This window comes from Myotis yumanensis, unplaced genomic scaffold, assembly GCF_028538775.1.
Source record: "Myotis yumanensis isolate MYYU_CA2020_CCGP unplaced genomic scaffold, mMyoYum1.0.hap1 SCAF_7, whole genome shotgun sequence".
In the NCBI taxonomy this organism is placed as follows: domain Eukaryota; kingdom Metazoa; phylum Chordata; class Mammalia; order Chiroptera; family Vespertilionidae; genus Myotis; species Myotis yumanensis.
In genome coordinates this window covers 55,272,473-55,560,830 of record NW_027223758.1, presented here as the reverse complement: position 1 = coordinate 55,560,830, position 288,358 = coordinate 55,272,473, and the positions used below count along the sequence as shown (strand labels likewise).

Genomic DNA, 288,358 nt, shown 5'->3' with positions numbered 1-288,358 from the left:
TAACTCCTATCAGGTTCACATGTGTAAAATAAACTGAAATATTTTTACCCCAGAAGTACTCTATAATTTAGCTACCCGATATAACTGTTTTTCTTTTCAAATTGTAAGGATATTAATATGGTCAAAATGGAAAAATACAAATTTCAAATGAAAAGCCAATATCTAAGCTATAAATATTCTATGTCCATACACCTTATATTTTATTTAGTTAAGTGGTAGGATGGGGGGGAGGTGCAGAAAAGGCAGATGAAATAAGGAATATAAAGGATCGCCACAGTAAGGAACTATAAAAAAGAAAACCCCATATATCTTGGGTAGAGTAACTGGATAAATGAAACAATTAATATAAACCCCTCAACCAAAGATAAGAATACAAATTTAACTAAAGTCAAGAAAAACCTTTAAATAATTCAACATCTGCTGGTACATATATATAAAAAGCCTACATGAAATGAATTGGTGAACTCAGTTCAGATATCCTGGAGGTCTTATTAATGTGAAGGTAACATGTATAGAACAGAAATATATTCCATTTCAGGTAGATTCCATTTCAGATACAGGTAAACAGCAATTACATTAAATTACTATTTTCATAAAATATCTAAAATGGTTCAAAATTATTGAAAACTTTGCTATTTACAGAAACAAATAATTAATAATACCCATTATACCTCAAGTGTACATACATTAAAAAATATGTACTAAAACATTTACTTTGTGGGCTCTTTTTTAGTATATTACAAAATCTGAGGTCTTAACTTTCTTTTTTAATTTGATAAAGAAAACCTCTCATAATAGCAAATAAGAGAGAAGGCAAAGGAAACCATCTATTTGGTATAATATATATCACCATGAATCCCCAAGTAAAAATATTATGTCGAGCCATATAATATTAAACTGACTGATCAATAGCTAATAATTATTAAAATCAAAAAAAACTTTAAAAATACTCAACTTGAATAGCATTACTTGTTAGAAGAGATACATTAACTACCTTAAAAATACAACTTAAATTAAAAATCCCACAACATAAACCAGACAAATTAGCTGGTTTTTATGTTTGGCTTTGTTTTAAAATAAGCCAGTACATATACAAAGGCTCTGTATATAGTATCATTTCCAAAAAATGGAAAATTTTCAGACTTAAATTTGGCTGTTCATCTCTTTAAAATCTATTTTAGAAGGCATGAATTCCACTTACCACATATTTTACAGCACTTATAAACTGGTTGTGGAAGAGCAGATGCTGTGTTTCATCTTCAGGATTTGAAGCTGTGTAAAGCATGCCACAAACATTACAGGAAACTGCTCCAAATCTTTTTTGTCCTGCATCCTAGTTATAAAAACAAACAAAAGAGTTTTGTCCTTCCAAAAGAATAATTCTAGAACATTAGCCTCCATACTTGTCACATAAAGTGAGAAGTATTTAATCTACAATAAATAATACACAATGATGATTACAAAAATAAAGATGTATTCTTTGAACTCCGTGCAATTTTTTCAAGAACTGTTCCACTTAGTAATTTGATCACTCACTCCACAGCATTTAATAACAAATGAAAGGAACTGAGAAATATCTTTAACACTACAATCTTGTTCCTAAAGCCCAAAATAGCAAAATACTCTACAAATGAGAATATATACTTTTATCTGGAATATTTATACTGCTAAAGTTTAGAGAAAATAGTGCTTTATACTCTTTTTTTAAAATATATTTTATTGATTTTTTACAGAGAGGAAGGGAGAGGGATAGAGAGTCAGAAACATCGATGAGAGAGAGAGACATCGATCAGCTGCCTCCTGCACACCCCCTACTGGGGATGTGCCCGCAACCAAGGTAAATGCCCTTGACCGGAATCGAACCCGGGACCCTTGAGTCCGCAGGCCAACGCTCTATCCACTGAGCCAAACCGGTTAGGGCTTTATACTCTTTCTAATACCTTGTCTGTTCTCTTTAATGGTTTTATTCTAGTTTGTAGATATTAAAGAGTATTTTGATGTCACCTGAAACTCTTGAGAAAAGGTAAAATTAATTTTTTCCTATTATCTATTACATAAGTACCAAAGACTAACTACAATCAACTATGATCCAGTAAATCATGCTTGTACTGTATGTTTACCAAATGTTTTCTATTCTTGGTCTTATTCAACAAGAAAATTTCAGCAATAAGATCTAACTTTAAGAATAAAATGAAAATAATCCTTTTACTCTTTCTATTCTAAAACTATGCAATTTGAACTAATTACTGAAAAAAAATCTAAGATATAAGTATGTATAGCACGTGAAAACGAGGGTCAAATAGCAAAGAGAAATCAAATGGTAAATAAAAGATTGTGTATAAAACTAAAGGGAAGTTAATTCTAAAGGATTCGAACTATTGACAAAATTAGTTACCTGCAAATCTATTTCAGGCAGAAAAAACAATTTGTAACTGTGGTAAAGATATACATATACTGCCCTAGCTGGTTTGGCTCATTGGATAGAGTGTCAGCCTGTGGACTGAAGAGTCCCAGGTTCGATTTCGGTCAAGGGCACATGCCCGGGCTGTGGGCTCGATCCCCAGCAGGGAGCATGCAGGAGACAACCAATCAATGATTCTCTCTCATCATTGATGTTTCAGTCTCTCTTTCCCTCTCCCTCCTTCTCTGAAATCAATTTTAAAATGTATTTTAAAAAAAAGATATACAACATATCTACCATGTTAACCATTTTAAAGTGTACAATTCAGTAATGTTAAGTGCATTTACAATGTTGTGCAACCAATCTCCAGAATTCTTTTCGTTTTGCAAAACTGCAACTCTATACTCATTAAAGAGCAGCTCCCTAATCCCCCTTCCTACCCAGCTCTTGGAAACCACTTGATTCTCAAAGACTTCCCTCAGAATGACGATGAAAATGAGCCCTAACCGGTTTGGCTCAGTGGATAGAGTATCAGCCTGCAGACTCAAGGGTCCCAGGTTCGATTCCGGTCAAGGGCATGTGCCTTGGTTGCGGGCGCATCCCCTCCCCGGTGGGGAGTGTGCAGGAGGCAGCTGATCGATGTTTCTCTCTCATCGATGTTTCTAACTCTCTATCCCTCTCCTTTCCTCTCTGTAAAAAAATCAATAAAATATATTTTTTAAAAAAATGAGTGTCTGCAGCAAAGGCACTTTAGGGCCTTTGATCTGCACAGTTCAGCACAAACACCCTGTCTACTGGCCTCCCCAGTCAATGAGTGTAATCTGAGACTGTCTCTATGAATTTGACTGCTCTAGGTACCTCATAGAAGTGGAATCATAGAGTATTTGTCTTTCTGTGACTGGCTTATTTCACTTAGCTTAATATCCTTAAGGTTCAACCATAGTGTACCATGTGTCGGAATTTCCTTCCTTCTTTAGGCTGAATAATATTCCATTGTAAGTATATACTGCATTTTGTTTACCCATTCATCCACTAATAGACACTTTGGTTGCTTCCATCTTTTGGCTAATGTGAATAATGAACATCAGTATACAAATATCTCTTCAAACAGGCAGTTTTCATAGGAATGAGTAAGCATTCCTGCCCCAATTTCCTCATTGGTAATTGAGAAATAATAGTAGTAATGATCTCATGATTTTTTAATATAGCTTAACTTAATTAATATGAGTGGCTTACATGGAAAAATGCATTCACAAAGTCTTAACTGCTATCATTATAATTCGTAACATCATCTCCTGACCAGCCCTACCCAACTGAAATGTAATCCACAAATGTAATTTTTTTAAAAATATATTTTATTGATTTTTTTTTACAGAGAGGAAGGGAAAGGGATAGAAAGCTAGAAACATCGATGAGAGAGAAACATCGATCAGCTGCCTCCTGCACACCTCCCACTGGGGGTGTGCCCGCAACCAAGGCACATGCCCTTGACCAGAATCGAACCTGGGACCCCTCAGTCCGCAGGTCAATGCTCCCTCCACCGAGCCAAACCAGTTAGGGCCACAAATGTAATTTTAAATTTTCTAGTAGCCACATGAAAGAATGCAAAAGCATATAGCTGTTATTTCCACTGATACATTGCCTACGGCAGCAGTTCTCAGCCTGTGGGTCGCGACCCCTTTGGCGGTCGAACAACCCTTTCACAGGGGTTGCCTAAGACCATCCTGCGTATCAGATATTCACATTATGATTCATAACAGTAGCAACATTACAGTTATGAAGTAGCAACGAAAATAATTTTATGTTTGGGTCACAACATGAGGAACTGTATCTAAAGGGCCAGAAGGTTGAGAACCACTGGCCTAGGGCAAGGGAAACAAAGGAAAAAATTAACAAATAGAACTACATCAAACTAAAAAGCTTCTGCACAGCAAAAGAAACCATCAACAAAATGAAAAGGGAAACTACTCAATAGGAGAACACATTCGTCAATGATATATCTGATAAGGATTTAATTTCCAAAATATACAAAGAACTCATAACCATCAACACCAGGAAGACAATCCAATTAAAAGATGGGCAAAGGACCTGAATAGACACTTCTCCAAAGAGGATATACAGATTGCCAATAGACACATGAAGAAATGCTCAACATCACTAATCAGAGAGATGCAAATTAACACTACAATGAGTTATCACCTCATTCCTGCTGGCGAGGATGTGGAGAAAAGGGAACCCTAGTACACTGCTGGTAGGAAGGCAGACTGGTACAGCCAACTGTGGAAATCAGTATGGAGCTTCCTCAAAAAATTAAAAATGGATCTGCCATTTGACCCAGCAATCTCACTACTGGGAATATATCCTAAGAATCCCAAAACACCAATCAGAAAGAACATATGCACCCCTATGTTGATAGCAGTGTTATTTACAATAGCTAAGATCTAAAGACATCCCAAGTGCCCATCACCAGATGAGTGGATAAAAAAGCTATGGTACATTTACACAATAGAATACTATGCAGCTATAAAAAAGAAGGATCTCTTACCCTTTGAGACAGCATGGATGGACCTGGAGACTATTATGCTAAGGGAAATAGGCCAGTTAGAGAAAGCCAAATATCACATTATCTCACTTATAAGTAGAATCTAAAGAACAAAATAAACTGATGAACAAAATAGGTCCAGAGGTATGGATGCATGGAACAGAGTAACACACCTTTATTATGGTGGGGGTGTGGGGGCAGGGGACAAGAGGAGATTAACCAAGGAATATATATGCATATATGCATAACCCCTGGACACAAACAATAACATGGTGAAGGCCTGGGATAGAGTGGGAGTTGGGTGGAGGGGGGCAAAAAGGGAGAAAATGGGAGACATCTGTAATACTGTCAACAAAATAAAATTTAAAAGAAAAAGAATGCAAAAGCAAACAGGTGATGACCCTTCAGTCCACAGACCGACGCTCTATCCACTGAGCCAAGCCAGCCAGGGCCCAGGTGATTAATTTAACAAAACATATCCTGAATATTATAATTTCATCATGTATTAGATATTTAAAAAAACCTATTAGTGCTATATTTTGCATTCCTTTTTTTGATAAGCTTTTTTTTTTTTAATCCTCACCCAAGGATATTTGTCCATTGATTTTTAGAGAGAGTGGAAGAGAGAAGGAAAGACAGAGAAATATTGATGTGAGAGAAACACACTGACTGGTTGCCTCCTGCACAAGCCCTGACCAGGGCCCGGCCGGGGAGGAGCCTGCAATTGAGGTACGTGCCCTTGACCGGAATCGAACCCGGGACCCTTCGGTCTGCAGGCTGATGCTTTATCAACTGAGCCAAACCAGCTAGGGCTTAATTTTTTTTTTTTTGGTACCCATCTTTGAAATTAAGTATATTTACACTTATAGGCACATTTCCAATTCTCAAAGCCAGATGTGGACAGTACAGCCTTAGGTTCTACTTGTCTAATCCTGTTTCACTAGCATACTGACTTGACAACAAAAATATTATTAAATTACTAGCGGCCCAGTGCACAAATTCGTGCACATTGAAAGGAAAATAATTAGAAGAAATATTTTAACACACTGCGCACCAGTTTTATTGCTAGCTTTACCCAGTGGCCAGATAAGTTTCTACTGAACGAGTACAAAAAACGTTTTACAAAGTATCATACTTTAAAAAGATATTAGCTTGTAAGAACATGTAGTAAATAACTTCAAAATGAAATGGGCAATTTTAAGGCATGTCTTTAACATTTATGTAAAATACTGTGTAGTATGAAAACACAAGAATGCTCGGGTTCTGCCCACAATGTGTTAATATTGCTATTCGTCCTTTCTCTATAATAGAAGTGTCAACCAAATTCACAATTGACAATGACAGATCGAAACACACCCATGCAACTGGCGCCAGTGAAAGCTTTACATGTGTCATGCATGCACGAGTCAACTTAGCCTTTTATAGATATAGAATAAACTTGCTTAATTAGACCTGCTTTCTGATTTAGCTAAACTTTTTCTAGCCCAGTGAAGCGCCTCAACTTCTCTTTCAGGTAATTGTCAGCAACATAGCAGTAAATATCAACATGAAGCAGATTATTATTGTAGATCACGCAGGGAGAACAAAGGGTAAAATATTTAACTGCAGCAGTGTTTGACTATAGTCTGTGCAGTGAGAAAACCTGAAGTCATTTTCAAGGCCCAACATTTCTTACTTCTTTTCAGTCGGGTCATTTCTAAGCTTTCTAAATCTCCATTTTCCGGCTATTGAAAAGAAAATAGGATTCCACCGAGTTTCCTATCTACCTACTCTAGGACTTCTGTGAGGATCAAATGAGATGAGACACGTGAAAACACTTCACAGACATTGGTTAAAGTGTAAATGTTTCCACCTGGGTATAAAGCAAGTTGTGTTCCTGGGCTGAAGAAACTGCAAGGAGGCTAGTCGCTAGGGAGAGGAAGCTGGGTGTTGCTACATGACATCATTACCCAGTGCCCACAGCAACAGTTTCCGGCCTGGCCATGGGGTCTTGGCAGTGTCGCCTGTGATTTGGTGGGCTATCGCTCTGGGTGGTGGCAGGGCCTGTGTCCCACTTAGGGGAAGCCGAGTGTTGCTTTATCAGCCAGGTCCACACGGCCACTGCTCTGTAAATGGCAAGTGTGCGTCACGGCAGCTCCTATGTTGAGCGTCTGCCCTCTGGTGGTCAGTGCACATCATAGGGACCAGTTAGACAGTGGGAAGAACACTTAGCATATTAGCCTTTTATATATATATATACTAGAGGCCCGATGCACAAAGACACATGCAAGAATGGGCCTTCCTTCCCCTGGCTGCCAGCACCGCCTTCACTCCAGCCGGAGCCTTTTTCCGCCTTCCCACGCTGCCCAGAGGCCTGGAACGGCTGGGGCTGTGCAGAACGCCCTTGGCCACTCGGTGCCTGCATATGCAAATTAACCCGCCATCTTTGTTGGGTTAATTGCATACTCACTCCTGATTGGCTGGTGGGTGTCGCAAAGGTACGGTCCATTTGCATCTTTCTCTTTTATTAGTGTAGATAGAAAATATAGATATAAAACAACTTTGACTCACTAATCCTCCTCAAAAATTTCTAGACAACTCTTCCAAAGTTATTCTCCTATACAGGCAGTCCTTGGGTTACGTCGGACTCGACGTACATCGTTTCTTGGTTATGTTGCCATCTCCCATTTATTTATTAAAAAAAAAAAAAAGTTCCCTCATATCAACATAAGTACATATGTGCTTTATGTTTTTTATTATTTATTTACCACAATTAAAGGTCAGAAATTGTTATCTTTCTTTTAAATTTTTTTTACTGTTTCATTTCATTACGTACTGCTGTGTATGTGCTCCATGTGAGTGACGTAGGTGCTTACATAGGTGGGTTCCGACTTATGGTGAAAATCACGTTACGTCGCGCCGTAAGAACAGATCTCCAACATAACCCAAGGACCTACTGTATTAAACTTAGACTCAATCATCCAATCCCCAAAAATCCTACTGATTATGTTGACTGAAAATACATCAAATGTTACTATTATTGTGAGTCCCTTCATTTCGTTTATATAGTGCTCACTCGTTCAAATTATACCTTTAGTCAATCAAAATATCTCCCTCTTTTCCACCTTATAACCAAGTTGTAAAGTACCCATGTTCTGCCCTAGCTGGTTTGGCTCAGTGGATAGAGCGTTGGCCTGCGGACTGAAGGGTCCCAGGTTCAATTCCAGTCAAGGGTACATGCCAGGATTGCGGGCTCAATCCCCAGTAGGGGGTGTGCAGGAAGAAGCCCATCAATGATTCTCTCTCATCATTGATGTTTCTATCTCTCTCCCTCTCCCTTCCTCTCTGAAATCAATAAAAATATATTTAAAAGAAATAATTTTTTAAAAAATAAAATAAAGTACCGATGTTCTATTTCAAGTTAACTATTGGTTTATCTTCCTGTAAAATGTAGTTGTAAAATTATAATGTATAATGTGCTAAAATATAGGTATTTTGAAAATCATTTTATGTATTAAGCTCCATGTTTTAATATTTAAACTAACTACTAAAAGACAGATCAAGTGATATATTTCAGAAAGTAATAAATATAAAGTATCAGTATGTTATAAATCAAACTAGAAATATAGCCCGCTGGTGTGACTCAGAGGTTGAGCGTTAACCTATGAACCAGGAGGTCACAGTTCAATTCCCAGTCAGGGCACATGCCCGGGTTGCAGGCTCAATCCCCAGGGGCATGCAGGAGGCAGCCGTTCAGTGATTCTCTCTTTGATGTTTCTATTTCTCTCTCTCTTTCCCTTCCTCTCTGAAATCAATAAAATTTATAAAAACAAAAGCACACACTTCATTAAGAAGAAAAAAGAAATATATAAATTTGAATTTGTTTTTAATTCTCTCCAAAGGAAATGTTTAGAGAGAGGACGGGGAGGGAGAGACAGTAACACAGAGAAACATTGATGTGAGAGAGTAATATCCATCAGTTGCCCTTCATATGCACCCTGACCAGGGATTGAACCCACAACCTAGGTATGTGCTCTGACTGAGAATTGAAACCACAACCTTTTGGCGTACGTGACAATGCTCCAACCGAGTCGCTCGGCCAGGGCAAATTTAAATTTTATTCTTTATTATGATGGACTCACTATTTGAGGATGGGGAGGGGGGAATTTGTAATGATATCAGGAATATTTCCATAATGAAGACTTATGGTGACAAAAAAAGAGGCTCTTTAGAAAAAGAGAATGAATTTATTCTTTAACAATGTGCATAAATAAAATGTTTATGATAATACTTTACCAAAAAGGTCAAGTTATATACTTACTATGATCAACTGTTTTTCATCAGCTTTCTCTGCTTCTTTTAATTTCAAATCCTTTGGAATTGTTATCTCCAAATGGGAATTACATTTGGGCCAAGAATGATTTGGTGGTGTTTCCCTTTAAAAAAACAAAAACAAAAACAAATTAGTAAATGTTATAGATCTGTTATCACTTCAAATTATTGAAAGGAAAAAAATAACTTATTTTCTATGCAACACTGACAAATTTCAACTCCAAGGAGAAAAAAACTTAACATTTTAAAAATCAGGAATGGAAAACCAAGAACACTATTAAGTTTCAACAAATAAACAAAAACTGCAGCTCCTACTATAGTTTCAATAAGTTTTATAGTTTTAGCCATCTGAGTCACTACAGTTTGTCCTAAACACTGTTTTCAGTAATTTCTAAAGCAATGGTCACCAACCTTCTGGACCTCACGGACCACCAGTGGCCTGTGGACCACCGGTTGGTGACCGCTGCTCTAAAGTAAAATAAGTCAGGTTTAATTTAATTATATTAAAGACAAAACAAAAAGCTTCTGATCTACTTTAAAACTTTTGTATGTTGATAATATCCAGCATTTTGAGGGGTTTGAGGAAAGGAGCTTTTTCAAACACTTGCTCCACTTTGGAGGGAAATCTGGCAATGCAGGTTAAGTCCTCTGGCTATGAAATTTATCCTAGATATAAGTCACATAGTGGGCAAAGTTATATATGCTTCTCATAGGACTTTTTTTTAATAGAGATAAACTGGAAACAACCAAAATATCTATAAAGTGAAGTGTTAAATAAGGAACAAAATCTAATGTAGATTTTAAAAGAATGCAGTAAGATGGTAAAAGATGCCCCAAATACATTAAATAAAAAAACAAAAGGTATAAAATAGCATATATAAGCATAGAAAAAAAAGATATAATGAATAGAAATTTGTGAATATCACTGTCTTTCTATGTGAAAAACTAAGGGTTTACAAGCATAACTTATTAGGGAAAAATCTCCCACACTCAAAACTTACAGGTTAAAATCAAATTCTGTAAAAAACAGGACAGCAGACCCAAAATGGAGTCCCTTATCCTAAGCGCCAAGTCATCAAATAGAAGCTTAAATACAGTTTTGGCTCTCCTAGAAATACAATTTTAAACCAATCAATCAGTAATCACTTGATCAGCACTAGTTAGGTAATTCCTAATATACCCCAGCCATCCCCTACGGAAAGTAACTCTGCAATAACCAACACTCCTTTTTTCTGCCAATATAACTTCCTTGTTCCCACTTCCTCTGCCTATAAAGTCCTTTTGTACAGCTCCTCAAAGCTCCTTTCTATCTGCTAGATTAAATGCTGCTCAATTCTAATTGATTTTGCTCAAATAAACTTAAATTTTTTAATATGCTTCAGTTTATTTTTTAGCTATTGTCATATTTACACTTATATTAAACTAACATCTTACCTGTTATCACTGGTCTTAGATGTTTGATTATTGAGTATATTGTGCTGTTTGGGAGTTGAACCTGTAATTTAATCAAGATGGGTTATGTATTAAGCTTTATACTAACTATCCATCTAATAGTTAAAAAATCATTCACAGAAGAAAAAAAGCTCAATATATTACATGCTTTATTTTTATTAAAGACCATTTGATAAAATTAGAGCCCCCTTTCTAGAAATTACTCTTCAGAGAAAAGGCAGAAAGGCTGTGCAGAGCCGCAAAGAGACCTAATGGTAAATTAACAGTATGCCTCTAGTTTTACCAATTACTAGAACTGAACAATACAGGAAATTGCTTAATGTCTGCTTAATTATATAACCTCGAAATGGAAATAAATGAAAACATTTTTGTTTAAAGAAATTGTAGTCTCTGGCCCATCCAGTGTGGCTGGCTGGTTAAGTGTCAACTTATGAACCAAGAGGTCAGTTTGATTTGGTTCAATTCCCTGTTAGGGCACAAGCCTAGGTTGCTCAATCCCCAGTAGGGGGCATGCAGGAAGCAGCCAATTCATTAGGTACCATTTCTCCAGAGAGTAAGTCACAAACAAAACAAAAGATTTAAAATAAAACAATTTTTGGGAGGGAGTCAAAGAATCACACCTAAGTTCTTTAAACAAGTCAATCAACAAAAGCAATTATGAAAAAAAAAAAAAGCAATTATGGTGGTGATCACACTTTTGAAAAACATAAGTAAGCAATGGTTAAGAAGGGTTTAAAAGGCCTACCTGGTAGTACATATGGTTTCCTGTTATACTGACATTAAAAAAAATTTCTGAACATTGTGAAATCCAAGTAATATTTTCAAAGTGTTACCTGGAAATTTACTGTCCCCTGTATCAATTTTTGCTTGACTGAGCAGAGTTGAAGCAGTAGTGTTATTTTCTACTAGATTATTTTCCAGTTTAGATTCCAAATGCAGGCTGAAATTCTGAACACATAATTCAAAATGTTAATATGTGCTTTTATATCCATCTTTTAGTCTTATACTAAAACACTTTTAGTGAATCTTAGCATACTAAGAAAATTTAAGATAATTCTTTTTATTTGAAGTAATTCATCTAGACATGCCTTAAAAGTCTCTTCATGACCTCCCCACAAGCTATCCTGCCAGCATCAGCTCCCATTATTCGCCTTCATGCTACACTGAAAAACTTACTTCTCCCACAGTATATTCCATATTTGCCTGGCTCGATATTTTTTCTGAGTTTTACCTACCTAAACCTTGCCCAATACAGTAGCCACTGCCACATTTGACTATTAAGCACTTAAAATGCAGTTAATAAAAAAAAAAAAAAAATGTAATTAGTAGACTGACTCAAGATGTTATAAATGTAAATCACACACTGGATTTTTAACAGTTACTACAAAAAAGGCAAAACATCACAATTTTTACAACTGATTGCATGTCAAAATGATAGTATATTTATACTTGTGACCTGGTGCACAGATTCGTGCACATTGAAAGGAAATTAATTAGAAGGTGGCCAGCGGGGCAGGACTGGGCGAGATAGGCCAGACACACCCTGGAGCCAACCTCTCGCAGTCCCTCCCCAGCATCTGCGGAGTTGGGGCCCCTCCGGCAGGTGGGGTCCCTCAGCCTGGCCTGCGGGGATCGGGCCAAAACCAGCTCTCCAACATACCCCAAGGGGTCCTGGAGTGCGAGAGGGCACACTGCAAAGTATGCAGTAAACCAGATTTGGGGCCGACAGAGCCCCAGCAACAACATAACCCATGGCCGAAGGTGGAATCTCGCGCCACCCCCCCACCCCCCATGAGGAATCGGGCTCCCTCCTCTCTGGTTTCAGGGTGCATCACCCAAGAACCACTGCTGCCAAGTCATTGCAGCTCGGCAGTTCCCGCATTGAGCGTCTGCCCCCTGGTGGTCAGTGCGCATCGCAGCAAGCAATCAAACTCCCAGTCTCCCGGTCAAACTCCCGAGGGGACACTTTGCATATTAGCCTTTTATATATATAGACTGGAGGCCCAGTGCATGAAAATTCATGCACTGGAGGAGGGGATCCCTCAGCCCAGCCTTCCCCCTCTCACAGTCCGGGAGCGCTCAGGGGCAGGAGGTGACCCGGCGATCAGGGGAAGGCAACGCCCCATCACACCTCTGCTACTGCCACTGCCAGCAGCACAAGCCTCAGCCAGCCCTGGTTACCTGCACCTCGGACCGGCCCTGGGAAGCTGGGCAGCCACCATCCAAGGCTTGCCTGTGCCTCGGACTGGCCCTGGGCAGCTGGGGGGCTGAGGGGACTGGGGGACTCTGGAGGCAGGCGCGTGCACCTGCCGCCCCAGCAGAGCTGAGGGGACTGAGTGCCACCATCTTGTGGCTGTGGGCACAGCCACCTTTGAGGGTGGGGGCAGTCAATTAGCATATTCCCTCCTTATTGGCTGTGGGTGCTGCCATCTTTGCAACCACATGAGGGTCAATTAGCATATTCCCTCTTTATTAGATAGGATGACAGAATAAATAAAATATAATAATTTTACCAGTTTCTCTTCTTTTTTAAAGCTATCAGAAAAATTTAAAAGATATATGTGGTTATTATATTTCTACTGGATAGTGCTAATCTAGAACACCTTTCTTCCTGTATACACTCAACTCATTACTTAAATATTAACCTCTTCCACAAAGCCTTTTTCAAGCTTTCCCATTCCCTTCCCCCAAATTTGGAATAATTTTCCATCTACTTCATATCTACCTGTTCATGCCCTTATCACTTCCTATTTTGAATGTTTTTGATTCATCTCCTATAATTCTTAAGAGCAAAGATCATCATTATATTTATCTCTGTATCCCTAAGAGCCCCTAAGTCAGAACCTTGTCAAAGCAGATACTCAATACCTTCCAAAAGAAAAAACTCCATTCTCTATCAACATTGGCTATCTCAGAGAAATGGAAATAAAAAGGAAAACAGTTAACTTTCTGAGCATGTGTATATCTATCTGTACTGAGATTGTTACAATGAATGTGCAACATTTTTTAACATGTTTTTGAAAAAGATGAACTTTTTGTCATTGAAAAGTCAGAAAAATTAAAAACAAGACCAATATTACCAATTAATCTTCATTAAAAGGAAGTTAAAGTTAATGGTTTTAAAAAAATTATAAAATAACTGAGCTTTACAATCCATATAGCACAAATGATTTAAATTCAGCCCAAAGAATTCACTGAAGGGCCATTAGATGAGATGCTTAAACTTATCAAATCATCATTTCAGTACAGCTGAGACTAACACTGCATAAAAGAGCAAATTACGGGCGCCCATAGAAAAAGTTTTCAAATGATGTAAGATTTGTTTCACATTTTCATATACATGCAAACTGTTAGCATTTATGTAAACATTTAAAACACAAATAGTGCTGAGTATTCTTTATGGATATATATAAACATACACAGTAAAATCATAAAAAGAAAAATCTACACCAACTCTAAGAAGACAGGTGAAATGGAAAGAAGAGGAGGTATTTAACTCTATCTGTAATGCATTTTTCTTATTTTAAAAGACACAAATTCAACAAAATGTTAATTTTTGTCAAATTTAGGTGGTAGAAACTAATGTAATGTTAGTCTCTCTAATATTGAGAATGCTTGAAATATTCAAGAATTTTCAAATATAAATAAAATTTTTAAGCACATGTTTCATAGGACTGTTTCTCATATGTTTCTCAAGACAGAGGGACTATATAAATCCAAAGCACATTTTAGTAAAAGCAATAACACTGTGGTCTAAGTGAGTATCTCTATTCTAGTACAGTTTAGTCCAAAAAAATGAATTATATTTCTTATTCTTCAATATATTCTCTTTAAACTGTCTCCTTTCAAGTTTTGACAGGTATTTCTGCATCAAGGAGTAGAAAACACTCTCCAGCAACCCTGGAGTACAAGCTATGTTTGCTGACAAAACACCCTGAATAGAAAGCCAACCCATCTCTACAAGCAGCCACACTTACTACTAATACTACCAACTCACTATTTACTTCTAATTACTATCATTATTTGAATAATTACCTTCTAATTGATGCTCTCATTTCGATTTGTACAGAAAATAAAATCTAAGAGTATCATATAGTGTCTGTTCTCTTTAAGTTCACTTTGATTTTTACTCCATGAGAATAAACAATGATCTATATTTTCATGGCTTCTGGTATAAAGCCCAGACTCCTCACTCACACAACTTTGCTCCTAGACCAAAATGCCTATAAAGAAAGCTTTAAATCACTCCCAAAACTTTAGGATGACTTGACTTTTTTCTCCAGTCATAATTTTTTTCCTCAAATCATCTTTTAATGCTCAGAGTATGTTGCTATAGAAAGAATGCTGGGTCCTGGCCAGGTGGCTCAGCTGGCTGAGTGTCGGCCCATGCACCAAAAGGTTGCTGGGTCGTCCCATGCACCAAAAGGTTGCAGGTTCGATTCCTGGTCAGGGCACATACTTAGTTTGCAGGTTCCATCCCGTCTAGGCAAATATGGGAAGCAACCAATAGATGTTTCTCTCCCATATTAATATTTCTCTCTCTCTCTCTCTCTCTCTCTCTTCCTCTCTCTAAAATCAAGAAACCTATCCTCAGGTGAGGATTAAAAAAACAAAAAGAATGCTGGGCTTGAGATTCAGGACATCTGGATTGTAATCCTATTTTTGCCACCAAACATGTGACCTAAATCACATTCTGCTATTGCTCAGTTTTCTCGTTATAAATTTAAATAATTGAAACAAATTAGCAGAGTTTTAAAATCTGTAGTATAGAGCTCCATGGTTCTATATATATGAAATTTCTGCTCATTGATTTTACATATGGTATTTTACCTATGATTTAATTTGCAAAGAAATGGGCTTAGTTGCTTTTATAAAGTTTCAAAACTACCATCTTAGAGAATTCATTGAAAGTTTCTTTTTATTACATTGTTTTTCATTTACTTTTCCATTTTAAGAGTTCTTAGCCACGCCCTAGCTGGTGTGGCTCAATTGGTTAGAGTGTCGTCCTATTCAACAGAAGGTCGCAGGTTTGATTCCTGGTCAGGGCATATATCCAGGTTGTCAGTTTCATCCCCGGTCGGGCACATGCAGGAGGCAAGCAATAAATGTTTTATTCTCACATTGATCTCTCTCTCTCTCTCCCCTTCTCCCTTCCTCCCTCTCTAAAATCAATTTTTTTAAAAGCATGTCCTTAAGTGAGGATTAAAATAAAAATTCTTAGCCACTATAATTTAAGACTAAAGACTGAAATATTTACATCTTTCAAACATGTTATTTGCCAATTGTTCAAAATGGCAAACCAAAGGAAACCCTACTGACATAAATTTTTAATTTTTAAATTTTATTAAGTGGAGAAAATAGGCTGATTTGTGTCAGATGAAATTAATTTTAACAGCTTGGTCAGAATTTAGCCCAACTTTAAATTCTATAGTTTAGTCACTATGAAATATAGTTTCTGTGGTTACAATTAACAGGAAAAATGAAACATATCACTATGTTAAATGAAAAGGAAAAGCTAAAATTCAACTGGTTTATGCTTCAGATTAAAAAAAAAAAAAATGAGCCCTAGACAGTTTGGTTCAGTGGATAGAGTGTTGGCCTTAGGACTGACGGGTCCCAATTTTGATTCCAGACAAGGGCACATTCGGAGTTTGGGCTCGATCCCCAGTAGGGGGCATGTAGCAGGCAGCCAATCAATGATTCTCTCTCATCATTGATGTTTCTCTCTCTCTTTCTCCCTTCCTCTCTGAAATCAATAAAAATATATTTAAAAAATAAAGAGTGAAAATGAGGAAATAATGAAACATTCATGTAAATGTGAGACTCACCACAAGACTGGATTAATAAAACAAATGACTCTTCAGTCTTTTATGATTCCTAAGATAAAATATATTATAAACACTTATTTCTTATTAAAAAGTACTCAGGCAATTCTATTGTACATAATAAAAATAGATTACCTTATCTGGTGTTGATTCAAAAGAATCTTTCATCTGGTTATCCAATGGTGAGTCAGGAGGTGGTTTTATCTGATTATCCAAATGACAATTTTCAGGAGCTTTTTTTGTGGCTTTATTCATTTCAACTGTAATATCACTACTTTTAACTTCTTTAGAATTAATTTCTTCCTGCTGGCAAGCTATATTTTTATCATGTGGTTTTGTCCCTAAAAATGTACTTTGAGTCACTGGATGAGGCATTTCTAATGCTGGTAGTGAAAAACTAGTTCGTACTAAGCCCAATTTAGGGGAAACTTGAGAGTCCAACTTATTTTGCTGCACAGAGTTAAATTTTGAGAGTTTAATTTTAGTCCAGTTGGAGTTCTTTTTAGTTGAGCTGTTTATTCCATTTAGTACACATTTCACAGGCTTTGTTTTTCTACTGGGGAAGAAACGATTACACTGAACATCCTGATTTGTTTCCTTCTGATGAAGTATTTGTCTTTCACTATCAGCCTTTTCCAATTTTATTTCTGCAGGCTTCTCCTCCTTTACACTTTCCGTTTGTAAAGATTCCTTTTTTACCTCTACAGTATCAGACTCGATTTCACCAGCAATTTCTTCACAGAGCTGGAGAATGCTACCTCGTTTATTCTTTCCTGCTTGCTCATTATCTATACTTTGTTCAGGCACTGATGGCTGTGAACTTTTGGAGAGTTTTGCACTAGTATTTACTTGTGAATGAACTGACTTCTTCATCTCATTTTTTTTAGAGACCACTGTAGTAGCCATACTTGATCTTTTTATCTCAGAAGTTACAGGCACAGATTTTGTTTCCTCTTTTCTAATATTCTTCTGAAGACAGTTTTCAGATGCTTTTATGCACTGAGAACTACAAGCATAAGTTGACTGATGCTCTATTTTGCGTTTTTTTCCTTTTGGGGAATTCACTACTTCATTAATAACTGGATTTTCATCCTCTTTAGAGTCAGATTTTATTTCCAGTACTTTTCTTTTCACATGTTTTTGACTTGTTTTAACTTTATTAGATTTATTCTGAGTATTGCTAGAGTACTCTCTTCTTGCTGGTGGCAAACTCTGTTTAACTGCCTGAACTTGACCCTGGATTTCTCTACTCCGCAGAGACCTTGTTGAAACCTCCGTAAGCTGCTGTAGTCTTTGTGATCTCCGGTTAGGCTGTTCATTTGATTTAGGGGTTTCATGCACTGATTTTTTCTGAGATTTCTTTTTTGTAGATTCTTGTTGAGAATGTCCCTTCAGAGTCACCATATTTTTATTAACGGACTTACTAGCTTTTTCATCATTGGATGCTGCCTTTGCTGACCTTGTACTCATACATGTCCCTAATTCAGGCTGATTTATTTTACTTTCACTAGAAGATTTAACCATTGATTTTATAGCTTGCTTTGGACCTGATCTCTTTGCTAGATTCTTTTCAGAACCTTGAATTTGTGCTTCTAAATTCTTATCATCACATTTTTTAATAACATTGGAGGAATTTTCTTTTGATTTCTCCTGAATGGACATTGTTCCTGAATCAGGTCCTCCTTTATTGAGTGGCTTCTGAGAGAATTTTTGTATCCTGGTAGGTGCGAATGCTGAATGTCCAGTATTATTACTGAGGAGCAGATCTTAAAAAATGACTTTGAGGCCGGTACACATTTTCAACAAAAATACTAGTTTGCTTCAAGTAAGGTTTCTGTCATCCCTAGAACATGATAAAAGCTGGCATAAAGGCTAAAAGACATCTGCTTTACTTTGAGCAAGGCAATAGAAATTTGAAGACAATTTAATTCTAATTTGGTATTTTTAGAACTTTTTGTGAAAGATACTTAATTCAGGTTCAATCTGTTTTGTTAATTTTTCATTTAATATTGGATTTCAGGTCGGCCCTATTACTGGAGGAGTTATTTATCACTGACCTCTCTGTTTTGACAAAGTGTTTGAAAACTTTTTTCTTCTGGAGTCTAGCGATATTGCACTTTGATTCATTTGAAACATGTCTTCCCTTATTTGCTGAGTCTGTTGGTTTCAAGTTCTTATATAACCTCTTTCGTTTAATAAAATATTTTATTAACATAGATTTCCTTTTGTGCTGCCATTTCTGAAAAATTAAAAAATAATAAATTTTATACAATCCAAGAAATATGGCAATGCTAATACTATACAGAAATAATCTTTATGTACATAAAATCTAACTTCTCCTTTTGAATTATTTAGTCTGTATAATTAAGGCTAAGAGAATAAAGTATCCCAAGTACATTCTTATGAATAATCAATAATGTGCCTTACATAATATGCATAGATGATGAAAATTAATTTACTTGGGGTTACTTACACTTCTGTTCCCACAAGACAAAATTGATCTTTCAGCCACCATAACTCATGAAAATTTGACAAAATCATTCCTTATATATCAACACATTACATAGCACCTACAAGAAAAAGTATTTTTAAATGTTTAAAAGGTACAAAGAAAAAATGTAATCATTCATTCACCTCCCATCAAATATCACAATCCATAATTTTACCGTCCTAACATTAGTCTTCAGAGCTTACTTTATACACAGCATAATTTCAGTATTTCTAACATCAAGTAAACAATGTTACATGCATCTAACAGAATAGCATGTATCAATTCTATATTGCAGGACAAAAGTCTTAATACAAAAAAGAAATAGTTAAATGTGCATATGTGTTAAACTGGTAACATGGGCCCAGCCAGCATGGCTCAGTGGTTGAACGTCAACCTATGAACCAGGAAATCACAGTTCGGTTCCCTGTAGGGGCATATGCCTAGGTTGCAGGCTCGATCCCCAGTGTGGGGCCTGCAGCGGGATCAGTGGCTCTCTCATCATTGATGTTTCTGTCTCTCTGTCCCTTCCTTTCTAAAATCAATAAAAATGTATTTTTTTTTAAACTGGTAAAATAAAATACTATTGTGAGGAAAAGCAGTGCTGCATAAGTAACTCTATACATAGAAAAACAATGACAGTTAAAAAGGCATATTTAGTCCTGGCCAGTGTGGCTGAGTTGGTTGGAGCTTCATCCCTGGCACCAAAGGGTCTCAGGTTCAATTCCTGGTCAGGGCACATACCCAGATTGTGGATTCAATCCCCAGTGGGGAAACGTACAGGAGGTAACCAATCAATGTTTCTCTCTCACATTGATGTTTCTCTTTCACTCCCTCCCTCCCTTCCTCTCTCTCTAAAATCAATTCACAAATGCCCTGACCGGTTTGGCTCAGTGGATAGAGCGTCCGCCTGTGGACTGAGGGGTCCCAGGTTCAATTCCGGTCAAGGGCATGTACCTTGGTTGCGGGTACATCCCCTGTAGAAGGTGTGCAGGAGGCAGCTGATCGATGTTTCTCTCCCATCGATGTTTCTAAGTCTCTATCCCTCTCCCTTCCTCTCTGTAAGGAATCAATAAAATATATTAAAAAAATAAAAATAAAATAAAATCAATTCACAAAAATAAAATAGGTTACTTCTGAGATTTCTCCATATTTTAAGAAAAAGGCAAATTTAAACACACACTAACCTTTATTCTCATGTAAAACCTAGTAAAAATACACTAGAATAAAACAAGACAAACTCATAAATCCAAAGGAAAAGAGAAAATAAGCAGCAGAACTACAGAAACCACAGAATCCCTCAGGATTCAGGACCTGGCAATACCAGGCTCCATAGGAGATGGGGATAAAAATGGGACTAAAAAAAAGTTAAAATGCCCTAACCAGTTTGGCTCAGTGGATAGAGTGTTGGCCTGAGGACTGAAGGTTCCCAGGTTCGATTTTGGTCAAGGGCACATGTACCTTAGTTACGGGCACATCCCCAGTAGGGGGTGTGCAGGAGGCAGCTGATCTATGTTTCTCTCTCAACATTGTTTCTAACTCTCTATCCACCTCCCTTCCTCTCTGTAAAAAATCAATAAAATATATATTTTTTTTTAAAAAGTTAAAATATTGCAGGACTGCCTTTCCAGTTACAGGCACCCAGAAGACTGCCCTACATCATTCCCTGAAGACAGGAGGTATAAATCTCTTGTCAGAGTAAAACAAAAGGCTTTTCATCTGGGGGCTCAATAGTCACAGATAAAGCAATAAGTAACAAAGTGACAACAAAGAAAATAAGTAGTTCATATACTGATTGGTAAAATCCATTCCCTTCAACCTCTTTGCCTACTCAGAGACTCCTAGAGGACAGCAGCCAAGCCTATGCCTTCTACAAAAAAAAAAACAAAAACAAAAAACACTGAAAGATTATTTTCTAATGAATTTGACAAGTCTAGAGAAAAGACCTAAAAAAGTACCAATAAGGCCCACAGTCAGTAAGCATAGACACATACACATACACACACACACCAGTCAAGATGGTGGCATAGGTAAGCACAGTATTCAAATCCTCCCACAACCACATCAAGATTACAACAGAACAACCATCATTCAGAGCTGCCTGAAGTCTAGCTGAACAGAAGGCCTACAACTAAGGATATAAGGAAAAAGTCATGTTAACCCTGTCCAATAGTCTAGTACTTGGGGTTTTAGAAAACAGAGAAAAAGAATTAAAAACAATTAAGAATGGAAAAAATTTTCCTAAAACTAAAAGTTCAGAAGTAAATATATATAGTAGAGGCCCGATGCACGAAATTCATGCAAGAGTAGGCCTTCCTTCCCCCAGCTGCCAGCACTGGCTTCCCTCTAGTACCCGGACCCGGGCTTCCCTCACAGCCCCAGCTTCGTCCGAAAGACGTCTGGAGGGACATCGTCTAATTAGCATATTATGCTTTTATTCTTAAAGATATGCCCTTATTGACTTCCACATGAATAAATTAGATAATTAAGTAGAACTTTATATAGCACTCTTTTTTTAATATATATTTTTATTGATTTCAGAGAGGGAGAAGGAGAAACACCAATGATGAGAGAGAATCATTGATCGGCTGCCTCCTGCACACCCCACACAGGGGATTGAGCCAGCTACCCGGGCATGTGCCCTTTACCGGAATTGAACCCAAGGCCCTTCAGTCCACAGACACTCTATCCACTGAGCCAAACCGGCTAGGGCTATATACTAGTATAGCCACTCTTGATTCTCTACTCATGCCAATGAGTTGGCAATTGAAGTACTAAGGATATTTTCAAATATTTCTTTGTTGGTACCATCAACTTTTGGAGTATATAAACCAAAAAAGCAAGTATCGTGATATATAGGGTGACACAAGAAGTTGCCCACTAAATTCAGCAAATAGTTTTTAACAGTGTTACAGAGATGATACAATCAAACAAGGAGAAGTAATAAAAATTTAAAAGGCAGAAAATTATTATTTGCAGAAAAAATATTTAAAACAATAGAAAAACTATTAGGTATGTGAATTCAATATGGTGAATAAGTAAAAAGTAAACATCAAAATCAAAAGCTTTAAATAAATAATAATCAGCTGAGATATATAGAAAATAAAATATCACATACCAGTTTCAAAAATACATACATAAATCAAAAAAAGTAATGGGGTGTCCTTGACCAAAATTGAATCCAGGACCCTTCAAGTCCGCAGGCTGACGCTCTATTCCACTGAGCCCAACTGGGTTGCGGGCTCGATCCCCAATAGGGGGCAAGCAGGAGGCAGCCAATCAATGATTCTCTCATCATTAATGTTTCTCTCTCTCTCCCCCTCTCCCTTCCTCTCTGAAATAAATAAAAATATGTATTTTTTAAAAAGTAATAGGGTGTAGACTTGTGCTTGCTGATATTGAAATACATTTAACAATTTAGCTCCAACATATCAATAAGAGATTAATGGAAGAGACTCCAAAAACAGGCCCAAAATGCATAAGGAAATTTAGTACATATAAAGTTGGTATTAATTTCATATTAATGAAGAAACGATTATTCAACAATTGGTGTTAAGACAACCAGGTAACCATCTGGGTAATTTTGGTTTAAGAGTGAGGTAATGGCCCTGGATGGTGTGGCTCAGATGGTTGGGAGTGTCATCCAGTGCACCAGAGGTCCTGGGTTCAATCCCAGAAGGCAACTGATTGATGCATCTCTCTCATATCAATGCTTCTCTCTCTCTCTGTCTCTCTCCCTCCCTAAAATCAATTTTTTTTAAACTGTGAGGTGATGTCCAGGAAAAAATGGAATCATTAAAAATTAAACCAGCCCTGCCCTAACCGGTTTGGCTCAGTGGATAGAGCGTCGGCCTGCGGACTGAAGAGTCCCAGGTTCGATTCCGGTCAAGGGCATGTACCTTGGTTGAGGGCACATCCCCAGTAGGTCAGCTGATCGATGTTTCTCTCTCATCGATGTTTCTAACTCTATTCCCTCTCCCTTCTTCTCTGTAAAAAATCAATAAAATATATTTTTAAAAAATTAAACCATAAAAACAGTGCGTGAGATAATATTTATTTTCAGAGAGGGAAAGGCTTTCAAGTCTTGTCACAAAATTCAAAAGTCAAGTTAGAGAGTCAAAACTGGGGGAAAATATTGGCCAAAAACAGCAAAAATTAATACATACTATATTCACAGAAAAAAAAAAAAAAGACGAGAGATGGCTAATGTGATAACATAATAATATAAAGGTAAAAAAACTATGGGACCAAGTGTCAGGAGAAAAAAGCTTACTTTTCACTATATATCCACTTAATGTTTTGTTATGTAAACATATAACCTTGTCAAAAAATTAAAATGTAAGTAAAATTTCTCTCTGAAATACAAAGTATATTTGATACACTAATAATCATCTTGGAAAGCACCAAGTTATAAAAGTATAAATCACTTACCTTACTGAAATGGAAATCACATGTCACTTTTTTCTTTAAGTTGACTGATGATGCTTCTAATGAATGATGCTTCTAATAACTTCCCGTTTGTTTGGAAATTAATCTTTAAAAAAAAAAGTCTATAGCTAAAATAAAACGATCTATTAAAAAACATGAGAATACAAAAACAATATTTTCTATTAACTGATATATTAAAACAACTTAGACTAAGCAATACTAAGTAAACAATGGCCTAATGACAATTTTCATGATTATATGCAAAACATCACACAGCTGCAATATGGGCACCATCTCATTTTACACTGTTTAATAGACATGGGTTTTCTTCAAAAATAATCACCTTCCTGAAAGAAATTTATTTCCCTTCCCAACTGATGCTAAGCTTGGCCACATGCCTTACTTTGGCCCCATGGTGGGCAAAGTATATTTCCCTGCCTCCACGCCTTGGTCATCTGATCTGCTTTGGCCAATAGAATGTTAGCAGGAATTATGCAAACAAAGGTTTGAAATATCTTTGTGCAACTGAGCTTGCCTTCTTCTACCTCTGCCATCACTATGACAAGAGTTTCACCAGGCAGACACTTGCCCTTTCAACCTAGGCCCCAGAATAAACACAAAAGAATAGAACTGAGCCAAATCCCAAATAAGGTGACAAGCCCAACCTACAATGAGAAGCAAAGCCCACCCAAATTACTATCTTAATTTTCTTTATTACTTTAGCACTAAAAATCCTAATTTTTAAATTGATGAATTACATGACTGTACTTCTTTTCCTCTCAATTTCTAAATATTTAGAAATATTTTATTTAGAAACACTTGGCAGTTGGCACCTACCTTAGAAAAGAGGTAAATTAATACACAAATCTACAGTAATTGTCAATCACCTGGTTCAGGTATGCTAAGGACAATTTTACTTTAATTTGCCGAACATGCTAAATCATCACTAATCCAGCATTAGACAACTTAATAACCACCTTAGTAGTAAATAAAACCTTGCAATCAAAAACAAAAATGCATTCTCTAACCTGTTAACAAACTAAGGTGCCCCCCCCCACCCACAGCGAGCTTATTACTATAATCCTAATGAAATCATACTGGGGCCCAAAAAACCCACAATACTCAAACTTTACATAAAATGATCACTTCGGAAAACCCATAACATTTTCATTTTACAATAGAAAGATATTTAAAAGACACATGTTAGAAAGAATTTAAGAGTATATCCAATTTCCCATAGTGCTTTATAATAAAATGTACTCAAATTTTAATCATGCCCAGCTGGTGTGGCTCAGTGGTTGAGCACGGACCTATGAACCAAGAGGTTGTGGTTTGATTCCCAGTCAGGACACATGCCTGGGGTTGCAGGCTCCATCCCCAGTGCGGGGCATACAGGAGGGAGCTGATCAATGATTCTCTCTCATTTATGATTCTCTCTTTCTCACTTCCTCTCTGAAATGAATAAAAATATATATTTTTAAAAATTCACCTCTTTATACAATACACTTTTTTCCTGTAATAAATTACCAGGCTGAAAAGGGCCATCCAGGAAAGGAGTTAATGGCATTTATTTAGTAGGGTCCTTTTTCAATTCTTCTGGAAACATAGTTTATGTATTTAAACTAGAGGCCCAGTGTGTGAAATTCGTGCATGGGGGGGGTGTCCCTCAGCCCAGCCTGCACCTTCTCCAATCCGGGACCCCTCAGGGGATAACTGGAAGTTGGCCATCCCTCTCGCAATCCGGGACCACTGGCTCCTAACCGCTCACCTGCCTGCCTGCCTGCCTGCTGCCCCTAACTGCTCCTCTGCCTGCCTGCCTGATGCCCTAACAGCTCTCCCCTACCAGCCAGATCCCCCTAACTGCCTCCGCCTCAGCCCCACCACCTGGCTCTGTCCAGAAGGACATTGGGAAGATGTCTGGTCTAATTAGCATATTACCCTTTTATTAGTATAGAAGGTGCCTAGCAGAAAATCTTGTATGGGGCTGGTGTTAAAAAATTATTGTTCACTACATAATTATAATGCTGATCAATGAGGAATGACAGCATATTTTCCTCAGCCAGGAATGATTAAAGTGGACAGAAGCTCATAAGCCAGGGCAAGTTTTGTCCTAAAAAGGGTATTTCCAAAGCACACACCTGACCTAAGGAATAAATACAGTACTGCATTCTGCCTAAAAGGAGTGTTTGTTAGTTTTCTTATTTCCTCACATGCTTTAAAGTTGAATTTGCAGCTTCCAAATTAAGCATTTTTAAAGCACTTTTCATCCTATTCCTGTAACTAATTCCATGGTGAGAATTTTCAAGTTTCTCGAATTAAAAAAAGTTCCATTGGTGTTGCAACCCTTTGTAAAACAGAAACCGAGGACCAAATCAGAAGAAAGGGCGAATTACAGCAAAGAAGTTCACTGCAACCAGGATGTTTTAAACTGACCAGTGCTTCATCCCGTTTTTTTAAAAATTAACTTAGATGGGGAAAACAAGACCCACATTTTACCATTCCACTAAGTAGCATTCTTTTACTGGTTTCAGCAAAAGGCAGTTATTTACTGAAATATGACTTGATCACATGTAAATACTGTGTGCTGCAATGACTTCCTGCTGAAAGTGCCCCACTTCAGCTACCTGAGCGCCACAGAAAACAAGTACATACTTCTCAAATCTCAACGACTGACCTCCTTCCCCGCCCCCGCGGCGCCTCCCCCTCTCCCGGAACACACACTGAGCGCCGGGTTTCAGAACTCCGCGTTTAGGGGTGGGGGTGGGGGTGGGGGGTGACGAGGAGGCTGGGGGTCTGGAGTGGGAGAGTTCCCTAATCTTTGGACTTGCTATCCCATTCTGCCCGAGTAAAACAAACCCTCGCTGTCAAATCATTTTTGATTGATAAAAATCGAGCACCCAACTGCCTTCTTGTCGCATCTATCCCTATCAATCTCATCACGGGCCCCACTGCCCCTATACCCAGGGAGGTCTAACCTGTGCCCAGACCTCATCTCCGAACCGAACTACCCTCCGACCGTGGCCCGGGGCCCCCGCCCCCTCCCAGGCCAAAGACCGTGGGAACCAGCCCCCATCCCGCCCGGCGGCCGGCAGCGTGTGCTCGCGGTCCCGGCTGGGCCAGCGGCTGGCGGCGGGGCCGGGCAGCCGCCGCAGGAACCGCCGCGCGGGGAAGTCACCGGGGGGCGGAAACGAGGCCGGGCTACCTGCGGGCCGGCGCCGCCCGCAGCCGCAATGGCTGCACGCCACCTGGGGGCTCTGGACGCCGGCGGCCGCCGGGGGAGCCCCCGCCTAGCCCCGTCCTCGGTCGCGGTCCCTCATTCCCGCGGACCGCCCAGCAAGCAGCAGCAGCAGCAGGTGAAGCGGCGACGGGGCAGCCGAGGCGCGCAGGTTGTTTGCTTACCGCAGGCGACGGCGCGTCGTAGCCGCCCACTGCCTCTCAGGGGCTCCGGGAGCGGGACCAGCGGAGTAGGAAGAGGCGTGCGCGGCGGCGAGACCCCAGGGTGGGACAGGTGGGGGCGAGCGGTCCGGCTCTCCGGGCGGCTGGCAAGAGGGAAATGAGGGCGCAGGCGGCGCGACAGCTAGCGGCGGGGCGGTCGGGACGCTCGCGGACCTTCCTCACTCCCGGCCGAGGGTCCAACGCGAGCCGGCAGACCGCCGCACATCCGGGTATCAGGAGACACTCAGCTGCTTCTGCCGGGACCGCCGTCTCCTCCGCGGCGCAGAGACGCCAAACTTCCGGCGACGACGGCGACGCCTCAGCCGTCAGATGGGAGTTACCTGCGACTGTCCTGGGCGCGCTTGCGCAACGCTCCTCTTCGGCTCGAACGGGCTCCGCTGACGTACCCTGAAGACGAAGATGGCCGCCACGCTCGCTGCGTGTCACGCAGTTTTTCACTCCGGCCGGGACGGCGGGGCGTCGGGGGAAAGGCGAGCCGGCGTCCACCCCAGGCGCAGGCGCGGTGGGAGGCCTCGCGTGCGGGCACCGCGGGTGGGCGCCTCGCTGGGAAGCGGCTGCGCCCCCTGGCGGTGGCCGCTTGCACTTCTCGGGGTCGTCTCTTGGAATAAAGCCACCCACTCCCCCAGCGGTGGTAGTTTGTGCTGGAAACGCGTCGCCGCAGGGGCCTTTGTCGGTTGTAGGGACTGCTCTCGGCGACCTCTAATGCAAATGCCTTTAATCTTAATGGGCCCGTGTAAAGAAAAAGGGAGGTAATTGACCCTTCTCTTTCCTTCCCCTGCATTGCACTCCAGCGCCTCCAAAAAATGAAGGGCTTCACCTCCTCCTTGTACACTTTCCCCCTTGTGAACCGGAGCACAAGAATCCACAAGAAATTGTAGAATATTCCACTGGATTTAGTCATGGCGGGTATTCAAACAAAGCTTTGGCCTCTTCCAAGCCTCTAAAGATAGGATCCAGGCCCTAACTGGTTTGGCTCAGTGGATAGAGCGTTGGCCTGCGGACTGAAGGGTCCCAGGTTCCATTCCGGTCAAGGGCATGTACCTGGGTTGTGGGCACATCCCCAGTAGGAGGTGTGCAGGAGGCAGCTGATTGATGTTTCTCTCTCATCGATGTTTCTGACTATCTCTCTCCCTTCTTCTCTGTAAAAAATCAATAAAATATATATTTTTTTTAAAAGATAGAATCCAGGGTGTTCTATCACCAGGATTCGTGGTTCCCACACTGCTTTTAAACACTTTCCTATGCTACTCTTTCTGATTTGCAGAACTGTGAGGATGAATAAATCGGTATTCTTGCCTTTGAGAATCTGAAGAGAGGGTCATAGGTGACTTCTCCCCTTCCTGCCCTCCTTTTTTGAAACTCAGTACAACCAAAATGTGTTCTAAGTTTGTCAAGCCTAATGTTTTTCTAACAATACATCTTCCCACAAAACTTTATTGAGCTGCTTGTCAATTTAGTCTGGCGAGAGTCTATGGCTTAAAAACAAAAGCAAAAATTAGTCTTGCTGGGTGAGACCATTGCCCACATCATCAAACATGTTACTTGTCAAAAACCTGCCTGTTATTCCCACTACAATCTCCAGTCCCTGATAATTATACTTTAATGACATATGCCAAATGGCTTAAATTAGGAGAAAAAAACTCAGTAATAGACTGCCAATCTAGTCAAAACTGGTTATCTACCAGAGTATCTGGTCTATATTTGCCTTTACCTTTAGATTGTCAGACAACTGGTGGGATTTCTTTTCGTGTGTAAACTTTATCTTTAGTAACTCAAATTCTGGCTTACAGACACACAAACCATATTTAGAAGTTTACATTCCCACAAAATAGGTCTCTGCTTCTGAGTGATGTATTCCACATGTATTGGCCACAATCAAGAGCACAGAAATCCTTACAAATGTCAGACCATATGAAATCGTGTGCGTTTATTTTTTATACCACTGTAATGGTCTTTTTCACAATCCCTACACAAATGAAAGTCCCTACTTGTAACTCAAAATTGAAAATGTCATCTTCTGTATTTAAGTTGTTTTCCTTCCTGTCTCCAAACTGCAGAATGTACTTTTCTACACTTGCTTATCATTAGAACATCTACTTCTAAAAACTAATAATGGAATAGTTGCATTCCCCCACACATAACATTCTTATTTTCTTGTGGGCAATCTAAATGCCTGTAACATGTAACCTCTACTAACTCCCAGAAGACAGGGTAGTCTTATTTTTGGACTGACCCTCCTGCTAGCAGCAAATCAAGGCTTTTTCTTTGTTACATAACTCTTGTTGACTTTAATTTGGGACAGTCTTATAAGATGAGAGTAAAAATTCTAAAAAATTCAAGGTAGAAAATAAAAACAAGAGCCCTAGCCAGTTTGGCTTAGCGGATAGAGCTTCGGCCTGTAGACTGAAGGGTTCCAGGTTTGATTCCGGCCAAGGGCACATGCCTGGGTTGCGGGCTCAATCCCCAGTAGGGGGCATGCAGGAGGCAACCAATCAATGATTCTCTCTCATCATTGACGTTTCTATCTCTCTCTCCCTCTCCCTTCCTCTCTGAAATCAATTTTTAAAAATTTTTTTAATTCTCTTAAAAAAAAAGAACCATAGCTGGTTTGGCTCAGTGGATAGAGCGTCAGCCTGCGGACTGAAGTGTCCCGGGTTTGATTCCAATTAAGGGCTCATGCCTGGGTTGCGGGCCATATCCCCAGTGTGGGGAGTGCAGGAGGCAGCCAATCAATGATTCTCTCTCATCATTGATGTTTCTGTCTCTCCCTCTCCCTTCCTCTCTCTGAAATCAATAAATAAATTTTTAAAAAGAAAAGAAAAACAGGAAAAGTATAACAATTTTGTGTAAATCAACTAACAGTGACATTTCATTTTGCTGTCTTCTGGGACACCTGCCACTAACACATATAAGTATTAATGCTGACCTCACATACTTGAGAAGGAATAAGTAGGTATTAGCTAGATTAAAGAACTGAATATACAAAAGTCTGGAGAGGAGAGTGAGCTAATGAGTTTCTGAAACTCAAATATTCTAATTCTATTGAGGGGAACAGTATTAAGAGGTAGGCAAAGCTCAAATTAGGAAGAGCCTTGAGGATAATACCTGTGCTCAGTACTACAGATACTGTAATGAACAATATACACAAGATCTCTTTCCTCGTGCAGCATACATTCTTTTTTTTTTTTTTTTGCTTTTTATTGAATTTATTGGTGTTACATTTGTTAATAAAATTATATAGGTTTCAGGTGTACAATTCTATAATACATCATCTGTATATTGTAGAGTATGTTTACCACCCCAAGTCATATATCTATCACCATTTATCCCCTCCCGCCCCCCAGTACCCTCTCCTATCTCCCTCTACTCCCATTTTCCTCTGGTAATGACCATACTGCTATCTGTCTGAGGTTTTTTCCTGGGGTTTTGGGTTTGTTTGGTTTTTTTGCTTAATCTCTTCCCCTTTTTCTTTCTTTTTAAAAAAATTTTTTTTAATTGATTTCAGAGAGGATAGGAGAGGGAGAGAGAGTGATAGAAACATTAATGATGACAGAGAATCATTGATGGGCTGCCTCCTGCTCGGCCCCTACTGGGGTTCGATTCCACAACCCAGGCATTTTCCCTTGACTGGAATCAAACCTAGGACCCTTCAGTCTGTAGGCCAACGCTCTATCCACTGAGCTAAACCAGCTAGGGCAATCCCTTCCCATTTTTCACCCAGCACCCTTACCCCTTCCCCTCTGACAGCTATAAGTTTGTTTCTAAGATTATTTTGTTCATTATATTCCACATATAGGTGAAATCATGTGGCATTAGTCTTCCTCTGACTGACTTATTTCACTTAGCTTGGTACTCCCCACGTCCATCTGTGCTGTTGCAAAAGGTAAAATTTCCTTCTTTTTATGGCTGAGTAGTATTCCATTGTGTAATGTACCACAGCTTTTTGATCCACTCATCTACAGATGGGCACTTAGGCCGTGCAGCATGTATTCTAATGGGAGAGACATTCAGTTATTTCACAAATATTGAGGGCACATTGTGCGCAAGACACTATTCTAAATGATGGGAATGCAGAAGTGAATAGAACAGATACAAATCCTTGCCTTAGGCAGTTTATATTCTTGTGTCAGACAATAAATAAGTAAACAAATAATTAAATGCAAACAAGGAAATACATATGGGGATTAACAGAGCAGCACTGTCTAATCAAACTTTCTTTGAGGGTGGAAATGTTCTATATCTGCACTGTCCAGAAGGGTAACCATAGCCACATATGGCTAATGAACACATAAAATATCATCATTGTAGCTGAGGAACTGAATTTTTAATTCTTTATTTTCTTTTGAGAGAGGAAGGTAGAGGGAGAGAGAGACAGAAACATCAATGATGGGAGAGAATCATTGATCGGCTGCCTCCTGCATGACCCCTACTGGGGATGGAGCCTACAATCAGGGTATGTGCCTTGACCTGGAATTGAACCGTGACCTCCTGATTTATAAGTCAATGCTCAACCATTGACCCACACCAGCCAGACTGATTTTTTAATTTCATGTAATTTTAATTTGAACACCCACATTTAGTCACTATTTTTAATCCAGGGGCTCATTAATATCAGTTTTGTTTTCTTAAAACTTTTATTTTCAAAATATGTTGTTTTTTTAAATTATTATTGATTTTAGAGAAAGAGGGAAACATTGATTCTCTGCCTCCTGCATGCCCCCTACTGGGGATCAAGCCTGAAAGCCAGGCTTGTGTCCTGACATGTAATTGAACCAACAACCTCTCAGTGTATGGGATGGCACCCAGTCAACTGAGCCACATCGGCCAGGGCTTAAAACTTTCTTAAGATTGGTTCTTCTCTTAGGGAATTTCCAATAACTACCTCTCCATTCACATCCAAAAGGAAAAATTATTTCCCTTCAAAGGTTTGATTGATCAATTTACATCCCAAACTCACTGTGGACAAGGAATAGAATGTGATTATTGACATAAGGGTAGAGTCAGCTTCCTTAGGATCACATGAATCACCAGATGATTACTGGAAACCTGGAAACTGTTGTGAAGAGAAGGGATAAGTGTTGAGAAGACAGCACACAAATATTCATTATAGCCTTGCTAATCAATTACCATCATCAACTGAAGGCTTGTTGTTAGTGTTAAAAAAAAAATTCAAGTAAATTTGAAGATCTATTTGGCTTTGTTAAGCAACTCATGAATCAGGCAGCATCCCATTTAGCAAGTAGGAGGGCTACAAAATGGAAGCAGGTTGTGGCAAGGAAGCTATTAATGAAAGAAAAGAGGCCAGGACATCTTTGGGGGAAGAGAAGTGAAAGGGTTGTTAATATGTAGATTGTCTCTTCTATCCAGGGAGAATGAAGAGAGCCTGGATGACAGACTGCTAAGTGCTTGACAAGAAATTCCACACTGGCTAATTCAGATTATGTTTCTGGGAGAGATTGAAATTGCAATTAGATATAAATCTAGGTTTGGTATTATAGGCTGTTAACACAAATTACTACATTTGGAGCCTGTGGTTTTTTTCTTTAACATTAGAAATGCAGAATTTGAGACTCCACACTAACTGAATCAGAATTTTCATTCTCAAGTTTCATCGAGTCTTTATGCCCACTGAGGTTTTTTGTTTGTTTGTTTGAATCTTCGCCTGAGGATTGTTTTTGTTGATTTTAGAGAAAGGAAGGGAGAAGAGGGAGGGAGAGAAACATCCATCAGTTGCCTCCGGAACATGCCCTAACTGGGGATTAAACCCAAACCCTAGGTATGTGCCCTGACCGGGAATAGAACCTGCAACCTTTTGGCTCCAACCGAATGAGCCACCTAGCCAGAGTTGCCCATTAAAGTTTAATGAGCATTGCTTTACAACATTCCTGAGTTCCGAGGATAAAAGATGAAGTTCAGGCTTGAAGATACAAATTAAAGCCATGGTTTTGGAGGAGATCATCTAGGGCAGTGGTTCTCAACCTGTGGGTCGCGACCCCTTTGGCGGTCGAATGACCCTTTCACAGGGGTCGCCTAAGACCGTCCTGCATATCAGATATTTACATTACGATTCATAACAGTAGCAACATTACAGTTATGAAGTAGCAACGAAAATAATTTTATGGTTGGGTCACAACATGAGGAACTGTATTTAAAGGGCCAGAAGGTTGAGAACCACTGATCTAGGCTAAAGGAGAAAGTATCCATAAGGAGACTACATCTAGGGTAATCTCTGAAGCGCACCGACATGTAATGGCTCGGTAGAGGATGTGGCAGCTGAGACCTAAGCAGAGTAGCTAGTGGGATCGGAATGAAACCAGGTGTGCTTGGCATCCTGGAAGCCAAACAAGGACGGTGTTTCCAAAGGGGAGGATCTGTGTTGAATGCTCCTGATATGTTGAGTAAGATGAGGAAAAAGTTCGTCTTGGAGTTTCTTGATAACCTTTAGAAAAGCAATTTCAGGGTAGTTTGCAGTGAATTGGAGGTGATAAAAACAAGTAGAGACAGTTCATTCAAGAGATCTTTCTGTGAAAGAAATCTGGCAGTCGCTGGTGCTACCTCAGAGAACTTTGTTTTGTTTGTAAGATAAATTTGTGTGCTGATGGAAAACATCCAGCGGACAGGGAGAAACTGATGATTCAAGTTCAAAGGGGATAACTGAGTGAGTGAAATGTTTAAGAAAACGAGAGATGGGATTCATACTACAACAAAGAGGAATTTGCCTTTGAAAGGAGCAAGAATACGTCTACCCTTGTAACAGGAAGGAAAGCAGAAGGATGGATGCAGTTTCCTCAAAGAGGTAGGAAACATTGGCGGAGTGATTTGGGAGAGGGACTTGGACTGTAAAAGGTTGGAGAAGAGGAGGAGAAAGAACGTATAAAATATTTTTTTAACTCATTAGAGAAGCATAACACGATATCTGGGTAGGGAAGGGTACCCTTTAGAAGTTTGTGACCAGAACTTAAAGTGAAAATAACTAAATTGTGTGATATTCTTCAGGTACATTCAATAATGCTGACGTTCCTGGCTTTGTTGCAGAATTAGCGTAATCCTTTGGGCTTCTCTCAGAACTTCCTTTCGCTCTCGGGTATATTTGGTGCGGCATAACACGTCGTGGACTGCCCTGCCGTGCGGAAGTGCCCACTAATTGCATTTCATTTCCTCAAATCTCCCAAATAAACGCCTTCAGTGGTCGCAAGTGCCCTCAGCAGTTGCAAGTCACACCTCCAGCCACCAGGGCCCGCTGTGGCGCTCCTCGCGGCCGGAAGGAAGTGCGACCCAGCGCGGCCTCGGCGTTTCCGCTGTGCGTTCGCAGCGCTCCGCGCGCTCTTTACGTCGGCGGCCTGGGAGGAGGCGTTTCCGGCCATTCATACTCCGTTCCGGTGGTCGGAGTTGTCCGTTTTTGTGCACTCTCGGACAGAAATCTTGAAATCTTCGTCAGGATGAAGCTCGTGAGGTGAGGAGGTGACCAAACAGGGTGGGGGCCGTGAAGGAACGGTTTGGGCCGGAAGCGGGAACCTGGGCCGCCCCAATTGTCGGAGGCGCGAAAGCCGCGTGCGCGGCCTGTAACGGCCTCCGGCGTCCGCCGCTCCCGCCTTATCTTGGCCGCGCCGCCGCCGGCGCTGAGGCCTGGCCTTTCAGGCCGCGTTGCGCGGGTATCCCTCGCGTCTTCCAAGAGGTGGACGTGAAGACCGAGCCCTTTCTTCCCACCCAGTGTCTGAGGCCGTAATGGGGCAGCTGAGGCTTACAAGGCCTTGCTTTGGGTCACGTACCGAGTTTCTAGCGTAGACGACTTCTGGCGCTCACCTCGGCCGCGGGAATCGGCACACTCCCTGAGAACGTGGAAGGGACAAAAATTGCACGTCCTGCATAAATGGTTTAAATTCAAAAGAGTGCTTACAACCTGCGGGGTTTGCCTGGGAAATAAGCCAATTTTCGAAATGTTTTAAATCAGGATGGACTCTGGCTTATTATTATTATTATTATTTTTAGTTTAGTTTACTTTTTGATGCTCTCTAGATTTAAGATTATTCAATTTACCTTCCCTTTAAAGTAGAGTAGGCCTTTGAGCCCTGGCCAGTGAGGTTCGATTGGTTGGAGCGTCGTCTTGTTCACCAAAAGGTGGCGGGTTCGATCCCCGCTGGGGAGGCAACCGATGGATGTATCTTTCTCCAGAATCAGTAAAAACAAATACAGTAGGCCTTTGATTTAGGAGAAATTTCCCAACTTGGGCCAGAATCACTTTCGGTATTTGTGATTGACTACACGGAGAATCGCTATTTTTTCCGTTTTATTTCTTAAACTAGTTTGGTTTAACCTACTAATTTTGCACTATCTGCAAATGGATTTGCTGTTGGTGTTTTTTTTCCTTGAGGCTGAGAGGCTCAAGGTTTCTAATAACCAAGCCGGGAGTTATAAATATTTAGTTAGGATATTGCCTATTGAGTTAAGAATTGTTAGTATGGGGCACCTGTGAAATTGTGCACTGGTAATGGATTTGTTTGTTTGTTTGTTTATAGATGAGAGAGAGAGAAATAGTTGTTCCACTTATTTATAAACTCATGGTTGATTTTTGTATGTGCCCTGACGGGATGGAACCCGAATCTTTGGCATATGGGGACAACGCTCTAACCAACTGAACTCCCCGGCCAGGGCTTGAATTTCTTTTTCTTTTTTTTTTCTTTCTTTTTTTAAAGGTCGAGTCCCTCCTTTGTTGGACTTTTCTGTTTTGTGGGGAAGGCAGACTAGTAGATACTTTTTAGTGTGTTTGAAATGACCTTTCACACTCTTCAGGGTGGAGTTCGTAGAGAAAGCATTTAAGGTTAACTTTTAGTCCATTATTTGAACTATAACTTTGGATGAAAAGGCCTCAGAGCCCTAGTGGGTTTGGCTCAGTGGATAGAGCATCGGCCCACGTACTGAAGGGTCCCTGTTGGATTCAGGTCAAGGACACATAGCTCTCCCTGGTCGGGGAGACGATCATTGTGTGTCTGTCTCACATCGGTGTTTCTCTCTCTGAGTCTCTCCCCTTCCCTTCCACTCTAAAAAATCAATGGGAAAATATCCTTGGCTGGGGAGCAACAAAAACAAAAAAGAAAAGTCTCAGGATTTAAAGTACATTTTTGTTTGCAGATTTTTAATATTTCCTACAACTTTTGTAGCATACTATGTTAGTACAGTTTGGGTAATATTATATTTAAAATTTTTTTCTTGAAATAATGCTTATTGCACGTAATAATATTTAAAATAGTTTTTCTTGAAAAAAAGTTTTAAAAAGCTATTTTTAATTAGAAGAAAGTATTTTTGAATTTTCTCAATACCTGATAGTCTAAGTTTTATGTAATACTCTTTGAAATTAGTTTGTCTCATTTAAAGATTTCTGTGTTGTGACAATTTTCTTGTAAATTCCTCTTCTGTGTCTTAGAATATAGAAACAAAATTATCCCAGACCAAGTAATTTCCCCTTTTTTGATGGCTGTACCACTAAAAAAAAGTGGTACTTTAAGGCTGGCTTCCTTTTAATTATTGAAACATTCAGCCAACTGTTACTTAGTGCCTATTACAATCAGGGTTAGCTTAAATATCATAAGTTGTTCCCCTCAACAGCAGTTTAGTAGGGGAGAAAAAAGGTAATCCTACATGTATAAGAAATTTTGAATGTGAACTTTATATTAAATTCGTATTGTGGGATTATTGTTCATTTTTCTAGATGTGATTGTGTGGGATAATGTTCTCATTAGAAAATGCATGTTGAAGCCAAAACCGGTTTGGCTCATTGGATAGAGCGTCGGCCTGCGGACTGAAAGGTCCCAGGTTCGATTCCGGTCAAGGGCATGTACCTGGGTTGCGGGCACATCCCCAGTGGGAGATGTGCGGGAGGCAACTTATCGATGTTTCTCTCTCATCGATGTTTCTGGCTCTCTATCTCTCTCCCTTCCTCTCTGTAAAAAACCAATAAAATATATTTAAAAAAAAAAAAGAAAGAAAATGCATGTTGAAGTGCCTGTGATTTATTTTCAGAGGATTTGGTGAAAGTGTCAGTTTTGTGTATAGGAGGGAGACACACAAATGGCAACATTTCAATAATTTGTCAACCCTTCAACTTTTCTTCTGTATTTCATAATAAGTTGGGGGAGAACAAAAAACTAGATGAAGTGTACTAAATACAAAATTGGATGAAAATAAGAGATAATTTTGGGATGGAAAACATTTTCCTAAACAAACTACATACCTAGGAAGGATTCACAAATTTAGCAATATAAAATGGGGGGAAAATATTGTATGACTAAAGAAAACCACAAACAAACTTGAATGGCTGTGGCAAACTGGTAGAAAATAAAAGAAAAATTTAATCTAATTGAAAGTGTGTGAATAGTGTGAATAGATCATTCACAAAAGGAATATAAATTTCCCATATTTATGAAAAGATATTCAACCTCACAAGTAATAGAAGAAAGCAGATTGCTTTTTATCTCCTATCAGATTCACACACACACACACACACACACACACAAAATTTTAAAAGATTGGTGACAACCGAAGGACTTGTATGCATGCATATTAGCATAACCAATGGACACAGACATTGGGGTGGTGGGAATGGCTAGGGGAGGGGGTCAATTGGGGAAAAAGAAGACACATATAAAACTTTAGACAATAAAAGAAAATAAAAAAATAAGATTGGTGACAGTGTTTGTGAGGATTTGTATTAATGGATTTGTGATAGCAATATATATATAATATACATATTATATATATGTATACACATGTATATTAAAATGTCTCTAATATAAACTGCTAAATGAGAACTGGATTAGAGAAGTCATTAAAGTATGGCCCAATTATGTGAAAGCAAATTTTATGAATATGCTTATAAATGCATGTAAAATGGTCTGTAAGAATATCCTCAAAAACATGGAGTGGGGTAGAAAGGGAGACTTTTACTTGATCATATATATACAATAATCATGTAATTTTTTACTACCAATTATAATTTGTTATTTTTCATTCATTATTAAGATATACTTGACATACAGCACTATGTAAGTTAAAGGTGTACAGCATAATGACTTGATTTACATATATTTCAAAATGATTGCCACAGTAAGTTTAGTTAACATTCATCATCTGGTATAGATACAAAAAAAAGGTTTCTTCCTTGAGATGGGAACTTTTTTTTTTTTTTTTTTTAATCAGAGAGGAAGGGAGAGAGAGAGAGAAACATTAATGATGAGAGAATCATTGATTGGCTGCCTCCTGCACGCCCCCCACGGGATTGAGCCCGAAACCTAGGCATGTCCCCTTGACCGGTATTGAACCCGGGACCTTTCAGTCCATAGGTCAACGCTCTATCCACTGAGCCAAACCAGCTAGGGCATGATGGGAACTTTTAAGATCTACTCTCTAAGCCAGCAGTCACCAACTGGGGTGGTCCATGAGGTCTGAAAGGTTGGTGACCACTGCTCTAAGCAACTTTTTTTTAAAAAAAGTAATATTTGTGATTTTATTTGAACCAAACTACCAAGGGAAGCGAAATATGCATTGATATAATGCTTCAGAGAATGGCAGTTTTGCACCTTATTTTATACATTACTAGTGGCCCGGTGCACGAATTCGTGCGCATTGAATGGAAAGTAATTAGAAGAAATATTTTAATGTCGCTATACACCCTTTCTCTGTAATAAGAGTGTCAACCAAATTCACAGTCGACAATGACAGATCGAAACACACGCATGCAATTGGCACCAGTGAAAGCTTTATATGTATGGCCCCTGTGCGAGTCAACTTAGCCTTTTATATACATATAGAATAAACTTGCTTAATTAGATGTGCTTTCTGATTTAGCTAAACTTTTTCCAGCCCAGTGAAGCACCCCAACTTCTTTCAGGTAATTGTCAACAACACAGTAAATATCAACATGAAGCAGATTATTGTAGATCACGCAGGGAGAACAAAGGGTAAAATATTTAACTGCAGCAGTGTCTGACTATATTCTACCCAGTGAGAAAACCTGAAGTCATTTTCAAGGTCCACCATTTCTTCTTTTCAGTTGGGTCAAGTTTCTAAATTTCTAAATCTCCTTTTTCTGGCTAATGAAAAGAGAATAGGATTCCACCAAGTCTCCTTTCTACGTACTCTAAGATTTCTGTGAGGGTCAAATGAGATGAGGCACAGGAAAACGCTTCACAGACATTTGGTTAAAGTGTAAATGTTTCCACCTGGTTATAAAGCAAGTTGTGTTCCTGGGCTGAAGAAACTGCAAGGAGGCTAGTCTATAGTCACTAGGGAGAGAAAGCTGGGCGTTGCCACATGACATCATTACCCAGTGCCCATGGCCACTGTTTCCAGGCTGGGCTGTGGGCCCATTTTGCGCCATGGCAGCATCAGCTGCAATTTGGTGGAGTGGTGGCAGGGCCTGTGTCCCACTTGGGGGAAGCTGAGTGTTGCTTTGTTGACGCCAGGTCTGTGCTGCCATTTCTCTGTAAATGGCCAGTGCGTGTCACAGCAGTTCCTGCATTGAGTGTCTGCCCCCTGGTGGTCAGTGCACATCATAGCGACCGTCGGACTGGTGGAGAGACACTTAGCATATTAGCCTTTTATATATAGAAGAGATTCGTGCAATAGGCCTTCCCTTCCCCTGGCTGCCGGCACCGGTTTTCCTCTGGCACCCGGGACCTAGGCCTTCGCTCCAGCCCGGAGCCTTCCGTCTCGCTTTGCGCCTACTTATGCAAATTAACCGCCATCTTTGTGGGGTTAATGTGCATACTCTCCTGATTGGCTGGTGAGCATAGCGGATGGAATGTCAATTTACATGTTTGTCTATTAGGTAAGATAATTGAGAGAAGATGTAAGTGGGTTACATAAATTCATTGGTGATAGATTAGGGATGCAGGAGAAAAAAGCAGTGAAACCTCTGGGATTGGATAAAAAGTAAAATGAAACATCTTTTACATAAGTGGGCACATGATAATTAATAGTCAAAAATTAACATCAGCCCTAACTGGTTTGGCTCAGTGGATAGAGCGTTGTCCTGCAGATTGAAGGGTCCCAGGTTCAAGTCCGGTCAAGGTCATGTACCTTGGTTGCAGGCATATCCCCAGTGTGGGGGTGTGCAGGAGGCAGCTGATCGATATTTCTCTCTCATCGATGTTTCTAACTCTCTATCCCTCTCCCTTCCTCTCTGTAAAAAATCAATAAAATGTATTTTAAAAAAAAAGAATTAACATCAATAACAATGAGAGAATTTGTAGTCTCTGCTTTGGTGTATTGGTTGTGCCCTGAGGGGTCCAGAAAAAGGGAAATTACCCTGACATTCCAAATGTATCTTAGATGCAAAAGTCTAAGCAACTTTCAAATATGTCATACAGCAGTGTTAACTGTAGTCAGCAGGTTGCACATTATACCCCAAATATTTATGTATTTTCTAACTGGAAATGTGTACCTTTTGACCACTTTCATCCATATAATTTCTTGATTTCAATTTTGTGGTTTATAATGACTTTAGGATCTGTATGCACGGATGATGCTTTACAATGGTTTAGAAAATCGGAAGTGTCCAAATGACTGTGTGTTGTTATTCTCCTTCATAAATGCTAAGATTTTAGTTCAGGGAAACTGAAATTGTGATGGAGATTATTAATAGGAATTGATGCAGATAGCATCTAAGCAGATTTTTAACAATTAGAAATTTCACCCTTTTGAACTTAATAAACATTTTAAAGGTGAAAATTTATCATTTTATTCCTGCTGTCTTTATAGATTTTTGATGAAATTGAGTCACGAAACTGTAACCATCGAATTAAAGAATGGAACACAGGTCCATGGAACAATCACAGGTATGGAGGTTAGACTGCTTTATAAAGCCCTTCTATCTACAGGCCAGAATTTCTTTTTGGCTGCATAATGAACATTCTTGTAGTGGGTATCTCATTCTTTTTGTCTGAATTATTTCACTGGCCTTCTTACTTCAGCTTTACCTGAAGTACTTCTGCTAAGACCGAGCTGGGTTCCCCCAAGATGTCCTATATGTGACCCCTGTTATCCTATTTTTATGCCTTTCATGCTTTTATCTGTGTGTGTGTCCTTTTGCCTGCAATGTTGCATCTTCCAAAATATATTTTACTATTATTAGAATTTTGTGCTCCCTGTTAGATTGTAAAGACTTTGAAGATAGAAGATGGATTTCTGTGTCTTATTATCACTCTGGTGTCGGGTGAATTTCCCGCCAAAATATAAGCTGGCGCGGGCAATTATTTAGGTTTCCCGCGCAAAATCAGAGTTAGTTTAAAATGCCTATATCTTTTGAAGTATGGGTTCAATTGAAATGGGTATGAAACGGTTCGCATACGCAGGTAGGTATCTTTGAAACAAATATTTGGTAATACGCAGTTACAATCGGCCCAAATTTACACGTTTCCCGCACTCCACCGCAAATCTATATGAACCGAGTTAAGACGGCTCCCGCCGAGTACGCGCAATTCACGCGAGCCGACTTAACTCGTTTCCCGCAACCCAAGTGTTATCTTGGGTAAAAATATATGTGGGAGATTGAGAGGGGACAGTAAGGAACTATAATTTTACATTACTTTTTTGTTATTTGTTTAACTCTTTGCTGTAATGATGTTATATGTTTAGGTTTATATTGAAGGCCACTGTGATTTTTTCATTCATAGTAGGCCCTCTTCCAAAGCTGCAGAATTTCAAAAGAATTGATGAGCCAAAGAAAGAAAAGGCTATCTTGGCATGTGGTCCCACTCTCTTAAATGTTTAAGTTATAAATTTATAAATAATTTTTTAACACATAGATCAAGCATCTGAGTAAACCAAGAGAAATATACGTTATTAAACTTATATTATTTGTATGTATACTAGAACTTTGTAATGCCAGTTGCTATGAAGAAATCAGTAGTACAGTGTAAGATTTTGATATCTGAGGAAGTGTAATTGCTATTACGTTAAAATTCTATAAACAGTGATTAGTCTGCATTCTCTAAGGTCTTCTTTTTAGGAATTCAAAATCTAGTGATGGGACTGGCCGGCGTGGCTCAGTGGTTGAGCGCTGACCTGTGAACCAGGTGGTCATAGTTCAATTCCCAGTCAGGGCACATTGCCTGAGTTGTGGGCTCGATCCCCTGTATGGGGTGTGTAGAAGGTAGGTGATCAATGACTCCACAAAATACCGACTTCTGCGCATGGGCCACGAAGTTTCAATCGCACTGTACATGCGCACCCGCACATGGTATTTTGTGGAAGAGCCACACTCAAGGGGCCAAAGGGCTGCATGTGGCTCTCGAGCCACGGTTTGCCGACCATGGCCTTAGGCTATGAGGAGATTATAAGGAAACAGTGGAAATAGGCATGTGTATCAGTTAGGGTCTCTCCATGGCTTGCTGCATTCACTTCTGTAAGTATATCTAACATGGGAGGGAAAATCTCTCTAAAGGAAAGACTTCTGATTTGTACAGACAATATCTCCCCCATTTACCAGTTTACATAATTATGTCATAGATACTTGCACTGTAGCAGAACAGTACTCTTTTGTAATAAGGTATACACTGTACTTGATATATTAATTGGTTGCCTTTCTTATTGTGCTAATAATTGTCCTCTTTTTTCCCTCTAGGTGTAGATGTCAGCATGAATACTCATCTTAAAGCTGTGAAAATGACCCTGAAGAACCGAGAACCTGTACAGCTGGAAACACTGAGTATTCGCGGAAATAACATTCGATATTTTATTCTGCCAGACAGCTTACCTTTGGATACACTACTTGTGGATGTTGAACCGAAGGTGAAATCTAAGAAAAGAGAAGCTGGTAAGTTGGAAGGATTATAAATGTTTTTGTGAATGTATTTATACCCTAATTTACTAATAAAAAATATGACTGTTTGCAAACAACTGAGGGTTTTTTTTTTAATTGCCCATACTTGCCATGAGTGCATTTGTTATAGTATTTATTATTTTTACTGGTGTTGTTACTAAAACACGAATCCCATTTTTCTGTACCTTTGTGCGTGGCCTTACCTCCCACCCTGTACATACTTTGGAAGATTTGGACATTGGCTCTTTATTCCCAGTATTCTGAAATTTCTTAATGACTTGGCATAGGATCTTCACTTGTCCTCCCTATTTTCCCTTCATTTTGCTGTTCTGGGTATACTTGGTGGACCCTTTCAACGTGGATGTTTTGTCTTCTATTTCCTGAGAAATTTCCTTGGCCTTATCTTCCAATCTAGCATACACTTAATCTTCAAGACTCTTGTGTTCTCTGATAATTTTTCATAGAATTCTGTCCTTGTTATATGGATACACTACTTGAATAATACTGGGTAGGTTATTAACTAGTAGGACATTAATCATAGTTTTTGGTGTGGTTTTTTTTTTTTATGTTTTATTCTGTACTTAGCATTATTTTCTCTGGTTTCTCTTTTTATTTGGTCTTTATTAATTAAGTACTTTATTCTTTGGTCATCTGTTACTTAAAGTTTTGGGAAGGGAGGCTGGTCTGTATCATTGTAAGAGCAGGGAGGAGAAAGAGGCTGGGTGTTTTATAGACTGTCACTTAATATAATGATTTTGAGACTTTCCTTCCACCCACACTAAAATATACCTTGTATTGTGACCCACTCATAACTGAAATAAAAGTTTCAGGAACAATGACTTGGCCTTTAATACATACAAATGCCTTTAAGCTTTCTATCCTATTCTCTCTCTTTTAAAAAAAATACATATTTTTATTGATTTCAGAGAGGAAAAGAGAGGGGAGAGAGATAGAAACATCAATGATGAGAGAGAATCATCAATTAACTGCCACCTGCACGCCCCCTACTGGGAACTGAGTTCGCAACTTGGGCATGTGCCCTTGACCGAAATCGAACCTGGGGCGCTTCAGTCCGAGAGTCGACGCTCTATCCACTGAGCAAAACCAGCTAGGGTCCTGTTCTCTTTTAGTTAAGAAAATTTCAGGTTACAACTCAGCTTAAAAAATGCTGATTTAATACCCCGTCCCTTTGCCTTGCTCTGTGCCTCTTGCTGCTATCGACTTTGTGTTTTCAAATCTGAAGCCTTTCTGTATCTTTAGGTTCATTTTACCCTTTCTTACCTACCTGTTAGCTTTGTAATTAGCTTTGCAAGGTGGGGAAGAGGACTAGATAGTTTATTGCTCCACATAAAATTGTCAACTATTTTTTTGTTTGTTTTCAGGATAGTGGCCTCATTTTACCTTTGGTTCCCAACATTCCAGGTCTCTAGGGAGTTATTCTTCCCTTACTAAACATTTACCGTCCTTAGACTACTTTCTAACTTAAAAATTTGTGGGAAAATTCTTTCAACCACTGTGTGTTCTCTACCTTTTTTTTTTTTGGTCCTTATGGGTATTTGCCATTTTTATTCCTTTTCTATCATGAATAGTGTTTCAGAAGGATTTAAGGATGTGCAGTTAATCTGCCTTGTTTTAACAGATATTCTAGACTTACTATATTGCTTTGTAAGCTGAAAATAATAGATAGAATGTAACTGACAACTGCATGTTAGGATTTTTTAAAATATTTATAGCTGTCTAAAGATGAAATAAGTTCATTTGGATAGGAGTTTTCTGTTGCTGATATTCAAGTAGATTTAAGATGACCAGGTGACAAGGGATATTGCTATATGGATTAAAATACTAGGTTTTGCTTGGATTCTCTTCAGTAACAAAAAGTCTGGCATATGGTGTTCATGTTCTGTTCCATTGATAAGATATCTCTTCTATCTTGTATGAGGTTCAGATCATTTGCATTTCATTTTTGGGGGGATTTTGAGACATGATAACAAAGGAAAATATTTTAAAACTTGATGAATTTCTCAGTAATAATATTCAAACTAACAAATACTACAGTAAAGACTAGCGATGCTTGCTTGGTTCTGTGTGTATTTGGAGAGGTGACTTGAGGTTACATTTGAGAGAAGCCAAGAAAGTTTTCTTTACTGTAGATGCTATTTGTAGTGACCAGGTAACATCAGATCAGAAGAGAATTTACCTTGCCTTATTTTTTTCTTTCCTCAGTTGCAGGAAGAGGCCGAGGCCGAGGAAGAGGAAGAGGACGTGGCCGGGGCAGAGGAAGAGGGGGTCCTAGGCGATAATGTCTCTCATGATTACTGTTTCAAAGTGATATGCGATTTGGGATATTTTTTGTACAGGTTTTGTTTGTTTATGTCAGTTTTTAATAAACATAAATGTAGGCCAGTTGTCTATTGACTATCACATTTAGTTTTAATAGTTCATATATATTCATGACATAATACAGTGAGAGCTGAGCATTATTATATGGCAGTTCCAGAATTCCATTCATAGATCAGGCTTTTAATTTTTTTTAACTAAAATATTTCTTTTACAAATACATATAGCATTTACATACATCTTTTGCTTCACATGCACTGAATATGTATTTTGTTTTACTTTGATTCAATTCTATGAAACCTACCTACAGGTGAAATGGGTTTTGTTTGTTACTTCAGAAGCTGAAGTCCTATGGAATGGGCTGTAAAATTGATTCTCCTTTCCTGAGTTTTACTCCATGGAAACTTAGGTACTTAGTAAAAGGTGATAGTCATCTTCTAATTTAGGAGTCATTGGTTTTGTTGTGATAATGGTTTTTGTTTTTTGTTTTATTTTTTCAATAGTCTCTCAATAGAATATAATTTTCCATTCTCCTGACTTGAAACTTCAGTTAACATTTACTAGGTTATCGGTTGTAAGCAGTGTTGAAATGTGTTATTATGGAATATACCTGCCAGTGGCCCCTTTATCAAGAACTTTTACAAGAAGTCCTTTAAGAACAAAAGGAAAACTTATTTTATGACAACACTGGATTCCTTCCAGTAGTTAAGGATTTTAAAAAATTGTTTTAATTGGTTAAGCTTAGAAAAAAATACTTCTCAGTATATACAGTTCCTTGTAAAGCTTACTACCATTTGTTTATATGCTAAGGGAAGAAAATTAATTTTGAAGATGGGGGATTAAGTCTGTATTTTCACTTAATTAAGCTTGTGGAGTTTTGTGTTTTGTTTTTTCTTAATGAGGAAATTGTCTGCAGACATCTAAAAAGGTTTTAAGCCCTGTAAGAGGGTTATGTAAGCTGAGAGGTAGCAAGAGTATTTGTGTGTGGTATATGTATCTCAATCTTGTCTATCCACTGATCTGTTAGCATTCCAATTATTTGAACCTAAGCAGAAAGCAAGGAAGCCCAATGATGCAGCAAGGTGAAGAGGATATTCAAAGGGAGCAAAAAGAAAAGACCTGGCACAAGTGAACTAACATAAGTTGATTTTTGTCCTCAGACTTTATAGGCTAAAAGGGAAGCAAAATTAAAATAAACATTAATATGTAACTGGAAATTGTGGCAACTCTGTCTGATAAAGAGTACTTCCTATTATCTCATCTATTTTAAAAGCAGTGTATATTGGCTTCTCATTTTTAAGTCATGCCAGTGTAACTTCAAAGTTATTAACCTGTTTTGTTTTTGTGTTTTAATATCTAGATGTTTGCATTGTGAAACCAGTCTAGTAACATAGTTTAAGAGTAAACCACAGTGGTTACTAGATTGAGTTTAATCCACTTGAAGTCATTATTTCATTTTTATGTCTGAGGGAAAAGCTGTTTGAACTGCCGTTATTAGCTATAAAGGATGCCCTGCAGTATGAGTAGAAAACAGACCAAGTTTTAATATGCTTCTCTTGCCCTACTTCCCCCAAAAAGTATATAAGGATCTTAGTGCTGCTGCATTGTGCATATTTGATACCTTTTAAAGCTTAAGATTTAGTGAAATTTAGGTGTGTTTTTTTTTTTTAAGAATTGCATTTAGCCCTGACCGGTTTGGCTGAATGGATAGAGCATCAGCCTGCAGACTGAAGGGTCCCAGGTTCGATTCCTGTCAAGGGCATGTACCTTGGTTGCGGGCACATCTCCAGTGGGGAGTGTGCAGGAGGCAGCTGAATCGATGTTTCTCTCTCATCGATGTTTCTACCTCTCTATCCCTCTCTCCCTTCCTCTCTGTAAAAAAATCAATAAAATATATTAAAAAAAAAGAATTGCATTTAGGTAGAAAATTGTAAGTGGAATAATAGAATATCAAATTTCACAGTGTCTTAATCTATACATATAAAACCTTAATATGAAAATAGACCAAACAGCGGAACAGCTGAACAACTGGTCACTATGACATGTGCTGACCACTAGGGGCATGCACAGAACATGGCAGGCGTTGGCAGCAGGATGCAGAGCACGGAACGTGGTGAGCATTAGCCACTGTGGGATGGTAGAGCAGGTGAGTGGGGGCGCCAGACCAAGGCATTGTGCCAGTAGTCATTGGGGTGAGCCTCTGATGGTTACTGAAAATTATTTGCTCCCACGCACTGTAGTCCCACCCAGTGCTCGGAGCCACCACTCATACCCGCTGCCGGCACCAGACCCTATTCCTTGGCCTCATCAGTGGGTACCAGTGGCGGCTGCTGACCCCAATCGCCCCTAAGGGCTTCTCCACCTCCCCCTGCTCCTGAGGGGCGATGGGGGCAGCAACCCGTGCTCACACCTGCTGCTGGTGCCGGCCCAAATTGCTCTTCGCCATTAGTGGGCAGGAGTGGGGCTTCTGGTGGACAGGGCCGTGACAGGAGGGGCAGATGAATGCGGAGGATGGGCTGAGACCCGCCACTGCCCACTGCAGCCTTGCGGCCCACAGGTACACAAGGTACACAAATTCGTGCACTGGGCCCCTAGTCTATTATCATGGTTATGCAAGGATGGCTTGGTATTTTGAAATTATTAATATAGGCAGTAGTCAAAATTTACATGATTACATTAGTATGACATTTCATAAGATATAACACTCCTAAAAACCTAAACTGGAAGATGATTCCTTAACATGATGAAGAAAGTCCATCTTAAACCAATAGCAGACATTTTCTAGATACATTTTAACTTATAAAGTATACCTAATATTAGCCTTCATTACTTAATGTGAAAATTCTTGTGGACCAAAAAATTAAGGCACATACTTTTGAAAAGGAAGAGAAATTTGCTAACTATATTTGTGTAGAAACATGGTAGTGTTACATTTATCTGAACCAGCTTTTCCTGTCAGTAAATCGTTAAAGTGTTTGTGTATTTTATATTTTAGGTAAGGGTAGTATATATGTGAGATTCAATTTACAAAAGAATAATAGCAAAGGCTCTAGATGTCAAATGCAGATTTTTATTCATGGTAATTAAGTGCTATAAAGTTGCTGCAAATTCTGAGTTAACCCGTGTTCCTAGGGGAAATAAAGGGTTAGATTCGTATGAGCATACAGCAGTGGTTCTCAACCTTGGCTGCACATTAGAATCACCTGGGAATCTTTTTAAAATACTGATTTCTGGGCCTCATCCTCCGGAAATTCTGTTTCTTTGTTATGGGGTGAGGCCACAACATTAGTAACAAACAGAATTTCCGGAGGATGATTCCCAGGTGATTCTAATGTGCAGCCAAGGTTGAGAACCACTGGCCTACAGTAATACTTTCATCAACTGGATTAACATATAACCTTGTTTTATAAGTGTGTTTCTGTTTAAAGACACTAGTATATATTGTTTACATTGAATTCACAACCAATCCTACATAATAAAGGCCTAATATGCAAATTGACCAAACGGCAGAACAACCGGTCACTATGACGCACACTGACCACCACGGGGTAGACAACACAGGAACTGCCCACAGGCCCAGGCCAACCAAGGCGGGTGCTGCTGGGGTGCTCCCCCTCCCCAATTGTCCCACCAGTTGCCCAAAGATAAGCCCTGATTACTGGCCAGGCCCAGAGACCCTACCCATGAATGAGTTTCATGCATCGGGCCTCTAGTAGCACTATAACTCAAGCCTGAATGAAGCTTTTTTGCACATGTATCTTCTCCAAAAGGCACATGACAGCCTTGGGCATGCTTAAGCACTATGCTTATGGGCCATTTTAAACAAAATCACAAAAATATGATAAAGGTGGTACTGCCTGGCTGGTGTGGTTTGGTTGGAGTGTCTTCCCATGGACCAGAAGGTAAAAGGTTCGATTCCCAGTCAGGGCACATACCTAGGTCATGGGTCCAACCCACTGTTGGGACACATACAGGAGGCAACTGATGTATCTCATATCAATGTTTCTCTTCCTCTCAAAATCAATTTTTTAAAAATTAAGTGGCAAGAGAAACCAAGATGGCGGTATAGGTAAACACCAGAAATTGCTGCCTTGCACAACCACTTCAAAAATACAACTAAACGACAAAACGGACATCATCCAGAACCACAGTAAGGCTGGCCGAGTGGAAATTCTACAACTAGAAGGAAAGAGAAAAGCACACTGAGACTCAGATGAGGTGTGGAAGTAAAGTGCAGAGGTATGGAGACGCACGCCGAAAGGGCTGGCAACTGAGGACGCAGCGCAGGTGGAAAGGGCTGGAAACTAAGGACACGGTTGTCTTTTTCAATTGGGAGGGAGTCTCAAGCTCCTGACTGCTCTGAACTCCAGTTCCGGGCGAGTCTCTGGGGACCCAGACTCATACAGGAGAAACTGGACTGTCTGGCATCGGTCGGAACTCGAGGGCGGCTTTCTCTCAGAGGTACTTGCAGCGATTACCAGGACACTGAGGAGCCGGGCCTCTTAGGGTAGGGCTGAGGTGCAGCCATAGCTGCTTGCTTCTCCCTGTTGATCCTCAGAGACCCCACCCCACCCAAGCTGTGTGCAGCAGCTTTTGCATATGAAAGGCCTGGCCCTTTGCAATCTGAAAATTACCTAACAAACTGCAGCTGGGTCAGAGAAACCCAGAACTTCCAAAAGAAGGCCCAAGGCCCAAGTCCCCACAGCAGCTTGCATTGCTTCACAGCTGGGCTCCTGCTGGGTAGCCTCAGGCAGAGGCTAAATTAGCACCTCCTTAGAGATCCAAGAGCCAGTGTACCCAGTGGCCAGAGTGGGACCATCCAGATTACAACTCCTCAGGTCCATAAGGGACACACTCAGGGGGCAGACTCAGTGAGCACCAAAGCCCCACTGAAGCAAGTCTTGCCCCAGAAGGGTGTCTCCAGCACAGAAGTTCTCCCACTGCAGACACAGCTGATTCTCACAGCCAATTGGCCTGGAGGTCAATTCCTCCCAGTGATACCTACAACAATCAAGGCTTAACTACAAGACTGCACAAAGCCCACAAGGGGGTGCACCAAGAGTGTCTACCTCAGGTAATTGGGGAGGCTGAGCCACTGGGCCCTATAGGACACCTAGCACACAAAGCCACTCTATCAACACAGGGAAGCAGCCAAAATGCGGAGACAAAGAAACAGGTCACAAATGACAGAAATGGAGGGAAGCAAACTACTGGATATAGAGTTCAAAACCACACTTCTAAGGTTTTTCAAGAATTCTCTAGAAACCGCTGATAAACAGTGAGACCCTCAAGAAATCTAGTGAGACCCTCGAAGTTATGAAAAAGGACCAACTAGAAATTAAGCATACACTGACTGAAATAAAGAATATTATACAGAGTTCCAACAGCAGACTAGAAGATCGCAAGAATCAAGTCAAAGATTTGAAATAGGAAGGAGCAAAAAACACCCAACTGGAAAAACAAAAAGAAAAAAGAACCCAAAAATATGAAGATAGTGTAAGGAGCCTCTGGGACAACTTCAAACGTACCAACATCCATATTATGGGGTTCCAGAAGAAGAGAGAGAGCAAGACATTGAAAACCTATTTGTAGAAATAATGACAGAAAACTTCCCCTATCTGGTGAAAGAAATAGACTTACAAGTCTAGGAAGCGCAGAGATTTTTTACAGAGAGGAAGGGAGAGGGAGAGAGTTAGAAACATCCATCAGCTGCCTCTTGCACGCCCCCTACTGGGGATGCTCCCGCAACCCAGGTATATGCCCTTGACCGGAATCGAACCCAGGACCCTTCAGTCTGCAGGCTGATGCTCTATCTGCTGAACCACACTGGTTAGGGCTGGCCAAAGAGTTTAAAAGCAAGTCTTCTGGGAAAGCTTTCACTTTCAATGAGGCAGGTGTATCTAGCTCCACCCCTCCCCCTTTTCCTTCTCTGAACATAAATGTGATGTCTGAAGATGCAGCAGCCATCCTTCATCTAGTAGATAACTAGTTATCCTGCTAAGGATAGAGCCCGAGTCTTCAAAGACACTGGTAAACCCTTACACAAGCCCTGACCTAGAGACTACTTGTGATGTGAGATAATTAGCTACCATTATACTTAAGTCACTGCTAGACAGGTTTCTTGTAGCTGGAAGTATTTTTAATAGGTATGCATGGTGTGAGCCCAATATTCTGGAAACGAGCAAAACAATTTTAATATTTCTTACTAATGCAATTCATAAATTATATTAGAAAGCAATGATCATAAATTGCTTTCTAGGGATTACTTTTTGTAGATAAAAACTCACAAAGAGCCCTGGCTGGTTGGCTCAGTTGGTTGGAGCAGTGTCCCATACACTGAAAGGTTGTGGGTCAATTCCTGGTCAGGGCACATACCTAGGTTTTGGGTTCGATCCCCAGTCAGGGTGAGTATGGGAGGTAACTGATCAATGTTTCTCTCATACTTCACTGTTTTCTCTCTCTTCTCTCCATTCTCCTCTCTCTAAAATCAATAATCATGTCCTCAATTGAGGGTTAAAAAAAGCCAAAAAACAAACTCACAAAGAAACAATTTAAAATATAATTTATTTTAATATCATGATATATATATGCATATATACTATTTTAAAAATAAGCATGTACACTATAATCATTATAAAACATAAGTCAGCCTTAATTTAATATTATCAGAATAAAAGAGCATGTATAGAGTCAGTCTAATATTGTTGCATTTGCCTTTTAAAGTTAGAACCCATAAAATATTTAGCATATATTGTATTTTATCTTATTTCAGTTGTTATGTCATTATCATATAAATACCCTTAGGAATGTGCTGACTTATAACTTACATTCAAATAGCCAAAATCTCTTACCAATAATCTCTGGTAGATTAAAGTACTATTAAATCATGTAAAATGAGTAATCTAAAACATACTAGCCTAAATTAAAACCCTGAGGAATTAAAATATTTTTACACAATAGTTTTGGTTAAGTGCAATTGCATGTTTGTACTACTTTATTTAAGGTCATACTTGGTAAGGCATAGTAAAAATAACATCTACATAAATTACAATCTAAATCTGCATTTTATTTTTTGCTACATAGTTGTTTTATTTCCCCCCAAAATAGTTTTTGCATGTCATTATGGACCTCTTCACCATCAGCTGGCTTATTTGCTTTATATACAGTAGTTAAGATTTGTGCGCAGTAAGCTGAGCTGCTTTCTATGGTGGTTCAGACAAAACGCACCTGAAAAACTACATGTTAGAGAGTTCATGTCCGTGCTCAACCATGGCCTGCACAAACTGCTTGAAGACTCGATCCATATAAGTGGACTGCCTTGGCCAGATGCCCTCCAGAAAACCAATATGGCCTCCATAAGAAGTAAGGACCAAAGCAACATTCGGATTTTGCTTAGCAGTTTCTATTGGAATAGCTTGGGGAAAAGACAGGGTGGGTAAGAAAGGGAAGGAGAGAGAAAAAATATAATTATTAACAACTTTGGATAATAAGGAAATAAGGAAAAGTGTATGTCTTTATTATTTCCAATCATTAAAAACAAAACACCATTAAACACATTTGTAATGAGTATGGCTAATGGAATAAGTCTAATTTATATTAACCATCTATCTATATATGTTTTTATTGATTTTTGAGGGAGAGAGAGGAAGGAAGAGGGAGAGAGAGAAACATTGGTCAGTTGCCTCCCGCATGCATCCAGACCTGGGATCAAACCCACAAGCTGGGTATGTGCCCTGACCCAGAACTGAACAAGTTCTTTCTGTGCATGGGACAATGCTCAAACAACTGAGCCACACTAGCCAGGGTATATTCTTATAACAGTTCATCTTTACAATTATGTATTGGACCATCATTTTTGAAAGAACCAATTCAAGTGTTTAATCATAACACAAAAGAACAGGCCCAATCTTGTTATGAGAAATTAAAGATATTTCAAGGAATGATGAATAGTTACGTTATGCTGCAAGATTCCCACTTAGGTGTTATACCAGGAAAGAAAAACAACTAATCTTATGACCTTTGTGAGAGTTATAAATTCATTATGTATGACTTTGGTTAACTTTACATGAAGTTAGATCCCAAATGGTGGCTGTATCAAGGATTCAAAATTATACCTGTGATCAGTATAGTAAAAACATATATAGATAGCAAAAAAGAATGAAATAAAATACTACTCCAAGTGGTAACAGTGATTATTTTTGGGTGGTTAAAAACATTGGTGATTATTTTTTCTTTACATTCCTTCTCTGAATTTATATTTATAGTCAGGAAAAAGAATAACTTTACTTTGAAAATATAGTTGCTATATGTAAACAATTCAGCAGTAATGAGAGTCTTTTTATATGCTCTACAAAAATCTTCCTGAGTGAAAACTTTAAGGATATGAATTAAAGCTGTTCTTCCCACCTCCACCCCCATGCTTAGAGTTCAAACAATGAAAATGTTTTGATTTAAGATCTATAATGGATTCCAACCTGGCATGCAAAGTGCTTTGATTCAGATATGCTAAATCTTATCTCCCTATTTAAGATAACATGGTTGATGCAATCATTAGACTTTTATATCTTGGGCAGAGTTTAAAGGCAAAGGAGCTAAGTAAAGGTCAGCTCTCACCACCCCACGCCCTTCTAAGGAAGGAAAGGACGCTGACACACTATAACAGCGGTTCTCAACCTGTGGGTCACGACCCCTTTGGGGGTTGAACGACCCTTTCACAGGGGTCGCCTAAGACCATCAGAAAACACATATATAATTACATATTGTTTTGTGATTAATCACTATGCTTTAATTATGTTCAATTTGGAACAACGAAATTTGGGGTCACCACAACATGAGGAACTGTATTAAAGGGTCGCGGCATTAGGAAGGTTGAGAACCACTGCAGTATAAGGAGAACTGAGCTCCTCCCAAGACAGAGCTTCTGCTGTGTGCCTAAGTTGCCTGTTTAGATGATGCTCTAAATTTGACCCCTCATAATACTCCCTAAATCAAGGACCAGCAAGTCAAGTTCTTGTCTAAAAGGAGGCCTGAACTCAAATCCTCAGCCAGCAACACCTAAAAAATGAACTTCTATAATAGGATCAGGTGTGAGAGCTTAAGGGGAGGGACAGGGACAACGACTGAAACTATTTTTGCTTTTCACCTTTCATTAAGGCTTAGATTTAGAGTGCTTCATTTGCCTGCAATGGAATTATAAGAGCCCCAATTTTACACTCTGAATACCCTCAGGAATTTCTAACATTGAAAGTTACAGTCACATCAGAAGAACAAAAGGCTGTCCACATTGAGTCATGTGGAAGATGCTGGCTGCCTTCCCTCTCAGAATGCAGACAATTGCCCACTATTTCAAGTTGCAAGACTAATTTACAGGCTTGAGAAAGAATATAAAATAATGAGTTTAAACTTAAACCAATTGGGTCAGGTTAAATATTGGAAAATTTTTGTTGGTAGGAGAAGGGTCAGTGAAACATAAAAATAAATAAATACTAGACTTTCTTAATTCAATGTCTAGACTAAACAATCATTATGTAATTCAACTGATACTAAAGTTTACAGTTTCAATTTATGATTTGTGGTCAAAGGCCAAAAGTTTCAGTCATCTACTATTACCTGTGACTAATCATGAATCACACAATTAATTATTATCTCCTAGAGAGATGATAGGTGATTTATTTATTTATTTATTTTTACATACTTTGGTGGATTTTCTGAAAATTTGACAATACATATGTGTCATGTTTGTAGTCAGAATAATTTTTTTAAATGAAGTAGATGGGAGAAAAAATTTTCAAGTACTTAGGGGAAAAAATAGGGAGAAAACGTTTTCTAAAAAGCTTCACAACATTTCACTGAAAAAGTCTACTGATTCCTAAGATAGTATGATTACTTATTTGTTGTTGTTAGTCCTCACCAGAAAATATATTTTCCATTGATTTATTTTTATTTTTTTTGTTAATCCTCATCAAAGGCTATTTTTCCATTGATTTTTTTGTTTTTTTTTAAGAGAGAGTGGAAGGGAGGGGAAGAGACAGAGAGAAACATCCATGTGAGAGAGACACATTGATTGGTTGCCTCCCCTGTGCAACCAGACCAGGACCGGAGCTCGAGCTTGCAACCCAAGTATGTGCCCTTGACCGAAATTGAACCCTGGACCCTCTATCTGTTTCCAAATTCCATATTTCTTGAATTAAGAGAGGAAGTTAATTTGGCATAATTTTCTTTTGTACAGTATCCAGAGAAAAAACAAAGATTGTTCCCTTCTAATATAACTGTAGAGTCTGAATGTGCTACACTCATTAAGAGATTCAAGGACATCATGTTATAAAGTCTCAAGTTCTCGTCCAGGTTAAAAGGGGAGAAATATTCCAAAGCCTTCTGTATAGGAAGGAATCTCAGAAAGGAAAGGCAAGTGATGACTTTTGAAGCAAAGATACTATAATATACACTGTCCAAAGAATAGTATATTTGATAAGAAGGAAAGGTTATAAAAATGAGAACAATTAAAATACTGAGTCTTAATTTGTTCTCACAGTGGACTGTGACAACTTTAAAGTGATCTGATTTATTCATTATTTATTTATTTATTATAGATTTTTATTGATTTCAGAGAGGAAGGGAGAGGGAGATAAACATCAATGATGAGAGAGAATCACTGATTGGCTGCCTCCTGCATGCCCCTCACTGGGGGTCAAGCCCACAACCTGGGCATGGCCCTTGACCGGAATCGAACCCAGGACTCTTCAGTCCGCAGGCCGATCCTCTATCCACTGAGCCAAGCTGGCTAGAGCTGATCTGATATATTTAGATTAAATTATGAGTATCTTTTTTGTTTATCACAGTGGAAACTATAAGACTGGCATTTTATTTATTATTGTGTGCCTAACAATATTTTAAAACAGTTAACTCATGTCAAAATGTATATAACTATATTAATTTTACCATGACTGGGTGAAAAAACGTCATCCACAGAATTCAGACACAACACTGGAATCCCTACTGACTTCAGTCTACGATTTGGACTGGCATCAGTATAATAATCATCAATTGTTTGGTATCCAAACATGACTGAAGTAAACCGCTTATCAAATTCTCTAATGGATTTAGCCTGTAACACAAAAACAGATTGTAATTATTTTGGGGATCAAAAAATAAAATAAAAGTATTACATATAGTTTTTCTCCTACCTTCATGACATGATCCATGTCAATCTGTTTTACAAACATATGCCGGTGCCTGAAACAAAAGAATTTCAAAAGGAAAAAAGTAAGGTCATTCCTATCTCAAACATACCTAAATAATATATAACTAAGCCTAGCACAGGGCACCAAGTCGGTGCTCCATGGTAAATATTTACTTAATTAGAGTACACAGATATTTGTCCCAAAGACATTTTTTAAGTACTTTTTTTCTATTTTTAATATGTTTTTATTAATTTTAGAGAGAGGGGAAAGGGGAGAGATATATAGCAAGAAACATCGATCGGCTGCCTCCTGCGCACCCCCTACTGGGGTCCTAGCCCACAACCTGGGCAGGTGTTCTGACTGGGAATTGAACCAGTGACCTCTTGGTTCATGGATCCATGCTCAACTGGCCTGGTTAAAGTAGTTTTTTCTTAAATTAGAAAGAATGAACCAGTTCTATAAAATAAATGTAAGGGCTGTTTCATAACAACTTAGACCTACACACTGCTGCTATTAAACCAATTTGGCCAAAAAGGCCTTATTTCAGCCAGAAGCTTTTAATTGGATACATTATCTGAAGATATCATTTTTTAAATGGTTATGCTGAAAATTATTACATATTTTTATATACGTACTTATTTTTTAAATGTTGGTCATTTTTGTTGTATAACCATATTTTAATTTGAATTACCTTCTTCACTTTTCTTGTTGCTGTCCCTCATTCCAGTGACCAACAGTAATTGATGATTCTTTAGTATTCTTAGCAATATTTTATAATCAACACCCTTACTTTAACAAATAGGTTAAATTTAATCCAATGCTTAATGTCAACTTTTGGGTAACTATGGTTTTCAATAAGTCATGCACAAATTAACTGAGTTTTATTTAGAGTTTATATTTTAATTTAGCAATTCACCAAAAAATGCATGGTAACAATTATAAAAACAAAACAGAAACATATCTATGTTCTTTGCTACCACACTGTTTAACTGTTAGAATATACACAAAAAATAAGTGCAAAGATGGTATTTTGATAATGTTAAGAACTGGGGGGACTGTTGCAAGCATATACTTAAGGAACCTATTATTCAGCACTGAAAACACTTAATATATACATTACTTACTACCTAGGAGAGAATTAGGTACCAACATTAGTAACAAGTAGAAAATCCAGGGAAATAGTTCATATTGTTACTCAACACACTTGATACTAATGTTTTTAGTCTTTTAGAATAATTTAGAACAGTGACAGAACAATGATCTTCAAATGGGGGCCCATACCATAGGGGTTGTACAAGATAATCCATTGGAGTACAGAAAGAAAACATTAGAACTTATATCTATATTTTCAGTTTATACTTAAAATCTTTTTACTCTTGTATACATTTCTAATATAAAAACTATTTTGTGCAGTAGTGAATGTAACGTAAATATGCATATATTAACAGTGCTGTGCTTTAAAACTTTTTATTGTTGGGGTATGTAATCCAAAAATGTTGGAGATAGCAGATTATAAAGATGACTCACTTATTAACTGAAGACTGGAGGCAAGTTGTCAAATAATAATTAAAAAGTAGCCAGTTTAGTGGTTTCTCCAATGACTCCGAACAAGCAAAAGTATTCCAACCAACTGAAAAGGTTGCAGCTGCCTTCAAAGGAGTTTTTGTCCCAATTTTGCCCAGGTAATTTAAAAGCAGCATTCTAAAATGAGGAGAAATAGGAAACTCAGTGATGAATTTGTTATCTCTCAAGACATTCCATATCTAACTATGGACTTTATAAACTATGAAGAAACAGATAAGCCAGTGTTTAAATACTTTATCTTGGAAAAGCATGCAAGTACAGTATATTCATTCTTTCCTTACATTCACATACTTGTTTACCTTGCAGTTGACTGTATTGTGAGTGGGAAAAAGCATACAGTTATTGCTTATATGTGCATCCTTCTATGAAAAAAAAAATGAGAAAATTTCATTGTAAAAGTGTTTTTTTTCTTTATTTCATAATGACATTGGGGATTTATTAAAATTTTGCAAATCTCTATGCCCCAGCCTCCAGTTGAATGTTTAATTTACTATGTCAGGTGTTTCAGGCAAACTTTTTCTATAAAAAGCTACATAATAAATGTTTTGGGTTTGGGGGGGGCCTATAATCTCTGTTGCAACAACTTAACTCTGTGATTGTAGTTTGAAAGCAGCCGTAGACAATACCTAAATAAATGGACATGAACATGTCCCAATAAAGCATTTTATATGAACATTGAAATTTGAATTTCATATAATTTTCACATGTCATGAAATATTATTCTTGTTTTGATTTTTTTTCAACCACTGAAAAGTAAAATAACCATTCTTAGCTTTTGGACTATACAAACACAGACAGCTGGCCAGATCTGGCCTGCAGGCTGTGGTTTTTCAACCCTTGGTATAGAGCAGTGGTTCTCAACCTTGGCTGCACATTAGAATCACCTGGGAATCTTTTTAAAATCCTGATTTCTGGAGGCAGCCAAGGTTGAGAACCACTGAAATAGATGAACCTGGTGTTCAATGAATAGAGAAGAAAGCAAGAGATAAGGCTGACAACCCAAGATTCCACGCGGGAATGGAAGAAGGAGTGAAATAAGACAAGCTCAACATCTTATCTGTCCCCACATGTTAGTAGTGCTGAGTCATCACCCTATATGGTTTGGCTAAGTGGATAGAGCATTGGCTTGCAGAATAAAGGGTCCTGGGTTCAATTCCAGTCAAGGGCACATGCCTGGGTTGCAGGCTCGATCCCCAGTAGAGGGCATGCAGGAGGCGGCCAATCAATGATTCTCATCACTGATGTTTCTATCTCTCTCTCCCTTTCCCTTCCTCTTTGAAATCAATAAAAAAAACATTTTTAAAAAATGAGTGAGACCTTCCTGTCCTTGAGGAGCCCACAATCTAACTAGAAAAGAGGATCAGAGTGGTTATTTCCATCCAATATGACTAGAACCATGACAGAGATAAGCACAGGACAGCACTGGGCCCCAGAGGAGGGTACCTCACACAGACAGGAAAAGGTAATTAGAAAGACTCTCCTAGAGTACATGCCCTTGACCAGAATCGAACCTGGGACCCTTCACTCCGCAGGCTCTATCCACTAAGCCAAACCAGTCAGGGCTCGTCTCCTCTCTTCTTTTTCCCTAGTGGTTCTCAACCTTCCTAATGCCTCAACCCTTTAATAGAGTTCCTCATGTTGTGGTGACCCCCAATTTCATTGTTACAGATTGAACATAATTAGAGCATAGTGATTAATCACAAAAACAATATGTAATTATATGTGTGTTTTCCGATGGTCTTAGGTGACCCCTGTGAAAGGTTCGCGACCCACAGGCTGAGAACCGCTGCAAGAAGGAAAGGAGAAAGGCAGAGCGTTTTGAATCCGTACCAAAAGGAGGGAAAAAGAACTCTACTTGGACACAGAGCAGTCCAAGTAAGACCCCAGAGGCTTGAAATAGGGTACAAGTTGGGGAATTATGATGTGTTCCATCCATAAAGTGAAAGAAAGGATGGAAGATGAGGTTGGAGAAAGGGGTCCCAGGCTGTCCTCACATGGAAGTCATTACAAAGCCCCTCTTTCCCACACTCCCTCCTCACTCTCTTTCTCCCTTTCACCAGGTTCATCTATTTGCTTTAAAATAACCCCTCAATTGAAAATTGAAAACAATTCTTTTTGAGGTTGTTTTATCTTTCTTCAAAACAGCCCTGACTGGTTTGGCTCAGTGGATAGAGCGTTGGCCTGCGGACTGAAGGGTCCCAGGCTCGATTCCGGAGAAGGGGGAGAAGAGAAGGGAGAGCTTTCAAATGTGGCTGCACACTGGAATCACTTGGGGAGTTTTTAAAACTCTTACAGATCTTTGTGTCTCACTCCCAGAGATTCTGAAGAATTGGTCTGGGCGGCCATTCTGGTTGCCTGCACATCCTTGTACCAGAGAGCAAATCTCTAAAGGGCTCCCTAGTCTAGGGCTAGACTTTCTGAGTCGTGGCAGAACACTTGGCCCCTAAAGTAACTAGTTTTCTCCTTCCTGTTATTTATCTTTATCTCCTAGCACATATGTTCCTCCTTTCTTTTTATTCTATCAATTTTCCTGATTCTACCTTAGTTTCATTGTGGTAAAGGGACAAAAATGGAGTGTACTAATACCAGTGTCAGAAATCTTAGTTTAACAATGCCATCTAAGAAAAAGGGTGATACCCTAAACTCTGCTTCTCATTATAGTACTTTCTGTTCTTTATTTCTCCAATTGCCTAGGTTCTGAAACTGGAGAAATGGGTAAAAATTATTTTAATTTTTCTAACCCAAATGGCTTGCAGAGTGAATGTGATGAGGTTTCAGATCAGAAATGGAGATTTCATTTTGGAAAAGGACTCTGTAACGACTGTGTACAGTGCTGTGGTTCACCAAGCCCTTTCACGGATTAATGCTTACTCTCCTGCAAAGGGTTCATTCTCTGATCCTAGTTTTGGTGGCCGTATTCTTTGGCTGAAGGTCATAGATTTCTGGGAGGCTGGTGTAATGGGCAGATTGGAAGGGGTGGAAGGGAAGCCATCAGGAAGTAGGACCAGGAGTAGCTATGTTCAAGTAGGTGGCTAGGGTACGTTTTGGTTATTTATTACCCAGGAGCAAAATTATGTCAAGATGTTACCCCAAAAAGTGCTGCTTTACTCTCACAGAAAAAGGACTTCATTTTTTGAGAGAGAGAGAGAGAGAGAAAGAGAGAAACACCATAGATTCAGAGCTTAAAAGGCATATCAATCCAAATATTTGAACTTTATCTGGCTCCTGACTCAAACTGTAAAAATCAGCCAACCAACAAACTGACAATTGGAGAAATGTGACATTGACTAAATATTTGATAATATTTAAGAATTACTGTTAGTTTTGTTTACATATAACAGTACTGTTTGTTTTTTAAAAAGACTACTTTTAGAGATTCTTACTGAAATATTTATAAATGATGTAGAATTTATTGTAGAATAATCAGAGTTGAGAGGGATGGGGAGTGATACTGATAAACAAGATTATCCTTGAGTTGATAATTGTTGAAGCTGTGTGATTAATATATATGGGGGATCATTATATCTTCTTTTATATATATTTGTAAGTTTCTATACATTTCTTTTCTTTCTTTCTTTTTTATTCTCCTATACATTTCTTAAAGCTAGTTTACCAATTCATTGGGAGACTGGAATCTGACTGGGTCTAGGCAGCCTGGGTTCCTTAGTTAGACTCAGTTCTGGTTCAAAGCCCCTACTTGACTCCAGGCATCACAGGCTTGGGGATTACCCCAATTTGGGGGTTGGGGGGCAGGGAGCACGGGGCATAAGGATCTTGGTCAGATGCTTTTGTCTGTTACACTCCAAAAGAAAAAAAAACCAAAAACGTGTCACGCTGTAAAACACTTCCCCAAATGGTAAATTGACTTGCGAATGTGTCATAGTGCTAGGCAACTAGAAAGGGTGCTTCCTTCAAACAATTTACAAGACATTAATATTCAACCAGCTGCAAAGGCTAATGGTCAAGTTCTGCCTTCAGGCACTGAGGTTTCAATGTGACATGAATAGGCATTTCCCAGGAGCTTCTGAATAGAGAATCTGGGCCTGTTTATGTAAGGTCTGGCCTTAAAAAAAGTCAAGAATTTATAAGATTAAGGGAAAAAAGTTCAGCTGGCACCTTGTCCTTTTAGGTTCACATTTTGGGACAAGAGAAACAAAAGTGAAAAACTGCCCATTAAGCACAATTCAGAGATTCTGCTGGGTTTTCTGCTTTGATTCAGATTTCTTCCTTTAGTAGGTCAAGTCAGACCTTCCATGCTAATGTAAGAAATATACTCTTTTCCTCTTCATTTATGTTTATCAGAGTCTAAAAAAGGTGAGTAAAGCCTATTTTTCAGAGTCTATCATTTGTAAAAGCCGTTCACTTTCAAATACATATGCTCTTAAGATAATCTGTAAATTGAGATGATAGATAAGTCAATTATAAAATTAAGACATTTTATATCTCAAGTGTTTCTTGATTTTAAAGAATAGCTTTGGGCAATGGTTTAGGAAATCTAAAATGCCAGATAATTAAAATTTTGGATTTTATTAAGTTCAGTATCACTAGATCAAAAAATACAAACATTACTACTAGAAATGAACCTACCTATAATACACAGCCTAAAAGTTCCAAAGGAAAAAAGGCCCCAAAGTAATTGCAAGCAGTACAAATTATAATAATATTCATATGGTTTAAATGTCAGCTGGAACAAAATTTTACAGTTTCTAGGAGAGCATTCCAGAGTAGGTCATATGCCCAACAACCAAACCAAACCACACCCAAGGAAAGAGTCTTTGAAGGCCTCTCCAACTGGAGAGAGCAATAAGTGTCTATTTCTATGACTGGAGTGCTAAAAATCATGCTACAAGTTCAGCTTCCTGAGTGGTTCAGGAGAACACAGTTGCAGGGCCAGCCAGGAGTACATCAGGGAACCTGACGAGCCTTCATGTTCACAAAACCCCCAGGACCCCAAGGAAGTACTTGTATCCTTTTCACTGCAGAGACCAGTAGTCAAGGAAAATATTAACATTCACCTGAACGAATTCCTTCATTCACTCAATCATATGGTAAATATGATAAAATTAATAAAACATTTATTTTAAAATGTCTATGTAGCTAATGGTCCTCTTTGGAAGAGGCAGTTGGTAAGAGCACTTCTCTCAGACATTTTAGAAAGAAAAAACCTTACCCTCCCATTGAAACCCCTGCTGCCAGGAAAGGAGCAGAAGGGTACAGACTGTGTACGTGGTGAATAACTGTCTCCAAATCTTCAGTGTTAGCGCAACAGTAAGTCCTTGGCGTCTGTAAGCAGTGACAGGTAAAGTACGGCATTTAAAATTGTGAGGTTCATGATTTGTATAATGCAGTAATGTAAAAAAGAGCAAGAAGTCATAAATATGGGGAAATAACCTTTGTTTGCACATATTATGAATAATCAAAATTTATAATTTTCTTATTTAGCAATACACATATATGTTATTTAAAGTCAATGCTATTCAAGTTGGCACTAACAAAAAGACTTTGATCAGCGAGGAAGGCTTGATAGAAATGGGCAAGACCTTAAATTATATACCTTATATTAAACAGAAACACAGTTCCCTACTCAGATGTGTCTCTGACTAAACAAGAACAGTCAATTTATGAAGAAAAAGTGGAGGATTACACCCTTGTATAGGAAAAAAACACTTAATGCCTGACAAAGTAATTCTTTACTTAAAAACAAACAAAAAAGGCTTTCCAATAATGACATAAAAATTAAATTTGTAGCTCATTTCTAACTGGAAAACTGTTTTCTCTATCCCGAGTGCTGTCTACCAATGAAGGAGTGTGGTTTTCTGGCACTGCCTTCACTCTAGATAAAGCAATATCCAGTCTGATCTATTAATTAAACATTTGATTTTATAATAAAAGCCCCAGCTGCACTTCAATGAAACAGACATTTAAAATGGTAAAATATGTAAAGCTGATTATGCTTCCATACATAATGTATTTAAACAAATGGTTTTCATGTGAACTTCATCAATGAAGGCTCTGTTTCTAGTTGAAAAGCTTCACAGATGCATTGTTTGAGATGTGTGAGGAAAGGGCAATCCTGTCTGCAGAATATGCGCAAATGTGTGTATGAGTAAAGTTTATGTAAAATAAAATTTAATAACAAGGAGAGGAATCTGGTAACATTACTCTAATAAAATACTGAAACCAGTTATCTACACCACCCTGATTACAGTATTACAATAAACCATGATCACAATATGAAGGTATAGCATCCATTATTTAATCACTAATGAGTAGTCTAAGAAAATTACAATTTCAACAATCCTTTTAATTAAACCCAAGATTAAGAGACTACCTACTGCCTACTGTCATCTTTTTGAGATCTTCAAATACAGAATTTTCCAAAAGATAAATGTTAACCTGACAGCATTTATAATGGCAAAACCATGAGGGCGATCCTATTATCACATTTATTTTATAAATAGGAAACTGAATTTAGAGAGGTTAAATAAATCCTGTTACACCTGAACAGCTGACTAAGCTGAGATAATTTAAAAAATACTCTGTGATTAAACGCATTTGAGTGACACAAATTCACTGTAAAATCTAAATAGGACAATATCTACCACCATGCTCATTCACAGTGACTGCAGAATTTGTCACAAGTATTCAGGTGAAAAAAGTCATCCTTACTTGGCATTTTTATTACATGTGAGTCTTTTCACACTGCATAGTTAAAAATCAAAATTATTTTTAATTTTTACATAAGAACAATTTTATTTTCGATGATCATATCTTTTCTGCCTAAATTCACGATATAGGAAATCAGATTTACATAGACAAACAATGCATAAATGTCAACCAAAGTTCGCATATAGCTTCACACACACATACACACACACACACACACACACACACCTATATTCCTTAATCTGAGTACTAGATTTCTAAATAGAATCTGAGATATCAAGAACCCTAAAGACATTTATTTAAAAAAAACAAACAAACCCTCTCGTTTTCTAGTTGACAAACAGTGTAGATAGGTTGAAATATCAAGCTCATTTTAAAAAATTAATGATAGAAGGGGGTGTTAACGAACATGTTCTTGCTCTGAAGATTCTATTAGCACTATCTGGCAATCCAAAAACAAGATGGGTCAATCTGTAATCTATAGAGATTTCCAAGAGAGACTGCTGGGCCTTAGCAGTGAGATGGGAGGGAAGAAAAGAAAGGAGGAGTACAGAAAGATGTATGAAAAGGAAGAAGGAGGTGATGGAGTAAGTAGCTCAGATGAATAGAGCAAGCATGTCAAACTCACGGCCCACAATGAATATTTTTGTGGCCCAGCCAATATAACGAACGGTATGTAAGAAATGTTTTAATAAAAATTTCACAACTTAATTTTTACAATATCCTGTTATACATAATTATTAATAACAAACTACAATGTTCACTAATGACTGATTCCTATAGTCGTGTTGCATTCATTTCCCTTACACGGCTTACGTGCAGGCGCACCATCTCTCTCCACTAATACTAGCAGCGAATATTTTAGCAGCCGACTGCCATGTCATTAGTCTTGGACTGATTTGTTTGGTGTGTGCAACAGGAAATATTTCGCTTTCGGAAAACAAGAAAAATAGGTTTATTTGCATTACACTTATTAATTTGTGCAGTTATTCAGTGTCTGGTAAGTTAATGTTCAAGAAAAAATATTAATTTTTATTAAAATGTTCTATTATTTTAAGTTAACGATTACTCATTTATTTCAGCCCTGTGTATTCAGCATGTCTCTATCGAAATAAACCTATGTTTCTATGAAAATTGAAGCTTTTGTTTTTTCCCAGTCCACAAAAACTTAAACCTTGTTAGCCTTTGAGTTTGACATGCTTGACTTAGAGGATAAGGAAAGATGAAGAAATGCGGAGTGTGTGAAATACTGAGAGTCTGGGGTATGGTTAAGGAGAGAACACTACGTCAGCAGAAATAAAACACTGTATAGCTTTAAAATTTCTCAATTATTTATGAACAAGTCACCAAAATGTACTCTTGTTATGCAAGTTTTAAGTGAGGTACGTGTGCACAAGTATGTACACATGCACACACACATACACACGACCACACACAGAGTTAGGGTACAAGAAAAATGGTCTATGAAAAATTAGTAGGATCAGAAACTCTTAGTGGTTGAACTCTTTGTAAATTATCATTCCTAAAGTAAGTGGGAAATATGACAGTTCACAAAATAATCATTAACATTAGGGAGTCTGTGGGCAACTTTCTGGAAAACCAACCTGCAGAGAGCAAGAAAAGGTACCAACTACTCCAAGGACTCCAAGAGTCCTGCAGGAATATCTGAGGATCATCAGTCTACTGAGACAAGAACTACCTGTCTCCTACAGCTAACAGCCCCCGGGGGACCAAAGTGCAGGCTTCTCATTTCCTAGTGAACAAGGCTTTTGGCTTTCCCTCAACGCTGCAATGACTAATTGGAAATGAGGACAATATGGTGGTGGAAAATTTCTACTTTACTGCTTTGCAGAAGCCATAGTAATCCCTATAAATTCTAAGTATATCTCCAACATATTTCAGCAAACCGTTTACTTTTGCATTTCTTCCACTCCTAGGAGAAGTGCTTACTCTAAATTCTATTTCACCTTTTCTAGCTCTTTTGGGTTCATTTCAGTTAGAGTTCCTTCCTGTTTGATCTTTGCTGATTCATCTTTTGTTCTTTTTTTATGCCTAAGCTAAGGTCTTACTCTGAGTCTGAGCTACACTGAATCTTTTCTGGAACAAGGTAAGGTCTAAATAAACACAGGGTTCCTCTGGTCTGAAACAGTAATTGTTCATAATTCTAAGGCAGAAGGAAGAAGGGTTACCAAGGGACCTATCAAAGCTAGTTTTAAAAATCAATAATGTGATACATTAGGGTACAAGAAGTATATATTAAATTATAATTAATTAAGTCCCTTAAATTTCTTTTTTAAAGCAGTTTTTATAAAAGGATATAATTATAATTAAAATTTAGTGATTTTACATTATTATTCTTTTTTAAATTCGATCACATTAGCCTCTTTGATACAGATTTTTGCTGGGGGCACTAGTTAATCAGAACTCAACCTAGTGCACTGTATAAGAATCAAAGCTACTTTTATCCCTCACTTAGAACTCAGTGAATTCTTAAAAAAAGAAAAGTCTACCTATATAATATCACTTTGCAAGAACTCAAAGTGTCCATGGAGATTTTTCAAAAATCCAATTGCCCTGGCCGGTGTGACTCGGTTGGGCGTCGTCCCTTGCACCAGGAGGTTGCAGGTTCAATTTCTGATCAAGGGCATATTCAAGGGTTTCCGCTTGATCTCGGTTGGGGGCGTGCAGGAGGCAACCGACTGATGTTGGGCTCTCACATCGATGTTTCTGTCTCCCTCTCCCTTCCTCTCTCTCTCTCTAAAAATCAATCAACTATTCTTTAAAAAAATCCAATGAATGTTTATGGCGAAAAGTTACTGGGTTGCTGTATTCTTTCAAAGTAAATTTCTAATTAACATTAAATGCTGAGGGTAGGTTTTTAAAGCTTCCTCCTTCCTATTTATTTTGTTCTAAGATGGTATCGGATCTCTCCCCTTGACTCTACAAATGGTCCCAAGCAATCTCAGTCATCTGAGTTCCACTTCTGCTTGCACACTGACAATCTGTTTCTTTCTGTAGCCTGTGCATCTCTCCTGAGTGCCAGGCTAGTATATCCAACCCTTTACTAGAAATTTCCACCTAGATAATCTAAAGCACCATAAACATCTAAAACTAAATTTATTTTTATTATATCTAAACCTCCTAAATCCTCCTAAATGTCCTATTTCAGCAAATATCAGTGCCTTTTACCAGTTCACCAAGCTAGAAATGTTAACCTTGACTCCCACATAATCTATCACATGAATATCCCTCATTTTTGTTCTCTCCTCTTCCTACCTCCTACCTCTACTTTCAAACTCTGGGTAGGTCTATAGTAACTGATTTTTTTACTGGCCTCCCAGCCTCCAGACCCCTACCCCTCCATCTCTCTCTCTCTTTTTTTTCATTGGGAAAAACTCCATCTCTTTTTTACACACTGCCCTAAGTTCTCTTTCTAAGACATGACCATGATCAAATTATTTCATATGTCAATTATACCTCAATAAAGCAAAAACATTGTTTTATCTATCTATCTGTCTATCTATCCTCACCCAAGGATATTTTTTCCATTGATTTTTAGAGAGAGTGGAAGGGAGGAAGAGAGAGAGAGAGAGAGAGGCTTGGGGTTGGGGATTGAACCTGCAACCCAGGCACGTGCCCTTGACTAGGAATCAAACCTGCTACTCTTTGGTGTGAGGGCCAGTGCTCTAACCACTGAGAAACCTAAAAAACGTGTGTGTGTGTGTGTGTGTGTGTGTGTTTTTAATGTCTATGGTTCAATACTATGTTCCTGAGGATATTACACATGAGACTTCAAAATTTGATCCTAGCCCTAACTGGTTTGGCTCAGTGGATAGAGCGTCGGCCTGTGGACTCAAGGGTCCCAGGTTCTATTCTGGTCAAGGGCATGACCTTGGTTGCAAGCACATACCCAGTTGGGAGTGTGCAGGAGGCAGCTGATCGATGTTTCTCTCTCATCGATGTTTCTAACTCTCTATCCCTCTCCCTTCCTCTCTGTAAAAAAAAATCAATAAAATATATTTTTTTAAAAATTTGGTCCTAGAAGAATTCCCATCACTTCCTGAATAATGAGAAGGGAGTATAGCATAATGGTCAAGAACATAAGCACATAGTCAGACTACCTGGGTCTGAATCCTGGCTCTGAATTCCTTGGCTAGGGCAAGTTCTTAACATATTTATGTCTCATTTTCTTCCTCTGGAAAATGGGGATGATAGTGACTATAGTTACCTAAATCATTGAGTTGTTTCTATTGCTGATTATTAAGCATGAAAAAACATAACTGATATATTCTAAGGCCTCAATAAACATTAGACAAAATTATCATCATTATCCCTCCACAAGTATTTTTTCCCAAAATATTTTTTTATTGATTTCAAAGAGGAAGGGAAAGGGAAAGAGAGATAGAAACATCAATGATGAGAGAATCATTGGTTGGCTGCCTCCTGCACGCCCCCCACTGGGGACCAAGCCCGCAATCCAGGCATGTGCTCTGACCAGGAATTGAACTGTTGACCTCCTGGTTCATAGGTTGATGCTCAACCACTGAGCCACAGCACCTGGGCCCCTCCACAAGTATTTGCTAGTCCACGCTCTTCATTTCCAAAAAAAAAAAAAAAATATATATATATATATATATATATATACACACACACATATATATATTAAAGGTTAATTTTAGTGTTTTTTAAAATTAATTTATTATTTATTTATTTATTGTTAAAATCCTCACCCGAGGATATTTTTCCATTGATTTTTAGAGAGAGTGGAAGGGAGAGGGAAAGACAGAGAGAAATATCGATGTGAGAGAAACACATCAATTGGTTGCCTCCTGCAGCCCCAACCAGGACCCAAGCCAGAGAGGAGCCTACAACCAAAGTACGTGCCCTTGATCAGAATCGAACACAGGACTCGTTGGTCTGCAGGCTGACGCTCTATCCACTGAGCCAAACCAGCTAGGGCCCAAATATATTTTTATTGATTTCAGAGAGGAAGGGAGAGGGAGAGAGAGATAGAAACATCAATTATGAGAGAGAATCATTGATTGATTGCCTCTGCATTCCTCCTACTGGGGATCAAGCCCACAACCTAGGCATGTACCCTGACTGGGAATCGAACTGTGACCTCCTGGTTCATAGATTGACGCTCAACCACTGAGCCATGACGACTGGGTGTACGTAGACCATGCTCTTTAGTACCTTGCTTTTTGTGCTGAGAAGGCTGCCCTTTCCCCTCTCCTGGCTCAATACCATAGCCTTCAAGATCCAACTCAAATTCACCTCCACTAGTGTTCTCTCACCTCCCCCAGGCAGCTGGTTACTCCATCCCTTTATGCCCCGTAGCCTTAATAGATCTTCTCACAGTTGCACTTAGCACTGTATTGTGCATATTTTTATGTGTCTAACACTCTCTTGTAACTTAAGTTAAAGCTATTATGGCTTAGGGTTGTGTCTAATAATATGTACACTCCTCATCCTACAGTGCCTGATTTAATAGGCATTCAACACGGCTCTGCTGAATGAACAGATCTTTGTCCCTCACTTTATGGGACCTAATGGAGTTTACTTTGCAGCACACTACTTCCTTGAGAGCCTCAGACCATGTCTTCCCATCTTTGTATCCTTAAAGCATCTAGAAAGACACACAGCCCTGGCCGGTGTTGCTCAGTGGCTAGAGCGACAACCTGTGCACCAGAGGGTCTCAGGTTCAATTCCTAGTCAAGGGCACATGCCTAGGTTGCAGGTTCCATCCTGGGCCCTGGTTGGGGCAAGTGTGGGAGACAACCAATTGATGTGCCTCTCTCATATAGATGTTTCTCTCTCTCCTCTCTCTCTCTCTCTCTCTCTCTCTCACTCTCTCCCCTTCCCCCTCCCTTCCATTCTCCCTCTAGAAATCAATGGAAAAATTTCCTTACTCCTCACAAGGATTAAAAAAAAGGAAAGAAAGGCACACAGTGGATCAAAAGCTGCTCAAAAACAATCTGTGCCCTGGCTGGTGTGACTTGGTTGGAACATCATCCCATATGCCAGAAGGTCGAGGGTTGGATTCCAGTCAGGAGCACCTACCTAGGTTGTATGTTCAATCCCTGGAGGGGGAGTATAGGGGAAGCAACCTATGGATCTCTCTCTCTCTCACACACATCAGTCTCTGTCTCTCCGTCACTCTGTCTCTCTCTCCCCCTACCTCTTTCTCTAAAAATCAATGAACCTGTCCCCAGGTGAGGATTAAATAAACAGTACTGCACTTTTAAAAACAAACAAACAAACAAACAAACAAACAAACGAACAATTTGTTTAGTCCAGGGGGCCATAGTGACAAATTCAACCATTCCCCTTTAGAGTATCCACCATCTGTCTACAAGATTCCTAAAAGGCTGGATAAATAAAGAAATGTGAACCTTCACATCAAACTATTATGAGGCACTTTAGTAAGATCATAAACACTTTATAACTTTAGCTTTTAAAATCATATTGATCTTGCTTCCCTCCAAGGCCCAGGTCACTTTAAACAAAGTTAAAACAAAGAAAAAGGGCTCTTCTTCCCCCATGTTCTCATAAAGTACTGGCGTTAATGACATGATTGCAATTTTTTATCTTCACCATGACTAATTTACAGATGTAATAACATGCTCTATCAATGAGTCAAAAAAATGTTTCTTTCAATTCTGATAGAATTGTCTTTGACCTGTTGAAATGGTGAGGAACTAATAGCTGAAAAGCTTTCAGAAAATTTCAGTGAGTGTAATATTTCTCATTCCATCTCACAGGTTTAACATCAAATAGAGTGATGATTTTCTAGGAGATGAAAGAACTTCTATCATCATAACAAAAAAACTTTAGGGGGGGTTAGAGAAAAAAAGTTGATTTAAAATAATATTTTCTCTATGTATACTTTGATGGGCATATAGGCATATAACACAGTCCATCTGTTTCATGGAAAAGTAAAATTCTTAAGTGAAAAAAAGTATCACTGTGCTGGTTAACTTGTTTTATACTAGTTAAATTTTTGTTTTGTTTTGTTTTTTTAATCCTCACCCGAGGATATTTTTCCATTTATTTTTACATTGAGGGGGAGAGAGAGGGAAAGACAGAGAGAAATATCTATGTGAGAGAAACACATGGATTGGTTGCCTCCTGCAGGAGCCCCGACCAGGGCCCAGGCCGGGGAGGAGCCTGCAACCCAGGTACATGCATTTGACCGAAATCAAACCTGGGACCCTTTGGTCGACAGGCCGACGTTCTATCCACTGAGCCAAACTGGCTAGGGTTGTACTTGTTAATTTTTAAAGAAAACATGTTTTGTATTAAAAATGATGTAAATATCTATTGATGTTAAAATACAGTAAGTACAAAAAATTGTTATAAAATAAAATGTTAATTTTTATAAAAACAGAAATATATTATATATTTGCCATTTAAATATAAGATCTGAATGAACATAGACCAAGGGGATTCCCTTGATTGTATAATTATGGAACTTACAAATTTCATTTTCTTTTTGCTTATCTGTATTTTTCCACAATGAATTTGTATTGTTTATGAGTTATACTTTTCATTATAAAACTAGAAATGATTCTTTTAAAAGTTAAGCTGTTATTAGTTTAAATTTACTTACCAAGAGATTCTCCCCTGCCATTCCTCTGTTGTTAAAAACCACACATCTAAAAGCAGAAAACAATTTTGTTATTTTTACACATGATTCTTGCTCACAATACATTATCAAAATCATCTTACTAGCACTGTTTTAAAGCACAAAAAGGTTTTGAAAAATCTCTTCCAAAGACACGAGCATGCTTGATAATTTCATCTAAGTGTATGGAAAAAATTTCCAGTTCTCTAAATTCAATACATGGGTTCAAGTCAGAAAACTGTATATTGAAACGATGTTTCATTTTCCTACCAAAAGCAGAATTTTTACAACTTCTTCCTATTCATATACATACATTTCCAATAAATATTATTAAGACAATTCTAAATACAAGTCAAATGTAATTGTTTTTGGTTCAAATTTTAAAAAGGCCTCTCTACCTATTCTATTTGTAACATTAATAAATACTTATTCCTAGCCTCATAAATAGCTCTTGTTCTCTCAAGGCTCAGCAAACAGCGATACTGGAACTTTACCTGAGGCAAAAAAACATTACCACAGGTGCAGCTGAAAGGAACCTGGCACCTGAGCTGGTAGGATGGGCCCCCACTGGGTGTGCAGTTGATTTAGGGGAGGAAAGACTACCTGTGTTTTATATAAACCTCTTTGCCTCTTCTGGGTCAATAGTCACATTTAAAGGGTTTAGAGCAGTGTTGGCTCACGCTAAGTACACAACAACAGCTACTATTAACAGTCGTAGGTGTAGCGCCAGGTTAGCTTTAAACAGTCATTCTGCATTTAAAATATTTAACTCTCGCCAAAGCCAGTTTGGCTCGGTGGATAGGCCTGTGGACTGAAAGGTCCCAGGTTCAATTCCGGTCAAGGGCATGTACCTGGGTTGCGGGGGATGTGCAGGAGGCAGCTGATCGATGTTTCTCTCTCATCGATGTTTCTAACTCTCTATCCCTCTCCCTTCCTCTCTGTAAAAAATCAATAAAATATATTAAAAAAAATATTTAACTCTCATTAAATTTTCAGTCAATCATAACCCCAGATATGTATTTTGTGCCATACTGAAACAAATCCTGACTTGTGTCTGCACAGATTTCTTTGATTTAATCTATATTCGTGTCCATTAAAAATCATTTTGTTTTTTACTATTTACTTATCCAATCAATCAAGGATATTTAAGGTTCTAATTCCCTTCTTTCAGGGTACTGCTGATCATTGCATGGGTTCTAAGCAGCAATGACCTGACTGCCTTACAAAACATTCAACAACTCTCTCTCTTCTCAGGGGGGTTAGAGTTTAATGTGGTATTCGGGATATGTTTCTGCAAAGGAATTCTGTCTTGTTTCTGAAAGGTCATATAGGAAATTTTACTAGGCCCAAATAAAAAAGAAAATGTTTAAATATCTTAGAAATTTAATTAGAGAAAAAGCTAGAAATATTACATTTTATTGACTAGTCAAAGAAAAACCTTAAATATACTATAAAAACATGCAGAAAAGTTAGCATAATGTCAGTTAGTCCTTAATCTTTTCTTGCTAAATATATGGCAAGACAGTCTAGACATAATAAGTTAGTCACTTGTATTTACTTGCATAAGCACCTAAGTTACACTGGAATTGGGGCTAAAGTTCATTGTGACCTTGAGCCTTGAAGATCCTAGTCATTCAGAAAAGAACCACTGGATGAAAAATGACTTTTGGGGCAAGACATCTCCGTGTGACTGCCACTGAGAGGAGAGAACAGACCTTGTGAGGGGAAAGAAAAAGATGACCTGCAAACTCATGAATAAGCAGTCTATACACCTGGCATTTTCTTCCAAACTGCAGACTGGGATATTTTCACTTTTTTTCAGGCAACTCTTAAAAGTGGATCACAGCTCTGGTATCTCTTGCTAGAGGAGAAATGGTACTGACCTCTCCATAGGCCTTAGTTCCTGACAATGTTCATTCAGTAGCATGATCACTGTATATACTTCTAGTCTTGGAAATGGGGCAGAGAGATAAAGAATGAAAGAGCAAAGCAGCTACAGAGAAAGGCAGAATGGGGGCTGCCATTCTGTTCCTCTCTCCCACTCCAGCTTCTTCCTTCGTTTAACCCCGTTTCTGCCCTGTCAGTCATCAGGGAACACTTTACATATAAAGCTAAAAGAGGTAGCTGAGAAATGACAAGAAAAAAACCTGAGATGCTCTAAATTAAAAAGAAACACAAAGGGGTTCATCAGGTAACAATTGCAGGGTAAAAACCAACAAAAGACTACTTACACTCTTGAATGTCTGTGGGAATTATTTTTTTGGTTTTTTTCTTCTTTTCTTTTTTCTTCCGTATGTTGAAATTATGAAACTTCCAGGGGGCTATTTCTGAGACTATCTAAAAGGTAGAATAGCCAGGTGCAGTGGAACCCCAGGAGTCTCAGCTTCCTGCTTACACAGGAGCTTTCCCTACTGCTGGCTCTTCCAGAACTAGTCTCCCACCCCTTTGTCTATAGCTAATGTAAATTATTTTAGAACAGCGTACATCCTTCTCCCCCGCTACTTGATGTTCAAAAAAGCCATGAAGGACATGTTTGTCTTTTCTAGTTAGTGATGCTGCAGGTGGTTTAGACCCCATGCTCCAAAACCCATCTTCTTTTGCTAGCAGTGGCCCGATAAACTCTTTCTTTAAAACACACACACACACACACACACACACACACACACACACACTCAGTCTTTTTAAAGTTAAATTTTTTTTGTTTAACAGAAACAATTACTAATCCTAAGGCATTCAATAAGCCTCTGTTAACTTTGTAACAGCTCTCTCCAAATAATTTCTATAATTTCTCCCAAACAACTTTAAAGGGTATGTACATGAGAAAAATCGTTCTGCAAAACTTATTTTTCCTGCATATTTTAACTATTTAAATTTTCTTCTCAAAGCATGGCAAATATAAATAAAGAGAAGACATACCAAATAAAGGATAAACCTGGTATTGGGAATTTTCTGTGACAATGGAACACATCAACCAGGGAAGCAGGTGAGTCTCCTTTAATGAAGGTTAAATAAGAAGCAGAGACATACCTACAGCACAGGATTTCTCAACTTTAGCACTATGGACATTATGGACCAAGTAATTCTTTACAATGGGGGCTGTCTATAGCCCCCTTGTTTGAGAACCACTATTATAGTGAGATGGACCAGATAGCCTTGAATCTGCTCAAGCCCAGTGATCTACCAGAATAAAGTGATTTTATCAGATGACCTTAAATATTTTCCAGTTTAAGATTCCACAAGTCTTTGATTCTCAGGATATAAATAATATAATACAATATACAGTTCATGTATCATAGAAATGTACACTTCAAACCTATATGGTCTTATTAACCAATGTCACCCTAATAAATTTAATTAAAAAAATAAGTAAAAATCAGCAAAGGAAGGAAATGAACATTTAGAAAGCACTACACTGATTTCAGGTAATAATAATAGCAATAGATATATTTTTTTAAAATATATTTTATTGATTTTTTACAGAGAGGAAGGGAGAGAGATAGAGAGTTAGAAACATCGATGAGAGAGAAACATCGATCAGCTGCCTCCTGCACATCTCCTACTGGGGATGTGCCCGCAACCCAGGTACATGCCCTTTACCGGAATCGAACCCAGGACCCCTCAGTCCGCAGGCCGACGCTCTATCCACCGAGCCAAACCGGTTTCGGCAGCAATAGATATTTGTTAGTGCTTACTATGTGCCAGATCATGTTCTAAGCACTTTACATGAATATGAATATTGGAATGATACATTCATTCAAAAAATTATTAAACAGAAATTTAACTGAACTAATTTTTAAAAACTGATTTGAGAGACAGAACGAGAGGAAGGAAGAGAGACCCGCAACCTTGGCATATCGGGATGATGCTCTAACCAACTAAGCAACCTGTCCAGGGCTTTACTGAACTAATTTCAAGATGGAATTAGAGCTTATAGGAGAAAAATGAAATAAAAATATAAGGCCTCAAGAATAGAATCTAGTTAGGTTGAAAAGAAATGCACCATATTTTCCGTTGAATAACAACACAAGTGATAACACAAGGCTCTCTAAAAGAGCTTTGTCTCTGAAAATTTGTTAATTGAGGTATCATTTTATAGCGGACTATCTAACAATTAGATAGATAATGTTAAGTCCCTAGAGAATGGTACTATTTCTGTTTTCCAGAAATACCTTCTTTCAATGCTTTCTAATATGCATTATTTCATCTAACCAGTCTCATGAATAATCATTAACTGACTCATTCTCAAAATTTTAAAAACCAAATTATTTTAACAAGATAAACATACTTTTAGATAAAAACATTCTAATGTTCATTTAAAATGACTTTGTATCCAAGATACTGCTTTTAGATTAGGGAGTCATCAGAACTCGTCCTTCTGTTTCACCACCTCATCTTTCTTAGTTCAGCCTCCCCTTCCCTCCTCCTTCAGGAAGAGTCTACAGATGACCCACTAGTGCACTTCTAAAGCTGCAGGAAAAGCAGCTGAATGTCACCTAAAGCTTAGTATCCACTGGTGCTACTTCCCCTGAAAAAAAACTGCACAGGCCCAAACTCCAAACTGGAAAGTAAAAGAATGTTTTAAAGTTGCCTAGTGTGTAATCCACTCTTGCCCTTGTCTCTTAACTTCCAGCAGTTAAGTAATATTAAATATTGTGACCCATCAAGAATTATGTAATAAAAAGTTCATTGAAATCTAGGCCAGTCATTAAGTATTTTGGTACTGTAAAGGACACTATCAGAACCTATATTCCCAAAGAGCATACAGTCTAATTGAAGTGACAAAGAGTATGCAGTGGTAGGGAACAAATGTATTAGGAAGCACCAGGATTGCCCACAAATGACAGAAAACTCAAAATAACAGTGACTTAATCAAGATACAAATTTATTTCTCATGTAAAAATCCAAGAAGGTAGACCAGGGCTTGTATGGTGCCCAATAGTGTCAGGAAACTAAGTTTCCTATATTGCATTGCTTCATAAGCCATGGCTGCTTCAGCTCCCGCTATCATATCTGCATGCCAGCACCCAAGAAAGAGAAAAATGGAGAATAGAGACTGCACCAACATCCTTTAAGGATGCTTTCTAGCAACTCAACTGTGCACACTACTTTTACTGATATCACTATGGCCTGCTGTTTCTTAGCATCACGGGAGGCTTTAAAGTGAAGTCTTTATTTTGGGCAGCTATCTACCCAACTGAAATGGGAGGATTCTGTTACTGGGGAAGAAAGGGAGAATAAATATTAGGAGATAACTGGCAGCGCCTAGCACTGAGTGGTCAGTGTTACAAATGCCAGTATTATTGGAATATCAGAAAAACCAAATGAGACATTTTATGGAGGGAAGGAATAAATCACTAGTGTCAGATGCAACTAAGAGTGGAAGGGAGGGAGGAGGGGGAGACAGAGAGAGAAACATCCATGTGAGAGAGACATGTTGATTGGTTGCTCCCTGCACATGCCCCAGCCTTGTTCCCTGTACATGCCCTGACCTGGGCCCAGGGATCAAACCTACAACCCAGGTATGTGCCCTTGATGGGGAATTGAACCCATGACCCTTCAGTTTGCAGTCCAACGCTCTAATCACTGAACCACAGGGCATGATGGGTCACTCTTTTTAATATTACTTGGGGGTAGAGTAAAATGGTAAATGAAGGCTCTCAATAAAAGAGGTTAAAAAAAAAAAGATAATTTGGATGTTCTCAGAGTTACTGTTTTTCTCCCTGTTTTTAGTTGTAGTGCTAGAAATTAATTCAGAGATGTTTGGAAAAAATTTTAAGAAAACAGGATATTGCCCTGGACGGGTTGCTCAGTTGGTTGGAGTGTCGTCCTGTACACCAAAAGGTTGTGGGTTCGATTCCCAGTCAGGGTACATACCTAGGTTGGGGTTCCATCTCCAGTCAGGGTGTGTATATGAGGCAACTGATTGATGTTTCTCAAAGCAATGTTTCTCTCTCTCTCCCTTTCCTTTCTCTCTCTCAAATCAATAAACATATCCTCAGGTGAGGATTAAAAAGAAAACAGGATATTATCCAGGTAAACAAAATTATATCCATCAAGCTGTGTTACTGGATTTTTTACTATATATTTTTTATTGATTTCAGAGAGGAAGGGAGGAGAGATAAAAACATCAATGATGAGAGAATCATTGATTGTCTCCCTCCTGCACGCCCCCTACTGGGGATCGAGCCTGCAACCTGGGCATGTGCCTTGACCAGAATTGAATGGAGACCTCCTGGTTCATAGGTCGGTGCTCAACCACTAAGCTACATGTTCCTGAATTTCTTAAAAAAGAAATATTGAATGAGTGGATAAAATTTCTAACTACTTTATCAATCAAATGGGTGTAACGTATTAGAGGGAACAACTTTTCCTCTGGTTTCTATGAGAAGGCTTCTCTGTAAACACACTCCTAGTCTTTCTCACTTTACTTGCTCCCCAGGAGATGGAGGACTTCTCTAATTGATAAAATTTGGAAGAATGACTGGGGCTGTCTGGCTCAGCAAGTCCCTTCTCGTTTCAAAGGCACCTTTATCCAGGGAGTACACACGGCACTCTGCCAGTGAAGATGGAAAACACACAGACAGGCTAAGCATTTGCCCATCCGGTTCTATTTACCTTTGACTTACTTTTCATAAAGCCTTTGCTCACAATTATTTTAAACAAACTTTAGCTGAGTTTCCACCTCACCCATTTTAATTGTGAATCAGTAGACCTTAACAGAAGAGTTTTGTGTCTTCGTTAGTTTTCAGGTACAGGAAAACAACATTTGTTTAACAACAACAACAGTAAACCCTTATGTGTTATTTGTCCATATGCCAGGAGCTAGGTTCTCTCTAATGTCTAAATCATATCTCACCAGTAAAGCATCAACAGTTCCATGGTGACCTGACAGAAATCACGACTCTCCCTACACACTCAGTCTTTACACAAGATAGTAACTGGGGCCCAAAGGCAAGTGCACTCCCATGATATTGGGGTGTTCATACTCCCTATGAAACACGATAGTACAACAGACATTATAATAATATCCAAACAGTACTGCAAAGAAACTAGATGTTGTTTATATTTCCAAGAGGTAGGTTTGCTTGTACTTGCTCTTTAAATTATATATATATACTAGAGGCCCGATGCATGAAATTGATGCATGGGTAGGGTCCCTAGGCCTGGCCGATGATCAGAGCCCATCTGTGGGGTGACTGGCAGGGCAATTGGGCCCCGCCTCCCCACCCCCAACCCCCACTAGCACCCGCCTTGGCTGGCCTGGGGCCTGCAGACTGGGGGCAGCTCCTGCTTTGAGTGTCTGCCCCCTGGTGGTCAGTGCGCATCATGGCGACTGGTTGCTCCACCGGTTGTTCCCCCGTTCGGTCTATTTGCATATTAGGCTTTTATTATATAGGATATATATATATATATATATATATATATATATATATTTAAAAAATGTTCTACTTTGATCAGGAAACAGACCTGAGAAGGAAGACGTGAACATTTCTAAAGACCCACTTTGTTCAGGGCACTAAACCAAGTACTTTATACATTCTGATTCATTAAACTCTCTAGTGAGAAACTGTGATTGGCGAAGTTAAAAATTAATTGCCCAGGGTCACTAAGTAAGTGGCAGTTCCAACATTTGAATCCAGGCCTGGCTCCAAGGCCCATGTACATCCCCCCACATTACACAGCCTTCCACAAGCTATGTTACCTACTAAACCTCATGCTACAGTATCAATGACTTAGATCTGTTTTGCCACCTAAGGACTCAACCCAGTCTTGTGCCAAAGTTCCAGATGCATTTTTTACCTCAGTGGTCTTTGCAACTACCTGACTGTCTTTGATTGATTACAAAAATAGTTTGTAGCTCCTCAGGTCTGTCAAAAGGTAGAGTCTCTTTCCCTACTCTTTGACTCTGGGCTGACTTGCTTCAACTAGAAAGTAACTTTGTTTTACTGGAATGCAGTAGAAGCAACATTGTGAGGGTTCTCAGCCATGTGGCTTTCACGTTTGCACGCTTGGAACCCTTTGCCACCAGATGATCAACCTCAGGGTGAGCTTGATGTAGAGACTATGTGGAGCTGAGATGAGTCATCCTTGTAAAGGATCCCCAAGCGTGGAGTTAATTCTGGCTGCTGACCACAAAACACAAATGATTCCAGCCAAGACCAGAAGAACTACCCAGCTGAGCTCAGCCCAAATTGCTAACGCACAGAATTGTGAGACAAATGGTTGTTGTGTCTAGCCACTAAGTTTTGGATAGTTTGTTATACAGCAAAAGCTAACTAATACACTCTCTCCAACTTAGATTCAGAGATTCCTTGTCAATTAAAAATAACAATAGGCCCCAAGGCTATTGAAAAATTTATTGACCTTCCTTATCCATGCATTCTGCTACCCGATTCAGTGTTAGATTCCCCTGAACTCAAATAAACTGGGTCTTCAAGCAACTGACAGTGACCTGATCCAGCCTCCCCTCTCATAAACTTCTTGATGCAAGGACAGCTTCTCATTACTCTTTGTATCTCCACATGGTACCTAACACAAAGCCTTCCTTGTATCATATATTCTCAATAAAGTTTCTAAATCCATCAAAGAAATTTTAACCCTTAGGGAAGTTAGAACTTCCCAACAGCTTTGAAGCACAGTGTAATGAAATGGTAATAAAATCTACCTACGTATATAAAAGCCTAAGCGGCCGAATGACTGAACGATTGAACGACTGGTCGCTATGACGCGCACTGACCACCAGGGGACAGACACTCAACGCACAGGATCAGGCTCCCTCCAGTCTGAATCAGGCCTGCGGGGATCGGGCCAAAACCGGCTATCTGACATCCCCCGAGGGGTCCCGGATTGCGAGAGGGTGCAGGCCAGGCCGAGGGACCCCATCGGTGCATGAATCCATGCCCTGGGCCTCTAGTTTGGTAATAAAATTTGGCAACTTTTTGAAGAAAGCCATGCATACTGGCAACTCTAAGACTTGTAAGATTCATTCCCTGAGTTTCAACTGCATTGTTTTTAAAAGTACTTTCTAAATCTTGGGAGATAGATCAGGCCAAGTATAGAATCAGCAATTTAAATCGTACAAAAGGCTTTATGAACTGTACTTTTTGAGCATGACTAAGTTTTAGCAAAAAATTGGAATCAAGCCTCACATTGGTGCTTAAATATCGAATAATGATAAATTTCTGATATTGCTTAGTGCAAATTTCATTGAAACCATAATTCTGAAACACCATATCAAAGCTTCTGAGAGATTGTCACTTCGTGGACAAAATATGCTTTATCTATAAAAGATCAGAGTTAACTTGTCAAAATTGAAATAACCCTTCTGGCATTTTCCCCTTTATATAAAAATATTTTTTCTTTATTTTTATTGTTGACACTATTACAGAAGTATATACAAATATTTTTATTAATATAAACTCAACCTCAGTTTTTCACACAAACAAGTATTTCAAGTTTAACATAAGATACAACTCTAAATGCAACTCAGAGTGTTACATTACAATAGTTACTATCAGCTGAAAAAGACTGAGGCACAAAAAAGCACTACCTGACTGTTTTAAGATTTTAGAGTTGAACCTGAAATTTAATATTGCTAAGTCAATTGTATCTGCTAACCAAGTTGAATAATGGTTTTTCAAATATGGTGTAACATCATTAACTGAACACTAGCCAGTGGACATGCAAAGAGACACGGATCACCTTTGGAAAAATAAGGACACCTACAAGCTGATTATCTGAGGCAAGATAAGTGGATCGAGGGCTCAAATATGGAGTGTGACATGAAGTCCACGGTGTACTCTCTCAGGGATCTGCTATTCTGTATAGCACTCCCTTCAGTGGTTCTCAAACCTGGGTCTTATGTCAATTCCTAGGTGATTCTAATTTCATTCAACCAAAATCTGCTGAGTGCCTACTATGCTAAGTGCTACTTCCCATGAAATGATTCAGTTACGCATCTTCCTGAAAAAACAGGGGAAGGAAGAAACAGAGAAAATAATAATTTCGGGGGATGCTTAATCCATGCAAGAAATAATAAGCATTTCTGAAACAAACATGAAGGTAATCTGTGTTTCATTTAGAATTAATTAAGTGAAAAATTAGAAAAAAATTCTTTCACCAGTACCTGTATCCTAATTCTTCACTAAGATGGATCATATGAAGGATATACGATTCCTTGCTTGTTCCAGTGAGGCCAGGCAACAATAAGATAGTAGGTCTGGTGCTGGCATCCATATAACTCTTACTGTTGTCATTATCAAACCAGTCCAGTAAAATCTGTCCTCCATCTGCAGTTTTAATAAATTCACTAAAAGAAATAATTCAAAGACATATTCAGTGTTTCAGGTTGCATCTTAATATTAGTGTCTTACTTCTATAAATATAAGATAGTATTTGGTCATCTCAAAATATCTTTTCTTCAGCACTCCCTAACACACACTTATATCACTTTCTTTCATTACAAAAATGTTTTGAAATTAGTACCTTAAAGTATTTCCAGTAACACTAGTAAAAGGTAGTATATAAAAATGAACCTCAAAGTATTTCAAGTATTTATCTTTTTAATTTAATTTATTATTATTATTATTTTTAATTTATTATTATTATTATTTTAAATTTTTTTATTGATTTCAGAGAGGAAGGGAGAGGGAGAGATAGAAACATCAGTAAGAACCATAGATTGCCCCTAGCTGGTTTGGCTCAGTGGATAGAGCGCTGGCCTGAGGACTGAAGGATCCCGGGTTCAATTCTGGTCAAGGGCACATGCCCGAGTTTCGGGCTCAATCCCCAGTAGGAAGCATGCAGGAGGCAGCATATCAATGGTTCTCTCTCATCACTGATGTTTCTATCTCTCTCCCTCTCCCTTCCTCTCTGAAATCAATAAAAATATATTTTTTTAAAAATCATTGATTGGCTACTTCCGGAATGTGCCCAGACCCAGAATTGGAAAAATAAGGACACCTACAAGCTGATTTTGACCTCCTGCTTCATAGTTCCACGCTCAACTACTGAGCCACGGAGGCCGGGCGATCTTTTTTTTTTAAAGTATTTTTTTTATTGATTTCAGAGAAGGGAGAGGGGGTAGAAACATCAATGATGAGAGAAAATCATTGATTAGCTGCCTCCTGCCCCACCCCCCAGGTATATGCCCTGACCAGGAATGGAACCATGACCTCTGGGTTCACAGGTGGAGGCTCAACCACTGAGTCACGGGCTCACGTATTTATCTTAATTAGTTCCTCATTGCTCTAAAATACCCAGCCTTTAACCCCTATTTGATTGAGGTCAGCCAAATAATTCAACAGGGAATTATGAATAAATAAAATGCTGATATGATCTCTTCTCTGCCTGTTTGACGCAATAACGGAGTCTTTCCATAGAGTCTATTACAAAATTTGCTTCTTAAATTTAAAGTACTTCTCCCATAGTATCTCTGGACATATAGAATTTTCACAGACAAAGAGTGCAAGTTCCAGGCAACCAAAGGAACTCCAGAAGGACTAGATGACTCAGGGAAATTAATAATAGGCACCATTTAAATCTCCTGGTTACTGGTGTATTCTGGACCAAATCTTTAACACCTCAAGGGCATTATCATCAAGAACCCATTTGCTTATCAAGAAGAAGTCTTTTTACAGAGGTTTGGTCACACAAAAATCCAAATTAATTCATCCTCTCACCCCCACCCTTATCCCCAGCATCAGTGAACTTGTACATATCATCAAAGGATTTAGTCCTCAGGGGCAGATGCATGATGAATTTCTAAAAGAGGAACCCCCAAACCTTTCTCGCAGTCTAGAAATAAACCACTTACATCAGAGCACACACACCCCCCTCCCCCCCCCCCCCCCCCCCCCGCCCCAAATGGTGAAAGGCAATACCTGATACCTTCCTGCAGCTGGGTGTGGGGTGAGGGGCATGCTTTCCATTTTCATCGCTCCTTTTTCTACTAAACCAGAGGTTCTATTAACCAGCGGAATGCAAAAAACCGTGATGTTGAAGATAGGACTGAAGATGGAAGTTTACTTACTTCCGGTACCGCACTGGGGGCTTGGAAGTGATGAAGGGTCTCAGCAGGGTCTGCCCTCTGCTCTCCCAGCACCAGACCGTCGGGTAGTATGTTTCTGTCACCACGGGGCAGTGGTCCTGAAGGAAGCGGCTGAAACTCTCAGCCCCCGTCACTAACTGGGGCTTCTGTGGGGAAAGACAGTTCCGTGAAGGATCCACAGCAGAGAAAGTTTCTGCCAACCGTACACCGTAACCGGCCGGGCATCGCGCGAGCGCTGATCCCCGATTACTGGGAGCCTGCCGCCAACAATTCACAGTCACCACGGGCTTAAAGAGGGGTTTATCAGCCCCTCCAGGGCCTGGCGAGAGTTGAAATAAGTCACTAAAAAGTGCTCCCGCGTTCCCGAGCAGCTCTGCCGGGGGAGATAACAGCGACAAAGCAGCGCCGCGCGCGCCGAGGTCAGAAGGTCCGGGCTGCGGTCCGAGGACCGGGGCCGGACCACAGGCCGGCGGACAGGGGCTGGCCAGCTCTCCCGAGCGCGCCCCAAGGGCGTCCATCGGATGCCAGGGAAAGGGCAACACCGAGGAGCAGCATGCTCGCCCCCAGGGCGTCCCCAGCCAACTCGCTCCTGCCAGCGACTAGCCTCGGGCGACGCCCGATGCTGTGGCTCCCAGCGAAACCGCCCTTGGCCGTGCGCCTCGGCGCCCGCGCCTCCCCTCGGCTCACCTTGGCAATGCTGCTCAGGTAGTAGCAGGCATAAGCGACGCTGAAGCCCAGGATCAGGGATAAGCCCACCCCCGAACCGAAGAACCCAACCCGGACTTGGTGCTCCAGGTAAAGGGACAGCTCCCGAGACAGCATCCGCAGGTCCATGGCTCAGCGCTGCGTGGCCCGGGGAGCGCCACGCGCTGGTCCTGCGGCGGGAGGCCAGCCGGCGGGCGAGCGGGCGCGGCGCGCGGAGGACCCTGGAGCAGAGCGTCGCCTGCCGGGCGGAGTGCGGCTTCCGCCAAGTGGCTCGGCCGAGCGGCCCGGGGAGGTGCAGCCCAGCCCGCCAGATGCCGCCGGCTCCGCCCCAGCTTCCTCCGAACCGCCCCCACCGCCAGCCACTCAGCGACCTTCCAGAGGCGTGGTGCGAGCCCCGCCACCCGGAGGGCTAACGGGGTTCCGCCTCCAGGTCGCAGTCAGACCGGGTGAACCCCCAGAGTGGGAAGAGCGCGGGCGCCTACTTCGGAGAGGGAAATGGGCCGGGCAGGATACCTGCCCCAGTGACCTTGAATGATTCCGAAAGGCGGTAGGTCTGGATGACTCCTTCCTGTAAACCACCAGTTTAAGGTGCCCCCTAGAAGTGTGCGTTGGATTCAAAGATTTGGGGAGTTACTGCCAAAGATATGTTAGGAGAATGCACTCACTGTATAGTGAAAAAATTCTACACCCCCCCCCAAGGAAATTGTGTTGTCCCCCAAGACTATCAAAAGGGAAAAAATTTTCTATAAACATTCAGCAGTGAGGACATTCAGACTTGATTTTAAACCTTACTGTGAATTCTTTAGTATGCCTTAAATGAGAAGTAGTTCCCGAAAATAAATGAGGAGATCAAGAATACGAACTGGGATTTAAAAAAATCATAAAGCCTATTACTGGTTTATTAATGGTTGAACTTGAAGGAAATTCAAATTACCTAATATGCAGATAAGAAACCACTTATGAAGTAGGTTCTCCTCGGCTTATTTATGGCAACATGCTTAAAGCCAGGAGATACTTATAGACATCTAAAAGGTGTAGAAGATTTAACAATCTGTTTCTTGTGAGCTCCTCCCCACCCCCACCCTTCCCCACACCCCAGAGGTACCAAGAGTGGCAAGACAAACAGGCAAAAGGAAAAAAGTAAGGGCTGTATAGACTATGAAAAATTTCACAGGATTGTGAATTAATGATATAAATAGTGCTGGGTAAGTGGGGTGGACCAGAAGGGAGCAATTTATTTTGCCTTGATTTGGTCATTGCAACTTGATGGTTCCCACGACCCAGAATAATTCAGTTACCTTCACTGAGCCTGTATTTTTTCAATCCATAGAATAATAATTTATACTTTGTATGTACTAGCCTGACCCTGAATATAAGTGATTCTTTCACTCACTGGCTCTTGTACTCAAGCACACCCAGAAACACACATGCACATGGTGGTTGCCATACTTGACAATTTACATGTGACATTCTTTATAATGCCTGCCATAAATATATGTACATTTCAATTTGCTTAAATTTAAAAAGATAATATCAGCCTGGCCGGTGTGTCTCAGTGGTTGAGCATTGATCCATTAACCAAGAGGTCCTGGTTCGATTCCCGGTCAGGGCACATGCCCAGGTTGCAGGCTCCATCCCCAGTAGAGGACGTGCAGGAGGCAGCCAATCGATGTCTCTCTCTCATTGATGTTTCTATCTCTCTATCCCTCTCCCTTCCTCTCTCTCTAAAATAAATTTAAAATATTTAAGCTTTGCGCAGTGGCAGTATTGTAGCTAATGAGGTTACGTCACACAAATTGTTGACAAAAGCTGTGACACATTTACTCTTTCCCCTGAGTACAGATAGGACCTGTGATTTAATTCTAACCAATATAGAGTATTAAAAAGGTGATGGGTGTCACCACTCCTGGGATTACATTATATTATATGACTCTAGCTTAGCACACCAGAGCTAAAGGCTCTGCTGCCCACCTTGAGGAAGCAAACAGGCATATGAATCGCCCCTGGAAAGGGCCACAGAGGAGAACTAGTGGTAGCCTCTAGCTGACAACCAGCCAAAAATGGGGTCCTCAGACTCACAACTCAAGGAAATAAATTCTGCTGATACCTTGAATTAATTTAGAAACCAATTCTTCTCCAGTCAAGCCTCTAATAAAAACGCAGCCTGGCCAACATCTTGACTAGCCTAGTGTATCCAGAGTAGAGGACCCAGCTAAGCTGTGCCTGGACCCCTGACTCACAGAAACTGTTAGATAATAAACACTTGTTTTTTTGTTAATCTTTACGTGAGGATATTTTTCCATTGATTTTTTTAGAGAGAGTGGAAGGGAGGAGGACAGAGAGAAAATCAATGTGAAAGAGACACATTGATTGGTTGCCTCCTGCACTCACCCAGAAGAAGCCTGCAGCACGAATTCAAAAGAATCTATGCACCCCTATGTTTACTGCAGCATTATTTACAATAGCCAAGATCTGGAAACAACCCAAGTGCCCATCAGTACCTGACTGGATAAAAAGCTGTGACACATTTACACAATGGAGAGAGAGAGAGAGAGAGAGAGAGAGAGAGAGAGAGAGAGAGAAGAAGAAGAAGAAGAAGAAGAAGAAGAAGAAGAAGAAAGGAGGAGGAGGAGGGAGAAGAAGAAGAAAAGAAAGAGAAAGAGAAAGAGAAAGAGAAGAATCTTTGTGACAGCCTAGATCAGTGGTTCTCAACCTTCTGGCCCTTTAAATACAGTAGCTCATGTTGTGGCCCAAACATAAAATTATTATTATTATTTTTATTAAATCTTTATTGTTCAGATTATTACATTTGTTCCTCTTTTTTCCCCCCATAACTCCCCTCCTTCCAGCTCCCACCCCACCCTCCGCCCTCACTCCCCACCCACTGTCCTCATCCATAGGTGCACGATTTTTGTCTGGTCTCTTCAGACATCTCCCACACCCCTTTTCCCCCCAAGAATAGTCAGTCCATTCCCTTTCTATGCCCCTGATTCTATTATAATCACCAGTTCATTCTGTTAATCAGATTATTTATTCACTTGATTCTTAGATTCATTTGTTGATAGATGCATATTTGTTCATAATTTGTATCTTTACCTTTTTCTTCTTCTTCCTCTTCTTAAAGGATACCTTTCAGCATTTCATATAATACTGGTTGGTGGTGATGAACTCCTTTAGCTTTTCCTTATCTGTGAAGCTCTTTATCTAACCTTCAATTCTGAATGATAGCTTTGCTGGATAAAGTAATCTTGGTTGTAGGTTCTTGCTATTCATCACTTTGAACATTTCTTGCCACTCCCTTCTGGCCTGCAAAGTTTCTGTTGAGAAATCAGCTGACAGTTGTATGGGTATTCCCTTGTAGGTAACTGAGTTTCTTTCTCTTGCTGCTTTTAAGATTCTCTCTTTGTCTTTTGCTCTTGGCATTTTAATTATGATGTGTCTTGGCGTGGTCCTCTTTGGATTCCTTTTGTTTGGGGTTCTCTGCGCTTCCTGGACCTGTAAGTCTATTTCTTTCACCAGGTGGGGGAAGTTTTCTGTCATTATTTCTTCAAATAGATTTTCAATATCTTGCTCTCTCTCATCTTCTGGTACCCCTATAATTCTGATGTTGGTACGTTTGAAGCTGTCCCAGAGGCTCCTTACACTATCTTCGTATTTTTGGGTTCTTTTTTTATTTTGCTTTTCCGGTTGGGTGTTTTTTGCTTCTTCGCATTTCAAATCTTTGACTTGATTCTTGCGCTCCTCTGGTCTGCTGTTGGGAGTCTGTATGATATTCTTTATTTCAGTCAGTGTATGCTTACTTTCTAGATGATCCTTTATCACACCATCGAGGGTCTCATTAGATTTCCTGTACATTTCATCAAGTTTATCGACAGACTCTAGAAGCCTCTTGAGAGACCTCAAAAGTGTGGTTCTGAACTCAATATCCTCCCTTGATAGTTTTGTCCTGTTTCTTTGTCTCCGCATTTTTTACGCTTTCTTGGTACACCCCCTAGTGGTCTTTGTGCGCAGTCTTGTTGTAGTTAAGCCTTGATTGTTGTAGTTAATACTAGAGGGATTTGACCTCCAGGCCGACTGGCTGTGAGAATCAGCTGTGTTTGCAGTGGAAGAACTTGTGTCCTCTAGGGAGGTGCTAATCTAGCCTTTGCCTGAAGCTATCTGGCATATGCCTCTGTGCAGGGCTTGGGCGGGGGGGTCCCACGGGATCAACAGGGTGGAGGAGGGAGCAGTTATGACTGCTCTCAGTCCGTCCCCCGGGGCTCTGCCTCTCTGTCCCAGCAACTGCTGCAAACCTTGGAGGGACCGTAACCATACAGTCCTGCTTCTCCTGTTTGAGTCTGGGTCCCTAGAGACTCGCCCGGATCTGGAGCTCAGAGTCTGAGGCTCCCTCCGGATTGAAACAGACAACCACGCCCTCAGCTACCAGCCCGCGCTGCGCGCACTCCGCACCTTAGTATTTTACTTCAGCACTGCGCCTCCTCGGATTCTCGGTTCCTCCTAGTTGTAGAACTTCCACGCAGCCAGCCTTCCTGTGGTTCTGGATGATGTCCGTTCCGTCTTTTAGTTGTATTTTTGAAGTGGTTGTTCGAGGCAGCAAACTCCGGCGTTAACCTATGCCGCCATCTTGGTTTCCTCCCATAAAATTATTTTCGTTGCTACTTCATAACTGTAATGTTGCTACTGTTATGAATCATAACGTAAATATCTGATATGCAGGATGGTCTTAGGCGACCCCTGTGAAAGGGTCGTTTGACTGCCAAAGGGGTCTCGACCCACAGGTTGAGAACCACTGGCCTAGATGGATCTGGAGATGATTGTGCTAAGTGAAACAAGCCAGTCAGGGAAAGACAAATGCCATCTGATCTCACTTATATGTAGAATCTAATGAACAAAATAAACTGATGAACAAAATAGAAACAGAGGGATGGATACATGGAACCAACTGACAGCTGTCAGAATGGAGGGATGTTGGGGAACTGGATGAAAGAAGGTGAAGGGATTAAGCAAAACATATTTTGGGGACACCCTGTATATAATACATACTATAGACACAGACAACAGTTTCATGATAGCCAGAGGGAAGGGGTGTTGGGAAGCAGTTGGAGGTGGGCAAAGTGGGGGAAGTGGGGATTGAAAGAGATTTTGCTTGGGGTAGCATGCAGATCACGTTTTATAAGTTGTACACTTGAAACTTGTAACCCAATAAATTCATTTATAAAAAAACAACAAAAAAGAAGAACTAACACCTATATGTCTTAAACTATTTTTTAAAAATTCAAGAGGAAGGAAAACTCCCAAGCTTATTTTATGAGGTCAGCATTATACTAATTCCAAAACCAGACAGAGACACTACAAAGAAAGAAAATTATAAGTCAATATACTTGATGAACATAGATACTAAAATCTTCAATAAAATATTAGCAAACCGAATCCAGCAATTCATTAAAAAGATCATACACCATGATCAAGAGGGATTTACTTTGGGGGTGCAAGGTTGGTACAATATCTGTAAGTCAGTTAACACAATACACCACATAAACAAAAGAGGATAAAAATCATGATTAAACAAATAGATGCAGAAAAGCATCTGACAAAATCCAGCACTCATTTATGATAAAATTTCTAAGCAATGTGAGAGTAGAGGGAACATATCTTAGCAGAGTAAAGGCCATATGTGAAAAACCCACATCTAACATCATACTCAATGGAGAAAAAGTAAAAGCATTTTCCTCAAGATCAGGAACAAGACAGAGATGTCTGTAGCAATCAGACAACAGGAAGAAATAAAAGGCATCCAAATTGCAAAGGAAGAAATATGGTAAACTGTCATCTGGCCAGTGTGGCCCAGTGGTTGAGCATTGACCCAGGAACCTGGAGATCCGGGTTCGATCCCTGGTCAGGGCACATGACTGGGTTGCAGTCTTAATCCCTAAATGGGGGCATTTCTCTCTCATCGATGTTTCTTTTTTTTTTTTTTTTTAAATACAATTTCCATTTATTTCCCCCCCCCAGAGAACTTTTCTTCACTCTTTGAAGACTCAGCTCCTTACATGGGCTTTGGTGGAGGTCGTGGGGCAGCACCCGCAGGTCTAAATCGGGGTGGGGGTGTTCGGTCCTTCCGGGCTTCACGAGAACGATTCCTGACTACCTTGCTGTGAATGGCACAGCTCACACAGTAGTGCAGCTTCACATACAGCTTGGGAAGCACATAGGCGTTGAAGACACTCGCTTCGGAGATGTCCCGAACGGCTGCGGCCTCCACTATGTTTCGGATGACAAACTTCTTAATGGCCTTGTCCTTGGGCACGCACCGGGCGCAGTTGGTGCAACGAATAGGCTGCACATGGCCTCGGCCTTTTTTGGCACGACCGTTATTCCTTCTTTTCTTGGTCATCTTGGAAACGAGGACCCGAGAGAGCTCTCATCGATGTTTCTATCTTTCTACCCCTTTCCCTTCCTCTCTCCCTAAAAATTAATAAGAACATATTTAAGAAAAAGAAGTAAACTATCATTATTTGCAGATGACATGAACTAATAAATAAATTCACTAAAGTAGCAGGATACAAAATAAATATTCTGAACCCCCTGGCATTTTTATACACCGATAATGAACTGTTGAAAGACCCAAGTGCCCATCAATAGACAAAAAAAGGGGATATATATATATAACATACCCACCCATAACAAAAACACAAAATCTTATCATTTGCAACAGCCTGGGTGGACCCTAGAAGGTATTATGCTAAGTGTAATAAGTTAGTCAGACTGAGACAAATACCATATGATTTCACTTATACATAGAATCTAAAAAACAATATAAATGAACAAACAAAAAACAGAATCAGACTCATAAATACAGAGTTACAGACTGATGGTTGCCAGAAGGGAGGGGTTTTGAAGGACTGGGTGAAATAGGTGAAGGGATTGAGAAGTACAGATTGGTAGTTACAGAATCGTCATGGGATATAAAATACAGCATAGGAAATAATCCTATATAATAAAAGCCTAATATGCTAAGTGTCTGGTCATCCGGTCGGCCATTCAACCAATCAAAGTGTAATATGCTAATGATATGCTAAGACCAATCAACTGCTCACTATGATGTGCACTGACCACCAGAGGGCAGACCTCCAACCAGTCGGTAGGTCAGCTTGCTGCTGGGGTCTGCCAATTGGGACTGAGCAAAACAGGCCAGACACGCCCTGGAGCCCTCCCTCGGTTCCTCCTTGGCTGGCCAACCTCCTGCGTCCCTCCCTGTGGCCCCTCAGCCTGGCCTGTGCCCTTTTGCAATCTGGGACCCCTCGGGGGATGTCGGAGAGCCAGTTTCAACCCAATGGCAGAATGACCAGTCACTATGATGTGCACTGACCACCAGGGGGCAGACGGTCAATGCAGGAGCTGTCCCTTGGTGGTCAGTGCGCTCCCACAGGGGGAGCACCGCTCAGCCAGAAGCCAGGCTCATGGCTGGCGAGTGCTGGGGCAGCAGCAGGAGCCTCTTCCACCTCCGCAGCTCTAAGGATGTCCAACTGTCGGACATCCCCCGAGGGCTCCCAGGCTGTGAGAAGGCACAGGCCAGGCTGAGGGACCCCCTCCTTGCCCCATGCACGAATTTCGTGCACTGGGCCTCTAGTACTGTAATAACTATATATGGTGCCAGGTGGATACTGGAAATATCAGGAGGAACACTTTGTAAGGTATATGATTGTTTAACCACTATGCTGTACATATGAGTTTAATACAAAATAATGTTAAATGTAAACTGTAATTGAAAAATAAATAAAAACAACACAAACAAAGTTTATACAGTTGGCACTAAGAATTATAATTGGACTCGCTGCCAATTCCCATCTTTTTCTGCAATGGAATGCCTGAGAACACTCAAAAGGGTTCCCGGTAACACGAGGAGTTGCTGGAGTTTATATGTTGAGTGTCTGATCACATGCCAACAGGAAGGGGACAATTGCTCTGTAACATCGTCCTGGAGAAAAAACCAAAACAGATCTAAGATTTCACCAGAGTCTTGTTGCATCACTTAAGCTCTCACTATTGGTGAATCTAACTTGGGAAGACAAAGGAGAATTGCTGTTTGTTGGTTGGGATCTGTGGTGTTGGTACAAATTTGTGGGGATAATGCACGTATGGCTCAGCTCACAAAGATAGGCACCTATGAGCAGAGGGCCTTTAAGAGCCAACCTGGCGCAAACAGGACAAAACTTATGGCCCCTAATATGCTTTCACTTCTGGAAACTTTGGCCACAGAAATGTTTGTTGTGACTCATCTAACACCAACCCTTGGCACTTATCAAACCTAAGTATATTATGATATATTTTAAAAAAAAATGAACCAAGAGCCCTAGCTGGTTTGGCTCAGTGGATAGAGCACCAGCCTGAGGACTGAAGTATCCTGGGTTCAATTACAGTCAAGGGCACATGCCCGGGCTGCGGGCTGGATCTCCAGTAGGGGGTGTGCAGGAGGCAGCCGATCAATGATTCTTGCTCATCATTGATGTTTCTCTCTCTCTCCCTTCCTCTCTGAAATCAATTTTTAAAAAAGAGAAAAGAAAGAACCCTAACCGGTTTGGCTCAGTGGATAGAGCATCGGCCTGTGGACTGAAAGGTTCCAGGTTCGATTCCGGTCAAGGGCATGTTACCTTGGTTGCAGGCACATCCCTAGTAGGGGGTGTGCAGGAGGCAGCTGATGTTTCTCACTCATCAATGTTTCTAACTCTCTATCTCTCTCTCTTCCTCTCTGTAAAAAAATCAATAAAATATATTTAAAAAAGAAAGAAAGAAATCCACATAAAAACAGAACCAAGAATCATTATACATACAAATATTATTAATTCCTTTGTCTTATATGTGAGACAACCAGGACCAGAGAAGTTAGGTGATTTTACTGAAGTTCACAGAGCTAGTATTGCCTCAGTGTTAAGTTAGAACCAATGCCTCATTTCTTTCCACCACATTGTTTCTATTCAAAAAGCTGACACTATCTAAAATGTCAGATGATGCCGAAACTGGTTTGGCTCAGTGGATAGAGCGTCGGCCTGCGGACTGAAGGGTCCCAGGTTCGATTCCGGTCAAGGACATGTACTTTGGTTGCGTGCACATCCCCAGTAGGGGGTGTGCAGGAGGCGGTTGATTGATGTTTCTCTCTCATCGATGTTTCTAGCTCTCTATCTCTCTCCCTTCCTCTCTGTAAAAAATCAATTAAAAAAAAAAACACAATTAAAAATAAATAAATAAATAAAATGTCAGATGATTTCCTCTAAATCTGTTTCAGAATTAATTTCAGCTTAAACATGGCAAGGTATGTTCCAACTCAATCATTAGTACATATTTATTTTCCAAAACAACTTTTTCATGAGCATTTATTCCACTTTCATTGGCATTGCTTCCATTCTTGGACCAAGAGCTTTGAGTAGAGCTGACAACTCCCCCAACTGAAGAGTGACATGACATCCAGGCCTATCATGACCTCCGAGTTTGTTCAAGGATAAATACATTTTCCATTCAGAGTCACTGTGTTACAAGGAGACTATTGCTGGGACTGTTGGGAGAGTGTGGGGGAGCTCTTTTCTGCTGGAACTTCTAGCAGTAAAAGTGAATGAAGCTAGGAGCTTGAGGCCACTTTGGTGACTACAAAGGAATCAAAGAAAAGGAAAGGCAGAAATGAGAACTGGAGAAAAATTGAATCCTAAAGATGCTGTTTGAGCTAAGTCAGTATACATATTAACCTAGAACTTCTGTGTTTGTGTGTGTGTGTGTGTGTGTGTGTTTCAGTTATATGATCTAATAGATTTCTCCTTTTGGTTAAGCCAATTTGAGTTGAATTTTCTGGTCTTTGAAATAGAAAGTTTCCAACTAATATAACATTGTTTTTGATTGTTTAGAAAAAATATACAGTGGGGCCTTGACTTACGAGTGTCCGACTAAGGAGTTTTTTGAGATACCAGCTATCTCTTGGCCGATTTTTTGCATTGAGTTGATAGGGTAATTTGAGTTAACGAGCTCCTTAACCAGCTCCTTAACGAGCTCGGTCTCGGAACGAATTAAACTCGTAAGTCAAGGCCCCACTGTAATTTTAAAAAGAAAGAGGATGGAAGTCCCTAAAGAGTAAATTTGTTAACTAATATACTAATTATGTCAAGAATTTGAATTAGTTAGGATTGCATTCAGCTTCAAGCTACAAAAACAACTGAATAAGAAGGATATAAAAAACCAGTTAAACATGAAAGATATTTATAATCTCATATAAAAGAAGTCTAGAAGCAGAGTAGAAAAGGAAATACCAGGATAGCTTAACTCATCAGTGCAGTGATATCACTGAGGACCCAGAATCCCTTCTATGTAAATGTCAGGGCACAGATTCGAAAAAGTGGAATCTTTGAGAATTAGAATGAAGACATTTGGATGGATTAAGATAAATCTGAGAAACTTAAACCCCCATGTTCCCCTTATATTATTCTTTCTTTCTCTTTTTTACTAACTTCTTTTTTAAAAATAGTTTAAGACTCATAAAAAGTTGCAAAAAATACAGAGTTTTCACCCTAGCTGGGTTGGTTCAGTGGATAGAGCATCAGTCTTCAGACTGAAGGGTCCTGGGCTCAATTTTGGTCAAGGGCACATGCTCGGGTTGCAGGCTCGATCCCCAGTAGGGGGTGTGCAGGAAGCAGTCAATGATTCTCTCTCATCACTGATGTTTCTATTTCTCTCTCTCCTTTCCTTTCTGAAATCAATAAAAAAAATATATTTAAAAAAGTACAGAGTTCCCATGTACCCTTTGCCCAGTTTCCTCCAATGATAAGAACTTACATAACCATAGTTCCTTATAAAAATTAGGAAACTGCCCTAACCTGTTTGGCTCAGTGGATAGAGCGTCGGCCAGCGGACTGAAGGGTCCCAGGTTCGATTCCGTCAAGAGCATGTACCTTGGTTGCGGGCACATCCCCAGTAGGGGGTGTGCAGGAGGCAGCTGATCGATGTTTCTCTCTCATCCATGTTTCTAGCTCTCTATCCCTCTCCCTTCCTCTCTGTAAAATATCAATAAAATATATTTTAAAAACAAAACTAGGAAACTAACATTGGTACAATATTATCAACTCAGGTACAGACTATATTCAAATTTTGCCGGTTTTTACATGCATTCCTTTTATGGGCATGTACAGTTTTATGAAATTTTATCATATGTGTGAATTCTATAAATAAATACACCACAATCAGGATTCAGAATTGTTCCTTTACCACAAAGAAAGTCTTGCATTACCCCTTAATAGTCACACTCTTTCCCCAACTCTAACCCCTGGCAACCACTGATCTGTCCTCTATCACTATAATTTTGTCACTTCAAAATGTTACATACATAGAATTACCAGGTATGTAATCCTTTGAGATAATGCCCTTGAGATCTACCTAGTTGTTATGTGCATTGAATGTCTTCTTCTTTTTTTTAATTGTAGTATTTCATTCCTCTAATCTTTCTTTGCCAAACAAAACGTTCCTTTCCCCCATGTTGGAGGTGACTAGTCTTCCCTTGATTGAAGACCCTGTAGCAAATTCATCTGATGTAGTTCCTTGTTTGACCTGGGAGAAGCTAGATCAGTGGTTCTCAACCTTCCTAATGCTGCAACCCTTTAATACAGTACCTCATGTTGTGGTGACCCCCAACCATAAAATTATTTTCATTGCTACATCATAACTGTAATTTTGCTACTGTTATGAATCTAATATGCAGGATGTATTTTCATTGTTACAAATTGAACATAATTAAAGCATAGTGATTAATCACAAAAACAGTATGTAATTATATATGTGTTTTTTGATGGTCTTAGGCGACCCCTGTGAAAGGGTCGTTCGACCCCCAGGTTGAGAACTGCTGACCTCCACCCCTCCCTGCCCTGAAATTGCAACATTTTGCAAATTTGTATTGTCAGAGACCAGAGAATATGTGTAGGATTCTATGGATTCTACAAGTGCCAGAAAAAGAACACAAAGAACAGAACTTAACATTGGACTGGACTGAACTTATCAATATGGAGCACTTAACCATTTTCAGATATATGTAATGTGTAGTTCATGCAGCAGGTTGATTGAGTGAAAACAGGAGTTAATGGTGGCTTACTTTCAGTAGGTTAAGACACCAAAACTTCCCTGGTATAATTTCAAGGAAAGAAACCAAAAACTTTGGGAGCAGGAAAAGTTGTTCCCACTGTTTTCACTAAGACATTGAGAAATGCATTAATGAGGGATCACCAGAATCTTTAAAAAGCTCATTGAAGCTGCCATCTGCAGGTCAGGGATGATGGTGGGAGATTTCTCCATTGAAATAGGTTCTTTGATTTCAAGCTAGAGGAACATAGGACAGGTATCAGTGCTTACTCACCAAAGACTAGGTGAATGCAGTTACTAAAATGAGTACGAGGACCAGAATGGCAGTCAGAATGTTTTAGCTCCGATAGATCTTTGGTGGTGGCTATTAATCACAGTGAATTAAAGAGATGGGCACTTTAAGTCTTTTTTAAAAAAAATCTATACAATCAGAAAAACTCTTTGGGGAAACAGGGTGAAGGTGTCTTCATTTTAAGTGGAATAGTTGCATCCTGTTATGCAGATGCATGATGTTATTTCTTTGTTATGTGGAAGTTTCAGTATGGTAGAATGGTGAGAATGGTGCTGAGTACCCAACAGGGTAAACTATTCCTGTTATTTGTGTCAGACTAATGGGAGACCAACTGAAAAGAGAAGCCATTTTTTGTTTATATTTTCTGATGGAATTTCCGGCAGCTTCTGGGTTCCTACTTGGGCAGGGCAGTTACAGGGTTGCAGCAGCAGAGTGTGTATGCCCTGCATCTGACTTTGGCAGTGGTAGTGACAATGGTGGGGACTTTGGGCTCCGGGTTCTCTGCAGCTTCAGTGTGAGCCTGGGTTCCCAGCTTACTACAAAACAGCAGTGTTTCCAATATCAGCAGCCTCAGTGGCACAGTGGTCATGCGTCTTAGATAACATCATTTTCTCTTTTCTTCCTCTAGTCCTGGGGGATGGTATTTTCCAGTTATTAATCTCTTTTGGCATCTGCTGTCCTTACAACACTTTAGCAGACAATTTGTTGGATTAAATTCCTTCTGTTTGAATATTTACAGTGATCTATGTTTTTCTAAGTGGACACTAGATGATATACTTTTCTTCTTGAGCACTCAGCTAAGCTACACTTTTCTTCCATTTTAGTTAGATGTGGCTGAATTTCAGACTACATAATGTTACCAAGTGATATGTGCTAGATATAACTCTTATAAAGTTGCTCTCCAAATATACATTTCTGTAGACTGTAAAGCAGTCACAAATTCTTTCATAGTAGTAGAATAGTAGGTGAAGAGTAAAACTACTTCATGTCTGGGGCAAGGATTTATGGATTTCATCTTATGGTTGGAATAAAAATCTTACTAGTTTTGAATGACCCTAAATATTTCTGAACAGATAGGCAGATAAGCAAACATATGTGCCAAATGAATGGGTTTTAAACATGACAGACACATGTATGACACAGTAGTCAAATTGGTGTGTGTCTACTTTGGAGAATACCAATTTAAACATCTAGAAATGCAGAAGAGTGAAAGAAGAAAGTATGAAAACTTTTCTATATATTTTATTTATTTATGTGATTGATTGATTTCAGAGGGAAAGAGAGAGGGGGAGAGATAGAAACATCAATGATGAAAGAGAATCATTGATCTGGTGCCTCCTCATGCCCCCTACTGGGGATCGAGCCTGCAACCTGGGCCTGTGTCCTTGACCAGAATTGAACCCGGGACCCTTCAGTCCTCAGGCCGACGCTCTATCCACTGAGCCAAATCAAGTGGGGCTTTATATATTTTATATCTTATCCTCTTATAACTTCTACTTTGAGTATGTTTTATAACATGTGACATGGTAGTACATATATAATTTATACAAAAATAAGCATGTATATTGGAAGTACATGTTCAAAAATTTTGCACTGCAAAGATCTATGATCAAAAATATTTAGAGACCATTGGCAAACCATATTAATTTAAACACTTTGAAATAGCCTTAACAACATGATAGTGTTGATAATTTACGATATATTTAATAAGGGGGTGGATGGATAAGAGAGTGTTTAAACACATACTTGCCTCCTCCCACAACCAGGTCAAAATTGTAACCAAACTACAGAACAACCATCATTCAGAACCACCTGAAATGGAGCTGAATGGAAATCCTACAACTACAGAATTAAAGCCACATGGAGACTGGTAGGAGGGGTGGTGACAAGGAATGGGCTGGTCTCACAACCACATATGGTGGATGAAAACAGTGAGGGATATTTCGGCTATGGAGTCCCCTGAGTAATGAGGAGTCTCAGCCCGAAGCAGGTCCCCCAGCCCAGAGTTCTAGTGCCAGGAAGAGAAGTCCCCATAACTTCTGTCTATAAAAACCAGTGGGGATTGAAGTACAGGGTGAGATAAAACATAATTAAACATGTGAAAGCAATTATTAATATATTGTGTTTGATATAAAATGCAAGGTTGCACTATTAAGAATCTCACATTTTGATTGGCCTTTACTTGAGTCAATTTACTTTAAGTTACAAAGTTAATGACTAGTATAACTTGTGCAGTGGCTATACATTTTCTAAAATCTTTTCATCAACTTATTAATTCATGTGATCAATTTAACTGGTTAACAAGGAAAGAAGGAAATTAGAAAAGATCCCAGAGAGAGAAGAAAGAGTTGGTAGAGCAGGAATTCTGAAATGTCCTTAATTGATTAGTTGTAGTTGAGCAACATCAGCACTAGCACATTAAAAATTCCAGGATGGCCCTAACCGGTTTTGCTCAGTGGATAGAGCGTCGGCCTGCAGACTGCAGACTGAAAGGTCCCAGGTTTGATTCAGGTCAAGGGCATGTACCTTGGTTGCGGGCACATCCCCAGTGGGGGGTGTGCAGAAGGCAGCTGATCAATGTTTCTAACTCTCTATCCCTCTCCCTTCCTCTCTGTAAAAAATAAATAAAATATATTTTAAAAAATTCCAGGATGAAAGGGGGGGTGGGGTACAGAAAGAGATTAACCAAAGAACTTACATGCAAATATGTATAACCCATGGACATAGACAATAGTGCGGTGAAGGCCTGGGAAGAGGGCAGGAGCAGGAGGAGGGCAATAGGGGAAAGTTTCTGTAATACTTTCAACAATAAAGATAAATTTAAAAAAATAACAGTAACAAAAAAAAGAAAGAACATATAAAGAAAAAAAATTTCCAGAATGAAAATGTTTGATATTGCTAGAAATTTGGCTGGCCTATTTTGAGCAAATATTTTATTTGTTTAGTTTCTAAAATTAGCTCTACGTGGCCTTTGGAACTCCATATTGGTATTTTCCTGTTTTATTTACAAGAATAAATTGAGAACATAGATTTATTTCACTACATAATTCATTGGTTACATTTTATGTCTCCTTTCTTTTCACTTGATTATTCAATTCTGCTGGAATATTCCCTGCTCCCTTGACTTCCAGGAAAAGCAACAGTATGCTTACAATGCATCGTGTTGGGTTGTGAAACATGATTTTAAATCCTACACATCATTATGTCATTTACTTTATTTTATTATTTATTTATTTTTAATATTTTTATTGACTTCAGAGAGGAAGGGAGAGGGAGAGAGATAGAAACATCAATGATGAGAGAGAACCATTGATCTGCTGCCTCCTGCACGCCCTCTACTGGGGATCCAGCCCGGGCATATGCCCTTGACCGGATCAAACCCGGACCCTTCACTCCTCAGGCCCTGAGTCAAACTGACTAGGGCATTGGTTCTCAACCTGTGGGTCGACCCCTTTGGGGGTCGAAGGACCCTTTCACAGGGGTTGTCTAAGACCATTGGAAAACACATATATAATTACATATTGTTTTGTGATTAATCACTATGCTTTAATTATGTTCAATTTGTAACAATGAAATTGGGGGTCACCACAACATGAGGAACTGTATTAAAGGGTCGCTGCATTTGGAAGGTTGACAACCACTGGTGGGCAAACTGCGGCTCAAGACCCACATGCGGCTTTTTGGCCCCTTGAGTGTGGCTCTTCCATAAACTACCCCGAGCGGGCGCACGTACAGTGCGATTGAAACTTCGTGGCCCATGTGCAGAAGTTGGTTTTCGGCCTGGGCGAGTCTATTTTGAAGAAATATCTGTTGACTAATGAGTTTGCCGACTACTGGGCTAGGGCATCATAATGTCATTTAAATAACAGCAATCAGAAACCACTGTTACAGTCCTCTTACTTTCGTTTCAAAGTTGTATTTTGTGATTGGGGCTAAATTATGTGGTGGGTTGGTGTGTGGGTTGTCAACGGGCAAGGTGCTTGCTTGTGAACTTTCCTGGAAGCTTGCTGTTTGGAGTCTACGTACCACTCTGACTCCGCAGAAAGGCAAGACCCACCTCATTCAGGACCACTCTGCTACAATCATCCATTCTGGTTTGAAATGTTTTCAATTTACACATGCAAAAATGCAGGTTGCTCTTAATCTATGCCATAATCTGTACTATTACCCGCCCCGTTAAAAAACAAAACAAAAAAGACTAAAACAACACGGAATCCCAAATTCACACTTCGCACCCTGAACATCAGGACTGACCTCATCCTAGCTACCCAGCTACCCGGGTCGCGTCCCCACCCTCACTTCCTCCAGCCCCACCTCCCGGCCCGCCAGCCAGAGCTCCTCGCCCCGCCCCTTCCCTCACAGCCAATGGGGGGCGCCGCACCGCCCGTCGGAAACTGCTGGGACCCGCCTCTCCATCACCCGAGGCTGAAGCCGGGCGTCCACCCACCACTCCGCCTCTTCTCTCGCCTTTATTTTGTGCCTCCGCGCCGCGCGCATGCGCACTCGCCCTGGGCCCTGGCCGGCCGCGTCGGGGTCGCTCTCCCTCTCCTTTCTTTCCCGGGTCGCGCGGCTCCCCGCAGCCCTGCCCACCCTGCTGTCTGTGAGGGCCCCTCTCCCAGTCGCTGAGCGAAGCTGCTGCTCGGCCTTGGGTGCGCCAGGACCCGGATGTGGAGTCGCTGACGCCGGCGGGGACTCCGAGGCTGGGCGGAGCGCGGCGGCGTGCGTGGGGCTGAGCGCGGGGGCCGCTGGGCAGGGGCGCTCGCCGGGCGCCGGGTGGTACCACCGCTGCCCACGGGGAGGCGGCGGCCCCGTCCTCGGGCGCCCACCCGAAGCGAGGGGCCGGGGAGAGAAAGGGCTGGCAGTTAAGCTGGCCCCCCGCCGCCCTCGACGACGCCCCGGGCTAGCTGCACTCGGCTCCCCTCGCTCCCCGCGCTCCCGGCCGGGGGAGAGCGTGGTTTCCGGGCGGCCGTCGCTGTAGCCCGGCCGGGAGCCCCGAGGAAGCGGAGTCCCCGCCCACGGCGCCCTCCCCTCCTCTCCGCCCGCCCGCCCGCCGCCTCCGAGCCGCTGCGGTCGGGCGTCCAGTCTGAGCGTGGGCGCGGCGGCGGCGACGGCTGAGGAGTGGCGGTGGGCTCGGCGGGGATCGTGCCGCCGACCCCAAGAGTTCCCCCCACGGTCCCTGCGGCTCGCTGCCGCCCCCGCCGGCGCCGAGAGGCCGGCCCGGGCCCGACTCCTTCACGGGGCCCCCGGCGGCGGCAGCGGCTGCAGCGGAGCCCACCGCTGGGGCCCCGATGAGTAACTCCCGGAACAACCGGGTGATGGTGGAAGGGGTCGGGGCGCGGGTAGTGCGCGGCCCGGACTGGAAGTGGGGGAAGCAGGACGGCGGCGAGGGCCATGTGGGCACGGTCCGGAGCTTCGAGAGCCCCGAGGAGGTGGTGGTGGTGTGGGACAACGGCACCGCCGCCAACTACCGCTGCTCGGGGGCCTACGACCTGCGCATCCTGGACAGCGCGCCCACGGGTAAGCCCCCGCCGCCGCCGGGCCGCGCGCGGGGAAGGGGCGAGGCGGGGTGGGCGCCGGCGGCCGCCCGGGACCGGGCCTGGGTGGAACGCCTCCCGCAGCGCCCGGCTGGAGTGAGCGGAAAGGGAAGCGGCCGAGGGAATTTCAGGTTCAGTATTTAATAAACAGAAACTTGCAGAAGAGACCCCCGCTCCCCGCCCCATCACTAAGGGAAAAGGTGGGCAACACCATCACCAGGATGCTTTCAAGCCTGGAAGACACAAAGCCCGCGGAAGACAGCAGACAGTTCCCCTCCTCCCCCTTCTCTAGGGTCGGGGGGTCTCGAGAGGCTGGTCTAACAAGCCTTTGAAATTCATCGGAAATTAATCAGACGCCAAGTGATAACTGTCAGAAGGGAGGCTGGCCTTGCCAGATGGTGCTTAGTTCACCGGTTACAATTGCCAAGGGGCACTAAGTACCCCCCCCCCCCCCCCCCGCACTTGGAGTTCGGTGGCTGAATGCTGCTTGGGACCCTGTGGAATGATTTCTCATCTAAATTGTTCCATTTTATATCGTTATACCAACACAGGGAAAATAGTCTAAACATTTCTTTTTGTTAAATACTTTTTCCAAGTGGAAGATAAGCATAGAAAACACCCGATACGTGTTTTTGTTAACATCTCATTTTGTATGTAAGGTTCTGTCAGAGACTTATCCAATAGCACAGCAATGAGTCAGTGTCCTTGATTCACAAAATTTCAGGGATCTGTGTGTTATTGACTCTAGATTTTTTATGTAATATAAAATAAAGGTCTAATTTATTTTAATCAAATTAATTTTTCATATAGATTTATCCTTAATAGTAATAGTAGAAAATAGTTCAAATTTAAAATTTGATACTTTTTAGAATGCATAAGTAAGCTACTTCTGACAAAGCCTAACATCCTTAAGTGGGTACCTAGTTTTTGTTAGCAGCAATAAAAAGGGATATGAATACAAGCCAACTCGATTTTTGAGATTACTCATAAAATTGTGTTTTCTACCTTGCTTTTTCAAACATTGAAAAAGACGTATGTGCAGTACCAAAAGGAAAGATTCAACAGTACAAAAAGGGGCAGCCATTGTTAGCAGTTTCTTGTGTATTTTTACACAATACTCTGTTCATTGCAAGCGTATGTATTAATATACTCTAAATCTATTACCCTTTAAGCAAAAATAGTAATAAACTTTATTCTCTTCTGCACTTTTGTTTCTTAATAATATGGATTGGCGATTGTGCCATGTTGGCACCTTATTCTTTCATAGCTGCATACTATTCCAGTGACTGGATGCAGTATTTTATTTAACCAGTGCTTTTTTTTTTTTTTTTTTTAAGAATATATTTTTATTGATTTCAGAGAGGAAGGGAGAAGGAGAGAAAGATAGAAACATCAATGATGAGAGAGAATCATTGGTTGGCTGCCTCCTGCATGCCCCTACTGGATATAGAGCCTACCACCCGGGCAATGTGCCCTTGACCGGAATTGAACCCAGGACCCTTCAGTCCGCAGGCAGACGCTCTATCCACCGAGCCAAACCGGCCAGGGCTTTTTTGATGGGCATTGATATTGTTTCACGTCTTCTTATTTACAGAGATGGAGTGAATAAATCTGTGTATGTGTATCGTTGTGCATTTGTGCTGAGTATATCTGAAGTGGAATTGCATCAAAGGATACACATATTTAACATTTTGATAGATAGCAACTAGTTGTCCTCTGAAGACATTTTACCAATTTACACTCCTAGCAACACTTTATGAGGCCTATACCCGTTTTTGTACATTCTTAAAATGTTTTCATGCTACCTCAAACTAAAGTTTGACCATAACTCAATAATTTGGAGGCATCATGGGATAAGTTATTGTAGGTTTATAGGGAAATTTAAATGTCTTTCCAGAGTAAAGGTAAAATGTAACAAATCTTGTACTACAGCAACTTGTTAAATATATGTTAATGTGTAGTATGGAGTATATCTGTCCTATAAATAGTTTCATTATCATATAAAGCAGGTGTTTTTCAGATGTTAACTGTTATAAAATCTTAGTTTAATTTACAAGATTATTCCATGCATTATTTAGTTTGCTGTGTGTAGCAATTCATCGTGTTCAACTGATTCTTTAGCAAACAATTAAAAAAAATTTTTATTCAGCTTTTATTTTTATTTTTAGAGAGAGAGGAAGGGAGAGTGGTAGAGAGATAGAAACTTCGATGAGAGAGAAACATGGACTGGCTGCTTCCTGCATGCCCCCTACTGGGGATGGAGCCCCAAACCCGGGCATGTGCCCTGACTGGGAATGGAACTGGGGACCTCTTGGTTCATGGGTTGATGCTAAACTACTGAGCAACACAGGCCAGGCTTTTTTTTTTTTTTTTTTTTAAATCCACACCCAAGGATGTTTTCCACTGATTTTTAGAGAGAGTGGAAGGGAGAGGGAGAGACAGACAAATATCAATGTGAGAGAGATACCATGGATTGGTTGCCTCCCACATGCGGCCCGACTAGGTTCAGGGATCCAGCCTGCAGCTGAGGTGTCGGAATAGAACCTGGGACCCTGCAGTGCTCAGGCGGATGCTCTGTCCATTGAGACAAACTGGCTAGGGCAGGCCAGTCTCTTCAGCAAACATTTTAAAAGCACTCCTAGAAGGGCAGCTAGTCTTCTTATGAAACTCTGGAAGAAATCACAAACTCTTGACTCTGGTTTTGCCCCAGGAATATAACACCACTATCTGAGTTTTCCCTTTTTTCTTCTTCAAAATATTTAAAAATAGATGTTTATTAGCATTATATTACATTTTGAAGATTTAATACATATTTATTATATAGCATACTTGGTATTTATTTACATAATAGTTAAAGAATTAAATTTTTTGCCCTAACCAGTTTGGCTCAGCGGATAGAACGTTGGCCTGCGGACTAAAGGGTCCCAGGTTCGATTCCGGTCAAGGGAAGGTACCTTGGTTGTGGGCACATCCCCAGTGGGGAGTGTGCAGAAGGCAGCTGATCGATGTTTCTCTCTCATCGATGTTTCTAACTATCTCTCTCCCTTCCTCTCTGTAAAAAAAAAAAAATTAAATATTTCATTCTGAAATAATTTCAGCCTTACAAAAAATTACAAAACTAGTAAAAAGAGTTCCTTTTGGCTTTTCAGCCATAGTCCTAAAATATTAATGTCTTATAAAGTACAATGATTGAAACCAGAAAAATAACATTGCTACAACACTATTAACTAATCTACAGACCTTATTGAGATTTTGCCAGTTGTCCCACTAATGCTCTTCTTCTGCTCTAGGATCCAAATCAGATTCACACATTGCATTTAGTTGTCATTCAGTCTCTTCCAATCTGGTCCAGTTAGTCTTTCTTTGTCTTTCATGACTTTGACACTCACTGATAATTTTATAGAATATCCTTTACGTTGGGTTTGTCTAATATTTTCTCATGATTCAATTCAGATTATGTGTTTTAGATATAAGTACCATAGATGTGATGTTTTGCACTAAGAAGTGCATTATTTCAGGAGGTACAGGCTACCCATATGTCTCATCAATGAGTGTTTTAACCTATCATTTTTACCTACCATTGCAATGTCAACATGAAAAACACAAATATAACCTTGGTATAGTTATGAAAATACTTTGACCTCATGAAGCCCCTGAAAGGGTCTTGGGGACTACCTTAGGGGTTCAAGAATTACTGCCCTAGACAGAATCTCTCATTGAGAATCAAGAGGATTGTATAAGAATGTTCACAGCAATATTTTATGTAAAAGCAAAAAATTAGAACTCCTAGGTGGTTTGGCTCAGTGGATAAAGCATCGGCCTGCGGACTGAAGGGTCCTGGGTTTGATTCCGGTCAAGGGCACCTGCCTGGGTTGTGGGCTTGATCCCTAGTAGGGATTGTGCAGGAGGCAGCTGATCGGTGATTCTCATCATTGATGTTTCTATCTTTCCCTCCCTCTCCCTTCTCTGAAATAAAAATAAAAATAAAATAAAATTAAAAAGCCAAAAATTGGAAAAAACTTAAAGGTGCATCAACAGAAGAATGGTTAAACAAACTAAATTTATACAATGAAGTTCTGTACAGAAGAGAAAATTAATATTAAGCAAATAAAGCAAGAAAGTAAAGTTTTTTGAAAAAGAAAGCCTATGATGTGTTAAAGTGCAAAACAGTACTGTTTATTGTTGAAGCAGGGTTGCTTAGCTTGGCACTATTGCTGTTTTGGACTGATTAGATAATTCTTTGTTGTAGGGGGCTGTTCTGTGCATTGTAGACCATCTTCCCTGGCCTCTACCTATAGATACAGTCATGATAACCCCAAATATTTACAGATATTACCAAATACCCCATAGGGAGCAAAATTGCCCCTGAGCCTCATTGGTTTAGGAATATGTATGTGTGTGGTAAAAGTATGCAAGAAAAGTAATGTACTGAATTCCTGGGAGTGGATATCTTTATGTTGGAGGAAGTGGGGTCCAGTTCATGGTAGTACCCCAGGGGCTATAAATATTTTGGTAATGTTTTATGTCTTAAACTAGGTGGTGGGCGCATAGGTGTTTGTTAAATTTTTATGCCTTTTTTGTGTGCTCGACATATTTCATAGTTAATTTTAAAAAGTCTTACGATATTTACCCTAAGGACAATTGAGATTATCTTTGATTTTTCATGGTTTGTTCCTTACTTATACCCATACTATATGAACAAAAAATTTATTACAGTATATTTGGGAATTAAGAAATGGGTAACCTTTAAAATAAAATTCTGTGAAACTTTTCTGAGAGTTAAGGATTCTGGAGTGATTGGGTCATTGTGAATCTTTCTTGTATTCCCTTATTACATATTGGATAAATTGTGTCTGGGTTGTATGGGGGTCTGTAATATTTTGGCATGTACGTTTTTCTTTTTCTTAGATGACACATGTAATGTTTGAATTTATGGTCTAGGAGAGTCAAATCTTGAGAAGAGGAATTGAGTATATATTTGAATGATATAACTTCTATCTTATGTCCAGATATGTTTGGCTAATTTGTAGTGAGCAAGAAGATAGCACAAATATGTGTATAATTGTTGAATTAGTTTAGAGTTAATTGTGGGAAATTGATGTGCAGTTGACATTTTATTATTTAGGTACTGATTTTATAGGGTTTAGGAAGAGAATGTGTTTTTACTTAATACTTGCTTTGTGGTCACTTGACTACAGTATTATTTCCAGAGAAAGAGTAGAGAAAATGAATTTGGGTTTCCTATTAAGGTTCTTTCTACCCTCTTGGGTATGGATAACAAAAAGTTAGGGGTATAGATGATTAGGTTTATTAAAAAATAGTTGCTGGTATTGTTGGTCCAGGCTGTTTTGGGAGCAATTCTTTGTACTTTTCTTCCATTCCCAGCAAAGAGTGCTTCTAACAAACTTCTCAGATGTTAGTCCTCAACTGAAGATCTAAAAGTGCTCACCCTGGATAATAAATGAAATGAATTAATATCTCCAGCTTTTCCTTTCTGAGACCCCCTATTTTTTTTTTTTTTTATTGATTTCAGAGAGGAAGAGAGAGGAGAGAGAGATAGAAACATCATTGATGAGAGAATCATTGATTGGCTGCTTCCTGCATACCCCACACTGGGATTGAGCCTGCAACCCGGGCATGTGCCCTGACCAGGAATCAGTTGTGACCTCTAGGTTCATAGGTTGACGCTCAACCACGGAGCCACACCATCTGGGCCCAGGCCCCCTATTTCTGATGTTTCTAAAACTACAGAAGGAGAAGGGAGTATTATTAGGTAACAGAGACTTAGGAAAACACAGGGGAGGAGGATGCTACACCTGTTAAGGATGAAATATTGTGAGATGTTTCTTACTAATGGCATCTGTAAAGAAAACTTGATTTTCCTATAGATTCTGTCTTATTTTAAAGACTTATGTAAAATATCTTTCCTTATTTATCGCCATCTAATAAAACAATGTTTTCAAGGATGAAAGTCCATCTAGTTTTAATACTCCCGTAGATTGCAGCTTGGTTGAACCTGAGGAGCTCAAGAAATCAACTAGCAACCCTTCTATCAGTACTTCTCAAACTTTAGTAAGTCCATAGATTGCTTGGGGACTGTTAAAAATGCAGATTCTGATTCTTTATGAATGGGATTCAGCCAGAGTAGTTCTAACAAGCTCACAGGTGATATACAGATGTTGCTAGCTCATGGTTACACTTTGAATAACACCTTTTGGTGTATGGGACAATAGCTTCAACCAACTAAGCCACTCAGCCAGAGCGTAAATGTAATACTATCTTAATATGTATTTCTGCTTCAGTACTTTACTGCCTTATCCCTCTGGTTGGATTAGATGTTTATTTTTGGATGTGTTTCCAGGTAGCCACCTACTTGGGTCTCTCCCCTACCTTTTTAATTGTTAGGCAGTGTGATTCCAGTGCACTCTGTGCTTCTATCTATTGCCACAGGTATGCTGTGTTGTAATTTTTTACTAGATTATTAGTTTGAGGGGAAGGAAAGTGTGTTTGTGTGTTCTTTGTATCTCCATTTTGTAGCAAAGCCATGGCTCTGAATGAATTTTTTCTGAATAGAATGCTCTTTTCAAAGAAATTTTCACTAATTTGATCTGAGGTTAGATTGATATTATCTTAAAACAGATAAAAAAAAGATTAAAAAACTTATCTAGTACAAAGCTGGTAAACGGTAAATGTTAGGATGAATAGTCAGTTAGTTCATTGCTTTTTCCCTCTGTTATTCTCTCTTCCATTTATAGTGTAGTAGTTCAGAAATGATCACCATTTATACTACTTTTTTTGAGGAAAATTTGATTAGGGACTTTAAATAATTTATGCTAATCTAGTATGATTAGTTGATTAATGTAACACTATTGTTGGACATCAATAGTTTTTCTCTGTGTGTGTGTGTATACAATATGTAACAGGTAGTTTATACATAATTACATTAGCCTCCTGTTAAAAAACAACAACATTATTACTGTGAGAGAGATTTTGCTATCAAAGTAAGTAATTGAGCTGTATATAAAGCTGTCAGATTGTCTAGTTGGTCAGTCTTTACTACTATGGTATTGTATTTTTACTTTACTGGGGCTCTTAATCTTACATTTTTATTGTTCCAAATAGCAGCTCAAAGTCCCAATCATCCTACACTTTTTAAAAAAAAAATATTTTTTTATTGATTTCAGAGAGGAAGGGAGAGGGAGAGAGAGATAGAAACATCAACAATGAGAGAGAATCATTGATTGGCTGCCTCTTGCCGCCCCCTACGAGGATCAAGCCCACAACCTGGGCATGTGCTCTTGACCGGAATCGAACCTGGGACCCTTCTGTCCACTGAGCCAAACCATCTAGGGCAGCGGTTCTCAACCTGTGGGTGCGACCCCTTTGGCGGTCGAACGACCCTTTCACAGGGGTCGCCTAAGACCATCCTGCATATCAGATATTTACATTACGATTCATAACATGTAGCAACATTACAGTTATGAAGTAGCAACAAAAATAATTTTATGGTTGGGTCACAACATGAGGAACTGTATTTAAAGGGCCAGAAGGTTGAGAACCACTGATCTAGAGCATACTATATTTTTGAAGCCAAGCTGTGCTCTTGGCAAAAGCTATGACATTGTTATATCTACTAAATTATCACATCCTACCCAATATTCAAATTACTGAAATCTAACCATTTTTTGTTAAGCTGCTTCTTGTTTTACGAGAAAGTAGCCTATTCATACTTATGTTTGTATGTGTAATGAAGGGCAGCATAGGTAATTATATTATCTAGTGTGGCAGGAAATTTCCTTTATGTGGCTTTTTCCTTTATGAAATAGATGGATGAGATCAATTTAAATATAAATGTTTCTCTAGCTCTGCACTGTGAGGTTGGTCTGGGACTTTGGCACACAATATTTCTGTTAAACAGCTGAATCCCTGTTGGCTTTGCCAAGGGACTCTGCCAACCTTAGGGGACCTCAGAGGAGACTGGAAGGCTGCAGGGGAAGAAGGGATTTGCTCTTTTCTTGCTCTTCCTGTTAGTGTCATCTTATCCAGCAGGATTTCAGTATCAGTATTTGATTCCAGTTTGCTTATTTTCAGAAATAGCCTTTATGTGTCCACTCCTCAGTGACCCCTGCAGCAGCCAACTCCTCTTTAAAGCTCTGCATCCTGCCCCATGGGACCCTTCCTTTAAGCCCTTTATGTTTCTTTAAAAAAATATGTTTTTATTGATTTTAGAGAGGGAGAGAGAGATAGAAACATTAATAATGAGAGAGAATCATTGATCGGCTGCCTCCTGCAACCCCGGCATGTGCCCTGACTGGGAATCGAACCATGACCTCCTGGTTCATAGGTTGACACTCAACCATTGAGCCACACCAGCCGGGCTGGAACTTACTCTTAATTTTGACTCTTAAGTATGGTGTCTCAAGATAATCAACAGCATGTTGTTTTGTATCATTAAGATACACTACACAAATCTGCTTAACTAGGCCCCAGAAAGCTGCAGCAGGTCTTAATGTGCCAGAGGTGAACACAACAGTGTTAGGTCTTCATGCTCTCAAACTCCCACTCACCTGGAGTACACTGTGTGTTCCATGTGTGACATGTCATTTTTTTTTTTTTTTGTGGGGACCCACTGACTAATTAGTCAACTAATTTACAGTTAGTAAAACCTAATTTCATTGTTAGATATTTTTTAGAAAAAAATAACTATAAAAATAAAGTTTTAATGGAAGTTCACAACCCTTTATTCAGAATGCTTGGGATTGAGTTTATAAACTTTTGGATTTTAGAACCATAACATGGTATGTTTGCCATATATTATTTAACACAACTTTGAGGTCCACAGCAGCACCTTGCTAGCAAATACATTAATATTTCTACAGTGAAACATATGAATAATTATACTAAGGCGATAAAGACTAAATACTATGCATAACATATTGTTTGTTAGTAGTAAACTGTAAGTAAGTTTGCTGCTAACATACAAAACTTAAAGGAGTTTTGGATTTTGAAGTTATAGATAGGAGATTGTGGATTTATATTTTATCTTGCTTTCTTTTATTTTTTTTTTTTTTTTTAAATATATATTTTATTGATTTTTTTACAGAGAGGAAGGGAGAGAGATAGAGAGTTAGAAACATCAATGAGAGAGAGAAACATCGATCAGCTGCCTCCTGCACACCCCCTACTGGGGATGTGCCCGCAACCAAGGTACATGCCCTTGACCGGAATCGAACCTAGGACCCTTCAGTCCACAGGCCGACGCTCTATCCACTGAGCCAAACCGGTTTCGGCTTATCTTGCTTTCAAAGGACCATCTTCTGTGTCTCCTGAAAACCATTGCTGTAAGTCAGCGATTTTTCAACCTTTTTCATCTCACAGCACACATAAACTAGTTACTAAGATTCTGTGGCACACTAAAAAAATATATTTTTTGACGATCTGACAAATAAGTATAATTTTGGTTCATTTATACCAGATGGCTATTTTTTGTGTTGGATATTTTCATTTTTTAATTTGACATTCTGAGGGAAAAGAGGTCAGTGCCCCTGACTAAATAGTCAGATACTGCAATATTTTAAAAATTCTTGTAGCACTCCAGTTGAAAATCGATGATCTAAGCCCCCAAGCAAGAACTTATGCATTTTAACCCCTAGAGTGCCGGGGAGCGCGATCACGCTCCTCCTGTCTTTCACCAAAAGTGCCGGGAGCTCTATCGCACCCCTCCTGCAGTGTCACTATTAGGTGCTAGTAGTTCACTCTTTATTGATATATGGCACCTAAGTGCAGATTACTTAAGATGCCGAATGTTTGTAGTTCTAAAATTGACCACTGACATTTATCTGCCTAATTTTTTACAGGTACTACGATTTTTGAAGTTTACTCAGATTTTGTAGCCCTAAAAGCTTCGAAATGGCGTCCAGTTCTAAGTCTGCTTTTATTAGTGATGATGATATTGCTAAATATGTCAATTCTTGCTGTGAAGATGACGATTTTGTGGAAGATATTGGAGAAGGGTGTCCCTCTATTTTAACGTTATATGTTTTGTTCAAATTTTTTTTCTACTAGTATTTTATAATACAATCAGCAAACAATATATGTCTACGATGAAAACAAATGTAGTAAAGGTTTCCTTAAGTTTTTGAATATGTAACTTCATTTACTTGCGATTCATAATTTTTTTCCTAAACTGCTGTAAAATCAGCAAAAATGCCTTGGCAATTTTAGTATAGTTCCTAGGATATTGGTTGGCACTCAGAGGGTTAAGTACTGGTAGAAAAGTGGCTTTTTTAGAACATTCCTTCTCATTCTCTTAAAGCCATTTCTTTACTCACATACTTTCATATGTTCCCACACCATTTAGTTTGCCTCTTTTACCATTATGTCTGGATTACAGTGATTGAAACATCTCTCATGTGGAACTAGGAACACAATAATAATTTTTATCCTTGTTTGCCTCTAGATTATCTCTATGTAGAGTAAATCAGTTTTTGTAAAATAGTCTGAGACTTAAGTATCTTTAAAATGTTTCTGGGAGAAAAAATGGGTTCTGAGTTCCAAACAACTGACTTATAAATGAACTTGTAGAATACAACCAAGATAAGGTGGAGTTTAAATTAGTGGAGGAGATAATGAAGCACAGCAGATAGACATTCCTTTTTGGCTTTGGAATACTTTTTAAAGCACATTTACTTTAGTTAGAATTAGTTTGTATTTTCTAAGCACACTTGTGAGTATTTGGTTTTCTCCAGGGGTGAGTTATCCTCTTGGCGATATTTTTGTTTCTCAAAAAGCAAGAAAGAAGTGGGAACTTTTTAATATTTAAAAAATAATTGTTTGAATTTCAGGAGTTTTGCAGAGCTAGTGATAATAAACCATAAAAGCTTGGGGTGGTAATATTTTACATTATGGTGTCTTGCTCTCCCCTTTCCCATAGTCTCTTTTCATGGAATAGTGGATAATGCAGTCATTTAGCAGGGAAAACAAGGCATTTGTTAATTCTAGATTTTATCAAATGGGTCTATTACCTAGAGACATGGACTAACATTTATTGAGTTCCAGAAATGTGTCAGGTGCTATGCTAATTGTTTTACATACATTATCTCACTTAATCCTCCTAAAAATGTTATTTGATGCTTTTCATTTTACTGATGAGAAAACAGGCTATGAGAAATGAACTAGTTCAAGATTTTACAAGTAATAAGTTGATGGTGGAGAGGCAAATCCAGATTTCTCAGTCTTTTTTTCTTCTTGCCCAGTTTATAACATTAGTCTCTTGGAGCCTTAATTCTTCACCTAAAAATGAAGTTGGAATAGGTCAAGGTACGAACGCAGGTGTTTTGCTTCTAAAATGGAATAATGAGTTTTTACCAATTAACAGGAAAAAAATTAAATCAGATATAATTCTTAATTTTGTTTGACCTCATTTTCTATCCCTGTGTAACAAGTGGTAAAAAAAATAACAAATATATTAATAAAATTGTCAATTGTATACCTAATTTGACAACTTGTTTCTTTTGTTTGGACTGTGTGAGGGCATGCTTGTAATTCTGTTATGCAAGCTTCTAAGAGTAGCTACAAAATTAGATGAGAGAATAATTTCTGTCCATAGAAAAAATATGAGAGAGTTGTAGATTTTGGGTGAGAACTTCAAAGTCATTTTTAAAAATACTCATAATAAGAGTTGGTTGGAAAAAAAAGGAGTTGTTTGGAACTTGATGGTGTTTTATTCTACTACACTATTGAAATTTACCAAAAAATAGATAATCTTTTCAATGTTTAAAATGTCTCTCTACAAGATTTACTTGAACATTAGAATACGATTTAATAGCATATATTTTGAATCCAGTATGCTGAATGGGGAACATGACCCCTAGATATGTAATTCTTTTTTAGATACGATAAGAGCTAGGTAGAAAAAAATCCTTGGCAGAGTGAACAGCATAAGAGGCCAAGGTTTGTAATCAGATCCACCTGGGTTTGAATTAGAGCATGCCATTTACTAATGTGTGCTTCAGGCAGGTTACTTCTCTGAGTCTCAATTTCTTCATCTGTAAATGGGGATAATAATGCCTGCCGTTTAGTATTGTTGGGAAGTTTAAATAAAATATGTGAAGCACCAAGCTTGGTAGTAATAAATAGTGGCTAGTGTTATTAATAATAACAATTCTGTTTTCATTAACTTAGTTTTTCTCATGAGTAAGGAATGTGGAATATACCAACTGGTAGGTCACCAAGGCCTCATCCTTATTAGGAATTTAAGGGAAAATAAGATGCATACTCTAGTTGGTTAACCCTCTTTTAAATCTCTGTAAACATTTTGTCACATTAATTTGGGGTTCAAATTGAATGAATCCACAAATCATAAATAGGATTTCTTGGTTGGTTGAATGATAACAATATGCTACAATAAGTAATTACACCTAAGTAGTGGTTAATAACTTATAAATTATTTTTTAATCTTAGGTGAAGTCTTTTAATTAGGGCAAAAATTTAGAGGATTAACTAGGCACTATATTAGTCTAACTAGGGATGTTTTTTATTTTAAAAATTTATAAACCTATTACATAATATTTAAATATCCAAATAGATAAATAATTAATAAATACCTGTGAACCCATCTAGAAGCAAAGCATTACTAATACATTTGAAACACTGTTCTTCCCAATTTCATTCTCTTCCTTCTCCTAGGGCCGTGGTTGGCAAACTGCGGCTTGCGAGCCACATGCGGCTCTTTGGCCCCTTGAGTGTGGCTCTTCCTAAGCTTTAGGAGTACCCTAATTAAGTTAATAACAATGTACCTACCTATATAGTTTAAGTTTAAAAAATTTGGCTCTCAAAAGAAATTTCAATCGTTGTACTGCTGATACTTGCTCTGTTGACTAATGAGTTTGCCGACCACTGGACCTAGGGTAACTACTATCTAGAAATAATTTATTCCAATGGATTTGTTTACATTTATGCTGTCTTAATTAAATTAATTAATTGATTAATTTTTTGTTAATCCTTACCTGAGTATATTTTTCCATTGAATTTTAGAGAGAGTGGAAGGGAAGGAGAGGCACAGAGAGAGAAACATTGATGTGAGACACATCAATTGGTTGCCTCCTGCATGTGCACTGACCAGGTCCAGGGAATGAGCCTGTAACCGAGGTCTGTGCCCTTGACGAGTCAATCCCGGAAGCCTTTATTCCGAGGGTCGACGCTCTATCCACTGAGCCAAACAGGCCAGGGCTATGCTATGTTTTTATATATCTGTAAACAGTATGTACTGCTTTATTTGCAACATTTTGTATTGTATACTTAAAAAATTCAGCATTGCAGTTGAAGGATTCATTCATGTTGAACATTCAATTTTAGGTATGCCATTGTATACCTAATACAGGTTTCCACTCTTTTCGTGAATGGACAATTATATTGCTTACTTTTGCTATTATGCAAAGTGATAATTTAGATGTTCTTGTTCCATGTTGAAGTGATTCATATAGTGAACTGCTTGTAATGAGAACTTCCGTACCCTCTTTCAATCATATTTTCTGCCTAGAAATTCAACATTTTACTTGCATAGATCAGTGCTTTGTGAATTTGAGCCGTTTTCATTGGCGCTTTTAACTTGTCGTTATTGATCTTGACTAGCACGTTTTACTGTTATCATAAAATTTTCCAACAAAGAGACTTAAGCTATGTAAATTCTCTAAGTTATTGCATTTAGGCCAGATGCCATTAAAACAGAGCAGATGGTCATTTGAGTACTAGTAGAATGAGTCAAAAGCTATCATCAGGTGGTTCATTTAATGGTGGCAGATGTCTTCATAAAGCTTAGCAAAGGCAAAGAGCATTAACTCTTGATAGTAACATGGTATTCTACAGGAAGGAGAAAAAGCATAATAGGTTTAGTTAGGGATTTAAGTTTTATGAAATGAAATTTTTAAGAAATAATTCTTGCCAGGGCAAAAGAGGTTTAGACTGGGAGGAAATAGTTTTAGATGAGAATAAATTGGATAGATGTATTAACGGGAAACAAAAAAGCCACCAATGTGAGATATCAGTCAAATTTGGGCCTTGTTTATGTAATGCCCCTTCACCTGTTTTATGTTTTCTTTAAATATCAACTTAAAAAAAAAATTCAGTTAGTTGCATTCTCCTTAAAAACTTTTTAGTGCTCATATTGGTAGTGGAAGGAGGTGTTGCTTTGTTTACTTTTTTCAATTCTCATCACTTTTTCCAATTCCAGTCTGTTTCACAGCTGTTCAGTAGCTTTGTTGGTGTTTGAACTGTGGGAACTCAGAAAGGATTTGGATGTGCTTTTGTGTGCATTAATGGTTTTCCTGGAGTATTCTTTAAAACCATGAATTGTAGAAGGGCCTTTTTTTTTTTTTTAAACCAGCTATTATTGTGTATTTAAATGGTTTCTTTTAAAGAAAGCCTGCTTAAGATTATGCGCTCATGAATGTTATCATTGTGCTTTGTGAAAATTAAGGTAGAGATGAAGTATATAATATAAATAGCTAAAAACTGGACTTTTTCTCCTTTCGGTCAGCGAGAGGTTGGGATACATTTTCCCTATGCTTTTTATCAACTAACTCTTCGTTTGAAGTGCTGCACAGATAGTTTAGAAAAAAACTCTAAGTGCATAGGGATACTGATTGTTTGGTGCATTTTACTTTTTGTAACGACATAGAAGACCTATTTTACATCTTGTTCAGAAACTTAACCATTGTAGAGACATTTACTATTATGCTATTTGATATTATGTTTTTGGTCATAGTGCTTTCCTGTAGTAAGACAGATTAGACCAGGGGTGGGCAAACTTTTTGACTCGAGGGCCACAATGGGTTCTTAAACTGGACCGGAGGGCCAAAACAAAAGCATGGATGGAGTGTTTGTGTGAACTAATATAAATTCAAAGTAAACATTATTACATAAAAGGGTACGGTCTTTTTTTTTTTTTTTTAGTTTTATTCATTTCAAACGGGCCAGATCCGGCCCGCAGGCTGTAGTTTGCCCATGGCTGGATTAGACTCTAACTTCAGATATGTGGCAATGAGAAGTGTATCTAAATAATGTATATATTTTCTTTTCATACACGTGGAATTGCTCAATTTGTGTAAGGCTTAAAAGAAATAAAAATTTCTAAGTAACAGTTAATACCCTATTACTAAAGTAGCTATTTAAAAGTTGGTTTCTATAAATATTTGTTTAGAGTCTCTCATGTTTTTGTTTGTTTTAGCTTTTATTTTAATTATATGCTTATACTACATATTAAATACCCCTACTCACCCAGCTGCTTCCTAGAATTAATACACACTCAGTGTAGAAAACTTGGAAAACTACAAAGAGTAATCCCATTAGTACATTTTGGGGATTATCTTTCTAGTTTTTATGTGCACATGAATTATATGTATTATGTGATTTATTTATCAAAATGGTATACTGTATTTCTTTGCAAACTGCTTTATAAAGTAATAATACAGTTTGTGATGTCAGTAACATATCTTCTACAACATGGTTTAATAACTGAATTTCCTTTATGAATGACTATAGTTTACACGTAAGTAACCCCATTTAAAAAATATATTTTATTGATTTCAGAGAGGAAGGGAGAGGGAGAGAGACATAGAAACATCAATGATGAGAGAGAACCATTGACCGACTGCCTCCTGCATGCCCCACACTGGGGATTGAGCATGCAACCCAGGCATGTGCCCTGGCTGGGAATCTAACCATGACCTCCTGGTTCATAAGTTGATGCTCAACCACTGAACCATGCCAGTCAGGCAATAACTCCATATTTTTTACATCAGTTATGTTAAATTTTTGTTTCTATCTACTACAAACAATTTACTATATTTGGATATTATCTTTTGGTGTACTGGGTGACATCCAACCCACTGAACCACACTGGCCAGGGCTGTGTTTTCTTTTCAAAATTATGAAATTAATAATTCTATATAATAAAAGCCTAATATGCAAATTGACTGAACTGCAGAACGACTGGTGGAATGACCGGTCACTATGATGCACCCTGACCACCAGGGGGCAGATGCTCAGTGCAGGAGCTGCCCCCAGCCTGCAGGTGCCAGGCCAGCCAAGGCAAGTGCCAGCGGGGGCCCCCCAATTATCCTGCCGGTTGCCCCACAGAGAGAGGTGACCAGCAGCAGCAGCGGTGGAGGATGGGGCTGGCACTGCCCCCCAATTGCCCTGCCGGTCAACTCCAAGGTGAGTGTCAGCAGGGGCCCACTGATTGCCCTGCTGATCACCCCATAGATCGGGCTTGATCGCCAGCCAGGCCTAAGGACTCTACCCATGCATGAATTTTGTGCACCGGGCCTCTAGTATGCTTATAATAAAACTAAACAATTCAAAAGTATATAGAACAAAATATGAAAGTGCCCTCTCCTTCCCCATCTGTGCACCCTTAATCACTGTCAGCAATTTTGTAGTGGGCTTACAGATTTTTCTCTATTTATACACTTACGTATATGTGTGTTCACATGGGCATGCATGTGACTTCTAGGTTTTGTGCCATGCTTAGAAAAACTTTACTCAAAATTGTAAAATATGCTGTTCAACTTTTTTCTAGTACTTTATGGTTTTCTTTTTTCATATTTAATACTTTTTAAAAAATGTTTTTATTGATTTTAGAGAGAGAGGAAGGGAGAGGATGAGAGAGAGAGAGAGAGAGAGAGAGAGAGAGAAAGAGAAAGAAACATAAGTGTGAAAGAGAAACATTGATTGGTTGCCTCCCACCAGAGATTGAACCCGCAACTTGGTATGAGCCCTGGTTGGGAATCGAACCCATGACCTTTCAGTGCACAGGACGATTGATGTTCAACCAACTGGTACACACTGGCCAGAGCTCATATTTAATTCTCTAATTTATCTTTATTTTTGGTATGTTGTATTTAAGGAACTATAATTTAACAAAGATTATAACTTATTTTTGTTTCAGTTATAATGGTTACATAGCAAATTACTTCAAAACTTAGTTGTATGAAACAATTTATATGCTATGGCTTCCATGGACTAGGGATTTGGATGTGGCCTTAAGGGGAATGGCTTGTTTCTGCTCCACAATGTCTAGAACCTCAGCTGGAAGTGTCAAATATTGGAGGGGCTGGCAGAGTCAGGCTTCTTAGGTATAAGGCATCCCTATACCCCTTTGTGGCCACTCCCTCTGGTCTTTCCTCTATGGCAGCTTCATAATAGCCAGACTTACTATGACAGAGTTCCCAAGGCATGAGGTAAGGAGAAAGACAGACTGGACAGACAAATAGCACTTGCGTTGTCTTTTATGACCAAGCCTCCGAAGTCATATAGTGTCACTCCCACCACCTTTTATTGACCAAGGCAGTTGCAAATGTCTACCCAGGTCCAGTGTCTGTGGGGGGAAATAGACCTGTTTCTTGATGGTCATGTGTTATTGTCATGTCAGAAGAGAACTTGGAATGGATGTAGATTGGTGTGGCCCTCTTTGGATTTTAGAATTTAACTTAAAAATACCTTTGTGTGAGCTAGAATAATTTTTTAATTTTATAAACTTTTGCTATTTGTGTTGGGAGATAGTAATTATAGGAGTAATTACAGATTTTTTCAAAATTAATATAAGGAATTGATTACATACTGATTTAATGCAAAATATAGCAAATTCTTAGTAACCCAGGGATGATTAGGCAGGTTATGGATTGTTTGGTACTTTTTAAAATCTTTATGTGATTAAAAAAACCAAAATAAATAATTTTCATTGTATTCAATTTATATACCCAATAAAGAAGAATAGATGAAAGTTGCATTCAGCCTTTTGATTTATATTCTAAAAGACTGAAGCGGTTAATACTAGTGAATGCTGGTAGCTTTGAGTTGTGCAGCTATAAATCTGGGATTTTTAATTTTAATGTGCATTCTGTTTAGACTAGAATATGATTTCTTTTGGGCCTATTGCTGATGATTTTCATGACAGAATTTTCATTCTAGCCATAGGATAGAATCCATCATTATCACTGATGAGAAGTGGTGGATGATCTGCTGGTATGTAGGACTATCTTGCATGGCAGTTATGTCCACTGTTGCTATTCTGGAGTGAAAACAGTGAAAGGAATGGAGAAGACAGGTATAGCCCCAGGGAAGCCATAAGCCTTGGGGAAAAACCTGATCTGATGATATAGTAAGAGAATGGCTATGGAGAAGGTAGCTAATTTGCTAAAATGAGGATAATCCACACATGAATAATTGAATATTCTCTATATGCAGTCTCTGGGAAATTGAGAAATTAAGTTCTTGATTTCTGTGTAAGTATTGTTGAATTTTCCTAGGATATATGATGATTTTGATCACTAAATTATTTAAATGGATGATAGTACATTTAATCTATATTAAGATGAAATTAAGTACAGTGGGGCCTTGACTTACGAGTGTCCCGACTAAGGAGTTTTTTGAGATACCAGCTGTCTCTCGGCCGATTTTTTGCATTGAGTTGATAGAGTAATTTGAGTTATAGAGCTCCTTAACAAGCTCCTTAACGAGCTCGGTCTCGGAACGAATTAAACTTGTAAGTCAAGGCCCCACTGTACTGTATAATTCTTTATAAATTAATTTCAGTATAGTTCTTTATATTTTGCTTTAAAGCCTTTCATAATGTATTTACCTGAATTATATCACTTTAGCTTCACAATGTCCCTTTCTATGTTGTCATAGTCTGCTTGAGCTGCCATAACAAACTATCATTGACTGGGTGGTTTAAACAACAGGAATTTATTTTTCATAGTTGGAAGTTCAAGATCAAGGTATTGGCAAGATCAAGGTGTTCATTCGCTGGTGACAACTCTCTTCCTCGCTTGCAGATAGCTGCCTTCTTAGTGTGGCGTCCTGTGGCAGATAGAGAGAGACCCCTGTTCTCTCTTTCTCTTCTTATGAGGGCACTAATCCCATCGTAGGGGCTTACCCTCATTACCTCATTTACCTTCCAAAGGCCTCACCTCCAAACATCCATTGGGGGACAGGGCTTCAACATATGAATTTTTGGGGAACACATTCAGTCCATTGCATATGAAAGGAAGTGTTTTCTTAATTTATAGATGAGAATATTGATCCCAGAGTAGTTTAAACTAATATTGAACATTACCTAGCTAGTACATTATAGAACTAGTCTTAAGTCACATACCCTTGTTTTACCACTTAATACAACAGTTTAAATATACAGGTTAGAAATAATTTTATGTTGTTATTTCCCAGCATGACTAAAATTTATCTTTAAATCTCTGACTGTATTTCATATTCCTGTCAAACAAATAAAGCTTCTCCTGGTTCATTGAACATATTTTGTGTTTTTCTGAGATTTCTTCTTTTTTCCTTTGAAAGTCTACTCATCCATCATTTCTATGACACACTTCTGATTATTTTTTTTAATTTAGTTTTTTAGATGCATTTCTATCAGTGGAGCTTGCATTTCTTAAAATTAGCATGTGCTTATTTTGTTCTTCCCCTTTCTGTTTTATTTTTATTTTTTTATTTTTTTTTAAATATTTTTTATTTATTTTTTACAGAGAAGAAGGGAGAGGGATGGAGAGTTAGAAACATCGATGAGAGAGAAACATCGATCAGCTGCCTCCTGCACGTCCCCTACTGGGGATGTGCCCGCAACCAAGGTATGTGCCCTTGACCAGAATCGAACCTGGGACCCTTCAATCCGCAGGCTGATGCTCTATCCACTGAGCCAAACCGGTTAGGGCCCCTTTCTGTTTTAAAGGGAACTGTTTTTAAATATGACATTTCTATTTGTTTTCTCTTGAATGATTTCATTTGTACTTTTTTGTTTGTTACCTTCTACATCTCTTGTTTTGTAACCCATAACACCAAGTCCTAAATCTCTCTTGACTATTTCTTTCTACTTGCTGTATTATTACCCTGACTTAAACTATCATTATCTTGCCTAAACTACTGTATAAACTTCTTATGACTTGACTGCCTTTCTCTAACCAGTTTTAGTTTCTTCCTTTCTGTTCTTCATACTACAGCAAGAGTGATATTTGAAAACAATAGAGGGCTTGGCTACAGTGGCAGTAAGGAAATAATTACTGAGTGAATCAGTAGGTACTGATGTCCTCCATCTTCTCTGTTCCTACAATCAAGTGTTTGTATAGAAGGAGACTGCAGAAGGATTGCACACTAAACATTTGGTTTATGTCATGCTTTTTGAACTTCACTAGGTATCCCAATTTCCTTCTAGTGTTCATTCCTCCCTAACCCTCATTTTATTCTTTTTTTTATTTTTATTTTTTATTTTTATTTTTTAAAATATATTTTATTGATTTTTTACAGAGAGGAAGGGAGAGAGATAGAGAGCTAGAAACATCGATGAGAGAGAAACATCGATCAGCTGCCTCCTGCACATCTCCCACTGGGGATGTGCCCGCAACCCAGGTACATGCCCCTGACCGGAATCGAACCTGGGACCCCTCAGTCCGCAGGCCGACGCTCTATCCACCGAGCCAAACCGGTTTCGGCCTCATTTTATTCTTAATCACCTCCACTCAGACACAGATTTATCCTTATGTTTGACTCTTTACTTAGAATCTGGTTACCTTAATCATAGGAACTTTAAATCTATATATAGAAAATTAATTATATAGAGTTTTTTTTCTTACCAGGAAATAGCAATAGTACAATGTTTTTGTAGAGTTTAGTGCTTTTTTACTCTAGTTCTTGCATGTATAGCACATTCTTATTAGATTCCTAGAATATCTTTTACCTTTAAAGAACATAGTGCTTCCTCCAAAGGGAACTAAAATAACTTCTTTCTTTTATTTAATTATGGAAAATTTCTAAACTTACAAAAATATAAAAATGAACCTCCATGTTACCTGTTGCCCAACTTCAACTTGAGCAATCCCCTCTGCCCCCTCCCAATTATTTTAAAAGAAATAATATTTTTTATATATAAATATTTCAGTTGAAATAACTTTTTCAAGGGCCCCAAATAGCTGATAGAGAACCAGAATTGGAATCCAGGTGTGTGTCACTGTTATACAGACAGCACAGCTCTTGCTTATCTATATACTAGAGGCCTGATGCACAAAATTCGTGCGAGGGGCTCGGCCCTGCCGTCGAGCGGCTGCCTCTGCCTTGGCCCCTGCCCGCCGCCTCTGCCTTGGCCCCCACCGCTGTGGCTTCATCCAGAAGGTCATCCGGAAAGACGTCTGGTCTAATTAGCATATTATGCTTTTGTTATAGATATTTCCATCTGTGTCATTGACCCATTTACCATTAAACCCCTGGATGCTGCCACCATCATCTCCAATGCAAAAGCTACAGGCGGTCGGGTTATCACAGTGGAAGATCACTACCAGGAAGGTGGCATTGGAGAAGCAGTATGTGCCGCTGTGTCTGGGGAGCCTGACATCCTTGTTCATCAGCTGGCAGTGTCAGGAGTCCCTCGAAGTGGGAAACCTTGCGAATTGCTGGATATGTTTGGAATCAGTGCCAGACACATCATAGAAGCTGTGAAACACACTTTAATGAATTAAGATAGCTGTGTTCTTTAAAAGTCAGTCTGTTGAGTTTGGTCTTAAAACAGTTAATCTTTATATTGCATTAATGCTAGATGTTATCAAACTATTGTTTATATTATTGCACATTTTTAAAACATTTAACACCTTTCTTTATTCCCAATTAGAAATTCAAGTTAACTACCTTTCGGTTAAACTGTGACTGTATCCACAAATGCTACTCTCATTTTTGAATAATTGAAGTAGGTTATAACTTCATATGTAACAGAATAGCAAACAAAACAGCTACGCCTAATACAAAATTTTCTGAGAAGGTTATAAATAAATGTTGGGAATCAAAATAGAGTTAATAGTTTCTTAAATATTTCTAATTTCCTTGTAAGAAAATGTGAATTTAATTTTAGAGTTAAGTAGCCCAGGTTTTGAAGCAAATTTGAGCTTTCATGTAATGCAATTCTACCTGCAGCTTTCCAGACATTGTTTGACTGCAGTTAGTTGCCTTGGGATTTCCTCAGAAGCTTGACTTCATCTCTCCTCCGTAGTTTAGAGGCCATAGAGCAGCAGTGAAGGTTCTTATAATCATACTGCTTTCTTTTTTTTTTTTTTTAAATGTATTTCTTTATTGATTTCAGAGAGGAAGGGAGAAGGAGAGAGAGAGATAGAAACATCAATGATGAGAGAGAATCATTGATTGGCCGCCTCCTGCACACCCCCTACTGGGGATCGAGCCCGCAACCCAGGCATGTGCCCTTGGCCGGGATCAAACCTGGGACCCTTCAGTCCGCAGGTTGACGCTCCATCCACTGAGCCAAGCCGGCGAGGGCCATACTGCTTTCTTAAAGATATGAAAGCATAACTAGTTCTAGTCTGCATACTACACAGTTAGGTGAGGTTTCAAAAATGTTTCATTTTTTTCAGTGACCAAACCAGATTACTAACTAGCTTATATTCATTTACTAAGATTACTAAAGTTAATGTAATAAAGAATTTTAAAACTTCAACATTAAAAAAAGAGTCGCCTAAGCGACTGTTCAACCGGTAGCTATGGCATGCACTGACCACCAGGGGCAGACGCTCAATGCACAGGCATGGAAACATGGAACAGACTGAGGGAAGGGAGAAAGGGAAAGGGCGGGAAGAGATTAACCAAAGATCTTATATGCATAGTAGAGGCCTGGTGAATGGATTCGTGCACCAGTGGGGTCCCTCAGCCTGGCCTGTGGGGATCGGGCTGAAACTGGCAGTCCGACCTACATCCCCCGAGGGGTCCCGGATTGCGAGTAGGCGCAGGCCAGGCCAAGGGACCTCACCAGTGCACTGGGCCTCTAGTAAGAATAATAGAACGTTATCCCCAATTCTATTACTCTAAAATGTCAATTATTTTCATTACTTTTTAGTGGTACCTTTTATTCTATTGTCTGTCTCATCCATGCATGTGAACATTTTTAGTGAACATTTTCTATTACTCCTTATACCTTAAGGAAAAAAACACAACAAACTCAACTAGAGTATATTGTTATCCTTTAAACTGGGGAACTTGCTTGCTAATCATTTTCTGAAGTTTATTGTTTGTGGGGAAAAAGTCAATACCTAGATAAAAATTCTTAAGTAAGTTGATAGTTTGTTTCTATGATATCTTGAGGATAAAATTGTCTTTTCTTTTGGAGTAATTATTTACCTAGAGGATATGTTTAAATTTCTCAAAAGATTTCTGAGTGTTGAAGTCTGAAACATCTCCTTGGGGATAAAAGATTCTTCTTTCTTTCTCTGGACTGAATCTAAGTTTCAGTTTGTGAATGATATCAAGGGAAGTGCTACTGACAAATGTCTTTACTAATGGAAAAAAGAAGGAATAGAAGCTATTTAGCCTATAATTTGTGCTGATTAAAATATTTGTAATATGTTATCTTGAAACTATATATGGTACATTTGAAATATTGTTTCCTACTTTATTGAAATACTTGGTAAAATGATGTGTTCTTATTTTTCCTCTTAAGAAGTAATATTCAAGCCGAAACCGGTTTGGCTCGGTGGATAGAGCGTTGGCCTGCGGACTGAAAGGTCCCGGGTTCGATTCCGGTCAAAGGGCATGTACCTTGGTTGCGGGCATATCCCCAGTGGGAGATGTGCAGGAGGCAGCTGGTCGATGTTTCTCTCTCATCGATGTTTCTAACTCTCTATCTCTCTCCCTTCCTCTCTGTAAAAAATCAATAAAATATATTTAAAAAAAAAAGAAAAAAAAAAGAAGTAATATTCAAGTAAATAATACCTGTAATTAATGTAGGATGTATCCTTGTTTTAATAGGCATTAAGCATGATGGGACCATGTGTGATACCTGCCGCCAGCAACCAATCATTGGCATTCGATGGAAGTGTGCAGAGTGTACAAATTATGATTTGTGCACAGTTTGTTACCATGGAGATAAGCATCACTTAAGGCATCGCTTCTATAGAATTACCACACCTGGAAGTGAGCGGTATGGGAAATAGTTTTTTCTTCAGTTGCAATTTCTTGTTTGTATTAAAATTTTATACTACTCAGCCTTAAAAATAGGATTAGGAAAGCTTCTAAGAGCTAGGTTAGTCAGGAGGTAGCAGATAGCAGGCTAGAAGTGGACCAGGCTTGCCTCTGTGAAGACGAAGCTCTAAGTGTTTTTCCAAGATAATCTAGGATATTCTTTCTCTCAATTAGAGACCTGGCACTACTCAGTATTTGGAAATGCAAGGGTAGCCCAAGAGAGACTGATTATTTTCTTTATTTTTTTATTAACAAGCTGAAGTGTTTTTATTATTATTATTTTGTTGATTGATTTTTAGAGAACATTGATTTGTTGTTCCTATTATTTATGCATGCATTGGTTGATTCTTATATGTGCCCTAACGGGATTGAACCCCCAACCTTGGATGCTGCTCTAACCAACTGAGCTACCCGTCTAGGGCTGATTATTTTCTTCTTGCTATACCTTCTATTCTGTTAATTGCTACCTCTAGGGCTCATTGATTCAACCAAGAGGCATTTATTAAGACTTTGAGGCAGTTACTATGCTTGTGTAAATTTGAAGGTAAAGTACAGTATTCTTAAAGAGTTTTCATGTTAAGGGATTATTTGATCAACAGTGATTATCATGTGATGTTTTATACTCTATGTAGGGATATGTACTATCTTAGGAGTAAGAGAGAGGAGTGTTAATTGTGAATGGGCATAGAGTTTCAGATAATTTAGTCTTGTGTAGATATGGATAATGCATAGGAGCACGAATCTAGCCAGTCATAGGGAAGCAGCAGAAATAATAGAAAAATGGATTTTGGTGACCTGATTTTTCAGTTCAAATCATGGTCCTGCCATTTATTAACTAAGTAATTTGGAACAAGTTATTTATTTTTGTCTTTTGTTTACAATTTTTAAAAATTAGAGTATAATAAATATATTCTAAAAATGAATAGAATAATGAGATGAAAGCAGAAAAGCAAAAGGAAAAAACCCCCAAATCTTTTTGGTTTTATGAATGAGAAGGATGCAGAATACGGGTAGATGCTCGGAAAACCCAGCTGGTCCAGATAATTGAGTTTAGAATCTTTTTCAAGGTCCACAGTCTTCTGTAGGTATGCAGAACTTTGGAGGGAGTTTAATGCAGGTCAAATCTAGGCCACAGATGTATTTTACTTGACATATACCATGTTCCAAAATTTTGAACATTTGTTAACCTTTTGAAATTGGGTGATGTCACACAAAAATCTAAGTTTATGAATTCTTAAAACATGCACACATTCACACACACTCTCACACTTATGTGCATACCCCCCCAGAAAACTTAGCACTGAGCCTACGTTTGTTCATGGCAAGAGTTTGCTGAAGCACAGGAGCACCTGTACCCTGTAGACAAATCTGTGCTTGAGTTCACTAAAGTCCCTACCACTCCCTGTTGTCTTCCTAAATAAGCCTGAGGTCAAGTGCCACTTGCCATTTTTCATTTCTGTGGCGCTGTTTTTCTTAGGAACTCGTTTATATTATTTGCTTAACAGTTGTATTTGATTTGAGTTTGCTATCTCTAAAGCAGTGAAGAGTATAGTGATACTTTGAAGTGGTTAGACTGGCTTCATATGTGGATTTCATTACTATTTAAAAAAATCTTTTATATTTTCAAAATAGCCTTTTATATACTGTTGTTATAAATAATGTTACCTATTTTTAAACAAGTTTGAAATCATTTTATTTTCAGGGTTCTATTAGAATCTCGCAGAAAATCTAAGAAGATTACAGCCAGAGGGATCTTTGCAGGTGCCAGAGTGGTACGAGGAGTAGACTGGCAATGGGAAGATCAGGATGGAGGAAATGGACGTAGGGGGAAGGTAAAACTTTCTTCTTATTTCATCATGTTATTCTAGAATATAGTATGTCAGGAGATTTTTATTTATTACTATAATTAAATTTTGTGGCACATTTTTTTCTATGCCAGGAGCAAATTTTTGAATCTTTTTTTTTTTTTAATGTGCCTCAGGCATGAAACAGCTCTGGCCATCGACACAGGCATCAAGCTAGGATGAACTAAGGACTGTACATCTGCTTTGCCCCTGACTGATATAAGAATTTTTTAAATCTTAATTTCTCTTTTTTCTTGAAAGAAAAAAGGTTGTTCCTGCTCCAATGTAAATATTGGTATGTCTTGAGAAAGTTGTTGGGTAGACTTTACCTTTCTACTTTTAGGCTTCAATATTGCCACTTTTTGCCCAGAATGCCTTTCTAAACAATCTGTTTGGGTCAGTCCTCCCTGAGCTTTACCTAATACTCTTAACTTTCTTGCTATTACAATTTTACTTGTTTAGTATATTCTATTCTTTCAAAGACCTGAGTCTAGGGCAGTGATGGCGAACCTTTTGAGCTCGGCGTGTCAGCATTTTGAAAAACCCTAACTTAACTCTGGTGCCGTGTCACATATAGAAATTTTTTGATATTTGCAACCATAGTAAAACAAAGACTTATATTTTTGATATTTATTTTATATATTTAAATGCCATTTAACAAAGAAAAATCAACCAAAAAAATGAGTTCGAGTGTCACCTCTGACACGTGTGTCATAGGTTTGCCATCACTGGTCTAGGGAGTAATAAGCAGCTACTTTGTTACCTAGTCCAGTTAACTCTTTTTTTTTTTTTTATTAAATCTTTATTGTTCAGATTATTACATTTGTTCTTCTTTTTTCCCCCCATAACTCCCCTCCTTCCAGCTCCCACCCCACCCTCCGCCCTCACTCCCCACCCACTGTCCTCATCCATAGGTGCACCATTTTTGTCCAGTCTCTTCCCGCATCTCGCACACCCCTTTCCCCCCCAAGAATAGTCAGTCCATTCCCTTTCTATGTCCCTGATTCTATTATAATCACCAGTTCATTCTGTACATCAGGTTATTTATTCACTTGATTCTTAGATTCATTTGTTGATAGATGCATATTTGTCGTTCATAATTTGTATCTTTACCTTTTTCTTCTTCTTCCTCTTCTTAAAGGATACCTTTCAGCATTTCATATAATACTGGTTTGGTGGTGATGAACTCCTTTAGCTTTTCCTTATCTGTGAAGCTCTTTATCTGACCTTCAATTCTGAATGATAGCTTTGCTGGATAAAGTAATCTTGGTTGTAGGTTCTTGCTATTCATCACTTTGAATATTTCTTGCCACTCCCTTCTGGCCTGCAAAGTTTCTGTTGAGAAATCAGTTGACAGTCGTATGTGTATTCCCTTGTAGGTAACTGAGTTTCTTTCTCTTGCTGCTTTTAAGATTCTCTCTTTGTCTTTTGCTCTTGGCATTTTAATTATGATGTGTCTTGGCGTGGTCCTCTTTGGATTCCTTTTGTTTGGGGTTCTCTGCGCTTCCTGGACCTGTAAGTCTATTTCTTTCACCAGGTGGGGGAAGTTTTCTGTCATTATTTCTTCAAATAGGTTTTCAATATCTTGCTCTCTCTCATCTTCTGGTACCCCTATAATTCTGATGTTGGTACGTTTGAAGCTGTCCCAGAGGCTCCTTACACTATCTTCGTATTTTTGGGTTCTTTTTTTATTTTGCTTTTCCGGTTGGGTGTTTTTTGCTTCTTGGTATTTCAAATCTTTGACTTGATTCTTGCGCTCCTCTGGTCTGCTGTTGGGAGTCTGTATAATATTCTTTATTTCAGTCAGTGTATGCTTACTTTCTAGATGGTCCTTTATCACACCATCGAGGGTCTCATTAGTTTTCCTGTACATCTCATCAAGTTTATCGACAGACTCTAGAAGCCTCTTGAGAGACCTCAAAAGTGTGGTTCTGAACTCAATATCCTCCCTTGATAGTTTTGTCCTGTTTCTTTGTCTCCGCATTTTTTACGATTTCTTGGTACACCCCCTAGTGGTCTTTGTGCACAGTCTTGTTGTAGTTAAGCCTTGATTGTTGTAGTTAATACTAGAGGGATTTGACCTCCAGGCCGACTGGCTGTGAGAATCAGCTGTGTTTGCAGTGGAAGAACTTGTGTCCTCTAGGGAGGTGCTAATCTAGCCTTTGCCTGAGGCTATCTGGCAAATGCCTCTGTGCAGGGCTTGGGCGGGGCGGGTCCCACGGGATCAACAGGGTGGAGGAGGGAGCAGTTATTGCTGCTCTCAGTCCGTCCCCAGGGGCTCTGCCTCTCTGTCCCAGCAACAGCTGCAAACCTCGGAGGGACTGTAGCCAGACAGTCCTGCTTCTCCCGTTTGAGTCTGGGTCCCTAGAGACTCGCCCAGATCTGGAGCTCTGAGTCTGAGGCTCCCTCTGGATTGAAACAGACAACCACGCCCTCAGCCACCAGCCCACGCTGCGCGCACTCTGCACCTTAGTATTTTACTTCAGCACTGCGCCTCCTCTGATTCTCGGTTCCTCCTAGTTGTAGAACTTCCATTCAGCCAGCCTTCCTGTGGTTCTGGATGATGTCCATTCCATCTTTTAGTTGTATTTTTGAAGTGGTTGTTCAAGGCAGCAAACTCCCATGTTAACCTATGCCGCCATCTTGGTTTCTCCCCACTTAACTCTTGTTATTCTTCTCAGGTAGTGTATAGAGCTATTTAGGGTCAATTTTAGCAGTTTTTCTGAAGGGAATTGTGTAGAGCCTGTTTCACTGGGGTGGGATAGCCAGAGATATTAGGCTAAATGGGTTGTTGGATTTATTTATTTCGGATTTTGTTGTTTTTGCTAATCATTCATTGATTCAGTGAAAAAATTTGTGTTGAATTATGTATACTCTGTGTTATCCTAAATGCTAGATGCACTGAAATAAATAACATTTCACATTTGAGACTTTTTATCATTGAGGAATGATTATTTTTTTTACTTTAAATAATGTTTTTATTTTTCAGTTACAGTAGACATACATTATATTAGTTTCAAGTGTATACCCCAGTAATTAGACATTATATAACTTACTAAGTGATTACCACAATTAATCTAGTACCCGTCTAACACCATACATAGTTATTACAATATTATTGACTGTATTCCCTATATTGTACTTTACATCCCCATGACTATTCTGTAACTGCCAATTTGTACTTCTTAATCCCTTCACCTTTTCCATTCATTTCCCCAGACAACCATCAGAATGTTCTGTCTATGAGTCTTTCTGTTCTGCTTGTTCATTTATTTTTCTCTTTAGATTCTAAGTCTAAGTGAAATCATATGGCATTTGTCTTCCTCTGTCTGACTTATTTCACTTAGCACAACATCCTATAGATACAGCCATATTGTTGCAGATGGCAAGATTTCATTCTTTTTTATGACTGAGTCATATTCCATTGTATATATGCACTATTTCCTCTTTATCCATTCATCTTAGGCTGCTTCCATATCTTGGCTATTATAAATAATGCTGCAATGATATAGATGCATATGTCTTTTTGATTTAGTTTTTAAAAAAAAAAAAAATTCCCAGAAGTGGAATTGCTGGTTCCTTCTTTGTCTTGTGTTATATAGCCTTTGTTTTAAAGTCTATTTTGTTGGTATAAATATTGGTATTTTAGCCTTTTTTTGTTTTCATTTTCATAAAATACCTTTTTCTATACCTTTATTTTCAGTCTGTGTATATCTTTCAATCTGAAGGGAATCTCATGTAGACAGTATATGTAAGGGTCTTGTTTTGTTATCCATTCAGCCATTACATGTCTTTTGATTGGAGCATTTAATACATTTGCATTTAAAATAATTGGTGATAGATATATATTTATTGTCATTTTATTATCCTTGTTTTAGACCTTTCTTTTTCTTCTTAAAGATCCTTTAACAATTAGTGTATTACTGATGTGGTGGTGTCATCACTCCTTCAGCTTTTTTTGTTTGGGGAGCTCTTTATATGTCCTTTTATTCTAAATGATAGCTTTGCTGGGTAGAATAATCTTGGTTATAGGTCCTTGCTTTTTATCACTTTGAATATTTCTTGCTACTATCTTCTGGCCTGCAAAGTTTCTGTTGAGAAATCAGCTGACAATCTGATGGGAGCTCCCTTGTAGGTAACTAACTGCTTTTCTCTTGCAGTTTTTCAGATTCTGTCTTTTTCTTTGATTTTTGGCATTTTAATTATGATGTGCCTTGGTGTGGTCCTCTTTGGTTTCATCTTGTTTGGAACACTCTGTGCTTCTTGGATTTGTATGTCTATTTCCTTCACCAGATTAGGGAAGTTTTCTGTCATTATCACTGTTGATTCCCTGTAATGTATTCTTCATTACACTTAGGTCTTCATTTCTTTCTGTTTCTTTATGTTTTCTAGTTCCGTTTTTATGTTTCTTATCTTTGTTGAAGTTCTCACTAAGTTCATCTTCTCTTTCCCTAAGTTTATTGAACATCTTTATAACCAGTGTTTTGAACTTTGCAGCTGGTAGATTGCTTGTTTTCATTTTATTTATTTATTTTTCTGGGATTTTTTTCTGTTCTTTCATTTGGATATATTTTTTTTTGTGCCCCCATTTTGGCAGCCTTCCTCTATTTGTTTCTATGTATTAGGTAGAGCTGCTATGTTTCCTGGACTTTGTATGGTGGCATTAATTAATAGTGTCTTAGAGGGTCCAGTGGCACTGCTTCCCCGATCACCTGAGCCGCTCACTCCAGGAGAGCTCCCCAGCTCCCCAGAGTGGGCAGTGTACATCTTCTTCTTGTAGTTGAGCATTGATTGCTATTGGCACCTCAGTGGGAGGAATTTACCTCCAGATCAGTCAGCTGTGAGGACTGGCTACCACCACCATGGAGGATCAGCTGTGCAGGCTCTGACACCATGGAACAGGACTTACTTCAGCTGGGCTCTGATGCCTTCTGAGCCTGTTCCTTGAATGTGTTGCTCATGAAGGCAGTTGGGTGGTGCTTTGATGTGTTCTGAAGCTGTCCACCAAGTGTGCTGACTCTGGGGCCTCCAGGGAGGAGCTGGCCAAGTTTGGGGTCACCTGGCATGAGCTACAAAGCAATCTGAAGATGGCTACTATTTGTGCTGGGCTTGGAGGTGCCCGGGAGAGGCCAGCCTGTGAACCAAGGCTGGCTGCCACTATTTTCAGGCCTGGGCCACTAAGTGAGAGGTATGACACATATCAAGGCCAGATGCACTTATTTGAGAGATTTTAGAAAAGTCTGAAGCATGAGCCAAAAGAGGCCATTTGTATGGAAAAGCCACTGGATATGCATAGATGGGCTGCAGTTGGGTGGGGCAAGGTCTCAGAGAATAACCAGGGTGGGTTTAACAGTGTTAGCCACGTTGATGAAGACTCAGATATGGCATTGTCTGCCAGTTCTTTGGGAGGAGGGCTCAGAAAAGGGACAATGACCTCTGCCAGCACTTCTATCTGGAAAAAAGTTGTTCCTTCAGCTCTTGTCCAAATGCCAGGCAATTAGTTCCTCCTCATATGTTCCTGCTCCATTTGAGCTGCTCTCCCAGCACTGTAGCTCACAGCAAGTAAATCTGTTCTCCTGTGGGCCCCTTCAAGAGGAACACTTGGGACTTAAGCCGCTGTCTGTTTCACTCAGCCACAATCCCTGTTGGATTTACAGCCAGAGATTATGAAGACTTCTCTTCATGGTTTGGAACCCTGGGCTGTGTGGCCTGGTGTGGGGCTGCAGCCCAGATATTCCTTCTGATTTTTATCTGACACACGTGGGTGTGGGACCACCCCCTTCCACATCTCCACCCCTCCTAACAGTCTTTTTTTCCCTTCTACCAGTCTCTGTGTGGTTGTGGAAGGAATCAAGTAAAAAAAAGTCAGACAATAAAAACTACACTTGCCCTGACCGGATGGCTCAGTTGATTGGAGCATCATCCTGTACACCAAAGTGTTGTGGGTTCGATTCCTGATCAGGGCACATACCTAGGTTGTGGGTTTGATCCCCAGTCAGGGCACATGCGAGAGGCAACCCATCAATGTTTTTCTCTCACACCATAGTGATAGAATTTAACTTGAAAAAATCCATTTGGCACCAATGTATACAAAAGAGGCTTTTCAGTTCCTGTGATTTCTTCAGATGACATAGACTTTAAAATTTTTTTCTCTACAACAGCACCATAAAATACATAGCTTACAAAATGATTTATTTAGTACAGTGTAAAAATGAAAGGGTCATTATATGTTGTATTTGAAATAATCTGTTTTTCAGGTAATTCCTTAAACATGCTAGCATTCTAAGTAACTATGAAGGATGGCTGATTGTAAGCGTCAACATGGAGAAAAGTAATAAGTGAACATGTACTATTTCCCATTCTTAGCTGTAGACTGGTTTACTTGAGAATACCCACATTTAGTGCTCATTGTGTATCATTTTTGTGTAGTTGATTCTTGGCCTTTAAGCTGTAGTAACCCAGTAAATTTTTAAAATAATAAGTTTATGAATTAGACTCTGGTGCCATGTGGGGCCTTGAGATTGTGTCTGGATTACCATGGTAGATACACATGATGTTTTAGCTTAGATGGCCTGCTTTTTGAGGCAACTGAAGGAACTTCTAGGAAACAAAATCACTCAAGTCTCTTTGAACATTGCCATCGAGCCTCATGCTTATCATATTTTAGCTGACCAGAGAGCAGATTAATCTTGAATCATTCTGTATATTTGGTCAAAGATTTTGAATTTTGTATTAAATAGTGAGTTTAAAAGAAAACACTTCTTTTTTTTTTTTTTTTTTAATATATTTTATTGATTTTTTTACAGAGAGGAAGGGAGAGAGATAGAGAGTTAGAAACATTGATGAGAGAAACATCGACCAGCTGCCTCCTGCACAATCCCTACTGGGTATGTGCCCGCAACCAAGGTACATGCCCTTGACCGGAATCGAACCCGGGACCCCTCAGTCCGCAGGCCGACGCTCTATCCACTGAGCCAAACCGGTTTTGGCGAGAAAACACTTCTTAAAATGAACCTTTAAGAGTAAAGATTTAAAATTTTGTATTTTCTGAAAATCTATTATAATCACTAAGCCTTTCAATTTAAAATTTCTGTAGTGGTTTTAGAAATTACCTTATAATTCTGGAAAAATACCTCATTATAATTCAATTATGTGTTAGAAGTGACATATATTTGGCAATTAAGTATTATTCATATCTTGTTATACAGAATAATAACATAATTTTTAAGATTTAAATATAATTAAAAGAACCAACCTCTTCTATCTCCCTTTAAAAAATAATTTTCTCAAAAAATTCTCTTATAGGTAACAGAAATCCAAGACTGGAGTGCATCAAGCCCACATAGCGCAGCATATGTTCTCTGGGATAATGGTGCTAAGAACCTTTACAGAGTTGGCTTTGAGGGCATGGTAAGTCGTAAGAACCACAAAAGAAAATATTGAATGGATGAAAGAAGGGAAATAATTGTATTTTTGAATTTTTTCTTTTTTTTAAAAATTTTTATTTTGCATCCTTTTTTTCTTTTTTTTTTAAATTTTAATTTAATTTTATAGTTTAAAGTATTACAAATAGTAGTACATATGTCTCTTTTTTTTTTTTCCCCATTGACCTTCCCCTGGCCTCCCCACCCTCCTGCACATGCCCTCACCCCACCCCCACAGTGTCTTGTGTCCATTGGTTATGCTTATATGCATGCATACAAGTCCTTCGGTTGATCTCTTACCCCCCCCCCCCCCCCCAACACTCCCCCGTCTTGCCGCTGTACTTTGACAGTCTGTTCGATGCTTCTCTGCCTCTGTATCTATCTTTTTGTTCATCAGGTTATAATGTTCTTTATTATCCATAAATGAGTGAGTTCATGTGGTATTTTTCTTTCACTGCCTGGCTTATTTCACTTAACATAATGCTGTCCAGTTCCATCCATGCTGCTGCAAATGGTAAGAATTCCCTTTTTTATAGCAGCGTAGTATTCCACTGTGTAGATGTACCATAGTTTTCTAATCCATTCATCTGCTGATGGGCATTTAGGCTGTTTCCAAATCTTAGCTATTGTAAATTATGCTGCTATGAACATAGGGATGCATATATCCTTTTTGGTTGGTGTTTCTGTTTTCTTGGATATATTCCTAGAAGTGGTATTAACTGGGTCAAATGGCAGTTCCATTTTTAAATTTTTGAGAAAACACCATGCTATATTCCACAATGGCTGCACCAGTCTGCATTCCCACCAGCAGTGAAGGAGGGTTCCTTTTTCTCTGCATCCTCTATAGCACTTGTCATTTGTTGATTTGTTGATGATAGCCATTTTGATAGGTGTGAGGTGCTACCTCATTGTTGTTTTGATTTGCATCTCTCAGATGATTAGTAACTTTGAGCATGTTTTCATGTGTCTCTTGGCTTTTTGAATGTCCTCTTTTGAAAAGTGTCTATTTAGATTCTTTGTCCATTTTGTGATTGGATTGTTTATCTTTCTTTTGTTAAGTTGTATGAGTTCCCTGTAAATGTTGGAGATTAAACCCTTATCGGAGATAACATCGGCAAATATGTTCTCCCATGCAGTGGGCTTTCTTGTTTTGTTGATGGTTTCTTTTGCTGTGCAGAAGCCTTTTATTTTGATGTAGTCCCATTTGTTTATTTTCCCCTTAGTCTCTCTTGCCCTAGGATCTGTGTCTGTAAAGATATTGGTAAGACATATGTCTGTAATTTTGCAGCCTTGGAGTCTTGTAGGATTTTTATGGTTTCCCGTTTTACATTCAAGTCCTTTAGCCATTTTGAATTTGTTTTTGTGTATGGTATAAGTTGTGATCTAGTTTCATTTTTTTTTTTGCATGTATCTGACCAAATTTCCCAGTACCATTTATTAAAGAGGCTGTTTTGGCTCCATTGTATGCTCTTGCCTCCTTTGTCAAATATTAATTGAGTATAATGGCTTGGGTCAATTTCTGGATCCTCTATTCTGTTCCATTGGTCTATATGTCTGTTCTTGTGCCATTACCAGGCAGTTTTGAGAACTGTGGGTTGGTAATATAGTTTGGTGTCTGGTATTGTGATCTCTCCAACTTTGTTCTTCTTTCTTAGGACAGGTGTGGCTATTCGGGGTCTTGTTTTATTCCAGATGAATTTTTGGAGAGTTTGTTCTAGATCTTTGAAATATGCCATTGGTATTTTAATAGGTATTACATTGAATCTATAGATTGCTTTAGGTATTATGGACATTTTAATGATGTTGATGCTACCAATCCATGAACATGGTATGTTCTTCCATTTGTTTATGTCTTCTTCTATCTCTTTTTTTAATGTACTATAGTTTTCCGAATACAGGTCTTTTACATCCTTGTTTAAATTTATTCATAGGTATCTTAATTTTTTGGTGCAATGGTAAATGGGATTGTTTTTTTCATTTTTCTTTCTGTGGGTTCATTATTGGTGTATAAAAAGGCCATAGATTTCTGGGTGTTAATTTTGTATCCTGCTACATTGCCAAATTCATTTATTAGGTCTAGTAGTTTTTTGATAGAGTCTTTGGGGTTTTCTATGTATAGTAACATGTCATCTCCAAATAAGGACAGTTTTATGTCTTCTTTTCCAGTTTGGATGCCTTTTTAAAAAAATATATATTTTATTGATTTTTTTACAGAGAGGAAGGGTGAGGGATAGAGAGTTAGAAACATTGATGGGAGAGAAACATCGATTAGCTGCCTCCTGCACACCTCCCACTGTGGATGTGCCCGCAACCAAGGTACATGCCCTTGACCGGAATCGAACCTAGGACCCTTCAGTCCACAGGCCGACGCTCTATCTACTGAGCCAAACCGGTTAGGGCCAATTTGGATGCCTTTTATTTCTTCTTCTTGTCTGATCGCTATGGCTAGTACTTCTATTACTATGTTGAACAGGAGTGGTGAAAGTGGGCATCCTTGTCTTGTTCCTGTTCTTAGGGGAAATGGGTTTAGTTTTTGCCCATTGAGTATGATGTTGGCTTTAGGTTTGTCATAGAGGGCATTTATTATGTTGAGGTATGATCCCTCTATTCCCACTTTGCTGAGAGTTTTTTTTCAAGAAAGGGTGTTGGATTTTGTCAAATGCTTTTTCTGCATCAATTGATATGATTATGTGATTTTTGTCTCTCAGTTGGTTTATGTGATGTATCACATTTATTGATTTCCAGGTATTGTACCATCCTTGCATCCCTGGAATAAATCCCACTTGGTCATGGTGTATGATCTTTCTAATGTACTGCTGAATCCGATTTGCTAGGATTTTGTTGAGGATTTTAGCATCTATGTTCATCAAGGATGTTGGCCTGTAGTTCTCTTTTTTTGTGGTGTCTTTATCTGGTTTTGGGATTAGGTTAATGCTGGCTTCATTGAAAGAGCTTGGAAGTGTGCCTTCCTCTTGAATTTTTTGGAATAGTCTGAAGAGGATAGGTTTTAGTTCTTCTTTTAATGCTTGGTAGAACTCTGCTGCAAAGCAGTCCAGACCAGGGCTTTTGTTTGCTGGAAGATTTTTGATCGCTGTTTCAATTTCTTTGGTAGTTATCGGCCTATTCAGGTTTTTTGATTCTTCTTGTTTGAGTTTTGGGAGTTTGTATTTTTCTAAAAATATGTCCATTTCATCTAGGTTGTCCTTTTTGTTGGAATAGAGTTGTTCATAGTATTTTTTCATAATCATTTATATTTCTGTGGGATTGGTTGTTATTTCACCTCTTTCATTATTGATTTTGTTTATTTGAGTCCTCTCTCTTTGCTTCTTGGTGAGCTTGGCTAGAGGCTCATCAATCATGTTTATCCTTTCAAAGAACCAGCTCTTGGTTTTGTTGATCTTTTGTATTTTTTTTTGGTCTCTTTTTCATTTATCTCCTCTCTGATCTTTATTATTTCCTTCCTTCTGCTTATGCTGGGCTTTTCTTGTTGCTCTCTTTCTAACTCTTTGAGTTGTAGAGTTAGGTAATTTATTACCATTGTTTCTTGTTTTTTGCAGTAGGCTTGTAGAGCTATGAACTTCCCTCTCAAGACTGCTTTCACTGTGTCCCATAGATTTTGGATTGTTGTGTTTTCATTGCCATTTGTTGCCATGATGCTTTTTATTTCTTTGATCTCTCTGGTTATCCAGTCATTGTTTAATAGCATGCTATTTAGCCTCCAGGTGTTTGATTTTTTTAAATTGCTTTTATTGTAGTTGATTTCTAGTTTTATGCCATTGTGATCTGAGGAGATGCTTGATATGATTTCTATCTTCTTGAATTTGAAGAGACTTTGCCTGTGATCCAATATATGGTTTATCTTTGAAAATGACCCATGTGCACTTGAGAAGAATGTATATTCTGTGGCTTTGGGGTGAAATATTCTGAAGATGTCAATTAATTCTATCTGATCTAGTGAGTCATTTAGGATTGATGTTTCTTTGCTGATTTTTTTATTTAGAGGATTTGTCCAATGGTGATAGTGGGGTATTAAAGTCCCCTACTATGACTGTATTGCTGTCAGTCTCTCCCTTGATATCCTCCAGAAGTTTTTTTATGTACTTGGGTGTTCCTATATTGGGTGCGTATATGTTTACCAGAGTTATTTCTTCTTCTTGGATTGCTCCCTTTAGTATTATGAAGTGGCCTTCCTTAACTGTTGTTATGTCCTTCACTTTGAGATCTAATTTGTCAGATATAAGTATTGCTACCCCAGCTTTTTTTTTCATTTCCATTCGCCTGAAAATTTTTTTTCTATCCCTTCACCATCAGTCTGTGTGAGTCCTTTTTTCTGAGGTGGGTTTCCTGTAGACAGCAGATATATGGGTCATGTTTTCTTATCCACTTAGCTACCCTATGTCTTTTGATTTGGGCATTTAATCCATTTACCTTTAAAGTTATTATTGGCCCTAACCGGTTTGGCTCAGTGTATAGAGCGTTGGCCTGTGGACTCAAGTGTCCCAGGTTCGATTCCAGTCAAGGGCATGTACCTTGGTTGTGGGCACATCCCCAGTGGGGAGTGTGCAGGAGGCAGCTGATCAGGGTTTCTCTCTCATCGATGTTTCTGACTCTCTATCCCTCTCCCTTCCTCTCTGTAAAAAATCAATAAAATATATTTTAAAAAAAGATAAGAGACACAAAAGACATTTAAAAAAAATAAAGTTATTATTGATAGGTACTTGTTTGTCGCCATTTTTATTCTTTATGCCTGTGTTCCTTCTTTGCTTCCTATTTCTTCTTTTTACAGCAGACCCTTGAGCATTTCTTGCATTGCTGGTTTGGTGGTAATAACCCCTTAGTCCTTTGTTGTCTGTGAGGCTCCTGATTTCACCCTCAATTTTGATTGATAGCCTTGCTGGGTACAGTAGTCTTGGATTCTGGCCCTTCCTTTGCATTACTTTGTATTTCATTCCATTCCCTTCTGGCCTGATTTGTTTCTGTTGAGAAATCAGTTGCTAGTCTGATGGGGGATCCTTTGTAGGTAACTTTCTGTCTCTCTCTGGCTGCTTTTAATATTCTTACTTTGTTGTTGGTGTTTGCCAATTTAATTATAATGTGCCTTGGCATCGGTCTTTTGGGGTTCATTTTGTTTGCGACTCTGTGAGCTTCTTGGATTTGTGTGAGTTTTTTCTTCCCTATATTAGGGAAGTTTTCTGTCATTATTTCTTCAAACAGGTTTTCTATTCCTTGCTCAGTTTCCTCTCCTTTGGTACTCCTATTATGTGGATGTTGTTTCATTTCATGTTGTTCCAAAGTTCCCTTAGGCTCTCCTCCTGTTTTTTAACCGTTTGAGGCCCAGGGGGTATTGAAAAAAGCACTGTCGAAGAATCCAAAACAGCGCATTGTCCACAATGTTCGAAATGTGCTGGGTTTTCTCGACATAAAATCTCAGCAGCGCGATCGCGTTGCTTGGGACTCAAATGGTTAAGTTTTTTTTTTCTAGATGATGCTCTGCTTTGGTATTTTTTCCTACCTTGTCTTCTAGCGCACTGATGTAGTCCTCTGCTTCTTCTAGTCTACTGTTGATGCTTTCTATTATAGCAGTGATGTCATTTTTCATTTCTTCTTGGTTCTTCTTCATTTCCTCTTGGTTCTTACACATATTGTTGAATTTGTCTTCCATTCTTTTCAGTGACCTTATGACCATTTCTCTGAATTCTTTCTCTGACATATTGCTTGCCTCCACTTCATTTACTTCCTTTTCTGGTGATGCCTCCTTTTCTTTCATATGCGGGTTGTTTCTTTGTCTCCTCATGATCTCTCTTCTCTGGGTGTCTGGTTATGTAGCTCTCTCTCTCCTTTCCCTTGGTGAAATCTGACCTTTCCGTGAGAAGTTGCAGAGCTCCTCTGAGTCTGTGTATTCGTGCTGCTTGAGATCTGGTGTTCCTGGGTTTGTAGCTGGTCCCTGGGTGTTGTGGTTGCAGAGTCCTGGGATGTATAGGCCTCCGATAACAGCCACTCTCCCCTTCAAGATGGCCCGGACTCCGCGGCAGAGACAGTTGCTCCGGGAGAGATTTCAGCAGCAGTGGAAACTGCCCTGATCAGGGGAGCCCCGTCTGGCATTCCCCAACAGTCCCTTGGAGTATAGCTGCCCCTCACCCACAAATATACACTCCCTGTACATCCACACACTCTCCTTTCGTTCTCTCACTCACATACCATCCTGCAGTCTGTCTTCCCATCAGCAGCCATCTTCCTGAATTTTTTCTTTTGTCATCTCTTTTTGTCAGAATACAGACATCTGAATCATCATTAATATATAATAGGAGGGGAAATCTATAAAATTGAAAATTTAATAAACTTTACATTTTTACTATATTTGCTTGAACTATTTAATAGTCAGTGTAAGAATCTAAGACTTAGAATCATCTGTAAGGCTGCTCCTTGGCAGGGGCATGGAAAATAGTATTATAATGAGATTTTATGGTATATTTGCATTCTAGGCTTTGGTGGCTGATCCTATATAATAAAAGCCTAATATGCTAAGTGTCTGGTCGTCCGGTCGTTTGTTCAACCAAAGTGTAATATACTAATGATATGCTAAGGCCGCTCAACTGCGTGCTATGATGTGCACTGACCACCAGGGAGCAGATCATTGACCGGTCGACTAGTCATTATGACGTGCAGGGGGCAGGCTCTCTGACTGGTAGGTTAGCTTGCTGCTGGGGTCTGGACAATCGAAACTGAATGAGATGGGCTGGACACGCCCTGGAGCCCTCCTGTGGTCCCTCCCCGCCTGGCCAACACCCCACATCCCTCCCTGGCTCTGATCGTGCACCGGTGGGATTCCTTGGCATGGCCTGTGCCCTCTTGCATTCCAGGACCTCTTGGGGGATGTTGGAGTGCTGGTTTTGGCCCGATCCCGCAGGCCAGGCCAAGGGATCCCATTGGTGCATGAATTCGTGCATTGGGCCTCTAGTAAAAATATATATTACAATAGATGTTAAAATTAATTTTTTTGTTTTTGAGGTTTACACTAAGGTTTATTTTAATAATAAAGTATAATAGTAATGTAATAGTTGTGTAATCAATACATATATTCAAGCATTCTATTTCATGTTTCTAAAATAAAAAACAACTGCCCCTCTGCTTTTTTTTTTTATTACAATATCATTGACCATATTTCTGATGCTGTACTTTGCAGTCCCCATGGCTGTTTTGTAACTGCTAATCTGTACTTCTCAATCCCTTCACCTTTTTATGCTGAGAGTATGTTTTGAATGAACATTTTTTCTATTTTAGGTATTGAGCTATACTTGACGTTTTCAAGAGTGATTTTTTGTTTTCCTTCTTAGTCTGATCTGAAGTGTGTCCAGGATGCCAAAGGAGGTTCTTTCTACAGAGATCACTGCCCTGTGCTAGGTGAGTTAGCAGAATGGAGGAAATAACTAAATAATGGGTCAGAATTCATGGAATCATTAAAATATTTAAGTGGACTTTTAACAAATTAGTTATCATTAAAGCTATTTGAAGAGATATTTTTTTGGTCTTATTTTGGTTTTAAAGAATTTGTCCTTTTAAAAAAAATATATTTTTTTTATTTCAGAGAGGAAGGGAGAGGGAGAGATTGATAGAAACATTAATGATGAGAGAGAATCATTGATTGGCTGCCTCCTACACACCCCCTACTGGGGATTGAGCCCACAACCTGGGTATGTGCCCCTGACTGGAATCGAACGTGGGACCCTTCAGTCCTCTAAAGGGTCTATCCACTGAGCCAAATAAGCCAGGGCAAGAATTTGTTCTTTTTAAATGATTTATGTAGACACTGAGTTGTCATATCTTGAGAATTGATATGCCATTTATGTCATAATATATTTGAAACTTTTTCTTTTAACTGTAAACTTATTATTGAAAAACTTTATATTAGATATTACTTTTCTTCACTATTACGAATAGAATCTGACAATTTAAAGCTTATGGAATCCTTAGCTTATGGAATCTTTCCTTTCTAATGCAAGAACAACTCCCAAGATTAAGGTAACATAATAAATATAATTTCACTTATCATTAAAATAAAAAAGAATAAGAAAACCAAAACTACCTTCATTTTATTGATTCTTTATTGTTGTCATGATGAACATTTACCACATTTATCTGATTAAGCCTTTAATCTCTGAATGCTTTTCTTTCTCATGTAGACTCTGTTCCTCTTTCTAAATCATTGGATTTGCCTTTTTGATAAAAGGTGCTCTTTTCTTGCATGACACCTTATTATTTTTAAAGGAGAATATAGAAGAAATACATATATCTTTGCTGAGAGCATCCATTTCTCTTGCTACCAGAAACTTTCTTGCGATCTCAGGTTTTGGCACCAAAAAAAGTAACTCTTATGTCTTGCCTTCACACGAAAAGGATAGAACCAACATGCACATTTGGATCTCTCATTGTAGTGTTTCATGATTATGAATCTTTGAAGTCCTACAGCTTATTCTTCTTTAAAAATAATGCGGTTGCATGTTGTTGCTATAACTTTCTTTTTCCTTCGTCAACCCCCTCTGCAATTACAGGTGAGCAGAATGGCAACAGAAATCCTGGTGGGTTGCAGATTGGTGACCTGGTCAATATAGACCTTGACCTAGAAATTGTACAGTCTTTGCAGCATGGTCATGGAGGATGGACTGATGGCATGTTTGAGACTTTAACTACAACTGGAACTGTTTGTGGCATTGATGAAGATCATGACATTGTAGTACAGTATCCGAGTGGCAATAGGTTGGTGCTATTTCTTAATTTTCAGTAATGGGAAATAAAGCTAGAGAAAAGAGTCTTATAGAAAGCAAATAATCTGCTATAACCAAAGAGTCTTTAAAGGTAGCTCTCAGTAGGTAAAAATCCAGAATATGTTGGTAAGGTGGAAGGGAATAAATGTCAAGAAGTGTGTGTGTGTTTGTGTGTGTGTGTGTGTGTGTGTGTGTGTGTGTGTGTGTGTCTGTCTCTCCTTCAGGGAGCAGAATATATGGTGTCATCATTAGGTCCAAGTATAGCAAAAAGTTTTGTGTTCACAATGAGTCCATTTATCCTGAATGAGAAGGATAAAATTAATACTCTTCTGGCCCATATCTCCAGGGTTATATCTTGGTAACACAGCTTTCCCTGCCACAGACACATACACACATACTAATCCTTATCAGCAACATAGAGTTACATGCATTTTCTCACTTCTTTTCCTTTGCACATACCATTCTCTTCATGCAGAATACCCTTCCCTCCTTTATCCCCTCTATCTCTGGATTAACTGGTTTGCATCCTATAGATATTGAGCTTAGTTAGATACTTGGGAATCTCCTCTCTTCTTCTGCTCTCCTTGGTGTATGCATACATTATTCATCTGTTTAGGTCTCCTGTTATCTATTAAAATGATTATTTATTTGACCTCTAGGTTGCGAGTTTCTTGGAGACTGGGCCTGTACCTTTTATGTATTTGCTCTTTAGGCAAAATATGTCTAATTTACTTGTATGTTTATGACATTTTAAAGAAAAAGCAGTAGTTAAATTGAATAATTGTCCAACTTTATTGCTGACATGTACATAAAGAAACTCTGAGGTTATATTTTTCTGTTTTTTAAATTTTTTTATTTTTCAATTACAGTTTACATTCAATATCTTTTGAATTAGTTTCAAGTGTACAGCATAGTGGTTAGACAAGCATATACTTTACAAAGTGTTCCCCCAATACTTCCAGTACTCACCTGGAACCATACATAGTTATTACAATATTATTGACTATATTTCCTATGCTATATCTGTGACTATTTTGTAATTACCAATTTGCACTTCTTAATCCCTTTATCTTTTTCACCCAATTCCTCCTGAGGTTCTTTAGGGAATTAGAAAAATTAACATTAAGTTGCTTACCAAAGTATAGAATTCTAATTGTATTCAGATTTTATACATGATTAGAGGCCCGGTGCATGAAATTCATGCACTGGTCCGGTCTCTAGGTCTGGCTGGCTATCGAAGCGTGAGCATCTGGTGTGGAAGGGCAGGTCCCAGTTGACCTCTGGGCCCTGGGCAGCATCTGGGCCCCTGTTCACCCCCTTTCGCCTGAGTCATTGGGCGCCCTTTTGGCTCCCTCAGTGCCTGGGATCTGGGCGGCAGCCCTCATCCCTTCTGCCGCCGCTGGTCGCCGTCTGCAGGGCGATCAACAGGGCGATCGGGCCCAGCTTGCACCCGCCTTGGCCTGGTGCCACCCGCTCACTTGCTCCACCATCCCGCTGCGGTCCCACTCTTGTTGGGGCCCATTGGGGCCGGCAGTGCCTCCACTGCCGCCTGCTGCCAGCACCATGTCTCCCACACCCGCCATGTTCTGCGCCGCCCCCTGGTGGTCAGTGCACATCATTGCGAGTGCTTGAACGCCCAGTCAAACTCCTGGTTGAGGGGACAATTTGCATATTAGGCTTTTATTATATAGGATCATGTCAAGAGATGCAGAAAAAACATATGACAAAATCTAACACCCTTTTATGATAAAAACTCTAAATGTTAGGTTAACACACATTAGGATGATTACTTGCGGAATTCTTTCTTGGGCAATGGTGTTAACAGTAATAATGACATTTGAGTTTTAGAAAATAACTTCTTTTTCTTCTTTATTTATTCAACAAAAGTTTATTAAATACTAATTTATGAAATACTGTGTTGGGTCCTGTGATTTAGTGGTAGGATTATAAACACATTAAGATATGGTTCTCTTCTTTGAAGGGGTTTTACTTTTAGTTTGGATAGACAAAACCAGAAATAAGCATTAATGTGTTGTAAGTAATTATGAGAGTGAGAATTCAGGGTATTCTGAAGGTACAAAAGAAGAATGATCATTTCAGTTGGGCAAATCATAGAAAAACTTCAGAGAGAAAATTACATTGTGCATAAGATTGAAAGATCAACTCGATTTTCACCAAGGAAGGGGACCACTGTAGGCAGAGGGAACAACTTAAATAAATACTGCTGTGTTCAGGTACTATAATAGATCTGGTAAATTTTGGAATATTGAGTGAGATAAAGGGGACTGTGATTGATAAAGCCACAAAGAAAACTTTGTGTATCTGATTTTTATTCTTAACTGATCAGAGGCACTTCTTTCTCTTTATGGTTGTTTTACAAAGCAAAGTGTATATGGTTACAGAACTTTAGTAAATAAGTTTTTTTATGTTGTGACCACTCAACATCTATACTAATAAAAGGGTAATATGCAAATGGTCTGGACACCCTCACGTGTAAACAACTGACCAGCAGGCTCTATGTGCAGCAGGCTCAGGTAGGCAGGGACTTGCAGTGTCGGGGACTTGTGTCCCACTGTCACAATCTATCACCAGGAGGCCTGGGGCCTGGTGGCTGCCTCTGTGCGGCCTGGGGGTGGGGCCCAGTGGAGACCTCCATGCGCCTGTGCCAGGGGTCCGGAGGCCTCTGTGTGGCCCGGCCCGGGCACGGGGCCTGGCGAAGGCCTCCACGCGACGAGGCCTGGGGGTCCCTCGGCTCTGCGCGGCGTGGAGGTGGGACCCCTGGTTCTGGCCTACCTCTTTGGGGCAATCCATTGAGGAGCCCTGGATGGGTGGGCGGGGCCTACCTCTTTGGGGCGATGGATCGTGGGGCTCCCGCACTGTGACAGGGCACAGACCAGGCTGGGGGCCCTCCACCCCCCGAGTGCATGAATTTCATGCACCAGGCCACTAGTCTTTTAAATAATAACTAGAGGCCCGTTGTCTGAAATTCGTGCAAGGGGTTCGGCCCTCGCAGCCCCTTGCAGCCTCAGCTGGCCCTCGCAGCCCCGGCTTTGTCCGGACAGTCGTCTGGAAAGACATCCCAGAAGGCTGTACGGTCTAATTAGCATATTAGTTCTTTTTTATATAGGATGACCCTATTATAAAAGCTTATTTGACTAGGGAAACTTTTATTTATTTAAAAAAATATTTTTATTGATTTTCGAGAGGAATGGAGAGGGAGAGAGAGATAGAAACATCAATGATGAGAGAGAATTACCGATTGGCTGCCTCCTGAATGCCCCCTACTGGGGATGGAGCTCGCAACCCTGGCATGTTCCCTTGACCAGAATTGAACTCGGGACTCTTCAGTCCCCAGGCTGATGCTCTATCCACTGAGCCAAACCAGCTAGGGTGACTATGGAAACTTTTATCTTTGGAGTTGGACTAGGAGATATATATATATATTATGATACAATTATTTGGTAGAATGTTAAGTAGCCAATAAAATGGTAGTTATGAAAATGGTAGCAGCATAGAAAAATGCTTATGTATAGAAAAGAAGAAATCAGAACCCAAATTTGTTTTGCTAAAGTGATTACAATCATGTACAATACCCATCCATGACAAGTTAAAACTAAATACTATTTTTAGCCATGAGATTGGCAATGATATGGAGAAATGGTGTACTCTGTAGAGCAGATTGGCTCTATTTATTAGAATTGTAAACAAATTGTATACTTTAATTAGGTAATTCTTCCAAGAATTTCTAATGAAATACTGACCCCATGTGCACAAGGATGTTTATAAAGAGACTAGAGGCCCGGTGCACAAAAATTTGTGCACTCGGGGGGCAGGGGGAGGGGGGGCCCCCCAGCCCGGCCTGTGCCCTCTTGCAGTCTGGGACCCCTCGGGAGATAACGACCTGCTGGCTTAGGCCTGCTCCCGGGTGGCAGAGGGCAGGCCCAATCCCTAAGTGCAGCCCCTGGTCAGGCTCAGAGCAGGGCCAATTGGGGAGTTGGGGCGCTGCCCCATCATGCACAAAGCAGGGTGGATAGGGAGGTTGCGATGCCACCCTCAGTCATGCTCATGGTAGGGCCGATTGGGGGGTTGGGGCACCACCGCCTGTCACACTCAAGGCAGGGTCGATGGGGAGGTTGCGGCGCCACCCCCTGTCACACACAGAGCAGGGCCCATCAGGGGGTTGGGGCTCCGTACCCTGTCACACACAGAGCAGGGTCAATCAGGGGGTTAGGGAGCTCCCCCCTGTCATGCACAGAGCAGGGCCGATCAGGTGGTTGAGGAGCTCCCCCTGTCACTCACAGAGTAGGGCCGATAGGGGAGTTGAGGCACCGCCCTCTCTCACACACAGAGCAGGGCGGATCAGGGGCTTGGGGTGCTGCACCCTGTCACACTCAGGGCAGGGCCAATGGGGAGGTTATGGCTCTACCCTGTCACACACAGAGCAAGGCCCGTGGAGGGGGGTTGGGGTGCCACCCTCTATCACCCACAGAGCAGGGCTGATCAGGGGGTTGGGGCGCCGCCACTGTCACACTCGGGGCAGGGCCGATGGAGAGGTTATGGCTCTACCCTGTCACACACAGAGCAGGGCCCGTTGGAGGGGGGGGTTTGGGGCACCACACCCTGACACACACAGAGCAGGGCCGATCAGGGGGTTGGTGTGCTGCACCCTGTCAAACACAGAGCCGCAGGGCAATCAGGGGATTGTGGAGCTCCCCCCTATCAATCAGGCACAGAGCAGGGCCCGTGGGGGAGGGGAGGGTTGGGGCACCACACCCTGTCACACACAGAGCAGGGCCGATCAGGGGGTTGGTGCGCTGCCCCCTGTCACACACAGAGCCGCAGGGCGATCAGGGGGTTGGGGAGCTCCCCCCTATCAGGCACAGAGCAGGGCTGATCAGGGGGTTGGTGTGCCTTCCTCTGTCACAAACAGAGCAGGGTGGATAGGGAGGTTGTGGCCCCGCCCCCTGTCACACACAGAGCCGCAGGGTGATCAGGGGGTTCGGGCGTTGCCCCCTGTCATGCTGATCCCGGTGCCTGGAGGCATATTACCCTTTACTATATAGATTAGAGGCCTGGTGCACGGGTGGGGGCTGGCTGGTTTGCCCTGAAGGGTGTCCTGAATCAGGGTGGGGGTCCCACTGGGGTGCCTGGCCAGTCTGGGTGAGGGCTGAGGGCTGTTTTCCGGAAGCGAGTGACTGAAGCTTCCAACCGCTCCTTGTTTTCTTTCTTTTTTTTTTTATTCTGGGCCAGCTTTAGCTCTGAGGCCTCGCTACTGAAAACATCGATACAATGTTGCTAAAGCCCTGCTGAATGAAAGCCGGTTTCTGGTGTTTTTTTTAGCTTCTTATTTGCAACATAGTACAGAATTTCTTAGAGTTGTAGCTCAGAGGCCTGCTAGTGAGGCGGGGAACGTTAGAGTTCGCAGCAAGCAAGCCTCATGTTCGCTTCCAGCTGCCTGGCTGCCTGCCGCCATCTTGGCTGACAGTTAATTTGCATATACTCACTGATTAGCCAATGAAAGGGTAGCGGTCGTACGCCAATTACCATGTTTCTCTTTTATTAGTGTAGATGTTCTTTATAGTATTGTTCGTAATACTGTAGTGAAAATTTGGAAATACTTTATTTTAAAAAAAAATATTTTTATTGATTTCAGAGATGGAGAGAGTGATAGAAATATCAGTGATGAGAGAGAGTCATTGATTAGCTGCTCCTGCACACCCCATACTGGGGATCGAGCCCACAACGCAGGCATATGCCCTGACCGGGAATTGAGCTGGTGACCTCCTGGTTTATAGGTTGACACTCGACCACTGAGCCACACCGGCTGGGCGGAAATACTTTAAGTAATTAGTGTTTATCCATGTTATAGAATACTCTGTGGCCATTAAACTGAAATAAGTAGTTCCATGTCTGTGACATTGATAAATAAATCTTCCCAGGTACATTCTCTGAGAAAAAAGAAGCCACAGAATTATATTATAACTAGAGGCCCGGTGCACAAAAATTTGTGCACTCGGGGGGAGGGAGGTCCCCCAGCCCAGCCTGTGCCCTCTCGCAGTCTGGGACCCCTCGGGAGATAAAGACCTGCTGGCTTAGGCCTGCTCCCGGGTGGCAGAGGGCAGGCCCAATCCCTAGGTGCAGCTCAGAGCAGGGCCGATTGGGGAGTTGGGGCGCCGCCCCGTCATGCACAGAGCAGGGCGGATCGGGAGGTTGCGATGCCACCCTCAGTCACGCTCAGGGTAGGGCCGATTGGGGGGTTGGGGCACCGCCCCCTGTCACACTCAAGGCAGGGTCGATGGGGAGGTTGCAGCGCCACCCCCTGTCACGCACAGAGCAGGGCCAATCAGGGGGTTGGGGCGCTGCCCCCTGTCACTAACAGAGCAGGGTCCATCAGGGGAGTTGGGGCGCTGCCCCCTGTCACTCACAGAGCAGGGCCCATCAGGGGGTTGCGGAGCTCCCCGCTGTCACTCACAGAGTAGGGCCGATAGGGGAGTTGGGGCACCACCCCCTGTCACACACAGAGCAGGGCGGATCAGGGGGTTGGGGTGCTGCACCCTGTCACACTCAGGGCAGGGCCAATGGGGAGGTTATGGTTCTACCCTGTCACACACAGAGCAAGGCCCATGGAGGGGGATTGGGGCGCCACCCTCTATTACCCACAGAACAGGGCCGATCAGGGGGTTGGGGCGCCACCACTGTCACACTCAGGGCAGGGCCGATGGAGAGGTTATGGTTCTACCCTGTCACACACAGAGCAGGGCCCATGGGGGCGGGGGGTTGGGGCGCCTCACCCTGTCACACACAGAGCAGGGCCGATCAGGGGGTTGGTGCGCTGCACCCTGTCACACACAGAGCCGCAGGGCGATCGGGGGATTGGGGAGCTCCCCCCTATCAGGCACAGAGCAGGGCTGATCAGGGGGTTTGGGCGCTGCCCCCTGTCACGCTGATCCCGGTGCCGGGAGCCTCACTGCTCCGCTGATCCCGGTGCCGGGAGGCATATTACCCTTTTACTATATAGAATAGAGGCCTGGTGCACGGGTGGGGGCCGGCTGGTTTGCCCTGAAGGGTGTCCTGGATCAGGGTGGGGGTCCCCACTGGGGTGCCTGGCCAGGCTGGCTGAGGGGCTGAGGGCTGTTTTCCGGCTGGCAGTTGACTAAAAGCTCCCAACCGCTCCTTGTTTTCTTTTTTTTTTTTTTATTCTGGGCCAGCTTTAGCTCTGAGGCCTCACTGCTGAAAACATGGATACAATGTTGCGGTCCGGGGCTGACTGAAAGCTGGTTTTGCTTAGCTTCTTATTTGCACCATAGTAATAGTTGCTTAGAGTTGCAGTTGAGAGGCCGGAAAGTGAGGCGGGGAACGTTGGAGTCTGCAGTCCCTGGAGGAAGCAAGCCTCCCTGCTCACTTCAGTGCATGGCTGCCGGCCGCCATCTTGGCTCAGTTAATTTGCATAAGGATACGCTGATTAGCCAATGGGAAGGGTAGCGGTCGTACGCCAATTACCATGTTTCTCTTTTATTAGTGTAGATTCCATTTATGGAAAAGAAAACAACTCTTTTCCTACATTATAATTATTGCTTAGCATATTGATAGATATGCACGGATACACAATGTAGTATTAATAGTGGCTTCTAATGGAGTGGGGAATGGTGATCCAAATGTGTGTGTAATGGAACTGTCATTTGTCAACAAAAATTATCAGTATCAGTTGTGGAAAGAGAAGAAACTTTATTCAGGTTTACAAATCTAGGAAATGCAACCTCTGGTGAAAACTGAAAGTGTTATATTTCATAGAGAAAGTTCCTCCCTGGTGTCTGTGAATTTTTATACAAATGAGAAATTGAAATTGCAGAGTTCTGATTAATCCAAATGGTATGGTCCTCATTGGTCAAAATTGTTTATTCTGATTTGGTCATTATGGGGCATCTCTGATTGGTCAGATAGAGCAAATGATATAGCTGCACAGTTCTGATTGGATGCGGCAGGTCTCAGTCCATTGGTCAAAAGATGATACCAGGAACTCCCTTGTAAGGATTGACTCAGAAAATTCAGAAACAGGGTGCAGGAGGCTGGCAGCTCACTCTGTAGCTTTTCCCTCAAACCAGAATGCGTGAGTGGCCTGTGTGCACATGGCTGCTAGACTTGGGCCCAGTTAACCCTGAGGAGTCCTTCTTGGCAGATATGCTCCTTCTCAAGGTTCCCATACTTTACATGGTTCTGAAAAGTTTTAATTTTTAACAATGAATGTGTATTATTTTTATAACAATTTTTAATATGCAAAGGGTAATATATCTACATAGAAGTGTATCTATCATATTAGGGTGGTGAGATTATGATGATTCTTTTCCCAAATTTGTATTTTAAAATTATAAAATGAAATACAAATAATTCAGGATGTAATTATAAAGGATGTTTTTACTTTTTTTGATGTGTTATAAGGCTTTTCTCTCGGCAATGATTAACAAAAAATGTTATGTTAAAATTAAACTTAACTCATTTTGAGTTTTGGCTTTGATCCTTAGGTGGACCTTCAATCCTGCTGTTCTCACTAAAGCAAACATTGTCCGAAGTGGGGATGCTGCTCAAGGTGCAGAAGGAGGCACCTCACAGTTTCAAGTGGGTGATCTTGTACAAGTTTGTTATGATCTGGAAAGAATTAAGCTTCTGCAAAGAGGACATGGAGAATGGGCTGAAGCTATGCTCCCAGTAAGTATATATAAAATAGTTTTGGACTAGGAATTATACCATGCTTATGTAATTCTTAGAAGTACTTTAATTTTATAAACTAAATTAGCATAATCCTTTGAGAATTTTGTTCTTTATTGGCATCTAGGCATAATTATGCCTTTTATTTTTTAAGTTATTCTAGTTAAATTAGCCAGGGAAGGTCCAAAAAGGGCTACAGTTAATATTTTTTGATAGAGTCATTAGTGGAGAGTGTAATGTAGGGATAAAGTACTAATTGGGACTAAATACTATTATTTAAAATAAAAATATTAGTGAAGAAAGAGGGTACAGGGAAGAACACCTGAAAGACAAATTTTAATATTGTCTATACTAGTGCACCAATAAACTATATATATTTTAAGTGAAGGAATGTGGATATATATGGAAGGGTATTATTGTAAACGTAACCATTAGGACAATCAATATAGCTTAATATAAAGTTTTAACATTAACTTTATATTTAAAAGAGAAAAACAATGGGAGGATTAACCATAAAGTTTTTAAAAAGTATTCGTATATAAAAAAGGAATATGACACAGGACAGCGGTAGAAGAGAGACATCTTTGAATATGTCTTATTTTATAGATTTGACTTGAAACTACATATTTTATACAACTATAAAACAAATTCAAAAATGAAACTCCTAGAAGTGGAAAATAAAATGAAACAAACCTAAATGTATTTTCTGTTGGCGTCCTATCTAATAAAGAGGGTATATGCTAATTGACTGTCATGCTGTTGCAAAGATGGCAGCGTCCACAGCCAATAAGAAAGGAATATGCTAATTGACCTCCATGCCCTCAAAGATGGCAGTGCCCACAGCCAATAAGGAGGGACTATGCTAATTGACTGCCACACCCTCAAAGATGGTGGCACCCACAGCCACAAGATGGCAGTGCCCAGTCCCCTCAGCTCTGCCGGGGTGGCAGGCATGTGGCAAGGCTGGGCTCCGCGCACCTGCCTCCAGAGTCCGCAGTCTCCTCAATTCCCCAGCCGCCCAGGGCTGGCCCGAGTCGCAGGCAAGCCTCGGATGGTGGCTGCCCAGCCTCCTAGGGCCGCCTGAGGCTCAGGTAACCAGGGCCGGCCGAGGCTTGCGCTGCCGGCAGTGGCAGCAGCAGAGGTGTGATGTGAGCGTCGCCTTCCCCTGATTGCCAGGTCACCTCCCACTCCTGAGGGCTCCTGGACTTGTGAGACAGGGCAGGCCGGGCTGAGGGATTCCCCCCTCCAGTGCATGAATTTTCATGCACCGGGCCTCTAGTAACCATATAATAAGGAAATTCCAAATGATTTTTAAAAACAATAGTTTGTCTTTATATCCTTATAGAAGGAATATACCCTACAGAATTACAAGGAAAAAGAAATATTGTTGTCTTCTTTTGTTTGTTTGAGATTTTCCATAATGAACAGGTAAGGAGGAAAAAACAAAGAATGCAGCTACTCCCAGAGTTTGAGATCATGGTGGAAAATTCCAAGTGAAAATGTCTTACAAGAAGTTAAAATTGATGTGTGTTGGGGGGCAAGGAGAGAGTTAAACAGGGCTAGAGAAGTATATTTTCAAGTCTTTTGAAGTAAGATGATAGTTGTCAATGTGGATTAAGTTTTCAAGGAAGAAAAGTAAAAAATTAATGAATAAATTTTTGGAGAATGAACATATTTGGGGATCTGAAGAAGGAAAAGGAACCTGTGAGTGGAAGAAGGGGAGAAACAGACAGAAAGATTAGACTGTCATCTAGAAATCAATGGAATAGTTTCTTAAAGTTAGGGTCAGATGCTGCAGAGAAGTCAAAAGAGAAAACAAGTCAAGGCAATTTCTTCTCTGTGTTAGAAAGTAGTCAGATATTATTACTATACTTCACCAATTTTCTAGTATTGTTATTTGCTGCTAGAGACCTGGTGCATGAAATTTGTGCACTTGGGGGTGTTCCTCAGCCCGGCCTGCGCCCTCTCGCAGTCCTGGAGCCCTCGTGGGATATCCAGCTGATGGACATCCTTAGTGCTGCCATGGAGGCGGGAGAGGTTCCCGCCACTGCTGCTGTGCTTGCCAGCCATGAGCCTGGTTTCTGGCTGAGCTGTGCATCCCCTGTGGGAGCACACTGACCACCAGGGGCCAGCTCCTGCATTGAGCGTCTTCCTTTGGTGGTCAGTTCGTGTCATAGCGACGGTTAGTTCCGCCGTTCGGTTGATTTGCATATTAGCCTTTTATTATATAGGATTCTGTTATGTTTAAGAGAATGGATTTTGGAACTAAGTTTGAAATGGGGCTAATGCTAGCACTTAACTTTCAGGGTTATAGTATTAGGTAGGTCAATACACATAAAGCTCTTAGAACAGTGATTTCCAACTGGTGTGCTGCGAAAGGCACACCAGAGTGCTGCAAGAATTTTTGAAACATACACTACCTTACTATTTAGTCAGGGCACTGACTTCTTTTCCCTTAAACCAGTGGTTCTCAACCTGTGTGTCGCGACCCCTTTGGGGGTCGAACAACCCTTTCACAGGGGTCGCCTAAGACCATCGGAAAACACATACATAATTACATATTGTTTTTGTGATTAATCACCATGCTTTAATTATGTTCAATTTGTAACAATGAAATTGGGGGTCACCACAACATGAGGAACTGTATTAAAGGGTCCCGGCATTAGGAAGGTTGAGAACCACTGCCTTAGACTGTCAAATAAAGAAATGATGACAGCCAACACAGCAGTAGCTGTCCATGTGAATGCCCTGTCTTGAAAGTAGTCAGGTATTATTACTATACTTTACCAATTTTCTAGTATTATTATTTGCTATTATGTTATGTTTAAGAGAATGGATTTTGGAACTAAGTTTGAAATGGGGCTAATGCTAGCACTTAACTTTCAGGGTCATATATATATATAGGTCATATAGCAGAGTTGTTTTTTATTGTTCATGGCACATAAAGTTGCGTCTTATTGGTTAATGCTTGGTAACAGAAATCTTTATATACAAGTATAGACACCTGATTCTTAAAAACGTCACTTTGGAGCATAAAGCATAGGTAATTACTATTATTATATTTGTAAATCAATAAAAATTATACCTTTTTTTGGCAGATCAACAAAAAATATACAGTTTTGGCTCTGGCCAGTTTGACTCAGTGATTGGAGTGTTGGCCTGCAGACCAAAGGGTTGCAGATTCAATCCCCGCCCTGGTTGAGGCACGTTTGGGAGACAACTAATAGATGTGTCTCTTGCACATCATTGTTTCTCTCTCTCCCCTTTCCCTCTTCCCTTCCACTCTCTAAAAATCAATGGGAAAAATATCCTCAGGTGAGGATTAACCAAATAAATAAATAAACAAATAAATAAATAAAATACTGTTTTGGGTGTGCCACAGAATTTTAGTAATTAGTTTATGTGTGCCATGACATGAAAACGGTTGAAAATTGCTGTCTTAGAACATTAGAACAACATTTGCCACATGGTAACTGCTGTTGCTGATTGTTTTCTGTACCTTTTTTTTTTTTTTTAATTTTTTATTTATTTATTTTTAATATATTTTATTGATTTTTTACAGAGAGGAAGGGAGAGGGATAGAGAGTCAGAAACATCAATGAGAGAGAAACATAGACCAGCTGCCTCCTGCACACCTCCTACTGGGGATGTGCCCGCAACCAAGGTACATGCCCTTGACCGGAATCGAACCTGGGACCCTTAAGTCCGCAGGCTGACGCTCTATCCACTGAGCCAAACTGGTTTGGCTGTTTTCTGTACCTTATTGCCCTTTTTTCTCCCATATTTAATAGGCATGTTATTTCTACACACTTAAGTCATGATTCAAAAAAGGATTTAAACATAGATGTAAACTTTGAGCCCTTTTAAATTTAAATATGTATATATATATATATATATATATTTTTAGAATTCAGACTTTATATTTTTAGTCTTAGATTGATGATGGATTGTGTACCACTTGAGCTCTAAGTTCTCAAGATTTATCTTCTGGGTTAAAAAAGAAGGGTTAAATATCAAAAAGCAAAATTTTGTGGACTTTTATAAATAAGATAGATTCATGATTTATTTTTTATATTTTTGTGGAAATATAGTAGTTTTATTAAAATATTTTAAAAAGTTAATCTTTAAAGTTTGTAATTAATGAATAACCCATTTGAGTATGGTTATTCTTGAAAAGTTTTCCTTTAGGAACAAAATAAAATAAATTATTTAAACATGTAAAACCTGGTGTTTGATTTTTATGATATATACTATGGACTTAGAAACATGAAACTAATTTTTTTAAAAGACTTTAGGTAAAGTTGGCCGAGTACAACAGATTTATTCAGACAGCGATTTAAAGGTGGAAGTTTGTGGCACATCCTGGACGTATAATCCAGCAGCAGTTTCCAAGGTGGCATCTGCAGGATCAGCCATTAGCAATGCATCTGGTGGTATGTTTTGTTTCATGTTTCTTTAAAAGTAATATGATTTACATTAGAACCTTTGCTAATTTCCCAGTTCTCATATACCAGTAATGTTGTATGTGTTCTTGGTTTTTTCTCAGATCACATAACTTTGCTTGAATGTTAACTGCCTTTTAAACTTTTATAATTCCCGCCCCCCCCCCCCCCCCCCCCCTCCCGCAATGAACAATCTATATTCTGGCTGAGGTATGCACTGGAAAAATTCCATAAATATGTGCTCTATCTTAGATTTATTGAGTACTTTGCCACATCAAATCTAAGATATCTAAAATTCAACATTCTTTTCTTTAGGCAGAACTTTTGTTTTCTGCCAAAGAACCATCACTTTCTTAGGCTGTTTTATTTTCCTTCGTTGTCAACATTATTGCTAGCAGATGGCTTTCTTTCTGGATATTTTTACATCTCAGCCATATTTTTTTTCTTACTGTTCAATAAGAGTTACTATACATTCTACAATGAGTAGAAAACCATGTTGAGATGTGAATATGCTGGATGCTTGGGTAGACTTCAAGCTCAGTCTTTCATTCCTATGCTCCAGCTTTATGTACACAGACTCAGTTCATTCTACAACAAATTATAAGTTACTGAGATATATTGTTGTAATCCAGAAAAGAAGGTAGAACCATAGTAAATAAATATTAAGAAAGTAAAGGAAAACATAGAGTGACTTCCAATTTTATTTTGTACTGCTTTTACTTCCACTGCTTCTGTCTTTTCTTTCCTGCTGTAATTTGCTAGTGCGCTTACAGTTTAAATCAGGTGGTGTTTATTTTTACCTCGAGGTTAGATGGTATCACAACAGGCTGACTACATACAAATTAAAAGAGTGAAGGATGGTTAATATCCTTCTCTCAAGCAATGTAAACTTGGTGGTATTCTGCCCCATTGTGTGATTTCGTTGCTTTCCAATAAGACGATCCAAGAATTAAGGAGTAGAACTGAGTAGGTTTTCTACTGATTAATGCTGTTTAGAAAAAATATGTTAGGAAAGGGTCTGTAAATCCCTAGTTCTTTCTCGTTTTAGTCTAAACTAGTCAGTGGGCACCTTTGAAATATGTTAACACTTAGATGTCCATTTTCAACTGAAAATTGGTTTGCCTCTAAAATATTTCCCCTAATGTTATAGAGATTACATTTCTTTTGAGTCATAATCATTGATCTGTTGATTTATTTTAAGATCTGTAGCACTGAGCTCAGAGACTCGCTGTGCTGGTATGCTTAAGACCTCAAGGGAAGTTTGTATCATTATGGTAGTCCTATTGTGATGTGTTCATTTCTAATATCTTTGGTTTGACTTCCACATCTTGAATTATTATTATTATAATTCTCTACTTTTTCTGAAATTGTAACTTGAAAGACATTAGAATTGGAAAACACTTGGAATACTTATGGGCTCAAATTTAATGCAGATATATATATATTAGTAATTGTAACTTGCAGTGGTAATATCTGTAGCATAATAAAAAGTAACATAGAAATAAAAAAGAAAAAGTATATATTATGGGCATATGGTTAATGCTTGTCTGTTAGTAGTTAAAATTTGAGATTCTCCTGTATTAGCAGCTTTATTTGATGCTTTACAGAAAGACTCTCCCAACTCTTGAAGAAATTATTTGAAACCCAAGAATCTGGTGACCTCAATGAAGAATTAGTTAAGGCTGCTGCCAATGGAGATGTTGCTAAAGTGGAAGATTTGCTAAAAAGACCAGATGTGGATGTGAGCATTTAAAAAATTATTTTGAAGGATACACTAAAATAGAATAGTATAATGAACCTTATACTTCGGCAGTTATTTAGATTTTGCCACATTACTTCAATATTTATTAAGACTTTGCCACATGTGTTTTAGTCCTTGTTTTTCTGAGATATTTTAAAGAAGACACCAGCCATCATTTTTCAGTGTGCATTTCTAAAAGATATTGTAATTTTCTTATTTTAACCCTGTGACGTTTATTTTATGATTGACAAAATTTATATTTAGGCTTTTAAGTGATTAGTGTCCTTTTGGGAAATTGAGTGATTTTTTTCTCATGTAAATATCATCTTATGTGTTTTAAATATATTTTAGTAAATATTATAAGCAATTTTCTATCCTTTTTAAAATATTTAATCTAAACTTTTTACCCTTTCTTCCCTGTGAAACTTGACTATTTCATAATTTGTAAGGCAGATGACTTAGAGGTCATGCACTTTGTAAATCTTAATAGTTTATGTTGTAATCTTACTGTTCATATAAGCCATATTTTAAATGGGTTATTTTGGTTCTTACTTAGTCATCCTTTGGCTTTGCCATTGCTGCCATGCTGGCACCAATATAATATTTAGTGCAGACCAAGATTGTAAGTGGAGTGGCAGTCGCTGTGTTTATGAAGGCTTTTGTTGCCACATCTTTGTATGTAAATATGCTAGACAGTTTGAAGAAGATCAGATCTATAATTGTAAGGTATAAACTATTCCTATGAACTCACTAGCATTTTAGGCTTATTTGAGAGAGCAATTGCAACAGCACAACAAAGTGGTTTTTTGATTGGTTGTAAGATATATCACAAATAATTTGTTACTGATAGGAAAGGCCCAATGTTTTTGTGTTTGAAATATAGAGTCAGACTTCTTTCATAGTCAATCAAGCAGATTTACATTTTATACTTAATTTTAAAAATTTAATTACTGATTGGTATCTTAGTTATTTTTTAACAGTGTTATACATTCTAAAAATTTAAGGGAAAAATACTTCAAGATTTATGAAAAATGGCATCTCCTTCTCAACCTATTTTCTCATTCTTCCAGAGTCAACTATTTTTACCTCTTTAACTTCTTCCAAACTATCTTTTCATGTCAGAGGCCATTCCTCAGATGTCTGGTGTTCCTTGGTTGTCCATTTATCTATGAGAGTGATCAGTAAAAGGCGCGAGTGCGTGTGTGTGTGTGTGTGTGTGTGTGTGTGTGTGTGTGTGTGTCTCGACTCTGGTTTTCACCATCGAGTGATTTGGGCATTTCCTTGGATTATTCCTGGGTATTGGTCTTTACTGTTGGGCTGGTCTGACTCCCCAGAAAGATCTCTAGTTTTTCTGCTGGTTATAAACCTGGATACCAACCTTTTGAATGTTGAATAAGAGAAGAGAGCCTGGGATCTTAGGATTTGGCCTGTAAATATTTACATAAAATTTCTGTTTTTAGTACTTTGCCCCATCCTTAACAGTGGCCAGGGACACTTTACCCTTTCTGGAGAATAAACTTTCAGGTTTCTGTTAGTTTGAGGGTGGAACAGCTGTGCAGAGGTGGGGAATCCAGGGATCTAAATGATTTTTAAAAAGACTGTCAACCGATGCTTTTGTGTTTAACATTAACTACCATATTATCCCCATATTCAGAGGTCATCGACTTTGAGTCTTTTGGACGTCCTTGGCAAAAGGGTTGCTATCTAGGTATTTTTCATAGCAGGTTTAGGTCTGCTTTTAAGCTTCCTATATATGTGTGAGTGTGTGTGTGTGAGTGTGTGTGTGTGTGTGTGTGTGTGGTTTTTGTTTTGCTAGTTCTAATTATCTTTGTGGATTGAAGCTTAAAAGAAAATAAAACTTTACTTTTGTTTTAGTATGATGCCATAAATAATGAAATTAAATACAACCCATCATTTAATGAAAAAACATGTCCTAGTACACTGTTAATGGGAATGCAGACTGGTGTAGCCACTATTGAAAACAGTATGGAGTTTCCTCAAAAAATTAAAAATGGAACTGCTGTTTGACCCAGAGATCCCACTTCTAGGACTCTATCCTAAAAATCCCAAAACACCATTCAGAAAGAATATATTCACCTCATATTTCATAGCTGCGCAATTTACAATAATTAAGATCTGGAAACAGACCAAGTGCCCAACAGTAGATGAGTGGATAAAAAAGCTGAGGTACATTTACACAGTGGAATACTATACAGCTGTAAAAAAGGAACGTTTACCCTTGGAGACAGTATGGAGGGACCTGGAGAATGTTATGCTAAGTGAAATAAGCCAGTCAGAGAAAGACAAATATCACGTGATCTCACTTATCTGTGGAATCTAATGAACAAAATATATTGACGTACAAAAAAATAGGTCCAGACACATTGAAGCATGGAATAGACTAATCAGGGAGGAGAGGTGGGGTGAGAAGAGATTAACCAAAGAATTTATATGCATATATGCATAACCCATGGACACAGACAATAGAGTGGTGAAGGCCTGGGGTAGAGCGGGAACTGGGTTAAAGGGAATAATGGGGGGACAATAGGGGAGACATTTGTGATACTTTCAACAATAAAGATAAAAAAACACTCTTACAAGGATATACTTTCTTTATTAAAAGGTTTGTTGAGGTACAGTTGTTTTGTACCATGAATAAAAATATAAGGATATACTTTTTTAAAAAATTGATATTTAGAGAGAGAGGATGGGGAAGGGAGAGAGAGAAACATGGATCAGCTGTCTCCTGCACACCCTTTACGGGGCATTAAGCCTGAAACCCAGGCATGTTCCCTGATCTGGAAAGGAACCAGCAACCTGTCAGTGCATGAGACAGTGCCCAATCTACTGAGCCACACTGGCTAGAGCAAAATATACTTTTAAAGTCTTATAATACGGAAAATTTTTTCCAGTTCTTACTAATGGGACTTTTTTCTCTTTAGCTTTTCTGTGTTTTTTTTTTTTTCATAGCATCTTCCTCTTGATTTTTATTTTTATTTAAAAAAAATATTTTATTGATTTTTTACAGAGAGGAAGGGAGAGAGATAGATAGTTAGAAACATCGATGGGAGAGAAACATCGATCAGTTGCCTCCGGCACATCTCCCGCTGGGGATGTGCCCGCAACCCACGCACATGCCCCTGACCAGAACCGAACCCGGGACCCTTCAGTCCGCAGGCCGACACTCCATCCAGTGAGCCAAACCGGTTTCGGCCCTCTTGATTTTTAGATGTCAAGAATTCTTGAACATCTATAATTGAAGTCCCCTCCCCCCCAAGTTTTCTTTCCATTTTGAAATGTAAGGTTTTTAAAAATTATAGTTGACATACAATATTATATTAGTTTCAGGTGTGCAACATAGTGATTTTTTTTTACAACATAGTGATTTTTTTTTCTTTTTCTTTTTTTTAATTTTTTTTAATTAAATCTTTATTGTTCAGATTACATTTGTTCCTCTTTTTTTTCCCCCCCATAACTCCCCTCCTCCCAGTTCCCGCCCCACCCTCCACCCTCACTCCCCACCCACTGTCCTCATCCATAGGTGCACGATTTTTGTCCAGTCTCTTCCCGCATCTCCCATTTCCCTTCCCCCCCTCCCCAAGAATAGTCAGTCCATTCCCTTTCTATGTCCCTGATTCATTGTAATCACCAGTTCATTCTGTACATCAGATTATTTATTCACTTGATTCTTGGATTCACTTGTTGATAGATGCATGTTTGTTGTTCACAATTTGTATCTTTACCTTTTTCTTCTTCCTCTTCTTAAAGGATACCTTTCAGCATTTCATCTAATACTGGTTTAGTGGTGATGAACTCCTTTAGCTTTTCCTTATCTGTGAAGCTCTTTATCTGACCTTCAATTCTGAATGATAGCTTTGCTGGATAAAGTAATCTTGGTTGTAGGTTCTTAGTATTCATCACTTTGAATATTTCTTGCCACTCCCTTCTGGCCTGCAAAGTTTCTGTTGAGAAATCAGCTGACAGTCGTATGGGTATTCCCTTGTAGGTAATTGAGTCTCTTTCTCTTGCTGCTTTTAAGATTCTCTCTTTGTCTTTTGCTCTTGGCATTTTAATTATGATGTGTCTTGGTGTGGTCCTCTTTGGATTCCTTTTGTTTGGGGTTCTCTGTGCTTCTTGGACTTGTTAAGTCCATTTTTTTCACCAGTAGGGGAAGTTTTCTGCCATTATTTCTTCAAATAGGTTTTCAATATCTTGCTCACTCTCATCTTCTGGCACCCCTATAATTCTGATATTAGTGCGCTTGAAGCTGTCCCAGAGGCTCCTTACACTATCTTCGTATTTTCGGATTCTTTTTTCATTTTGCTTTTCTGGTTGGGTGTTTTTTGCTTCTTCGCCTTTCAAATCTTTGGCTTGATTCTTGCGCTCCTCTGGTCCACTATTGGGTATAATATTCTTTATTTCAGTCCGTGTATGCTTAATTTCTAGTTGTTTCTTTATCATAGCATCGAGGGTCTCATTAGTTTGTGAGGCTCTCCTCAAGTTTATTGCAAGCCCTCAAAATTTCGTTTTTTCTCTATATCCTCCATTTCTGTCATGTTTTTTTGTCTCCGCATTTTTTCTGCTTTCTTGGTGCACCCCCTTGTGGTCTTTGTGCGCAGTCTTGTTCTAGTTAAGCCTTGATTGTTGTAGTTAATACTAGAGGGATTTGACCACCAGGCCGACTGGCTGTGAGAATCACCTGTGTCTGCCCCGGAAAACTTCTGTCCTCTGGGGAGGTGCTAATCTAGCCTTTGCCTGAGGTGATCCGGCAAATGGCTCTGCTCAGGGCTTGGGCGTGGCTGGTCGCAAGGGATCAGCAGGGCGGGCGGAGGGAGCAGTTATGGCTGCTCTCAGTCCTGTTCCCAGAGGCTCTGCTTCTCAGAACCCCGCAACCGCTGCAAACCTCAGAGAGAAAGCTGCCCTCACGTTCCAACTGATGCCAGAGAATCCCGCTTCTCCCGTTTGAGTCTGAGTCCCTAGAGACTCGCCCGGATCTGGAGCTCAGAGTCTGAGACTCCCTCCTGATTGAAAACGACAACCGCGCCCTCAGCCACCAGCCCGCTTTGCGAGCGCACCTCCGCACCTTTAAATTTTCCACACTGCGCCTCCTCTGAGCCTCTGTATGCTGTTCTCTTTCCTTCTAGTTGAAGAGTCTCTCCTCAGCCAGCCTTCCTGTGGTTCTGGGTGTTGTTCGTTCCGTCTTTTAGTTGTATTTTTGAAGTGGTTGTTTGCGGCAGCAGTCTCCAGTGTTTACCTATGCCGCCATCTTGGTGGTCCTACAACAACGTAGTGATTTAAAAAAAAAATGTTTTGTGCAGCTGGTGTGGCTCAGTGATTGAGTGATTGACCAGGAAGTCATGGTTCAATTCCCGGTCAGGGCACATGCTGGGGTTGCCATCTATGTTGTTGCAGATGGTAATATTTCATTCCGTTTTTTATGGTTGAGTCACAATTTTATTGTATACTAGAGGACCAGTGCATGAAATTCATGCCCTGGTAGGGTCCCTAGCGGCTGCCAGCTGGCTACTCTCTCCCTTCCCCCGGCTGCCTGCTGCCGCCAGAGCCTCTCTCCCTTCTCCCGGTCGCCTGCCGCTGCCTGCCAGGGCCTCCCTCCATTCCTCTGGCTGCCTGCTGCCACCAGCCGGGGCCTCCTTCCCTTCCCTCGGCCGGTCCTGCCCCCTGGTCGAACTCCTGGACAACTCTCAGTCAAGAGGACAATTTGCACACTATGCTTTTATTATATAGGATATACGCCATTTCATTATCCATTCATCTGTTGATAGACACTTCCATATCTTGTCTGTTGTAAATAATGCTGCAGTGAACATAAAGAAGCATGATTTTTTTATTTAGTATTTTGGGTTTTTACAGATGTATACCTGGAATTGGAATTGTTGAGTCCTTTGTTGTCTCTTATTATAGCATTTGTTTTAGAGTCTATTTTGTCTGGTATAAGTATTGCTACTCCAGCTTTTTTTGTTGTTTTGTTTCCATTTTTATGAAATATCTTTTTCTATTCCTTTGTTTTAGTCTGTGTGGGTCTTTCGATCTGAAGTGAGTCTCTTGTAGACAGCATATGTATGGGTCTTGTTTTGTAATCCATTAAACCACGATATGTCTTTTGATTGGAGCATTTAATCCATTTGCATTTAAAGTAGTTGTTGATAAATATGTATTTGTTACTATTGTATTCATATTTTTAATCTTTTTTCTTCTTCTTCTTAAAGAAGACCCTTTAACATTTCTTGTACTGGTCTGGTGGTGATTAACTCCTTTAGCTTTTTCTTGTCTGGGAAGATCTTTATGTGTCCTTTGATTCTAAATAATAAGTTTTGGGTAGAGTAAATTATTTTAATAGAATCATACAATGTACCAAATTTGAACCTATATTATATGTATATATTGGCTCTTTCTTATTTGTAACATTCCATCCTTTTTTTTATTTAGGTAAATGGACAATGTGCTGGCCACACTGCTATGCAAGCTGCTAGTCAGAATGGACATGTTGATATTTTGAAGTTACTTTTGAAACAAAATGTGGATGTAGAAGCAGAGGTAATTAAACTAAGCTTGAAAATTATTTTCAGTAAAAATGTCCTAGAAATGGTACTTTTGTATTATTAGATGAACTGTTTTCATTCTTGAAATTTAATATTTACCTAAGATTTTTCTGATTGAAGAGAGAAATTTGACAAAAGACAACTTGAAGCATTTCTTGGTTTTCTGTGATTTCTCAGTATTCTTGGCAGTAGCCCCAACTGCTGTTGGAAGCCCAGTTGGGTTCACCCAAGAATTATACTGGGGAAGTTGAGGGAAGGGGAATATAAATCATGTGGGTCAAGATTTTTTCTGATTTGTGACACTCAGAGGCCTCTATTATGTTTTTTTTTTCCTCGTAAGTGAACCAGTATATTAGAATTTGTTTAGTCTTGTTTCTTGTCCTTAGTGGGGCACATATGGAAGGCAACTGATCAATGTGTCTCTCTTACATTGATGTTGTCCCTCACATCGATGTCCCCCTCCCTCTCATACCTCTCCCTTTTCTTCTCCCTCTCCCTCCCCCAGCATGTCCTCAGGTGAGGATTAAAAAAATAAAAGATGTCTGTTCTCAAGCCAATTAGGTGATAAATAAGCATTGAAGTCAAATAAGTTGATAAGTTAGAATTTTATAGGTGAGGGAACCAAGGCATTAGTTGAGTCTGGAATGGTCCATAGAAATAGGCTTTCAAAGAGGTTTGTTTTAAATGGAGAGGCCAGAAATTAATATTTGACAAAGGAGGCAAGAATATACAATTGGGTAAAGAAATGGTGTTGGGAAAATTGGACAGATACATGCAAAAAAATGAAACTAGATCACCTTCTTAGACCATATATAAGAGTAAACTCAGAATGGATTACAGTAAACCCTCAATTTTGTGGACCTCGATTTAACAGACTTCATATTTTTGTTTTAATCTTTATTGCTGAAAGTATTACATATCTCCCCCTTTCCTCCCCATTGACCCCTTCTAGCCCACCTCCTCCACCCCGCCCCAAGGACTTCAGATTTAACAGACAAAATTTTCAGTCCATATATCATATGTGAAAGTTAACACCCTGTTAATTTTAAAATACTTTTAGCCAAGATTTGCTTACAATGAAATTAACAAGTTATTTTTTGTTATTAATTCACTGTTATTTTTAACAAAATTTAGCAAACAGGCCATATGTTGGAAAAAACACTATAGTAATTTCGCTGACATAAATGAATATTACGTATCTACAACTATAGTCTACATATTTAAATCCAAGAGTCACTGTTCCTAAACAGTGTTTGGTGAATGATTAGCATGTGATCACATTGCATCATGAGCAGTAATTGGTTCTGTTGTTGAATGGCGTGACTTTTGCAGCAGTTTTAACGAGTGCTGTGCACTAAGCCACATTCCGGCCGTGTGCATTTGTTTTACTCTCGGTGACTGGTAAATGCACGCATTTATTAGACTTATTCAGTATAAATTTAAAATTACTGTAATACATGTAAAAAAACTTTGTGAAATTAAACTATTTATACATACTTAATTTTAATTACACAACTCTGTCTATATAATTTAAAACAGGTAAACTAATTTGTAAATTTTTTAATAAAACATATATTTTATTAATTTTTTACAGAGAGGAAGGGAGAGGGATAGAGAGTTAGAAACATTGATGAGAGAGAGAAACATCGATCAGCTGCCTCCTGCACACCCCCCACTGGGGATGTGCCTGCAACCAGTACATGCCCTTGACCAGAATCGAACCCAGGACCATTCAGTCCGCACTATCCATTGAGCCAAACCAGTCAGGGCAAATTTATAAATTTTTTGACATATGCATTTGGAAAACCTACTTTATTATATAATGGACTTTCTGTTTTAACGGACACCTCTTGCCCAAATTAGTCCATTATATCAAGGTTTTACTGTAAAGACTTAATTATAAGACTCAAACCGTAAAACTCGTAGAAGAAAATAGGAAACAAAATCTCTGGCATTTCTCTTAACAATATATTTTTTTGATGTATCTCGTTGGGCCAGGGAAAAAAGGAAAAATTAAACAAATGGGACTATATCAGACTAAAATTTTTTTTGTATAGCAAAGGAAACCAACAAAAATGAAAAGATAACCCACTGAGTGGGAGAACATATTCACCAATGGTACTTTTGATAACAGGTATTAAAATTTATAAAGAACTTACACAATAACATAAAAAAAAACCCTAAACACCAACTAAAAAATGGGCAGAGGACACTTCTTTAAAGAGAACATAGAAACGACCAATAGACATGAAAAGCTGCTCAAATTCACTAATCATCAGAGAAATGCAAATTAAGAACACAATGAGATAGCATCTCATACTTGTCTGAATGGCTCTTATCAACAAATCAACAAATAAGTGTTATCAAGGATGTGGAGAAAGGGGAACCTTCAAGCACTATTGGTGGGAATTCAGATTGGTGCACCCACTACAGAGAACAGTGTAAAAGGCCCTCAAGAAATTAAAAATGGAGCTGCCTTATGACCCAGCAATTCCACCTCTGGGTATATACCTGAAGAAACCCAAAACATTAATTTGAAAAGATATTTGCACCCCTATATTCATTAATTGCCTAATTATTTACAGTAGCCAAACTATGGAAGAACCCAAGTGACCATCAAGAGACAAGTGGGTAGCCCTGGCTGGCTTGGCTCAGTGGATAGAGCGTCAGCCTGCGGACTGAAGGGTCCCGGGTTTGATTCCGGCCAAGGGCACATGCCTGGGTTGCGGGCTCGGTCCCCAGTGGGGGACGTGCAGGAGGCAGCCGATCGGTAATTCTCTCTCACCATTGATGTTTCTATCTCTCTCTCCTTCTCCCTTCCTCTCTGAAATCAATAAAGAAATATATATTTTTTTTTAAAAAAAAGAGACAAGTGGGTAAAAAATGGCAGCACCTATATACAATGGAATATTACTTGGCCCTAAAAAAGAATGAAATTTTATTATTTGTGACAATATGGATAGACCTAGAGGGTATTATGCTAAGTGGAATTAGCTAGTCAGAGAAAGATAAATACTATATGATTTCTCTTACACGTGGAATCTAAAGAACAAAATAAACAAACACACAAAATGGAAACAGATTCATAGATACAGAGAACAGATTGATGGTTGCCAGAGGGAAGGGGGTTTGAAGGGACTGAGTGAAAAAGATGAAGGGATTGAGAAATACAGATTGGAAGTTAGAAAAATAGTCAGGGGTATAGCATAAAGTACAGCATAGGGAATACAGTCAATAATAATATAATCTATATCTACTTATATAAAAACCCTGGGTGTACCATCCCAGCCAGAAGCGCGACCTAGCGGAAGAAAGTCCTGCAGGGGTTGTCTTGGAAACGGCTGCACCCTCCCCCCTCCCCCCCCAGCTGTTTCCCAGAGCTGTTTCCTGTAAGGGCGGGGTTTGAGGCAGGAACCCCGCCCTCGGAGCGTGGAGGCATATCTTTATAAAGTGTGCTGTGCCAGCATGGCCCAGGGTGAACCTGAGTGGGGGCGGCTGAAAGGCTTAGAAAAGACAGACGAGAGAATGAAATCCGGGTCTCAGTGGGACGCTGCTTCTCTGAGAGACAGTGACCATGCCCACAGCCGTGTCTTTATTTTATAGCAGATGCCACGAGGCAAAGGAAGGGTGTGACCAAGATGTTTACAACATTCTCCTGGGTTTCAATCCTACTCAACTACTTGCATCTGAACTCTATCAAGCCTACATTGTTCAGGCACATGGGGCCAGGTGTTTGGACCATAGGTTCAAGCTTGCAACTATAGCTGTTGGCTATAATTGTGCTGGGAGGGCCTTGCCCTCCAAGTTGGGACTTGCACATGGCAATGAGAGGACTGTGCCCTCTCATCAGTCCAAGGCTTGAACCTGTCCAAAACACTGTAGTGGCTCCTCACAATAAAGTTTTAATACATTATATTAGAGGTTGTGGTGGTACTGTTTTACCCACAACGTCTACAGGAATTGCTGCAGATTTACTTCTCGGTGGAAGAACCTTTCATTCCCAATATAAATGACCAATTCCATTAAATGGAACTTCAATTTCTAACCTCAATATAAACAGTGAAGTTGCTAAAACTATTAAAAAGGCCCAACTTCTCATTATTGATGAATGCACCATGGCATCCAGTCATGCTATAAACGCCATAGACAGATTACTAAGAGAAATTATGAATTTGAATGTTGTATTTGGTGGGAAAGTTCTCCTTCTTGGAGAGGATTTTCGACAGTGTCTCAGTATTGTACCATATGCTATGGGATCGGCCATAGTACAAATGAGTTTAAAGTACTGTAATGTTTGGGGATGTTTCAATAAATTGTCTCTTAAAACAAATATGAGATCAGAGGATTCTGCTTATAGTGGATGGTCAGTAAAACTTGGAGATGGCAAACTTGATAAGCAGTTTTCATTTAGGAATGGGTATTATTGAAATTCCCTGAGAAATGATTTGTAATGGATCTATTATTGAAGCTACCTTTGGAAATAATATATCTATAGATTATATTAAAAATATATCTAGCCGAAACCGGTTTGGCTCAGTGGATAGAGCATCGGCCTGCGGACTGAAAGGTCCCAGGTTCGATTCCGGTCAAGGGCATGTACCTTGGTTGCACGCACATCCCCAGTGGGAGATGTGCAGGAGGCGGCTGATCGATGTTTCTCCCTCATCGATGTTTCTAACTCTCTATCTCTCTCCCTTCCTCTCTGTAAAAAATCAATAAAATATATTTAAAAAAAATATATATCTAAACATGAAATTCTTTGTCCAAAAAAATGAACATGTTCAAAAATTAAATGAAGAAATTTTGGAAATACTTGATGGAGATTTTCACACATATTTGAGTGATGATTTTGTTGATTCAACAGATGATGCTGAAAAGGAAAATTTTGCCATTGAACTTCTTAATAGTATTACTCCTTCGGGAATGCTATGTCATAAATTAAAATTGAAAGTGGTGCAATGATCATGCTATTGAGAAATCTTAATAGTAAATAGGGTCTTTGTAATGGTACCAGATTTATTATCAAAGATTACGACCTGACATTATCGAAGCTGAAGTGTTAACAGGATCTGCAGAGGGAGAGGTTGTTCTGATTCCAAGAATTGATTTGTCCCCATCTGATACTGGCCTCCCATTTAAATTAATTCAATGACAGTTTCCCGTGATGCCAGCATTTGCAATGATTATTAATAAATCACAAGGACAAACTCTAGACAGAGTAGGAATATTCCTACCTGAACGCGTTTGCGCACATGGTCAGTTATATGTTGCTTTCTCTCGAGTTTGAAGAGCATGTGACGTTACAGTTAAAGTTCTAAATACTTCATCACAAGGGAAATTAGTCAAGCACTCTGAAAGTGTTTTCACTCTTAAGGTGGTGTACAGGGAGATATTAGAATAAGTTTAATCACTTTATCAGTCATTGTTTACATCACTGTTGTTTTTATATCATGTTTTTGTTGTTTTTATATCATGTTTTTGTTTTTTTCATATCATGTTTTTGTTGTTTTTATATCATGCCTCTGTTGTTATATCCTTTTGTTACTGTTTATTAATAAATGTATATATTATTTTCATATACATTTTACTAATTTCCTTTCATCTCTCACACTTCTATTATAGAGAAAGGGCAAATAGCAATATTAAAATATCTCCGCTAATTAATTACCTTTTAGTGTGCATGAATTTCATGCACTGTGCTACTAGTCTATATATATAAAGAGCCAGGGTCTGTAACGTCCAAAATGACCGAATGGGTGACCGAACACTGGAAGTCAATCCTGCAGTCAGTGCTGGGTCGCCACGACCAATCAGAACCAAATCTGGGTGAACTATGAGGAGCCAGTGGGTGCCTAGGAGGCAGAGCTTTTGACGCTGACTGGCAGAAACCGACCAATCAGAACCTAATCTGGGTGAACTGTGAAGGCAGAACCTAAGGTGGGGGCTGAGGAGGGGTTTTAAGGGCAACAGCTGTTGGTTGTAAGGTGTAAGAAAGCGGTTCAATTTTTTAATGACCAGTTTGGCAGTATAGTGCATATGGCTGGCTATCAGTCCAGATATAGGGATTATGTATTTTTGTCTGCCAAGAGCATCTCCTCCTGCTGAAAAAGGCTACCCGCCCCCTTTAAGCAATCCTATCCTATATAATCTATCTACACTAATAAAAGGGTAATATGCTAATTAGACCGGGTCAACTGGCCATCTTCCGGATGTCCACCTTCCTTCCAGACAAAGCCATGGTGGTGGGGGCCGAGGCAGAGGCAGTTAGGGGTGATCAGGCCGGCAGAGGAGGGTAGTTGGGGGTGAGATCAGGCCGGCAGGGGAGTGCAGTTGGGGGCAACCAGGCTGGCAGGGGAGGACAATTGGGGGCGAGAGCAGGCTTGCAGGGGAGGGCATTTGGGGCGAGATCAGGCCTGCTGGGGAGGGCAGTTAGGGGCGATCAGGCTTGCAGGGGTGAGCAGTTAGGGGCAAGATAAGGCCAGCAGGGGAGGGCAGTTAGAGGCAATCAGGCAGGCAGGCAGGTGAGTGGTTAGGAGCCAGCGGTCCCAGATTGCAAGAGGGATGTCCAACTGCTGAATTTCGTGCACCGGGCCACTGGTAACTATATACGGTGCCTGGTGGTTACTGGAAGTATCAGGGGGAACACTTTGTAAAGTATATGTTTATCTAACCCCTATGCTGGACATCTGAAACTAATACAATAATATTGAATATAAACTGTAATTGAAAATAAAATGTTAAAAAAGGGATTTGTTCTTTATATAGTAGAGTTACATTAAAGAGTTTTAAACATAAATTTTGTGTTTTATGGAGAGAATTCTGTCTGCTGTGTGGAGTAGATCGGGGTTAGAATAAAGTGGAGGCAGAGTGAGCTATGGCAATAGGTCAGGTGAGTGAGAATGAAGGCCTGAATTAATTAGTGATATAATTGGAGAAGAGACAATAGACATGAACATAACTTGAGTAAAAACCATAGAATTTGGTGCTTGCCTATACTTTGAGGAAGTAGGTGAGCATGACCTACAGATACTGATTTTGTTAACCTATGGCCTGTGATTCTATCAGCTAAGATAGGGAAGACTGGAACAAGAGCAGATTTTGGAGGGGTGGGAGGGAATAAGAGGGTAGAAAGAACCAAGATCAGTTCCTTTTGGTTCGTTTGAGTTTTTTTTGGATCTGACCCGAGGATATGTTTTAATATTGATTTGAGAGAGAAAGAGAGAGGGAGAAACAGAAACATCAGTTGCCTCCCATAGGCTCCCTGACCGGGGATCCAACCTGCAGCCCAGGTATGTGCCCTGACTGGGAATTGAACCCACAACCTTTTGGTGCACAGGACACAACCAACTAATCCACCTGACCTGGCCAGGGAAAAATCAGTTTTAGATTTAATTCTAAGCCCCTTCACAAATCCTTTTAGGTTACCTTTGGAGGCCAGTTATAATGTTGTCCTTCAAGATCTCGTTTGGTGCCAGTAGGGACAGAATAGTGAACTAGCAGTATGTTTTAGGTATATTCAAATTCTGTAAGTTGAGGTATTTGTACAACTGAGGTTTTCTAAATAGAAGGAAAGTCTGGAAATATATTTAATTGTGTTCTAGTATGGGTATGTATTTTCCAAGTTCTCTAAATTTTTATTTGTATTTCACATATATTAGGGTTTTTAATTTTTTAGTTTTTTTTAACATAAATTGATGGGACCTGCATAAAAATGTTGCAATAGCAGTTTTCTAATAACCATCAATATATGGTACACTTCATAAATAGTTCCTGTTTTTTAGTCAGTGGATTGATTTTCTCCTTTGTAATGGAAGGAGTACCACCAGGTAGACTTAAAAAATATAACAGAAAAGAAATCCAGATTAGAGGTTAGTAAGATCTTAAATCTAAGATTCTAAAATATTGAAATATGTTATTAGAAAAGTTAGTGATACACATAAATAAAAACAATTTTTTGTAATAATCATTTTTCTTTTTTTCTGGGATGTTTAAATATAATGTTGCTCAGAGGCTCAGGTGTTAAATGTTTAGGGTGGTGCTTGCCAGTTTTTTTTATGCTCAAAGTAGATAGATAACAAAAACTCCTAACCTGTTTTAGCTGGAATATTAGTAAGGTAGAAGTACTCCTGAGTCATGGTTTGCTATCCTTTTGACAATGGTTGTTCAATCTCTGTGAACTTCTATATTAAGCAGTTTAATATCTGCTTAAGAAAAATTGCAAAACCCAAAAACTATTTCTAATTCAACTGTGTTGAATGAACTGTTCTTCTTTTTAAAAAAATATATTTTTATTGATTTCAGAGAAGAAGGGAGATGGAGAGAGAGATAGAAACATCAATGATGAAAGATAATCATTGATTGGCTGCCTCCTGCATGCCCCACACTGGGGATCGAGCCCACAACCCAGGCATGTGCCCTGACCGGGAATCGAACCCTGACCTCCTGGTTCATAGGTCGACGCTCAACCACTGAGCCACGCTGGCCGGGCTGTTCATTTGTTTTAAATGTATTTAATCGCAACAATACTTATCTGTGTTAACTTTGGAAAGTAGTTAAACTAATCACAAGTAATGTATTTTCAAACCACTTGCAAAAATTGTAGTCCACCAGGGGACTAGGACCATCAGCTGGGAACCACTGGATAAAGTCTTAAAGCTTGCTTACTTCTGGGTGTTAAAATTTGAGCTGGAATATGGACTAAAGATAGTACCCTTAATAATATCCTTTTCCATCTGCATCTATCAGTGTAATGAGACTTCTTTTTTGGTGTGTGTGTGTATGTGTGTGTGTTTGTAAGTGTGTAATCTTTATTTTAATGCCTGCAGGACAGGCATTTTTTTCCCCTTTAAAAAGTTGTTTTTACATTTGAAAAAAATGTAAACAATTCTCTGACTCATCTCCTCCAATTACAAAAGGCGAGGCATACCTACTGGATTTCTCTGAAAGAGTTTTAAAATTTTGGATGTATGAAATTATGCTGGTTTGTGTTTCATTTTTGTCGTTTAAAGTGGTATTTAATATTTTTTTTCTCTCAAATACACAGAAAAGTGTATGCTCACTAGCTAAAGATAACCAATGTTAATATGTTGATATATTTCTCCCCTTAAAACTAATTGAGATCACACTGTTTGGCATCCTTTCTTCTTTTTAAAATCACTCAACTGAAGTTAGTGTAATTTTTATGTCCTTTAAAAGTCTTTGTAAAATTTTTAAATGGAAAAAAGTTTATGTATTGTGTTATATATCAGTATTTTCCTAATATTGGCTTATCATCATGACTGATAAATTAGGGTAATGAAGAATTGAACTACTTCTGATGTAACTATTGGTCAAATATATGTCTGATATAATATACATGGATAAGCAAAAGTAGGTTTACAGCCGTAATACAGATAATACAGTATTAAATAATGGTACAAGAATATACTTTGTGTATTGCATACTCACAACCGTAAACCTACTTTTGCCCACCCCTGTATTGATCCAGGATTCGTCATTTATTTTTGGAGTTAGTCACTATTCAAGTGAATTTCTGCTTCTTTTGTTGGCTCTATTCAATGTTTTTTTTCTTTCTAATATCAATTTGGTTCTTAATGAATTATAGTTTCAAGTTTTATTTATTTTTCTAAACTATTCATTAATTCAGATTTTAATGCTGCTGTTTAGGACAAGGATGGAGATAGAGCCGTTCACCATGCAGCGTTTGGAGATGAAGGTGCTGTTATTGAAGTATTACATCGAGGCAGTGCAGACTTGAATGCTCGCAACAAACGCCGACAGACACCACTTCATATTGCTGTCAATAAAGGTCATCTTCAAGTTGTAAAGACTTTATTAGACTTTGGTTGTCATCCAAGTCTTCAGGTAAAACCTTTAACAAAATATATTCTGTAGGTATTGCTAGGATCCTATTAAAGGGAAGTACTAGCTTCAATGGTAAGCATTTCTGTGTTACAATTCTTTTTTATATGATCAGTCATAGTAAGTGATACCAAAGGTATAGAATGTAATAAAATTGGCAGCTCTTCCTTCTTAGAAAAGCCTTTTTAAGGAAGTGTCAAGTAGATCTGTCTTATATTGAGGGGTGGGGATAGGGGTTTCATGCAAAAGTATCTGTTTTTGAATTGAATTGATTTAATTTTATTGATCATGACAGTGGGCTTCAGCAACTTAAAGCAGTGTAATAGGCTGAATTTCCTAATAGTTACTTCATAGCTATCTAAATTATTTTAGTTCTAGCCTTATGTAATTTAAGAGTCTTGGTGTACCAGTGATGGCGAACCTATGACATGCGTGTCAGAGGTGACACGCGAACTCATTTTTTTGGTTGATTTTTCTTTGTTAAATGGCATTTAAATATATAAAATAAATATCAAAAATATAAATCTTTGTTTTACTATGGTTGCAAATATAAAAAAATTTTTATATGTGACATGGCACCAGAGTTAAGTTAGGGTTTTTCAAAATGCTGACACACTGAGCTCAAAAGGGTTGCCATCATTGGATTAGTCCAGTCTTAGAAGATTTTCTGTTTTGGGAACTACATAGGGTTTTAAAGTTTATTTATTTATTTATTTAAAAAAATGTATTTTATTGATTTTTTACAGAGAGGAAGGGAGAGAGAGATAGAGAGTTAGAAACATCGATGAGAGAGAAACATCGACCAGCTGCCTCCTGCACATCTCCTACTGGGGATGTGCCCGCAACCCAGGTACATGCCCTTGACTGGAATCGAACCTGGGACCTTTCAGTCCGCAGGCTGACGCTCTACCCACTGAGCCAAACCGGTTTCGGCTAAAGTTTATTTATTATAGTAGGATCTGTTTTTTTTTAAGCAAGGGTCACCTACGAAATGATTATTCCCTTTCAAAATTTCAGCAACTAGAATGAATTAATTTGGATTGGTCTTAGAGAAGCAATGTAGAACAGGAGTAATGGGACTGAGGGTTTGACGAGAATCGAAAGTATCAGAGAGTCTGTTCAGCTAAATGATTATTACAGACTAGTTTTTCCGAGATACAGAGTGGTAGGATTAGAAGATGGGGTAGGCGATGTAAGGTATTAATCTGTTGAAGGAGTGTGGAATTTATACTTGCTGACTTTTTTTTTTTGTCTGATATGGGAGGCAAAGTTATTAGGTGAGAGTGAGTGGGGAGTGGTCAGTATAGAAAGGGTAATTGAAATAGCTACTGTGGAGAGCAAGAGACAGGACAGATCAGGGCCTATGGAAGCATATTCCTGTCAGGTTAAGAGCCCATCTCAAGTTGGAGACCATGAATTTTTAGTGCCATAGGAGGATGAAAGGTGGATTGTTGGACAGAATTTGTGTTGGGAATTTCTTATGTGGGTGGATGAATATATGCCTAGGATTGGCACACTTTTTCTGTGAAAGGCCAGGTAAGTCCTGGCTATTGTGGCTCAGCTCAGTTGGTTGGGTGTTGTCCCATGCACCAAGAGGTTGCTGATTTGATTCGTAGTCAGGGCACATGCCCCAGTTGTGGGCTCGATCCCCAGTAGGTAGGCTTGCGGGAAGCAGCTGATTGATGTTACTCTCTCATATTGATGTTTCTCTCTCTCTCTCCCTCTCCCTTCCTTTCTCTCTAAAAATTAATAAAAAAATATATTTAAAAAAAAGGCCAGGTAATATTTTTGGCTTTCATATTTTCTTTTTTTTTTTTTTTTTTTTTTTTTTTTGGCTTTCATATTTTCTATAACAATTATTCAGTGCTGCCATTGTAGCACCAAAGTAGCCATTAGATAATACATAAATGCATGTGTGTGGCTATGTAAATAAAATTACAAAAATGGGGGCAGCCTAGATTTGGCAACTGTGGTAACTATATATGGCTTTACTGAAAATAGTATTTATGAAACTATGAAATGAATGAAGGCTAAATTACCCATTTACACAGATGACTGAAAATGAATAAAAATTTATTGCCACATTGGTTGATTACTGAAGGAAGTAATCAACTTGAAAAAAAAAACATAGACTGAGACTGCCAAATTTTCTTTTACATTTGTTTTCATTTTGAGTTAACTACTCTCTCTCCTGCCCTTTGAAAACAATTAGAGTAATGATTCTCAGCAGTGACTACACAATATATTCACCTGGGGAACTCGGGAAAACTACTAATGCCTGAGTCCCAACCCGAGATTCTAGGTTAGTGGATCTGAAGAACAGCCTGGATTACAGGATTTTTTTTTTTGATTACAGGATTTTAAGAGCTTCCCAGCAGATTCTAAATTACAGCCAGGGTTGAGAACCACTGACTTTTAATTAATTGCTATGGGCCCTGAGATTGGTGTAGGTTTGGGATGGAGTTTCAGGGTACAGCAGTTAATGGTAGGAAAATGGTATAGCAAGCCATTTTAAACGAATGAATTTTTTTACCTCATTTATTTTTGTTATTTACTTAATTATTTTGAGGGTATTTAATTTCTTGGATTTTTTAAAAAGCTACAGCATGTTTATTGTGTTTGCCATTTAGATTGAGTATAAGTTTATTCACTATAATGCTATTTCTTGCCTGCATTTATTAAATTTAACAAATAGTATGCTTCATTGTTGGTTGTTGGATATGGGTTCTGTTTTTGTTTCTTTGTTTAGTAGTTCATTATAAGTATTAATAATTACATGTGAGAATGATTGAAAAAGAACTAATGAAAATCTTTTTAAACTTAAAAAAAAGGATTCTGAAGGTGATACTCCTCTTCACGATGCAATAAGTAAGAAACGTGATGACATCTTGGCAGTCCTTCTGGAGGCTGGGGCGGATGTCACCATTACAAACAATAATGGATTTAATGCCCTGCACCATGCTGCACTAAGAGGAAATCCCAGGTAAAAATGTTACCTTTCACCAATTTATACGCAGTTTAAAAATATCTTTCTGTTGCTGGTTCTCTTTTTCTGATACTGATAAGAAAATAATTTTTGCTTATTTTAGTATTTTAAATCATTTTAAGATCTGTGGAAATTGTCTTCACTAAATAGATTAATTTTATAATGATTTTTGGGTTATTAAACTAATAAAGTATGAAATGTCTAAATATATATTCAATATGGATATAGAGGATCAGGAATACTCATATTGTAAAGTTTTAATTAGAATGCAGTGCATTTTGAGATTTATGTTTCTTTAAGACCATTCTCAGGGTGTCCTCTAAACCCCATGCTAGTCCATTTGCATAGTAATTGTCTTTTTAAACTTGTGGCTAAATAACTATTAAGTTTACCTAATTGCTTAGTAATAATATAATTCTTTATATAAATTTCTAATATAGATGTTCTGTAACCATAGTTATAATTATAGGTGATCTACTGAAAAAAAAATTGTTTGCTGGTTAAAGTTTGAGAAAGATTTTTAGAAAGTCACAGAATTCATAAAATGTGGACAAAGTCCCACAGAAAAACAAAGTGTTTAACTTTGCTTTCACGTAGAATATTTTTCAGAGCGAGAGAGAGGAAAGAAGGGGAGAGAGAAACATTCATTGGCTGCCTCCTGCACGCCCCCTACGGGGGATTTATCAAACCAGTGACCTTTTGGTGCATGGGACAATGCTCAGCCGACTGAACCACACTGGCCAGGGTAACCTAGAATTTTCATGAATGAATTTTTGGCAACGGCTTTACCTGAAAAGCATTTTATTTGTTTTATTTATTTTATCTTATTAAATCCTCACCTAAGGATATGTTTTACTGATTTTAGAGAAAGGGGAAGAGAGAGAGACAGAGAAAGAAAGATAAACATTGATATATGAAAGAAACATCTATCGCTGAAACCAGTTTGGCTCAGTGAATAGAGCGTCGGCCTGCAGACTGAAAGGTCCCAGGTTCGATTCCGGTCAGGGGCATGTGCCTGGGTTGCGGGCACATCCCCAGAAGGAGATGTGCAGGAGGCAGCTGATCGATGTTTCTCTCTTATCGATGTTTCTAACTCTCTGTCCCTCTCCCTTCCTCTCTGTAAAAAATCAATAAAATATATTTTAAAAAAAAAAAAAAAAAAAAGAAGAAGAAACATCTATCAGTTGCTTCCTATATGCACCCTCACCGGGGATCAAACCTGCAACCTAAGTATGTGCCCTGACTGGGAATCAAACTGGCAACCTTTTGGTCCCGGGATGATGTTCCAACTAATTGAGCCATACCAACCAGGACCCTGAGAAGCATTTTAGAAAATTCTGCATCAGATGTCTTCTGTTTATAGTTGAGTAAAGCCTATATATTATTTTTAATTTAATTTTTTAATTAAAGTTAAATCACAGATTACATTCAATATTATTTTTTATTAGTTTCAGGTGTACAGCATAGTGGTTAGACAATTATATACTTTACAGAGTGTTTCCCTCAATATTTTCAGCACCCAGCTGGCACCATACATAGTTATTAAAATATTATTGATTATGTTATCTATGCTGTGCTTTACATTCCCATGAGAGTTTTGTAACTACCAATTTGTACTTTTCAATCCCTTCACCTTTTTCAGCCAGTCCCCAAATCGCCCTCCCCTCTGGCAAACATCAGTTTGTTCTCTGTTTTGTTTGTTTGTATGCTTTAGATTACACATATAAAAGAAATCATACACTATTTGTCTTTTTCTGACAGACTTATTTCACTTAGCACAATACCCTCTAGGTCCATCCATGCTGTCTCAAATAAGCCTACATGTCTTTTTAAAAAAAACAACAACTATATTTTATTGATTTTTTTACAGAGAGGAAGGGAGAGGGATAGAGAGTTATAAACATCAATCAGCTGCCTCCTGCATACCCCTTACTGGGGATGTGCCCGCATCCAAGGTACATGCCCTTGACCAGAATCAAACCTGGGACCTTTTCAGTCTGCAGGCCGACGCTCTATCCACTGAGCCAAATCAGTTAGGGCTTTTTTTTTTTTTTTAATATAGCCTACATGTCTTGACTGAGGGAAATGTTCACTTTGAAGTTTATCTCAATAATTTAATATATCCTGAAATCTTTTCTTAAAATTGAGATATAATTGACATATAACATTATATTAGTTTCAGGTGGATAGCATAATGATTAGATAATGTGTATATATTATAAAATGATCACCACTATAAGTCTAGTTAACATCTATTAGCACACATAGCTACAAATTTTTTTTCTTGTGATGGGAACTTTTAAGATCTCCTGTCTTAGCAATTCTCTAATATATACAGCAGTATTATAACTATAGTCACTATGAATGAATTCTTAAGAGCTTGTTTGCAGGTTCTAGCAGGGGAGCGCAGCTACTTGTGTACCCTTGGTCGAAGATTGGTCCTCTCCTCTGGGGGGAAGGTCATCCTCTTCTACCGAGCACGCAGCTTTGGGAGGGATGCACATGGATCGGTGAGGGAGGAGGGGGACACCCGCCTAGCCAGCCAGATCAGCCGAATCAACCCTGGCGATCAATGGGGTGACAGATGTCGCAGCCAGATCGCCCTCACATCCTGAATTCTTATTGTTTAGTTCCATACTGCTTTTTTTTTATCCTCACTCAAGAATATTTTTTCCATTGATTTTCAGACAGAGTAGAAGGAGGAGAGGGGAGAGAGAGAAAGAGGAACATGGATGGAAGAGAGACACGGATGTAAGATCAGTTGCCTCCTACACATGCCCTGACCTGGTCCAGGGATCGAACCCGCCACTCTGCATCTGATGTTCCAACCCCTGACCCAATACTACATTTTTATATCATGTTTTCTTCTAATTTTTTGCTGTTTTTTATTTAGCTTTTTTAGGGTCACCTCTAGTGGGTGAGCACAGGCCTTTACTAAGCGGTTTACATTCATGATCTCATTTAATTTTTGGACAGCCTTTTGAGGCAGGTTTTAATGCCCTCATTTTGTAGAGGAAGAATATGAGTCTTACAAAGAGATGAATTTGCTTATTCAAAGTCAGTGACTAGGGGAGCAGCTGGAACTTGAGCAAGGTCCATCTGACTTTGGACTCATAACTCTTAACCACTTGATATTACTTTTCTGTATTATGGGCTATATGAGAGGTAAGACTGAAATATATGGACAGTGAATCATTTAACTAAGAATGCATTAATATGTCAGTGTCCTTGCTGCCTCTTTTGATTAGGGTTAACTTTGACTACCCGGTCACTAATTCTGAACTTCCAATTAATTCTAAAGTTTCCTTTATTCTACAGGTACCATATTTCCAATCCATTCCATTTCATTCTTTCTATTTCCGTTGTTGCTGACCTAATTAAATATTGACCACCTTTACCTAGACTCGTGGTCAGCAAACTGCAGCTCTCGAGCCACATTCGGCTCTTTGGTCCCTTGAGTGTGGCTCTTCCTAAGCCTTAGGAGTACCCTAATTAAGTTAATAACAATGTACCTACCTATATAGTTTAAGTTTAAAAAATTTGGCTCTCAAAAGAAATTTCAATCTTTGTACTGTTGATATTTGGCTCTGTTGACTAATGAGTTTGCCGACCACTGACCTAGACTATTACAGTATCTTTCTAATTTTTCTCCCTGATTTTACTTTTATTTGACAACTTTCATATAACTACCAAATTATCATTCTAAGAACATAGACCAAATGGCTCCCCTCTCTTGTTCTCAAGTCTTTAGTTGCTTTCTATTGTACATAGAATAAAATCTTTACACCTTGACTTGGCATTCAAACCCATTTACAGTGTGTCCTGAGTCTTTCTGACTTAATCTCTCACTAAATAAAAGCCATCTGCCTACCTTGCTCTTCAGCTACATTGTTCTACTTTCCTTTCTTAAGATAGTTTGTCTGCTTTCTTCTTTCATTTACTTAAGGATTTTTTTCTTTATCTTAACCATCTTTTTTTCTAGAACTCTTAGATCTCATCATTGAAACTATTTTGTTTGCCCTTTACTTCCTTGTTCTGTGTTCTTATTTTACTGCAACTATAATCTGCTTTGTGCTGTCCCTTAGTTTATGCATGTTTATGTTCCTTTCTACTTAAATTGTGGGCATTCATGTTCGTTTGTATGTTCCTTACGATGCCTTGGCTATAGTAGGAACTCAGTAAATGTTACTCTTAATTTGACAGTCAAGACAGTGTTAGATATTACTAGAGTATATGTGATCAATTACAAAATAAATTCCGTAGAGAAACTATTAGGAGTTTAAACAGAGTGATTACTACAGATTAGAATAGGCAAAAAGAGATTTTATTGAGGAAATTTAGGTTAAATACTAAATCATAAAGTTTAAGGTAAACGGAAAATTGAAGAGTTTAGGAAATGAGTAACTTTTAAATATTTTGATTTGTTTTACTTTATTAGAAGTAGCCATAGTATGTTTAATAATGGAAGCCTATATGTATGGAGGAGGAAATATACTACTTTCGTTTCTTCAATTCTTAAGAATTCCCCTAAACATTTGCAATAGTGACACCTGTATCCAGATAATTGGTGTCAGGTGACATTTTAAAAAAAGGAAAAAACACTTTTAGTTTACAATAAAGTAGTGCTTCAATTAAAGTTACATCACTTCTTTTTTAAAAAAATTTTTTCATTTATTGATATTTTTAGAGAGAGAGGTAGAGAGAAAGAGGTAAAGAGAGAGAAAGAAACATCGATTTGTTGTTCCACTTATTTATGCATTCATTGGTTGTTTCTTGTATGTGCCCTGAGCAGAGATCAAACCCGCAACCTTGATGTATCAGGATGACGCTCTAACCAGCTTAGCTACCCAGCAAGGCACTTCATGACTTCTTTATTCCTATTTCCTTAAGGCATTTTATGAAGGTGTGACTGTAGATTGCCAGATTAGGAGTGTAATGTTAATTGGACATGGAAGATGTCAGAAAAATGACATAACTTATATATCATTTATAATTGCAAATTTGTAACTTCATATCAAATTTCTTATTCTTAAAATTCACTTTTCTTTCCTTATACTGGCCATTGATGTCATAATATAGAAGGAACTGTTTTTGGTGTACTCAGAATTTTTTTAAGAAGTCTTTGGCCCTAACACTTATTTGAGAAAACCAGTTAGTACATTATTTCCAGAACCTGATGAGTTAGCATTTTTGAATAAAATATTAGATTAGCAAATGTGCTAACATTTTCCTCTTTCTTATAAGCATTTTATAATTTATATAACATAATGAATGTATTACCTTGAATTGTAACATTTTAATTTTGTTATTTGTGATTTTTGTTTTATACTGCAGTTATACTTCTTTATTTTTTTTATTTTTTTTTTAATCTTTATTGTTCAGATTATTACATTTGTTCCTCTTTTTTCCCCCCATAACTCCCCTCCTTCCAGCTCCCACCCCACCCTCCACCCTCACTCCCCACCCACTGAGTTCATCCATAGGTGCATGATTTTTGTCCAGTCTCTTCCCGAATCTCCCATTCCCCTTTCCCCCCCAAGAATAGTCAGTCCATTCCCTTTCTATGTCCCTGATTCATTATAGTCACCAGTTCATTCTGTACATCAGGTTATTTATTCACTTGATTCTTAGATTCATTTGTTGATAGATGCATATTTGTTGTTCATAATTTGTATCTTTACCTTTTTCTTCTTCCTCTTCTTAAAGGATACCTTTCAGCATTTCATATAATACTGGTTTGGCGGTGATGAACTCCTTTAGTTTTTCCTTATCTGTGAAGCTCTTTATCTGACCTTCAATTCTGAATGATAGCTTTGCTGGATAAAGTAATCTTGGTTGTAGGTTCTTGGTATTCAGCACTTTGAATATTTCTTGCCATTCCCTTCTGGCCTGCAAAGTTTCTGTTGAGAAATCAGCTGACAGTCGTATGGGTATTCCCTTGTAGGTAATTGAGCCTCTTTCTCTTGCTGCTTTTAAGATTTTCTCTTTGTCTTTTGCTCTTGGCATTTTAATGATGATGTGTCTTGGTGTGGTCCTCTTTGGATTCCTTTTGTTTGGGGTTCTCTGCGCTTCTTGGACCTGTAAGTCCATTTCTTTCACTAGGTGGGGGAAGTTTTCTGCCATTATTTCTTGAAATAGGTTTTCAATATCTTGCTGTCTCTCATCTTCTGGGACTCCAATGACTCTGATATTAGTCCGCTTAAAGCTGTCCCAGAGGCTCCTTACGCTGTCTTCACACTTTTGGATTCTTTTTTCATTATGCTTTTCCAATTGGGTGTTTTTTGTCGAATCTTTGGTTTGATTCTTGCACTCCTCTGGTCTGCTATTGGGTATAATATTCTTTATTTCAGTCCGTGTATGCTTACTTTCTAATTTCTTTATCGTAGCATCGAGGGTCTCATTAGTTTTCGTGAGGCTCTGCACAAATTTATGGCAAGCCCTCAAAATTGCGATTCTTAGCTCCATATCCTCCATTTCTGTCATGTTTTTTTGTCTCCGCATCTTTTATGCTTTCTTGGTGCACCCCCTTGTGGTCTCTGTGCGCAGTCTTGTTCTAGCGAAGCCTTAATTGTTGTAGTTAACACTAGAGGGATTTGACCATCAGGCCGACTGACTGGCGGTGGAAATCAGCTGTGGGAAAACTTCAGTCCTCAGGGGAGGTGCTAGTCCAGCCCTTGCCTGAGGCAGTCGGCAAATGGTTGTGCGCAGGGTTTGGGCGGGGCGGGCTCAACAGGGCGGGGGGGAGGGAGCAGCTATGGCCGCTCTCAGTCCGTCCCCAGGGGCTCTGCCTCTCTGTCCCAGCAATCGCTGCAAACCTCGGAGGGGCCGTAGCCAGACAGTCCTGCTTCTCCCGTTTGAGTCTGGGTCCCTAGAGACTCGCCCGGATCTGTAGCCCAGAGTCTGAGATTCGCTCCTAATTGAAAACGACAATCGCGCCCTCAGCCGCCAGCCCGCTTTGCGCGCGCACCCTCACCACCGCACCGCCGTACCTTTAAATTTTCCACACTGCGCCTCCGCTGAGCGTCAGAATGCTGTTGTTCTTGCTTCTAGTTGAAGAGACTCTCCTCAGCCAGCCTTCCCGTGGTTCTGGTTGATGTCCGCTCCGACTTTTAGTTGTATTTTTGAAGTGGTTGTCCACGGCGGCAGTCTCTGGTGTTTTACCTATGCCGCCATCTTCGATTCTCCTATACTTCTTTAGTATACTTGACTTACCTGTTAGACATAATGTCTGGTCAATTTTAAATACAATTGATGGGCTCTAGCTGGTTTGGCTCAGTGGATAGAGCGTCAGCTTGCAAACTGAAGGGTCCTGGGTTTGATTCCGGTCAAGGGCACATGTCTGGGTTGTGGGCTTGATCCCCAGCAGGAGGCGTGCAGGAGGCAACCAATTAATGATTCTCTCATCATTGATGTTTCTATCTCTCTTTCTCTCTCCCTTTCTCTCAAAAATCAATAAAGATAGACAAATAAATAAATAAATACAATTGATGGCATGTTAGTATAATTCTTAGCTGTTTTGTTAGAATGTATATATATTTCTGCAGTAAATTATTTACATCATTGTGAGTATAATTTGGTACCAGCACAATATTGTCTTATAATTCTTTCAATTTATTATGGTTAGCAATGTGGAAAAGTTTTCGAAATTTGTATGTACATGTATACACATGGAATTTAAGTAGCATTCTATTTCCTAGTTTTGCTTTTAGTTAATAATAATTTTTTCAGCAATAAGTCAGTTACAGTCAATAACATAGTAGAATTAGTAATTATTGGATGTGCTTTTCTAAAAGAAAATGACTTTTCCTGCTCATCAAAAATATGTCTAAATGTCTGATGTTTTTGAAGAATATACTATGAAATCTATATTTCATAGGTGCAGATCAATAGAGATTCCAGATTTCAGAGCTGATTTTGGTGTTTACTCATAATATGACAGTAACTGAAATAAAGACATTAAGAAAAAAGAGTTATAAAACATTTCTTTCAGAATTATGTAAGAGAATGTTTTTGCTGTGAGACACTGAGTACTTTGGTCATCCTTTGTAAAGCTTGGAGCTTTTTAGAATGTAGTTGAAGTATGTTTTAATATAGTAGTGTTTTTATTTTAAGAAATCTTAACTAAGGACAGTGCTGTTTATGTATTCTGATATTTGGCATTTTCCCAACAATTTAGCCATGTTGTCTTTTCTTTTTATATACAGGTAAAATTTAAAATTTAAAATTTCAGATTTAAACGAAGAGCAGAAAACATTTCTGTTGTTAAAGATGAAAACTAAATTTCTTTGGATTAGTGGCATTAATCAGCACATTACTTAGGTATTTTCTGTGAGGATGTTGCATTTTTAGATACCTTGGAGTTTTTAAAGGTCCTCACAGACATGAAAATAAATTAGCAATATTCCCGGCAGAGCTGTTAAAAAACAATTGCTAGATATTTTGGAGGCACTGATAATATTATAAACTTACTTTAGAGTTATTTATAAATTTTTCTCTAATATAAATTGAATATGAAAAGTAATAGTAAAATATGAGTGAGCCATATGATGTGGTATATTTTCAGTTTATCATAGCACTAAGGTAATTTCACAGGCACTTCTTATTTACTTATCTATTTATTCCCACAAAGACACTAAATCTTACTGAATATGTGAGCAACTCGTATTTTCCCTGTAGAATGTTATTATACCTTTATTTAACTTTTTAAATTATGAGACTGTATATAAGACTGTTGAATATAGAAAGATTTGATAATCTGGACCATATCTTTGTGTTTAATGATTTTCTTTTCTTGTTAAACTCTAGATATGCTGAGTGCTATATATAAAAAGTAGTCGAGAGACTATCGAATGGTACTATACTTATAGTATGTCCATTTTCTCTCATGTGTCCATGCATCTACTCTCAACACTACATGCCTTGTAATACATAAATTTATTTAATGTGACTGACAGGTGTAATTCATACAAGGAAGAAGGCCTATTAACTTGAATGAAGTGATAAGACTCATTTACATATGCCTTCCTTTGCCCACATTCTTTTAAGGCAGTGGTTCTCAACCTTCCTGATGCTGCGACCCTTTAATACAGTTCCTCATGTTGTGGTGACCCCCAAATTCATTGTTACAAATTGAACATAATTAAAGCATGGTGATTAATCACAAAAACAATATGTAATTATATATGTGTTTTCCGATGGTCTTAGTTGACCCCTGTGAAAGGGTTGTTCGACCCCCAAAGGGGTCGCGACCCACAGGTTGAGAACCACTGTTTTAAGGGATGATCTTTGCTTTGAAATAGAGGAGTGGTCAGGAGTTGAGGAGTTGAGGTCAGGAGTAGGTTTTTAAACTACTACTTGCCCTCCATAACCCTTTATTAATTGATGAAATGCTTGTCTTTATTAAAGAACATTACGTTAGCTATAGTTTTATTGCAGTCAGTAAGAAAATTAGAGGATGTTGGATCATTTGTCATTTTTCTTTTTCTTCATTTTCTTTCCATTGAGAGAGAGAGGCTTGTTGTGTGTGTGTGTATATATATATATATATATATTTTTTTTGAAGGATAAAGAAGACAGAAGGAATGAGGAGTTTCATAGAATATTATTATTAGTTTTACAGCTGAAGAAACAAGTTTGGAGAGATGAAATATCTATAGAGTAAAAGGTAGCAATGCTTAGCATTTTTTTCATTTTTGAGGATTAAGAACTTTTGATTCAGGGTTGGAAAAATGAGATACTTACTGTTTGTCTCTTCACAAGATATTCTTCAGTATCATCATCTTTTTTACCTTATCTATCAATATTCAGGTAAATAGCAGTAAAATTAAATGCTAATTCTATGGAAGATACTACCCAACATTTCTAGTGCGTTATTTTATGTAATGTTATATTTTTATTTAATTTAAAATATGTCCATGTGAACCACAATGTGGCATTCTTATTATGGTTTCAGGTGATCTTCCCAGATATTTTTTTCCTCTGAAGGAAGTTCTTTTTTTAAACTATTATTATGCAGCATAGCCTACATTTCATTACCATTTCTTTCCTGAAGGGTAAGAAATTCAATACCAAGAGACCATAAATAAGTAAAATTATTTTATTTGTAATCCTTAAATCACCCACACATTTTTCATAAAGATTTTTATAAACATTGTTAACCACTATGGCTCTTACAAGAATAGAGCGTAACAATTTTTTTTTAATTTAAAGCACAATCTGAATATTTAAATAAGTTGAAATTAGTTGACATGTCTGATACTCATAAGTGAAAACATTGGCTGTCTTGTAGTAATCAATGCATAGCTACAGCTGGTTGAAGGGGACCAAATCCATTGAAGAGGCGATTTGGTTCCATTTTACCAGCTCTAGCAAAGCATTGCAAAGCTGTTAGTTTGGGCTATAAAACAGTTAAAATGCTTTTTATTTGTAAAATTATGGTTATGGACCTTCCACAAAAGTTAGATTCTCATATCAGTTCTTTAGTCATTGAATGTAACTTTTTCTATTCTGAAGGCACTTTTCCTACTATTTCCTGCTCTAAAAGTGAGAAGTCTTTACCCTTCAACATGTTGTTAATGCATTAAGGAATTATCAGTGTGCATTTTTGTTTTTAACACCTTACTAATTTTTAAATGTAGACAATAACGTGTTTTGAAACCAATAACATTTAAAGGAACAAATAGATCTTTATGCATTTCAGAGTAATGTTTTATATTTCTCTCTACGTAGTAAGCCAAGTAAGTAACCTAACAGGTTAGGAAAGAGTACTGCTAATCACACCTTTCTGCCGCCCCTGCCTTTTTTTTTTTTTTAATTCTCACCGAAGAAAGGAAGGAAGGAAATACTGATTGGTTGCCTCCTGTTAAGTGCCCTGACTGGGGATCAGACCCGAAACCTAGGCATGTACCCTGATTGGGAATTGAACTTGGGACCTGCTGGTGTATGGGACATTGCTCCAACCAACTGAGCCACACCAGCCAAGGCACCCTGCTTTTTTTAGTATTATACCGGAGGACTAATATCAAGTTGCTGACCAAGGTTGGAAGAATATGAGTGACCTTAAGAAAGTACCTCTGCCCTTTGGTTTATAAATAGATTGCATGTGTATTACTTGGATTTGTGTTGAGAGGAACCATACATGCCAGCTTATTTTTCTTTGTTTTTTACTTATGTAGTATTACAAATCATAGATTAGTAATTTAACCTTTTTAAGAGTCTATTTCCTTGACTGAATTCTCTGTACAGATTGCCTAGTTACTCCTCATTATCAGTTTAATAATAATACATTGAATTGTGGTGGTTGGCTACAATCCATAAATTTGAGTATTAAAATCTACCATTAAAACTCAGTCCAGCAATTTTCGTTAATACTGTAACTTCAATGTTGCATTTAAATATCAGGAAGGGAAGTCTTCTGAAATATACTTGATTAAAATAAAAGTTTGAGAAATTATAGTTTGCCTGTAAAAGTAAGTGCTCTAGGTGAAATATAAAGAGAAGGAAATAATTACTGTTCTGAACTAAACTGGGAGAAGGCCAGTAATTCAGGCAATATTCAAATAATTGTCATATTAAGTATATTCTGCATCTGTTGGTTAGTAAGTGTCATGCTGTGTTGAAATTAATGTAACTACACTTTTCCCATATTTTATTCTAATAGAAGTGAAACAGGTGCTAAATTGCCTGGACTTAAGTGCTGAAGATAGCAGTAAAACTGGCTTCTATTTTTACTAGTTATATGGGAGCTGTTTAGCAGATCCAGTTGCTCAAGTGTGCTTTTGGATGGCAGTTCAGTTTCATATACTGGCCATATCGGGGCAAGGAGAGGCCATGGGAAAAAAATAGTACAGCATTTGATAATGTCAGCATCTGTTATCCCTGTCAGAGAGACAGTTGAAATGTTTGAGTTACACCAGTGTCAGCAGATGCCCAGAGTTTAATATGTACTCAGTTAAAAATGAACAGCTGACCTAAGTGATGAATGTGACATTTTAGAGTGATTGAAAATACTCTTAGATATGTTAAGTTAAACTTGTAACACCAGAATCAGTATATAATTTTACTTTTTAAAATGAATAACAGATGCTGTCATTTTATTTTCTAAGGGTTATACTCAATATTATAATCATAAGATTCTTAGATACTGGGATGATTTAAATTAATTAAAAGTTTTTATACCTATAGAATAATGAATATAACTCGTTATTATAAAACATGGGTATAGTAATACCCTTTGAATAGTTTTATATAGGAACCTCTACTTTTGAGGTGTATATTTTCAGATTTTGATATTTAGGGCATGCACAGTTAAATGGAATATGAAGCATTGCCATTCTTTTTGTGGATGATCAGAAAGAAGGCTTATGCTTAAGTGTTAAGCTTTGAGTTATTTTTTCTTTGAAATACAGAACTTTAAAATTATGAGCTTTTTATAATTTTCAGTAAACATGCAATAACTTATATGCCATCATATCTAATAGATTGATTCTCTCATTTTTTTCTAATCTGTTAAAGTGAAAATCAACTTTGACAACTACCTACCTAGTTGTCTTATTAAACAGAGAAAAGTATAGTCACCTTATAGCTATTCTACTAATTTGTGACACAGAAATTTAAAAATATTATTATGCCTTTTGTACATGACTAAATATGCCAGTTGAAATAATACTTCTAATAATAAATGATTAGAATATTAATATTTTTAATGTAAGTCTACCATAGTAGCTAAAATAGATACTGCTTATTAATTAAGAGCTTATTTATACTTCTTATTAATATATAAATATAATACAAAATAAATTTTGTATAAAATATGGAAGTATTTTGATATCTCTAACATATAGTATATAGTGGGTCTTTGATGTTTATAAAAATAGACTTGTAATTGCATAGTACCATTAAAAGAAGGCTGTTCTGCCCTACCTGGTTTGGCTCAGTGGATAAAGTGTTGGCCTGCGGACTAAAGGGTCCCAGGTTCGATCCCAGTCAAGGGCACATGCCTGGGTTATGGGCTCAATCCCCAGTGGGAGGTGTGCAGGAGGTGGCCAATCAATGATTCTCATAATTGATGTTTCTATCTCTCTCTCCCTCTCCTTTCTCTCTGAAATCTACAAAAATATATTTTAAAAAAATAAAAGAAGGTTGTTCTATTTGTATGAATTGGTTTCTTGACTATAGTGTTTTTATTTTGAGTGCCTCCTTTGAATAAAATAAATTCAAGGATAATACAGATAATAAATTAATTTCTTTTAAATATTTGGCAGTCTGTTACCAATGTGCTCTGTTGACTTACAGCTGTGACCCAGAATTTTGTCATTTTTCTTGCATAAATCTTACATTTTAATATATTCTCAGTACTGACTCAGCAAAAAGACATGATAAACTTGAGAAAGACAACTTTTTTCCTTTGAGAGTATGATTTTACTTAAAATAGTCTTTTAAAATTATGACTATGTTTATAGTTTTCAAAAAAGAAAACCTAAAGCAAAAACTTGCTTCAAAAAATTCTCTAATATCATTAAATTATAAATTTATAAAACTATGAAGAGTAGCTGTTAAAATGTAAATGAAATCATCTTTTGTTGTATCTTTTCTTAATAAATCAGTCAACCCTATTAATGTGATATACTTAAATTAAGATCAAATTGTGGAAACAGAAAACAGATCATATGTATATCTCGTTCTTTTGTGCTAGTAATACTTTTTTTTGGTGTTCAAATATTAATCATGTAAAAGAATATATTAATCATGTGAGTACTAGGTTTAAAAATATATTATGTTTTAAATGTAAAAGGTTTGAAAGGAGTTTCATGATAATTTTAAATCTATTTCAGTAGAGCTTTTTCTTTATAAAATATAAATCTTAGTGACATTTAGTTTTCATCTATAAGCAGTAGGTACATTTTATGATGTTGTTATTCCCAAAGGTCATCTCTGTGATTCTAGGTTAATATACCATATGAAGGTCATTTACATGGAAAGAAGCAAGGGCTTCTTTTAGCTGCAGTTTATTTTCCTCTTGGCGGTTTATTGCCTACCAAAAATACATACTTCTTTACATTCCATAGCATTGTATGTTCATATGGGTACATAAAGAAGTATGTACTCTGAGTAGGTATTACAAAGTTGTTAGCTGTAAAAACATGAATTGTTTTCCCATTTGTTAGTAAAACATTCAGCTTACCGAAGTAGAACAATGGTAGATCATTTGTAGAAACAATCAAAGACTAAACTTCATAAAAAATTTACCTGAAGCATTGCATTAATGCTATTTATGGTTCCTTGTTGGTGGACATAAACTTCTAAACATTGACCAGTTATCTGTTGTACTTTATCCTGGTTTGGTCCTTTTTGCAATAGCTTTATAGAATCAGTGGAGTTTTTACAGAGTGTGTTTCAGAAATTTATAAGATCAGCCTAGTATTTCTTCAGAGTCTTCAGAGTGAAATTCTTCTTATTTTGTAGTGTGCTTCTAGATCCTACAAGTAGATAGTAATTAATTTGGTACAGATTCTTTTTTATAGACTAGTTATCTTATTAAAAACTTAACCAATCAACCAATTAGTATTTCTTCTGATATTCACCCTAAAGTTGAAATGACAGTGAGAAAAACCAGATCTTTTTAGAGCAAACTGAAGTTTTCTATTTTTATTTATTTTATAAAAAAATTTTTAATTGAATTTCTTAGAGAAGGGGAGGAAGGCCGAGAGAGAGACAGAGACAGAAAAAGAGAGAAACATCAATTGCCTACCATAGGTGCCCTGATCAGGGATTCAACCCGCAACCTAGATATGTGCAGTGATCAGGAATCAAACCTGCCACCTTTTGGTGTATGGAATGATGCTCCATCCAACTGAGCCACACTGGCCAAGGCTAAACAGAATTTTTAAAGATGATGAATTTTTTGTTAGTTGTTTTTTTTTAAGGTTACAGATAAGAACTCATGATCAATTGAAAACCTCTTTGTCGTTCCTTTGTCTTCATTAGCTACTAATCTGAATTTTACATTTTGAATTAAATACAATTCAAACAGAAGTATATAAATACTTAATTTTGGTGAGTTTACCTCATTTCTTTCTTTTTTTTTTAATATAAAGGACAGCTGTCAGAACAGTTACCTTGTCCAAAGTCTTACTTAAAATTTTGAACTGAAAGGTATTTGCACTGGGTTTTAGCTTGATCATTCATCATTAAAAGATATAATAGTTGCCTTTAATTATTGTGGTAGTAAACAGTTAATTTAAAAGAAGACCTTAAGAAGTTTTCAGATTTGGGAAAGGAGGGGTAAAAAGGCAGGGAAAGAATTTCTGCAGCCTGTGATAAAAAGCTAGTGCAGCTCACAGAGAGCAAATTAGAATGTAGCAAGAGATAGGGCAGTACTACAGCAGTTTCAGCATTGCAGTATTAGAATTTCACCATACACATTCTGACATTTTTGTGGCCAACTTAGAGTATATATTAAAAAGTGTTTTGTATTCTGCCAAGTTTCTTTCTTGACTGAATCTTGAAATAGTTAATAGTTTTTAAAATTTAGCATACTTTGGAAGCAGGGTGTAATTTACTAGGGATGCAAAATCATGTAATCTGAAACAATAAAAGACTTAACCTTTAATAATATAAATGAAAGTAATGGATTTGTACATTTTTTAGATAAAGAGTTACCTGCCTGATATTTGAACAGCATTCCTTTTTACACTGCATAAGCTCTCTAGTGGAACTGTGAAATTAGGCTTTGCCCAGATAGAATTTAACTTAACAATAAAAACATATATTGAGTCAGTAATAGGTAAGCATGCAGAAAGTCATAAATAAGCATCCTTAAAAGTACAGGCTTTGTGGTGCTGTTACCTGTGAGCTTAGTGTCATGCAGCATTTGCAGCAGGAAGAAAGGTAATGACCTAGAGAGTCACATCAGCAGCAGCCATCTCATCTTGATTGTTCCTTCACTCAATCCGCTGATTCAGCACTTCTTTTCATAAGTCGGTGAAGTCAGAGGGAAGTATCAGTGAACACAGAATCTCACCTTTTAAGATAAATTTGAAAAACAATTGAACAAACAAAAATAAGTCAGCCATCTTTTCCTTCTTCCTTCCTTTACCCTTAAAAAGAAATAAACCACAGAAAAAATTAATCAATACTGGCAGTTTGATTTGGAATGTTATATTACCAATATTGCACAGATATGAGTAGCTTGTATCTGTTGTACAGAAAGTTAAGCAAGCAAGGAAGGTTGCTACAACGTCCAAGATACTGAACCTCTCTTATTTCTCAGATGAAATGCTTCGGAAGAGGGGGAAAAGTTGCAGAGCAAGTTAATTTTGTAATCTAAAACAGCCGGAAAGCCAAAAAACAAAACACACCTCACTCTCCCAACTAACCATAAACATTCATACTATTTTCCTTTGCCCACCAGAATACATTGGGTTCTTCTGACTTCTTAGGAAATAATTCTGCATCTTTCTTGCTATGAGATTTTTTTTTTTTGGTGTTTCGTTTCCAGGAGTAAATGGTAAATCTGTATTGAAGCTACCTTGTCATATCCAGAGGTCAAGTCTGCAAGCAAGGTCAGGATTTCCACATGGTCACTACAGATGTTAACTTAAATTCTTCCCTCAGTGGCTACAGGCTAAACTGTTACAGCTTTATAGGCAGCTAAGCATTTGAAACATGCACTCCCAGGCAAACAGGCTCTCTTGTGCCTCTCTCTTCCCTGACCATATTTAGTCAACCATAGCAAAAAATAGTCTCCCAGCTGTCGATTGTCGATCCAAAAGCTGAGAAAGCCTCTATCTTGCTTTCTGCCTATTGATTGTTCATCCTGCGGTCCAAACACTGCTTTGCCATTTGTCCTGCCTTTTTTTTTTTTTTTTTTTTCTTAAGCACTGCCAAATAAAGCGGTCTCTCATGTTTCCACTTACATTTCCCAGATATTCACTGAGCTTGCGCTGAGACTGGGAAAGCCTGATGCGGCTGTCACTATACTTAGAAGCACTGCAGAGAAAATAGGAAAGAGGAAAAATATTACCCTAGCTAGTAGCAAGACACTCTTTAGACAGATATGGAACAAATAGAATATCTGTGCTCTCAAATTATAGTTCATAACCTGAATTTTTGTTGGTTAAAAATATTATGCATAATGATATTTTGCATACTTAGAGGCCTGAAGGGATTTTGTAGTATTATCTTGAGAGCTAGTTTTTGCTATACATACTCTTTAAATTTAATGAATAATATTTGAATGGAAAATACATAGAAATGGTAAGTAGAATCTGTATATTGAAGGTGGAGAAAGATCATTAAGGAAGAAGGGAGTAGTGTGTAAATGAAATTTTGGAAGTGCTACTTAAAACTTTTAATTCTGTGTCAATTTTTATCTAATTTTTTTTGTAGTGCTTATGTGAAAAACAGGGTCAGGGATGCTTTTGAGTAATTGTGTACTTCTGTATTGAAACCATATATACATATATAACTATTAACATGCATTTTATTATTAATTAAATTCTATTTCATTGCCGAAACTGGTTTGGCTCAGTGGATAGAGCGTCGGCCTGCGGACTGAAAGGTCCCAGGTTCGATTCCGGTCAAGGGCATGTACCTGGGTTGTGGGTACATCCCCAGTAGGAGATGTGCAGGAGGCAGCTGATCGATGTTTCTCTCTCATCGATGTTTCTGGCTCTCTATCTCTCTCCCTTCCTCTCTGTAAAAAATCAATAAAATATATTTTTAAAAAAAAATTCTATTTCATTTTCAAATGTTAAGTGGTGTTTTTCTCCCTTCTGCATCACCATTTTTCTTTAATTTTGTGCAACAGCATTAGGCATGATCATTTCACATTTTATTACAGACTAAAATAGTCATTAACCTATATATAACTTTGGCACATAGCATATGTCTCAAAGGAAAAATACTTTTGCTCTAAATTTTAATACCATATTCACAATAAATTTTAACATTGAAATTTATTTTTTAATTAAGGAGAAAAAATATTAGAACATTAAATCCAACAAACCTATGGAGATAAAATTTAAGATCTTATAAACCTAAAAATGTCCAAGAGAAACCAACTATGCCTTGTTCTTAATTTAAGTATTGATTCATTTAAGAATCAAGAAAAACCATTATCAGTTTTCTAAGTTGATTCTCTTACAAGGGAAGTTTGTCCTTCACACTGTTTTTGTCTTTAACATTTAATACCATAACAGTCAAGCTTATGTAGATAGTTGGTAAATTTAAAGAGCCAGCTTTCATAGTTATTGAAGTAACTTTACACATACTGTGAGAAGGTGACACATGTCTCAGACTGTAAGATGGGTAATTTTCAGGTTTCTAAATTACTCTAGATTTGTTAACCATTTTGTAGCAGTGAAAGTCCCCCTCCCCCCCTTTTTTCAGCAAGCACATATAATGTATTAAGTGTCAGGAATTCTTCAAAACCCTTTTTTAATTTTCATAACAGCCCTATGAGATAGGCTTTGTGATTCTCACATTTTATAGATGAGGAAACTGAGGCATAGAAGTTAAGTAAACTACTCAAGTCACCAGCTGTTCGGTTTGCTACAGCTAGAATTTGAACCCAGATAGTTTGGCTACAGACTCCCAAAGCTCTTCACCACTATTCTTTGCCACTGCTCCATATTGTAATAATGAAATCAGTTAGTGAATTATACTCTTTGGGACTGGAACATACACCAAAAATACAATGTTGCTAATATTCTTCCCTCAGTATATTCAGAGAGATGATTGTTTACTTGACTGTTTGTTCCATTCAACAAAACTGTGACCTTCTTATTCTACATGTACAAAAGAGATATAAAGATAAGTAAAATGGGGTTCCTTGCTTATTGCAAGGAAGGAGAAATAAGCCCTAGCTGGTTTGGCTCAGTGGATAGAGTGTCAGCCTGTGGACCAAAGGGTCCCAGATTTGATTCTGGTCAAGGGCACACACCTTGGTTGCAAGCTCCTCCCGGGGAGGCAACCAATGTGTTTCTCTCATATTGATGTTTCTCTCTGTCTTTTCCTCTCTCTTCAACTTGCCCTAAAAATCAATAGAAAAATATCCATTTTGAGGATTAACAACAAAACAAAACAAAACAAAAAAGAAATAAGGACTCACTAGTCACCTAAGAGATCATTTTAGTGTCTTTAGTTTAAGAGTGATCAAGAACTTACCTCTTCTGCAGCCTATATTGTCATTGTATCTTTCTCATTTTGAACTAAATTTTACACTACCAAATTCCTAATTAATGAATTTAAGCTAAAATAATGAACCTTTAAATTATAGTATTGTCAAAAAGAATTTGTAGGAAAAACACACCAAAAACAGAATTTAAAAAACATTTAAGTAACGCCTATTCTCTGTAGTTCTTTCACCTGTCTAATCTAACAAAAACCATTCATATTAATTTAAATTGATTACTATGGATAGCATTTGGTATATACCCTCCTAGACTTGTCTGTGTCCATTCAGAGAAGGGTATGTGTTGGACTTCTCTGAATGAAAAAGAACCAAAAGAACTTCTTGGTATTGATCAGCTTTCTTAATAAGTTCCTTTATGGTTTCTGGACTAATATGCTTTAACTATTATTTGAGGGATTGTTTATTAGCAATAATAACTTAGCAAGCATTTATTGAACACCTAATATGTGCTGTAGTGCTATTCTAAAGTCTTTTTATATTAATACTAATATGTAAGGCCTTCACAGTTTAACTATGGTTTGTTTGGAAAAATGTTGCCTATCTCTGAAGATAGATTGCAAAGCATGGCAAGCCCTAAAAATGGACCCAGAGCCATTTGACTATCACATACCACTGCAGACAGCTGCTTGTCCCCTCTGCTTCTCAGAACTCATTTGTTCATCATTCAGCAAACGTTTGAGTATTACCATGTGCCAGGGATTATGCTAGGCTCCACTATTAGTTGTTCCGGAACTTAATGCTTCTTTGGCAGTATTCACAAATGCCTGCTTAACTGGTGGTAAGATGTTATCTTTAAACCATCCATGTCCTTAACTTCTTGGAAAACAACCAGATTGAGAAGTACAAAAGAGTGCTTGAGCATTAAGGAAAATATCTCAATATCTCATATACTATGCTCCGCAAGTGCAGGTCTATTGGCTTAATAAAATTAATTGACTTATTGAACCGGTACCACTCTCATCCCAGCAACTCTATGGGCCTCAGTGCTTGCAGCATAACACCAGTCTCCTCTTAAATAACTAAGGAGCTGAAGTGAACATCTTCAGCTCTATCTCAGCAGACACCTTATGCTCAGAAGAGAAGTCACTCCTCTTGGTTTTCTTCCTTGGAGCTATCGGCAGTGTAACATGGGAATGTACTTCTGAAACGACTAGTAGAATGGGAGGTAGTAGGAGACATGGTTTCATAAGAACCAACTTCTCAGGAAGATAGAGAATGTTTAATAATGTGACTTAATAAAAACTTGATGGAATTAATATGAACCACACTTTTTAATTTAAAACTTGTAACATTTATATATCTTACCTACCAGGGTAAAGTTGCAAATTAAAATTTTTTTAAAAAATATATATTTTATTGATTTTTTACAGAGAAGAAGGGAGAGGGAGTAGAGAGTTAGAAACATCAATGAGAGAGAAACATTGATCAGCTGCCTCCTGCACACCCCCTACTGGGGATGTGCCCGCAACCAAGGTACATGCTCTTGACTGGAATCAAACCTGGGACCCTTCAGTCCGCAGGCCAACGCTCTATCCACTGAGCCAAACTGGTTAGGGCACAAATTAAAATTTTTAAGATAGTAAGCCTAAATATAATCTTAGTGTTTTAACTTAAAAAATTTTTGGATCAAACTAACATACATACATATTTTAGTCAAATACTACCACAGAGCTTGTAATGAAGATGAACTGTCTTCTGCTTTTATTTCTCTTCATCTCTTTGTCCCCCCTACCAAATAACTTATCCTATAATTTCTTAATTTATATCACTATTTTCTTTAAATTAATGTATTTACATTATTTTTTAATACATTTTATTTTTAATAAAGCTTTTTTCACATGATTTAATACTTACATCTTTAAAATTGCCCAAGAATCGTAAAACTCCTATAAATCCTGTTTCTCACATAGCCAAATGCGTAGAGTAACAGACAATGTATGGCATTAGTTTCATGATTATTCAAATCTGAACATTCAAGTAGCATGATGTTATACTAATATTTTTTCTCATTAAGAATCTGAGTCAAAGTCTACAGAATATCTAGTATTTTGTTTGAATCCACTGAATGAGGAGGATTAGAATCCTTTAATTATTGAAAGCAAACTAAAGTAGGAAAACTTAGCTTTTATGAGGTTCATGAATGTGATTTAGGGGTTTGTAGACTCAAAATTATAGGTTAAGATTTTTATGTGAATTTCTCAGGGCAGGAGAGTCCAAAGCTTTCCATAGATTTCTAAAGAAGTCTGTCATGCCTGAACAATGATTGTAAGTTCAGTACAGCCACTGAAGGGTGTTTTTAAGCTGTGATTCTCATTATACTTCTGGATCATAAACCTGTTTAAAATCTGAGAAAAGCTATAAATTTTCAAATTTGGGCATAATTTTTGAGATTCTTGGATCCTCCAAAACCTGTTCTCAGACTTCTTGGACTTGCTATATGGGATTCATAAACCGCTGCCATTAGGAAATATGTTCTGGCTCATATTAGGCCTTAGTCTCATTATTTTAGAGACTTACAGTTTCATTTACACATATTCTGCACCTTCAGACTGTTTCTCTATATGTTTCTGACATTTCTCTATTTCAAATTTTTATCTCACATACTAGAGGCCTGGTGCACGAGTTTGTGCACTAGTGGGGTCCCTTGGCCTGGCCTGCTGGATTGGGCCAAAATCGGCTCTCTGACATCCCCTGAGGGGTCCTGGATTGCGTGAGGGCGCAGGCCAGGCAGAGGGACCCCACCAGTGCATGATTGGGGCCGGGGAGGGATGCGGGAGGTTGGCCAGCCGGAGAGGGACTGCAGGAGAGCTCCAGGGCATGCCCGGCCCATCTTGCTCAGTCCCAATCAGCCAGACCCCAGCAGCAAGCTAACCTACCAGTTGTAGCATCTGCCCTCTGGTGGTCAGTGCACATCATAGCGACTGGTCGACTGGCCGACTGCCCCCAGGTGGTCAGTGCACGTCATAGTGGTTGAGTGGCCTTAGGATATCATTAGCATATTATGCTTTGATTGGTTGAATGGCCGGCTGAATACTTAGCATATTAGGCTTTTATTATATAGGATATCACCTGGGTAATATATATCTTACTATTACTTCTTTACCTTTTATACCCTATTGGAACAATTTTAAAAGCTTTTCTTTCCTGTGTTTACTGCCTTTTTAGCTGTGGAGCAGTTATCTTAGGTTATAGTCTTAAAAAAGAAAAATTAATGGATAAATATGTTAAGGGAAATTTTTTTCCAAATAGCCAAGATCTGAAAACAGACCAAGTGCCCATTAGTAGATGTGTGGATAAAAAAGCTGTGGTACATTTATACACAATGGAATATTACTGGCCTTAAAAACAACACACCAACATAGAAATCTTACCTTTTGTGACAGCATGGATGAACTTGGAGATCATTATGTTAAGTGAAATAAGCTTGTCAGAGAAAGACATCATATAATCTCACTTATATGTAGAATCTGATGAACAAAATAAACTAACAGCCAAAGTGGAGACAGACTCATGGATACAGAGAACAGACTGACGGGGACTGGATGAAAGAAGATGAAGGGATTAAGCAAAAAAGCATACATTTGTAGCATATAGACACAGACAACAGTGTGGTAATAGTCAGAAGAAAAGTGGGCTTAGGGCTAGGTGGAGGTGGGCAAAGGAAGGGAAAATGGGGACAAAAAGAGACTTAACTGGTGCACGCTGCAGTGTTCAGATGATGTTTTATTGAGTTGTAAAACTGAAACCTGTATGGTTTTGTGAACCAGTCACCCTAATAAATTTAATTAAAAAATAGAATATGAAATTGCAAAAAAAAAGCAAAATAAATTAAAGAACAATTACTGGGTAAATATGTTAAGGGAGATTTTTTTCCTCCAAATTATATTATGAATTTTCCACATAAAACATTTCTGTTAAGAAAAGTTACTGATGTATATGGCAAGAAAAGTTGCTTCTAATTTTACTTTTCTTTGGGGAGGATGGGCTTTTCTCTAAGAAGCATCATTTCTTGATAATTAGCTTTCCAGCTCTTTTATGGTTTAACTAGATGCCCAGTGCATGAATTTTGTGCATGGGTTGGGTCCCTAGGCCCGGCCAGCAATCAGGGCTGATCGGGACCTTCTGGCTGCTGGCTGGAGCCCTCCTTCCCTGGCTGCCAGTTGCCAGCTGGGGCCTTCCTTTGTTCCGTGTCCTGGTGGTCAGCGCATGTCATAGCGAGTGATCGAACTCCTGCTTTTCCTGTCGAACTTCCAAGGGGACACTGCATATTAGCCTTTTATATATATAGATCTTTGGTGCTCTTTAGGATAACTGCCTTTTTTATTTTGGAAATACCTTGTTTCTGATTCTTAAATTTCAAATATTAGATTATAATGACCCATTTTATGTGTTTTGACATCAGATGGTTTTAGCACTACTAAATGACATAGATTGTTAACTCTCTCTGCAGAGTTCATGTTAATCTTCAAGCTACATAAAATTTGTTTCAATTATTATTACTATTTTTTTTGGCACTGGTACTTTTGTTACTTGGTTGTTTTTTATTAACTCTTCCACTAGTATATACTATTCAAATTGAAGTTAAGAGATTCCACAAATCAAAATTGTTATCCTTATTAGGGTATATTTTTTAACCCTTTGGTATTTTTAGTCTCTCATGGTTCTTCTCTATAGCACTCCCATTCTATTTTGATTCTGTTTTCTGGTTAGTAACAGTTTGTTTACTTCTTAAAATATTAGCATGCTGTACATTTGAGTTTTAGAAAAATTGAAATTTTTTTTGTCTGTGCATAATATTCTTTTAAAGAGGAATATTTTCATTTGACTTCAAAGGTTTTTTGAATATTCTTTCAAAAAAACTATTTAATTAAATATCAAATTATGTAAATATAAAAATAACATAATTTTGACTTTCAGTGCAATGCGTGTTTTACTATCTAAATTACCAAGACCATGGATTGTGGATGAGAAGAAAGATGATGGTTATACTGCCTTGCATCTGGCTGCCCTTAATAATCACGTGGAAGTGGCTGAATTGTTGGTACATCAGGTAGGAAAAGCAATTCAATAATTTTTAACAATTTATTTTTATTTATTTTTTATTTTTAAAATATATTTTATTGATTTTCTACAGAGAGGAAGAGAGAGGGACAAAGAGTTAGAAACATCGATGAGAGAGAAACATCGATCAGCTGCCTCCTGCACATCCCCCATCGGGGATGTGCCTGCAACCCAGGCACATGCCCTTGACCGGAATCGAACCCGGGACCCCTCAGTCCGCAGGCCGATGCTCCATCCACTGAGCCAAACCGGTTTCGGCGATTTTTTAACAATTTTAGACCATTGTCATTCATTTATTTATTAGTTCATCAGCTACCTATTAGTATGCTACAGTAAAATCCCATGATGATGCACATTCAGAAATAGTACACATTCAGTCTTCTAACACTGATTATTAAAGGGAGGGAAAGGTGTGCTTGTGTGTCCCTCAGTCCCCAGTGTTCCCTCTGCACAGTCTTCCTGGATTGGTCCAGTGAAATGAGCAAAACTACAAGGAATTTCCCAGAACTACTGCCACTGTTGTGGAAATGTCAGTCAGCCACAGGACCAAGAACCATCATATTGATATCTAAGCTGATGTGGCCAGTTGCCATCAGGTAACACCAGGCTATAGCCAGGATCTGGGGGTTCAATTCATGATTGCTGCTGGACCTGTGGAATGTGTGGCTGGATAGCTGATACACTCACCTTAGTCATTTCATTCATTTCCAAAATAAGACAACTTAACTTTTTATGACTGAATTTTTTTGGGACCTATTTATTTTAGTTTATAATGTTTTAGTATATTCAGCAAAATATTAAAAATGCTTCAATCAAGTATATGCCGTATAGAAGCACTGAAGTTATTAAAAAATTATCTGTGATCCCTGACTTCAAGGAGTCAAGTTAAGAAGATGCAACAGCAGAAAAATTTAGGAGAGAGCACATTATGTGCAATTAAATTCTAGATTATAAGGTAGATCCTCCATAGACTATACAAGTTTAGATAAACTACACAAGTTTAGATAAAGAAATAGTTCAAAAGTTAAACTATCTTTCCCCTGCCTTTTAAGCCTTTATTATTAAAATTAATTCTTTTAGAAGTATTGTTAATTATAATATGTTCTTTTTTATCCTAATCCAAATGGCAGACCAATAACACACCATCTTTGTTATTGTTGCTTGTAGTAAGACTTGAAATCCGTTAGAGTAAGTCCTCTAACTTTGTTCTTCTTTCTCAGAATTACTTTAATATTCTGGATCTTTTGAATGTCCATATGTATTTTAGAATCAGATTATTAGTTTCTCTTAAAAAGTCTTTCTGGGAGTTTGATTGCTCTCATACATATTAGTTTTATCTTTAAGTTTTGATGCTATCATAAATAGTATTTTTTAAAAAAAATATGTTTTTATTGATTTCAGAAAGAGGAAGTGAGAGGAATAGAAACATTAATGATAAGAGAGAATCATTGATCGGCTGCCTCCTATACACCCCCAATTGGGGATTGAGCCCGAAATCTAGGCATGTGCCCTGACCGGGAATTGAACTGTGACCTCCTGTTTCATGAGTCAGTGCTCAACCATTGAGTCACACTGGCCTGGCATAAATTATATTGTTTTAAAACTTCAATTTTGTATATTGTTAGTGTATAGAAATACAATTATTTTTTGTATATTGATCATATATCCTGTGACATTGCTTAAATTACCATTGGTCATTAGGGAAATAAATTATAATCACATTGAGATATTACTAATTATCAACTACAATGATTAAAATTAAAAAAGTCCAGAAAAGCCAAGTGTTGATTAGGAGTTGGCACAATTAGAATACATGAACATTGCTGGTGTTTTTTCAAAGCTGCCATTTTAAAAAACAGTTTGGCAGTTTCTTATATTAAACATATTTCACTATACAACTAGCAATTCCACTTCTGAGTATGTACCCAAGAGAGCTAAGGACACATTTCCACACAAATATTTGTAGCAGCTTTATTTATAATAGTTTCAAAGTGGAAGCAAGCCAAATGTTCATCAGCTGGTGCCGGATAAACAAATTATGGTACATCCATACAGTGCATACTTACTACTTTGAAAAATCTAAATGATGGAAAAGTTCAGGAAACTTGAAAAGGAAATTCCTCACAGTCATAGCATTACTGGAGTTTCAGCTCTGCTTGATGCTTCAAGCAAGGGCACAGTTGGGTATCAGAGTTGTAATCAGAGAGCATGAATGATTCTAATACAAACAGGATGATAAAGTCTAATCTTTTGAACCTGTAGCCCTTTTCTTAATTTCCTATTTTTTATTATGCCAGACATTGTGCGAGGCAGTTTTGCATGTTACTTTTTTTTCCCTGTTAATCCTCACCCAAAGATATTTTTCCATTGGTTTTTAGTCCCCAGTGTTGTCAAATTTTAACTATAAAAACTTTGTTGTTGTTTTTCAGGGTAATGCAAACCTGGATATTCAGAATGTGAACCAACAAACGGCCCTCCATCTTGCTGTTGAACGACAGCACACTCAGATTGTTAGGGTAAAGTGCTTACTAACATGAATCTTAGTTTGCAGTTGTAGTTTAACTAGACAGATTTCTAGAATGTTTTGGAAATTTAAGTAACACTGTTAGATTTCTCAGAAGGCAGAGTTATATGTAAAAATTATGATTTTAGACTATTTTATATCAGTTTAATTTATAGTAGGGAATATCTTAAAACTCTGATATTTAAAGTTTTTATAATTTTGTTGCCAGATTTGTGAATTCCCAGAATATTAAATCAAAGAATTTCAAAGTAGCTTATTAATTAGTTTTTAAAAAGTATATTCCCTCTTAATTTATATAATTGAGACTGAATTATAATTTAAAACTTTGGCTGGATGTTTGCTGCATTGATTCCAAAGAAAAGGTTTTTATTTTATTAACCTGGTGATTCTAGACAAAATATTTGAAAGATTATCTTTTAAAAATTTTTTTGGTAGAGCAGTGATTCTTAAAGTGTGGAGGCTGAACCAGTAGCATCAGCGTTGTTACCTGTGACCTTAGTAGAAAAGCACATTTTTGGGCCCCACCTCATACCAATCAAATCAGAACTTCCAGGGGTGGGAACTGGCAGCAATCTGATTTAATAAGCGTGGTAATTCTGATACATGTTCAAATTTGAGAAACATTGCCCTGGAACGAAATTGTATGTGATCTTTTTGAAACAAAGTAAAAACAAAAAAACAAATAAAAGCAATTTGCCAAGCCCTAGCCGGTTTTGTTCAGTGGGTAGAGCTTCAGCCTGTAGACCGAAGGGTCCCAGGATCGATTATGTGCCTTGGTTGCAGGTTCGAACCTGGCGCCCTAGTTGGGGTGTGTTTGGGAGGCAGCCAATTGATGTGTCTCTTTCACATCGATGTTTCTCTCTGTCTCTCCCTTTCACTTCCACACATTCTCTCAAAATCAATGGAAAAATATCCTTGGGCGAGAATTAACAAAAATAAACAAATAAAAACAAACAAATAAAAAAACCATTTGCCAAGATAGGTAAGACTATATGCTTGAGATTGGTTTCTATTGTATGCTGGTTTTCGAAAACTCTGATAGCATTTGTAGAAAGGATTATGAAAATTGTTAAAGCACCACAAGCAAAATCTTAAAGTTATATTTACTACTTAAAATATCTATTGAAATATATCAACTCTGCATTTTATGTTGTAGTTTAGCAAACACTTCACATTTATTGTTATTTAAAATTCCTCTTGCTAAAAATTCTTAATTTATCTATGATATTTAGACTTCCCTATGAGCATACATTTGGAGAAAACTGATCAAAGAGAATGGAATAAAAAATAACTTCTCCTTATTTGTTTAAATAATAGAATAATTTTGAACATTATTATTTGGTCCTATTAGAAGTACTTAAAATATCCCACTTCACATGTCTGAAATTAAAAGGAAAAAAAGTCCTAAAATTTCTCCAGTTATTTTGATCTTAGAGTAGATGAATTAAACAATATATTGGTTCTCATTTCTTTGTTTTCTTTAATTCGATACCCAGAATCATCACTATTTGTAAGGAGCCGCAGGGTTATAGAGTAGTAGCAAGCAAATATGTAAGAATTACTAGTGGCAGCTCCTCCAGGTGGGCTCTCTCACTATTGCTTTAGATACTTTGTAATTTCTTGTGGGTGGGGATACTTCAGCAAAATGAGATGTCTTTCTCTTTTAGCTTTTGGTCCGTGCTGGTGCCAAATTAGATATTCAGGATAAGGATGGGGATACTCCTTTGCATGAAGCTCTGAGGCATCACACCTTGTCTCAGCTACGTCAGCTCCAGGATATGCAAGATGTGGGCAAGGTCGATGCTGCCTGGGAGCCATCCAAAAACACAGTGAGTAGAGATAATCTTTAATTCAGTACCACTGAGTCATCTCCCTAATGACTACTAATATCAAACATCTTTTCTTTGGCTTTTTTGCCACCCACATCTGTTTGATGAATGTTTGTTCATACCATTTGTTCATTATTTTGTTGAGCTGTTTTCTTACTATTGAGTTTTTAGAGTTATTATATAATCTGAATGCAAGTTTTTTAAATCAGGTATGTGATATCCACATGGTTTCTCCCAGCTTGTAGATATCCAGTTATTCCAGCACTGTTTGTTGAAAAGACTGTCATTTTGTACTGAATCACCTGTTGTATCTTTATCCAAAATCAATTTTAACCATGTATGTGAAGTCTTTCTGACTCTGATATTCTGTTCTGTTGATGTATGATGTTTAGAACTATTGTCTTTAGCTATGTGATACAAGCCCACTATCTTGATTACTGTTGTTTTTGTTTTTTCAAATATATTTTTATTGATTTTAGAGAGGAAGGGAGAGGGAGAGAGATAGAAACACTCATGATGAGAGAGAACCATGGATCAGCTGCCATGCATGCCCCCTACTGGGGATCGAGCCCGCAACCCCAGGCATGTGCCGTGACTGGGAATCAAACCTGTGACCTCCTGGTTCATAGGTCAATACTCAACCACTGAGCCATGCCAGCCGGGCTGATTACTGTAGTTTTATAATAAATGTTGAAATAAGATAGTATAAAACCTCTAACTTTTTTCTTCCAAAGTTGTTTGACTATCCTAAGTCCTTCACCTTCCCATATGAATTTGAGATTCATTTTTAAGAATGTAAAGGGATTCTGTGACCAAAGTGTTTGAGAGTTGCTGCTCTGACTCCTGTGTGCATCATTTTTCTCATTTTAAAATGAGGGAAAGGGAATAACTATCTCTATAAGGTTATGAAGATTAAATTGATTTATGGAAAGTACTTAAAATAATTCTTGGTTCATTGTAGATACTTTGTAAATGTTAACAATTATTATGACTGTTTTCTGGTAAGATGTTTGAGTCAATAGTTAGATGATAACAGAACCTGATTTGTTTTGTTCTCCATTTCTTGGCTTAATTCCTAGGTACTGGTTCTTTTCTTACTTGTCTCTCCCCTTATTGTTTCAAGTTGATTCCTAGTAGCTCCAGAACCAAAAGAAAAGAAAGTACTGTTTCTTTAGCATCTCAATCAGAAGTCCTGTTCTTGAGTTTTATTGGCCTTAATTGACCTGACTTAGGTTATGTGTCATCCCTGAACTAATCACACAGACAGGTTGATATCTGACTGGTTTGATCCATCATGGCCCACCTCTGAATTGGAGAGTATGCCAATCCTCAAACTATGTGCCTGAGAAAAGTGGGGCTACAGGGGAAGGGGGAATGGATATTAGGGCTGCAATTTATCAATGTCCACCATATTTATATGATCTGTAAATTCTTACCAGACATGCATCTTTATATATAACACACACATACATGCACACACATATGCGTGTACATGTATGAATATGTATGTACATATTCTCTATACACATTATATATGTGGGGTATAAGTAGGTTTACAGTAGTTTTTAAGGGAAATAATATAATAATAAATAATAATGCAAGAATTAGCTGTGTGTCACATATTCACAACTGTAAACCTACTTTTTCCCACCCTATATTGGTGGTAGGAATTGATAAAGAGAAAATAATGACTCTTTTTTCATTTGATTTCAGTTAATAATGGGACTTGGTACCCAGGGGGCAGAGAAGAAGAGTGCAGCATCTATTGCCTGTTTCTTGGCTGCTAATGGCGCTGACCTTAGCATTCGAAATAAGAAGGGTCAATCACCACTTGATCTCTGTCCTGATCCAAGTCTCTGTAAAGCACTGGCAAAATGTCATAAAGAAAAAGTCAGGTTTGTATTATATATTATCATAAAACTTGATATTTTATGCATAAGGTATCATGTAGTTTCATAACAGACTACTTGAAAATGCCTTTGTCTTTGCTCTTCCTCTACCTTTTTTCCTTTTTCTTTTTAAATTAAATTTATTGGGTGACATTGGTTAAGAAAATTATGTAGGTTTCGGGGGTACAATTCTATAATACATCATGCTATTTCTCTATCTTTGTGTTGGCTCTTCCTTAAAAAATTTTCCTATAGAGATCATGTCTCTTATTTTATGTTGTATTCTCTACGTTCTTAAATACTAGAGGCCCAGTGCACAAAATTCATGCACTTGCGGGCGGGGGTGGGGGGAGGGATCCCTCAGCCCAGCTTGCACCCTCTCGCAGTCCGGGAGCCCTCGGGGGATGTTCGACTGACAGCTTAGACCCGCTTCCCAGGGGGAGCGGGCCTAAGCTGGCAGTTGGACATCCTTAGCGCTGCTGCAGAGGCGGGAGAGGCTCCCGCCACCATCGCTGTGCTCGCCAGCCATGTGCCCAGCTTCTGGCTGAGCGGTGCTCCCCCTGTGGGAGCGCACTGACTACCAGGGGGCAGCTTCAGGGTTGAGTGTCTGCACCCTGGTGGTCAGTGTGCATCATAGTGACCAGTCGTTCTGCCTTTCAGTTGATTTTCATATTAATTAGGCTTTTATTATATAGCAGTGGTTCTCAACCTTCTGGCCCTTTAAATATAGTTCCTCATGTTGTGACCCAACCATAAAATTATTTTCGTTGCTACTTCATAACTGTTATGAATTACTGTTATGAATCGTAATGTAAATATCTAATATGCAGGATGGTCTTAGGCAACCCCTGTGAAAGGGTCGTTCGACCACCAAAGGGTTCGCGACCCACAGGTTGAAAACCGCTGTTATATAGGATAATACTTTATGAATAATAAATTTAAGAAACTTTACTAAGCCAGTCTGATCTTCCAGTACTCCTGTATGTTAGAGAAACTTGTCTATAAGAAAAGTTCTCACTAGTGAAATTGCTTTGATTAATGTTATGTGTATTTAAAATTTTAATAGACTCTTGGAAAGAAAGGCAGTTTATTTGCTAACAGAATATATCTCACACAAACTCTAATATTCTAGCACCCTGCACAGTGCCTGATAGGCACTCAGTAAGTATCATTGAAGAATTGAAAAGTTAAACAAATGAATGAACCACTTCCTGATGGAGTTTTTTAAAAAAAGATCATTTCACACTTGCCTTCTTTTCTAAAAGTAAAATGTGTTGGTGATTTTAATTATTTATGATAACAACTAAATTTCTTATTGAAATTATAGTCATACAAAAGGTACATCTCATTAGTTTTTCATCCAAATGATGCTATACAACTATAATTGCCCTTTATACCTCTTTCTTGTTATTGAACATTTCAGAAGTTGTCCCTTGATCTTTGTGCTCTCTGTACTCTCTTGCCTCTCTTATAACTTGTGTAGTGATGAAAAGAATCTCTTTGGAATCCATGCATAAAGTAGTGTTTTAGGGAAATTAATATAATGAGTTATGTACATTTCTTTAAGTCTAACCTTAAGGGGCATAAAATTCTATTATAGGATGACAGAATGAATCTAAAACATATAGATACAAGGCACTATAATTACTGCAGTAATAAGTTTAAGACTGAGCTCTAAGATGAAACTGCTTTGTGCGTGTGTGTGTGTTTGTGTGTGTGTGCATGCGCTGGTGTGCGGATGCATTTCATGAGTTTCTGAAGACTGTAGTTGTTCATATACATGTGTTTCTATGTCTTGTGTCTTTATATGTATAGCTGCATTGTCTTCCTATAATAGAATTTTTGCTCCCTAAGGATACAATTAAAGAAATGTTAGAACAGCAGCTGCAGTGACTTATTTTCCAAGTGCCCTTGTCAGTTGTGGACTTTATAGATGCTTCATTTCTTCCTGTCTGTAGTTAGGATAACTAACATGGACTCTAGTTAGGATTTTCTTTTTATTCTTATACCTTTCTCGGCTGGTTCTACATAAGCAAAACAAGTTCTGAGTGAAACTGTGTTTATGCGAAATTTTTAACTTATGTTTTTTATTTCTGTGTTAGAAGATTTGGATTCACCGTTTTCCAATGTGTGAGAACTTGTTCAATTTGTATTTCAAATAGTACTACAAATAGGTGAAGATGCAGAGATGTATATAAAATAGAAAAATATAGTATACAATGTTTCATATACAGATGCTTAATTTTTTAACAACTAAAGCTATTTTTATATATACTAATGATGCTCTAGATGTTTTAAAAACCATTTTAACTATTGAATTTGTAATATAAATATTCTGATACGCTTGATTTGAAATATTTTCTTTTATTAGTGGTCAAGTGGGTTCTCGAAGTCCTTCTATGATTAGTAATGATTCTGAAACCTTAGAAGAGTGTATGGTGTGCTCAGATATGAAGAGAGATACTCTTTTTGGCCCATGTGGACATATTGCTACCTGTTCTTTATGTTCTCCACGAGTCAAGAAATGCCTCATCTGTAAAGAACAAGTTCAATCTAGGACAAAGGTAATATATTTTTAATATGATACTTTATAATTTTATGGAGATCTTTAAAACTACAATTAATGATAAATAAAGTTACAAGATGCCTTGTGTCTATTTAATTTTGTTCTTCTGTTCTAAATATAGGAATGTATAATTTATATATTTATTGAGACCACTTAGGAGATTCCTTCTTTATATGTAAATTATAGTCATTAAAAATAATCTACTATTTTGCTTTCAGAATACCTATAACCTAAAGATATATTTGATTCCATTTTGTTTTGTAGTTACTTATAAATTGCCCCCTTTCTGAGTACATGAACTGTTTTGTATTTATCTTTGTAAAGACTATAAATTTTTTTTTTGTAGAATGTCACATATTCTGGATTTGTTTGATTTATTGATCATGGCATTAATTTGTTTTTCTATAGCCTCTATATTTCCTGTAAACTGGAAGGTAGGTCTAATGGCTTGATTAGGATCTGCTTAAACATTTTTTGCAAGAAAATGTCACAGATTATGCTACTCGTTTTGTATCATTTCCTACAAGGAGGCAAATAAAGTTTGATCATCCTGCAATTAGTGATGGCCAAAGTCTGTATCCACTCTGAACTTTTCATCTTGTCAGACTCCTTTTTCTTTTTAAGAGATATTCTTTTCTGGGTTACTGGTTTCATTCTTTTCCCAGGTAAACTCAGTGCTTTATCATCACTGTGCTGGCTTACTCATTTTGGTTTACTGAAATAATGGATTTTCTTTTTTAGTTTTTCCGTGTGTGTGTGTGTGTGTGTGTGTGTGTGTGTGTGTGTAAAGTGAGATTTAAGTTTCTTACAAATGATTCCTCTCAAGGTGAGGAGCTTAAATCAAACATGTTGGTTTTCTTTGGTTTCATTTATGAAGTTTTTTCCATTCTGGTTTTTTATTCTTTTCATTTTTCTCTTGATGCTTTCTAATCTACTCATTATTAATTAGAAAGGACCTGGCACTAATTATCCTAATGAATTAGCAGGCAGTAACTTAAAAGGTGTTACCTTACCAGTGCTTCTCACATTTTCATATGGAACCTTCTAAGACTGGATTTTTTTGTTGTTGTTGATATGATCCAAATGACTGTATCTTTGGTAAAATTTTGGCATAGGAAAAAGTATGAGGAAGTCATTTTTGGATAGGAGATACTTGAGTGTGTGTAGCTGCTTTACCTATTGGTAAAGGTGAGGAAGATGAACTAATAACACTGATTGTATGCTGGGCACTGTATTGGCATTTTATATGCATTATTTGTCAACTTTGGTTAATAAATGTGGATTATTCTACTTGGCACTAATAACTTACCTTAGTTAGCTGCTTACAAAGTAACAGTTGGGGAAAGAATCTGAAAGAATAAACACCCAAGCCATTCTCTTGTTTTTAGATTGGTCTGTGTGTTCTGCTTTTGTGCTTGAGACTTTATGTTATATTAAGCCTATTCCAACAAACCTTTATTGACTTGTTTTGTAGTCAAGATATAGATGTATATGATAATTTCCTGCTAAAAATTTATAATCTCTTGGCAAACTGTGACTTAGGTTAAGAGCTGCTCTGCCATATAGGATGTTGGAGGTGCTTTAAGACATGTACTAGTATAGTGAGTTCAGAGCCCCAGCAGAGCCTCAGATATGGAATAGCCCTATTATCTTCTAGTCCAACTGTAGTATTTACAGTTGGAAAAACTGGTGCTCCAGGAAGTACACAAACAGTTGGATGATAATGCAGTTCTCTTGATTCTTAAGTTCTTTCCACTGTGTTAAGATACACAGACAAAATGAAAAACAGTGTCTACAAGGGAGGATTGATAGAACAGGGAGGTTGAGTGGAAGGAATATGCTGTCATTTTTTTAGACCAGTTCTGAATTCTAAGAATTAGTTATCTTTCAATTTGTTTTTAAACTATGAAATTTTCAAACTTATAGAGAAGTACAAAAACTAACATACCCACCAAATAGATTTGCCAGATTGGTTGCAGCCTTTGAAGATAAAGAAATAGTGACCCCAAGTGGTTAAAAGATATACACATCTTCAATGAAGATAAATTATAAAACTAGTAATTGGAGGAAGGGAGAATAAATAAGCTTAGTTTCTTTAGCAATTAAAGAAATACAAATTTTAAAATTATGAATTATTGCCCTAGCCGGTTTGGCTCTGGATCGAGTGTCGGCCTGCAGACCAAAGGCTCCCAGATTTCATTCCTGTCAAGGACATATACCTCAGTTGCAGGCTCCTCCCTGGCCGGGGCGTGTAGGAAGCAACCAATCGATGTGTTTCTCTCACATTGATATTTCTCTCTGTCTTTCCCTCTTTTCCACTGTCTCTAAAAATCAATGGAAAAAAATCCTTGAGTGAGGATTAACAAAAATTATGAATTTTTATTAACTATTCTTATCAAATTAGTGAAAATAAATTTTAAAAAACTAGGGGGTGCCGAAACCGGTTTGGCTCAGTGGATAGAGCGTCGGCCTGCGGACTGAGGGGTCCCAGGTTCGATTCCGGTTAAGGGCATGTGCCTGGGTTGCGGGCGTGTCCCCAGTGGGGGGTGTGCGGGAGGCAGCTGATCGATGTTTCTCTCTCATCGATGTTTCTGGCTCTCTATCTCTCTCCCTTCCTCTCTGTAAAAAATCAATAAAATATATTTTTAAAAAAAACCCACAAAAACTAGGGGAGTGGGAAATGGGCACTCTCTTTTTTTTTCAAATATATTTTATTTATTTCAGAGAGGAAGAGAGAGAGAGAGAGAGAGAATCATCAGTGATGAGAGAGAATCATTAATCAGCTGCTTCCTCCATACCCCCTACTGGGGATTGAGCCTGTAACCGGGCATGTGCCCTGACTGGGAATTGAACCATGACCTCCTGGTTCATAGGTCAACGCTCACCTATTGAGCCACACTGGCCAGGCTGGTTACTCTCTTAACTGCTGGAGGCTGCATAAATGCTTCACATTTTTGAGAGACCATCCTCACACTGAACATACACAAATCTTCATAATAAACATACTTTAACCCCTAGAGCAGTGATGGCGAACCTTTTGAGCTTGGCGTGTCAGCGTTTTGAAAAACCCTAACTTAACTCTGGTGCCGTGTCACATATAGAAATTTTTTGATATTTGAAACCATAGTAAAACAAAGACTTATATTTTGGTATTTATTTTATATATTTAAATGCCATTTAACAAAGAAAAATCAACCAAAAAAATGAGTTCGCGTGTCACCTCTGACACGCATGTCATAGGTTCGCCATCACTGCCCTAGAGTGCCGGGGAGCGCGATCGTGCTCCTCCTGTTTTTCGCCAAAAGTGCCAGGAGCACTATCGCGCTCCTCCTGCAGTGTCACTATTAGGTGCTAGTAGTTCACTCTTTATTGACAGATGGCAACTAAGTGCAGATTACTTATGATGCCGAATGTTTGTAGTTCTAAAATTGAATATGTAACTTCATTTACTTTCGATTCATAATTTTTTTCCTAAACTGCTGTAAAATCAGCAAAACTGCCTTGGCAATTTTAGCACAGTTCCTAAGATATTGGTTGGCACTCAAAGGGTTAATATACTAATTTCATTCCTGGGAATATAACCTGAGGAAAAATTCCAGAAGAGGAAAAAAGTTATGGTTATAAAGTGTTTTTTTTTTAAATAACGGGATTGGGTAAATTTGCTAGATTATTTTAAAGTCTTTATAAACAATTCAGATACGTAGAGAGTTGCATTAGGAACCATTTAAAAAAAACAGCACATCATTATATATAGAGAGAGGTGAAGAGAATTCTTTTTTTAAAAATTAATTCTTTATTTTCAGATTATTACAGTTGTTCCTCTTTTTTCCCCCATAGCTCCCCTCCACCCAGTTCCCACCCCACCCTCTGCCCTTACCGCCCCCCCCCCCCCCCCCCCCCACTGTCCTCATCCATAGGTGTACGGTTTTTGTCCAGTCTCTTCCCGCACCCCCCACACTCCTTTCCCCCCTGAGAATAGTCAGTCCACTCCCTTTCTATGCCCCTGATTCTATTATATTCACCAGTTTATTCTGTTCATCAGATTATTTATTCACTTGATTTTTAGATTCACTTGTTGATAGATGTGTATTTGTTGTTCATAATTTGTTGCTGGGGTCCAACCCCAGCAGGTCCAAGGGTTCCCCAAGGTGTGGACGGAGTAGGCGATGAAGGAATGACACGGAGACAGTGTTCAGTTGATCAGCATAGCAAGGTTCTCCCGCCAGCAGCCTAGCCAGGATCTCTAGCTAGGACCTCCAGCCAAGTTCTGTTCAGGTTCTCCAGCCAGGTTCAGTCGCCATGTTCTGTAGCAAGGTTCTCCGGCCAGGTTCTATCCAGGTTCTCCTGCCATGTTCTGTCTAGGTTCTCCAGCCAAGTTCTGTTGCCAGGTTCTGTCTCTAGGTTCTGTCTTTAGGTTCCGTGTCTAGGTTTTGTCTCTAGGTTCTGTCCCTAGGTTCTGTGTCTTGTTGTCTTGTTACATCTGTATTTATACCAGTTGATTTTAATTCTGTCAATTTCTATTCCAAAGGTTAGGGCGTTTCTTATCTCCATTCCAGGCAGTAAAGATTATGTAGCTTAAGAGTGATTGTTCTTAGTTAAAGTGGTTAACTACCCACCTGGCACTTAGTTAAGGGGTTTTATTCCCTCCCTAACTTCAGGGGAAAATTCCTACCTGGGGAAACAACCTTTCTCGGGGAGAGGTGACCTTGGTTAAAACACATAGCGCCAAGAAGGGGAGCAAACATATTAAGAACAGTATGCCATATATGCCAGGTCCCTTGAAACATATGCTGTGCAGATGTTTCTTCTCTGCAGCAACTGTGTCAAGCAGCAAGGATGGACCGGCTCCCGGCAATTTGTATCTTTACCTTTTTCTTCTTCTTCTTCTTGAAGGATACCTTTCAGCATTTCATATAATACTGGTTTGGTGGTGATGAACTCCTTTAGCTTTTCCTTATCTGTGAAGCTCTTTATCTGACCTTCAATTCTGAATGATAGCTTTGCTGGGTAAAGTAATCTTGGTTGTAGGTTCTTGCTATTCATCACTTTGAATATTTCTTGCCACTCCTTTCTGGCCTGCATAGTTTCTGTTGAGAAATCAGCTGACAGTCGTATGGGTACTCCCTTGTAGGTAACTGACTGTTTTTCTCTTGCTGCTTTCGAGATTCTCTCTTTGTCCTTTGCTCTTGGCATTTTAATGATGATGTGTCTTGGTGTGGTCCTCTTTGGATTCCTTTTGTTTGGGGTTCTCTGTGCTTCCTGGACTTGTAAGTCTATTTCTTTCACCAGGTAGGGGAAGTTTTCTGTCATTATTTCTTCAAATAGGTTTTCAATATCTTGCGCTCTCTCTTCTTTTGGCACCCCCATAATTCGGATGTTGGTATGCTTGAAGTTGTTCCAGAGGCTCCTTGCACTATCTTCATATTTTTGGGTTCTTTTTTCTTTTTGTTTTTCCAGTTGGGTGTTTTTTGCTTCTTCGTATTTCAAATCTTTGACTTGATTCTTGCGATCTTCTAGTCTGCTGTTGGAACTCTGTATAATATTCTTTATTTCAGTCAGTGTATGCTTAATTTCTAGTTGGTCCTTTTTCATAACCTTGAGGGTCTCACTAGATTTCTTGAGGGTCTCACTAAGTTTATCGGCAGTTTCTAGAGAATTCTTGAAAAACCTTAAAAGTGTGGTTTTGAACTCTATATCCAGTCATTTGCTTTCCTCCATTTCTGTCATTTGTGACCTGTTTCTTTGTCTCCGCATTTTTTTATGCTTCCCTGTGTTGATAGAGTGGCTTTGTGTGCTAGGTGTCCTATAGGGCCCAGTGGCTCAGCCTCCTCAATTACCTGAGGTGGACACTTTTGGTGCACCCCTTTGTGGGCTTTGTGCACAGTCTTGTTGTAGTTAAGCCTTGATTGCTGTAGGTATCACTGGGAGGAATTGACCTCCAGGCCATTTGGCTGTGAGAATCAGCTGTGTCTTCAGTGGGAGAACTTCTGTGCTGAAGACACCCTTCTGGGGCAAGACTTGCTTCAGTGGGGCCTTGGTGCTCACTGAGTCTTCCCCCTGAGTGTGTCCCTTATGGACCTGAGGAGTTGTAATCTGGATGGTCCCACTCTGACCACTGGGTACACTGGCTCTTGGATCTCTAAGGAGGTGCTAATGTAGTCTCTGCCTGAGGCTACCCAGCAGGAGCTACGAAAAGATCTGCAGATTTCCCTTCCTTGTTTGGGGTTTGGAGGTGCCCAGGTGAGGCCCAGCTGTGAAGCAATGCAAGCTGCTGTGGGGCCTTGGGCCTTCTCTTGGAAGTTCTGGGTTTCTCAGACTCAGCTGCAGTTTGTTAGGTGATTTTCAGGTTGCAAAGGGCCAGACCTTTCATGTGCAAAAGCCTCTGCGCACAGCTTGGGTGGGGTGGGGTCTCTCGGGATCAACAGGGGGGAGCAAGCAGCTATGGCTGCTCCTCAGTCCTACCCTAAGAGGCCCCGCTTCTCAGTGTCCCAGCAATCGCTGCAAGTACCTCTGAGAGAAAGCCGCCCTCAAGTTCCGACCGATGCCAGACAGTCCAGTTTCTCCTGTATGAGTCTGGGTCCCCAGAGACTTGCCCGGAACTGGAGTTCAGAATAGTCAGGAGCTTGAGACTCCCTCCCGATGGAAAAAGACAACCGTGTCCTCAGCTGCCAGCCCTTTCCACGTGTGCCTCTGTACCTCTGCACTTTACTTCCGCACCGCACCTCCTCTGAGTCTCAGTGTGCTTTTCTCTTTCCTTCTAGTTGTAGAATTTCCACTCAGCCAGCCTTTGTGTGGTTCTGGATGATGTCCGTTTTGTCTTTTACTTGTATTTTTGAAGTGGTTGTGGGAGGCAGCAGTTTCCTATTTTTACTTATGCTGCCATCTTGGTTTCTTGAGGTGAAGAGAATTCTCATGAATTCGGCCCAGATTCTATATTAGACATTGAACTAAACATGTTATACATAACATTTAACTTACTCTTTTTGTTCATTGTTACATTTTAATCTTTCATCAGTACTTAGCACAGTAGTTCTTAAAATATTATAGGAAAAAATGCTCCTTATATACCAAGGTTAGATTAGAGTTTCACCTCCCTGTCATCATTGCTCTTAACACTTTTGTCTATGTCTCCAATTGCTAACATTTGGAATTTTTATTTCCTCTTTCACCCAGATTGTTCCTGCTTTTCTGTTTAGTTTACTAGCCAGCCAAATAGATGGCTGACTGACATCTTTGAGACTTAGCCAAAGTCCAGCCCTAGCCAGTCTCCTTTCATGGGGGAGGAAAACCTCTTTTGGGAGTTATTAAAATTAGTATACTTACCTCAGGCTATGGGCCCCTTAGCCACCCATGTCCAGGTTTTCCTATTTTTGCTCCCCACCCCACGATTTTGGAGGTGTACTGCTAAGTGTTTTTAATCAGTTGTGGGCTATATGACTATACTGAAGGGAACCAACTATTCCTTTCACTGTAATCAGACCTTGAATTGGACTGAAGCCTGGATGTATAATCCTAGAGATGGAAAGAACACCCTAGTCCAGTGATGGCGAACCTACGACATGCAAACTCATTTTTTTGGTTGATTTTTCTTTGTTAAATGGCATTTAAATATATAAAGTAAATATCAAAAATATGTCTTTGTTTTACTATGGTTGCAAATATAAAAAAATTTCTATATGTGACATGGCACCAGAGTTAAGTTAGGGTTTTTCAAAATGCTGACACGCCGAGCTCAAAAGGTTCGCCATCACTGCCCTAGTCTTAGTACTATGAGCTGTAGAAGACTGAAATTTGCTTCTTTCAACTGTTTGGAATCAGTAGTTAAATCAGAAACTTAGCATATGTGCTAGACTTCTACACCATTCATTCCTCACTTTTTATTAGTTACCAAGTCTTCTTAAATGTTCTCAAAACTCTTTCTACTCTTCCCTATTGCTATATCATAGTTCAGTTATGTCCTCACAGTCCTAGGGTATACTTGAAATAGGGTCACCTGACTCCTCTCCCTATCTTCTAATTTACTCTTTACTACCCTGTGAAGGATTGTTCTTTAGCATTCAGATTTTTAAAAGGCAGCAGCTCAACAATGTTAGGCAATTTGTTAGTACTGGCTCTGGAATTTGAATCCAGGAATATAAATACAATGTCTTATTGCTTTCCCCTGTTACTACAACTGTATAAATTCTCTGCACATATAGGCTATAAGTTGGAAAGTGCAGGGAGAGTGAGCATGCATGCAGTGTTTGGTTGTTTAGATGAAGTTATAGGTGAGTTGTAATATTAAATTAAAAAGATGTGGATAAATTAAATGTGTGTCATAAGGGAGAAGAATAGGTGAGTAGGGGGTAAAAGAAGCCAAAGTTAAGAAATAGTTATACACTCAAAACTCAGATTAACTGATGAAGAGGAGGTAAAATTGAGAGAAATTATGGATAGATTGTGGGAGACTTTAGAAATCAGAGAGAAAGAATAGCGCAAAACTTTTGGCTCTAGCCAGTGTTGGAGAATTGACCGTCTTGGGTGTGTTAGGAAGCATTTCTCAGATGTGGGTAAACAGAAAAATCCCCTTGGGTTTTAGCAGTCTGGTTAAATTTTTATTAGTTATTGGAAATCTATTTTAATATTAGTCATTTGTTCTTTTATTTTTTCTCCCAAAAGTAGTTTTTTAAAAAAAAGAAAAGAAAATTGAAGTCTAGTCTGGTCTTCCTAACTTCAGAGGAAATTGAGTTTTTTATATCATTCTTTAGGACAGGTAGGAAGAATAAAGTGGAGATAGAACCTGCTAAGCAGGGAAAATAAGTAACCAAGAGAGTAGAGGACAGAGAAGTATGTATTAAATTTCTCATGCCCAGAGTGTTTCCTTACTGAGGAAATACATTTGTATACAAAAGAAACTTAGAGTTTTATCTGTAGATAGATGTTCACCCTTCTGCTGTGTAACCTCTTTTTTGTAGATTGAAGAATGTGTGGTATGCTCAGACAAGAAAGCAGCTGTTCTTTTTCAACCATGTGGACACATGTGTGCTTGTGAGAGTAAGTAGCCTATTGTAAATATGTCTCTCTACTCCGCGTTCAGCACGACTAGAGAGTGGTTCGGTTCCTGAGTAGGGGCGGCTGGGGATTGAGAAAATGAGAGAAAGAGACAGACACAGAGATGGGAAAAAAAAGCTGGGGCCAGGTGGGACAGCTGTCCTCTGACCGGGACAGGGACAGAGACAGTGACCCAGAGCTGATACAGCCTATTTATTTTATACAGCAAAAAACAGGAAGTTTTACTAAAAGTCAAGACAGAGGAGATTATTTGCATTCTTGGGTGGGCCCGAGTTGTATTCATTCCTGGTGCTTGGCTGGATTGAAATAACAAAACCCACCCCCTGGCACCTGGGCTGAAGGTCAAGCTGACAACACGTGTTTGGCAAAACATGTTTCTAGGACGTGGCTTTGGCTTCAGCTGACAATAATTAAAGAAATGTCCATGTGCCTTCCCAGGTGCTCTCTACAGCCTATACAAACTTCCTCAGCCTATAAAAATAGAAAATGAAACACATTTTTTGATAACTTAGGAACAACAAAGTTGGTGGGCCTCTAGTACCTTCTATTTCTTTCTTTCAACCAGAATGCCACCTTTTTTCCTCCTTGCTCCTGAGCCTTAAATAATACTAAATATGCTGGGTTCCACTACGTCAAATTTTGATTTTATTTGTTTTAGCACAAAATGATCGCTTCTCACACACAATAGAAACTTATTTCTAAAAATGAATCTTGAAACATTTTGTCTAGTCCAGTGGTTCTCAACCTTCCTAATGCCGCGACCCTTTAATACAGTTCCTCATGTTGTGGTGACCCCCAACCATAAAATTATTTTCGTTGCTACTTCATAACTGTAATTTTGCTACTGTTATGAATCGTAATGTAAATATTGGATATGCAGGATGTATTTTCATTGTTACAAATTGAACATAATTAAAGCATAGTGATTAATCACAAAAACAATATGTAATTATGTTGTTATGCCCAGATTTCAGGATCCCCAAGAGACCACACCAGGGAGCCAGCTGAGTCCGATGCAAAAGCAGAGAGTCTTTTATTCAAACCCGGGCTTGGCTCCCCTACCCTCCTTACTGACGCAGCAGCAAGTGGCAGAGAGAGGGCCAGCCCTGTGGGAGAGAGGTTTTATAGTAAGGGGAGGAGAGAGGACTGTGGGCCCTGCCGATTGGCCAGGTGCAAGTTGGTATCTCGTTACACAGGATGTGGTCGTATCTATGGCGCGCACTTCCCTTGATTGTCATTGGTTAGTTTAAAGAAGTCCTGGGTGTGGCTAGCAGAGGCTTGGGCTTCCGGGAAGAAGCCTTGCTGAGCACATGGCTGCCCAAAAATGGAGGTCCCAGGGTAAGATGGAGGGCATAGTCCTCGTCCTTTCAATATATGTGTTTTCCGATGGTCTTAGGCGACCCCTGTGAAAGGGTCGTTCGAACCCCAAAGGGGTCGCGACCCACAGGTTGACAACCCACAGGTTGAGAACCGCTGGTCTAGTCCTTTCTCACATATAAAATTAGCACATCTTTATTTGTCTTCACCTTAATATTGCTTTTCTTGCATAATTTACCCAATACCGAGCCACCCACAGCAATATTTGGGGTTATAATTTTTGGCCTTCTTAGTCATTCTTAATTTAACCTCTATGTCAAGAAAACTGTTTTAAGTTACAAGAGCTCAAGCTATTTAAGTTTTCATAGTGCAGAAGTTAGCAAATTTTTTTCTGCAAAAGGTTAAATGATAAATATTTTTGATTTGTGGGCTGTGTAGTTTCTGTTTTCAACTACCCAACTCTGCCATTTTAGTGCCAAAGCAGCCATAGGCTATGTTGATGAAAGGGTTGGACTATTTTCCATTAAAACTTTATTTACAAAAATAGTCTACTGGTTGGGTTTGGCCTGCAGGATGTGTTTTATCTCAGTGTTAAAATTATAAGAATGAGCAGAGAAAGGCAACCCTCTTCTTATTCATGTTCTCTTTTTGTAAGAAGTGTCCTGTTGTTATTTTCCAGACTGTGCTAACCTGATGAAAAAGTGTGTGCAGTGTCGGGCAGTGGTTGAGCGAAGAGTGCCTTTTATTATGTGTTGTGGAGGTAAAAGTTCAGAAGATACCACTGATGATATCTGTAAGTGGATTTCTTACGCATTATCCGTCTTGTTGGGACTTCCCTGAACATATCTTCTCATGTATAGAACACTGTGGTCTTGTAAAACATAGAGTATATGACTCAAATTTACAGAGGAACAGGTAGGGTTTTGCTCTTGTTACACTACTAGAAACCTGAACATTTTCTAGCTTGCGATATGATTGTAGAACTTTAAACATTAGTCTTTTAAGACACCTTCATCTGTAATATAAAGATTATTATTGTATGCTTGCTTAAAGAAAATTTGCTATTTTAAAGATGAAGTTTAGTGTATCTTGGGGGATCATCATATTACAAATTATTTTTTTTTAGTGTACTAAAGTATTAACCTCATTCCTATATCTAGCAGGTTTACCTAGAGTATTTGAGTATTTTTTGTAATAATAATAATTTGGACAGCGTAACTGTAGATAAACTGAAGAATATTCTAGTGAACAAGTGGAGAGATGAAAAGTAAATTATTTACTTTTAACCTTTTCAATAGTATGTCTATGTAAAAATGTTTTTCATCTTTGCACTACTGTAAGTTGGCTGGTGTCTTTGATTTCTTTGGTCTGTGTACAGATGAGGAAAACATTAGTGTACCAGGGCTTTTGTCTTTATCACCAGTAGAGCAGAATATAATCCCAGGAATAGATTAACTAGAGTAAAAGACCAAGAATCTAGAGAGCAGGAAAAGTGAAATAAAAAATGTCCCTCCATTTAGTAGGCCACTGATCATGGCCCTTCTTTCATGGAGTTCCTCATCTCAGATCACTAACAAGTAGAGTTGGGAATAAAGGAAAGGTGGCTTGCTGCCAGAATTGTCTAAAATAATTGCTTGTCTTCTTGGGTTTTGTCTTCTTGGGTTCATACAGGGCAGGAACAGGGAAAGTAAGTATAAAATGTACTTGTGAACTTGTCAAAGGAAGCAAGTAGAGCCTTGAAAAACCCAAAAGTCTGGGTTAGCTGTGTTAAATAAAATCTGAAATTAATGTATAAACCTATTTCTTTTTGAAAATTTTAAGTGAGGGAGTATAACATGAATATTACTACTGATCTGTTGTCCACATGTAAAAACAATATTTAAAGAGGATTCTAATAATAGTCTTGTTTTTTTGTTTTGTTTTTTAAATATATTTTATTGATTTTTTTTACAGAGAGGAAGGGATAGAGAGTTAGAAACATCGATGAGAGAGAAACATTGATCAGCTGCCTCCTGCACACCCCCTACTGGGGATGTGCCTACAACTAAGGTACATGCCCTTGACTGGAATCGAACCTGGGACCCTTCAGTCCGCAGGCTGACGCTCTATCCACTGAGCCAAACCGGTTAGGGCATAGTCTTGTGTTTTTTAATAAAACAGTAATAATTTTAGAAATAAAAAATCATTATTGTCTCAAAACAGTCATAACATTAGATTTTTTTTAATCTCTATTATAGCAAGTGGAAATATCCCAGTGTTACAAAAGGACAAAGATAATACAAATGTCAACGCAGATGTGCAGAAGTTGCAGCAGCAGTTGCAGGACATTAAGGAGCAGGTAATAAGGCTTTCTGCATGGTAAAAATGATTCTGAGAGTGGCATTTCATATTTTTCTATAAAACTACTAGTGTTTCCTATAATAGGAATGGCTCATATTAATGTATCACTTGTAGTATTTGAATATTTGCAGCAGGTAAAATCTGGTTGAAAGATTTCCAAAATAGGAAACACACAAATGACCATAAACATGAAAAAATGCTAAACCACATTAGTAATAAATAAAAATTAAAACCACTATGAGGTACCTTTTGCCACTTACCAGACTGTGGGAAAAACTTAGTGTTAAAAACTGTCAGTGTGTTTAGGCAGAATATGTAGCAGCCATAACTCACAATGCTGGCAGGAATGTCAGTTAGTAAAAACACGGGGAAATTTGTCATTTATCTAATAAAACTAAACAAAATATGTTTGGGGATGTAAACTTGGAAAGATAATCATTCAGATGGTGTTTAAAATCAAGGGTAGTGGTTTTCTTGCCTGGGATGTCTGGGAGGAGGCATGAAAGAAATTTCTAGAGGACTGATACTCCACTTCTTGATTTAACTATTAATTACATGCATTTTATGAGTTTGTGAACTTTCATTAAACTGTTCACTTATGCCTGGCCGGTGTGTCTCAGTGTTTGAGCATCGACCTATGAACCAGGAAGTCACGGTTCGATTCCCAGTCAAGACACATGCCCCAGGTTGTGGGATTGGTCCCTGGTGTGGGGCGTGTAGGAGGCAGCCAATTAATGATTCTCTCTCATCATTGATGTTTCTATCTCTCTCTCCCTCTCCTTTCCTTTCTGAAATCAATAAAAATATAATTAAAAAACAAAAAACTGTACATTTATGAGCTGTGTACATTTATGTATAGATGGTATACTTCCAAAATACACACACCATAATGAGAAACAAGGGAAAGATAAATGTAAAATTCAGAATAGTTATCAGTGAGGAGTAGATAGAAAGGATTGGAGAGGATGTGTGGAAGGGCTTCAAAATAAAAGGTAGTCTTTTATGTTTTAAACTGCATGGTGGTCATACTGTTCTTTATATGTTACTAGAGGCCTGCAAGAGGAGGCCTTCGCAGCCCTGGCTGCCTTGGCCCTCGCAGCCCCGGCTTTGTCCGGAAGGTAGTCTGGAAGGACAGTCGTTCTGCTCTTCGGCCTTTGGGTCGATTTGCATGTTATGCTTTTATTATTATAGATACATACAAACAGAAATGCTCTTATATCTACCCAATATTTAGTAAAAGCAACAATAAAATAAGAAAAGAATAGCTAAAACTTGTAGGGATAGGTAAGAAAGTCTTTCTCCTCCCCAACCTTGCTATTTGACCCAGCAATTACATCTGATTTAATTCAAAGGATTGAGCTATTATTTCTTTAGACAATTACATCATTGTTGCCATGCAGTTGTTAGAGTTAGCACTTGTCTTTTCTGTCTGAATTTGTAAGAATATAACATAGTTAATAGAGAGTAACCCAGGATAACTAATGACCCCTGTGATAACTAATTTAGAACTAACTGTATATGTTTATTAGGAATTAAAACACCCAGCTGAAAAGATGAAAACTCTATGATTGGGTCAATTTTTCTTCTGAAATCCAACACCTAGTAATACTTGTTATATAGTAGCACGTAAAGATAAATATGGATTTATAAGTTCTTAATGTAGGAATATTAAAGTAGGAACATATTTAGCTCATTCTAGTATAAAATAAAATGATTTAAAAATTTTGAAGCTCCTTAGAATCTCAGTTCTTTTTCCTTAGATACTTAAAACTGGTTTTTGAATACACCTTCTGGGGAAAAGCATTTTATCTCCTAACTAGTGGCCTAGTGCACGAAATTTGTGCACGGGGGAGGGGGTGTTCCTCAGCTCGGCCTGCACCCTCTCCAATCTGGGACCCCTCGAAGGATGTCCTACTGCTGGCTTACAGGGATCGGGCCTAAACTGGCAGTTGGATATCCCTCTCGCAATCCAGGACTGCTGGCTCCTAACCGCTCACCTGCCTGCCTGCCTGATTGCCCCTAACCACTCTGCCTGCCGGCCTGCTTGCCCCCAAATGCCCCCCCCCCCCCCCCGCCAGCCTGATCACCCCCAACTGCCTCCCCTGCTGGCCTGCTCGCCCCCACCTTCCCTCCCCACTGGCCTGCTTGCTCCCAACTGCCCCCCTGCTGGCCTGCTCACTCCAAACTGCCCCCCCTGCTGTCCTGATCACCTCCAACTGACCCCCACTGATGGCCTGCTTGCCCCCAACTGGCCCCCCTGCTGGTCTGCTTACCCCAAATGGCCCTGCCCCCCCACCAGCTTGATTACCCACAACTGCCCTCCCCTCTAACCGCCTCTACCTTGGCCCCATCACCATGGCTTTGTCCAGAAGAACGTCCGGAAGGTCTCCTGGAAGGTCTCCCAGTCTAATTAGCATATTACCCTTTTATTAGTATAGATAGAGGCCTGGTGCATGGGTGGGGGCCAGCTGGTTTGCCCTGAAGGGTGTCCCGGATCAGGGTGGGGGTTCCTTTGGGGCATGGGGCGGCCTGGGCGAGGGGCCTGTGGTGGTTTGCAGGCCGGCCACACCCTCATGGGGTGAGGGTCCCTGTTGGGGGGGGTGTGGCCAGCCTGGGTGAGGGGCTGAGGGCTGTTTTCAAGCTGGCCACACCCCCTTCAGGGTGGGGGTCCCCATTGGGGTGCCTGGCCAGCCTGGGTGAGTGGTTGATGGCTGTTTGCTGGCTGGCCACGGTCCCGGGCAACCCAGGCTCCCAGACCCTCCTTGATCTGAGGCCACAGCGGCTGGAAGCAGGTATCTGGGATTTATTTATCTTCTATAATTGAAACTTTGTAGCCTTGAGCGGAGCTCACAGCTGGCCAGGGCAGGCGGGAAGCTTGGCTTCCTTCGTCGCCGGGGGCAACCCAAGCCTCCTGTTCACTCCAGCTCCGTGGCCGCTGCCATCTTGGTTGGTTTTATTTGCATACTTGCTCCTGATTGGCCGGTGGGCATGGCTTGTGGGTGTAGCGGAGGTACGGTCAATTTGCATGTTTCTCTTATTAGATAAGATTGTGAATTAAAATTCTTTTTATAATAAATAATGATACCCTGTAAGGATCCTAAAAGAATAACTCAGCTCTACCTTTATCCAGAGTTTACCATTCAAAGAAGTTTCTTCCTTAAATTATCTTTATTACCATGTTTCATCATTAAAGTATTTAAACACTAAGACACAATTCATTTTCTGAGGAATGATGGGATTTTTTTTTTCAGGACCTCTTCAGGGTTACCAAGAGAAAGCATCTGAATAACTCTCTCCTCTTTTATTTTAAATCTTCACTAGCAGCCATATGGAGATTGGACATATGGAAAAAGGTTGACCGGCCACAAATTCTCCTGCTGGGCATTCAATTAAAAATAATTTTTTTTAAGTTAAAAAAAATTCTAAGCAACAAAAGATTATTTAAAACAAAAGACAATGATGTTACAGAGTTGTCACATGCTACACTTTCAAAATATAAAATGTCTCAGCATTTATTATTTTATTTATTATCTCCTATCCAGACAATGTGCCCAGTGTGTTTGGATCGTCTAAAGAATATGATTTTCCTCTGTGGCCATGGAACGTGCCAACTCTGTGGAGACCGAATGAGTGAATGTCCAATCTGTCGCAAGGCTATTGAACGAAGGATTCTTTTGTATTAACAAGAAACTCAGTGTGTTTTGTTAGCTAAGGTATTTGGTCATGAGATCTTAGTAAGCCTTTAAACTAGTTGGAGGTTCTAATGAATTAATTTTGAATATTATAGTTTCTTTACTAGAGTATAATTAAACTGTAAATGTACCAGAACAAAATAACTCTACAAAACAGTGTTTGAAGTCGTGTGTCTTTTTTTGTTTGTTTTTATGTTTTTATTTTAATTTTAATTTGAAACATCAAATCCATGTACTTCATAGATAATTCATTATTGGCTGAGGGGAAAATCTATGAAGGAGGAAAAATCCTTTAAAGATCTTCTGTTATAAATTTGTTAGACCTGAGAAGATACATTTTGTTATAATATCCTAGCCTTCAGTTTATCATAATTTGATACAGTGAGTTGACACAGGTACTCAGAAAAGTTATGCATCAAATGAAAGGGGCAAGTCAAACTATTCTGTCACATACGGGGAATATAAAAGAGTGAATTTTTTTTAAGGTAACAAAGTTATCCAAATGATTGTTTCTGAATCCTTAGAGCAGTGGTTCTTAACCTTCTGGCCCTTTAAATACAGTTCCTCATATGGTGACCCCCAACCATAAAATTATTGTCGTTGCTACTTCATAACTAATTTTGCTACTGTTAACGAATCGTAATGTAAATATCTGATATGCAGGATGGTCTTAGGCGACCCCTGTGAAAGGGTCGTTCGACCCCCAAAGGGGTTGCGACCCATAGGTTGAGAACCGCTGCCTTAGAGTAAATGGAAGCATAGAATGAGAGAATAATGGCTTTGCATTTAGCTTATTTTTCTAGATTTAAAGGGAAAAGGAAACTTGAATTCAGTTGCCAGTGTCAAAATGATGGGTAGACATGAAAAGGAAAAATTATAGTGGGGAACTGTAGGGAGGAAAATTATTCAGTCAGAGAGTATCTATTAACTGCTGTTAATGATTGCCTTTCTTATGTTAATTTATATACTGTTCTGTTCAGTTAGCCTTTTAAAAAATGCCTGTGAAAAGTATACCTCAGTTTTCCTTGTGGTTACTTATCCAGGCTTGATCTGTCCAGTGAAACAATAATACCCTGATTGGTCTCTGAAGTTCGATTCAGCCTTTCTAACATACTCAACAGCAATACCCTAGTGATCCGAGAAGGATAATGCATTGCCCAAAGGCAGCAGTTCTTCTTCTCCGTATCTGTTAATTCTGACAGTGATACTGATTCTAGGCCTTGCTTCCATTCTCTCTCAGATAGTGAGGCTTCCTATAAAGAAAACAGTCTCTCTTTTTACCTACAGACAAGGACATTATTTAAATTGCCAACAATACCCAAGACATAGTAAATAACCTAAAAATAAATACTTTACAAAGAGTAACTAGGACATTTACAGAAATATGTCCAATTACCCGTAAATTTTTAAAACTTAAACTTTGACTTTAGAGCATCTAATAATTTTCTCTTCTTTCAATGAGTAATCTTATCTAGGATGTGTATACACATAAATAAGAGTTTTGGGGTTCATTGCTGCTAGATTATTAAGATACCAGCTGTTTACAATAGTGTCTACTAAATACTGTGTATAAGCTTACTCCTAAGGATAGTTATCTTTTTGGTAGTTTTTTCTTCCTCTGAATCTGATTCTTACATCATTTTTTTCTGCTACAACAACTAACTTTGAAAGTATAAAGTCTCTAGCCCTCAGAGCATCATGATTCTGACTACTTAATGGCTTCTGCCATTGCAAGTGCTGGAGAAAACAATGGTGAGCTTTGCTGGCTGATGTTATAGTCTTGGTAACTCCATATCTGTGTTTAGCTGAGTAACATCATTCAGAATGGTAAAATTTTTATAAATTTACATTTGAAAATTTATTGACTCTACTCAGTTATCTAATAAAGGGCCACTGAGGCTGTTTTCAAGCCATATTTTGAAGTTATAAAATGATAAAACATCTGACTGATGATGTTCACCTAACGAGACAAACTATGCTCTTTTAGATTTGAAGACAGTGTAAGTCAGGATTTTCCTTTTCTTCCATCCCCTAGGCCGCCCATCTCTTTTCCAGTAGATCTGCTGGTAAGAGGGAACACCTGGCTGACTCACGCATAGTTTGGCCAACCAGAGGATTTTATGGTCTAGAGCTCTATTTAAATCCTTTTTATTTGTCTTCTGAGCTGCAGTGCTAAAACTTATATTCCTAAGAGGCAATTTCATCTTCCAGATTTATTTCCATCATATTAAAAATATAATAACATAAACTATTATAAAAGGTAGTCACTATAATTATAGTGCTATGCACTTGTGATTTTCTGTATTTGTACCACTTTGAAATTTACTTAACGAATAGAAAATGTTTCTCTAGTCACATTTTCAACCACCTGAAAAATTATTTTAAATTTATTTGGGGATCGTGAGAGAGAATAGGAACTTACGTGACTTTCCTCTAACTGTGAAACTGCTACCTCTTATTGTATATGTCGCTTAGCAGTACTTTCCCAGTTAGGTGCGTTTCCTTCTCATTACCATCTCTTCATCTTACACCTCAAAGAGGTTTTACTTTTCCTGGAATCATTTAAAACAAAACAAAACTAATATCCATTCATTAAAAAATATATTGGGCTTCAGGGGCTAGATACACAACATTGAAAAAAATGGTCAGCACCTTAGCACATACAGAATTTATCATGCAGTCATATATTTGAAGTAATCTGTAGACAAAGAGGGATCCAAAGGTATTGATAGCATTTTCTAATGTTTTATAAGAGTTATCAAGTAGTATTTGGATTCTCTCTACTCCCTCACTCCTACAACATTTTCTCTTACTCTTCTAAGATTGTCAGCTTTGTTACCCAAAACATACAACTTACCAGATGGTGGTGCTATTCCAATTGTTTTTCTTCACATAATTTAACATTGTTACTGCTTATACTATACTATAAACATACTTAATTTTGTTGGGAGCAAGATCGTTTTTCAAGAAAAGATCATTTTGTGTTAGCATAGGAATATATTAGACAAGTGTTTAGTTTAGCTGGCCAAATTATGCTTGGTTATTAATTTTAAACATTGCGAACTCTCTAGCAAACTGAACCAGAGCAAGTTGTCCATTCAAAATCCTTCCCGTACAAAAATAAACTAGTGAGCCATTTTAAATCTAAAAAAAAAATAAAAAAAAAAATAAAAAATAAATTTTAAACATTGCAAATTGGCCAGCTAGCTGCTGAGGCATAAAATTAATTGATAATGTTGAAATAATTCTTAAATTTATATATTTGATGGCTTTAGCCTGTAAGACTATTCTAGCATATTGAAATGCATGTTGCTTAAGATTTATCCAATTCAAATTTCAAAGCTTGCTTCATTTTTACATGATAGAAATATACTCTCTAGTCTGTGTTGCCCAATTGCCGTTTTTGTTTATTATCAATTTTGGACCCTTTTGGACTAGGAATTAGTTAAATTTATGAACTAAGAGACTTAGTGAGGGGGTAGGATAGGGAAAACAGTAGGGTGTTGCCAAAGTAAAAAAAAAAATGTCAAGTGTTTGAATTAGAGGGAAAAGGGGATCATGTAGATTTTATCAAAGCAGTAAGTGGAGAGAGTGCATTTAATTGGATAATAGAAAGGGCCTTTCAACCAGTTTCCAGTGTAGTTTAATTGACAATTGCTTTGGAAATTATAGGCTTTGATACAGCTTGCTTAAAAAAAAAAATCCAAAAGGAAAAGCACTTATCTTCTTGGAATGTCTAAAGTATTTTATAGTAATAATTTGTGTAAAAATTGAACTTTGGGCCCTGACTGCTTTGGCTAGAGCGTCGGCCAGCGGACTGAAAGGTCCCAGGTTCGATTCCAGTCAAGGGCATGTACCTTGGTTGTGGGCACATCCCCAGTGCGGGGTGTGCAGTAGGCAGCTGATCGATGTTGCTCTCTCATCGATGTTTCTAACTCTCTATCCCTCTCCCTTCCTCTCTGTAAAAAATCAATAAAATATATTTAAAAGAAAAAAGATCTCTTACACTCCTCTTTGAAAAAAAAAATTGAACTTTGGAATAGAAGTTTTTGCATTTCTTTTATGGTAAAACATAACATGAAATTTACCATCTTAACCATTTTCTAGAGTACAGTTCACTAGTGTTAAGTAAATTCAGATTGTTGTGAAACAATCACATCTTGAAAAAGTGACACGCTATACCCATTAAACCACAAACTCCTTCTTCTTCTCCCCCAAATAGAGTAGAATTTTGATTAAATATAAAAATAAATGCCTGAATTATCTTAATTGTTAGTGTTTGCAAGATCTAAAGTCATGGTAAACATCAAGTTTCTAAAATTTGGGGGATGACAGAACTTCTTCCCCCACCCCTACAATTATCATCAGTCATAATTGAGTAGGTTTTAAAAGTCTGTTAATTGGAAGGGTTTGTGAGTTCATTTTGAACCAGAGGAAAGAAACACATTTTAAACATTAGAATTAGTTAAGCTTTGAACTTGTACTAAATTGGGAAGGTAAAAGGTTTTCACAATTATGTGTGCCTTGTTGAAAAATGTAAGTTGTCTTTAAGTCTACATGTAACTTTCAAATATTTTTTTTCTCTCAAAAAAGCAATTTTATTTGCTTGACTATTATGATAGGAATGTTTACTGATATTACTTGGTAGTCATATATAGCCTTGGAACTTTAACATATATATAAAACTATAATAGTATTAGTAATTACAGTTGTACTTCTTTAAAACATTAAATTTGAGGAAAAACTATTCAGTGCTGTCTCATGTGTACATTGCTTTGCTACAGTGAGGGGGACTCCTTTAGATTGAGCCTCAGTTTACTGAAAAATGGTTAACAGTAGGTGAAATGAGTATTAAAATATGAACTAGATAGTGGAGGTGCTGAGTTAAAATTGTAAGTTGCTACATTAGCATTTTCTACCTCCTTTTCTATCAGAATATTATTTTTTCCAGCATTTATTCATATTTGTGACTAAGGAGGAGATGGAAACCCGAGGTTAAAATTGAAATTTTTGGTTGAGGATTTAAGCAACAGGTACAGGAAAGGTGACTTGCCACGTCAATTTGGTACCTAAATCCATAACTACAAGTTGAATTGACATGTCTAAAATGTGTAAGAAAGATAATACTGCCAGTAGCTTACTTTTCCTTATAGTCTATTTGATTTTGTTTCATAAACATGACTTCTTTCCTCCAAAAAGCAAAATTGATCTTGTAATTTTCTATAAAGTAAATAAATGTGCTATTTTGGCTGAAATCTATAATTTCAGGAAGCTATTGAAAGTTCTGACTCAGGGCTTTTTAACAGTTGAAGCAATTGGTAATTATATTTTGGAAAATTCATCTACACAATTCTTCAGTGCCTTGAAAGAATTATTAACTTGGCAACACTACTAAAACTTTATAGAAGGCATAGTGTGTGTGTATTATCCTACACATGTTTATAAGTTGTATTGCTTAAGCTTGTGTAATAGCGATACTGTATGTGTGCTAGGTTTGGGTAATTCTTTAAAGGAAGTCTTCTAGATTTGCACTTGATAGGTTTTTTATTTTATTTTTTTTTAACTGATTGTTTATGGCCAGGACACTGTTACTAAAAGAGCAATTCTATGTTAGGTCATTATGTAAAGCCATGTATAATAGCCTCTGGGAAGAGGAGCTAGGGCTCAGTTTTCCATTGTAATATGAAATGAGGATCTGTTTGGTAAACACAGATGGTCTTCCTCTCAAATGAAAAAGAGACCTTTTGTTCAAGTGATTCAGTTTGAAGAAATTTTGTGGGTGGGAGTGGAAATCAGGAATTGCTTGTCATTATGCTAGTCTTACTGCCAGTCTTGCTTAGATTGAATCCACAAAATTACTTTTTAAGTTCAGTATGCTTGTATCATCCTAAATACTGTATATTCAGTGATAGAAAGCAATTGAATTGACTCAGCAGAGTTTTGTTTTGTATTTTTTCCAGTGGTTTTTAGCTTTCACTTGATTAAATTTAAAGTCTTGTTTGTGAATATAGTTTTTGTATAGCAAATGATTCTTTGCTTATTAGCTTTTTTTTTTTTTTTAAAAGTGCTTAGCAAGAGCTAAGCTTTTAAAAATAAATGCAAACATTTACCATTAATAAAACCTATGATGTAATATCATTATGGAATGCTTTCCTCTGATCTTTTGAACCTATTCTTTATAGACATATACATGAATTTTGATAAGGCATTTGAAAACAAATCTCGGTATATCAACTCTTTTATTATAAGGAAATAAATTTCTATGTCTTTCAGAAACAAGGACACACATCTCCAACTCAGTAAGATACAGTGTCCACATCTAGAAGGCTCTCATTACAGTTGTTTACATATAAGGTACCTCTATCCAAAGGGCCAAAGAAGCTTTTCGTATTTTAACACCTCGAACTCTTTCAGGATTAAGATATATTGTGAAAGTAGTTTGAATAGGATCATTTAATAGAAATAAATCAGTTAGGAAGACTCAACTTTTTGTATAAAGAGTTTGTTCCTCTTCACAATTCAGATACAGATTTCATTTTCAAGAGTAGCCAAGTAAATTTTGTGACTAGATTAGTAATTGAATGGTTTGAGGGTTATTTTATTTCTCACGTTAATAGAAGCACTTACTTGTGAAGTTATTGAGAGGTTGTCTAGTTTGAGTTCAAAAGATTGAGCATGTGTCTCTCAGACGTTTAAGAGGAAAGCCGCCTGAAACAATCTTAAATTGTTTATTTGAAAAAACATGTATTTCAACTTCAAATTGTGAATTTATTTTTGGATAACCTCTAACTGTATTTTTGTTTTTCTGTTGCTGTATAATTAGATATTTTGTGGCAATATTTTATTAAATGAAACTGTCTAAGTTTTAAAAATAAAGCCATTGTAGAAAACCCGACTTATATATATTTTCTCATCATTGACAGTTATTCATCCTTCACAGAAGTTAAACTTGTTTGTTAGTCTCATAGTGTGGAATTTCCCAAATTTACTGACAATGAAAACTTGTAAATGGTGTATTACAGATCAGTGTGGGCATTTATGAGATAGAATAAGTGCATTGGTGAAAGTAGAACACCAGAAATGATCTCAGATACGTTTATTGCTGAAGAATGATCATTCGGCTAGTAGTTTTTCCCTTTATTTTATTTTTTACTGAACTTATTGGGGTGACATTGGTTCCTAAATTTATATAGGTTTCAGGTGTACAATTCTATAATACTAGTTTTTCCGTTTATAACAAAACTAGTTGATAAACTCATTTTTACTAGTATATTGGTAAGGACAAAAAAAAAAATACACCTGTAAGTATAAGACAAGACCAGGAAAGAGACCATCTATGGCTAAGACGGTGATATATCAATGGGACTGTTAGGCCATGCTGCCTGTGCACTAATGCTCTAATCCAGAGATTTTCAACCGGTGCCATATGCAATTCCTGACTAGTCAGGGGACTGACCTCTTATCCCTAAATGTCAAATAAAAAAGTGACAACAACCAACACAACAATAGCCATCCGGTGTGAATGAATCAAAATTATACCTAGTTTTTTCGTCAGATTGGCAACAAACATACTTTTTGGTGTGGAGCAGAATTTTATTAATTTGTGCCATGAGATGAAAAAGGTTAAAAATTGCTGCTCTAACCAAATGTCATGCTTTAGGTGTGCCTTTATACCAGACCAGGTCCTTTCATTCTCAGATGTGGCAGCTTTCTGAAAGGCCAATTTTCAAGTCAATATAAATAATCATTATTTCTCATATATTTAAGAATATTACCCTCCTTTCCTCTCTCTTCCCATTACATAAAATTTGGAAAAAGCTCCTGAAGGTGAAGTTTACTTTGATTTAATAGGAAAACAATCAAATCAGAGAGCCTTTGATTACTGACCATGTAATCAAACCACACTGAAGAAAGAATGATGTTCGGAAAGATTATATGCTCTTAATATGTATGTTTTAGTACAAGAGTATCCTATTCATTTTGTATTGCTGCTATAACATTGTTATGAACATAGTGGCTTAAAATAGTAGACACTGATGACCTTACAGCCCTGAAGGTCAGAGTCTGACGTGAATCTCCCTGGGCTAAAATCAAGGTATTGTCAGGGCTCTGTTCCTTTCTGGATGCTCTTGGGGAGAAGACATTTCCTTGCCTTTTCTAGTTTCTAGAGGCAGCCCATGTTCCTTGGCCTCCTTCCATCAATGCCAGCGTCGGGTGATTGAATCTCACATTGCATTACTGACATTGCCTCTTCCACTTTTCCACCCCGAAGGCATTAGGCCCACTGGGTAATCCAGGTATCTCTTTATTTCAATTTTAGTTGACAAGTAATCTTAATTCCTGCAATTTTTATTCTCTTGTGCCATAACATTCATAACACATAACATATTCATAACATAACATAATGTAATATATTCATAGATTCCAGGGATTAGGACATGGCCATCTTTTGGGGGGAGAGGGCATTATTCTGTCCACCACAGGGATAGATGGGAATTTGGGCCTGTATTACTAAATATTCTATAGGTAGAGAAAATATTCTCAGCAGTAGATTTAGAGAACTGATATGATTTCATTGAGAGGTTCATTAAACCCACCAAGATTAGCAGAAGTAGCATGTAGGCAGTTCCTGGTTGATGAATGTGGGATGGTCTCAAAGGAAATAATTTGCTTAAAATTTTGAATGTTCTAGAGCAGTGGTCAGCAAACTGCGGCTCAAGAGCCACATGCAGCTCTTTGGCCCCTTGAGTGTGGCTCTTCCACAAAATACTGACTTCTGTGCATGCCGGAAGCCGGTCCATCCTTGCTGCTTGACACAGTCGCTGCAGGGAAGAAACATCTGCACAGCATATGTTTCAAGGGATCTGGCATATATGGCATACTGTTCTTAATATGTTTGCTCCCTTTCTTGGCGCTATGTGTTTTAACCAAGGTCACCTCTCCGAGAAAGGTTGTTTCCCCAGGTAGGGATTTTTCCCTGAAGTTAGGGAGGGAATAAAACCTCTTAACTAAGTGCCACACGGGTAGTTAATCACTTTACGAACAATCACGCTTAAGCTACATAATCTTTACTCCCTGGGATGGAGATAAGAAACGCCCTAACCTTTGGAATAGAAATTGATAGGATTAAAATAAACTGGTATAAATACAGATGTAATAAGACAATAAAACACAGAACCTGGCTGGAGATCCTGGCTAGAGAACCTGGCTAGGCTGCTGATCAACTGAACGCTGTCTCCGTTTCATTCCTTCTTCGCCAACTCCGTCCACACCTTTGGGAACCCCTGGACCTGCTGGGGTTGGACCCCAACATGCGCATGGGCCACGAAGTTTCAATTGCACTGTACACGCGCGCCCACATGTGGTATTTCATGGAAGAGCCACACTCAAGGGGCCAGAGAGCCGCATGTGGCTCCCGAGCCGCAGTTTGCCGACCACTGTTCTAGAGGAAAGTATGAATGATATCCTGGTTTATAAATGCGCTGGTATGTTACATACTGTTTCTTATTCATCTTCATATTCTATATTGATGATCTTGCCATTACTGTGGCTCAGTTATCATCTATATGTTTGGAAGATTCCTGATTCTACATCCTAAGGTTCTTATTCCCAACTTCCTTCGGGCATATTTGAATAGATATGCAGGCATCTCAAACCTAGTATGTCTTAGTGTTACATAGACTATTCCTAGTATACTTATATGAATCCTATTACCCAGTTTCTTAAAGTAGAAACTTAAGTCATATTTGAATACTTTTTATCACATCTAATTATTTGCTAGATCCTGCTATTGCTTCTTTGGAAATATCTCTTTAGTCTTCATCTCCACTCCCATCAGCTCTACCTGGATAATTTCAGAAGCGTTCTACCTGGTCTCACTGTGACAACCCCTTCCCACTTCCATCTGGCCTCTGTATTAACTCAATGATTATTGTCCTTTAAAAAGAAGTCTGGCTTTACGGTTTCTGGTCTGCTATGTAAGGAGATCAGGTGACACCCCTCTCCTCACAACAAGAAAAAAGCTGAACACACTGAAAATCAACAAGTCTTATTTGATCAGAGAATTGAGGCCACAGGAGCCAGTGCTGCAGAAACTGGACACAGGCAGTTCCAGAAAACCCAGGAGCTAACTAACACCAAGCTGGAACCAGTGCCAGGGGAGGAAACCCTCAACTAATTGACCAAATGCTGGCGGCTCAGTGTGGACAAACTTGAGAGTGAAAAACTCCAGGCCCCCCCTACCCCCCGCCCCCGAATTTTACCACTAAGAGGCCTACCAGGTTCTTACGGTGAAGATCAGAGGCACATCCCCTATGCTTCTGGCCTGAGGAGAAAAAAGCAGCCATTCTGACACACCCAGAGCATTCTGTGCACCTGAACAAGGCCTGCCCTGAAGGAAAACTATTCTGCCAGAGCCTAACTGGCAAAATACCCAAGTCCAGCTCACTTTAGGCTTCTGTTTGGGGAAGGCCAATACTGAATCCAGCCCATCCCCCACCCCCCCACCCCCCAGCCTTCCTGTCTCATCTAAGGGGGAGAATACTGAGAAGCACTCGGGAAGGTGACAGCGCAGGGACAGGTTCACTGAAAGGCTGAAACTAATCATAGGACCATAGAAGGCTGTCTGCAATGCCCCTTCTCTACGTTTTACTGCCTCCCTGCTTGGGAGAGCCCATCCTCCCAGGAATGCTGAGAAACACATCGATTGGTTGCTTCCCACACTTGCCCTGACTGGGGCTGGGGATCGAGCCTGCAACCAAGGTACATGATCTTGACCAGAATCAGTCCGCTGGCTGACACTCCAACCACTGAGCCAAACTGGCTAGAGTGAGCAGGTCTTTCTTTCTTTCTCTCCCTTCCTTCCTTCCTTCCTTCCTTCCTTCCTTCCTTCCTTCCTTCCTTCCTTCCTTTCTCTCTCTCTCTCTCTCTCTCTCTCTCTCTCTCTCTCTCTCTTTCTTTCCGAGGATATTTTCCCATTGATCATTTAGAGAGAGAGGAAGAGAAGAGAAGGAAAGACGGAGAGAAATATCAATGTGAGAGAACCACATTGATTGGTTGCCTCCTACATGAGCCCCAACCAGGGCTGGGCCAGGCCCAGGGAGGAGCCTGCAACCAAGGTACGTGCCCTTGATGGGAATCAAACCTGGGATCCTTTGGTCTGCAGGCTTATGCTTTATCCACTGAGCCAAACTGCCTAGAAGTGGTTGGCAAACTGCGGCTCGCGAGCCACATGTGGCTCTTTGGCCCCTTGAGTGTGGCTCTTCCTAAGCCTTAGGAGTACCTTAATTAAGTTAATAACAATGTACCTACCTATATAATTTAAGTTTAAAAAATTTGGCTCTCAAAAGAAATTTCAATCGTCGTACTGTTGATATTTGGCTCTGTTGACTAATGAGTTTGCCGACCACTGGCCTAGGGCAAGCAGGCGTTTCTTATGGAAAGCTAAATGAAGGCACAGCAGAGCCCAGGACCGTTCTGCTGCTCCACTGGGGAGGGGAGGTGGTATTCTCTGCCCCCTTGCCCCTTCCTCACATGGAATTCTGCTTGCACAAGGGAAACCAAGCTTCCTTAACAAGAAGTGTGCATTATCAGAGACTGTCAAACCTGGTCTCAAATGAGGAAATTGTTCATTGAAGAGAAACTTCTTTCCCCCCGCCCCCTCTCTTTTTGAAAGATGTTCTATGCAGGAGTGTGAAGTAACTGTGTAATGAACATCAGGGCAATGAGAAAATATGACATTATGTTTAATGATAGCAACATAAACACTTATTGAGCACCTACTATGTGCCATGCACAGGCAATTTATAGACGTCATTCCAAGTTTCATTTTACCTATGAGTAGGGGGAGACTCAGAGAACTTAAACAAATTGCTTATAGTCTTTAGTTAATAGCTGTGCTAGGGTCCAAAATTGGTCTTTTTTCCATCTTCCCTTCCTTCTTTTTTTAAGACAGGTAAAGGCCATAATCTCAACATCACACATCTGCCTTTGATGAGAGCTCTGATGTGTGTCAGGAAGACAGTTGATGTGAGGAGTAACAGTATATAAGAATTTCAAGTTGAAGGGGCAGGTGGTAGTAACCTACCTCACCTTTCTGCTCCTTGGTCCCCCTTCTCCCCCCAAAAGGATTTCCTGTATGCAAGTAAGTTCCCCAAACTGGGATCTTCATTGAGTGCACCAACCTCTCTCTTCCACAAGGGGTCAGTAAAAACTTCTTAGTGAATTAAAGACCTGTTGCTACCATAACCACTCTGGGCTTAGCATTGGGACAAGGGAGGATCGTTCTATTATTGAACAGACCTCTGACCTTCACATGCTCTTTCTCCTCACACTGCTTTATTCAAGCTGAATTCATCAGCATCTGCATTCCATCCTCACATTACCATGTGGAATGAAACAAATGGAATGAGCACAAAGTCTAATTCATTCTTTACTTTTAACTTAAAATGATGTTTTAGTTACAGATTGCTGTACATAAAATATGGTTACAAATTAATTTTTAATTTTCTATATCTTGCAATTATTATATCCGAATAAGCATATTTTTATTAAGAAACTCCCTAAGTATCCAATTCCCTCGCTCTCCGCCCCCTTGACAGGAGGGAAGTTTCATTTTGACTAAGTGTTAATGAGAACCTAATCTTTGGCTCACATTTACATGTCTGATGATTGGAAGAATTTCCACAAGCCAGCATCTGACTTCATGGATTTCAAATCTTTTTCCTCCTTCACAACCATGTCCTTCAGGTGCCAGGCGCCCTTGGACACAAGCACATTGCAATTTCCCCTTTGGCCCTGCTTCTTTCCATCACGGCACCTGGCAGAGAGAGGACAGTGATCCTAGAAGCCATTTCTATACCAGGATGGCTTAGCAATACCTTAAGCAGACACAGAAGGAACTGTAAGCCACACTAGTGTGTCCAACTAAACCCCAAATAAACGTATCCTTCATGTATCCTCATGTGCCTCAACTCACAAATGCAGGGCCACCTGACAAAGGGAAGCAAAAGAAGAATGGGAGTGCAAACAGGAGGTGGTCTTAACCAATTAACTATAAAATATCTTGTTTTTGCCTATTTTACAAACAGTGAAAGTATGAACATAGTCCTGGGCCCTTCCCAAGCCTTGGAAGGGGCCTGTCTAGTGAAGGGGGAGGTGTGGGCTCAGCTGAAGCTTCTTTATCTTTAGGGTAAATCCTCCTGCATAGATCTCCAGAGAACTAACTCACCACAGCCTTACCGACAGCTCAAAGCACACAGCAAAGAAACAACCATAGTCCGCTGCCAAAAAGGACCTAGTCCCCGTCTAGTGACAGTACCTCTCCAACGATAGGCAGGCAAATCAGGATTTCTTTCTTTTTTGTTAATCCTCACCTGAGGACATTTACTCAATTGATTCCTAGAGAGAGTGGAAGGGAGGGAGGAGGAGGTGGAGAGAGAGAGAGAGAGAGAGAGAGAGAGAGAAACATTGATGTGAGAGAGACACATAGATTGGTTTCCTCCTGCACACACCCTCGCCCCCTTCCATCCCCCCCTCCCTGTGGGGGGCTGGGGGGCCTGGGATCAAACCTGCAACCCAGGTACATGTCTTTGACAGGGAATCAAACTCTGGACCCTTAGGTCTGAGGGCCAACACTCTAACCTCTGAGCAAAACCTGCCAAGGCCACAGGATTTCTTGATGTCCCCTAATACAGTCTCTACTTTGAAAAAACTGCTGTTATTTTTTATTTTTTGGCCACAGGTCATTGTATCAGTGAGAAAGACCAGGGGTCATCCATAGCACAGCAGAGTGAGTGTTCAACCGAGGCGTAAGAATATCCAGCCATCTTGGGTCCATTATCGACTTTTCCCAGGACTCAGTGGTGATAACCCACTTCTCCCGTGGCCTAAAACCTTCTCCACCCAACACACATCTCACACTCTGACCCTGGGCCACGGAGCCTTCCCAGCCAAAGCCTGCACCTCTTCTCTAGCTAAACTACAAGTTTTAACAAACAATTCCCACAACAAATATTTGTTAAGTACCCATTCTGGGCTAGCCTTCAGTGAAATCTTAGCAGATTGCTTACAAAGCATTTTATGTGAGTCCATCTCTGTTTAGTCAGATTATAAACAAATTGGTGACAGGGACCAGGATTTCTTGCTGGCCTATCACCGTCCTAGGCATGTCAGCACTGAATAAATACTTACTTGATGGATGCAGTTCTGTCTCCTCTCTGAGGACCCAAAGTCTTGGCAGCTTCCTCCTCAGTGGACTGGAGACTCACTGGGGTGGAGAAGGTAGAGTTTGATCTTGAAGAAATCCTCGTAGAGTGCCCCCAACCTTGCTAATGGGCTCTTGGATACGTTGCAGCTCATATTTGAAGCAACGTTGAAGCAAACCTGGTCAGAAACTTTGATTTTTAACAAGATGGTAGCCCACATCTAGTGACTGCTGTCCTCACCCCCACCTCAAATGTCTTACTTTGTGAGCTGGCGAGGTTTGGGGGCACTTGGAGCCAGAGCAAACTCAGGGTTCCCTCCTGCAAGCAGCCACGCCACGTGCTGGGCCCTCCGACCGTCACATGCCTCGCTCCTGTCCTGGGGGCAGCACAACAAGTGGGAAGAGCAGACTCCAGTCTCCCCCACCCCCACCACCTGGCTTCAGTGTGGCTCTCCTTTAGAGACCAATGGGGGCCTTTGGCCAAGTCCCCTTCCCTCCCCCTTGCCCCCGCCCCGTATCAGTAAGAAAGAGCCCCGTTTTCCCCCCTGAAACGGGGACAATGACAGGCTGGGGGGCTGGAGGGGTGACATGCGAGGATTCTGGGCACCTGTGGAGGTTCAGGTGATGAGTTTGTTCTTTGTCGCTGTAGTTTCTCTTTTCTGTCTCCCCAGGCCTGTCCCTGGAGATGTCCTCACCCTGACACCTCCTCCTCGCCTCCCGCCCCCAGGCTCCAGAGCTATTGAACTATCTTCTCTTACCCCAGGGAAGGGGCTTGCATGGGGTCCAGCAGCAGGTTGGCTGTGTTCAGGAAGGAGCTCAGTTTTCTAGGAAGGAGCCGGTGCAGCAGTGGTCCTGCCAGGAGACCTGGGGGTGCCGAGGCCTCCAGGAAGTCCTCATCCCCTCGGGCGCAGGGCTGGGCGTCTGACCGTGAGCAGCCTTCAGGAGTAGTGACATTACCTGATTTTTATGAAACTTGAAAGAATCTTTCGTTTTGCTAACTTAAGATCTGAGCTTATGAGGCTCTGCCATTTGCTGGGCTCTTCTCTCTGTCTTAAGTCAATGAGCATGCCTTTATCTGGGGCTAGTCAGGTAACCTCTCTGTGTCTCAGCTTCCTCGCCTGTAAAATGGGCATAATCATGATACCTGCCTGACAGAAGGCAACTCTACCCTCCTATTACCAGACCCAAAGCTTGGTGTCAGTAACCTAGCTGTTGATGAGGAAGAGGGGAAAAGGAATTCCCCGTTGGTTAAAACACTACAAACCCACACACCTGGGTGACGTCTTTTTAAAAGAAACATGGCATTGTGGTGTCAGCCTGCTGTCTGTTTCCCCAAACCAGCTTCTATGAACTAGGTTGGGTTCTGCGTAAGGACAAGACACCAGGTAAAGTGAATGGTCCCATCGAAAATACGCTGACTCATTTCACTCGCCCTTCTCCCTCCTAATTTCCTAATAACTTTATTGGTGGGGAAAAGGCCAAGGAGGGAAAACCCTGATGGCGGCCTGAGAATTCCTGATCTGAAGGGGCTTTGGAGGTCATTGGCGGCCCCTTTCTTCCGACACAAGAAGGAATTCAGCCTCAGGGAGGCACTTTCCTGACGGGATGGCGTTTCTGCCTTAACCAAACTCCTCGTCCAAAGTCAGAGATGATCCCCACACTTCATCAAGCAACCTTGAACTTCATAAGCTACTTGATGGGACAAGGGCCCACACTTGCTCTGTTTTCGCTGACTTCTTCCTGAAAAACTGGCCCCACGTGTTTTACTCGGATCCTTTAAAAATGTGTGGGACCCCATTATTCTTGAATGATACATGGGCATCTGTTCTGATGACAGCAAAATAATAGCAGATTTGGCTAAATGAAGTGCTGGGGTTTCACCGTGAAGTCTCGAGATACCTCTTCCAAAATCCTGCTGCCAGAACCTATCATCACAAATCAGGAGCCTTAACCTGGGGTGGGAAAAAGTCCTGAAAAATTTGTAAGCAGCAGGCAAGACAGCTTTGTTCAGAAGAGTGGAGAAAAAGTGTTTTTCTTCCTCATTTGTGAATTATATAGGAAAGCGAGAAAGGCAGAGAGAAGACGAAGTTTTAATATTAATTTCATTTTTATTAGCCCAAGAAATAAGGCTTTAATTCAAAATATGTGCTTGCCATTGTTTTCACTGAATGAATGAAAACAATTATAAACCTGAGTATGTATCTTAGGTCTTTCCAGAATTCTTTCTGATGATCAGAAACAGGAAAATGTCCTAATTTCCCATGAAATGCCAGTATCAGCAAAACATATTAGTACCATGCAGTGCCACTCTCTTATGCATTTCCTGGGCCTCTCACTGAAATATTACTGTAGTAAGACATACTTGCCTCTGGTGCCAAGTAGGGGCTGCCTGGATATTCCGTGATGATGATAAACAGCCTTCTAAGTGCGTGTACTGAGTTTAAGAAACATAACACCGCAGCACGTAAAATCACATGCCAGATCTCACACAGCTGCCAAATCACATCTGCCCCTATCTCTCTGGATGATTCTTCCCCAAAACACAGGCCTGGCGCTGTGCCCTGAACGCCAGCCAACTGGACATTAGCAGACCAGGGTAGAGAAGGAAATCCAGCTCTGCGCCCCTATAAATCTCAGCCAAAGCCAATCTGGATTGTCCTGCTGTTTGTGGGCAGCGGAGGAAGGTGCCGTGGGGCGTAAGTAGAATTTGCAGATAAACTGGTCTTATTTTAGACAATAAGAGGGGGAAAAAATCCCAATTCTCTGCTTTTGAACACACTGATGAAAGGGGTAACAAGTAACAATGATTATATTAGAAGTCTTTTGAATGCAACCAGTTTACTTTCTGGATGAGGTGCTGATGAGAGATAAAGTGGGCAAAACATGGGTGCTCACGTAGAGTTGGAAAAGCAGAGGCTCAGGCCCGGCCGGCATGGCTTGTGGTTGAGTCTTGACCTACAAACCAGAAGGTCACGGTTAGATTCCCTCAGGGCACGTGCCCAGGTTGCAGGCTCTATCCCCATTGTGGGGTGTGCAGGAGGCAGCCAATGAATGATTCTCTCTCATCATCAATGTTTCTATCTCTCTCTCCCTCTCCCTTCCTCTCTGAAATCAATAAATATATATATATATTCAAAAGCAGAGGCTCAGGAGTTCTCAGACTGGGAAATGAATCCCCGTATGATTGAGAGTTAGCTGTAGTACTGATTTCTTTTGTGATTACCCTGGAGTTAGCTTCTACTGTATAAAAGGCACAAGCCAGCTGTAGACATTAAATTCTTACCCAGGGTTCGCATTGATATTGAAGTTCCTCAGGTCAAATAATTCTTGAGTAAGAAACTGTGTATGTAAAAGTCAGATACTATATATACACTTGCAGGTAAATGGCCCAAACATAGCCCAGCAGACGCACAGCAAGTGGCTAATAGGAGTTACATTTGGGAGGACAGGTGGGGCTGGTGGAGAAAAGGAGTGGGAGGACGTGCTTTAAAAATATTTTTTGTTTAAATTTTAAAATGAGAATATATTCATGTAAGAAACATTAAATAAAATCATTATGAAAAGCAAGTGCAGTTGACCCTTGAACAATGCAGGGGTTAGGGATGTTGACTTCCCAGTGCAGTCGAAAATCTGCATATAACTTTGACTCCCCCAAACTAACTACTAATAGCCTACTGTTGACTGGAAGCCTACTGTTACTGATAACTTAAACAGTCTATTGCCCAGCCTGTGTGGCTCAGCTGTTGAGCATCAACCCAGGAACCAAGAGGTCACTGGTTTGATTTGGGATCAGGGCACTTGCCCAGGCTGTGAATCAAGGCCAGCTGCCGCTAGCGCCAGGCCTGGGGCCACTTAGCATGATATTTGGAACACACTGAGACTCGCTGCTGCTTGTTTGAGAAATTTTAGGCAAGTTTGAAGCCTGAGCCAAGATAGGCCATTCAGATGAAAAAGCCACTGGAAACAGCTTCAGTGGGCCCACAAGTTGGGTAAGGCAACTGATAGGTAATGTTTCTCTTTCATTGATGTTTTTATCTCTCTATCCCTCTCCCTTCCTCTCTCTTTAAAAAAAAAAATTTTTAAAAAATTAAAACAAACAAACAAAAAACCCCAGTTCATTAACACATATTTGGTAATGTTACATGCATTATATATACTGAATTATTACAATAAAGTAAGCTAGAGACAAAAATGTGAATAAAATCATAAGGAAGAGAAATACATTTACAATATTTATTTTTAAAAACCTACAAGTTCAAATCCATTTTGTTCAAGGGTCAACTGTATCTAGAGGGCAGGGATGTCTTCTGTGGCCCTATGTCCCTAACACATCAATATATTTGTGCTGACCTCACCTGAAATTGTATTTGTCTAGGTGGGATAATTTTATTTGCTAAGAAATAAATCATTTGCAGTATCATTTGTACTCTAACATTTATGCAATTCTTATATTATGATAACACTTTAAAATTACTTCCTATTTCAGTACTCTTGAAAGAAAGGTGTAGGCTTCCCTCTTTTTTATAGGTAGAGAATTGTGGCAAAAAAGATGAAAAATATCACTTCAAGGTCTTATAACAGCAACGAATAAAGGATAGAAATTGTTTACGATTTTGGTTTTTTCATGACATATTCCTTTTCCTAAAGTCTTTAGTGATCTGACTAATGAATGATTGTTGCAAAGCCAGACTGGACCTGGGTACGTCTTTAATTTCCTAACTGTTCCATAGTCCAAAGTGAAACCTCTTCACTAGCTGGGACTGGGCCAGATGAGTGGAGAAGTGGGGCTTCCCTTCTTCCAGGGCCTTCCTGAGAGGTTCCCTGTGATCTTTTCTGGGCTCCGTACTGGATGCTGACTCAGGGGCTAGCCAGGAGCACCACCTCCAGGGTGGGGTGTGGGCAGAGGCCAGTGTTTGTTGCCTCTCATGGATGACAGAGGGTGACAATATGCAGAACTGACTTCCACTATGCAGACTGCTAGAGATAACTTGTTGAATTTTGGAAGGGGCAAATTGATGTGTCTCATTTTTGACAATGTGGACATGACTGCTCTATCCTACCCAGCTTGGACCTGGAATTTGTATTTTAAGAGAGGCCTTATAAAGTTGGAGAAAATTGAGTTGATATGTTTGCCCTCTCAACTAAGCAGTCTATATTTTCTTTTGGTTATAAATTAGGATTTGAAATAATATAATAGTAATTACAAATGGCAGAGGAGGTTATGCCAGTCAAATGAAGAAGATACATTTTCTTCTTTTCCTTCTTCTTCTTTTCTTGTTTTGTTTTGTTGCCCCATTGGAGAAGGAGAGAGAATCTCAGTGGAGAGAGGCTTTGACAGGTACAGTACAACTTATCAGGCTTTCAAGTAACTAGCTGAGGTTAGGCTTAGTTCAGATATGTCAGAGCTGTCAGAGGCCGGCCCTGAAATCTGTAAGACATTACAGACTGAGAACCCAGCGAGGACGGCTGAAGGTCCCGATGGGAATTCCAACACACACAAGAGTCTGGAGTGTCTCCATGCCTGGGCCTGACCCTTGATAATACTTGGAGTTTGCTTTTTTTGTGTTGTTGCAGGATTACTGAGTTCTCTGGGTTTTTGTTCTTTTGGCTCCTGAAATTGGTCCACTGCACTTCTGGGACCATTCATCAACATGTAGGGAGAGGCAAGGGATCACCTCAGCAGGGTCCAGTCCGGGGAGCTCGAGTATTGGAGATTAGCAAGGAGAGCCCACACAATCCTCCACGTTAGCAAGGGAGGGGATGGATGCGTGAAAGCAGAGGTAAAGCTTTCAGACGCCTTGTGTTGTTAGTACCGGTGTCAGAGATGTCAGTTGAAGCCAACAAAATGAACTTTCTGAAATGAGGCGTCTTTCTCTATCCTGCTTACCTCAGCATGAGAGAGAGAATTAAATACCCAAAGATGCAGAAAAAAATAGTTTAATAGAAAGAAATGGGATTTAGAATTGGAACTTTGTGCCAAATGACCTCTGACCTTCAGTCATCCACTTAACCTCTGTGACCCTCAGTCTTCCTATAGATAAAATGGGGATGAGGATGATGATGGTTAATCCATAAGGTTGCTGGAGGATCCTGTAGAGACACTGTAGTCTGTGATGTGATATTCCAGGGTTAGTTATTAATTGGGGTTTCAGGGTGGTCTACAAATTAGCACAGACTTTGCACAATACATAAGGGATTGTACCAATGGGTTACCCTGAGTACTGTAACCAAAGTGAGATGACAGAAAAAAAAACACAGACAGCAACAGAAGACGGCAGAAGAAATCCAAATTCCTAATTGAAGGAGTGTCTCACAGGGGACATATGCTGGCCGCCCCCTCTTCACCTCTTGCGTTGAATAGGGTCTTTCACGTTGTAGAAGCCTGGAAAATAGTTGTCTAACAAATCAAGAAATGCCTACCTGTCGAATCCAGCCTTGTGTGGGGGTGAGGAGGGAGATTTGGGTTTCCCTGGAATAAGGCTGAATGAAGAATTTTTATCTTAAAAATCCTATGGTGTGACATGATGGGTTTATTTTCTGCCTGTTTAATCTTGGCTTTCTCAGAGTTGTTCCATTTCTAACACCACAGTTCAGTTCTCTCTTAGGGAGAGAGCGTCTGCATTGCATGAGGCCATGTTTTAATTTTATTTTTGTAACTAAAATCTAATAATCTCTCTCTGTGTGTGTCTCTGTCTCTCTCTGATTGTTGTTCTTTTATTCATGTTTACCCGAAAGTCAAATTGAAGACTCCAAAGTGCTGCCTTCAGGCTGATCCCTGAGAACTTGCTGCTGGTTTTTCAGGGAACACAGCAGAGGTTAGGAGATAGGAAGGGCAAAGTGAAAGGAATTTACACAGACCTACTCTTGTTTTATTTTCCATGAAGTTTCACTGTAGCTCGTGTTGTGAATATAGTCAGTTACACAAGACTCCATGAAGTGAGAATATAGGTCGGCCTGCTTGTTTATGCCTTGGAAGCCATACATTTTTCAGTTTAAGATAAAAATTTTCCCTTTTGGGGAATGAATGTTCTGTTTCAATAATACCTACAGGCTACAGAGGACATGTAAACTACGCATGAAATAAAAAATATTTGCACCCTGCCTGGGTGGCTCAATTCATTGGAGTGTCATCCTATACACCAAAAAGTTGCAGGTTCAATTCCCGGTCAGGGCACATACCCAGGCTGTGGGTTTGATCCTCAGTCAGGGTGCATATGGGAGGCAACTGATCGAGGTTTCTCTCCCATATTGATGTCTCTCTCTCTCTCTCTCTCCCTTCCTCTCTTTCTAAAATCAATAAAATAAATCCTCAGGTGAGGATAATATATATTTGCTTTACTTTTAAATGTGTTCAGTGATTGCTTTGGCAGCACATATACTAACATTAAATTTGCTCATTCTTCTATTTGTCCCTAATCCAAAAATGCAAACTCCGTCTCCTTTGCATCATGGAAACCCCAACTACTTTCTCTTGATCTGAATCCCAGCATCCTTCTCAGTCCTTATCAATGTTCTGTGTTATTTGCTTTACCTGTAGAAGGGCTCATTCAGTTGGTAAGTGGTAAGTCCCCGACTTAAAAAAATAAATCTCTTCATATAATTCTAATGTATAGTCAGAGTTACTAAGCACTGATAGTTTTTAATTCTCATGTGGTTGTTTTCATTTCCAATTGTGATTGTCTTCCCTCTTCCAGTCACTGTAAAATTCCCAAGAGGCAGAGGTTGACATTGTTTATGCTTGCTTGTGTCATTTCCAGTGTCCTACATCTGGTGGCCACTGAGTGAGCTGAATGAATGAGTGTTTTGTGGACTGAGCTACATCTCTAGGGAGAAAAATCACTATAAATGAAATGGTTAAGTCAGAAACAGGCCACTCCATTTGCTGGGGTGCAGCCCCAGCAGGTCCAGGGGTCCCCAAAGGTGTGGACGGAGTCGGCGAAGAAGGAATGACATGGAAACTGGGTTCAGTTCATCAGCATAGCGAGGTTCTCCCTCCAGGATCTGTAGCCAAGTTCTGGTGCCATGTTCTCTCGCTAGGTTCTCCATCCAGCTTCTCCAGGTTCTCCAGCCAGGTTCAGTCACCAGGTTCTAGTCAGGTTCTCTTGCCATGTTCTGTCTAGGTTCTCCAGCCAAGTTCTGTAGCCAGGTTCTGTCCAGGATCTTTTGCCATGTTCTCTCCCTAGGTTCTCTCTCTAGGTTCTGTGTCTAGGTTCTGTCTAGGATCTCCAGCCAAGTCCTGTCTCTTGGTTCTCTCTCTAGGTTCTCTCTTCTGCTGTCTTGTTACATCTGTATTTATACCAGTTGATTTTAATCCTATCAATTTCTATTCCAAAAGTTAGGGCGTTTCTTATCTCCATTCCAGGGAGTAAAGATTATGTAGCTCAAGCATGATTGTAGTTAAAGTGATTAACTACCTGCCTGGCACTTAGCTAAGGGGTTTTATCCCCTCCCTAACTTCAGGGGAAAATCCCTACCTGGGAAAACAACCTTTCTCGGAGAGGTGACCTTGGTTAAAACACATAGCGCCAAGAAGGTGAGCAAACATATTAAGAACAGTATGCCATATATGCCAGGTCCCTTGAAACAGCAAGGATGGACCGGCTCCCGGCATCCATTGATTACAGTAACACTTATAAAGCACTTCCTCTGTGCCAGACACTTACATGCACTTTACATTTAATTCTCACAATGATCCTCTGTGGTAGTTACTTTATTGTCCCCACCTGACAGATTAGGAAACTTGAGGCTCAAGGAACCGAGGTCTGTGCTCAAAGGGAAACCAGGGTTTTAATCCCAGTTAATGCGTCACTATACTACAAGTGCTTGGAAGGATCCAGCAGATACCACACTACCTGCCATATAGTAGGGGATCAATAAACATTAGCTAAAGGAAGGAATGAATAAAAATTATAATACTCCAGGCCTGGACAAACTGAATTTTCATAGAGAAGAGGAAAATCTGAAAAAATAATCTAGGCTGAGTTGTGTGAAGCATGGCTTCTCCCATCTGGCAACTGTCAAAATGTTCTCTGTATCTATGAATCTATTTCTGTTCTGCTTGTTCATTTACTTTGTTTTTTTAGATTCAATTGTTGATAGATGTGTATTTGTTGACATTTTATTATTCATGTTTTTTATCTTTTTATTTTTCTTCTTAAAGAAATCCTTTAACATTTCATGCAATACTGGTTTGGTGGTGATGAACTCCTTTAGTTTTTTATTGTCTGGAAAACTCTTTATATGCCCTTTGATTCTAAATGATAGCTTTGCCGGAGGGTAATCTTGGTTATAGATCCTTGCTTTTCATCATTTTGAATATATCTTGCTAATCCCTTCTGGCCTCCAAAGTTTCTGTTGAGAAATCAGCTGACAGTTTTATGGAAGTTCCCTTGTAGGTAATGAACTGCTTTTCTCTTGCTGCTTTTAAGGTTCTCTCTTTGTCTTTAACCTTTTGCATTTTAATTATGATGTGTCTTGATATAGGCCTTTTTGGGTTCATCTTATTTGGGACTCTCTGTGTTTCCTGGATTTATGTCTATTTTCTTCACCATCTTAGGGAAGTTGTCTGTTTTTTCCAAATAGATTTTCAATTTTTTGTTCTCTCTCTTCTCCTTCTGACACCACTATGATGCAAATGTTGGCATACTTGAAGTTATCCCAGAGGCTCCTTACACTATCCTTCTTTTTTGGATTCTTTATTATTATTATAATATTTTTTTTGCTATTCTGATTGGATATTTTCTGCTTCCTTATCTTCCAAATCTCTGATTTGATCCTTTGCTTCATCTTCTTCACTATTAATTCCATGTAATGTGTTCTGCATTTCAGTTAATCTACCCTTCATTTCTGACTAGTCCTTTTTCTATGTTTTCGAGTTGCATTTTTACATTTCCTATCTCTTTGTTAGGATTCTAAATGATAGCTTTGCTGGAGGGTAATCTTGAAGTTCTCAGGAAGTTCATCTACTCTTCCCCAAGTTCATTGAGCATATTTATAACCAGTGTTTGACCTCTGAATCTTGTAGATTGCTTGTCTCCATTTTGTTTAGTTCTTTTTCTGGAGTTTTGTTCTATTCTTTCATTTGAGACATGTTTCTTTGTCTCCTCATTTTTGCAACCTCCCTCTGTTTGCTTCTAAGTATTAGGTAGAGGTACTATGTCTTCTGGGCTTGGTAGAATAGCTTATATAGTAGGTGTCCTGTAGGAGCCAGTGGCATAGCCTCTCCTTTCATCTGAGATGTACACTCCAGGTGTGCCCCCCACACTTTGTGTACTGTGTACAGCCTCCTGTTGTAGTTGAGCCTTGATTGCTGTTGTCATATCAATGGCAGGGATTTACTCCCAGGCTAATTGGCTGTAAGGACTGGCTGCAACCACCGTGGAGGATCAGCTGTGTAGGTGCCCACCCATAGAGCAGGACTTACTTCAGCGCGGCTCTTGTGCCTGCTGAGCCAACCCCTTGAGCATGCCACTTGGGGAAATCATTGGGTGGTGCTTCCATGTGGTCTGAAGCTATCCACTAGGTGCACTGGCTGTAGGGCCTCCTCGGAGAAGGAGTAATTACAAACGGCAGAGGAGGTTATGCCAGTCAAATGAAGAAGATACATTTTGTTGCCCCATTGGTCTTGCCCAGGGCCACCTGGCATGAACTACAAAGTGATCTGCAGATGACTACTACTTGTTCAGAGCTTGGAAGTGCCCAGGAGAGACCAAGATATGAACCAAGGCCAGCTTCCACTAGTACCAGGCCTGGAGCCACTTAGCATGAGGTTTTGGGCACACTGAGACTTGCTGCTGCTTGTTTGAGAAATTTTAGGCAAGTTTGAAGCATTAGCCAAGACAGGCCATTCATATGAAAAAGCCACTGGAAACAGCTTCAGTGGGCCTACAAGTTGGGTAAGGCAGGATCTCAGGGAATCGTCAGGGCAAGGTGAACAGTGTGAACCAGGTTGATGGAGACTCAGATATGGCACCTGTGTGCTAGCTCTGTTGGAGCAGGGCTCATCAAAGGAACAGTGGTCTTTGCCAGCACTTCTGTCTGGGAGAAAGATGCCTCTTCAGCTCTTGCCCTAAGACCAAACAATTCAGTTCTCCCTGCATGCCCCTGGTGCCATTTGAGCTGTTGCCCCAGCGCTGAAGCTCAAAGTGAGTCAGTCCACATAAATCTGTGTGCTGGCCCTTTAAGAGGAATGCCTGGGACTCCAGCAGCCTTCCATCTCACTCAGCCAACAATCACTGCTAGTTTTTACAGCCAGAAGTTATAGGGACTTCTCTTACTGGCACTGGAACCTTGGGCTGGGGGCCTGGTGTGGGGTTGGGACCCTTCATTCCTCAGGGGTGAACCTACCCAGGAGAGATTTCCCTCCCATTTTTTATCCACCACACATAGGTATGGGATCAACTCATTCTGCATCTCTGCCCTTCCCACTAGTCTTGATGTGCCTTCTTCTTTATATCCTTAATTGTAGGGCTTCTGTTCAGCTAGATTTCAGGTGGTTATGAATGATGGGTGTCCTATAGTTCAGTTGTAATTTTGATGTGGTCACGGGAGGATGCGAGTACCACATTTACCTACTTCGCCATCTTGACCAGAAGCCCGCTTCTCTCTGTATTTAATGCATGACTATTATGATGGTTCAGAACCTGGATCTTTGCTCTGCAGAATGAATCCCAGCATCCAGTTTCCCAGGAATTCCTGTAGGTTTGGTGACTGCATGGGGTTCCAGCTATTCTGCCACATCACCCTCAAAAGCACATGCCTGCTCATCGCCTCTCATGTGCTAGTTTTAGGTTTGGAAAATACACACATTGAATGGATGTATGTAAGATTAGCACTGATAAAAACTAGAATCCTTGGCTCAGTATTTATTAGTTTTGTCACTTCATTTCCTTTTTCTCTCTCACTTTGCATAAAATCCCTTCTTTATAGAAAATCACAGGTAATATTAACTCACAAGCAATATAATGTTGCTGTGGGGGTGTAGACTTACGGTAAAGTGTTGGGAAACCACTTTGCAAATATAAAAGTCCATGTAAATGTTCAAGGGACGTTGCTGGCATGGAGCCTGTGCTGGGTATAGCTCCAAAGACAGGTCCTAAAGCCCAGTCTCCCTGGAGATGACCTTGCTTCCTATTTACCTCCTGGGTCAAAAGAGCTTGAGTTCTTTTGCAAACTCATCTGAAGAGACAAGTCCCTGAACATCACATAGGCCAGGTGTTTTCCATAGCTCAGTGGAATTTCCCAGCTGTAAAACTTCCTTTCACTACTGTTTTGGCAAAGATCTGGGTTACTGACCTTCAGGTCTGGCTTTGCCCTCATTGGAGGCATGTCCAATTTTGGGTGGAGTGGGGAGAGATGAGGGAAATTTTACTGTCATCCATGTGTTGGAGGTTATTGTGAAAACTGATATCTTAGTGATGAAGGAAATAACCTACGGGATACTTTGTCCTAACCTATAAGATAACCCTACTGTGGTAATTAAATGTTCTTTAAAAACTGGGGGAAAAAGAGATTAGGGGAATATGGAAAAATGCTTTTTAAAGAGAATCATTTAATTTTAGACCTGAAAGAGATCTAAAAGATCTTTCAGTCCAACCGTCTCTCCGTCTTACCGAAGAAAATGAGACCTAGAAAAGTTATAAGCTGTACCCAAGGACTGCCAGTGAGTTGGAGAAGGCTGGGACTAGAATCAGAGGCCACCCATCTCAGCTCAGGGCATTTTCCAGGGTCGCACGTGAAGCAGATCTTCAGCCTGCCTCCATGGACGAATGTCTTCCTTTGCTGGCTGTGGCTGCTGAACCAGCCCTCCGCTGCGTCCCAGAATGATAGCTTCTCCCACCAAAGGGCACTGGCTGCTGCAGCCTGTGGGGGTTGCTGTGGGCTCTGGACTGGGGAGGCTGAAAGGCAAGGGAATGGGATTTGAAGACGCAAGTAGTGATTGCAGGAGAGCATCAAAGGAAAGGGCTGTAGTATTAGACTTAAAGCTTACCGGAAAAATCCATGGCTCCCGCTTCTTTGTAGATGTCAGTACCCTTCACTCATTTATGATGCTGGTGGAAAGAAAACCAGAGCTGGCCATTCCCAAATCCTTTCAAACCGCCCGTCTGGAGTTCTCTGTGTTTGTAGATGTAAATGCTAAAGGTCACTGGGGCTGAAAGCACGTTCTTGCTCCAGCCTCTTCCTCACTCCCAGGTGCCAAACTTGCTTGTGAAAAAAGTCTCCTTGCAAGAAAACCAGCGGGAAGGGCCCACACCACCTACCCACCACCCTAGCCTCACCCCCAAATAAGCCAGCTACCTGCGCCTAGTAGCCAGCACTCTGGGTTTTGGGGAGGCCTCTCTTCCAGCCTGGTTGCTAAGGCCGGCGCTGACTCCAGGCTTGTTATCAGGAGGACAGTTTAAACAGGCCTTATCGCTGTGTGTTCAATCAAGGTTTATGAGGGCTGATAAAGATGTCACCTAGTGTGTTCATTAAAACTATTCCCTGGTGGGATTGAAAAGCAAAGGTATTTGTTTTATTTTTTTTAAACAAAATTTTGGGACTATGTACATGTTGTTCTTTTGTCAAATATGACACTTGTGGACAAGCTCATCTGTGTAGTTAAATCCATGTGTGCTGTCAAAAAGGGGGTGAGGGCGGTCCTCTTGGGCACATCCCCTGAGAACAATACATGAGGCCTCACCGACACAACACCATCTTTAATATCATAGGTTATCATAATGGCTTATTTAATAATTCAATGAAGAGCACTACCCTTGGTTTAAGTGCGACAATAAGCCATTGTGTGCTTTTAATTTTGTGCCTTTTAATATTATGGGATCATTATAACAAAAAAGGTATTTGCTTTAGTCTTTTGTTTTAGTAAGAGATTTCTAACTAAATGTGTTTGACATAGTCCCTCTTCTTATGAGTTTTTCTTTTTCTATTGAAAGAGAAAAAAAGCAAAACAGCCCAGGTTATTTTTATTCGCCCCTAATTGTGTATAAATAATCAGAGAGCCACAGGGGGCATAAAACAAGCATAAGAAATAGCCCCTGCTCAGAAGAGCTTTTGTACTCAGTGAGCTTTACAACTGGCACATAAGATATCTCATTGGCTCATTTACTATATTTTTTGTTTATCAATGCTAAGGCAGAATTGCAGAATAGAGAAAGGTTCCTCCCACACTTCTAGTCCAAAAGGCACCATAGCTTTTTAATTTTTATTTTAAATTGTGGTAACATAAAGTGTACCACCTTAACCATTTTTACGTGTACAGTTCAGTAGTGTTTAGTATATCACAATGTTGTGCAACCAATCTCCAGAATGTTTTCATTTTGCAAATCTGAAACTCTATACCCATTAAACAACAAGTCTCTACTGCCCCTGCCCCGCCCCTGGTACCCACCATGCTATCCTCAATTCTATGAGTTTGACTACTTTAGATGCCTCATATAAGTGGAATCATGCAGGTATTTGTCCCTCTGTGACTGGCTTATTTCACTTAGCAAATATCTTCAAGGTTCATCCATGCTGTAGCATGTGACAGGATTTCCGTTTTTTGTTTTGTTTTTTTTTAATGAGCAAATGTTATTTAGAAAATCACAAAAGTAGGAAAAATGAACCAGCTGGGCATGGGCTCAGGAACCAAGTTACAGAGGCAAAAGAAGGGCCTTTGGATTTAAGAAACAGAGGCAAGGAAGTCCACGCCTGGGGGAAGTGGGTGGGAAAGGTGTGGACGTGCTCCATAGAGAGAGCCTCCAGGATTTCCATTCTTAAGACTGAATAATACTCCAATGCATGTGTATACCATATTTTGTTTATCCAATCATCCATCGATGGGCAATTGTGTTGGTTCCATGGTTTGGCTATTGTGACTAATGCTGCTATGAATATGGGTGTACAAATATCTGTTCTAGATGCTATTTTTAATTTTGGGGGGCACCCAGGAGTGGAATTGCAGTATCACATTATTGTTCGATTTTTACTTTGTAAAGGAACCATCATACTATTTTCCATGGTGACTGTACCACTTTACATTCTTAAGCCTGAAACATTGCTGGAGCTAAAAATGACAAGACTGACGTTGTCCTTTTTGGGCACATCATGAGAAGGCAAAGTTCTTTGGAAAAGACAAAAATCCTGGGGAAAATAGAAGGCAGCAGGGAAAGAGAAAGACCAAAATATGGGACGGATTGATGTTATAAAAGAAGCCATATGCATGCGTCTACAGGGGCTGGGCAGGGCTGTTGAGGACAGGATATTATGGACATCACTCATTCACAGGGTCACTAGGAGTAGGAGCTGACTCAACAATGGCACATAGTACACATCCCTTCCTGTTGCCTGTTGGGAAAGTTCCTCTACCTAATTTTGCTAATTCTTCTGTTACTTTTTAAAAAATCGATTGTGTTCCTTATTTCAATTTTTATGTATTTCATATTCAATTTTTTCTACTCTTTATGATATTTAATTCTTACTTTTTGGCTCTTATATAACCTACTATTTCCTTGTGTATATGTATAATGCATATTTTAAATTCTTGATCCATTTGTTTCAATTCTGCTTTACATGTATATATTGTTCAGCTTACTGTTTGTCAGTTAAGGTAGTTCTCCTCAGGGATCTGGTTATTTATACTTGTGAATTCATGTTCACCTGAGAATAACAGCTGGTCTTTCTGGTAATGTGCTTGGGGGGAAGGAATGAAGGACAGACCCTGCGCTAAATCCCTCCATGTGCGTATTAAGGAGGGGGAAATAGTAAGCTGTAAGGCAGAGAGATCCAGGCACCATAAAACCACTGTTGATCATTCCTTTTTCAGGAATAATCTCCACCAGGCAACTCTGCTTCAGGAATTCTTTAAACTCAGAAATCACAGGACCGGGAGAAGCCAGTTCCCTTAGTTGGTAGTATTCCTGCCGTGGAGGCAGTCCAGACCCGATCTCATCGGTACCTCACTCCGGCAGGACATCTGTGTTGTCCCGTTTTGCTATTCTAACATAGGGCTATTGCTGTCAATTTTTTTGGAGATGGATGAAATATAAACTTTTATTCTAACATATATTTAAAATAAAATCATAACATTTTAATTTATGGTATGTTTGTAGATATGTCCATATAAAAAGTTCATACTTGCTTATTTCAATGAGTTAAGCAATTCAGACACCTATAAAGTTAATATTCTTCCCCTTCCCCACCATCACTCTCTGAAAAAAATTGAGGTGACCACTTTTCTCTCCCAAATATTCAATTATAAATGATTCTTTCAAATCATAAAATCTAAACTTTAGAAAAAGAAAATATAGTATTTCATAGCTATCTGTCCAGACTAATGTTTATAAATTAACTCATTCTCTTTCCTGGGTAAATAATATTCTGTGATATGATGTTCCATAATTTATCTATCAATTCTCCTATTGATAGACATGTTAGTTTTTTCCTGTTTTTATAAATACAAACAATACTGCTATAAATATCCTTGGATCAGTCACAATGGATGGAGTCCAGAAATAATCCAAAGAAGATACAGCAACTTGATCTATCATAAAAGTAATATTTCAATTCAGTGGGGAAAAGGTGATTTATTTAATAAATAATGCTGGCATAACTAACAATTTCCATATGGAACAAATAGTTTTCTTTCTTTCTTACATCATGTACAGAAATGAGCTCCAGATACAATGATGTAAAAAAAATAAAAATACTGGAAGAATATTTATATAATTTCAGAGTTGGGAAAATTTTTAAAAGAAATTTTGGAAACCTGGAAATAATAAGGGGGAAAAAGAACATATTTGAATCTATAAAAAATTTTAAATGTTTTATGTCTCCATATGACACAGATAACTAATTTTTTTTCTATGTGTCATCTTAAGGTCAAATAAAATTTTAGGTCCTGGATTTTGTCTGATGAGGACTGGTGAAATCTTATTAATATGAAGTCTACATAACTATATCCATATATGACTATACCTAAGCATATATATCAGTATAACTATATCCGATGTAGTTGTAATAGGATTTTGTTCTCATGATATGTCTCTCAAAATCATATCTGTACAGTCTGGAAATTGAACAGACCCTATAATATAATTCTTTATTGGAGATTACTCTGAGGAAAAAATTTACACAGTTCATAGTACTCCGAGTTCTAAAACATTTGTATACATGTGTGTTTGTATTGTGGTCTCTTTTAGAGGAGATTTTGGAAATTTAATTCAGGAAGTGATGGGGATGGTATAATGGCTGAAGAGAATTTAAGAGTAATTAGAATTAAATGGGGCCAGAAAGAGACTTTGCTTTGGGTGATGGGTACACGATGCAGTGTGCAAATGATGTTCTGTTGAGTTGTAGACTTGAAACCTGTATGGTTTTGTGAGCCAGTGTTACCCCAATAAATTCAATTAAAAAAAGAAAGTAATTAGAATTTTTTTGTTTGGATTTTATTTATTTTTTAAAAAATATATATTTTACTGATTTTTTTACAGAAAGGAAGGGAGAGGGATAGAGAATTAGAAACATCGATGAGAGAGAAACATCCATCGGCTGCCTCCTGCATACCCCCTACTGGGGATGTGCCCACAACCAAGGTACACGAACCTGGGACCCTTCAGTTCGCAGGCCGACACTCTATCCACTGAGCCAAACCGGTTAAGGCTGTTTGGCTTTTAGGTAGCAAATTGTTTAGCTGTGGCTGGCATGCAAATATACATTTGGATGTTTCTTTTAAAAAGGTGACTTTGAAAAAAATAATAATAAAAAAATAAAAAGGTGCCTTTGTTGCCCGGCTGGCCTGGCTCAGTGGTTGAGTGTCGACCTATGAACCAGGAAGTCACAGTTTGATTCCTGGTCTGGGCACATGCCTCGGTTTTGGGCTCAACCCCCTAGGGAGGCAGCCAATCAATGATTCTCTCTCATCATTGATGTTTCTATCTCTCCTTCTCCCTTCTTCTCTGAAATCAATAAAAAAAAACACCAAACCACAATTTTTTTAAAAAGTGATTTTGTTAACAGACAATAGACTTTTTTCTTTGTTCTGGAGGTTTAGTTGTAAATGTCTCAACAAAAGTATTGATATGCCCCACTGGCACAATAAAGGAGCATTGGCTTTTTAAAATCTTTAGAAAGACATTTATTGCCCTAATTCACTAAGATCAATGGTTATGCATTAAGATGTTTCCTCCAAAGTTAGGTTTATAACCAGGATCACATTTAATCAGGAGCCTTAAAGATGATCTAGTTCTAGACCAATCTCATTTGTAGATGAGGACACTGGGGTCAGAGGGATTCAGTAACTTCTTAGAGTTATGACTAGCAGAGCATGCGCTAGAAGTTCTTAACTGTTGTTATCTTGACAGTGAACCACTGCCAACAATAGGTGGCAGAAAAAGACCAGTGCCAAAGGCATTGTCTCAAAGGCACTTAAATTGGAAATATAACAATGGTCTCCCTAAAGACTTCTTTCTGTCCTAGCATATGATATTTTATGGACAATACCTGCTTCCTGACACTTTCTGTTGCTTTCTTGGAGAGTCCATTGAAAGTGGATGTCTGCAAGGCAACATCCTGACTATATATGCTCTGAGTCCTGACACTTCAAATGTCAATATTTGTCTGCATTTGGAAAATTGATAAGTGAGCAGATAAAGGTAGGGAGAAGTGACTTATAGGATTTGATTGGACAGCACAAAAAGATGAGATTGGCCCTAGTCGGTTTGGCTCAGTGGATAGAGCGTCAACCTGCAGACTGAAGGGTCCCAGGTTCGATTCTGGTCAAGGGCACATGCCTGGGTTGTGAGCTTGATCCCCAGTAGGGAGCATGCAGGAGGCAGCTGAACAATTCTCTCTTATCATTGATGTTTCTATTTCTCTCTCTCTCTCTTCCTCTCTGAAATCAATACAAATATATTAAACACACACACACACACACACACACACACACACACACACACGAGAGAGAGAGAATTTCTTGTTTTATACATTCGAGTTAATCTATTCTACATTGGTCATGAAATTATCTATTTAATTTCAATAATATTGTTTTCCTAGTGGAATGTACCTGGGCTTCTGATTGAAGGTAAATTGTGATTTACTCACACGTTTGGTCAAGGGGCATAAAATGGAAGTGTGGAGGTGAAAAAGCAAGTGGTCACTTTTTTAGAAAAAAGATGTGGTTGTGAAGACTAATGGGGGGATAATTAGGAGAAGGTCTGTATAAGTTTGCAAGGGGTATGGGAGAAAGAATTATATGATGCACATTAGGTTCCTGATAAATTGTTTCGTTCTTTCCTATAATGATATTCTAGTATATTGGTCAGAGGTTTTCAAATTCACATAATGTTGAGGCAAAATGATATTCTGCTGATTCATTAATATTTCTTGTATCTTCCCTGTGCTTTCTGTACCAGCTGTTACATATATATTTTAGCCATTCATCATCTCTTGCTTGGAAACTTTTAATGGTCTTCTCATTAGTCTCATGACTAGCATCATTCCTCTTCTTATTTTCTATGCTACTTTAAGTATGATCACTAAAAAATATGCAAATTCTATTCCATTACTTCCTTGTTTGAAACCCTTAAGGGCCTCCAACTGCCTACAGGATAAGGTTTAAAATTCTCAGCCTTATAGTTAGGTATTGGCTTCTACCTCCCTCTCCACTTATATCTCTTGTTGCACTCCTTCTATTGGCCCCATATTTCACTTAATCATTCATTCAATAACTTCTTACTGAGTGTCCACTATGTACCAGAGGGTGTGCTGGATCCTAAGATGTGATGGGTCTGAGAAAGTGTCCTAACAGGGGATCACACTTGTCATAATCATTCGTGCCGACTCTGCTGGTCTCTTTCGTAAACAGTAGAACAAACCCAAACCAGGCACCCTCATCTGATTAATTGTTCACACCAAATCATAATGTAGTTTAATTAGAAGTAAAAGGATCCTTGTTTTACACAGCTAAGAGAATGAAAAGACAAGTCACAGACTGGGGAAAAAAATTACAAATCACATGTCAGAGAAAGAACTTGTACCCAGAATTTTTGACAAAGTCTCAAAGCTCAATGATAAGAAAACAAACAAACCAATTGAAAAATGGGCAAAAGCTTGAATAGACACTTTACCAAAGAAGATATACAACGGCAAATGAACTCATGAAAAGATGTTCATCATCATTAATTATTAAGAAAATAAAAATTAAAACCACAATGAGATATCACACCTGTTGGAATAGCCAAGATTAGAAAACTAAACAAAACAAAACCTTAACAGTATCAAACTGCCGGTGAGAATGGGAAGCAACTGGAAATTTCACACATTGCTGGAGAGTTGCAAAAACCGTGTAGAGACTGAAAGCCAGTCTTGCAGTTTCTCATAAAGTAAAGCATTTTTACCATAAAACTCAGTAATCACGCTTCTTTTTAAAATATATATATTTTTATTGATTTTGGAGAGGAAGGGAGAGAGAGAGAGATAGAAACATCAGTGATGAGAGAAAATCATTGATCATCTGCCTCCTGCATGCCCCCTCCTGGGGATGGAGCCCACAACCCGGACATGTACCCTGACTGGGAATTGAATCGTGACCTCCTGGTTCATAGATTGATGCTCAACCACTGAGCTACTCTGGCTGGGTACACTTCTAAGTATTTACCCAGGTAAAGTGAAAACTTACGTTCACACAAAAGCCTGTATGTAAGTGTTTATAAGAGCTTGATTAGTGATTGTCCTAAAATGAAAAAAAAAAAAAAAAAAAAAGCCCAAATGTTCTTTAATGGTGAACGGTTATACAGACTGTGGTACACCAATACCATGGAATTCTACTCCGTAAGTAAAAGGAATGAATTCCTGATATACAAAACAACATGGATGAATCTCAAGTGCATTATGCTAAATGAGAAAAGCCAGGCTTCAAAGCCATGTACTGTGTGGTCCATTTTTATGACTTTCTGGAAAAGGTAAAACTGTACAGACAGAAAGCCGATCAGTGGTTGCCAGGCACTGGGGGAGGGAGGAGTGGTTGACTACAAGGGCCTGGGGAAATATTTTCAGTTGATGGAACAGTCTATATTTTGATTGTGAGAGTGGTTACATGACTCTATCTATTTGGCAAGTCACAGAACTGTACAATAAGAAGAGTAATTCTTAATGTATGTAAATTTTATCTCAGTGAAAAAAATCTTGTTTAGATAGGAGAACCAATGAGCTGTATCTGTGCAGTTTCAGCTTCTTGTCAGTTCCTCTGTCTGACACTCCCACTGAGCTGTGTGGTAGAGTTGGGATAATGTTGGTTGTAGGGTTGCTGTGGATTCCAGTCCTCCCTCCCTGGGCCAGCAGCACACTCAGCCACCTGAGAGAACCTTTCAAAGTGAGCCCACATATTCCTATCCAACTTTTATCCACTCAAACTAATAGGTCATTTTTTCTTTAATCCCATTAAATTAGTAATTCAGATGCATTTTAGGGATCACAGTTTCTCTCTTTCCCATACGAATGACTTTTCCAGAGGAAATGAGTGAGCTTCTCCAAGCCCTTAGTTTAGAACATCCTTCACTGTCCTTTTTGGGTTTCCTTTCTTTTCTCTGGAGTTTCTAGTCTCTACTGAAGATTCCAGGGAAACATGAAGGTGTAACTGGTAGGAGAATCACTGCTTCACTCTTCTGTCCACTGCCAGACGCTGGGCCTGAGTTTTGCTTCAGGGAGTGATCATGCGGCCCACAGTCCTGTTGGCTGTAGGGCTTAGTAAATGGTTCAGGGGTCGTCTTGATTCCAGAGCAAGCAGCTGATTTGCTTTTTCCTTGAATATGTTTCCTGTTTTCTGGTGTATGGTTTGAATATAGCAAATATTAGGAACCCAATACTAAATGAATGAAAATGTAGTTCTAACATAGATAAATACATCGGTAAAACATAAACATTTTCCACATTTCCTGGGCTCTTTCTCAAGATGAAAAGAGAAGGGGGCTAGTTCTCGGACTCTAAGTTATTATTTTTTGTTTTAATTTTCTTGCTTTAATTCAAGTATAATTTTAATCGATTTTCTCCAAGCTGAATTTTAGAATTTCCAAAGGTGCATCTGGATTTAGTTCTACTGAAACAAAGTATTTCCAATCTTAATTCTTTTTTTTTCTTTTTCTTTTTTGTAAAGCAGAGCAGAAACTTTATTCTTTGATCAAGGAATGGAGAGGAGTGAGCTCATGCTCTAATGGTACCATCTCTCCAATCTTAAATTCTTTCTACATTAAAATAGAACCAAGATTTCTCGGTAAGAGTAAGCAAGAGGATTTGCTATCTAGGGCAGCACAGAAGAGAAAGCAGATGGGCCTCCTTACCACCCCCTCCCGGTTTAATGACATGCTAGGGGGTGGGGGTGGGGTGGGGGGGCAAGAGGCCAAGACACAGCGTTTCCTGGAGCCCCTAGCCCTCATGGAGGCGGTTTTCGAGCACTTTCCCTTCCTGCAATGAAGGCCAGCATTCTTTCACAATTCCACAGCTGACCCTGATGCACAGATTAATTTATTTTTCCTGAATCCATCTTGTAAAAAAAAAATATCAAGGCCAGGAACCTAGCTATTTCCAAATCAACCTTTCACCCTGGTGTTTCCCAGTGACGTTCTTAAGGAAGTTAGAAATTTGGTTTGTTTCAGACCAGGTGACTTGTCTGACCCAAGAGAGGTCAAAGGTAATTCTCTTGCAACTGCTGCCTTGAGTGGCCACTCTGGGAACCAAAGTTCTTTCAACTAAGCCCGTGAGATGGCAGCTCAAAAGGGACCTGCCAAGTATCCACCTTACTCATCCACCGTCTTCTCAGTCTCAAGGCCAGCTTAATGCTATCTTTGCCAAGAAGTGCATTTAAGCTCCTTGTGAACTACCTTTGGAAACCTCACATGGTGCTTAACGTAATACCTAACACGTATATTTGCTCACAAATACTTGGAGACTGTTCTGCAGTCCTGAAGCTGGGAGCTACTTCACGTTTGTTGGAGCATAGATTTCATTTGTTGGCAGATAGCTGCCTTCCCCAGCTGTAAAGCTTGGCTGCTTATGTCCAGAACTCCTGGTCTCCCGGTCAAACTCCTGAGGGGACACTTTGCATATTAGCCTTTTATATATATAGATTGGTAGTATACTTTCTGTTTATTTATTTAACTTTTAAGACTCACCTGAGGACATGCTGAGAGAGAGAGAGAGAGAGAGAGAGAGAGAAACATTGATGTGAGAAATATCAATGGGTTGCCTTCTGTACATGTCCTGACCAGGGATTGAACCCACAACCTAGGTATGTGCCCTGACCAGGAATCAAACCGGCATCCTTTTGGTGCACAGGTCACATGGCAGATCAGGAAAAGGACACGAGAAGAAATAGCCTGACTTGTGAGAGCTGGAGGAAAGCATACAGACCCCTTTTATTTAATCCAGAAGTTTCTAATTGTGTCCTGCAGAGTCAGAGCACTCCTCTGAGATGCTTCAGGGGGTGCCAATGTGAAAGAATAGTGTGCTTATTTTATTTCATGCAATTTGGCCCTAAAATTTTTCTTTTGGAAAAATAATTTTGCAGCTTTGAAGAAATAGTAGAGCTTTAAGCTCTGGCCGGTGTTACTCAGTTGGTTGGAGAGTCGTCCCATGCACCGAAAGGTCCCGGGTTCCATTCCTGGTTAGGTCACATACCCAGGTTGTAGGTTTGATCCATGGTCAGGGTACATAGGAAGACAGCAGGTCAATGCTTCTCTCTCACAGCAATGTTTCTGTCTCTCTCTTTCTCTCCCTTTCCCTCTCTCTCTGAAATCAATAAGAACATATCCTTGTCCTAGCTGGCTTGTCTCAGTGAATAGAGCATCGGCCTGGCGACTGAAGGGTCCTGGGTTAGATTCTGGTCAGGGGCATATGCCCAGGTTGTGGGCTCGATCCCCTGTAGGGGGCATGCAGGAGGCAGCCAATCAATGATTCTCTGTCATCATTTATGTTTCTATCTCTCTCTCCCTCTCCCTTCCCCCTTCCTCTCTGGGGGAAAAAATTATATATATATATATATATATATTTAAAGAACATATCCTTGGGTGAGGATTAAAGAAAAATAGTAGAGCTTCAAAATTTATTTTATTTCTTTAAAGCAAAAGAATAAGCTAAAGTCTTAGGTCAAAATACCTGAGACGGTATTGGGATGGTATAGTTCTTGTAGGTATAATTTTTGTAGGGAATCATGTACAATTAGGTGCTTACTACATTGTTTTCTTTTGGGAGGAATGTGATAACTGTCCATCCCGCTGTCAGCTTTGAGGAAGTCACCTCCACTCCGTTCAGATCCCCAATAACCATGGCAAAATTAAAAGGAACCCCCCAGGTGTGGTGAGACCTGGCCCCCGCCTGACATCACAATTAGGATTGTAGGTTTCCCACAATATTGATGGAGTGTGGAGTTCTGTGTTAGAGAGGCAACTTTACAGGTGTGGAGAAGGGTCCCTTTGTCCGGACGAACGGTCTTTTCTCTCTGCCAGGCTGCGATTTCCGCTCTGTGGCTGGGGAAGGCCAGAGTTTGAACCTGAGCAGAAGAAAAGGTCGGGGGGTTTGCATGAGTTTCATGCTGGGTTCGCTCCAACCCAGCCTTGTTAGCCCCGTGGCAGAGGACGTAAAATGAGCAGGGAAGTGGGGAGTTGGGGCCTTGAGTTGGGTTGAATCTGCTAGAAGATGCAAATTAATAAATAAACATTAAAAAATGAGGCTCTGCTAATCCTCTGACAAAGGACAAATTGCTAAATCTAAGCTCCCCGCCAGGATGGCCGCTCCAGCAGAACAAAGGCGGCTTTTATGGTTTATGTTTTATTTGTAAACTGACAGCACTGGTCAGTTAGTGGATTTACTCTCACCTGCCTCCGAGGGGAGGGGAGGCGGCAGGTAATCCTTTCTTTAAGCTCGCAGGAAAATGGTCACCTGATCTGACCAGGAAAGGCCTTGGAGGATGTGCCAAATTTTAGCCACTTTAGAGTAACTGCCAAATTGCTTGTCAACAATGGAGCCAGTGTCTGAAAGGGAAAGGGCTGGGGAGTGGCGAGCCTTTTCAGCTCATAATTCATGAGAGGCCTTGGGTTTCCTGGTCTCTCCAGCCTCCTAATTCCAGGGTTCGAGGCCTTCTCTGGGAAAGGTGCTCATCAGCGCTTGTTGATGATAAGTCTCTGAAAAGGTGTCTGTCACCCAGGCTCCCTCCTGCGGGAGTCAGCCTGCTCCCCCACGCCCCCCTGCAGGCCTGTCACCCTGGGCTCCAGGTGTCAGCTCATTCATTATTCCCACTGACCTTCCAGAGGAGAGTCTGGCGCTGGGATCTGACACCCACACAGACAGAGCTGGCCCAAACCTAATCTCCTGGGGAGAAGCACAGATAAGTCCCATCTTCAGAGGCCTCTGGCCTCCTTTATGCGCTGTCACTCTGCTTCCTGTCATCCCACTTCCTCCACCTCAAATGTCAAGGCGTTCTTCTGACCTGCAGGGGAAGTGCTGGAGATATATACACACACACACACACACACACACACACACACACACACACATATATATATATATATATATATATATATATATATATATTTTTTTTTTTTTTTTTTTTTTTTTTTTTTTGCGGGGGGTCGGGGGGAGCGGGAGGCAGGGTTACTGCCTCTCTTAAGACACATTCTGCTGCTGTTTCACATGCAGGAATCCTGCTCAAGGTGCACAGGCTGCGCCTAGGGTGTTAGAATCCCAAGGTCTTCACCCCCCAGATAGAGGACCAGGAGAGAACACAAACCACTTCCAGAGTGTGCTACGGAAGCCCCAGCCCACGCCCACAGCAAAGAGGTAGTTTCAAATACGGACTCAGAATTACCCAGGAATGACTGGGACGTAGCCCAGATGGGGCCTTTGAGATGGGCTGAGGTGGGTTTGAAGCCCCCTCCCCCCGGGTTATTGTACCAGATGCTGTGGCTGGTTTAAAAAAGTGAGGGGGTGCAATCCCCATGCCATCCCCTCAATGACAGGAGACAGCAGAGAGTAGACTTGTTTCCTGACCCTCTGACTAATGCGTTCAGACTCATGAAGAACTGCCTGTGTGCACTCTGATGCCTATTTAAAGCCCCCAACCCAAAGGCCACAGCTTGAGACTTGGTCCCGGGGGACAGTATCCAGGGGTGGAGTTTGAGGGCTGGCTGAGGAGCTGAGCTGATGCCATCTTTACTTGGTTTGGATCTGAGGCTTAGCTCAAAAAGGCTTCTCCCCCTGTGAGGCTGCTATCCCTACCAATGATGCACAAGTTGGTTATGCGGCGATGGACCAGGTTGTAGGCCGCTGCCAGGCATCCCTCCCATGTGGGGAAGGCCTTGCAGTGGGCACTGCCGATGACGGTGCCACCCTATGCAAAGGAGATGGGAGCTTTGGCCAACAAGGCAGCAGAAGGGACCTGTATTGGGGAGTGGCGGGGGGCGGGGGGGCTGGCAGACCTTGCAGAACGGAGAGAGTGAAGTCCAGGGCCTCTAGAAGCCTGGGCAGGGGTCTCCCTGTCCCTGGGCCTTCTTCCTGGAATATATGAGTACGTGGAAAATATCCATCTGTCAGTCTTGGGAAGTTCAAACAAGGTTACGAAGTGAGCAGGCCCACCTGCCCACTGTGCCCACTAGAAAAAAAAAATACTTCTCCCCTCTGCAAGGGGTGTCTTCTTTGATTCTGCTGTATTTTTTGGAGTGTCTACACTTCCTCTAACTATCCCATTTAATACCTTTCCAAATGGCAGGAACACTGGTTCTACATGTCATGCCCCTCAAACTGCTTGAATACAGGTCTCTAAGACAGCCGAGTGGCCAAATCCAGAGGCATGTTCAGGTCTCCATCTGAGAGGCAGAATTTGGCAGGTTGGTCTCTCGCCCTTTGAATCCTCCTAGGCTTCCTGGACCTGGCACTCCTCCCCTGCTCCTCCCTTAGCCGGCTCCTACACATCCTTCAGGGCCCACTTCTCCAATGGAGTTTCATCAGAGAAAAGCCTCCTGACAGCTCTGTATCTGCTACGGCCCCCAAACATGTTCCTTCCCTCATTCTCTCACCACCCCCTGTTTCCTCCCTCTGTATCACCGCAGTTTGTAATTAGCTTCTCTTTATATAGGTTTACTGTCTGATTCCCCTTTTCAGACCCAACTCCATGGCGGAGACCATGTCTGTGTTGTTCAGATTCTAACCAGGGCCCAGCACTGTGTTCGGCACAGAGTGGGTTCTCAATAAATATTTGTTCAAGGCGTGAATGGATGGATGAATGCCTGCTTACAAGGTTCGAGGTACAATGCTAAGCACCTAGCCCAGTGGTTCTCAACCTTGGCTGCACATTAGAATCACCGGGGATCTTTTTAAAATCCTGATTTCTGGGCCTCATCCTCCAGAAATTCTGTTTCTTTGTTATGGGGTGGGACCACAACATTAGTAACAAAGAAAAAGAATTTCCGGAGGATGAGGCCCAGAAATCAGGATTTTAAAAAGATTCCCAGGTGATTCTAATGTGCAGCTAAGGTTGAGAACCAACTGACCTAGTGGCATTTAGCTAAGCTATTTTTCACCCTTTTGTCTGTCCATATTTTAAGGTTTTGAGGCTGTCCCTTAGGCTTCTCACTATCCTCCCAGCTCCCAGCACAAGTCTACTATTGAGGCAGCCAGTGGTAGTGGTTAGGAAGGCTCTGAGTTTACAGCCCAGCTTTTCTACTTACTATCTATGTAATATTGTTTATATTAATGTCTTTTGCATTGACTAGAAGGTTTAGCACAATATGACATGATAATGCTAGTATTTGGTATTTTTGTTTTATATCTGACTTTCATTAAAATACTTTTAATATGATGTTAGCTATGTATTTAAGATAGATATTCTTTATTGTTTAAGAGTGTCCTAGTTTTCTAAGTTGGAAATATATTGAATAGATTCTTTGTATCTATTGGGATAAATATTTTTTATTAAAATGTAATCTAGGTCTGTGTTAATAGATTTTCCAATATTAAACCATCTGGGTTATCCTGGGATAAATGTTATTTGGGCATAATAAACTATTATGTAATATACTGCCTTAATTCAGTTTTCTAAGATTTCATCTAGAATTCCTCATCTCTATCAAAGTGATCTTTCTAATATGCACATGAGAGCAAGTTGCTTCAGAGTTCAGGCTTCCACTGTTTCCTAGACTTCATCTATCCTGCGTACTCCAGAATGACCCATCTCGCTTCCTTTAACTCTCTTTTACCAACTATGCTCTAGGCTTAAAACATAACCAGGTGCTTCTGGTTCTTTGGGTATGTGATCCTCTTTCATACTAATATACTTAAAAAAAATGATTTTCTTCAGCTGCAAAGCATTCCCCATCCTCAAGTCTCCTGGCAAAGTCCCTCTTATCCTTCACGTCTCATCCAGAGGTCCGGCCTTCATACAGCTTTCCATCTTCTCTTCCCCAGCTGAGCTCCCCATTCCTCTTTTGTGCTCTTTTAACTTCCCAGTTACATCCCAATTACAGGACTTATCACATTGTACCCAAATTATTTACTAACAGGACTTATGGCTTCTACATTGGGATTCAAGCATGCAAGAGGGTAAGAGGATTCTTGGTAGGAAGAGAAAATAAAAGTGTTATAATTTCTATTTGTATTGTTTATTTCCATAAGTTTCATTTATATAAGTATGTATTATTTAAGTATTTAAGTATTATATGTGTATTTATATATATTTACACATACACACACATAAGTAACAGATCACTGTTATATATGATAGAATGTGTATATGACTAATAAATAAGTACATTTACAGAAGCTGAGATCTGTTCAATTTTTTTAACTGATGGGGCAAATGATTAAAAAAAAAATGTTGAAGGCCATCGTACCAGACAATGAGTGGAGTCTTTGAAGCTGGGGTCCTGTTTTAGCCTCAAGTTATATCCTCCTCCACTATCACTATAGCTGAGACAAGTTATGTGCCTGATAAATATTTTAAAAGGTTGAATGAAAGGGATTAGAAAAAGTAGATAGTTGATAAGTGTTTGCACTGGAGTTTCCTTAATATAAGAATTATAAATAGTAAATTAGATAGTAATACAGTGGGGCCTTGACTTACGAGTTTAATTCGTTCAGTGACGGAGCTCGTAACTCAAATTACTCGTATGTTAAATCAACAGTGAATGAGTGAGACACGTGATGCTGGGCTGATGTTGTGGAGTTCATTGTGACGTTCGCTGCGCCAACTAGTGGTGGGGTATCTGAAGCTGGCTCGTAACCCGAATTTTAGCTCGCAACTCAAAGCAAAAAATTGGCCAAGAGACGGCTCGTATCTCGAAAAACTTGTTAGTTGGGACACTCGTAAGTCAAGGCCCCACTGTACATCTTAAGTGGTGATTATTTTTTTTTTTTTTTCGCTTAAAGTATTACAAAGGGTATTACATAAGTGTCCTTTTTTTCCCCCCCGCCCTTGACAAACCCCTACCCTCCCTTACCCCCCAGTGTCTTATGTCCATTAGTTATGCTTATATGCATGCATACAAGTCCTTCGGTTGATCTCTTACTCCCCTCCCTCCTGCCCCCCAACTCTCTCTGGCCTTCCCACTGCAGTTTGACAATCAGTTTGAGGCAGCTCTGCCTCTGTATCTATTATTGTTCAAAAGTTTGTAATGGTCTTTATTATCCATGAATGAGTGAGATCATGTGGTATTTTTCCTTCATTGACTGGCTTGTTTCACTTAGCATAATGCTCTCCAGTTCCATCCATGATGTTGCAAATGGTAGGAGTTCCTTCTTTTTAACAGCAGCATAGTATTCCATCGTGTAGATGTACCACAGTTTTCTAATCCATTCATCTACTGATGGGCTTAAGTGGTGATTATTAAGGTTCATGTTTTACAAGAATAAAAATCTCCAAAGGGAGAGGAAATGAACCATTGGGAATTATGGACTTCTCCATATGACTAGGTATCCATTGAAGCAACTGGGGCTGGTTCCACGTCAGGCAACAGGTACGCCCAGGTGCCTCTGCACACAGCTTGTGGGTTTTCTGCCATGTCCTCCCCTCTGACCTCATGATTTACTCCCCCATTGTCCCATCCCTGCTTCAACCTTGCTGATCCCGCAGGCTCAATGGTGGGGTTGCCAGGTAAAGTACCAGACACCCTGTGACACTTGAATGCCAGATAAACAATGAATAAAATTTTAGTGTATGTCCTCAATATTACATGGAACACACATACTAACAAATTACTGGTTATTTACCTGAAATTCAAATTTCATGGGGTTGCTTGTGTTTTTATTTGCTACACCTGGTAACCCTATTCAGCTTCAGCAGCGCTCTCCCTGATAGCTAATAGTCATCACTTGTTGAGGCTTACTTTGTGCCAGGAATAGTTGCCATGTGCATTATACACAAAATATCTTATAAATCTTATATTAATGGTCACAGGTAGGAATTATCATGTCCAATTTTATAGCTATAGAAGTTTGAGGCTTGCAGGGGTTGAGCAACTGCTCTGGGTCCCCAAGATGAAACTGTAAAACAGCTATTTGAACTCAAATCTAACTTCAAAGCCTATTTCTTGTGGAGATACACATACAGGGCACTTTGGACGAGATAAAAATGTCTGAAATAGGGTTGGGCATCATGAAATGTGGTGCATCTCCTACCCGTGGTGGCCAAGCCGAAGCCAGGAGTGGGCCGTTGTAGGGTTCTTCAGCAGTGGGCCTCAGGTTTGGATGGATGTCCTTTGAAGCCCTTCCCTTTCTATGCAGGCTGAAAAACCACTCAGATGTTGTTCAAGGAGTTATACATACATGTGTGCATTTTGCAGTGGGAGTTATTTATTTGCTTGTTTATTTTGCCATTGGGAACTCTGGCTAAACAATCCAGGGACAGAATCAGCCCCATTGGGAGAAGCGCTGGTCTCATCATGAATGTAGTATTATTTCAGAGTCTGGTTTGGAAGAACAGAGCCCTTAGCTACTATATCAGTTATTTTTCTCAAAACCTGATCCTACTGGCGAGCCTTTCTGAGTTTGAAGTAGATTCATGGCAATAACTCCCTATTTTCAAATGGCAAAACAATTTTCAGTGACTTCTTATATAGCAGGTTTATATTTAAGATTAGATACATGCATACTTAGGTTACCTTCGGGATCTTGGAGTTAAATTCTGTTTAAAATGCCAATAAGAACTCTATAAGATCTTTCTGCAATCTATAATAATAAAAGTGTAATATGCTAATTAGACCAGACAGCCAAACAACCTTCCAGATGTCATTCCGGATGTCCTTCTGGACAAAGCTACAGCAGCAGAGGCTGAGGCAGAGCAGTTAGGGGCGATCAGGCTGGCAAGCAGAGTGGTTAGGGGTGATCAGCCAGGCAGGTGAGCAGTTAGGGATGATCAGGTAGACAGGCAGAGTGGTTAGGGGTGATCAGGCAGGCAGGCAAGTGAGCAGTTAGGAGCTAGTAGTCCCAGATTGCGAGAGGGATGTCTGACTGCCGGTTTAGACCCAATCCCGGAGGAATCCCTGAAGGATCGGGCCTAAATTGGCAGTCGGACATCCCCTGAGGGGTCCCGAATTGTGAGAGGGTGCAGGCTGGGCTGAGGGGACCCCCCCCTCCCATTCACAAATTTCATGCATCAGGCCTCTAATGTCTTTATAGTGATGAATTTATTAATTGCTATTTTTTACACTGATTCATCAACACTTGTAAGAAATATCCAACTCCTGAAACAGGATGCCAGATATGAAATACAGTAGTTTGTATGACTATAGGGACAATCTCTCGGAGCTTATCTGCTGAATTATTGCAGAGGGTGGCACTGTGGAGTCTCTCCCAATAGATCCTGGTGGAAAGGAGAGGTCTGAGGGATGGACATGTGAGGCTGCATTCTGGCTCTTCCACTTATCAGCATTTTGAAGTTAGACAGAACACCTGACATCTGTAAACAAGGGATGATAACACATTCATCACTGGGCCATGGTGAAGATTGAGATAGAATGTGTGAAAGCCACTCACACAGTGCCTGACATATAGTTTGTGCATCAGTTAAGATTTGGTCAGTTGCAAGCAGAAAAAACCAAACTCACACTGGCCTAAATAACAAGGGAGTTTATTGCTTTATGTCACTGAATACCCAGAGGGCAGACTTCAGGATTGGTTTAATCCAGTTGCCCAATGAAGTCACAAGGTCCTTCAGGATGTTGGCCTCATCCCAGACAGCCTCCTTCCTTCTTGCAAGATGGATACTCTCGCTGTGCAGGACTGCATGCACCTCATCAGAGCAAAAAAGAGAGAATGTTTCTCCCTCCACATGGATCAAAAATCCTGGGCTTCCTTCTAGTGAAGCTATATTTGGTCACGCGCTGTCACACTCTGGACCAGTTGGCTTTGAAATGCCAAATGCTGATTGGCTCAGGTCTTCATTGGGTGCTAATCCCTGAACCAATCACTGTGGCAAGAGGGATGAAATAAAAGATTGGCTCTGACCAACCAGGGCTCACACATTGAGCTGGTGGCAGGTAAATCCTACCCAAACATTGTGCCTGGAAGGAGGTGGAATTCCTGTTAGCAAAATAACCACAGGATTACTGCAACAGATGCTCAATAATATTGTTATTGTTCTTATCAATAAAAAAATTCCACATTCTGGAGATTAAGTTTCCTTAGGGCCAATATCAAGTAGTTCCCCGCTTTAAAAAGTAACCATTGTCTTTTGGGTTATAAGAAATATTACATTATTTTATTCAGGCCTATCTCTTAGTCATAGATCCACATTCTTCAAGTGCTTCTTCAATGAGTTTTAAGTGGATTTTTAGGTCATAGCTGGCCTAGATCCAAAGCTGTCTTTTCTGTGAAGGTGGTGATAGTGATTGTGTTATCCTTATCCATCTGAAGTAGAAAGAGCTGGAAAAAATTTATAGGCCATTAGCTGGACCTGCCATCCAATCTGCTATTGGGTCTTCTATCACATGAAGTTCCCTCTGTGGGCCAATTCCATGAAAGGAACATATTACATGCATTAGATATGAAGCATATTGGGGGCTTTTTAAGAGGATGGACATGAAGCAAACCACATGCAGACATTTCAGCTGATGGATGACCTGTGGATGGGCAGGTGCTGCCAGTTACAGCGGAGCTCTGGGAAAGGGGTAAGGAGGGCAGCTTTTAAACTTGGCCTTGAAACTGCCACCTGACGGTAATAACATTGCCAGTGGGGATAAAAAAATAAGTCCACGGGCTTTGGTTTCTGCAGATCTTGCTCAATCTCTGTGAAGGGTAATGAGCTCTTAGATTTTTTTAAACAAGACTTTCTAGTCCTTTTTATTCAACAAGGCTTAGCTCAGTATTCCCTCTGGAGATGTGTAGAGAAAGATCTTGGGTTGCTTGGCCAATATCTTTAACACCTCACAGGACAACACAACTTTGCCTTCTCTGTTTCATTTTTCCTCCGTCAGGGATTTAGCAGACATGTGAGACTCACTTGTGTTTTGTAAGAGCGAAGTATTGATGAGGAAGTTAGTAGGCAGTACTTTGTTCTGGAGGGAGCAGAACATTTGTAGTCATATTAGTTTCCTACTGCTACTGTAACCAATTACCAAAAACTTAGTGGCTTAAAACAACACAAGTTTATCATCTTATAAATTTATAATCTTATAATTCTTGAAGATAGAAGTCTTAAAAATCAATGTGTTGGCAAGATTGCATTCCTTCAGGAGGCTCTAGGGGAGAACTATTCTCTTGTCTTTTCTACTTCTAGAAGATGACTACATTCCTTGGCTCATGGCCCCCTCCGTTCATCTTCAAGGCCCACCGTGTAGCATCTTCAAGTCTCTCTGTCTCCATCTTTCTCTGATCTCTTCTTCCATCATCATATCTCCTTTTCTGATTTTAACCTCCTGCCTCACTCTCATAAGAGTCCTTGTGATTACATTAAGCCCACCCTGATAATCCAGGATCATCTCCCCATTTTAGGATCCTTACCCTAATCACATCTTCAAAGTCCAGGTAAGGTAACATATTCACAGGTTCCAGGAGTTAGAATATTGACATCTTTGGGGGCCATTATTCTGTTACCATAGTGGTCTTCTTCTCTTACCTGATCTTTACTTTTTTCCCTTTTAAAGTTGATTTATTTTTTGTTTCAAATAGATAATATATTCATAGGGTTCACAAAAAGAAAAAAATACCAAAGAAGATATTCAGATGACTAATAAGCACATGAAAAGATGCTCAACATTATTAATCATTAGGGAAATGCAAATAAAAAACACAAGATACCACTTTACACCCACTAGGATGGCTATAATAAAAATATGAAAAATTACAAGTGTTGGTAAGGATGTGAAATAAATTGAAACCCTGGTATATTGCTGTGGGAATGTAAAATGGTACAGCCACCATGGAAAGCAACAGTATGGTAGTTCCTGAAAAAGTTAAACATAGAACTGCCATATGCCCCAGCAATGCCTAGATATATACCCAAAGAATTGAGAGCAGGGACTCAAAGAGATGTTTGATGGACATGAATATTTATAATAGCATTATTCATAATAGCCACAAGGTCCATCAACAGATGAATGGATAAACAAGATGTGGTTTGTACATACAATTGAATATTATTCAGTCATTAAAAATAATGAAGTGCTGATGCATGCCATAGTATGGATGAACCTTGAAAACATTATACTAAGTTAAAGAAGCTGGAGACACATAAAAAAACATTGTATGGTTCCATTTAAATGAAATATCCAGAACAGGTAAATCCATAGAGATAGAAGCAGATGGGTGGTTACCAGGGTCTGGAGGCAAAGGGGATTGGGGAGTGTCTGCTTGATTTGGTTCAATGTTTTCTTTGGAGTGATAAAATGTTTTGGAACTTGATAAAAGTAGGTGGTTGCACAATATTGTAAATATACTAAATGCCACCAAGTTGTACACTTTAAAATGATTAATTTTATGCTATGTAAAGTTCTCCTCAATTTTAAAAAGTAAAGCAATAAGCAAGGTATACATTGAGAAATCTTACTCCTACTTCTGTCCTGTCTGCCCAATTTTCCTCCACCCATATAGATAACCACTTAAATTCGTTCATTGTATATCCTACCAGGGTTTCTTTATGCAGAAATGAGCAGATGTAAGTTTTTTATGTTTGTTTCTAGTTCATCAAGGGTAGCATGCTATATGTAATTTTTACTGTTTTACATCTAATAATACCTCTGAAATTCTTTCTATAACTTCAATACTCTACAGTTTAGACATAACGTAATTTATTTAATATAAGCATTTAATGCTTTAAAGTTCCCTCTAAGCACTGCTTTAGTTACATCCACAAATTTTGATATGCTGTATTTTTATTTTGATGTAATTCAATATATATTTTTATTTTCCCTGAGACTCTTTGATCAAAGATTTATGTAGAAGTATGCTGCTTAATTTCCAAGTATTTGAAGACTTTTTTGTTATTGATTTCTAGTCTTATTTCATTATGATCAGAGAAAACTTTGTGACTTGAATTTTTTCCATCTTTATCTCTTTAAAAACTTTTTATTTTTAAATAATTGTAGATTGTCATGTAGTTGTAAGAAATAGTACAAAAATATCTATAGAGTTGTTCTGGATTGAATTGTGTCCTTTTCAAATTCATATGTTGAAGTCTTAACCCCCAAAACCTCAAAATGTGAGATTTGGAGATAGGGTGTTTGCAGAAGTAATCAAGTTTAACTAAAGCCATTAAAGTTGTTCCTAATCCAGTATGACTAGTGTCCTTATAAAACAGGGAAATTTGGATACAATGACATATGTAGAGGGAAAATGATGTGAAGACACAGAGAGAAGATAGCCATCTATAAGCCAAAGAGAGAGACTTGGAACAGAGTCTTCCTCACAGCCCTCAGAAGGAAACAACCCTGTTGACAACTTGATTTGGACTTCCAGCCTTCAGAATTAGGACACAATAAATTTCCACTGTTTAAGCTACCCATCTGTGGTTCTTTGTTATGGTAGCCTAGCAAACTAGTAATCTCAGTTCTACCCAATGGTAACATCTTTAAATCTTGCATAACAATAGTACAATTGCAACAGAAAAATTGACATTAATATAACCCATATACCTTATTCTAATTTCACTAGTTTTACGTGTACTTAAGTATATGTGTGCATGTGTTTGTATTTAGTTGAGTGAAAATTTTTTCTTTTAAAAAAAATTGATTTCAGAAAGGAAGAGAGTGGGGAGAGAGAGAGAGAGAGAGAGAGAGAGATCAATGATGAGAGAGAATCATTGATTGGCTGCCTCCTGCACGCCCCTACTGGGGATTGAGCCACAGCCTGGGCATGTGCCCTGACTGGGAATCAAACCCTGACTTCCTGGTTCATAGGCCGATGCTCAACCACTGAGACACACTAGGTGGGCAAAATTTTATCATATGTAGATTCATGTGACCACCACCACAGTCAAGATACAAAACAACTCCATCACAAAGATCCTTTGTACTGCTCTTTTATAGCTACAGTCACCTTCCTCCCATCCCACTCTCTGATCCCTGGCTACTACTAACCTGTCTCCATCTCTATAATTTTATCATTTCAATATTGCTATATAAATGGAATCATATTGTATGTAACCTTTAGAGATGGCCTTATTCACGTGGCATAATTCCCTTGTGATCTATTCAAGTTGTTGTGTGTATCAAGTTAATTCATTTTATTTCCAGAGTAGTATTCTATGGCATGGTTGTACCATAGTTTCCTTAGCCATTCATTGGTTGGAGAATATGTGAGTGTTTCTAGTTTGGGGCTATTATGAATAATATTTCCATAACCATTCATGTACAGGTTTTTTTTTGTGTGGACATAAGTTTTTATTTTTCCGGGATAAATGATATATCCTTTTACTTTCCATTTTCCTATACCTTTTATTTTAAATGAGTTTTTATAAAACACCACATAATTTTGTCATTTTAGAAATGCATTCTGCCAATCTGTTTCTTCTCTCTCCTTTTCTTTTTTGATGTCTGTTCTTATTTATTTGTTACTCTTAGAACTGGACTCATTTTGACTGGACTCAGACTTAGAGGTAGAAGCTTTCAGAGAGGACAACCTACATCATTTGGCAATCTGTTCCTGGCATTTTTCCTTGGCTTCCTTTATCCTCTTAGTCAAAAGTTTAGCATATTCTGTGACCTCTTCCTTATTTTTCTTAGTACTTTGTACAGAGCAATATGCCAACATTTGTGTTGCAGGACACGTGGAATAACAAAATGCTAACTCTTGGGTGCTTTGGGCCTTCTTGTTTAGGGCAGCCGTTTTCAACCTGTGGGTCGCGACCCCTTTGGGGGTCGAACGACCCTTTCACAGGGGTCACCTAAGACCATCGGAAGACACATATATTATTACATATTCTTTTTGTGATTAATCACTATGCTTTAATTATGTTCAATTTGTAACAATGAAAATACATCCTGCATATCCGATATTTACATTACGATTCATAACAGTAGCAAAATTACAGTTATGAAGTAGCAACGAAAATAATTTTATGGTTGGGGGTCACCACAACATGAGGAACTGTATTAAAGGGTCGCAGCATTAGGAAGGTTGAGAACCATTGGTTTAGGTGCTTTCTCACAACATTTTGGTGAACATCCTTTTATTTTATTTTTTAGAAGGATTGAAAAATGTGTGGATTCTTCTAGCTCTTTTGAGTCTCAAGTGATGAGGCACAGTAGCATCAGTGAGACCAGGAATATCTTCCTCCCCCCCTTTTTTTTACAATGACCAAATTGAGAGCACTGAGACGCATCCCTGATGCCATTCCAAGCAGATTTGTGCTTTCTTTCTCCAGTCCTCCTTGGTCTATAAAAGGAATGTCCCTTACTCAGCACAGGCAGACATGGCCATGGCTTCCTGGGGAAACCTTGTTTGTCATTTCCAACATTGATTAGAACCACATAACCCTTCCATTTTTTACCCAGAGCATCAGGAACAACTTCTGGGGCCATACACTTATTTCTAAAAGCAGGGAATTTTCATTCATTGTCCACTTCAATGAGTTTCTGGTAGCCAGTGGCTGGGAAATAGAGTTTCAGCTTCCTCCTAAAGCAGCCGACCGCCTCTGAGGTGCCATGAAAAAGAGGTCTGCCAATGCCTTTCAATTGATTTGCTTAGACTATTTGCATTTTATATACTTACTTATGTTTGGAATTAAACCTACCATTTTTTTTTTAAATCTTTATTGTTCAGATTATTACATTTGTTCCTCTTTTTTCCCCCCATAACTCCCCTCCTTCCAGCTCCCACCCCACCCTCCACCCTCACTCCCCACCCACTGAGTTCATCCATAGGTGCATGATTTTTGTCCAGTCTCTTCCCGAATCTCCCATTCCCCTTCCCCCCCAAGAATAGTCAGTCCATTCCCTTTCTATGTCCCTGATTCATTATAGTCACCAGTTCATTCTGTACATCAGGTTATTTATTCACTTGATTCTTAGATTCATTTGTTGATAGATGCATATTTGTTGTTCATAATTTGTATCTTTACCTTTTTCTTCTTCCTCTTCTTAAAGGATACCTTTCAGCATTTCATATAATACTGGTTTGGCGGTGATGAACTCCTTTAGTTTTTCCTTATCTGTGAAGCTCTTTATCTGACCTTCAATTCTGAATGATAGCTTTGCTGGATAAAGTAATCTTGGTTGTAGGTTCTTGGTATTCAGCACTTTGAATATTTCTTGCCATTCCCTTCTGGCCTGCAAAGTTTCTGTTGAGAAATCAGTTGACAGTCGTATGGGTATTCCCTTGTAGGTAATTGAGCCTCTTTCTCTTGCTGCTTTTAAGATTTTCTCTTTGTCTTTTGCTCTTGGCATTTTAATGATGATGTGTCTTGGTGTGGTCCTCTTTGGATTCCTTTTGTTTGGGGTTCTCTTCGCTTCTTGGACCTGTAAGTCCATTTCTTTCACTAGGTGGGGGAAGTTTTCTGCCATTATTTCTTGAAATAGGTTTTCAATATCTTGCTGTCTCTCATCTTCTGGGACTCCAATGACTCTGATATTAGTCCGCTTAAAGCTGTCCCAGAGGCTCCTTACGCTGTCTTCACACTTTTGGATTCTTTTTTCATTATGCTTTTCCAATTGGGTGTTTTTTGTCAAATCTTTGGTTTGATTCTTGCACTCCTCTGGTCTGCTATTGGGTATAATATTCTTTATTTCAGTCCGTGTATGCTTACTTTCTAATTTCTTTATCGTAGCATCGAGGGTCTCATTAGTTTTCGTGAGGCTCTGCACAAATTTATGGCAAGCCCTCAAAATTGCGATTCTTAGCTCCATATCCTCCATTTCTGTCATGTTTTTTTGTCTCCGCATCTTTTATGCTTTCTTGGTGCACCCCCTTGTGGTCTCTGTGCGCAGTCTTGTTCTAGCGAAGCCTTAATTGTTGTAGTTAACACTAGAGGGATTTGACCATCAGGCCGACTGACTGGCGGTGGAAATCAGCTGTGGGAAAACTTCAGTCCTCAGGGGAGGTGCTAGTCCAGCCCTTGCCTGAGGCGGTCGGCAAATGGTTGTGCGCAGGGTTTGGGCGGGGCGGGCTCAACAGGGCGGGGGGGAGGGAGCAGCTATGGCCGCTCTCAGTCCGTCCCCAGGGGCTCTGCCTCTCTGTCCCAGCAATCGCTGCAAACCTCGGAGGGGCCGTAGCCAGACAGTCCCGCTTCTCCCGTTTGAGTCTGGGTCCCTAGAGACTCGCCGGATCTGTAGCCCAGAGTCTGAGATTCGCTCCTGATTGAAAACGACAATCGCGCCCTCAGCCGCCAGCCCGCTTCGCGCGCACCCTCACCACCGCACCGCCGTACCTTTAAATTTTCCACACTGCGCCTCCGCTGAGCCTCGGAATGCTGTTGTTCTTGCTTCTAGTTGAAGAGACTCTCCTCAGCCAGCCTGCCCGTGGTTCTGGTTGATGTCCGCTCCGACTTTTAGTTGTATTTTTGAAGTGGTTGTCCACGGCGGCAGTCTCTGGTGTTTTACCTATGCCGCCATCTTCGATCTCCTTAAACCTACCATTTTATTTTGTTTGTTCCCTCTGTTTTTTGTTTCCTACCTCATGATTTCTTTGGGGGTTATCTGAATCCTTTTAGTATTCTATTTTATTTATTGTGTATGTATATATATGTGTGTGTTTTATTATATCTCTGTATAATATTTTTAGTGGTTGCTCTAGGAATTATAAAACACATCCTTATCTTTTCATGATATTTTACCACTTTGAGAGGAATGTAGAAACCTTACCACCACACAGGGCCTTTACTCTCCCTGCTTCATTTGGTAGTTTTTTATGTATTACATCTACAAACATTGTGTCAAACAGTGTTGTACTTTTTGTCTTCAACCATAAAGCAGAATTTAAAAAATTTGAGAGCAAGTCTATTATATTTACCCATACATTCCACCATTTCTGTTACTCTTCCTTCATTCCTGGTAGTCTAAATTTCCATCTGGTATCATTGCCATCTGTTTGAAGAATATACTTTTATATAAAGCAGGTCTGCTGGCAACAAATTCTACTTTTTTTTTGTTCTGAGAAGATTTTTATTTCACTTGCATTCCTGAAGTATATTTTTGCTGGACATAGAATTCTGGGTTGATAGTTCTTTCCTTTCAGTAGTTTTAAAATGCTGTTCTGCTTCCTTCTGACTTCAATGATTTCTGATGAGATGTCTGCAATTATTTGGGTCATTGTTTTCTATAAGTAATATGTCACCTTTCTCTAGTTGCCTGTAAGATTTCATTATTACTTTAGGCCTAAGTAGGTCTAAGTAGTTTGAGTATAATAATTCTGGCCATGGCTTTTTTTTTCTTTTTGTTTTTCCTGTTTATGATTTGATGAGCTTTTCAAATCTGTAGGTTTTATGTACTTTGCCAAATTTGGGACATTTTTAGTTACTCTTCTTCTTCTTCTTCTCCTCCTCCTCCTCCTCCTCCTTCTCTTCCTCCTTCTTCTCCTTCTTTTCTTTTGTGCTGCACATTTCCCTCTACTTCTGGGACTCTGATAACTCAAATGTTAGGCCTTTGGTATTGTCCCACAAGTTCCCAAGGCTTGTTCATTTTTGCTCCAAATTTTTATTCTTTTTGTTGTTGAGATTACAGAATTTCTTTTATTTTGTTTTGTTTCAATTTGTCTTTTTATTATAACATGAGCTAAATTTTTAAAATTACCTTAGTCTTCTGACTTTATTTCCCAGAGTTGTTAGAAGATCTAAATGATAATATAACTAATTATGAAAATATATTGCAAAGTACAAGAGCTGATGTGAAATGGTAATCAAGGTCCAGGCATCAAGGCATTAGAGTAACTAAAGGATAAAACCAGGGGGCAGCTGGACAGACACATCTTCACATTCACTGACTCCTTCCCCTCTCATCTCCATTCTGCCATTGAAGCCCATCAGTGAGTTTTAAAATTATAGTTATTGTATTTTTCAGTTCTCAAACTTCTATTTGATTTTTCTTTATGTTTTCTTTTTTGCTGGGACTATCTTCCATTCATTTAAAGAAAGTTTGTCCTTACTTGTTGGATGATTTTTATAATAGCTGCTTTAAAGTATTTGTCAGGTGATTCCAACATCTGTGTCATCTTAGTATGTAAGTTGAGAATTTTACTGCTTCTTCCTGTGAGGAGTAAATTTGTATTGCATTTTGGACATTTTGAACATTGTGGGTCTCTGGGTCTTTTTTAAATCCTATGGAATATATGTGTATATATATATATATATATATATATATATATATATATATATATATTGGTAAGCAGTTGACCCAGTCTTCAGGCTGCAAGTTTCAACCACACTTTTGTGGGTTGTGGTGTCAATGTCAATTCCACTTTCAAAGTCTTTGCAATGCTCTTCAGGTCTGTCCTGCATGTGTGCCCCCTCGTGGCCAGAGTAGGATGTGGGTGGTGGTCTATCTCCATTTATAGTTCCATCTCAAAGCCTTTAGTACATACACTGTTTGGTCAGATTCACATATGTGCCGTTTAGGGTGAGTCCAGGGTTTTATAAACAACATTACCAGGTCACTTTCCCAAACACTTTCCTCTTTACAATGTCCCCAATACTTCCTGGTTCCTAGGGTCCCCTTTTCAGTCCTCCAGTCAGAAGAAAAACAAAAAAAAGAAAGTGGCATTTCTCCCATTCTCTTTGAGCATTAGGAGACCCATTTTCTGTTTCCTGAGCCAGAACCAGAGGGTTTCTCCTGGGGCCCACTTGCAGTTTCAGGCTACCTTATGTCTAGACTGCATAAAACTGAAGCAAACAACATGGTAAACTCACTGTTGGTTCAGGGGTACTTTGAACTCTGATTTCCTTCCCAATCCATCTGCTCTTATTTACTTTACAGAGTCCTCAAATTGCTGCTCCATACATTGTGCCCGGTTTATAGCTGCATTCAGTGGTAGAGACAAGGTGGAGTATGCTTATTCCACTTCACTTGGAGCCTAAGGCTAAGTTTTGAATCACATAGTTAATTTGATCAATATCCTATTAATGAACACTTGGGCTATTCTTCGTGCCTGAAAATTGTGGTTCTGAGAGTTCTGCATCAGTCTTCTCTCATCTCTTCATAACAGTGGTTCTCAACTTGGCTCCTCATTAGAATCACCTGAAGAGATTAAATAAATATAATGCCCAGGCTACCCCCAAGACAAATTAAACCAGCATCTCTGGTAGCAGGACCCAGGCAAGAGTACTTATTTATTTTTCTATTTCACACTCTTACCCCACCCCCCAATCCTACAAACCTGGTCTTCCTATAAATGCCTTATTTTATTTAGTACTGTCGCCAAGTAAGACATGTCAGAGTTAGCTTGAACTCAGATCCCAAATCCTTCACATTTAGGCCACTCTCCATTCTGTTAGTGCTAATTCAGAAATGTCTTCATATGTGGTTCCCATCTCCATTCCATTTAATCAAGCCAGTCTTGCACCTGGTTTACTAATAGCCATGTCATCAGTTTCCCTCTCACTGGTCTCTCTCTTTTTGGAAATAGTCCTCACTACTGCCAGGGGCTTTTCCTAAAAGAAGAATCTGATTGTATTATTCCCCTTGTAAAACCTTTGTGGGACCTCCTTGCCCACAGTATAGAGTCTAAACCCCTGAGCAAGGGACATGAAGCCTGCCTTACCTGCCTGGACTTCTCCTAACTTCCCTCCCATCGCATGTGCTCCTCTGCTCCCCACATCCCAAAGTCCCACAGATGAGTCCTGAAATACTCCAGGCCCAATCATGCCTTCTCATTCTTGCTCTTACTGAAATGCTCACCCCTACCTTGATGCCTGGCCTTCACCTTCCAGCCTCCACAGCCAACTTAAATGTTAACCACTTGCCAGTGCTTCCAACCTGGTGTCATTGCTAATCCTCTATTTCTCCAGCTTTGACTATAAGTGTGTTAGAGTGTATAAAAGTGTGTAACAGTGGTCACACACTCCACTGAAATTGTTTATTTGCATCACTGTAGTCCCCACTAGTCTGAGGACACCTTGAAAATGGGAACTTATTAATATTTGTCTTTCCATAGAAGAACACAGTGCCTGACTCAGAGCAGACCACAATGGACATTCAAACAAATTAATATAGGGCAGGACAAAAGTAGGTTTACAATTGTAAGCACACAAAACAGAGTTTATTCTTATATTAGTATTTATTAATTGTATTATTTTCCATACAAACAACTGTAAACCTACTTTGCCCCACCCTATATAGCAGCTGGTGGCCAAGACAGCAGTTTTGTGAGATTAAACAAGTGAAAATGATCTGGCCAGCGTGGCTCAGTGATTGAGCATCAGCCTATGAACCAGGAGGTCATGGTTCAATTTCCAGTCAGGGCACATGCCTGGGTTTCAGGCTCAATCCCCAGTGTGGGGTGTGCAGGAGGCAGCCACTCAATGATTCTCTCTTATCATTGATGTTTCTCTCTCTCTCTCCCTCTCCTTTCCCCTCTGAAATCAATAAAAATATATTAAAAAATAAGCAAAGCTGAGATTTGCATCTAAGTCACCACTCTAAAACATACTTTCAGTCCAACTCTCAGGCAGCAATAGTTTTCAACTGAAGCAATGAATATTTAATCTTCACCTATTTCTCATTTACTCCTCTGCAATATCTTCTCTACCCACTTTCCCTTCTACACCCTTCTCCTCTGTGACTTTCAATTGCGTGGTAATTCCCCAACTCCCAGGAAGCAATATATCCATAGGAATTAATGGAGGACAGACTTGAGAATACATTCAATCCATTCGCAAACTTCACTGTAATTATTATCTAAGTGTGTGCGTGTGTGTGTGTGTGCACAAGAAGGGAGAAAGGAGGGAAGGCACACATCTATATTTCAAATTAGCAAGTCAGTCATGAATTACAACTCCATGCCAGGAACGTCTTTAGATAACCAGACACACAGATAATCAAGGCATAGATTAACTCGCTTTGCCTGTGCAGTAATTTAAAGCTCTCAGCTTATATAGTTAGTTCGTGGTGGTGAAACATTCCTACGGCATATGGTAACCTTTAGTAGAAAACTTGCAGTGTGAAGTGTGGGATCCCTATCAGATGCGCAAAGAACATGTGGTTGATATTAGAGTGTGCACTCACCCTTCAGGTCCATGGGACTCGCCCGTTTTCTCTCCTTCCTTTCCCAAGACCAGCTAAGCAGGCTTCTCTGCATTAAAGCACACACACACACACACACACACACACACTCTCAATCCATGGGGCCCTTGAAATTGTACTTATCTGTTGTAATTTTTATGCTGAATTAAATTAAATGGTAGCAACATGCTTTAGACTGGGAATAAGGAGGCCAGGTTCTCATCCCCACCGAGGCCTTGGGTCAGCTATAGTGTCCCCCTCAAGAGTGTGAACTAGGTATATTTTGAAGGATCACCTCCAGCTCTGAAAAGCAGTGATTCCAATCATTAGATCAGAAAAAGCTCCTTGGACTGGGTATTCAAATTCTGGGGCTCTTCCCCAACGTTAGCTCCAGATGTTTGATCTCCCTGAGGAGCAGGCCACCAGGGAAGGCTGTTTGTTTGTTTTTTTACTTCTCCATTCCATAGCACATCTCTCCCACATTCCGTCTCCCATCCTTCTAGAAGTTCCTGACAAAAGACCTCCATCCTTCTGAAAGCTGGCCTGTGCTCCAGAATAAGGCTCCTCAAGGCACCCAGGGACCTTGTGAAAATGTAGATTCCGGTTCCAATGGTTAGGGCGGAGGGAATGTTGAGATTCTGCATTTCTAACAAGCTCCCAGGTGATGGTGGCTGCTGATCCATGGACCACGCTTTAAGTAGCCTGTTAGAGTCCTAGGGCTGCTATAACAAAACATCATGGGCTGGGGGCTTAGACAACAGAGATTTATTTCCTCATAGTAAAGGAGACTGGAAGTCCAAGATCAAGATGTCAGCAGGGTTTGGTTCTGGTGAGAACTCTCTCCTAGCTAGTAGATGGCTGTCTTCCCGCGGTGTCCTCACGTGGCCTTTTCTCTGTGTGCCCAAATTTCTAGTGTCTCTTCCTCTTCTTTTAAGGACACCGGTCCTATTG

General features: G+C 39.3%; 4 protein-coding genes, 1 long non-coding RNA gene and 1 pseudogene across 9 annotated transcripts in view; 2 read left to right on the top strand and 4 right to left on the bottom strand.

The window, feature by feature from the left end:
* Positions 1-27,275, bottom strand: part of ESCO1 (establishment of sister chromatid cohesion N-acetyltransferase 1) — a 37,157-nt gene extending 9,882 nt beyond the window's left edge. The window contains exons 1-8 of one of the 4 annotated variants that reach the window (XR_011472174.1): positions 26,847-27,275; positions 23,451-23,553; positions 19,005-19,101; positions 16,667-18,770; positions 11,540-11,654; positions 10,689-10,749; positions 9,244-9,358; positions 1,202-1,333 (exon numbers count right to left, since the gene is read on the bottom strand). Coding sequence is in view for 3 of the 4 variants with exons in the window: in XM_070420531.1 (XP_070276632.1) it covers positions 1,202-1,333; positions 9,244-9,358; positions 10,689-10,749; positions 11,540-11,654; positions 16,667-18,193 (1,950 nt within the window). In the remaining variant the exon portion in view is untranslated. Of the gene's footprint in view, positions 1-1,201; positions 1,334-9,243; positions 9,359-10,688; positions 10,750-11,539; positions 11,655-16,666; positions 18,771-19,004; positions 19,102-23,450; positions 23,576-26,846 lie in introns of all 4 variants that reach the window. The other 3 variants (XM_070420531.1, XM_070420530.1, XM_070420532.1) reach the window with 3 other exon arrangements.
* Positions 27,276-34,224: 6,949 nt separating this feature from the next.
* Positions 34,225-45,123, top strand: SNRPD1 (small nuclear ribonucleoprotein D1 polypeptide). The gene is made up of 4 exons (XM_070420528.1): positions 34,225-34,356; positions 40,659-40,735; positions 42,523-42,714; positions 44,944-45,123. Exons 1-4 carry the CDS (start codon positions 34,343-34,345, stop codon positions 45,018-45,020), a joined length of 360 nt encoding a protein of 119 aa, XP_070276629.1. The 5' UTR covers positions 34,225-34,342; the 3' UTR covers positions 45,021-45,123.
* A 6,479-nt stretch (positions 45,124-51,602) lies between these two features.
* Positions 51,603-85,126, bottom strand: ABHD3 (abhydrolase domain containing 3, phospholipase). Of its 2 annotated transcripts, XM_070420526.1 has the most exons (9): positions 84,851-85,126; positions 84,146-84,309; positions 82,241-82,423; positions 72,100-72,145; positions 62,992-63,104; positions 57,765-57,938; positions 56,241-56,289; positions 55,996-56,161; positions 51,603-52,471 (listed from the first exon to the last, which is right to left on the bottom strand). In XM_070420526.1, exons 1-9 carry the CDS (start codon positions 84,995-84,997, stop codon positions 52,293-52,295), a joined length of 1,221 nt encoding a protein of 406 aa, XP_070276627.1. In that variant the 5' UTR covers positions 84,998-85,126; the 3' UTR covers positions 51,603-52,292. The 2 variants fall into 2 exon arrangements, with proteins under 2 accessions (XP_070276627.1, XP_070276628.1); XM_070420527.1 differs by lacking the exons at positions 62,992-63,104; positions 72,100-72,145; positions 82,241-82,423; positions 84,146-84,309; positions 84,851-85,126 and adding an exon at positions 62,580-62,950 and having other exon boundaries at positions 57,765-57,961.
* A 5,701-nt stretch (positions 85,127-90,827) lies between these two features.
* Positions 90,828-91,280, bottom strand: LOC139014603 (small ribosomal subunit protein eS26 pseudogene; annotated as a pseudogene).
* A 10,751-nt stretch (positions 91,281-102,031) lies between these two features.
* Positions 102,032-235,502, top strand: MIB1 (MIB E3 ubiquitin protein ligase 1). The gene is made up of 21 exons (XM_070420525.1): positions 102,032-102,785; positions 126,608-126,779; positions 128,523-128,652; positions 135,970-136,074; positions 143,423-143,489; positions 144,638-144,842; positions 153,370-153,553; positions 157,842-157,986; positions 159,603-159,736; positions 166,184-166,291; positions 175,963-176,160; positions 178,989-179,140; positions 203,256-203,388; positions 205,829-205,915; positions 207,591-207,752; positions 209,466-209,647; positions 212,013-212,205; positions 221,162-221,240; positions 223,255-223,368; positions 224,813-224,913; positions 228,458-235,502. The coding sequence occupies exons 1-21, from the start codon at positions 102,557-102,559 to the stop codon at positions 228,596-228,598; spliced, it is 3,021 nt and encodes a 1,006-aa protein (XP_070276626.1). The 5' UTR covers positions 102,032-102,556; the 3' UTR covers positions 228,599-235,502.
* Positions 192,827-195,777, bottom strand: LOC139014602 (uncharacterized). Its single transcript, XR_011472246.1, has 3 exons — positions 195,672-195,777; positions 194,990-195,164; positions 192,827-193,620 (listed from the first exon to the last, which is right to left on the bottom strand). It is a non-coding gene; the product is annotated as an uncharacterized lncRNA (long non-coding RNA).
* Positions 235,503-288,358: the final 52,856 nt, after the last annotated feature.

What these genes read in the sequence shown, in the direction of transcription:
- SNRPD1 (XM_070420528.1), top strand. An exon ending in GGTCCATGGAACAATCACAG is followed by an intron (nt 40,736 to 42,522) that starts GTATGGAGGTTA and finishes TTTTCCCTCTAG; the next exon opens with GTGTAGATGTCAGCATGAAT. An exon ending in ATCTAAGAAAAGAGAAGCTG is followed by an intron (nt 42,715 to 44,943) that starts GTAAGTTGGAAG and finishes TTCTTTCCTCAG; the next exon opens with TTGCAGGAAGAGGCCGAGGC.
- ABHD3 (XM_070420526.1), bottom strand. Translation starts at nt 84,997, where the DNA reads ATGGACCTGCGGATGCTGTCTCGGGAGCTGTCCCTTTACCTGGAGCAC. An exon ending in ACATGGATCATGTCATGAAG is followed by an intron (nt 56,162 to 56,240) that starts GTAGGAGAAAAA and finishes TTTGTGTTACAG; the next exon opens with GCTAAATCCATTAGAGAATT. An exon ending in CGTTTTTTCACCCAGTCATG is followed by an intron (nt 52,472 to 55,995) that starts GTAAAATTAATA and finishes CTTTTCCCCAAG; the next exon opens with CTATTCCAATAGAAACTGCT.
- MIB1 (XM_070420525.1), top strand. Translation starts at nt 102,557, where the DNA reads ATGAGTAACTCCCGGAACAACCGGGTGATGGTGGAAGGGGTCGGGGCG. An exon ending in TGTCATAAAGAAAAAGTCAG is followed by an intron (nt 209,648 to 212,012) that starts GTTTGTATTATA and finishes TTCTTTTATTAG; the next exon opens with TGGTCAAGTGGGTTCTCGAA. An exon ending in AAGTTCAATCTAGGACAAAG is followed by an intron (nt 212,206 to 221,161) that starts GTAATATATTTT and finishes TCTTTTTTGTAG; the next exon opens with ATTGAAGAATGTGTGGTATG.